Source organism: Dendrobates tinctorius, unplaced genomic scaffold (assembly GCF_039654945.1).
Source record: "Dendrobates tinctorius isolate UK_male_01 unplaced genomic scaffold, ASM3965494v1 ptg000070l, whole genome shotgun sequence".
NCBI lineage: Eukaryota > Metazoa > Chordata > Amphibia > Anura > Dendrobatidae > Dendrobates > Dendrobates tinctorius.
The window spans coordinates 1,289,684-1,578,041 of NW_027361738.1; positions in this window are offsets into that span (position 1 = coordinate 1,289,684).

The window sequence follows — 288,358 nt, forward strand, 5'->3', positions numbered from 1 at the left end:
TTTGGCCTAGGTGCCTCCTTCTTGGTATCCGAGTTCCAGCAACGTCTGCTGGTCCTTGGTAGTGCTTTGGAGCACAGGTACCTCCTGCTTAGTAACCGTGTTCCAGCACCGTCAGCTGGTCCACGGTTGTGCCATTGGCTGTTGTTCCTTCTGCTACCCCTCCGGGTTCCAGCACCGTCAGCTGGTTCTCGGTAGTTCCATTGACTCTTGTAGCTAATGCTACCCATCCGGGTTCCAGCACCGTCAGCTGGTTCTCGGCAGTGCCTTTGGCCTAGGTGCCTCCTTCTTGGTATCCGAGTTCCAGCAACGTCTGCTGGTCCTTGGTAATGCTTTGTAGCACAGGTACCTCCTGCTTAGTAACCGTGTTCCAGCAACGTCAGCTGGTCCACGGTTGTGCCATTGGCTCTTGTTCATTCTGCTGCCCTCCGGGTTCCAGTACCATCAGCTGGTTCTCGGCAGTTCCTCAGCCTTCTTGTACCTTCTGCTACTTTTCCAAGTTCAAGCTTGTGGAAATGGTTTTTAGTTCTCACTCTGGATCTCCCTGACAATGACCCTGAAGACGACGACCCTGAAGACCACACAGAAGAATACTTAAAAGATGACCCTGAAGAAGATGACCAAGAGGACAAAGAACAGGAAGACAACCAGCAAGATGCAGAACAACAAGAGACAGAAGACCAAGAAGCATAAAAACCAAAAGCAGAAGAACATGAAGCATAAGACTAACAATCAGAGCAAATGATATTATTTAATTTATAAGCAGAAGAAGACTAAGTGTATGGGGGTGAGTCCGTTCCTCCTCGTGGTGCCCCTGGAAAAGGCCTGCTGCTGCAGGCCAAACTGAACGCGGACAAATCCTGTTGTAAATCTTTTGTGACAGGCTGAACGGAAGGTGTAATCTTCAAACTTTTAACAACTAACAACTTTTTAACAACTACAGGAATGCCTGACACAAATAAGAATATGATGAAGAAGAATAGGAAGAAGATGAAGAAGTAGAATATGAAGAAGAATAAAAGAAGAAGAATAAAAGAAGAATAAAAGAAGAAGATACTGCTGCTGCTGAAGATGATGAAGGAGAAAGTGTGGGAGAAGTAAAAAAGAAGGTGAAAGAGCATGGAAGTAGTGAAACATACATATCTGACAAAAAAATTAAAGACTTTAACATAGTCAATATCTTTGTAACTACGAACGTCTTTAAAAAAAAAAAAAATACTGCGATTCCATTTGATTGGGCTAAAGCTCTATGGCTTTAATGTCTCCTACACCTCCCACAATACATTCTACATTATTATTAGTTGTTTTTCTCCATGTAGAATTAACCAACAGGGAAAGAAAGGTTTTTTTTAATTCCGATATTTCTGTTCCATTGACTTGACTGGGACTTCCGGGATCGGAATCGGCGATACCCGATACTTTTTTTAGATCGGCCGATCCATTCCGATACGATATTTTTCAGTATCGGGTGGTATCGCTCAACACTAATCACCACACATAAAGGGAAACGGGAAAAACCAGCAGCAGCAATCACACGGTGATATATGCAGACCCAGTGGTATCTACAGCTGATAACCCCACAGACTATATAATTTTAATTGTTAGGACAGTCAAATCACTGAACACAGCACAACACACAAGAACACACTGACCATAAGTCCTGAATGTAAAAATATATATACTTTATTATTTTATAAATAAAGGTACTTGAGGCATTTTAAAAGTAGCAAAGCATCAGTGTTTTATAATATAAAAATATACATAAGAGGGCAGTACTATCCATTTCATAAGGGCATATTATTGCAGTAAATGGTGCTAACAAATATATATATCTCAACAGTGGAAAAAAAAATTTTTTTAAACCAAAATGATAATATATATTCATAAGTAAGGTGCATACAAATTAGTAAACATTTTATATCAATTCCTTATAGGTTTACATCATAGTTATACAAATAAGAAAACGTATATAAAGTGCAAAAAATATATAGGTATTAAAGTGCAATATTAGTGCAAAAATAGTGAACACCATATGTGTCACTGCATAGATATACCACATGAATAATGGGAATAATACCCAATAGGACCAGCAGGTATCAGTATATGCATAGTTTATGTCATGGACCAGAAAAATTTCTGAAAACAGCATTAGACATCAAAGAGTATGGTAAGTATAAGGTATGACTTACAAGCTACACTGCACCTGGTCTCGACAGCCGCCCTCCCCAACACGTGTTTCGGCCCTTATCCTTTGTCAGGGGGTGGCGCCTATAGGAGACAGGTAAGTATATATACCCAAACTCAACCAATCGTACATCGGATATGGCAAAACTGGCCAATCAAAGTGGAAGGGTGTGTTTAACAATCACCATGATGAACTTCCCATCCTATTCTACCTCATACATCATTTAACCCCTTACCTACAATGGACGAAATATTCTGTCCATGTGACCCTGGACCTAATTTCCATGGACGGAATATTATGTCATAGCGATCAGCGGCGCCCACGTGGTGAGCGCCGCTGATCGCGGCCGGGTGTCAGCTGACTATCACAGCTGACACCCAGCACAATGTGTCAGGGGCGGTCACGGACCATCCCTGACACATTAACCCCTTGCACACCGCGATCAAACACGATCGCGGTGTACCGGGGCTAAAGGGAAGCGTCGGCAGGGAGGGGGCTCCCTCCGTGCTTCCCTGAGCCCCCCACAGCAGCGTAATGTGCAGTGCTGCTGTGGGGGGCTCTTTCCCTGCAGGCCCCCGAATCCAAGATGGCGACGGGGATCTTCGGGGGCCTGCAGGGAGCTGGCTTCCTCATTGCCTGCAAAGCGCAGGCATGAGGAAAGCCTGTGCAGTGCCTGTGACAGATCGCTGATCTGTCACAGTGATCTGTGATGTGACAGATCAGCGATCTGTCACAGGACAGTGATGTCCCACCTGGGACAATGTAATAAAGTTAAAAAAAAAGTGTAAAAATAATTTTTAAAAAATCGCTAAATAAATAATTAAAAAAAAATATTCCTAAATAAATACATTTTTTGGAAATAAAAAAAAAACAATAAAAGTGCACATATTTGGTATCGCCGCGTCCATAACGACCCGCCCTATAAAACTGTCCCATTACTTAACCCCTTTAGCGAACACCTTAAAAAATAATAAAAAACGAAGCAAAAAATAATGATTTATTATCATACTGCCGAACAAAAAGTGCAATAACGCGCGATCAAAAAGACGCATATAAATATCCATGGTACCGATGAAAACGTCATCTTGTCCCGCAAAAAACGAGCCACATACAGCATCATCAGCAAAAAAATAAAAAAGTTATAGCTCGCAGAATAAAGCGATGCAAAAATAATTATGTTTTATGTAAAATTGTTTTCATTGCATAAAACCGACAAAGCATAAAAAACGACCTAAATGAGGTATCGCTGTAACCGTACTGACCCGAAGAATAAAACCACCTTATCAATTTTACCGCAGGCGGAACGGTGTAAACGCACCCCCCCAAAAGAAATTCATGAAATGCTGATTTTTGTTCAATCTGTGTCCCAAAAATCGGAATAAAAAGCGATCAAAAGATGTCATGTGCCCGAAAATGGTACCAATAAAAACGTCAACTCGTCCCGCAAAAAATAAGACCTAACATGACTCGGTGGGTCAAAATATACAAAAATTATAGCTCTCAATATGTTGTGATGCAAAAACTATTTTTACAATAAAAAGCGTCTTTTAGTGTGCGAAAGCTGCCAAACATAAAAACCGCCATAAATAGTAAATGAACCCCCCGTTATCACCCCCTTAGTTAGGGAAAAATAATAAAATTAAAAGAAAATGTATTTATTTCCATTTTCCCATTAGGGTTAGGGTTAGGGCTAGTGTTAGGGCTAGGGTTAGGGCTAGGGCTAGAGTTAGGGCTGAGATTACGGTTAGAGGTGTGTTGGGGTTAGGGTTGGAGTTATAATTGGGTGGTTTCCACTGTTTGGGCACATCAGGTGCTCTCCAAATGCAGCATGGCGTCTGATCTCAATTCCAGCCAATTCTGCGTTGAAAAAGTCAAATGGTGCTCCTTCCGTTCCAAGCTCTGCCATGTGCCCAGTGTTTTACCCCCACATATGGGGTATCAGCCTACTCAGGACAAATTGCAAAACAACTTTTGGGGTCCAATTTCTCCTGTTACCCTTAGGAAAATAAAAAATTGGGGGCAAAAATATAATTTTTGTGGAAAAAAATGATTTTTTTATTTTCACGCCCGGGCGTTATAAACTTCTGTGAAGCACTTGGGGGTTCAAAGTGCTCACCACACATCTAGATAAGTCATCTAGATAAGTTCTCTGGGGGGTCTAGTTTCCAAAATGGGGTCACTTGTGGGGAGTTTCAATAGTTTAAGTACATCAGGGGTTCTCCAAATGCACATGACACCCGCAGACCATTCCATCAAAGTCTGCATTCCAAAACGTCACTACTTCCCTCCTGAGCCCCGACGTGTGCCCATATAGTCGTTTTCTCCCACATATGAGGTATCAGCGTACTCAGGACAACTTGGATAACAACTTTTGGCGTCCAATTTCTCCTGTTACCCTTGGGAAAATGAAAAAATTGGGGACTAAATGATCTTGTTTGTTGAAAAAATACGATTTTTTTATTTTCACACCCAGTCGTTATAAACTTCTGTGAAGCCCTTGGGGGTTCAAAGTGCCCACCAGACATCTAGATAAGTTCCTTAGGGGGTCTAGTTTCCAAAATGGGGTCACTTGTGGGGGGTTTCCACTGTTTAGGTACATCAGGGGTTTTCCAAATGCGACATGGTGTCCAATCTCAATTCCAGCCAAAAACGTCAAATGGCGCTGCTTCCCTTCCGAGCTCTGCCATGCGCCCAAATAGTGGTTTACCCCCACATGTGGGGTATCAGCGTACTCAGGACAAATTGCACAATAACTTTTAGGGTCCTGTTACCCTTGGAGAAATAAGAATTGAGGGTGAAAAGATCATTTTTGTGGAAAAAATATGATTTTTTAATTGTACGGCTGTACGTTATAAACTTCTGTGAAGCCCTTGGGGGTTCAAAGTTCCCACCACACATCTAGATAAGTTCCTTGGGGGGTCTAGATTCCAAAATGGTGTCATTTGTGGGGGGTTTCACTGTTTTGGTACATCAGGGGTTTTCCAATCGCGACATGGTGTCCCATCTCAATTCCAGCCAAAAAAGTCAAATGGCGCTGCTTCCCTTCTGAGCTCTGCCATGCGCCCAAATAGCCATTTACACCCACATACGGGGTATCAGCGTACTCAGGACAAATTGTAGAATAACTTTTAGGGTCCTGTTACCCTTGGGAAAATAAAAATTGGGGGTGAAAAGATCATTTTTGTGGAAAAATATGATTTTTTAATTGTACCGCTGTACGTTATAAACTTCTGTGAAGCCCTTGTGGGTTCAAAGTTCTCACCACACATCTAGATAAGTTCCTTGGGGGGTCTAGTTTCCAAAATGGGGTCACTTGTTGGGGGTTTCCACTGTTTAGGTACATAAGGGGCTCTCCAAACGTGACATGGCGTCCGATCTGAATTCCAGCCAAATTTGCATTGGAAAAGTCAAACGGCGCTCCTTCCCTTCTGAGCTTTGCCATGCGCCGAAAAAGTGGTTCCCCCCACATATCAGGTATCAGCGTACTCAGGACAAACTGCAGAATAACTTTTGCAGTCCAATTTCTCCTGTTACCCTTTGTAAAATAAAAAAAATTGAACCTGAAGTATTTTTTTTGTGAAAAAAAGTTAAATGTTCATTTTTTTTTTTAAATATTCAAAAAAATTCCTGTGACGCACCTGAAGGGTTAATAAACTTCTTGAATGTGGTTTTGAGCACCTTAAGGGGTGAAGTATTTAGAATGGTGTCACTTTTGGGTATTTTCTATCATATAGATCCCTCAAAGTGGCTTCAAATGTGATGTGGTCTGTAAAAATAAAATGGTGTTGTAAAAATGAGAAATCGCTGGTCAACTTTTAACCCTTATAACTTCCTAACAAAAATAAAATTTTGGTTCCAAAATTGTGCTGATGTAAAGTAAACATGTGGGAAATGTTATTTATTAAGTTTTTTGTGTGCCGTATCTCTGTGATTTAAGGGCATAAAAATTCAAAGGTGGAAAATTGCAAAATTTTAAACATTTTCGCCAAATTTCCATTTTTTTCACAAATAAACGCAAGTTATTTGAATGAAATTTTACCACTAACATGAAGTACAATATGTCACGAGAAGACAATGACAGAATCACCGGGATCCGTGGAAGCGTTTCAGAGTTATTACCTCATAAAGGGACAGTGGTCAGAATTGTAAAAATTGGCCCGGTCATGAACGTGCAAACCACCCTTGGGGGTGAAGGGGTTAATCAAAACCATATCATTATAAGCTGTGAATCGCTGCAATATGTGTGAAAACAGGAGACCAGGCCCTAATAGCGCGTGACAATCAAGAAGTAATCGTCACCGCTCATAAATACAAAGCGTCCCTGGTAACATAATGACACGCATACTGCGCATGACAGTTAAAACATGGCCGCCGCTACTCGTAGATATACAGCGCCCATAGTAACATAGCGAATCACACTGCGCATGACCGGAAGAAAATGGCCACCGCTACTCATATATACACAGCGTTCCTAGTAACAACATGTCGTACTGCGCATGACAGGAAAAAGATGGCAGCCGCTACTCATGATTACAAAGCGTCCATGGTAACTTAGATACTTAAATTGCGCATGACAGGAAAAAATGACCGCCGCTAGTCCTAATTGCATAGCGTACGTTATTACTTGTAGATGATACAAAAGCGTCCATGTTGATATCAATATTCATACTGCCCCTAAGCAGGGGAAAAAAAAATGACCGCCGCTGTAAATTTATAGCATCCATTAGAAATCACTCTGCGCATAACATAAAAATGGTAACCATTATTCTTAAATATCTAGCTCAGTAATATATGAAACAAACCACTGTGCATAGGCAGAAAAAGAACAAGAACATGGACGCCAACATCTAAGGAGAAACAATATCCATAATGACCAAATGTCACATAGAATTAAGAGCCATCCTTGTATAATACCGGACGATCATGACAACCAAAATTAAGGCGCAAAAAGGATGGTACATGATAACATTAGGCATATATAACATAATAGGTGCATAATAGATGGGACATGATATCATTAGGCATATGTTAATATCAATAATAGCTATGGTAAGATGAAATAACATTGGCATAGACAAGAACACCACTCCTTACACTTTTAGGAGGAGAAAGGCGTACTACTGCAAGATACACTAGATCTAAAAGGATTACAGATAACCATTTAATATCTCACCACACATGTCAGACGGAATATCTTGTGTATCTTGTACTAGTACACCTTCCTCCTCGTAAAAGTGTAAGGAGTGGTGTTCTTGTCTATGCCAATGTTATTTCATCTTACCTTAGCTATTATTGATATTAACATATGCCTAATGATATCATGTCCCATCTATTATGCGCCTATTATGTTATATATGCCTAATGATATCATGTACCATCCTTTAGGCGCCTTAATTTTGGTTGTCATGATCATCCGGTATTATAAAAGGATGGCTCTTAATTATATGTGACATTTGGTCATTATGGATATTGTTACTCCTTGGATATTGGCGTCCATGTTCTTGTTCTTTTTCTGCCTATGCACTGTGGTTTGTTTCATATATTACTGTGCTAGATATTTAAGAATAATGGTTACCAATTTTATATTATGCGCAGTGATTTCTAATGGATGCTATATATTTACAGCGGCCGTCATTTTTTTTTTCTCTGCTTAGGGGCAGTATGAATATTGATATCAACATGGACACTTTTGTATCATCTACAAGTAATAACGTACGCTATGCAATTAGGACTAGCGGCGGTCATTTTTTCCTGTCATGCGCAATTTAAGTATCTAAGTTACCATGGACGCTTTGTAATCATGAGTAGCGGCGGCCATCTTTTTCCTGTCATGCGCAGTACGACTTGTTGTTACTAGGAACACTGTGTATCTATGAATAGCGGCGGCCATTTTCTTCCGGTCATGTGCAGTGTGATTCGTTATGTACTATTAGTGTTGAGCATTCCGATACTGCAAATATTGGGTATCGGCCGATATTCGCTGTATCGGAATTCCGATACCGAGTACCGATATTTTTTCAATATCGGATACCGGAATCGGAAGTCCCCATAATGTAATAAGCCACTGTTGTGGCTGTGATTGGCTGCTGAAATGATGTCATCATGATGTGCGGTCTGTGCCGACTGCGGGGGGTCTGTGCCGACTGTCGGGGGTCTGTGTCGGCTGCCGGTGGTCTGTACGGGCCTCTCGGGGGTCTGTACAGGCCTGTCAGGGGCCTGTGCCGGTGGTCTGTATGGGCCTCTTGGGGGCCTGCGCTGGCTGTCGGTGGTCTGTACGGGCCTCTCGGGGGCCTGTGCCAGCTGCCGGTGGTCTGTACGGGCTTCTCGGGGGTCTGTACAGGCCTGTCGGGGGCCAGTGCCGGCTGCCGGTGGTCTGTACGGGCCTCTCGGGGGCCTGTGCCGGCTGTCGGTGGTCTGTGCCGGCTGCCGGAGGCCTGTGCCAGCTGCCGGTGGTCTGTACGGGCCTCTCAGGGGCCTGTGCCGGCTGTCGGTGGTCTGTGCTGGCTGCCGGTGGTTTGTGCGGGCCTGCCGGGGGTCTTGTATGTGTGCAGGCATCGTCCGATGGGACTACAAGTCCCATCGGGCGATGCCTGCTACAATGACAGTGATTGACACATTAGCCAATGATGGGACAGTAGTAGTCCCATCATCCGGCTAATGTGTTGAATGTAAAAAAAAAAACAACATACTACATACATACTACATATATACTACATTCATACAACATACATACATACTACATACATACTTCATATATACTACATTCATACAACATACATATATACTACATACTACATACATGCTACATATATACTACATTCATACAACATACATACATACTACATACATGCTACATATATACTACATTCATACAACATACATACATACTACATACATGCTACATATATACTACATTCATACAATACATACATATAGACATACAGTACATATAACATAGAGTACATACTCACCACCACTTGTCACTTTGATCCCCGAAGCCAGTGTCATCTATGAAAAAATATGAAAATAACAAACAAGCCATATACTCCCTGATCCGCAGAAATCCACGAGGGTCACACGCAGATCTCCCGTGGAGAACAGCAGCATCAGCTGATGCGACCACTCTCTAGGGGCTTCAATAATCCAATGACGGGTGGTAGGTATCCTTCCACACTGTATTCCTCCGCCACCGTAAAAAAATAGTCCCTAGTCTCACTTTTGGCATTGCTGTGTGAGAAAGTTCCCATGCACCTTTTGCCATAAAGTGAGACCAGGGACTATTTTTTTACAGTGGCGGAGGAATACAGTGCGGAAGGATACCTACCTCCCATCACTGGATTCCTGGAGCCCCGTAGAGAGCAGTCGCATCAGCTGATGCTGCTGTTCTCCACGGGAGATCGGCGTGGGACACGCGGGATTTCTGCGGATCAGGGAGTATATTGTTTGTTTGTTATTTTCAAATTTTCCACAGATGACACTGGCTTCGGGGATCAAAGTGACAAGTGATGGTGAGTATGTACTCTATGTTATATGTACTGTATGTCTATATGTATGTATTGTATGAATGTATTGCATGCAGTATGTATGTAATATGTATGCTGCATGTAGTATGTATATATGTAGTATGTATGTACTATGTATGTATGTTGTATGAATGTAGTATATATGAAGCATATATGTAGTATGTATGTATGTTGTATGAATGTAGTATATATGTAGCATGTATGTAGTATGTATGTATGTATGTTGCATGAATGTAGTATACATGTAGAATGTATGTAGTATGTATGTATGTTGTATGAATGTAGTATATATGTAGCATGTTTGTAGTATGTAGTATGTATGCTGTATGAATGTAGTATATATGTAGCATGTATGTAGTATGTATGTATGTTGTATGAATGTAGTATATATGTAGCATGTATGTAGTATGTATGTATGTTGTATGAATGTAGTATATATGTAGCATGTATGTAGTATGTATGCTGTATGAATGTAGTATGTATGTAGTATGTATGTATGCTGTATGAATGTAGTATATATGTAGCATGTATGTAGTATGTATGTATGTTGTATGAATGTAGTATATATGTAGCATGTATGTAGTATGTATGTATGTTGTATGAATGTAGTATATATGTAGCATGTATGTAGTATGTATGCTGTATGAATGTAGTATATACAGTGGGGAAAAAAAGTATTTAGTCAGTCAGCAATAGTGCAAGTTCCACCACTTAAAAAGATGAGAGGCGTCTGTAATTTACATCATAGGTAGACCTCAACTATGGGAGACAAACTGAGAAAAAAAAATCCAGAAAATCACATTGTCTGTTTTTTTTTCATTTTATTTGCATATTATGGTGGTTCACAGCTTATAATGATATGGCTTTGATTAAATGACGTATGAGGTAGAATAGGATGGGAGGTTCATCATGGTGATTGTTAAACACACCCTGCCGCTTTGATTGGCCAGTTTTGCTATATCCGATGTGCGATTGGTTGAGTTTGGGTATATACTTACCTGTCTCCTATAGGCGCCACCCCCTGAAGAAGGCTAAGGGTTGAAAAACGTGTTGGGGAGGACGGCTGTCCAGATCAGGTGCAGTGCAGCTTGTAAGTTATACCTTATACTTACCATACTCTTTGATGTCTCACGCTGTTTTCAGAAATTTTCCTGGTCCATGACATAAACTATGCATATACTGACACCTATTGGTGCTATTGGGTATTATTCCCATTATTCACATGGTATATCTATGCAGTGACACATATGGTGTTCACTATTTTTGCACTAATATTGCATTTTAATACCTATCTATTTTTTGCACTTTATATACGTTTTCTTATTTGTATAATTATGATGTACACCTATAGGGAATTGATATAAAATTTTTAACAATATGTTTGCACCTTACTTATGAATATATATTATCATTTTGGTTTTTAAAAAATGTTTTTTCACTGTTGAGATATACAGTATATATATATATATTTGTTAGCACCATTTACTGCAATAATATGTCCTTATGAAATGGATAGTACTGCCCTCTTATGTATATTTTTATATTATAAAACACTGATGCTTTGCTACTTTTAAAATACCTCAAGTACCTTTATTTATAAAATAATAAAGTATGTATATATTTACATTCAGGACTTATGGTCAGTGTGTTCTTGTGTGTTGTGCTGGCTCAAACCTTGAACCTGGTGGTGCAGTGCTTCCTAAACAATTATCCAGAGTTAATCCCTGCTCCATAAGATGCGAAGACTGTGCTCGCATATCCGTCGCTCGCCCGTAGACTCCAGTCGTATGCAGAGGCTGCAGCGATCGCTCCACCTCCCCAAGCACCGCCTAATCAGATGTTGCAACAAGGTGGAACTCCACCATGCACATGGTTGAGAGGCTGTGCGAACAGAGGCAGGCTGTAATGCATTTGTGGGAGGATACATGGGCAGGCAGTTTGAGGGCAGACATGGAGTTGTCGGGTTTGCAGTGGTCCAAGCTGAAAGACCTCTGTAAAGTCCTTCAGTGTTTTGTGGAATGCACACGGCTGGTAAGCGCAGACGACGCCATCATAAGCATGAGCATACCACTTATGCATCTGCTCATGCAAACTTTGACTCACATTAAGGATCAGGCGTCTGCAGAGGAGGAGGAACAGGAGGAGGAGGAGGAGGGAAGCCTTGATGACAGATAGCCATTGTCTGCTCAGGGAACTGTCCTGGATGAGGTGGAGGAAGAAGAGGAAGAGGAGGAGGATGAGGGGCATGATTATTTTGGGGAGGAGGATGCTTCTCGGTGGGCAAGAGAAAATGTTGGCTTGCCCAGGTCATGTACAGGGATTGTGCGTGACTGGAGGGATGTGGATTTGGCAGAAAGTGCTTCTCCACCCACCACTGACACCTGGAACATTGGCCCACATGTGTGATTATCTCTTGCGGATCCTAAAAAGGGACCCCCGCATTGTCAAAATTATGAAGGATGACGACAATTGGTTGGCCAGCATCCTCAATCCATGCTATAAAGGCAAATTACAGAACATCATGCCACAGGAGAACCTAGAGCTAATATTGGCGAACAAACAAGCAACTCTGGTAAACCATTTGTAAGAGGCATTCCCAGCACACAGCAGCGGTGCAGGTTCTACCACGAGCCGTACTGGGCCAAATGGAAGAGGTATTCGTGGTGCACACAGCCGAACTGGTGTTGGAGACAGGTGTTTCATGACCATGTTGTGGACTGATTTCTCGAGGACCGCTCACATGACTGTTAATACTGAATCGATTGCAACAGACAGGAGACAGCAGTTGTCAACTATGGTTCAAAATTACCTCTCCTCCCCTATCGATGTTCTCCCTCACAGTTCATTCCCCTTTGACTACTGGCCCTCTAAACTGGACACCTGGCCTGAATTGGCACAATATGCCTTACAGGAGCTCGCTTGCCCTGCTGGTAGTGTGCTATCAGAAAGAGTCTTCAGTGCTGCTGGATCAATCCTGACAGAAAGAAGGACCCGGCTGTTGACCCAAAATGTTGGTGATCTCACCTTCATTAAAACGAACCATGCCTGGGTTTCAAAGCATTTTGTACCACCTTCCCCTGATGACACATAGGTTGCCAGCAAAATGGCTCACTTCGTACTCCTCTTCCTTCGACTTATGCAATTCCTCCATTTGCAGCTGCTGAACGTCCAGCCTACACCTCAACATATGCCAGTTTTTCCACCTCCCTAACTGGCCTGTACCCCCCCAGGGCCGACATCAGTACCTGGCGCACCCGGGCAAGTGCCGGGGCCCTGAGCAGGTGGGGTGGGCCCACTTGTGGGCGACGGCACTGGCTTAGGGCCCCTCACAGTACGCAAAAGTCTTTGAGGGTGGGGGCTCACTCGCCGTCACAGACACCGTCGTACTATGAGGGGCCCTGTGCCACTGCCGTTGCCCACGAGTGGGCCCCCCTGCTTGCTCAGGGCACCAGCACTTGCAATACTTACCTCTCCCTGCTCCACCGCTGTGACCTCTTCCGCGTTTCCTGACAGTGACATTCAGATCAGAGAGCGCGATGACTTCACGTCTGTACGCCCTCTGCCTGAACAGTCCAAGTGCAGAGAGCTGGAAGATAGTGATGCTGAGGAGTCTAGAGTAGAGCAGTGCCCAGCGATGAGAGGTATTTCATTTTTTTAATGTTTGGAGCAATATATGGGGAGAGCATTATACACTGGAGAATTATATATGGGGCCCATCATACACTTGAGCATCATATATATGGCCCATTATACACTGGAGCATCATATGGGGCCCATTATATATGGAGCATTATATGGGCCCATCATACACTGGAGCATTATAAATGGGGCCCATCATACACTTGAGCATCATAGATAGGGTCCATTATACACTGGAGCATCATATGGGCCCATCATACACTGGAGCATTATAAATGGGGCCCATCATACACTGGAGCATCATCCATGGGGCCCATCATACACCTGCGCATTATAAATGGGGCCCATTATATATGGAGCATTATACACTGTTTGCATAATTATTTTTTTATATCAGGTAATTTTTTATTAAACATTTTCAAAAATTGAAAAAAAACAGGTAGTCATATACAGGATATTTCCCAAATAGTGTATTACATAAACACAATAGAACTTCACAAAAATCCCTCCCAACTCACCCCCCACCCTCACCCGAAAAAACACCTCTCGTCTCTCCCGATGCATTTGATCTCTCACAGCTACAATTTTTGGGTTATATTCTCCTCAACGCTCTCATCCATGTTAATCTAGGAGGTGCCACCCCGGGTGTGTCCAACCAAGGTGCCCACATATCTTCCCATTTCTTAGTTGTTCTTCTCTTTTGATACACATATTTTTCCATATCTATATTATTATTAACTGCATCAGTAACTTCCATGATTGTGGGTACGGAAGATCTCTTCCAGTGAGCCACCACCCTTTTACGAGCTTGATATAATATTCGTGAGACTGCCTGCTGGTGCTCCTCCGAAAGCGGCAAAGTCTCCACCTGCCCCAGAAGAGCCATTTTGGGGTCTAGTACCATTTGACATTGATAGACAGTAATAAGTAATAGACACCTCCCCAAAACCTACGTAACCGAGGCCAGTTCCAGGTCATGTGTATCAGATCCGCATTGGGTGTTCCACATTTCCAACAATCTGCCTCTCTAGCATAGCCCATTTTCAACAGCCATACAGGGGTTCGATAAACTCGATGAAACAAATAAAGATGCGACACTCTGCGCCTCGGTAACCGAGACTTTCGTGACTTCTTGCAATGCATTCTCCCATTCATCATCTGTTAAATCACCTACATCAACTTGCCACTTATTCTTCAGTGTCTCCAAACTTGCCACTCTCTTTTCCAACATGGTTGCATATATCATGGATATAATACCTCTTGATCCTCCTCCCATCACTACTCTATCCAACAGCGGAGTTTTAACTAGATTACCTAGTGGAGCGAGTCACTGTTGTGCTTCACAAGCATGTCTCAGCTGGAGATATTGAAAAAATCTTTTATTAGGGATGGAAAATGTCTGTTTGAGATCCTCAAAAGAGCCAAACTCCCCTTCCAAATAAAGCTGTGATACTAGTTTAAGCCATCTCCTCTCCCATAGCTCAAACCCTCTAATTTATTTAGCTCTGTACATGTCAAGTTTCTCCAGATGAGGGAATGCGCCGTGACTCCCTGTATACCTAATATTTCTTTGGCCATGTTCCATACCTTATCCATGCACTTCATTATCGGAGTATTGATAGCTTGAACCTGACGGAACTGCACTGAGTCTAGTGCCTGCACCAGTAAGTCCCTTCCCACTACGCATGTAAGCATACATCACGAGGAACTTCACATGAAGGAATTTTCCTCCCCCCATCCTCTGAAATGTTGCAACTGCGCTGCAAGATAATGCAGAAACGGGTCAGGAACCGCTAACCCCCCCAGTTCTTTAGATGTACGCAAAACCTCCAACCGAATTCTAGGAACTCTCCTCTTCCAGATAAGCTCTCTAAATATTCTGTTTATCTGATAAAAGATTCGACCAGGAATCCAAATGGGCGCATTGTGGAGGGCATACAAAGCTTGTGGCATGAGAACCATTTTTACCAGGTTTGCCCTTCCCACCATACTCAGCGTTAACTTGCACCAGTCATTTATTTTTTTTTTAAATTTAGCAAGTAGCGGGGTAATATTTAAATGCTCAAAATCTTGTATATTATATCCAATATGAATATTGGAGAATTGGGCTGAAAAATGGCAAATGAGGTTTAACACGGATAAGTGTAAGGTTATGCACATGAGAAGGAGAAACAGATGCTACAATTACTTACTAAATGGGAAACTGCTTGGGAAATCAGACATGGAAAAAGACTTAGGCATCTTAGTCATTAAGAAGCTAAATTGGAGTGCCCAGTAGAGTTGAGTGAAACGGGTCGAAAAATTTCAAAAGTTGCCGACTTTTGGCAAAGTCGGGTTTCATGAAACGAAACCCGACCCTAGGATGAGGTCGGCCACGAGGTCGGCGACTTAAGCGCCAAAGTCACGTTTCAAAAGTTTGTTTTGCACTCTTTTTCAGCCAATCAGGATCCACGGACACTGTGGGCAATGTGATGACATAGCCAGGGGTCACCACCATCTTTCAGAAGGGCATGCAAGTGATTGGCTTGCTTTGGTGGGCGTCACAGGGGGTATAAAAGGGCGTGCACACCGACCGCCATGTTACTCATTCTGATCTCAGAATAGGGAGAGCTGCTGCTGCTGATGATTTTGTAGGGAGAGTGTTAGGCAGGGAAGAAACCAAAAACTGCTTCTGCTGCTAGCGATTTTGCCTGTACAACACACCAGTCACTGTGTGTGCAGTGCAAGTGGAGGCTATATTTTGCTGGATCAGCGGTGTTGGTTGTTAGGCTGCCTTCTAAGGCTTCCTGACGGCTGCATTGCTGTTTACCCACTGCTCTGCAAACTGCTTTTTTAAAAGCCATCCCAATTTTTTTGTCCTGGTGAGGTACTGAGCGTGCATTTTTTCACACCATACAGCGGTGCACACTCCTCACACAGTACCGTGTAACGGCTGTTATCACAGCCACAGTGAAGCTATCTGTGTGTCACTCTGTAAGGATAAGTCGAGGACATGTTCCGTTCTTACAGACCTGCACCTTCTAGTTTTGTCTAGCTTTCAAACAGTTAAATATATTTGCTGTTTGATCACATTCAAAACTATAGAGAGACAGCATGTGTCAGTCCGTATACTTAAAAAAACACGGAGCTTGACAATTTTACGTACACCGGACAGCCGTGTACGTGCACGCTCCTCTCTCAGTACAGTGTAACGGCTGTTATCACGGCCACAGTGAAGCTATCTGTGTGTCGCTCAGTAAGGATAAGTCGAGGACTTGTTCCGTTCTTACAGACCTACACTCTAGGGAGATTCCTATTCTGCCCAATTCTATATACACCTTGTAGTTTGTCATACACTAGCCAATTTCTGCCTGTGACATAGCGCTGTGATATTCAGTGGGCCTCACACAATCCAAAAGTGTCCAGTGTCCACAAGTGTGTGCTGAAATTCAAAATCTCTGTTATCTTCTAGTGACATTTTTCACACCTGTGACATCAAGCCTGTGACATAGCACTGTGATATTCAGTGGGCCTCACACAATCCAAAAGTGTCCATTGTCCACAAGTGTGTGCAGAAATTCAAAATCTCCGTTATCCTCTAGTGACATTTTTCACACCTGCGACATCGAGCCTGTTACATAGCGCTGTGATATTCAGTGGGCCTCATACAATCCAAAAGTGTCCAGTGTCCACAAGTGTGTGCAGAAATTCAAAATCTCCGTTATCCTCTAGTGACATTTTTCACACCTGCGACATCGAGCCTGTGACATAGCGCTGTGATATTCAGTGGGCCTCACACAATCCAAAAGTGTCCAGTGTCCACAAGTGTGTGCAGAAATTCAAAATCTCCGTTATCCTCTAGTGACATTTTTCACACCTGCGACATCGAGCCTGTGACATAGCGCTGTGATATTCAGTGGGCCTCACACAATCCAAAAGCGTCCAGTGTCCACAAGTGTGTGCAGAAATTCAAAATCTCCCCTGTCCTATAGACACCTTGTACCTTGGTTTACATTACTATATAGTTTGTTGGATTTTTCTACATTTCTACCAAAAATGAGGAAGGCTGGTGGAAGAGGCCGTGGAATTGGACGGGGGTTGGCAGCTGGTAATGATGGTGTTGGTGGTGGATCTGATGGTAGTGGCAAAAAAGCAAAATAGGACAGAATGCAGGAAGTGTTGAGCCTGCGTCATCGTCTGGCTCCACAAGGCCTCGAAGGCTTAGTTTTCTAGGAGTTGGCAAACCGCTTTTAAAGCCAGAGCTTCAGGAAAAAGTTTTGTCTTACATTGCTGACTCAGCCTCCAGCTCTATCGCCTCCTCTTCTGAAGTTGTAAAAAATAAAAGCACTGAGTCGTCATTGGAGGCTCATGTTCATGAACCACACCTTTCCTTGTGTCCTTCACCCCAACCAAGATTGAAGGATGACGCAGGCCATACTACTGATTACTCCATGGAGCTGTTTTCACATACCATGCCTGGATTATCAAGTGAAATGGTGAATTACCCAGGCCAAGATGAATCTGACATGGAGTGCACTGATGCACAGCCACTGATAAATGATTCTGCTGGTACATTCAGTCAGAGCACTACATTGTCCTCGCAGTGTACAGAGCCAGATTCTGACCCTGATGAGACTCAGGTGCCCCTTCCCGCACACTATACCACCATACACGGTGACACAGAGGAAGGTGCACATGACATTGAAGAGGAGGTGATGGATGACCCAGTTGTTGACCCAGATTGGCATCCATTGGGGGAAGAGGGTGCTGCTTCCAATAGCTCAGATGAGGAGGAGCATCCACAGCAGACATCGACATTGCAACAGCTGTTATCTGGCAGACCCGGAGCACTCCAAAGACAGGTTCCAAAAATCAAAAGAGTTGCTGGACAGCTTGTCCAGAGGGTCAAAATATCACAGTGTGCTAGGCCGCAAAATGTCTGCCAAAGTAGGAAGAGTGCAGTGTGGCACTTTTTTGAACAAAATCCTCATGATCAGGCCAAGGTTATCTGTAAGAAGTGCGCAAAGACCTTTAGCCGAGGGAAAAATCTGAAAAATGTGAATACCAGTTGCATGCTTAGACATTTAACCAGCATGCACTTGCAAGCGTGGACACAACACCAAACCTCAAGTACCACATGTGCAACTGATCACAAAGAAGGTAGTCAGCAGCGCTACATTGTTTCCCCCACTGTAAGCCCACCAGTTAGCACAGCAGCAAATGTTGAGGTGTCGTTGCAAGGCCACAGCAGTCAGGGAATCCCACTGTTATATCAACGAAAGACTGAATCTAGGCCATCAGAAAGAACACCAACTCCATCACCATCATCAACCCTCTCTCAGTCCACCCTGTCCACCGCTACTTCCACCATATGCAGCTCTCAAGTCCAGCTCATCCTCCCAGACCCTATGAGTAGGTCAAGAAAGTACTCAGTCTCTCATCCGCATACACTGGGTTTGAACGCCCACATTGCCAAACTAATCTCGTTAGAGATGATGCCATATCGGTTGGTGGAAAGCGCAGCTTTCCGCGAACTCATGGCCTATGCAGTACCACGCTATGACCTACCTAGTCGCCACTTCTTCTCTCGCAAAGCCATCCCATCCCTCCACCATCATGTGAAAGACCGCATTGTCCATGCACTCAAGCAGTCAGTGAGTGGAAAGGTGCACCTCACAACTGATGCATGGTCCAGTCGGCATGGCCAGGGCCGTTACGTGTCCATCACTGCGCACTGGGTTAATGTGGTGGATGCAGGGTCCACAGGGGACAGCGGTGGTGGGACAGTGCTGCCTAGCCCACGGTATAGGAAACAGTTGGCTGTAGGTGTTCGACCCTCCTCCAGAAGCGAAAGCTCGTCCACAGAGCGCAGTCGTACGAGCACTCCATCGGCAGCTGCCACTGTTGCACACGAGGTGTCCCCCTATCGAGCAGCTAGTGGAAAGCGTCAGCAGGCTGTGTTGCAGATGATGTGTTTGGGCGACAGACACACTGCCGAGGTGCTGGCCGAGTACTTTCAGCGACAAACTGAGTCATGGCTGGGCAGTGTACATCTTGAGGCAGGCAAGGTAGATAGTGATAACGGCCGTAATTTTGTGGCAGCCATAGCCCTTTCAAAACTCAGCCACATACCTTGCTTGGCTCACACCTTGAACCTGGTGGTGCAGTGCTTCCTCAATAATTATCCGGAGCTAACAGCCCTGCTCCAGAAGGTGCGAAGACTGTGCGCGCACATCCGCCGGTTGCCTGTACACTCCATTCGTATGCAGAAGCTGCAGCGATTACTCCACCTTCCCAACCACTGCCTCATTATCATGGCAACAAGGTGGAACACCCTGCACATGGTTGAGCGGCTGTGCGAGCAGAGGCAGGCCATAATGCATTTGTGGGAGGATACACGGCCAGGCACTTTGAGAGCAGACATGGAGTTGACAGGTGTGCAGTGGTCGAAGCTGAAAGACCTCTGTAAAGTCCTTCAGTGTTTTGAGGAATGCACACGGCTGGTAAGCGCAGACGACGCCATCCTAAGCATGAGCATCCCACTTATGCATCTGCTCATGCAAACTTTGACGCACCTTAAGGAGCAGGCGTCTGCAGCCAATGTTGACGAGGAGGAAGAGGTGGAGGGAATCCTTGATGACATTCAGCCATTGTCTGCTCAGGGACCTCTCCTGGACGAGGTGGAGGAAGAAGCGGAGGAGGAGGATGATGATGGGGATGATTACTTAGGGGAGGAGGATGCATCTCGTGGGGCAAGTGAAAATGTTGGCTTGGCGTGGCAAGGTCTGTTACAGGGTTTGTGCGTGACTGGAGGGATGTGGATTTTCCAGAAAGTGCTCCTCCACCCAGCACTCGCAGTGCATCATTGACACCGGGAACATTGGCCCACATGTCAGATTATGCCTTGCAGATCCTAAAAAGGGGCCCACGCATTGCCAAAATGATGAACGATGACGACTACTGGTTGGCCAGCATCCTGGATCCACGCTATAAAGGCAAATTACAAAACATCATGCCACAGGAGAACCTTGACCTAATATTGGCTACTAAACAAGCAACTCTGGTTAACCGGTTGGTTGAGGCATTCCCAGCACACAGCAGCGGTGATGGTTCTCACACGAGCCGTACGGGCTGGGGGCAGCTTGGCAGAAGTGTTCGTGGTGCACACAGCAGAAGTGGCGTTGGAGACAGGGGTTTCATGACAATGTTGTGGACTGATTTTTCACGGACCGCTCACACAACTGGTAATACTGCATCGATGGAAAGTGACAGGAGACAGCAGTTGTCAACTATGGTTAACAACTACTTTTCCTCCCATATCGATGTTCTCCCGCACAGGTCATTCCCCTTTGACTATTGGGCCGCTAAACTGGACACCTGGCCTGAATTGGCACAATATGCCTTACAGGAGCTCGCTTGCCCAGATGCAAGTGTGCTATCGGAAAGAGTCTTCAGTGCAGCTGGATCAATCCTGACAGAAAAAAGGACCCGTCTGTCAACCCAAAATGTGGATGATCTAACCTTCATTGAAATGAACCATGCATGGGTTTCCAAGGATTTTGTCCCACCTTCCCTTGATGACACATAGGTTGCCAGAAAAATGGCTTGCTTTGATCCTCCTCCTATTCCGCGAACTTGACCTATTTCGCCTTTTGCAGCAGCGGAATGACCCACATCTACATATGCCACTTTGTAAACCTCCCTAAGTGGGCGCCCCCCGCCATGGCCGGGGTCACCACCTAGAGCACAAAACTGTGCGAGTGCCGTTGCCCTGGACAGGTGGGTAGGCCGACTCTTGGGCGCAGGCACTGGCATAGGGTCCCTCATAGTGCAATCAAGTGTCTCTGACAGTGGTGGTGCACACCCGCCGTCAGACACACTGCCGTACTATAAGGGGCCCAGTGCCAGTACCGACGCCCACGAGGGTGCCCCCCTTGCTTGGGCAGGGCCCCAGCATTTGCAATGTTTACCTCTCCCTGCTCCTCCGCTGTGTAGTCTGGGCTGTCAAATCCTTCACTGGGACTGCCACTACAAATTTATTGAACTAAAAGATGATGGTTAAGATGTAGCTATGCCCTGTCCTGCTGGCCGGGCTCTAGCTCCAGATGATCAGCGGCTTCCATTTCTTATGGACGTCGACTCACAATTACATGCAGTGGTGATTTATCATCAGCTTTCACAGTTTTCCTACTCACAAACGTGTGACATTCCGGCGCACATTTCAAAATGTGCCCTCTCATGCCAATCAAATAGAATCGCCTACGACCTGTGGCTTCTGTCTTTTGCACTCCAAAGTTACGTGACAGATCATGATAGCCAGTGAGCACCATGTTTACATCGCTTCCTGTGATAAAAATTGGATTGAGATGAGTAACAGTGATGGAATCAACGGAAGTGCGATACAGCAAGACTTTATTCACAAAAAAATGTTTTCACTGTCTCAACACACAAATTAATTGAGGGTCAGCATCGCCTATGAGAATTGTGATGGAAGTTTTTCCCGTGAATAATAATTCCTAGATTTCTGCAATCAATAGCCCTTATGTCACTAATTGTATGCATCTCATTTCCTATTGCGGAGAGGCTGGACTGTATTATTGAGACAGAAATATATATGAAGATTTAAAAATAACACCAAAAGTATATAGTTGTGTACGCCTCAAATGCATTTCCTTTTTTCCACTTTTTAGATTGCTGTGTAATCCATACTGAGAACACTGAGATTTTACATGTTTAAACTATGCTATATATACCTGCTATCCAGTGATAAAGTACCCTTTCTCAACTTTGTACAAACTGGTCAAATCCATACTGGGCCTGAGAACATCTGAGTCTGCCTCCTGATCTATAGACATTTTTTTTTAATGTGTAAACTAGGCTACATATATACGTGTTATTCGGTGAAACTGTACCCTTTATCAACTTTCTACAATGTTGTTGAATCCATACTGGGCCTGAGAATGGCTGCCGAGCTGTTAAGCAAGCTACAGCACCTGTGGTTTGGACACGTAATTTTTTCAGGAATGACGGTTAGACCTAACACCGGAATTGCGGTTGACCTGAACTTACTGGGAAATCATCGTTCGCGGGGAATAATCTGAATCCCAGATCCCCATCACTAACAGAGTTCAGCAGGTTATCTGCACCTGTAAGCTACAAAAGCTGGTCCTTTCAGTGTAGCATGCATGCAGCCCCGGACATGTACTGGAATGCTAGACCTGTTATTGCTCGATCTCACGTGCCACAGCCTCGCGTATCCCTCTAGTAAGCTTGACGTGTACCGCGGGGCCATGCCGGAGTCTCGGTCGTTAACGGAATAAAGCTGAGAAATCGCTAGCACAACTACAAACTGACATACCACACCACACACAGAATCGACAAAGCTTGCAATCTGTCCATCTTTTCTGTAGCTTGTATGGTAGTGGTTTCCCGGGTGCAGTCCAATTAAGCCACAGGCTCCACTCCTGGTGGTGCTCTTTTGGACATTCCATTAAGGTTCAGCTTTGCAATCATACTGCCCCCGGAAACCAAAAACTTTGCCTTCAGGGACGCTGTTTGGAGGTTCGTGGGAATAACGCCGCCCGATCAGCAGTCGGCATATGGGTCGCCCTCCCAGGGCTGTGGGGTACTCGGTACCGGGCCGGTGTCAGTGGGATGTGTCACAGCAGCGGTGGCCCTGGGCACCCATGTAAATGGCGTGGTATAATGGTAAAGAGTTTATATAGATAGTTTGACGCCACCTGTGGTGTTCGGCAACATAGATGTTAGGCCGACGCTGCATGCAGATCCTCTGGGACTGATGGTGTTGTGCAGCAAAGATGGTGAAGCTCCCCACAGGTGGATCTGGAGTCCCAGGGAAGTGTAGATGTAGTGATGGGGGAAAGGCACAGGCGGTGTAGGTGCTGGTACCCAGATGTAGCGGTGCTGGAATAACTGTAGGACACCAGAGCGTGCAGTTCCAAAGCTTTACTCACAGTCTGCAGTTTACACAGATGCCTGCCTCCATGCTGTGTCCTCCGGGTCAGGACCTCTGCCAACCTCCGGGACCAGAATGGAAAGCTCCCTTCCAACACTCCGCCAACATGTACCTTCCTGAACGTCTCCTTTCTAGCGCTTGTGGGGGAAGCACTCACAGGACCGTGGTTCACTGAAACGCCTCCTGTCTAACAGATGTTCCTCAGACTTTACTTGTTTGGCAGACAGCTGTAGCCTTTTCCTTCTTCCTCGCACACGTCGATGCTGGGGCCTCCGAGCCTTAGTTGGGTACAGAGCATTTATAGCTGCTACTTCCCCCGGTTTCTGCTGCAGGAACGTCAGTGTCCCTACAAACTCGGAGACCGGAATCGGGACCATGCGCTCCAGCTAGGAGTGAGCCTTAACTCTGCTCATCCTCCAGCTCCCCTTCTCATGTCCACACACTTCCCTGCACAGAGTGCCCTAACTTACCTCCTCCCGACCACAGAGAGCAGCTCCTCAGCAGTCAGGTTCAGAGGTCTCCCTGCTGGCCTGGAGTGGGAAATGTGTTGTGTGTTGGTTTCACTGCTAGAGAGATCCTTCGTTGCTCCCAAGCTTGACAACACACTCCCTAGGAGGAAGGCAATGCCACAGTGGCGACCGTACTCTTGGGGACGCCACAAGAGCACTGAGGCCCAGCCACTGCTGGATGATGCTGCTGGTACATTGACCCAGACCAATACATTCCCCTCACACTCTACACAGCCAGAATCTGACCCAGAGGAAACTCAGGTTCCCCTTCCTGCATACTATACCACCTTACACGGTGACAAAGAGGAAGGTGCAGATGAAAGTGCAGGTTCCTTGAGCAGGTGGGGGGGCATACTCATGGGCGATGGCACTGGCACAGGGCACCGCATAGTACGCAAAAGTGTCTCTGCCGGTGGGAGGGCCTAAACAGCCAAGTGCAGTGAGATGGAAGATGGGGACGACAAGGAGTTCAGAGTAGTGCAGGGATTCCCTAGCAAGGAGACTTATGTCATTGTTTTCTATGTTGGGACAGCAATTTTTGGAGAGCACTATACTCTGGTGAATGATATATGGGGCCCACCATACACTGGAGCATTCCAAAGGTGGACATCAGACACTGGAGCAGCATTTACAGGGCCCATTATACACTAGAGCAATAGAAATGAGGCCCATTATATATGGAGCATTATTTGGGCCCATAAGACAGTGGAGCTTCATCCATTGGGACCAACATATACTATAGCATTATGTGGAGCTCATCATATACGGTTTGAAACATTATATGGGAATAATGATTCCGTATGGAGAAAAATATGGGCCTCATTACTCTGTATAGCGCACTAAGCGCTGGCCATAATACTGTATGGAGTTATATACTGTCCGTTTTTGGAGGTATTGGAGAATTTAAAATGGATATCAGTCATGAGATGTAAGAAGTGAAGTATTTTTCATTGTACTATACTGCTATTTCTCTGCCGTATCGGAGCATCATGAGTTGTGGTATGTGTTAAAGGGGCGCTCTTTGGCCCTGGGCCCACGAAAACCTGGAGCCAGCCCTCCCCCCCCCACAACTGTAGCCAAATAACCCCCATTTTTCAGTGCATAACTAGTATTATGAAGTTAATTAAGGTTGACAAGCTTCAGTAACAAGAATTTATGCTTTTGGCATTCAAATGGGCACTGTTGGTGTGTTTCCTGTCCTCCTCTCACTGTCGACTTTAATTCTCCATTGACTTACATTGGGTTTCGTGTTTCGGGATGACCCCGACTTTTCCCTAAAGTCGGCCGATTTTGCTCGACCCGACTTTTGGAAAAGTTGGGTTTCATGAAACGAAACTCGACCCTAAAAAACCAAAAGTCACTCAACACTAGTGCCCAGTGTCAGGCAGCTGCCACCAAAGCAAATAGGGTCATGGGATGCATTAGAAGAGGTCTGGGGACACGAGATAAAAACATAATTCTCCCTCTGTACAAATCACTCGTCAGACCACCCTTGGAGTATTGTGTGTAATTTTGGACGCCGGTGCTCAAGAAAGACATTACTGAACTTGAAAGGGTTCAAAGGCGGGCTACTAAATTGATAAATGGAGTTGGTTCACTACAAAACCGAGAAAGGTTATCAAAATTAGGCCTATTTACTCTAGAAAAGAGAAGACTTACTGGAGACCTAATATATATGTGCAAGTATATCAGAGGGCAATACAGAGATCTCTCCAATGAACTGTTTGTACCAAGGACTGTGACAAGAACAAGGGGGCATTCTCTTCGTTTGGAGGAAAGACAATTTCTACACCAGCATAGAAGAGCGTTCTTCACGGTAAGAGCAGTGAGGCTCTGGAATTCTCTTCCTGAGGAAGTGGTGATGGCCAACTCACTGAATGAATTTAAGAAAGGAATGGATGTTTTTCTTGTGATTAACAGTATAGAAGGTTACGAATAACATAATATTATAGGTAGATGGTTGACCCAACTTAGGGGAAGGAATTTTTTTCCCTATGGAGAAAATTTGCTTCTACTCTGTGGGTTTTTTGCCTTCCCCTGGATCAACAATGCAGAACAGCTGCACTAAAAATAGGCTTAACTAGATGGACATAAGGTCTTCCTTCAGCCTTCAAAACTATGTTACTATGTTACTATGAATTCCCAATTATTTAAACTCTTTGACTACATTTAATCGTCCGGCCAATTCCAAGGAGTTCTCGGGAGCATCTCCCACCGGCATAATTGAAGATTTCTCCCAGTTAATACATAAACCAGAGATCACTGCGAAGGATCCAAAGACTTACATTGCCACCCTCAGAGAAGATGGCCACTCTCCCAAAAACAAGAGCATGTCATCAGCATACAACACTATTTTTTCTTGCAAAGACTCGTACCCAAACCCCTTAATTTCAGGTGTCGCCCGAATTACTACTGCCAAGGGCTCAATGCCAGATCAAACAGTAGGGGAGACAGGGGGCACCCCTGTCTGGTCCCTATGTATAAGTTAATTGTATTTGAGATCTCCCCATTAATTCTAATTTTGGCCTCTGGACTCGAATTCAGCAGCTGTATCCAGGCAATAAAATTTTTACAGAAACCCATCTTGGCTAATATAGCCCAGAGATATGGGTATTCGACGCAGTCAAATGGTTTAGCAGCATCCAAAAATGCAACAGCCCTAGGTTCCTATCCCTTAGATGGGATCTGTAAATTTAGATACAACCCCCTGATATTAATCGCAGTTGATTTCTCTGGCATAAAACCAGTTTGATCTGGATGAATAATACTAGATATTACTCCAGACAGCCGCATCGCCAGAATCTTTGCAAAAATCTTGACATCAATGTTTAAAAGGGAGATAGGCCTGTATGACTCTGGAAGACAAGGATCCTTATCAGCCTTGGGGATCACCACTATGATTGCTTCATTCAAGGACCGGGGCAAGTGCCCATCTTCCCTAGCTGCCTCAAACACCTTCAACAGCTGTGGAAGCATTATATTTGAGTACTGCTTATATACCTCCACAGGCAGCCCATCAGACCCCGGTGTCTTATTCCCTGCTATAGAATCTAGAGCAGTGATGGTGAACCTTGGCACTCCAGCTGTTGGAGAACTACAACTCCCAGCATGCCTCAACTGCTGCAGGTTGCAAGGGCATGCTGGGAGTTGTAGTTTTACAACAGCTGGAGTGCCAAGGTTAGCCATCACTGATCTAGAGCCTCCTCTAATTCCTCCAGACTAATTGGTGCCTCCAGCCCAACAGCTTCCGATTCTGACAGAGTAGGCAGACCAGCAGTCCCCAAAAAGCTACTGAGCAACTCGTCAGAGAACCCGCCCTGCGAATTATATAATGTCTCAAAAACTCGCTAAAAGTTGCTAGAATTGCCCCAGAAGATCTTTCTAGTTCCCCATTTTTGTTTTTTTTATCTCCGCTACCATTGCAGGGCCAGATTGAGTCTCGATCAGGGTAGCTAGTAGATGTCCAGTTCCCTCCCCCTCCCCGAAATAGACCTGCCGCCGGAAGTATCGTTTATCTGCAGCTTTTGAAAGCTTATGTTGGGTTGATTGTTTTTCCCCATCTTTTAATGCGTTAAAATGTACACTCACTGGCCACTTTATTAGGTACACCATGCTAGTAACGGGTTGGACCCCCTTTTGCCTTCAGAACTGCCTCAATTCTTCGTGGCAGAGATTCAACAAGGTGCTGGAAGCATTCCTCAGAGATTTTGGACCATATTGACATGATGGCATCACACAGTTGGCGCAGATTTGTCGGCTGCACATCCCTGATGCGAATCTCCCGTTCCACCACATCCCAAAGATGCTCTATTGGATTGAGATCTGGTGACTGAGGAGGCCATTTGAGCACAGTGAACTCATTGTCATGTTCAAGAAACCAATCTGAGATGATTCGAGCTTTATGACATGGCGCATTATCCTGCTGAAAGTAGCCATCAGATGTTGGGTACATTGTGGTCATAAAGGGATGGACATGGTCAGCAACAATACTCAGGTAGGCTGTGGCGTTGCAACGATGCTCAATTGGTACCAAGGGGCCCAAAGAGTGCCAAGAAAAAATTCCCCACACCATGACACCACCACCACCAGCCTGAACCGTTGATACAAGGCAGGATGGATCCATGCTTTCATGTTGTTTACGCCAAATTCTGACCCTACCATCCGAATGTCGCAGCAGAAATCGAGACTCATCAGACCAGGCAACGTTTTTCCAATCTTCTACTGTCCAATTTCGATGAGCTTGTGCAAATTGTAGCCTCAGTTTCCTGTTCTTAGCTGAGAGGAGTGGTACCCAGTGTGGTCTTCTGCTGCTGTAGCCCATCTGCCTCAAAGTTCGACGCACTGTGCGTTCAGAGATGCTCTTCTGCCTACCTTGGTTGTAACGGGTGGCAATTTGAGTCACTGTTGCCTTTCTATCAGCTCGAACCAGTCTGCCCATTCTCCTCTGACCTCTGGCATCAACAAGGCATTTCCGGCCACAGAACTGCCGCTCACTGGATTTTTTTTCTTTTTCGGACCATTCTCTGTAAACCCTAGAGATGGTTGTGCGTGAAAATCCCAGTAGATCAGCAGTTTCTGAAATACTCAGACCAGCCCTTCTGGCACCAACAATCATGCCACGTTCAAAGGCACTCAAATCACCTTTCTTCCCCATACTGATGCTCGGTTTGAACTGCAGGAGATTGTCTTGACCATGTCTACATGCCTAAATGCACTGAGTTGCCGCCATGTGATTGGCTGATTAGAAATTAAGTCTTAACACACAGTTGGACAGGTGTACCTAATAAAGTGGCCAGTGAGTGTATATCCGATGGAGTTTTCAAATATTGCAATTCTGCAGAGATAGCTTCCTTCTGTAAAAGTTCCTCATATTCTCTAGACTTAGTTCTAACTCTATTCACTTCCGAGATCGACAGTCCTCTCAGATAAGCTTTAGACGCATCCCATATTATTTCCCTGGGGGCTGTACCCTCATTAATAGCAAAAAATTATTTTAGCAATCAGGGATCCTAGCATCTGCTTGAATAATAGGTAACCAGAATGCGTTAAACGACCATGGTGCCCGTTCCCCTCTCCCACCATTTTCCCAATTAAATGTCGCCATAACAGGGGAGTGATCTGACAAGGCCCTAGGTTGATATTTGTTTGCAAAATTATTACTGGGCAAGTTGTATTTGAGAGGATTCTTTTTATTATTGAACAACAACTATGTTCTCAATCAACCGAAAAGACTCATAAATATCAAAGCTTAATATTTTTGGAAGTTGGAGTGGGTTTTTTTTAGATTTGGCTATCTTAGGAGGATATCTGTTTGTGCAGGTAACTATTACTGTGCAGTATATACCCATCTCACTTGTTTATTTTCACCAGGTAAACCAATATAACAACACAAAATGTAGAAATAAACATTTCTGACATTCAAAACAAAAAAAAAGGGACCAAAATAGCCACCTTTCTTTACGATGACACTCAAAAGCCTTCCATCCATACATTCTGTCAGTTGCTTGATCTGTTTACGATCAACATTGCGTGCAGCAGCCACCACAGCCTCCCTGACACTGTTCCCAGAGGTGTAATGTTTTGACTCCCTGTAGATCTCACATTTTATGAGGGACCACAGGTTCTCTATGGGGTTCAGATTAGGTGAACAAGGGGGCCATGTCATTATTTTTTCTTCTTTTAGACCTTTACTGGGCAGCCACGCTGTGGAGTATTTGGATGCATGTGATGGAGCATTGGCCTGCATGAAAATCATGATTTTCTTGAACAATACTGACTTCTTCCTGTACCACTGGTTGAAGAAGGTGTCTTCCAGAAACTAGCAGTAGGTCTGGGAGTTGAGCTTCACTCCATCCTCAACCCGAATAGGTCCCACAAGTTTATCTTTGATGATACCAGCCCATACCAGTACCCCACCTCCACCTTGCTGGCGTCTGAGTCAGAGTGGAGCTCTACAGCATTTACTGATCCAGCCTCGGGCCCATCCATCTGGCCCATCAAGAGTCACTCTCATTTCATCAGTCCATAAAACCTTACAAAAAACTGTCTTAACATATGTCTTGGCCCAGTCTTCACATTTCATCTTATGTTTCTTGTTCAAAGGTGGTCGTTTTCCTGCCTTCCTTACCTTGGTCATGTCCCAGAGTATGGCACACCTTGTGCTTTTTGATACTCCAGTAACGTTGCAGTTCTGAAATATGGCAAAACTGGTGGCAAATGGCATCTTGGCAGCTTCACGCTTGATTTTCCTCAATTCATGGACAGTTATTTTGAGCCTTTTTTTATCAACACGCTTCTTGTGACCCTGTTGGCTATTTGCCATGAAATGCCTGATTGTTCAGTGATCACGCTTCAAAAGTTTGGCAATTTCAAGACTACTGCATCCCTCTGCAAGACATCTCACAATTTTTGACTTTTCAGAGTCCGTCAAATCTCTCTTCTGACCCATTTTGCCAAAGGAAAGGAAGTTACCTAATAATTAAGCACACCTTATATAGGGTGTTTATGTCATTAGACTACACCCCTCCTCATTACAGAGATGCAAATCACCTGATTTACATAATTGACAGTTGGCTTTCAAGCCTATATAGCTTGGAGTAGGACAATATGTATGAAAAGGATGATGTGATCAAAATACTCATTTGCCTTATAATTCTGCACACAGTATATAGGCCCATCATACACTGGAGCATCATCCATGGGGCCCTTCATACACTGGAGCATCATATGGGGCCCATCATATGCTAGAGCATCATATGGGGCCCATTATATATGGAGCATAATATAGGCCCATCATACAATGGAGCATCATCCATGGGGCCCATCATATACTGGAGCATCATATGGGGCCCATTATATATGGAGCATAATATAGGCCCATCATGCAATGGGGGATCATCCATGGGGCCCATCATATACTAGAGCATCATATGGGGCCCATTATATATGGAGCAATATATAGGCCCATCATACAATGGAGAATCATCCATGGTGCCCATCATATACTGGAGCATCATATGGGGTTCATTATTTATGGGGCTGGAGCCCATTCTGTATGGAGCAATATATGGGGCCCATCATATACTGTATGGAGCTTTATATGCGACTCATTATACTGTATGGAGCAATATGTGGGGCGCATTCTATTCTATGGGGACCGTCCTATACTGTATGGCACATTATATGGGGACCATCATAAACTGTAGCATTATGTGGAGCTCATCATATACTGTATGGTACATTATATGGGACTAATTATTCTGTATGGAGCATTATATGGGGCTCATTATTCTGTATGGTGCACTATGTGGTGGACATAATACTGTATGGAGGAATATACTTTTTGCGCTATTGTAGAATTTAAAATAGATATCAGTCATGTAATGTAAGAAGTGAAGTATTTCTCATTGCACTATACCAATATTTCTCTGCTGTATCGGAGCATCATGAATTGTGGTATGTGTCAAAGGGGCCCACTGACACTCTTTCACCCGGGGCACACGAAAACCTGGCGCCAGCCCTACCCCCCCACAACTTTAGCCAAATAACCCCCAGTTTTCAATGCGTAACTATTATTATAAAGTAAATTAAGCTTGACAAGCTTAAGTAATAAGAATTGATGTCGTTGGCATTGAAATGGGCACTGTAGGTGTGTTTACTGTCCTCCTCTCCCTGACGTCTTTGCTTCCCCATTGACTTGCATTGGGTTTCGTGTTTCAGTCAGACCTCCGACTTTTCCGGATAGTCGGCCCATTTCGTTCGACTCGACTTTTGAGAAAGTCGGGCTTCATGAAACCCGACTTGACCCTAAACAAGGCAAAGTCACTCATCTCTACTCAAAAATATTTCTCGGATCCGTACATTCCTCAACCAAGAATCTGCAAAAACCCTAATCCATGCCCTCTTCATCTCCCACCTTGACTACTGCAACCTCCTGCTCTATGGCCTCCCCGCTAACACTCTCGCACCCCTCCAATCTATTCTAAACTCCGCTGCCTGACTAATCCACCTGTCTCCCTGCTATTCTCCAGCCTCCCTCCTCTGTCAATCCCTGCACTGGCTCCGTATTACCCAAAGGCTCCAGCTCAAAACACTAACCATGATATACAAAGCCATCCACAACCTGTGCCCTCCATACATCTGTGACCTCGTCTCCCGGTACTTACTTGCACGCAACATCCGATCCTCACAAGATCTTCTCGACTCCCCTCTTATCTCCTCTTCCCACAAACGCATACAAGATTTCTCCGGTGGATCCGCCCTACTCTGGAACTCTATCACAACATATCAGACTCTCACCTACCGTGGAAACCTTCAAAAGGAACCTGAAGACCTACCTCTTCCAACACGCCTACAACCTGCAGTAACCACCGATCCACCAAACCACTGCATGACCAGCTCGGCCCTCACCTATTGTATCCTCACCCAGCCCTTGTAGATTGTGAGCCCTCATGGGCAGGGTCCTCTCTCCTCCTGTACCAGTTGTGACCTGTGTTGTTTAAGATTACTGTACTGCTACATCGAATAACTTAATCAGTCCTCACCTCTCCAAAAACGCAGGGGGGTATTACCTTTCCAGACGTCTGGAGATATAACTTGGCCGTGCACCTTAGAAGGATACCAGCTTGGGCCTCCTTGCGGGCTTATAGCAAATGGGTAGAAATCGATAAACTTTGGATGGCTCCAGCGCATCCCAATTCATTGTTATGGAGAGATGGGAGTACATGCCCCTCAGTTCCTCTGCTGGGCTCTATGGCATTTACAATGAAAATTTGGAGGATAAGCAACAGGGCCTTTCCATTGATCTCCCCCAGGTCCCCATATTATCTCCTTCTTTTTTACACTCTCCATACTTTATAGTATTCCTGCAGCTATGACAGAACCATGGCTTCAAGCACAATTATTTTATTACGCAGATATTTTAGACCCCTTTAACATAAATATTCTTCCTTTCCAGACTCTTAGAGAGCGGTTTAATCTCCCACTTAGGACCTACTTCTCATACTTACAAATTCGCCACCTGGCCTTATCTTTATATAAAAACACAATGTTCTCTACCCCCACTCGCTTTGAACGACTCTGTAAAGGGAACCCCTCTACAAAGGGTTTGATCACAGACTTTTATAATATACTGCTCACTCTGCCATTAGACCCCCTCCTAAACATACTTACATGATTAAGTGGGAGAGATACCTGGGGAGGGAACTTCTGCTTCCTATATGGCAGGTCATATGGTCAAAGGCAGCTAAATCATCACCATGCACAATACAGAAGGAAAATCAGTACAAGATACTGATGTATTGATATCATACGCAGGAGGTTTTACATAATATTTACCCTGCCATGTCAGATAGATGCTGGAGATGCCTGGGGGCAGAGGGCTCATTGCCACATATATTCTGGGATTGCCAGACTATACCCCCCTTCTGGAAGAGAGTACAGGGGTTGATTTCTTAGGTGTTGGCTGTAGAGATACCTCTGGATCCTGTGGCTTATTTACTTAATGATCCACCCGTATCTATGAGCAAGGGTCCAGCCAGGCTGCTCCTCCATATCCTAACATCGTCAAAGTGTCTAATAGCCTCATACTGGAAGAAAAGATCAGCTCCTTCCATGAAAAAACTCAGCTTGAAGATTAAAGAAATGAAGACATATGGAGATTCTTACGGCCTGCATTAATAATGAACTTGATTTGTTCAACCCCTTCATGACCCAGTCTATTTTGACCTTAATGACCAGGCCATTTTTTGCAATTCTGACCAGTGTCCCTTTATGAGGTAATAACTCAGGAACGCTTCAACGGATCCTTGCGATTCTGAGATTGTATTTTGTGACATATTGGGCTTCATGATAGTGGTAAATTTAGGTTGATAATTTTTGCGTTTATTTGTGAAAAAACGGAAATTTGGTGAAAATTTTGAAAATTTCGCAGTTTTCATATTTTGAATTTTTATTCTGTTAAACCAGAGAGTTATGTGACACGAAATAGTTAATAAATAACATTTCCCACATGTTTACTTTACATCAGCACAATTTTTTTGGAAACAAAATTTTGTTTTGTTAGGAAGTTATAAGGGTTAAAAGTTGACCAGCGATTTCTCATTTTTACAACAAAATATACAAAACCATTTTTTTAGGGGCCACCTCACATTTGAAGTCACTTTGAGGGGTCTATATGGCAGAAAATACCCAAAAGTGACATAATTCTAAAAACTGCACCCCTCAAGCTACTCAAAACTACATTCAAGAAGATTATTAACACTTCAGGTGCCTCACAGGAACTAAAGCAATATGGAAGGAAAAAATGGACATTTTAATTTTTCTGACAAAAAATTTATTTTAGCATCAATTTTTTCATTTTCACATGGGTAACAGGATAAATTGGATCCTAAATTTGTTAGGCAATTTCTCCTGAGTACAACGATACCTCATGTGTGGTCATAAACCACTGTTTGAGTGCACGGCAGGGCTCAGAAGGGAAGGAGTGCCATTTGACTTTTTGAATGGAAAATATGCTAGAATATTTAGCGGTTGCCATGTCGCATATGGAGAGTCTCTCTGTGCCTAAACATTGGAGCTCCCCCACAAGTGACCCCATTTTGGAAACTAGACCACCCAAGGAACTTATCTAGATGCATAGTGAGCACTTTGAACCCCCAGGTGCTTCACAAATTGATCTGTAAAAAAAAGAAAGTACATTTTTTCACAAAAATTATCTTCTAGCCTCAGTTTTTTATTTTCACATGGACAACAGGATAAAGTGGATCCTAAAATTTGCTGTTCACTTTCTCCTGAGTACATCGATACCTCAAATGTGGTTATAAACCACTGTTTGGGCGCACGGCAGGGCCCAGAAGGAAAGGAGTGCCATTTGACTTTTCAAATACAAAAATTAGCTTCAATCGTTAGCGGACACCATGATGCACTTGGAGAGCCCCTGTGTGCCTAAACAGTGTAAAAAACCACAAGTGACACCATTTTGAAAAGTAGACCCTTTAAGGAACTTATCTAGATGTGATGTGAGCACTCTGAACCCCCCAAGTGCTTCACAGAAGTTTATAACGCAGAGCGGTGAAAATAAAAAATCTTTTTTTTTCCTCAAAAATGATATTTTAGCCCACAATTTTTTATTTTGACAAGGGTAACAGGAGAAATTGGACCACAAAAGTTGTTGTGCAATTTGTCTTGAGTATGCTGGTATCCCATATATGGGGGGGAACCACTGTTTGGGCACACGTCGGGGCTCGGAAGGGAAATAGTGAAGTTTTGAAATGCCAACTTGATGGAATGGTCTGCGGGCGTCATGTTAGGTTTGCAGAGCCCATGATGTGCCTAAACAGTAGGAACCCCCCACAAGTGACCCTATTTTGGAAACTAGATCCCCCAAGGAACTCATCTAGATGTGTGGTGAGCACTTTGAATCCCCAAGTTCTTCACAGAAGTTTATAACGCAGAGAATAAAATAATAATTTTTTTAGTACCCAATTTTTTATTTTCCCAAGGGTAACAGGAGAAATTAGACCCCCAAAGATGTTGTGCAATTTTTCCTGAGTACGCTGAAACCCCATATGTTGGGTAAACCACTGTTTGGGCACACGTCGGGGCTCAGAATGGAGGGAGCACTGTTTGACTTTTTGAACGCAAAATTGGCTGGAATCAATGGTGGCACCATGCCGCGTTTGGAGACCCCCTGATGTGCCTAAATAGTGGAAACCCCCATTCTAACTCCAACCCAAACCCCAACACACTCCTATCCCTAATCCCAACCCTATCCATAACCACAACCTTAACCTCAACACACCCCTAACCCTAATCCCAACTCTAACCCTAAACACAAGCCTAACCCTAATCTTAACCCTAATTCCAACCGTAGCCCTAATCCCAACCCTAATTCCAACCCTAACCCTAATTCCAACCCTAACCGTAATTCTAACCCTGACCCTAATTCCAACCCTAACCCTAATTCCAACCCTAAACCTAATTCCATCCCTAACCCTAATTTCAACCCTAACCCTAATTCCAACCCTAACCCTAATTCTAACCCTAATGGAAAAATAAAAAATATTTTCTTTATTTTATTATTTGCCCCTACCTATGGGGGTGATAAAAGGGGGGGGTTTATTTACTTTTTTTATTTTGATCACTGTGAGAGTTGGGACTAGGGTTAAGAATTAGGGCTAGGGGTGTGTTGATGTTAGGTTTGTGGTTAGGGTTGTGGTTAGGGTTAGGGTTGTGTTGGGGTTAGGGTTATGGTTAGGGTTGGGATTAGAGTTAGGGGTGTGTTGGGGTTAGGGTTGTTGTTAGAATTGAGGGGTTTCCACTACGTAGGCACATCACAGGGTCTCCAAACGCGACATGGTGCCACCATTGATTCCAACCAATTTTGAGTTGAAAAAGTCAAATGATGCTCCCTCCCTTCCAAGCCCCGACGTGTGCCCAAACAGTGGTTTACCCCAACATATGGGGAATCAGCGTACTCAAGACAAATTGCACAACAACTTTGGGGATCTAATTTCTACAGTTACCCTTGGGAAAATTGAAAAATTGGTGGCTAAAAAATCATTTTTGTGGAAAAAAAATGATTTTTTATTTTCACGACTCTGCGTTATAAACTTTTGTGAAGCACTTAGGGGTTCAAAGTGCTCACCACACACCTAGATAAACTCCTTGGGGGGTCTAGTTTCCAAAATGGTGTCACTTGTAGGGGGTTTCTACTGTTTAGGCACATCAAAGGGTCTCCAAACGCGACATGGCATTTGACCTCAATTCCAGCCAATTCTGCATTGAAAAAGTCAAATGACGTTCCTTCACTTCTGAGCTCTGCCGTGCCCCCTAACAGTCGTTTACCACCATATAAGGGGTATCGGCGCACTCAGGACAAATTGCACAACTTTGGGGGTCTAATTTCTCCTGTTACCCTTGTGAAAATAAAAATTCGGGGACAAAAAGATAATTTTCGTGAAAAAAATATGATTTTTTATTTTCACGGCTCTGCGTTATAAACTTCTGTGAAGCACTTGAAGGTTCAAAGTGCTCACCACACATCTAGTTAAGTTCCTTAATTGGTCTAGTTTCCAAAATGGTGTCAATTGTTGGGGGTTTCCACTGTTTAGGCACATCAGGGACTCTATAAACGCGGCATGGCATCCGATTTCAATTCCAGCCAATTCTGCATTGAAAAAGTCAAACGGCGCTCCTTCCATTCCAAGCCCTGCCGTGCGCCCAAACAGTGGTTTACCCCCACATATGGGGTATCACCGTATTCAGGAAAAATTGCACAACAAATTTTGTGTTTTATTTTCTCTTTTTACGCTTGTGAAAATAAAAAAATTGGTTCTGAAATAAAATGTTTGTAAAAAAAAAGTTAAATGTTAAATTTTTTTCTTCCACATTGTTCAGTTCCTGTGAAGCACGTAAAGGGTTAATAAACTTCTTGAATGGTTTTGAGCACCTTGAGGGGTGCAGTTGTTAGAATGGTGTCACTTTTGTGTATTTTCTGTCATATTGACCTCTCAAAGTGACTTCAAATGTGAGGTGGTCATTAAAAAAAATGGTTTTGCAAATTTGTTGTAAAAATGTGAAATCGCTGGTCAACTTTTAACCCTTATAACTTCCTAACAAAAAAAATGATGCTACTGTAAAGCAGGCATGTGGGAAATGTTATTTATTAAGTATTTTGTGTAACATACAGTGGGTAAAAAAAGTATTTAGTCAGTCAGCAATAGTGCAAGTTCCACCACTTAAAAAGATGAGAGGCGTCTGTAATTTACATCATAGGTAGACCTCAACTATGGGAGACAAACTGAGAAAAAAAAATCCAGAAAATCACATTGTCTGTTTTTTTTCATTTTATTTGCATATTATGGTGGAAAATAAGTATTTGGTCAGAAACAAAATTTCATCTCAATACTTTGTGATATATCCTTTGTTGGCAATGACAGAGGTCAAACGTTTTCTGTAAGTCTTCACAAGGTTGCCACACACTGTTGTTGGTATGTTGGCCCATTCCTCCATGCATATCTCCTCTAGAGCAGTGATGTTTTTGGCTTTTCGCTTGGCAACACGGACTTTCAACTCCCTCCAAAGGTTTTCTATAGGGTTGAGATCTGGAGACTGGCTAGGCCACTCCAGGACCTTGAAATGCTTCTTACGAAGCCACTCCTTCGTTGCCCTGGCGGTGTGCTTTGGATCATTGTCATGTTGAAAGACCCAGCCACGTTTCATCTTCAATGCCCTTGCTGATGGAAGGAGGTTTGCACTCAAAATCTCACGATACATGGCCCCATTCATTCTTTCATGTACCCGGATCAGTCGTCCTGGCCCCTTTGCAGAGAAACAGCCCCAAAGCATGATGTTTCCACCACCATGCTTTACAGTAGGTATGGTGTTTGATGGATGCAACTCAGTATTCTTTTTCCTCCAAACACGACAAGTTGTGTTTCTACCAAACAGTTCCAGTTTGGTTTCATCAGACCATAGGACATTCTCCCAAAACTCCTCTGGATCATCCAAATGCTCTCTAGCAAACTTCAGACGGGCCCGGACATGTACAGGCTTAAGCAGTGGGACACGTCTGGCACTGCAGGATCTGGGTCCATGGTGGCGTAGTGTGTTACTTATGGTAGGCCTTGTTACATTGGTCCCAGCTCTCTGCAGTTCATTCACTAGGTCCCCCCGCGTGGTTCTGGGATTTTTGCTCACCGTTCTTGTGATCATTCTGACCCCACGGGGTGGGATTTTGCATGGAGCACCAGATCGAGGGAGATTATCAGTGGTCTTGTATGTCTTCCATTTTCTAATTATTGCTCCCACAGTTGATTTCTTCACTCCAAGCTGGTTGGCTATTGCAGGTTCAGTCTTCCCAGCCTGGTGCAGGGCTACAATTTTGTTTCTGGTGTCCTTTGACAGCTCTTTGGTCTTCACCATAGTGGAGTTTGGAGTCAGACTGTTTGAGGGTGTGCACAGGTGTCTTTTTATACTGATAACAAGTTTAAACAGGTGCCATTACTACAGGTAATGAGTGGAGGAAAGAGGAGACTCTTAAAGAAGAAGTTACAGGTCTGTGAGAGCCAGAAATCTTGATTGCTTGTTTCTGACCAAATACTTATTTTCCACCATAATATGCAAATAAAATGAAAAAATAACAGACAATGTGATTTTCTGGATTTTTTTTTCTCAGTTTGTCTCCCATAGTTGAGGTCTACCTATGATGTAAATTACAGACGCCTCTCATCTTTTTAAGTGGTGGAACTTGCACTATTGCTGACTGACTAAATAGTTTTTTTTCCCCACTGTATCTCTCTGATTTAAGGGCAGAATCGTCGGGATCTTTTAAAGTGTTCCAAAGTTATAACCTCAAAGTGACAGTCGTCAGAATTGTAAAAATTGGCCTGGTCAGTAAGCTGCAAATTGGCTCAGTCACTAAGGAGTTAAAAAAAGATTACTGCACTTGTCTTTTATTATGTACACCCCTCCTCACATGTAAAGCGCCATGGATTAAATGTCGCTATAATAATAATAATAATAATAATAATAAATAATAATAAGACTTTTGGTTTGGCGTTCCAGTGATTTCTACGTATGCTCCTGCTCAGGGGCATTACTATCAGGAGGCAGACTGCAAAATCAGTATCATTACAGGGAGAGAACAGGAGACATATTATTATAAGCAATCACGTGGGTAAGAAGGTACGGGGTCAATATCATTACTATAAAGGGTGAAGGAGAATTATTATAAGGAGGCATGGGGGCATTATTTCTATATGCTGCTGTACTTAGATATAAGGAAATATATGAAAGACATTAGAATGTCTGGGGTAACAATGGACCAAAAGGAATATATGAATGGATAATATCCAAATGTATATATTATATATAAATCTCACAAAATCATATAAATATGACTGGCCATAGATCCCCAAACAATGCATAGGACTGGTAAGAACAGATTGCCAATAATCATACAAAGGAGGGAAGGAAACCAACAAAAGTTGCAATCACAAGAGTCCATGTAATGCAAAAAATATATAATTTTTATTAGTCAAGATGAGCAGACAAAGATAGAAGGAGTTAAAAACATCAGTGGATATAACACCCTGCACTGCAGCCCTGATTCATATTGCACAGTGCCCAGCTATATCAGCCATAGAGATAAAGCAGTCACTGTATACATGTATACCCATCACTCTCACTTCTATACACAGAAGTATATGGGCTCAAACATCAGAATGTATACATGAACAAATGTCCAACATACTGTATGTATAATAAAGTGCATAAAGTCTTACAATAATTACCTGTTGGTGATAAGTGGTGATGGATGGCAGCAGCGTCTACAACAGGCCAGCCCGCCCTCCCCTACGCACGTTTCGGATTACTCCTTTATCAGGGGGCGTGGTAAATGTTGACCTAAGTGATGTTATAAAGGGAGGAGGCCGGAAATAATGTAATACCTAATAAGGGAAGAGGTGGTGCATCGCCATGGTGTCCAAGATGCCAGCATCCGACACAGGAACTCCCAGCGCCGGAAACACATTATCATGTGACCAGACGCCGGAGGCACCACGTGCCGGGGACCGACGCGATGAACCAAGAAGGCGTTGCATGTGCAGAGGAGGGGGAGCGGGAACAAGTGACGCGCTACCAGGGAGGTGAAATAGTGTATATGTACAAGGCATGGCAGCCCGCACCCAATCCACGGTGTCCCTGAGGTCTGGCGTGGGATGCATCGCCGACACAAGATATGCAGAAGGGCAACATAATACAATAGAAAGCAGAGTAATATAGAATAGTACAAATACATAAGAAGCAGTACCACCGCACATGCAGCAGTGCCAACAATCAAAAAACACCCTATATGTATCCCACAAGTTTTTATAATAGAAATAGAAACATACCCTTCACTGCATAATATTTAAAGGGGAATGCCATATATATTTTTTGATAGATAATATAAAAATAGATAAGAATTCATATTATATTCACAATTTTCAAGCAATATCAAAATTGATATACAATCATATCACAAAGAAAGATATAATAATATTATATTTAATTATTGCCCACAAAATATATAGAACAGCATTACCAAGATATGATTATATAAGAGAGACATTATCATACAGTCCTAATTATATATCATTGAAAAAAATAGAAAAATAAATAAAATAAACAAAATAAAGATATTCACAAAACATCCCCCCGACTCATCTTCAACCTCGTCAAAGGATCAAAGGATCTTTTTCAAACATAGGTATAGGATGGACATAGAAAACAGTAGAAATTAGTCCATCTGTACAAGGGACCGCCACTATCCTGGACTCCGTCCAATGATCTTCATAGATCCACAAAATATCATAAAAATACCTAATACATGAAAAACACAATTAAAAATATAATAAAAACAATAAAAAATAGCAAGGATTAGATCCACCCAATGTCCACCTGGAACAGTAAGGTGGTCACAGGAACGGATCGAAACTCAAATTCTCGTTTAGTCCTTGTGGATATACCGTATTAAGCGTCCAGATCCAGCGAGTCTCAAGTTTACCCAATCTTTGAAACAGATTGCCACCACGAATCCCAATATTTAAGGCATCGATACCCCTCACCTGTAGCACCGTACTGTCACAGTCATGAAAGTTTTTAAAGTGTCGGGGTAACGTTTTAAGAGTGAATGCATCCATGTGGCCAGCCGCCGCCTGAATATCCAACACATACTCGCGCACGCGAACCTTGAATTGTCTAGTTGTTATACCGACATAAATTAATCCACATGGACAGGTGGTGTAATAAATAACATATCTCGTAGCACAAGTAATGTATTTATTGATCTTAAAATTTTTAACGCCACCTGAATCGGAAAACGAATCACACTTTTCAATGTTGGGACAGGCAACTCAATGTCCACACGGAACACACCCACTCCTATGTGTGAAATTATCCAAAAATGTACCCTTTCTCTCACTTGTATAATGACTATGTGTGAGGTGATTGCGCAGATTCTTAGGACGCCAAAATGTAATGACTGGTATGTCCAGAATAAATTTGCCAATTATTGGGTCAATTTTCAATATAGGACATGCTTTAGACAAAGCCTGCCTGACCTGCCTAGAATGGGAATGATAATTTGCAATGAAGCGTAACTTCCAGGTCCCTCCATCTTCCTAGCTGATTCCCTATTGTACAGTAGGCCATTTTGGGAAGAATAATTAGCCCTGTTATAGGCTCTTTTGAGTAGACGCCGACTATAGCCACGTTCCAAGAATCTCATTTTTAGCTCCTCTGCTCTTCTCTCAAAATCCTCATTAATAGAGCAAATCTGACAAAGTTGGAGGAACTGACCAATGGGAACAGACCTTACCATGTGATCAGGATGACATAGCGAAGCGTGTAACAACAGATTAGTAGAAGTCATCTTCCTAAAAATATCTGTCTGCCACAGACCATCAGTATCCTGTTAAACAATGACATAGAGGAACTCAATCTTATCAGCATCGCATGTGAATGTTTAACGTATATTTTGGTCGTTGCTATTCAGGCGACCAATAAACTCCTGTAGTTCCAGAGTAATACAGCGTAGTACCCTACCAGACCAAAAATATAGGGCAAAATGGAGGAAATATACACTCCCTGATCGCCTACCTCCACACGACCAGGGGGATGCGGCTTCTTAGATGGTACAGAAGATTTGGCGCGCGCTGGGCAGACCCTGAAAACATGACCAGTCTGCCCATAGCTAAAACATGCCCCCACACCACGACGAACTGGAGGAAACACCGCTGGAGAACCACCTCTTCCCACCTGCCTGGGCTCGTCTTCCTGCACCAGTGTGTCCTCCTCCCTAGCAAGGACTACATTGGGCATATTCGCCAAAGCCACAAAAAACTCGTCTACCGACCGTAGAGATGGTGAATCGGCCGGCAAGGAGAAGGCCCAGGATTGGGGATCACCCTCAAGGAGGGCTATAGTGAATCCCACCTGCTGTTCCTCACTCCCTCATGAGCGATTGTGGAGCCTGAAGTGTAGCTTGTAGGCCTCCTTAAAAAACAAAAAATTCTCTCTCCCTCCAGAAAACCTGTCTGGGAGAGGTAACTTGGGCTGTGGTTGAGCCTGCATCTGAGCTGAAGCCCCGTACCCCACCAACTGCTGTAGCTGCTGCTCCACCACACCACGCAGCACCCCACGCTCCTCAGTGAGGGTCTGCAGCAATTGGAAACAGGTCTGCATTAGGGCCATGGCTCACCAGAAAAAATGGGACTGTTGGTAATAATGTCACAGGACAGTAGGGAAAAGGCAGGAGACATGGAACCTGGGCCCCTGAACTGTCCCTCAGGCTTAGGGGGTGCCCTGACTTTCCTTAACTTGGGGGTACACTTAATGGTAGTGAGGCCCAATTCTCTGACCTGTCCCTATCCCCTGTTTAGTCATGAGCTCAACCCCAACCCCCTCCCCAGGAGGTGAGACAGGGAATAAAGTAAATTGCACCAAATAACACAAGGGAAAATAAAACAGACACCACGGGGTTAAAGCAACTATAAACCCAAACTTAGCTTTATCTGCTGCCAATGCTCCAAGCAGCAGAGAAAGGCACCCGATCAGCATCTAGCAGCAACTCCACTGCTCCAGATAAGCTGAACCCCTTCTCCATCAGGTAGATCCAGACTTCACCAAGGTTTGTTAGAAAATGACCAGTATTACCAACAGGGAGCTGCAGCAGCTGATGATCTTTTATAGGAAGGAGGGGGAGGTCACCACCTGCTGGCTAATTGAACATGTAGTAACACCAGCGGCCACCGGGAGAAAACCAGCAGCAGAGCAACTACAGTTGTAGTAACACCAGCAGCCACCGGGGAAAAAACCCATATAATCCCCAGGGCCTGAAAGGAAAAAGGTTTATATAAGAGAGTCCAGACTCTGACACAGATCCTAAAATGGATTGTGACAAGTAAGCTCGGTTCTGCTCCCATACCGCTGTAGTAAGCTCGGTTCTGCTCCCATATCTCTGGAGTAAGCTCTTTTCTGAGCCAATATCTCTGTAGTAAGCTCCATTCTGCTCCCATATCTCTGGAGTATTCTCCGTTCTGATCCATATCCATATCTGTGTAGTAAGCTCAGTTCTTCTCCCATATGTCTGTAGTAAGCTCAGTTCTGCTCCCATATCTCTGGAGTATGCTCAGTTCTGCTCCCATATCTCTGTAGTAAGCTTGATTCTGCTCCCATATATCTGGAGTAAGCGCTGCTCTGCTTCCATATTTCTGTAGTAAGCTCTGTTCTGCTCCCATATCTCTGGAGTAAGCTCTGTTCTGCTCCCATATCTCTGGAGTAAGCTCTGTTCTGCTCCCATATCTCTGGAGTATGCTCAGTTCTGCTCCCATATCTCTGTAGTAAGCTTGATTCTGCTCCCATATATCTGGAGTAAGCTCAGTTCTGCTCCCATATCTCTGTAGTAGGTTGATTCTGCTCCCATATATCTGGAGTAAGCGCTGCTCTGCTTCCATATTTCTGTAGTAAGCTCTGTTCTGCTCTAGGGATGGGCGAATCTACTCCTTAGGACTCGTTACTCTGCGAGTAGTAGGGGACTCGCAGGAGTCGGTACTCTGCAAGTTTCCAAGAGATTACTCGCACAGTAACGAGTCCAATGCAAATCAATGGCAATCCTAGTTTTTACAGAGTTTAATACAAGCAATCCTAGTTTCTTAGCGATTTTGTGTCCCGCTGTCAGCAGCGAGTCTTAGCGAGTCTAGGACTCCTATATACTGTATTCGGGACTCGCAGAATACAGAATATGTTAATTTTCAGAGACAGCCTAGTTTTTTAGGTGAGAAAACTGTGAAGAGCACTACTATGATTGGCTGCTGTCCATCGTGATGCCTATGTCATGTATCACAGGCAAGGCTGTATATAAACCCTGCCCCCGCCATTTTGGGCACATTCCTGTGACGATCTGAGCTAGTGCAGGGCGAGTTGGAGACATAGAGCAGATCTAGGGACTGTTAGTCAGTGTAGGACCTCAAGATTCCTCACATATAACACAAAAGTTATTTTCAGAACTACCAGGACGGAGGAGTTCTGTAGAGGACTGTAGGCAGGGAGAAAGGCAGGAGCAGCCTTACAGTGCATACAGCACCATCCTCAGAGCTTAGCTTACTCACTCAGCTTCCATCAGAGCTGAAATCAGAAGCATAGCTGAGCAAATTTTCTTTTTTTTTCCACCAGATATTATTGGGGTCATATTTACCCCTGCAGCGTTATTGTTTCTGTGGCAGACCAGTGCGTTGCTGCTATCTATCCCACTAGCTAATAGCACGCACGCTGCCTGCTTGTGTGCACTAAACAATTTTTTCAGAAAGAGTGCGTTGCTTCTCTGCTAAGTTACAGCACGCACTTCACCCCAGAGCGGTGACGCAGACAGCACCACAGTCCACCTAGGTGACTGCCTTTGCGCACTAAACAATTTTTTCAGGGAGAGTGCAGGGCTTCTCTGCTACCAGCTAATAGCACGCACGTTACCTTCCTGCTGTGCCAATACGCATCACTAGCCTTGATTGTCCTCCTATTACAGTCCCCTGTAGTTATCCCCTTTGCACTGTGCATCCCCTGAGACTACAGCACGGGTCACATCACAGCCCCCAGTGAAGCAGACCCCGGCCCGGTGCTGGGTACCACGGTTTCAGTGCGTCACAGACGCCAATGGTGACACAAGAAATCTCACTCTCTCCTAATCCAAAAAAGGGTACAGTAAAAGAAAATAGAAGAAATGACATCACATAACTCTTACCCATGTTTGCCTGCCCATCTTCTCCAGCGTGATCAAATGACGGGAACATACTTCTGGCGATGGCCCTCCAAGCCATATTTCGCTGTCTTTCATCACCATAGCCAGGGTGGGTTGGCTGCCACAGCTGGGGCCACTCTTCAACCAGGCCGATCAGCCTCTCTGTATCACGTCTGCTACACATCTTTGGTGGGCCTGTGTGTGCAGATCTGATCGCCCTGTGTGTGCAGAACAGATCGCCCTGTGTGTGCAGAATATCAGATCAGCCTGTGCAGTAAATCGGTTAGCACAGGCGACTTCCTGTTTAGCTTCTAGTGTGATGTAGAAACGATTTTCTGTGCTTTAGGGATGAATTCTAAATCGCTAAGCTAGGGGCCACTTGCGAGAGTAAAGAGTAAAAAAAATGGCAGCAGAGGAATCGCTGCAATACTCGCATCCCCATTCATTAACATTGGACTCGCTAGACTTGCAACGAATAGCGAGTTTCCGAGTCAGACTCGTTAGAGTCTAGTGATTCCGAGTATTTCAGGATTCGCCCATCCCTATTCTGCTCCCATATCTCTGGAGTAAGCTCCATTCTGCTCCCATATCTCTGGAGTAAGCTTGGTTCTGCTTCCATATCTCTGGAGTACTCTTGGTTCTGCTACCATATCTATGCAGCAAGCTACTTACTGTTCCCATATCTACATACCAGCCTATTTTTAAAGCCTGTTATCTCTGCTGCTTTAATACAATGGCCAGAGATAGGGAGGGAAAAGGAGGGCCACTGCAACTCGAGGGCCACTGCCTTGTGATTGCTCCCCAGGCTGAAAAGTGCCATCCAGCCCCTGTCTGTGTTAGAGTAGTTGGTGAGTTCTTGATGTCGCAGATTTTCTGCTGCATTTTTCCACCTATTTTTGTATCTTTTTAACTGCGTTTTTTTGTTTCTTTGCTATGTTATGTGTTGAATAAATTTGTTTTAATTTTGATACTTCCTGGTACTCGGCTTTAACAAAGCTTTATTGATAGAGTCATGTGTGGATTTTATGCATTTTGTGTTTTTTACCTGCGTATTTTCCTCATCTAATGCAATTCTATGGATAAAATCTGCATATAAATCTCAGCGTAAAAATCATAGTGGGCATGAGATTTCTATAAATCCCATCCACTTTGTGGGGACTGTAAGAAAATGCGTTTTCTATGCAGTGAAAATATTCAATGTGAGAACTTAGCTATATATTGCAATATTATTATTATGAAATCTGGTTCTTCCCTCCATGCCTGAGTTTGAAACTGATGCTAAGCCTATGGTGTTGCCACAATAATTATTGCTAGGCAACTTTCTTTTATGGTGAGATGTCTCTTTAAGATTCCATCACCAGATTCCATTATGACATCACTGATGTCAAGTTAACATTCCACCCCAAGATTCCATTATGACATCATAATGCACCGCCACTACTTAACCAAGTGCTTACTGCCCAGGTGTCATTATTGTCAGTGATTGGCTGCAAGGCTGGTGATATACTGACTGCGCTTGGATTTGCTTGAAATGTCTGACATTTCTTCAGATAAACTTGAGGAGTTGGCACTACTCCAGGGGATTCTTACCATCTATGCCCCTGACAATGTGCTACCAATACCCGATGGCGTCCTCAGCTTCACTTACCGGCTGGTTATGAAGCTAGTGAGAGACTGCCTGACCAAACACCAACAAGGTCGTATAAGCTCAGAATATCTTGAGCATTTACAGATGAACATCAGGACATCAGTACAACAGGTAACAGACAATCTGGGCAAAGCATATAAAACAACAATGGATAATATTCATAAAATACAAGCTGGGGAGGGGGGCGGTGATAGCGTGAGCCTGCGTGCTCTACAATGCCAGGGCTGAATTTTACTCCCAGTCCACCCTGGTCACAATATGAAGAAAAAGTAAATGTTTACACATGTAAAGAATATTTAGCATCCAAAACCTGGTTAAAATAATATTTTTGGGGAAAGACGGATATAAAAGCCTGATCAGAAGAGCAATGCCATGGTTTTCCCTCTTTCCCTGATTCTGGTTCTGATGCCCAACCCATAATCTTGCCACGTTAATTGTTACTAGAATGTTGCTAGGCAACTTCCATTTATGGTGAGATGCCCCTTTAACCCCTTCACCACCTTACGATTTTCCATTTTATGTGCTTTCATTTTTTTGCTCCCCTTCTTCTCAGAGTCAGAACATTTTTTTTACCATCAATATAGCCTATGAGGGCTTGTTTATTGCAGGCTGAGTTGCAGTTTTAAATGACACCATAGATTACATATATTGTACTTGAAAACGGGGAAAAAATTTCTAGTGCTGTGAAATTGCAATTCCACAAATTTTTTTAATTTAAAATGTTTACTAAATGCTAAAACTGACCTGGTAATATGATTCTACAGGACAGTACGAGAATGCAGATACCAAACATGTATAGGTTCTTTTTTTAATTAAGTGGTAGGAAAAACATCTGAACGCCGGCCATGAGTCGGTGTTCATAAAAGAAGATCAATGGACAGGCACACTGGTCTTCTGCAGACCCCCGGCTTTTATGATAACCCATCGCAACCCCAGAATCATGTGACAAGGGCGCTGATGAGCGAGACTTGTGACACGGTTTCGGTCAGCATGTCTGATATGCAGTTGTCAGTGATTGACAGTAGCATTTAAGTGGTTGACAGCCAAAATCCATCTGCATCTATTTGCAGGACATGACAGCTGATCACACCATCAACTGTCATGTGCGGGTAGAGATGCGGGCTCTGGTGCTGCCTAAAAAGACAGGGACACAACCTTGGATGTAACTATACTTTCAAAGTTGTAACTGGGTTAAGATTCCATCCCCGATTCCATGATGACATCACTGATGGCATGTTAACATTCCACCACAAGACTCCATTATGACATCATAATGCACCACCACTACCTACCCAATTGCTTAATGCCCAGGTGTCATTGTTGTCAGTGATTGGCTATGAAGCTGGTGATATACTGACTGCACTTGGATTTTTTTGAAATGTCTGGAATTTCTTCAGATAAACTTGAGGTGTTGGCACACTCCAGGGGATTCTTGCCATCTATGCCCCTGCCCATGTGCTACCACTACCCGATGGCGTCCTCAGCTTCACTTACCGGCTGGTTGTGAAGCTAGTGAGAGACTGCCTGACCAAACACCAACAAGGTCGTATTAGCTCAGAATATCTTGAGCATTTACAGATGAACCTCAGGACATTAGTACAACAGGTAACAGACAATCTGGGCAAAGCATATAACAATAATAATGAATAATATTCACAGCACATGAAACAATAATGAATAATATTTATAAAATACAAGTTTCTTTACATGAAATATATAGTTTGGCCAAGAGCAATATAATTTATAGCTTATAAGAAATATCCATATATGTATTAATTGTAGCTGTAGATTGCAGGAGTAAAATGGTGACATAAATAGCGTCCTATATTCTCTACTTTCTCTCATGATTTTCCTTTTTTGTTTATTTCCATTTTTATAGGCTGAAGAAAGATCCCAATGTGGAGATCTGGCCTTTTTTAAACAATTGGCCCAACATTTCCTGTATGTACTAGAGTTTATTGCCCGCCCACTGAAGCATTTGGTAAGAATCCGTCATCTTCTATATCTCATGTCTTTCTTGTCTGATCTTCTCCAGATTACTAGTCATATAGCAGATTGTCATATTTCTCATCATAGAAGCCCCCTGTCCGCTCCAGGCAGATACAGGATCTTTTATGGCAGCCTGTCTCTGCTCCATCCTCTGTGGTGACAGTCTGTACTGTGCTCAGTGGTGCGGACCTTTCATATCACATCGGTCTCGCTTTATCTTCACAATCTTCCTTCTTGTAAATGCTGCAGTTCTGGTAATAGATGTTATTGGAGAACTGTTGTATATACAAGTTCCTTATATATTAATGTGGATTTACTGGGCAGAGCGGCCGTGTATATTCCCCGCAATTATGTAAATCCAGGTTTAGTCCATTCTGTCTTTTGTGTACTGTAATTTAGTATTTGTGAGTTGTTATATTAATTGCACATATTATATCCATCAGGAAACACCGGCCGGTGACTCCAAAGAGGGGCAACACCGAAATATCGCTGACCCCAATACCAGTGAGCCAGGGCTAAAAAGTGATCTGATTGAAGGTAAGCTGATCATCTCGCATTCCTACAAACATTAATATTATGGAGACACCAGAGAATATATAAATTTACTCTTCATCCTCTGTATGAGGCCGGTGACGGCTCCTGAACCTCCTGTAGACTGTAATGGAGAGGGCTCATGCAATTCTGAAAACCCCTCCGGTTCTCTCTTCTGGGATCTTCTCAGCCCCAAAATGCACAGAGGACCTCACAAGGTCCCCATCCAAGTCACTGTCAGATCACGAACAATCACACATTTATGGCAGAGTATATCTATCTATGGATGTGCCATAAGTATATACAGTATGTGCAGAATATCCATATAACTAGTATTATACCATTTACTTGTCTTTCCTTCCTTATATCGATGTGTTATATATTAAGTTCTGATATCGTCTAATACATGATGTCTCATTATTTTATCATTATATTAGAGACAACTGAGCCGGCAACTGCTGACGGTGGAATATCTGAGACACCAGAGATCCCCGAATCTGCCAGTGTAAGTATCAGAGAAAACATCTGTATATCATCAGATAACGGGGTATGAATTACACATCACATGTTACACCCCAGAGTACAGTGGGTTAACTCTATTCTTAATGTAGATTGGACCTATTATTATTATTCCTGTCTCCTCTGTGTGATGTCCCTTACCATCCCCTCCAGTACAATGATACATGTGTATGGAGGATATCCCTATAATATAATAGTGTCTGGGGAGCGTCCTGCTGGTATCATGTCCTCTACATCTGCTGCAGTGTAATCAGCGGGGACATAATGTAGAGAAGTTCCTGCATCTGCAGCTTTTATCTTCCTGCAACTTATATGTCTTATTGTCATTTCTTATTCTTCTAGGCCGTGATCAGATCATTGACCCCTATGAGAAAACCAAGTATGAGCGACTATACCCAGATCAAAGAGATTGGCAGAGGATCTTTAGGGTGAGCATTATGTATAATCTTCATTTTTCCAAAACTCCTTATGATGGTGCCTCAGTCTATATGTCCTGCCTTTTGGAAATTCCTGTATATGAGTCCACATCTAAATTTTACTGTATTCCAAGATGTGTAACATTTTTATTTTTTCATCCCATAGAGCTTTGTAAGGACTTGTTTTTGGTGTGTTGAGCTGTTGTTATCGGTACCACTTTGCACTAGATCTAATCTACATCTAGTCATCTACTCCACATCTATTTGTCATGATTCAGCTCAGTTATGATGTGATATGTATGAAAACCTCCCATAAGGGCTCATACTCACTTGCGAGAGACTCACACGATTCTCGATACTCGCACTGGGACCGGAGCGTGCGGCTACATGTATCTCTATGCAGCCGCACGCTCCAGTCCCAGTGCCGGCGGCAGTGCCGAGTTTTCATGTGAGAGACTAACACGAGAATCGTGCGAGTCTCTCGTAAGTGAGTATGAGCCCTAAGTGATCATTTATGCTGAGTAATTTTGTGTATTTCCAGACATTGGTTTCTAGTGACGGCCATACATCTAGTATTAACTATTAGTGATGAGTGAGTGTACTTGTTACTCGTGATTTCCGAGCATGCTCGGGTGTTCTCTGAGTATTTTGGCATGCTCGGAGATTTAGTTTGTGTCGCCGTAGCTACATGATTTGCGGCTCCTAGACAGCCTGAATACATGTGGGGATTTCCTAACAAACAGGCATTCCTCCTCACGAGTATTCAGACTGTCTAGCAGTCGCAAATCATGCAGCTGCGGTGACACAAACTAAATCTCCGAGCACGCCAAAATACTCAGAGAACACCCGAGCATGCTCGGAAAACTCGAATAACGAGCATACTCGCTCATCACTATTAATCACTATTAACTATTAGGACAGAAGATCATTTGACATATAGACAGACTGTTAGTAAGAATTCTGTATAAATTATGGATTTTTCTCCTCTACAGGGCCGTCCACTTAGTGCGTCATAAAGACACAAACAAGGTATTCGCCATGAAGAAACAAGCAAGGGGTATCCTGGAGGATCCAGAGTATCTTGAAATGGCCTATCTGGAAAGGGACATCGCAATATTCGCTGATTGCCCCTTTGTTGTCTCCACGCTTTGTTCCTTCCCAGGTAAACAACATCTGTGTATGGTCATGGACTTTGAAGCAGGTAAGACATATCCATTGTATCTATAATCAGCCCATTTCTGCTTAAACATATAAAGCTACCAATGTATTTATATTTCATTATTCTACATGCTCATAAGAACAGATTAGGAGGGTTACATCTTTCTGACAGATAATAATTTTCATTGCTTCTTATTGCATTTTTTTCTGATGTTGGGGCAACAAAAACACTGCAATTCCATCTGAGTTTATTTTTTTTTTATTATTTATTTTGAATGGAGAAAAAGTGATTTTTATATTAAATTTTCTTTCCCCAAATATTTTGGTATTTTATTTTTTAGTCTCCATAAGGGACCTGAACTTGTGATTATATAATCGTAATTACTATGTACTGCAGTATGGGCATTGCAGAATATGGTGAAAATCTTGGTCCACTATGAAGCCAAGCTACACACTGACCTTCACAGAAGTACCATAGTGGCAAGGATAGTAGTCTTCCGCAGACACTCAGCAGCCATAGCAAACCACTGACATGGAATGGGAGCAATGAGTGCTTAGAGCAGCTCGCCTCCAGGTCACCTGCTGTAAATGCCGCTGTCAGAGATTGACAGTGCAATGTAAGAGTTTACCAGCAGGGGGCAGATCTCAGCTCTCTTTTTGTATAGGATTACTCTGCAGTATACAGTATACGCTCTACATCACACAGTGTATCTCTATGATTGACTCCCTGCCCCAATGTCTCAGCTTATTTCTCATTCACACTCATCATGTGTAATTTACATTGTAACAAACCCTCACCTGTCATATTTGCTTTCTGCTCTAGGAGGAGACTGTGGCAGTCTCTTAGAGTTATATGGTCGTTTACCCCTCACCTTGGCCCGCAGGTACCTTGCAGAAACGGTTGTTGCTGTGGAATATCTGCACAGCTATGGTGTGGTTCATCGAGACCTGAAGCCTGAAAAGTAAGTGAGCGCTGCAGGATAATAAAGGGACACAGTTATAGTTATAGTCTATGGGTTATAACTTAGGGCTGACAATATCTTTTCTTTTACAGCCTCATGATATCATCAACTGGACATATCAAAGTCACCGATTTTGGGATTTCAAAACTCGGACTCATGAGACCAACATCAGACATTTACAAGGCTCAAACTATCGACATCACCAGAGAGTTTCCTGCTGATGGGGTTAGCTATACATAAAAAACTTATTCTTTACAGATCTGATCTATTACTGCTTCTCGGATATTTTCTCACATAGAAAACTTTTCCACTGATATTATTTGTCACAGTTATTTTCATTGATCATCTTCTCATTGTTCTGTTGGTTTTCAGATGACTGGCACCTTGCATTATATAGCCCCAGAAGTCATCTTAGGGGAGGGCTACGGAAGGCCTATTGACTGGTGGTCAATAGGGATCATCATGTATGAATTTCTTACCGGCGATGTGCCATTTAAAGGAAGATACAAAAGTGATATTTTCAACAGTATCACCACGGGTAAGTAAAATATTCTGAATGCTGTGTGATGCCACAGTAATTTGGTTCAGTTGTTATGTTCATTCTTTGATTTAGTTACTTGTTGCTTTTGATGAGTTTTTTAAATGATAGTAAATGTAGAGACCTTCTTTTCTGTAATATTTACTTTTTATATAACAGATGACATCACTTTGAAATTTCAAGAGTGTGCTCTTCATCCCAAAGCTCAAAGCATCATTACTCAGCTACTCATAAAAGATCCAACACATAGACTCGGGACAGGTAATATATATAGTAGTATTAATAATGACTTATAGCTCCTCTGTGACCTGACAAATAGATCATTTCCATGAGGATAAACACTGAGGTCTCTGCATTATCTTCTTGTCCATTCCCCATTCTTCATTCCATGACTTACAGTATATTTTGGATCTGCTATATCTTCAGTTTAGATTAACTTAAAATGTACAGTCTTCCTAACATTGTCTGGATCACTTTTTTCTTGTCTTCCATTTCCAGGAGGAGCAAATGAAATCAAGAGTCATCCATTCCTGAGTGAGTTAGACTTTGAGAACCTTCAAAATATGCCAACGTTAAGGCCAGATATTACGTCAGAGGAGGACACCCGCTACTTTCCCAGTAAGTAGAATGAGACGTCATCTGGTTAAAGTTGCAGTTTGTCTTGTCTTTCATTTTATGTGACAATATGTTCCCATCATTATTAGTAATAACATGGTGACTGTCTGTGATTATATTAATAATCTCTGATAATACTTGTACTTTGTAGCTGGCATTGAGAGACCCAAATATATGGATTCAGATGAGGAGGTCAGTGATTGGCCAGAAAGTCTAAACTATGTATCATCTTCTCAAAGACTTTCTAAGGTAAGTATATGATCAGTAAATCCACAAAACTATAACTAAAATAGTATTATAATACTATATATACTGTATATATATATATATATATATATATTTAATTTTACTCTGTGTATTTTAGCTATATGACCCCAATACCAGGATGATGAGAGATGAAGATCATGAGCCATCTCCAGATTGCTCTCTAGAGACCAGCACAAAACACTCAGATATGTGAGTAAATTATTATAGGGTATAGTACTGACATATCTTCAGAATACCAAATACAATACGCATATGACACAATACTAAATACAGAATCCACCATCCCATGATTGATCATCACTGTTGGGTCTGGCTTGTGATAACGCTGGTGATAACAGTTGATCATTATGACCAGCCTTTCATTTCCATTTCATTAAAGCCCTTTATTACTAGTTATTATTCATTCATGCTGACAGAAGGCAGTCCTGTGCAAGGTATACCCTTCATTTTGGCCAAGTGTCCTAATTGCCCATAAAAACTGAGTCTTTTTAATTTTCATTGCTTTCACTTGTAATTTATTTATTTTTCTTCTACTAAACAGGCAGAAAGAATCTTCTCCAACTGGAAATGATGGTGATAATCAGTGCTTCACTACTGAAAACAACAAGTCACCCTCTCCCATATTGCCAGGTATGTGCAGGTCTATAGGACATCTTGTTGTCGCCACTGATCATAAGGTGTAATGTAAATGTCACATGAGGACTCAGAAAATCACTGCTTTTTTGTGCCTTTAAAATAAACAACAATCCAACACGTTAATGTATAAAATTCTCACTCTTATGTGCTGCGCATTAAAAGGTATAAGGGGCCATACAGTCTGGTGCCTGATACTGATCACGAATACTCTGCCCATGGCTCAATCAGGCCCCAAACTAACCTTATATATACCCTTAATGTGCCACAGATGTTTAAACCCCTTAACCCCCGAACCTTTGTTTAGATTTTGCGTTTTGGCGCTTTTGTTTTTCTTTCCACTTCTTTCCAGAGCCATAAGTTTTTTATTTTTAGGTCAATATGGCCATGTGAGGGCTTATTTTTTGTGGAACGAGTTGTACTTTTGAACAATACCTTTGTTTTTACCATGTCGTGTAACAGAAAACAGGAAAAAAATTCCAAGTACAGTAAAATTGCAAAATAAATGCAATCACATACTTAATTTTTGATTGACTTTTTTGCTAGGTTCACTAAATGCTAAAACTGACCTGTGACTTGGATTCTACAAGTCATTACGAGTTCATAGACACCAAACAGGTTCTTTTTATCTAAGTGGTGAAAAAATATTCCAAACTTTGCAAATAAAAAAATAAATTGCGCCCTTTTCTGAGACCCGTAGCGTCTCCACTTTTTGGGATCTCTGGTTGGGCGAGAATTTAGTTTTTGCACGCTGAGCTGACGTTTTTAATGATAACACTTTTAGGCAGATACGTTCTTTTGATCGCCTGTTATTTCATGTTAATGCAATATCGCGGCGACCAAAAAAACTTAATTATGGCGTTTCGATTTGTTTTCTCGCTCAGCCGTTTAGCGATAGGGTTAATCTTTTTGTTTATTGATAGATTGGGCGATTCTGAACACAGCAATACCAAATATGTGTAGGTTTGAATTTTTTTATTGTTTAATTTTGAATGGGGCGAAAGAGGGGTGATTTAAACTTTTGTTTTTTTACATTTTTTAATATTTTTAAAAACATTTTTTTTATTTTTGCATTGCTCCATAGGAGGCTAGAAACTGCCATAAATCGATCGCCTCTGCTACATAGAGGAGATGAATAGATCCCCTCTATGTAGCAGAATTATAGGTGTGCTATGAACCCGACCACAGGGTTGTGCTGATAGCAATCCGGCATCAGCAATCATAAAGATATGACTCTAATCTTATAGGAGGTTATCATTGACTTGTTTTTCTTAATATTTTGTATGATTTTCCAGTTGATACGAAAAATACATCTGCACTAAAACTGGAAGAGCAAAGACCAGAAATAGTAGTAAAGACAGAACCTAGCAGAGGTAAGTGTGACAATAAGGTCTATGTGGTCTGATGTCAGCGACTGAGAATAATTCACAAGGAGGATATATTATATGTTACTTTTTTACATGAATTTCCAGTTGAGACAATAAATACATCTGCATTAAAACTGGGAGAAGATCAAGACCCAAAAATAGTCCCAGAGACAGAACCGAGCAGAGGTAAGTGTGACAATAAGGTCTTTGTTGTCTGATGTCGGCGACAGAATAATTCACGAGCAGGATATATTATATGTCAATGGTGAGATTTTCACATCTATGACTGACAATGATCACTGACTTGTTTTTCTTACTTTTTTTGTATGAATTTCAAGATGAGACAAAAAATACCTCTGCATTAAAACTGGGAGAAGATCAAGACCCAGAAATAGTCGCAGAGACAGAGCCTAGCAGAGGTAAGTGTGACAATAAGGTCTATGTTGTCTAATGTCGGAGACTGAGAATAATTGAGGAGGAGGATATATTATATGTCAATGTGGGATTTTCACATCTATGACTGACAATGATCATTGACTTGTTTTTCTTACTTTTTTGTATAATTTTCCAGTTGAGGCAAAAAATACATCTGCATTAAAACTGGGAGAACAAGACCCAGAAATAGTTGCAGAGACAGAGCCTAGCAGAGGTAAGTGTGACAATAAGGTCTATGTGGTCTGATGTCGGCGATTGAGAATAATTCACAAGGAGGATATATTATATGTAGTGATAAGCGAATGTGCTCTTTACTCGAGTTTTCTGAACATGCTTGGGTGTTCTCTGAGTAGTTTCGGCGTGCTCGGAAATCAAGCTTTAGTCCCCACAGCTGCATGATTTGAGACTGCTAGACAGCCTGAATTCATGTGAGGATTTCCGAAATAACGGGCAATCCCCACATGTATTCAGGCTGTCTAAAAGCTGCAAATCATGCAGCTGCGGGGACTAAAACTTAATTCATGAGCACCCTCAAAATGCTCGGAAAACTCGAGTAATGAACACACTCGCTCATCACTATATGTCAATGGTGGGATTTTCACATCTATGACTGACAATAATCATTGACTTGTTTTTCTTACTTTTTTATATGAATTCCCAGTTGAGGCCAAAAATACATCTGCATTAAAACTGGGAGAAGAACAAGACCCAGAAATAGTTGCAGAGACAGAGCCTAGCAGAGGTAAGTGTGACTATAAGGTCTATGTTGTCTGATGTCGGCAACTGAGAATAATTCATGAGGAGGAGATATTATATGTAGTGATAAGTGAGTGTGCTCTTTACTCGAGTTTTCCGAACATGCTCGGGTGTTCTCTGAGTAGTTTGGGTGTGCTCGGAAATCAAGTTTTAGTCCTCGCAGCTGCATGATTTGAGACTGCTAGAGAACCTGAATACATGTGGAGAACACCCAAGCATGCTCGGAAAACTCCAGTAACGAGCACACTCGCTCATCGCTATATGTCAATGGTGGGATTTTCACATTTATGACTAACAATGATCATTGACTTTTTTTTCTTACTTTTTTAGATGAATTTCCAGTTGAGACAATAAATACATCTGCACTAAGACTGGGAGAAGAGCAAGACCCAGAAATAGTCCCAGAGACAGAACCTAGCAGAGGTAAGTGTGACAATAAGGTCTGATGTCGGCGATTGAGAATTAGTCACGAGGAGGAGATGTTAACTCCCAGTGGGTACGATTGTCACATGTATGATGACTGACAATGATCATTGACTTGTTTTTTCACTTTTTATATGAATTTCTAGTTGAGAAGAAAAATAACTCTGCAATAAAACTGGTAGAAGAGCAAAATGCCAAAATAGTAGAAGAGCGAGAACCTAGAAGACGTAAGTGTGATAATAAGGCCTATGTTGTTTGATGTTGGCCAGTGAGAATATTTCATGTGGAGAAGATGTTATCTGTCAGTGGTGGGATTGTCACATGTATGATGAGTGACAATGATCCTGTTCCTCTGCACGGATAAGATTTCTCTACTGTCCTGCCACAATGACACCAAAGCAGTATCCTCTAATATGGAGTACCATTACTTACATTAGTTTTATATCTCTTCTCCTAGGGTCCATCTTCCGCCGGATTATATCATCCTGTCGGCGTGGATTATCCAGGGCCGCTCGCAGCATCAGTAGATGCATTTGCCCAATCTATGATTAGGGCACCATATACATCTAGTACAGCAAGTCCATCATCAAAGCTGTACTTGGGCAGCACGGTGGCTCAGTGGTTATCACTGTTGCTTTGCAACACTGGGATCCTGGATTTAAATGTCACTAAGGAAAACATCTGCAAGGAGTTTGTATGTTCTCCCCGTGTTTGCGTGGGTTTCCTCCGGGTACTCCGGTTTCCTCCCACACTCCAAAGACATACTGATAGGGAATTCCTAATTTAAAAAAATTAAATAAAAATTCTGAATTAATTAATATTCCTTTGTAATAGAATATTTCTGAAATATATGGCATACCAATACTGTACATCGTACATATTTGAAGAATCCTCATGAAGTTTTGCTTTTTTCACTAAACGTGTATGTACTGTAGTGTGGTGGGGTAATATACTTCCCAACTGCCATCTTCTCTGAGATCAAGCTCTGTCCGGCTCCACTTTTATGTGATGTCATAGATACATAGCTACATACATAGGTTGAAAAAAGACTTGGGTCCATCAAGTTTAACCTTTCTCCACCAATTGTCCATTTTGTCACTAAATTAAATATAACCCACAATGTTATGTGTATTGAGGAAATCATCCAGCCCTTTTTAAAAGCTGTTGTAGTGTCTGCTATTACTATTTCTTGTGGTCGGCATTCCACAGTGTGACTGCTCTAACTGTAAATAACCCTTTCCTATTTAGCTGTCGGAATCGCCTTTCATTGCTCTCCAGACTCTTCGGCTCACTCTATGCTCTCGGTGAGAGCGAGAAGTCTCTTCTATAATGCTAGCCTATGGGGCCTTGTTCTGACGCTCCATAGGCTTACATTGATAAAGGCAACCTGTCACCTCGCTTTTCAGCTATAAGCTGCGGCCACTGCCTTTCAGGGCTTATCGACAGCATTCTAGAATGCTGTAGAAAGGCAGTGGCCGCAGCTTATAGCTGAAAAACGAGGTGACAGGTTTCCCTTTACTAGTCGACTACATACTTGCCGATGTGGGAGATGTTGTGACCTGGTCATCATCTAGCCGTGACAATTATTCCCTTATAAAAGGTTCTAGAGACATTCATTAACTAGTAGGACTTGGGCATCCTAAGACAGTCCTGCTTAGACTGCAGAGACCCGTATGACGTAAACGGTGCCTCCCCGCCTCCCACCAATCCCATAATAACGAAACAACAAAAAGGCCTGGATGGGTTGAACAGGTCGGTCACAGTTTACTGAATTCTAAACCGAGAGAGGCAAATACAAATTCTCAACGGACTCAGAGCCGAAAGCCCCCCGTAACTGACGGTGGGCAAGGAAGCTGATGAGAGGTTACGAACCTTTGCCCCCCATACTACCGCTGTGACATTGAATACAACAAAATCATGCAAGTAATGAAAACATTGTCCAAAATTTTTATTTTTTTTTTAAATAAACATTATATACAATAGCCGCACAGCACAATTGCGAATTTATAAGGGAGGGAGGGTGGTGACAAAACTTTGACTGGTCAGCCAGGGGAGGAAGAGGAATTCTCCGGCCCAGCACAAGACTTTAACCCCTGAGGGTGTGGCCGGACGCCCCTTCCCCTTTTTCCCATTGGTCAGTGGGTGTCCTAATATATGGCATCACCTGAGAAGTAGTGGGAGGGGGGAAGCACTGCCCAAAGTTCCTTTATAGCTTAACCTATCTATGGGGACTCTGCAGTCAGACACACATTCCCTATACGGTGCCGTGCCTCTCAGACTGTTCACATTGGACTATGATCAGTGGCCCTGTCGGTATTTGTGTCTGAAGCCCCATAGAATGGGATTCAGATGTTCGCACCAACAGGAACATTGAATATAATGATGCAGGCAGAGTCAGTGTTCTATATTAGCATTATTATATGCCTATTTGAGGCAGGCACCAAGACGCCATCTTGGTGTCTGCCTCAAAAAGGCATACGAGGACAAAAATTATGACCTATAGAGCACACAATGACTCCATCTACTTCATTATAATCAACAAGATGGTGGCCCGATTCTAACACATCTGGTATTCTAGAATATGCATGTAGTTTATTTAAAGGGAATAAGTCACCCCATTTTTGCCCCATAAGCAGGGGCCACCGCAATCAGGGGCTTATCTACAGCATTCTGTAATGCTGTAGATAAGCCCCCGATGAAACCTGAAAAATAAGAAAAACAAGTTAGATTATACTCACCGGAGGCGGGGGCGGTGGTTCGTCGCTGTCCGGCGCCTCCCATCTTCATACAATTATGTCCTCCTCCTTGCTTCCCCTTGGCTCCTGTGCACATGTACTTTATCTGCTCTGTTGAGGGCAGAGTAAAGTACTGCAGTGCGCAGGCGCCGGGAAAGATCAGAGAGGTCAGGCGCCTGCGCACTGCAGTACTCTGCTCTGCCCTCAACAGGGCCAATAAAGTACGCGTGCGCAGGAACTGAGGGAGAAGCAAGGAGGAGGGCGTCATCATATGAAGATGGGAGGTGTCGGATGGGACAGCAACACCCATCAGACCGGACCGAACGCCGGGGTGAGTATAAGCTAACTCTTTTTTCTTATCTTTCAGGTTTCATCGGGGGCTTATCCACAGCATTACAGAATGCTGTAAATAAGCCCCTGATGGCAGTGGCTGCAGCTGATAGGCCAAAAATGGGGTGACAGATCCCCTTTAAATTCCACGCCAATATCGCTGATTGTGGCAAATCCGTGTGGCAGGAGATGACCCGAGGCAACCGTCGCGAGATAAGAGGCTAACGCCGCAGATCTCCCGATGGTAGCAGTGGCGTGCGCCGTTCGAACTCCGCACCAATTTGCGGCCGGACTCTGCCTGTCGCTGATTGGTCGCGGCCGGCCGGGCGCGACCAATCAGCGATGCGGGATTTCCATTGCAAACAGACAGACAGATAGAATTATTATATAGTAGATGGCTCCATTAACACAAACATCGGAAAACGTTTTTCTAGGGCTTCAGCTGCAAGCCCCCAATCGTAGACAATGACACAATGTGAACTTTGATTAAGTAATTAAGTTATAGCCATCAAAAAGAAAGAAAAAAAATGGATTCAGCTCACTGCTTGTATTCCAAATGGAGATGCTAAAAAATAACTTTTAAATAGTCTGTGGTCTGGCGCATGGGTCGAGATACATACCAGGCTGGCTCCATAGTCAAATAGCTTCAAAAAGTAGTAGTAGTAGTATATGTAATTACTGCTATCTCCTGCCAAATTCCTTAGTGAGGAGTGCCGAACATTTATTCAGGTTATTTGTCAACCCAGAACGCTTAAGACAATGCATAGGTTAAAAAAACACACTATGCCTATAATAGTTATGACATGTTCTTGTATGGACCTTGAGAATATATCCATGTCAGAAGGAGCAGACATCAGAAGGAAGGGTCGGAGGTTGAACATAGAACTTTGCTTTACCTTATTCACTTAACGGAGTACAAAACATGAACCGATTGGCTTTATTAAAAAAATAAAGTTTTTTCCTGATCCCGAGGGACAATCAGAGTGGACCTACAGGCATTTAGGCTTCACGGCGGTCAGAGCCAGAACAAAAAACAATTAGTTCCAGTCAGAGCATAACAGTTCATTTTAATGGCTACATTTAATCAGCAACATTCCCTTTATAATCTACAGTAGATGATAAATGGATCTGGCAGATTTAAAGGGAACTAGCTGAAGAGCCCGGCACTGCCCGGGCATAGTAACTAACTGTGGTTAGTTATAACAAATAATTATCCTCCATCCCATAGGCCCGTGCCCATATACCCATCATACATATCCTCCATCCCATAGTCGAGTGCCCATATACCCATCACACATCCTCCATCCCATAGTCCCATGCCCATATACCCATCATACATATTCTCCATCCCATAGTCCCATGCCCATATACCCATCATACATATTCGCCATCCCATAGTCGAGTGCCCATATACCCATCACACTTCCTTCATCTCATAGTCCAATGCCCATATACCCATCATACATATCCTCCATCCCATAGTCCTGTGCCCATATACCCATCATACATATCCTCCATCCCATAGGCCCGTGCCCATATACCCATCACACATCCTCCATGCCATAGGCCCGTGCCCATATACCCACCATACATATCCTCCATCCTATAGTCCCATGCCCATATACCCATCACACATCCTTCATCTCATAGTCCAGTGCCCATATACCCATCACACATCCTCCATCCCATAGTCCCATGCCCATACACCCATCACACATCCTCCATCCCATAGTCCCATGCCCATATACCCATCATACATATTCGCCATCCCATAGTCGAGTGCCCATATACCCATCACACATCCTTCATCTCATAGTCCCATGCCCATATACCCATCATACACATCGTCCATCCCATAGTCCCATGCCCATATACCCATCATACATATTCGCCATCCCATAGTCGAGTGCCCATATACCCATCATACATATTCGCCATCCCATAGTCTTGTGCCCCTATACCCGTCGTACATATCCTCCATCCCATAGTCTAGTGCCCATATACCCATCACACATCCTCCATCCCATAGTCCCGTGCCCATATACCCGTCATACATATCGTCCATCCCATAGTCCCGTGCCCATATACCCGTCACACATCCTCCATCCCATAGTCCCGTGCCCATATACCCATCATACATATCCTCAATCCCATAGTCCCGTGCCCATATACCTATCATACATATCCTCCATTCCATAGGCCCATGCCCATATACCCGTCATACATATCGTCCATCCCATAGTCCCGTGCCCATATACCCGTCACACATCCTCCATCCCATAGTCCCGTGCCCATATACCCATCACACATCCTCAATCTCATAGTCCCGTGCCCATATACCCGTCATACATATCCTCCATCCCATAGTCCCGTGCCCATATACCCGTCATACATATCCACCATCCCATAGGCCCGTGCCCATATACCCGTCATACATATCCTCCATCCTATAGTCCAGTGCCCATATACCCATCACACATCCTCCATCCCATAGTCAACCATTATGACATCATAATGAGCAGCGGCAGGGTTTGCAACCTATGATGACATCAGCGTCACCATGGCAACTATTGTGACATCATAATGAGGGGCAGGGCTTGATACGCACACACTGTTTCCCCAGTATGCAAATAGGGGCATTATGACATCATAATGAGGGGCGGGGCTTGACGCACACACACTTTTTCCCTCAGTATGTAGATAGGGGCAAAATTGTTTGGTGAATTGAAATGCACGGGGTTAAAATTTCACCTCACAACATAGCTTAGGACGCTCTCGGGGTCCAGATGTGTGACTGTGCCAAATTTTGTGGCTGTAGCTGCGACGGTGCGGATGCCTATCCCGGACATACACACATACATACACACATACATACATACATACATACATACATACTTTGAGCTTTATATATTAGATGTGCCCATTTTTTCTCAACAATTGGAAAAAAAAATGCAAAAACGTATATTTTTTAATGGTATAAAATAGCAATTTTTGTTCATATTTTCAACTTGAAAAACTGGAGGGAGTGGGGGGCAACTGCTGATATTTGCCATAAAAATTTAATGTAATGTGAGATAGTGCAACTGCAGTACACATTGGTGGGATCTGCTCCATGTGTGAGACGTCACTCCTCGCCTTCTAGAAGTTTGCCAAAGGATAAGGCAGGATGAAGCATAGGAGCCATTTTGTTAGTGGCGGCAAAGTGATATTGACAAGTGGACAGTGACACAGAGGTCGGTCGTTAGCACCGATTCTGTTAGTTGAAGCTGCGCTGCTCACCGTTTCAGTGACCGCATGAGATACATGGCTCAGCAGACCGTCACACATGATGGGACTAGATACATGGCTGTGCTCAGTGTAAAGCCTCACTCAGATGTATAATGTAGGGACAACTGAATGAGACTTTACACTGACTGAGCAGAGATGAGTCAGTGTTCAGAGCACAGCAACGTGATGATGAGCTCTGAATACTGAAGTGAATATAGGTCGGCAGCCTGACATTGTACGACTAATCCCAGGCTACCGAGCTGCTCAATAGCCTGATATTAGTACAGCGTCAGGCTCCTGATCTGTGCTCACCACATCTCACAACCACTGCGCAGACCTCCTGTCACCGACAGCTACGTGAGCTGTTGATATGGGGGTGTAAATTGTAGCCAAGAGCACAGTTCTGGACTACAATAAAATGGCACCTGACTCCCCCGCAGTGTTGAACTGGACACCCCATGGGGAATACACAGTCCACAGCTGAGGCAGACACAATATAGGAGATTGTGGTCTGTGCGTCTCTAGTCTCCTATGGCTGCAGTATTTGCGGTGTGCAAGTGTCATACCCAAACAGTTTTGTTGCTACATTGCTACAAACAAAAGAGAAGATTCAAATGATCCACAACTTTAATAAAAAAAATTGATACACATATAAAGCATTCACGGAAAGCCTACAAGTGAAGATCATTAACTGGAAAAATACAGTGTTTGTGTATCCAAAGTCCAGCATAGTGCAATTATTCGCATGTACTTTTATATCTTGGCCAATTTTGGTTTCAAAGACCTGCTGCAAGTATTGGCAACTGAAATAATAGTGGTTAGATTTGGCTTGGTGAAAAAAAAAAATTATATACAATTTTTTTTTTTTAATAATGAAATAGAAGGCACGAGTCATTAAGACTGTGCTGTGCAGGCCAGTTTAAGAAGAGGATTGCTGGAGTACAATGCACCCAATTCAGGTGCCGTCAATGTACCCCAGTCAGACTCTTTATGCAGGTGGGTGCAGCCATGCCCTGTCCATATTGGCATAGCTGGCTTGTAAAGTAAACTCCAAATGTTGCAATATTTTTGCGCAACTTCACCAGAATTCTGCTGAAATCAGTTTAATAAATCAGGACCCAAAAGACTTCAAAATAGTGAATAATGAAGTTATTAAAATCTAATAAAGGCTCACTTTAATAGCTTACACATGTAGCAGAATATGAGCACTGAACTGTTACTTTCCAATTACAGGTGGGCTACATAGAGGTAAAGGGACCCCATCCCATTAGAAGGGAGGTACAGTTTACCATTACCTTTTTTGAGACAGTAATAATAACAGCCCCAATACACGTTAGTTGAAAGCCGGTCAAAGCCACAGATTTTGGGAGGATCGCTCGGCCATCTGCTGTGTAGGGGCACCTCCCGCCTCTTCCCCGATAGGAGAGAGAAGGACCGGGCAGGTGGAGTGGCAATGCCTGATACTTTTGTTCTCAGGGGAGATTTTTGTGAGTTCATTCTCTCCTTCACCTTTGATGTCTGATGAACTCCCTCTGCTGGTGAAGAGAGGTAGTGAAATTGATTGGGATGGGAAGAACCTGTCATCTGAACAGGCGGAGTGTGATTGGACATCTGGAATTTCTGAGTGGATATAAGGCAGCCGACGCCCTGCAGGGCTGCTGTTGATCCTTTCTGCTCTGAGCTCTTGCATCCAGTTTTGTTCTTGTCTACTAAAAGCTAAGTTTTTGCCCTGCTAATATTCCATGAGATTTTGTCTGGTTTCCTTAGTGTTTGTATTCAGCCAGTCCTGGTTGGGACTGGCTGAATTCCATTTTTGTCTCTGATCAGTTGATCTCTTTGCTCTGTTTTCAGAATATACCTGAGTGCTGATATAGTGATTTTTGTCTAGTGACTTCAGGGCCTTTTTCCCTATCAGATGGTTGGGACATTTTTGGAAGGGTTTTTTGCGGATTGCAGCCAGCATCTTTTCTGTCCTGTCCTATCTAATTAGTTGGGCCCCATCGTTTGCTCAGTCTGCATTTCTGTCTGTGTTTGTGTTTTCATCTGTTTTTCACCGACAATACATGTTGGGGGCTGTCTATTGCTTTGGGGTCTGCTCTGGGGCAGTTTAGATTTCCCCTTTCCTACTTTAGGCTTATGTAGTTCTCCGGCTGTGACGAGGGGTCTAGGGCACCATAGGAACCCCCCACGGCTACTGTTAGTTGTGGTGTATAGGATCAGGGGTCTGCAATCCGATAGCTACCAACCTCTCCGGTTTTCTGGACTTAGCTTGTATTTTTGTTTTCTCCTCCTCCGGTGACTCATTCATAACAGGAGATAATCTCAAAATACCCAGCACTCACAAGTATGTGGAGTCGGGAGTGATAGCCTTTGGCCGAACATTCAGCACACGGCTACCCAATGTGTATAGTCAGCTTTTTCCATCTCGTGTAGCATTACAACTGGAGAATATGAAACCATCCTCAAATCCGAATTTGCCATATTCATGGCTTTTTTGTACTCTATTCGTGCAGAATTTATGTTTGACGATCAGTCCCGAACATATTCGCTCAACTCTAAACCCACTGACGTTTGGTGAATACTGCAAATACAATATTCGCCGGCGATCGTAATCCGAACCAAATTTTGCAAAATTGGCTCAACTCTTGTCACAACCCCTATCTCCTGTGGCATTGCTTACTCCCAACACTACATTGATAGCTATACGATAGGGATTCATTTTTATAATAGACATTACCAGAATTTTAATGCCAGGTAACACAAGAATACAAACCATCTTGCAGCAAGAATTCAAACCAAAATTTATTTGCATAAAGTAAAATATGAAAAAGGCAACTTCACAAAAAAACAAAAAAAAAAAAACAAAGAAACCTTCACAATGTTGATAATAAATGGAGTATTCAGAAATACAAAAAATAAATGCATACCTATTTTTCCCATTAAAGAAATTATTTCTGATTTGAATCCCCAGAAACCCTCTTGGCAGTGAACCTGTCAGACACCTGATGTGGGAGTTTTCAAATTAGGCCAGGATCACAAATTGCTATGCAGCCGCACGCTCCGCTCCCAAGTGCAGGCGGCAATGCCTGGTATTAACATGCGAGATTCGTCCGAGTTTCTCGCATGTGTGATCCCGGACTTAAACCAATTGTCAGTGGTAAGAACATTTTATTTGCTGCCGATGTGCAAAACAGCAATTGGTGTGAAGAAACCGAGACACTGTTCATAGGACGGCACTTTTTATTGCAGCTTATCCCATTTTACATCAATGAAGTTACAATACTGAGCTAATCCCATGGACACGAGTATCTAATTATCCATTTATTAGATTTGCTGGCGTTTATATTATACTAGCTGAAGAGCCCGGTGTTGCCTGGGCATAGTAACCAACTGTGGTTAGTTATAACAAATTATAATGATTATATTGCACATAAAAACCGTGCATCTAATCCTATCCTGTGTGATACTGACTGCTGAGCCGTGTATCTGGGTCACCCTCCCAGGGCTGTGGGGTAATCGGTACCGGGCCGGTCACTCAAGGGGAAAGGTGTCACAGCAGCGGTGACCCGGTCCGTGGCCCTGGGCACCCAAGTAAAAGGGAGATTGAATGGTGGATTGTAGTTGATTAAATGAATAGTTCGTGACGCCACCTGTGGTGTTTGGCAAGGAGGTGTTAAGCCGACGCTGCATGCAGATCCTCTGGGACTGATGGTATGATGCAGCAAAGATGTAAAAGCTCCCCACAGGTGAAGCTGTAGTCCCAGGGCAGTGTAGATGTGGAGGCCAAGGGGAGATGTAGGTCAGGCGGTGTTGGGCACCAAGATGTAGCAGTGCCGGGTGTGTTGGCGCAGGAATAAGTGGAGGACACCAGGGCATGTAGTTCCAAAGCTTTACTCACAGTCTGTTGTGCAAACAGGTGCCTGCCTCTGTGCTGTGTCCTCCAGGTCAGGGACTCAGTCAACCTCCAGGCCAGGTGGAATACTCCTTTCCAACACTCCGCCAACATGTGCCTTTCTGAACGTCTCCTCTTATAGCGCCTATAAATGAAGTACTCCCAGTACTGAGTTACACTGGAGTTTCTCCTGTCCGATGTTCTTATGAACTTTCCTTGTACGGCAGACAGCTGTAGCCTGCTTCGGGGACTTCTTGCTTCCTAGTCCCAGCTCACTATCAATGTTGCTGTTGTGCCACCAAGTCTGATGTGGGAATAAAGTATTGCTAACTTCTTTTCCTCCGGTGTCTGCTGCAGGATCATTAGTATCCATACAACCTCGGGGACCGGGCCCCGGCCTTGCACTTAGAACTCCTAGGCAGGGTTCTTCTCTAACCCACGTCCTCTGTTCTGTCTTTTACTCCTCACATTCTGTACTAATCCTTTCTTTCTATGGAACAATCAGGTTTTCGTTCTATGTCTATTTCTTGTGCCAGCAGACCCAGGTCACTGTGGCCTGCTGCAGCACTTCCTTCATCCATCCATCTCCCGGGGATCTTCTCTGTCTCACTCTCTGTCCTTCTGCATCCTCACTCACTCTCAGTGACTGGCTGAATGACTGAATGCCTATGACTGAATGACTGACTACTAACTAACTGCTGAATCCTAAACTCTTCTCGCTCTTTTAATGTAAACTCAACTCCACCCACCTCCCAGCACGTTTCGTGTTCCAAGCAGGGAGCCACCAATGGGTGCTTTGCTATACTCCAAGCAGGGAGCCGCTGAAGGTGCTTTGCTACACTACTTTGTGGTGTGGGGTGCAGGTGTTGGAGTGTGGTTAGGAGCTTCCCACCTTACCTGGATGGTGGGGCACCACACCTCAGGAGGAGGTGCAGTACCTCTGTGGCAACCGAGCCTCAGGGGCGCCACATATCTAATCCTATTCTGTGTGATACTGTCTGCTGAGCCGTGTATCTAATACTATTCTGTGTGATACTGTGTGCTGAGCTGCGTATCTAATCATATCCTGTGTGATTCTGTCTGCTGAGCCATGTATCTATTCCTATCCTGTGTGATACTGACTGCTGAGCTGTGTATCTAATCCTATCCTGTGTGATACTGACTGCTGAGCTGTGTATCTAATCCTATCCTGTGTGATACTGCCTGTTGAGCCATGTGTCTAATCCTCTCCTGTGTGATACTGACTGCTGAGCTGTGTATCTAATCCTATCCTGTGTGATACTGACTGCTGAGTCGTGTATCTAATCCTATTCTGTGTGATACTGTCTACTGAGCTGTGTATCTAATACTATTCTGTGTGATACTGTGTGCTGAGCTGCGTATCTAATCCTATCCTGTGTGATACTGCCTGCTGAGCCATGTATCTATTCCTAGCCTGTGTGATACTGACTGCTGAGCTGTGTATCTAATCCTATCCTGTGTGATACTGACTGCTGAGCTGTGTATCTAATCCTATCCTGTGTAATACTGCTTGCTGAGCCGTGTATCTAATCCTATACTGTGTGATACTAATTGCTGAGCTGTGTATCTAATCCTATCCTGTGTGATAGTGACTGTGGAGCCGTGTGTCTAATTCTCTGCTGTGTGATACTGACTGCTGAGCCGTGTATCTAATCCTATGCTGTGTGATACTGACTGCTGAGCCATGTGTCCAATCCTCTCCTGTGTGATACTGACTGCTGAGCTGTGTATCTAATCCTATCCTGTGTGATACTGACTGCTGAGCTGTGTATCTAATCCTATCCTGTGTGATACTGGGCTCCCCCTGCAGTCTGTGTCAGAGGGTGGTCTGTATTGGCACGGTAATAAATTGTGTTATTTCCAGCTTTACAGACGGACGATAACACCATAGAAATGATAAGAATAATAGGCCTCAGTTACCACAACTGCCTACAAAGAAAACTGTTGCTGATAGCAACCAATCACAGCTCATTTTTCATCTTTTAAACAGCTTTGGGACAGCGTGGCGAGTTTTGAGTGGCCACTTTTGTGTTTGGACTTTTATGTGGCGAGGTTGGTGTATGTGTGGTGAAATGTGTGCTGAGGGTGGTATATGTGTTGAAGCACGTGGTAGTGTGTGGTGCATTTTGTGTGTGTGTTCATATCCCCGTGTGTAGTGAGTATCCCATGTCAGGGCCCCACCTTAGCAACTGTACGGTATATACTGTTTGGCGCCATCGCTCTCATTCTTTAAGTCCCCCTTGTTCACATCTGGCAGCTCTCAATTTGCCTCCAACACTTTTCCTTTCACTATTTCCCCATTATGTAGATAGGGGCAAAATTGTTTGGTGAATTGGAACGCGCGGAGTTAAAATTTCGCCTCACAACATAGCCTATGACGCTCTCTGTGCCCAGGTGTGTGACTGTGCTAAATTTTATGGCTGTAGCTACGATGGTGCAGATGCCAATACATACATACACTTTTTCCCCATTTTGTAGATAGGGGTAAAATTGTTTGGTGAATTGGAACGCGCGGGGTTAAAATTGAGAAAGTTTAGCGCATAAACTTGGCCATTTTATGCACTAAACTTTCTCAATTTTTCATATTTCTAATGCAGTAATGCAATTCATTATTCATTTTTCATGTTTGCATGGTTTGGCGCTACAGTGTGCTTCCTTTTTTGCTTGAATGTGCCAAATTTTATGGCTGTAGCTGCGACGGTGCGGATGCCAATCCCGGACATACACACATACAGTACATACACTCCCACATTGAGCTTCATATATTATATAGTACGGTGTTGTGTACACAACTGTATTATGGCTCCATACAAGCAAAGCGTTGTATAATCATAGCCAAACTAGAGAGCCAGTTCTGCACCTCTAGGTCTCATATGGAGGATTTTTTCATGGCATCCATATTTTTTTTTTGGATACCATTTATAGAGCACCATATGGCGGCACAATGGCTAAGTAGGACGTTCCAACAGGGACTACTGTCTATGTCTTGAGGCTTTACTCTCACACTTGACAATATGGATCAGGCATGTGTTGTCGAATGCAGTATTTTTTCCCCCACATTTCTCTCCATATTGTAACCCTTTTGCTCAGCGTTGACCATTTTTCATGTAGTAGATTCGTTTTTGGTTAAAGCATTAACCAATTTTGCAGAAAAGCAAATGAAAAAAAACCAAAAAAAAATGCATGCTTAAACTAATTAAAAATCTTTTTTTTGTTTTTTTCTTAAATAAACGTCTATGTGGTAAAAATGGTACCAATACCGAGCTGTTGCCACATGCTGGGCCTTTTAGAAAAAAAAAAAAAGAAAAAGTAAAATATATATTTACAGGTCACTTTTTCTTCTCTTTTTGCAAGTGACATGTAAATTAAATCATGAACATCTACTGCCAAATTTAAAAAAAAGAAAACGAATCTAAAATAAGCAAATGTGAATGAGCCCTTGGCATAAAAGACTGCGGACTACTAGCCAAAAAATCGGGCCAGATTCAGCTTTTTAGTGCAACTATATTGTATGCGACAGGCATTTATTTAGGGGGATGGGGGCACGTGAGGAAAGCCTTAAAAAAAAGGGTATTCCCATCGCCAAGATCCTACCCCAATATGTAGTAGGTTTAATAATAATAATATCAAATACCTCCAATTAGAAAGGTAGTATAGTTCTCCTGAGATGCTATGTCCCTTTCCTTAGGCATCCATGGTTACGGCCACTCATATAGTGGCACTTATCTAGTTGCTAGTGGTCGTAACCATGGAAACCTAGGCTACAGCAATGCCCTGCACATGAGGAAAGAGACATGGCAAATAAGAACTATGCTACATTTCTAATAGGGGCATTTGATAATACAGGGTGGGCCATTTATATGGATAAACATGGGTGGGCCATTTATATGGATACACCATTGTTTTTCCTGTGAAATTCTCAATAAGTTTGTCACATGACCCTCTTCCCATTTAATTTAGGTGTATCCATATAAATGGCCCACCCTGTTTATTGGGATAGAATCTTGGAAATGGGAATACCCCTTTAAGGCCTAAATACGCAATTGATTACTTTTGTTTGATCCTGACGAAATGTGATGTCAGGGAAGAGAAAAAGGCTTGAAATTTAAAGGACCCGACTTGTATCAGAGGAGTGTGTAGGTGGTAAAGGGAGAGATCACTGACGGCAGAATGAGCAGTGGTCCATTTGCCATCATAAGTTTATGGCCAGCTTTAGGTCTACAGCTCCCACATGAGTGACAGGTTCACGTAGTTACACGTCTACAACAGTTTAGTAGGTTGCAGTAATGCTGCAGTTACACGGCCCCAGAGGGCCACCAGTATACAATTCCTAATTACATTTATACATTTTGTATAATTTAAAGGGAATCTATCATGTTAAAAAAGGCAAACCTATACCTACAAGGCGGATACCCTGGTACATATGTGGTGCCCCTGAGGGTTCAGTCGCCACAGAGGTACTGCACCTCCTTCTGAGGTGTGGTACCCCACTATCCAGGTAAGGTGGAGACACCTGACCACACTCCAACACCTGCACCCAGCACAGACACTTTAGAATAGCAGAGCACCCTGTAAGCCAGCTGCTTTGGTTCATGAAGGGTGCTGGAGAAGTGGGTGGAGCTTAGACTGCACAAGAGAGCGGGAGAATGTTAGGAAAGGGTCAGTGAGAGAGAGAAGATCCCGAGAGAGGGATGGAGTGGAAGCAAGTGCTGCAGCAAACTGTTGTGAGTCGGAGCTGTTGGCACGTGGATCGCCCGCCAGGGCAGTGTGGTACTGGGCCGGTATCTCAGAGGGAAGTGTCACAGTAGCGGTGACCCGGTCCGTGGCCCTGGGCGTCCATGTAAAAGGGGTTAAGCGTGGCTGGTTAAAGTCTATAAGTGGATGATACGCGATGCCACCTGTGGTGCTCGGCAATGAAGGGGTTAATCCGACGCTGCAGGCAGATTCTCTGGGACAGATGGTATAAGGCAGCAAGATGTAATAGCTCCCCACAGGTAGAGCTGTAGTCCCAGGGCAGTGAGAATAGGTGTTGAGGAAGAGGGTGCAGTGTTAGGCACAGAGATGTAGCAGAACTGAGGGGGTTGCAGGAAGAAGGCAATGACACAACAGGGTGCAGTTTCCTTTACCTTTACTTTGCTTTGCAAAGTCCAGGATCCAGATTGCAGATGGAACAGGAGTTGGCTAGCCTGGAAGCAACTCAGGAATCTCTCTATGCAGATGAGTTGTGTAGTCTCTTTTCTAGCGCTTATCTGAGGTACATGCAGTACTGAGTTACACTGAAGATCCTCTTGCTTGCTCTCTTTTAGAACCCCCTCGTATGGCAGACAGCTGTATCCTCCTTCTTCTGGCTCACACGTTGCTGTTGTGCCTCCTAGTCTTATGTGTGAACAGAGCATTTACAGCTTCCTATTCCTCCGGTTTCTGCTGCAGGAACATCAGTTTCTCAAACTTCTCGGGACCGGACCCCGGAACCATGCGCCACGCTAGAAGTGAGCCTGAACTCTGCTCAATCCTCCAGCTCTTCTCCTCTCATCCACACACTACGCCCTCCTCACACGAACTAACTAAACTTCCCCTTCCTGGCCTCCAGAGAGCAGCTCTTTCCCCAGTTTTGGTTCAGAGCTCCCTCTGCTGGCCTGGAGTGGGAACTGTGCTGTGTGTTGTATTTACCTGACAGAGAGACCCTTTATTGCTTCCAAAAGCATGACATCACACTCCCTAGGAGGAAGGTAATGCCACTGTGGCGCCCATACTCCTGGGGGCGCCACAGCACGGGAAAGAGCAAGAGAAAGCCTGATTCTCCAGAAGGAAGATAGATTAGTATGGAACGTGGGGAGAAGAGAACTGAGGATAAGGGTGAGAGCAGAGCCCTTCCTTAAGTTAAAGCGCATGGTCCGGAGTCCGGTCTCCGAGGTTGTATGGATACTGATGTTCTTGCAGCAGAACCTGGAGGAAAAGAAGCTGTCACCACTTTATTCCCACCTAAGACTTGGGGGCCTTCTGTCTCCCTGTCTCCCTCTTCTGGTGTGATGTCACTTCCTTCTTCTTCTCCCTGTGTCTCATTCTCCATCTTGGCTTCATTAGAAGCACATGTGTTTTCAGCCTGCCTGAAGAAAGTCTTTTTTACCTGCTGCTGTTTGTATGCATTCATCAAGAATTCTTAAAGAAATCAAAGTCTCTTCTGGATTCTTCATAAGGCCGGGGTCACACTAACCGACGCAAAATACGGTCAGTAGTTTACATGCATAATACGGATGAATGACCCCTAAATAGTGCTCGGTATGTCATCCGTAAGGCTAGTTTCACACTTGCTTTTTTTTGCTGCGCGTTTTTCCCGCAAAAAAACGCATAAAAAAAACGCATACAAATGCATACAAACGCTGCGTTTTTTTCAAGCATTTTTATGCGCATGCAGGAAAAAAATGCAGCGTTTTTGTGCGTTTGTATGCGTTTTTTGTGCATTTGCGTTTTTTTACAGACTTTGGAAAAACCCCAAAAAAAAGAAAAAACAACCATTCAACAACACACAAGACCAATGGGACTTCATTGTGGGTGTGGTATGTTAATATATAGACCCTGTCTACAGTATTCTTCACATTTGCTTGATTCTTCTCGTGACCATGGATCTGCGCTGGAAGAGTTTTCACTTCAACTTGGATTTGGACATCGCGATGGCTCAGGCGTATGCAGTTGCTTGCCATGAACAAAGGAAGAGAGAGAGGCAGCGAAGACGGTGGCGTATGTGGATACATCCGATTGTTGAACTCCGGGAGAGCCGTGGGGCATACCACACCCTCTACAGCGAGCTCCAGTCAAACCCGGAGAAATTTACAGATTATATCCGGATGTCCCACGAAAGTTTCATGGATTTGCTTGCTCGTGTCCAACAATCCATCCGGAGACAGGACACACAGCTCCGTCGTGCGATTCCTCCTGAGGAACGGCTACTGGTGACATTACGGTATGTTTTAAAAACCAAGGGGTGCGGTCTGATGTTTTTTTTTAAAATTTAGTATTCAAAACCTTGGGTAATTAGTTTTCGTGAATGTACTAATATTTTATTTTATAGTTTTTTAAAATAATATACATAAATATTAATTTTACTTCTTTGTCTGCTCACAGATTCCTGGCGACTGGAGAAACCCTATCTTCACTACACTTCCAGTACCGTATTGGAATCTCTACCTTGTCTGGAATTGTTGCTGACACCTGCCGGGCTCTCTGGAATGTTCTTTGTCCAGAATTTATGCCCCTGCCCACCGCTGAAAAGTGGATGGAAATTGCTGACAAATTCTGGACAGTATGCAATTTTCCCAACTGTTTGGGAGCTGTTGATGGTAAACACATACGGATCATCAAACCCCAAAGAACGGGATCTGAGTACTATAATTACAAAAAGTACTTTTCAATAGTACTCATGGCGATTGCGGATGCCGGATGTATGTTTGTAGCAGTGGACATTGGAGCATTTGGCCGTGGTAATGACTCACAGGCTTTTAAAAACTCAGACATGGGCCGGAGGTTGTATGGCAACCAATTTAATTTCCCTATGCCACGGCCTCTTCCTCACACCGAAGCTCCGCCACTGCCCTTTGTAATGGTTGGCGATGAGGCTTTTCAAATGTGCGGAAACTTACTGAAACCCTACTCCAGCCGGGACTTGGACCACACCAAAAAAATATTTAATTACAGGCTGACCAGGGCCAGAAGAACTGTCGAGTGTGCTTTTGGGATTCTTGTCTCCATATGGCGAATTCTGGGCACGGCCATTAATCTTAAACTTGAAACAGTCGATGAGGTGGTGAAGGCCTGTGTGGTTCTACATAACTTTGTGATGGCTAAAGAGCACCCGACCTTTGAACTGGACGATGATGCTCCTAACCCATTGCCTGAATTCACTCAGCACACTCTCAGGTCATCCGTTGAAGTTGGCCAAATGAGGGACCAATTTGCGGCCTACTTTATTTCTGATGTAGGACGGGTGCACTGGCAAGATGAAATGGTGTAATGTTTTTGTTTGTTTATGGTAATAAAAAACCTTATTTGATACCATTACTGAGTGCACTATATTTTTTAAACTCCAATTAAATAAAAATATATTGGAACGAGCAAAGCTGCAGGCCATGAATCGGGAAACCAATTTTTTTCAAGAGAAAATTGTGCAACTAGTTGAAAAAAAAGTATGTGATTTTCTCAAAACACAACCCTCAAAACCCAACCCCAATGAAAGTCCATGGGGAATACAAGTCAGCATTGAGTGGATGAATGTAATCTGCTCCATTCCAACTTACAAGTTATTACACTAGGCCTTGGAATGACTATACTAGGCCGTGGTATTTCAAATATGAGTATAGTAGGCCTTGGGCCTACTAGTATAGTCATATGTGAAATACCACGGCCTAGTATAGTCATACCAAGGCCTACTCGATTTTTGCCAACTAGGATCTTGTTTCACGAAAAACAAACTGGTGAAACTTGACAAGTTTCAACAGTTTGTTTTTCATGAAACCAGATTCTAGTTGGTAAAACTCGAGTATTACACTAGGCCTTGTAATGACTACACTAGGCCGTGGTATTTCAAATATGAGTATAGTAGGCCTTGGGGCTAGTAGTATAGTAATATGTGAAATACCACGGCCTAGTATAGTCATACCAAGGCCTACTGTAATAACTCGATTTTTAACAACTAGCATCTTGTTTCACAAAAAACAAACTGGTGAAACTAGAAAGAAACTTATTTTTTAGACAAGTTTCAACAGTTTGTTTTTCATGAAACCAGATTCTAGTTGGTAAAACTAGAGTTATTACACTAGGCCTTGGAATGACTACACTAGGCCGTGGTATTTCAAATATGAGTATAGTAGGCCTTGGGGCTAGTAGTATAGTAATATGTGAAATACCACGGCCTAGTATAGTAATACCAAGGCCTACTTGATTTTTACCAACTAGGATCTTGTTTCACGAAAAACAAACTGGTGAAACTTGACAAGTTTCAACAGTTTGTTTTTCATGAAACCAGATTCTAGTTGGTAAAACTAGAGTTATTACACTAGGCCTTGTAATGACTACACTAGGCCGTGGTATTTCAAATATGAGTATAGTAGGCCTTGGGGCTAGTAGTATAGTAATATGTGAAATACCACGGCCTAGTATAGTCATACCAAGGCCTACTGTAATAACTCGATTTTTAACAACTAGCATCTTGTTTCACAAAAAACAAACTGGTGAAACTAGAAAGAAACTTATTTTTAAGACAAGTTTCAACAGTTTGTTTTTCATGAAACCAGATCCAAGTTGGTAAAACTCGAGTTATTACACTAGGCCTTGGTATTACTATACTAGTCCGTGTTATTTCACATATGACTATACTAGGCCTTGGGTTGGTTTTTAACATGTATTTACCCATCAGTGTGTGTGAGCGGCGCAAACAACATTAATGAAACTTTGTAATGGTGAACCACAAATGTAAATTTATTTTTAATCACAAAAATAAACCAAAAAATTATTTTTTCCGGCGTTTGGGGGCAGATGGTTTCAATTTGGGGGTGTGCAGGGAATATGCAACACTTGCAGTTGAAGACGGTGTTTGAGGGGAAGGGGCAACAAAACTTGTGGGGGAAGGTAGTCCAGTTAAGGGAATTAAACTAGGAACACTTGGAGGAGAGGAAATCTGTTCAGGTACATTAGTTGTAATGGCATGTCGCCGTAGGCTTGTGTGCCTGGACCGACTTTGGCCCAATGCCCGCCTTGATAGATTTCGCCTTGAACTAGGGGCAAATATTGAATGTAGGTCCCCCGTCTGCTGGTGTGGCTGCTGCTGCTGCTGAGGTGGCTGCTGCTGCTGCTGAGGTGGCGGCTGCTGCTGAGGTGGCTGCTGCTGCTGAGGTGGCTGCTGCTGCTGCTGAGGTGGTTGCTGCTGCTGCTGAGGTGGCTGCTGCTGCTGCTGAGGTGGCTGCTGCTGCTGCTGAGGTGGCTGCTGCTGAGGTGGCTGCTGCTGCTGAGGTGGCTGCTGCTGCTGTTCTTCGTTGGCAGTGCTCGTCCTTGCAGGAGGACTGGTGGCGGCAGTGATGGTCCAGGTTTGCAGAGTGGTGGTGGCAGGGCTACTACATGTTGTTGTAGCGGCAGGGCTGTTCCATGTTTGCCTAGTGGTGGCTGAGCTCCACGCATGCATGGGAGTGGCGGTGGTGCTCCAGACAGGAGCAGCGCTTGCCATGGTGGTGTCGGTGAAGTGACCAGCTGCACTCAGACTTGTGGTGGTGTAACGGTGGGTGTCCTGGCTTTGAATAGAGGTGTCCGTGCAGTGGTATGCAGCACAAGTCGGTAGTGAGGTGAAGCGAGTCAATGGTGGCACAGGTGGAAATGACACCACTGACTGCTGACCGTACCGATTATGCTGCATAGCCTGCAAGAAAGCATTGTTGCAGGCCTGCAGCACATTCAGCTGTTGCTCAGGACTAAGGTGTTCCGCCATGCCCTTTTCAATCTTACTAAAAAAATGGTGTGCTGGTCTGTTGAGGTCGGCCTCCAGACAGTCAAGGCGCTGTTCTACAGAATTGAAGCGGTGTTCAAAGTGGTTAAAACCACGTTCCATGAGTGCAAAACCGCTTTCAACTCTGTCGGACAGTGACTTGAGGCTGGAATTAAAGGCCTCGCTCAAATGCATAAACTCGGGCAAGACATTCCGGTCCAAGGCCCTCTGCCGCTGGCGGGTAGTGCCCGCATAACCAGTGGCAGAGACCTGGGACAGGGGAACACCTGATGGCCCAGCTTCCTGGTCACCAGCTGTGTGTGTGGTTGACCTGCAAGGTGCTTCCTGGCTGTCGGATGGCTGGGACGGGTCAGAGGACGTCCGAGGAAGGACCGCTCCAGGGCCAGGTTGCAGGGTGCTGCTCCAGGTGCTGTGGAAGAAAGGAAAATCATTACTACCATGCCTTTACAAGAAGCATCAGCTGTGGATTAGAAAAACACAGATTAATAAAAATAAAAACCCAAAATTTATAATACTTACGATCTCGTGGCAAGGACCGGTCTTAGGAACTGCAACGCGTGATAGTGACGGTATCTAGTTCTGGTCCTTGACGCAGATCCACTGCGAACCTGGCCCTCAGCACGAACATCACTGTTGAAGCGGTCCTTGATCGAACGCCAACGTGTTCGGACTTTGTCCACTGTTGTTAAAAAAAAAACAGTGCCGTCAAGGACAACAGTCAATGCGGCACAATATAGCAATACAATACTCAAAGCAGTCACTGTAGACCCCGATGACACTGTTGGGTTTCATGCTAGAATACACCTAGCACGAAACCCAACAGTGCCGTCAAGGACAACAGTCACTGCGGCACAATGTAGCAATACAATACTCAAAGCAGTCACTGTAGACCCCGATGACACTGTTGGGTTTCCTGCTAGAATACACCTAGCACGAAACCCAACAGTGCCGTCAAGGACAACAGTCACTGCGGCACAATGTAGCAATACAATACTCAAAGCAGTCACTGTAGACCCCGATGACACTGTTGGGTTTCCTGCTAGAATACACCTAGCACGAAACCCAACAGTGCCGTCAAGGACAACAGTCACTGCGGCACAATGTAGCAATACAATACTCAAAGCAGTCACTGTAGACCCCGATGACACTGTTGGGTTTCCTGCTAGAATACACCTAACACGAAACCCAACAGTGCCATCAAGGACAACAGTCACTGCGGCACAATGTAGCAATACAATACTCAAAGCAGTCACTGTAGACCCCGATGACACTGTTGGGTTTCCTGCTAGAATATGCCTAGCACGAAACCCAACAGTGCCGTCAAGGACAACAGTCACTGCGGCACAATACAGAGCAGGGAAATACTCACTAAACGCCTTTTTGGAGGATGCTGTGGCGCTGTCCCAGCCATCCATCAACGCTGCGGCCACCTCATTCCATAGCCGCCGGGTCACCACAATGTCCTTGTGCAGCCGGTCACGGCTGTCCCACAACGGCGAACGCTCCTGGACCAGGCTGATGAGCTGCTCATTATCCAGGTAGACGTCTTCATCCCGTTGTGGAACCTAGACAAAACACATTCATTAGAATAATCAAATTTAAATTGAATAAAAAGTTACAAAAAAAGAAACATAAAAAAGAGTAAAAATAGAAGATAAAAAATAAAGAACATTACAAATCATTTGATACATACATTCCGTATCACCACCGGGACTTGGCTTCACTGCTCCTGCTCTTCGCCCTCACTAGTCCCGTCCGCAGAAGATGATGATGACGATGTTTTAAAAAAGTTGAAAAAAACGTAAGAGATTTGGAGAAGCTGCAGATATACTTACCAGATGCACGAAAATAATCACCTCACGGTCTGCTTGCGCCAATTCCTGCCGCGATGGGGAATACTCGGATTCTGAAGACATACTGCATGTAAAAATAATAAAAATCATTAGTACATACATAATTTAAAAGGACAGGCATATAATGTAATATACTCACATTCTTCGCTGATAGAAGATGGGTTCCTTGTTGACTGTCTGCTCTCCAATCTGTCAGTGTAGTAGTGGCAGAGTTTTGGCAGGCACCTCCTTTATATAGACTTTTTTTTTTTGACTTTAGAAGATTATAACTAGTACAACAAGTGGACACCACCAAAAAAACGCAGCGCTAAAAAAACGCTTACATGCGCATGCCAGTGCGCACGTATGCGCATCCATAGGCTATAATGGCCATTTTTAGCGCAAAACGTGCGCATACGTGCACATGCGCTTTTTTGCAGGGCCAAAAAATGCAACATGCTGCGTCTGGAAAATACAAACGCACACCCCAAAAAAACGCAGCGCATGAAAATCGCATACGTGCGCATGCCAGCGCGCAGGTATGCGCACCCATGTTAAATATAGGGGAAAAAACGCATGCGCACGTAAGCGTTTTTTTCCAGCGCAAAAAAACGCAAATGTGAAACCAGCCTAAGCAAGGTGTGGTTGCGTATTTTGCGCATGTCTGCATCCGTATGTAATCCGTATGACATTCGTATGGCGAGATTTTCTTGCCGCCTTGCAAAATGGACATATAATGGAGCCCTATGACAGGGTTTATAACAGATATGAAATAGATATAGACACATAGAATGCATGTAAGTCAATGGGGAAGAAAAGTCGGGAGTGAGAGGAGGACAGGAAACACACCAACAGTGTCCATTTGAATGCCAAAAGCATACATTCTTATTACTGAAGCTTGTCACCCTTTATTTACTTCATAATACTAGTTACGCAATGAAAAATGGGGGTTATTTGGCTAAAGTTGTGGGGGGGTAGGGCTGGCTCCAGGTTTTCATGTGCCCTGGGCTTAAGAGCGCCCCTTTAACACATACCACAACTCATGCTGCTCCGATACGGCAGAGAAATAGTGGTATACTACAAAGGAAAATACTTCACTTTTTACATCTCATGACGAGGCCCATCTATTTCTCCATACAGAATCATTGGTCCCATATAATGTTTGAAACAGTATATGACGAGCTCCAAATAATGCTACAGTATATGTTGGTCCCATTGGATGAAGCTCCACTGTCTTATGGGCCCAAATAATGCTCCATACATAATGGGCCCCATTTCTAATGCTCTAGTGTATAATGGGCCCTGTAAATCCAGTGTCTGATGTCCACCTTTGGAATGTTCCAGTGTATGGTGGGCCCCATCTATCATTCTCCAGAGTATAGTGCTCCCCAAAACTTGCTGTCCCAACATTGAAAACAATGAAATAAGTCTCCTCGCTAGGGAATCCCTGTACTAGTCTGGACTTCTCGTCGTCCCCATCTTCCATCTCACTGCACAGTATTTCAACCTTGCAAGTGCTGTGATCCTGAGCAAGCAGGGGGGCCCCACTCGTTGGCGACAGCACTGGCACAGGGCCCCTGATAGTACGGTGGTGTGTCTGACGGCGGGTGGGCCGAACCTGCACTTTCATCTGCAGCTTCCTCTTTGTCACCGTGTAAGATGGAACAGTATATGGGAAGGGTAACCTGAGTTTCATCAGGGTCAGATTCAGGCTGTGTAGAGTGCGAGGGGAATGTAGTGGTCTGGGTCAATGTACCAGCAGATTCATCGAGCAGTGGCTGGGCATCAGGGCACTTGTGTCGCCCCATGGAGTACGGTCGCCACAGTGGCATTACCGTCCTCCTAGGGAGTGTGATGTCATGCTTGGGAGCAACGAAGGATCTCTCTAGCAGGTTAACTGATTGGACGGCGTTATTCCCATGAGTCACGACCCTCCAAACAGCGTTCATGAAGGCAAAGTGTTTGATTTACGTGGGCAGTATGGTTGCAAAGCTGAACCTTAAAGGAATGTCCAGAAGGGCACCACCAGGAGTGGAGCCTGCGGCGTAATTTGACTCAACACGGGCAACCTCAACCATCCAGCAACAAAAAAGATGCACACATTGCAAGCTTAATTCCGTTAACGAAGGAGACTCCGTCATGTCCCACGGTCTGAGTCCGGCTTACTAGAGGGACACGCGAGGCTCTGGCACGTGAGATTGGCCAATAACTGGTGTGTCATGCCCTTACATGTCCGTGGCTGCATGTGCGCTACACTGAAAGGGCCAGCATTTGTCGCTTACAGGTGCAGATAACCCGCTGAACACCGTTAGTGATGGGGATCTGGGATTACAATTATTACCAGCGAACGATGATTTCCCAATAACCGCAGTTCCGGAATTAGGCCTAACCATCATTCCTGAGAAAATGAAAAACTTACGTGTCCAAACCACAGGTGCTGTAGCTTGCTTAACAGCTCGCCAGCCGCTCTCAGGCCCTGTATGGATTACACGTGATTGCACAAAGGTGAGAAAGGGTACCGTATCACCGGATAACATGTATGGATAGCATAGTGTACACATTCAAAATATATGTCTATAGATCAGGAGGCAGGCTCAGACAGTGTCAGGCCCAGTATAGATTACACGTGATTGCACAAAGGTGAGAAAGGGTACCGTATCACCGGATAACATGTATGGATAGCATAGTGTACACATTCAAAATATATGTCTATAGATCAGGAGGCAGGCTCAGACGGTGTCAGGCCCAGTATGGATTACACGTGATTGCACAAAGGTGAGAAAGGGTACCGTATCACCGGATAACATGTATGGATAGCATAGTGTACACATTCAAAATATATGTCTATAGATCAGGAGGCAGGCTCAGACGGTGTCAGGCCCAGTATGGATTTGACGGCCCAGACTACACAGCGGAGGAGCAGGGAGAGGTAAAGATTGCAAATGCTGGGGCCCTGCCCAAGCAAGGGGGGCCCACTCGTGGGCGTCGGTACTGGCACTTGGCCCCTCATAGTACGGCGGTGTGTCTGACGGCGGGTGTGCACCACCACCGTCAGAGACACTTGATTGCACTATGAGGGACCCTGTGCCAGTGCCCGCGCCCAAGAGTCGGCCTACCCACCTGTCCAGGGCAACGGCACTCGCACGGTCTCATGCGCTAGGTGGTGACCCCGGCCATGGGGGGGAGGCAGCACAGTTAGGGAGTTTTAGAAAGTGGCATATGTTGATGTTGGACATTGAGCTGATGCAAAAGGAGAAATTGTTCAAGTCCCAGGAAGAGGAGCACCAAAGCAAGCCATTTTTCTGTCAACCTATGTGTCATCAGGGGAAGGTGGGACAAAATCCTTGGAAGCCCATGCATGGTTCATTTTAATGAAGGTTAGATCATCCACATTTTGGGTCGACAGATGGGTCCTTTTTTCTGTCAGGATTGATCCAGCAGCACTGAAGACTCTTTCCGATAGCACACTTGCAGCTTGTCAAGCGAGCTCCTGTAGCGCTTTTTGTGCCAATTCAGGCCAGGTGTCCAGTTTAGCGGCCCAATAGTCAAAGGGGAATGACCTGTGAGGGAGAACATCGACATGGGAGGAAAAGTAGTTTGTAACCATAGTTGACAAGTGCTGTCTTTTGTCACTTTCCATCGATGCAGTATTACCAGTCGTGTGAGCGGGACTTGAAGAATCAGTCCACAACATGGTCATGAAACCCCTGTCTCCAACGCCACTTCTGATGTGTGCACCACGAACACCTCTTCCAAGCTGCCCCTGGCCCCTACGGCTCGTGTGAGAACCATCTCCGCTGCTGTGTGCTGGGAATGCCTCAACCAACCGGTTTACCAGAGTAGCTTGTTTGTTAGCCAATATTAGGTCAAGGTTCTCCTGTGGCAAGATATTTTGGAATTTGCCTTTATAGCGTGGATCCAGGATGCTGGCCAACCAGTAGTCGTCATCGTTCATCATTTTGGCAATGCGGGGGTCCCTTTTTAGGATCTGCAAGGCATAATCTGACATGTGGGCCAATGTTCCCGGTGTCAATGATGCAGTGCGACTGCTTGGTGGAGGAGCACTTTCTGGCAAATCCACATCCCTCCAGTCACGCACAAACCCTGTACCAGACCTTGCCACGCCAACATTTTCTCTGGACACACGAGAAGCATCCTCCTCCCCTAAATAATCATCCCCATCATCACCCTCCTCCTCCTCTTCCTCTTCTTCCTCCACCTCGTCCAGGAGAGGTCCCGGAGCAGACAATGGCTGACTGTCATCAAGGATTTCCTCCTCCTCAACCTCGGCTGCAGACGCCTGCTCCTTAATGTGCGTCAAAGTTTGCAAGAGCAGACGCATAAGTGGGATGCTCATGCTTATGATGGCGTCGTCTGCGCTTACCAGCCGTGTGCATTCCTCAAAACACTGAAGGACTTTACAGAGGTCTTTCAGCTTTGACCACTGCACACCTGTCAACTCCATGTCTGCCCTCAAAGTGCCTGTCCGGGTATCCTCCCACAAATGCATTACAGCCTGCCTCTGTTCGCACAGCCGCTCAACCATGTGCAGGGTGGAGTTCCACCTTGTTGCAACGTCGATAATTAGCCGGTGCTTGGGAAAGTGTAGCAATCACTGCAGCTTCTGCATACGACTGGAGTGTACGGGCGACCGGCGGATGTGCGAGCACAGTTTTCGAACCTTCTGGAGCAGGCCTGTTAACTCTGGATAATTATTGAGGGAGCACTGCACCACCAGGTTCAAGGTGTGAGCCAAGCAAGGTATGTGTCTGAGTTTTGAAAGGGCTATGGCAGCCACAAAATTACGGCCGTTATCGCTGACTACCTTGCCTGCCTCAAGATGTAGACTGCCCAGCCATGACTCAGTTTGTTGCTGAAAGTAGTCGGCCAGTACCTCCGCGGTGTGTCTGTCGCCCAAACACATCATCTTCAACACAGCCTGCTGATGCTTTCCACTAGCTGATCGATAGGGGGACACCTCGTGTGCAACACTGGCAGCTGCGGATGGAGTGCTGCTGCGACTGCACTCTGGGGACGAGCTTTCGCTTCTAGAGGAGTAGGAGGAGGAGGGTCGAACGCCTACAGCCAACTGTTTCCTATACCGTGGGCTAGGCAGCACAGTCCCACCACCGCTGTCCTCTGTGGACCCTGAATCCACCACATTAACCCAGTGCGCAGTGATGGACACGTAACGGCTCTGGCCATGCCTACTGGACCATGCATCAGTTGTGAGATGCACCTTTCCACTCACTGATTGCTTGAGTGCATGGACAATGCGGTCCTTCACATGAAGGTGGAGGGCTGGGATGGCTTTGCGAGAAAAGAAGTGGCGACTGGGTAGTTCATAGCGTGGTACTGCGTAGGCCATGAGTTCGAGGAAAGCTGCGCTTTCCACCAACCGATAGGGCATCATCTCGAGAGATTAGTTTGACAATGTGGGCGTTGAAACCCAGTGTACGCGGATGAGAGCATGAGTACTTTCTTGTCCTACTCATAGTCTCTGGCAGGGTGAGCTGGACTTGAGAGATGCCTATGGTGGAACTAGCGGTGGACAGGGCGGACTGTGAGAGGGTTGATGATGGTGATGGAGTTGGTGTTCTTTCTGATGGCCTAGATTCAGTCTTTCGTTGATATAACATTGTGATTCCCTGACAGCTTTGGCCTTGCAACGACACCTCAACATTTGCTGCTGTGCTAACCGGTGGGCTTACAGTGGGGGAAACAATGTAGCGTTGCTGACTACCTTCTTTGGGAGCATTTGCACATGTGGTACTTGAGGTTTGGTGTTCCGTCCACGCTTGCAAGTGCATGGTGGTTAAATGTCTAAGCATGCAACTAGTATTTAAATTTTTCAGATTTTTCCCTCGGCTAAAGGTCTTTGCGCACTTCTTACAGATAACCTTGGCCTGATCATTAGGATTTTGTTCAAAAAAATGCCACACTGCACTCTTCCTACTATGGAAGACATTTTGCGTCCTTGCACGCTGTGCTATTTTGACCGTCTGGACAAGCAGTCCAGCAACTTTTTGGCTTTTTGTAACCCGTTTTTGGACTGCTCCGTGCCTGCCAGATAACAGCTGTTGCGATGTTGATGCCTGCTGCGGATGCTCCTCCTCCTCTTCGGAGCTATTGGCAGCGGCACCCTCTTCCCCCAATGGATGCCAATCTGGGTCAACAACTGGGTCATCCATCACCTCCTCTTCAATGTCGTGTGCACCTTCCTCTGTGTCACCGTGTATGGTGGTATAGTATGCGGGAAGGGGCACCTGAGCTTCATCAGGGTCAGAATCTGGTTCAGTACACTGCGAGGAACATGTGGTGCTCTGAGTGAATGTACCAGCAGAATCATCTATCAGTGGCTGTGCATCAGTGCACTCCATGTCAGATTCATCTTGGCCTGGGTAATTCACCATTTCACTTGATAACCCAGGCATGGTATGTGAAAACAGCTCCATGGAGTAATCTGTTGTGTGGCCTGCCGCATCCTTCAAATTTGTTTGGGGTGAAGGACACAAAGAAAGGTGTGGATCATGACCATGAGCCTCCAAAGACGACTCAGTGCTTTTATTTTTTACAAGTTCAGAAGAGGAGGCGATAGAGCTGGAGGCCGAGTCAGCAATGTAGGCCAAAACTTGTTCCTGAAGCTCCGGCTTTAAAAGCGGTTTACCTACTCCCAGAAAAGGGAGCCTTCGAGGCCTTGTGGAGCCAGACGATGACGCAGGCTTAACACCTCCTGCATTAGGTGTTATTTTGCTTTTGCCACTACCAGCAGATCCAACACCAACACCATCATTAACAGCTGGCAACCCCCACCCACTAACACGGCCTCTTACACCACACTTCCTCATTTTTTTGAAAAATGTACCCACAATTCCACCAACGATATGGAACTGTAAAACAAGGTACAAGGTGTATATAGGACAGGGGAGAATTTAATTCTCCTACCACTTTTGGACACTGATGTATTGTGTCAGGCCAGTGTATATCACACCGCTGTATGACAGGCTGAATTTGGCTGGTGTGTAAAATGTGATATATGACGGGAGAAATGGAATGTCCTTACACACTTCTGGACACTGATGTATTGTGTCAGGCCAGTATATATCACACCGCTGTATGACACGCTGAATTTGGCTGGTGTGTAAAATGTGATATATGACGGGAGAAATGGAATGTCCTTACACACTTCTGGACACTGATGTATTGTGTGAGGCCCAATGTATATCACACCTCTGTATGACAGACTGAATTAGGCTGGTGTGAAAAATGTGACATAGGACGGCAGAAATGGATTGTCCTTACACTCTTCTGGACACTGATGTATTGTGTGAGGCACAATGTATATCACACCGCTGTATGACAGGCTGAATTTGGCTGTTGTGTAAAATGTGATATGTGACGGGAGAAATGAAATGTCCTTACACATTTCTGGACACTGATATATTGTGTCAGGCCAGTGTATATCACACCGCTGTATGACAGGCTGAATTTGGCTGGTGTGTAAAATGTGATATATGACGGGAGAAATGGAATGTCATTACACACTTCTGGACACTGATGTATTGTGTCAGGCCAGTGTACATCACACCGCTGTATGACAGGCTGAATTTGGCTGGTGTGTAAAATGTGACATATGACGGGAGAAATGGAATGTCCTTACACACTTCTGGACACTGATGTATTGTGTCAGGCCAGTGTATATCAGACCGCTGTATGACAGACTGAATTAGGCTGGTGTGAAAAATGTGACATAGGACGGCAGAAATGGATTGTCCTTACACACTTCTGGACACTGATGTATTGTGTGAGGCCCAATGTATATCACACCGCTGTATGACAGGATGAATTTGGCAGGTGTGAAAAATGTTATATAGGATGGGAGAAATGGAATGTCCTTACACACTTCTGGACACTGATGTATTGTGTCAGGCCCAGTGTATATCACACCACTGTATGACAGGATGAATTTGACAGGTGTGAAAAATGTTATATAGGACAGGGCAGGATTGGAATCTCCCTAGAGTGTAGGTCTGTAAGAACGGAACAACTCCTTGACTTATCCTTACAGAGTCACACCCTTAGCTTCACTGTGGCCGTGATAACAGCCGTTACACGGTACTGAGAGAGCAGCGTACACCGCTGTACGGTGTGAAAAAATGCACGCTCAGTATCTCACCAGGACAAAAAAAAAAGGATTGCTTTTAAAAAAGCAGTTTGCAAAGCAGTGTGAAACCAGCAATGCAGCTGATCCACCAAAATATAGCCTCCCCTTGCACTGCACTGGTGTGTTGTGCAGTCAAAATCGCTAGCAGCAGCAGCTGATTTTTTTTCTTCTTCCCTGCCTAACGCTCTCCCTACAGAATCTGCAGCAGCAGCATCTCTCCCTATACTGAGATCAGCAGAAGTAAGATGGCGGTCGGCGTGCACGCCCTTTTATACCCCCTGTGACACCCCCCAAAGCAAGCCAATCACTTGCATGCCCTTCTCAAAGATGGTGGGGACCGCTGCCTATGTCATCACGTTGCCCACAGTGTCCGTTCTTCCTCATTGGCTGAAAAAGGGCGCTGAAGCATGTTTTGAAATGCGACTTTGGCGCTAAAGTCGCCGACCTCGTGGCCGACCTCATGCTGAGGTCGGGTTTCATTTCATGAAACCCTACTTTGGCGAAAGTCGTCGACTTTTGAATTTTTTCGACCCGTTTCGCTCAACTCTACCCGGTGGCTTTTCGGTTGCGTCTCCCACCATATCTGCGGATCCCAAATGTTTTTCATAAGGCCCTTTTGAAACCTGTGAGGTCCGCTGGGGAGGGATCATCAGCTTCCCCAACACCGGTTTTGGTAGCCGGGCAGTCGGAGTACGAGGTGGAACGAATTGTCGACTCAAGGTTGGTCCATCGTCCCCTTCAATATCTAGTACATTGGAAAGGCTACGGTTCTGAAGAACGCTTGTGGGTTCCTGCTCGATCGGTTCATGCGGATCGGTTGGTCCGGGCCTTTCACGCCAAGTACCCTGAGAGACCTGAGGGTCCAGTGGCCCCCCATTGAGAGGAGGGTACTGTCATGATGATCCAGTACTGGGTTTAGCTTTGGCCCGTCCTGGTCTGACTGGGGGTTAATTGTTCCGCCTCTCCCTGGCAGAGGGCGGCTATTTAATGCTCACTGGACCTAGGTCCGGTGTCAGTTATACTCCTGCCCTCGGCTGAGTTAGTTGACCTTGTGCGTACGTGTGCCTTGTGCCTGATATCTTGCTTGCTTGTTTGGTTTTGATCCGGTTCTGTCCCTGTTACGAGTTCTGCCTGTCCTTCTTGTACTGCGCTACCTCTCGTGTATGACTTTCTGCTTGTGACCCGACTTCTCTCTGCTCGTCCCCTTGGTACCGCGTCACCCTCTTGTGTATGACCTTTGGCTTTGTCTGACCTCCCGTCTGTTTACCCTCCTGTACCTCGCTGTCCGTACTGTGAATGACCTCCATTTTGCCCGACTCTGAGTTTTCTGTCTTCTCTGAAAGCAGGACGCTAAGCCCCTCCCCCTTGCAGTCACATGACCGTAGGTCCCGTGCCGGCTTGCTAAACTTCATCACTCAGGTCCTGTACACCTATACTTTCTGGCTATCCTGGTCCCCAGGGGTCCCTACAGTGCGGGTGAGTCCCTGCTCAGCGGAGGCTGTACGCCGGCACTGTCAGGATCCTGATAGATAGACAGTATTAAGTAAATCATTCACACCTCCCCAAAACCTACGTAACCGAGGACAGTTCCAGGTCATGTGTATCAGATCCGCATTGGGCGTTCCACATTTCCAACAATCTGCCTCCCTAGCATAGCCGATTTTCAACAGCCATACAGGGGTTCGATAAACTCGATGAAGCAAATAAAGATGCAACACTCTCTGTGCCTCGCTAACTGAGACTTTCGTGACTTCTTGCAATGCATCCTCCCATTCATCATCTGTTAAATCACCTACATCAACTTGCCACTTATTCTTCAGCATCTCCAAACTTGCCACTCTCTTTTCCAACATGGTTGCATATATCATGGATATAATACCTCTTGATCCTCCTCCCATCACTACTCTATCCAACAGCGGAGTTTTAGCTGGATTACCTAGTGGAGCGAGTCGCTGTTGTGCTTCACAAGCATGTCTCAGCTGGAGACATTGAAAAAATCTTTTATTAAGGATGGAAAATGTCTGTTTGAGATCCTCAAAAGATCGAAACTCCCCTTCCGAATAAAGCTGTGATACTAGTTTAAGCCCTCTCCTCTCCCATAGCTCAAACCCTCTAATTTCTTTAGCTCTGTACATGTCAAGTTTCTCCAGATCAGGGAATGCGCTGTGACTCCCTGTATACCCAATATTTCTTTGGCCGTGTTCCATACCTTATCCATGCACTTCATTATCGGACTATTGATAGCTTGACCCTGACGGAACCGCATTGAGTCTAGCGCCTGCACCAGTAAGTCCCTTCCCAATACGCATGTAAGCATACATCCCGAGGAACTTCACATGAAGGAATCCTCCTCCTCCATCCTCTGAAATGCTGCAACTGCGCTGCAAGATAATACAGAAACGGGTAAGGAATCGCTAATCCCCCCAGTTCTTTAGATGTATGCAAAACCTCCAACCGAATTCTAGGAACACTCCTCTTCCAGATAAGCTCTTTAAATATTCTGTTTACCTGATAAAAGATTTGACGAGGAATCCAAATGGGCGCATTGTGGAGGGCATACAAAGCTTGTGGCATGAGAACCATTTTTACCAGGTTTGCCCTTCCCACCATACTCAGTGGTAACTTGCACCAGTCCTTTATTTTTTGATGAAATTTAGCAAGTAGCGGGGTAATATTTAAACGCTCAAAATTTTGTATATTATATCCAATATGAATTCCCAATTATTTAAACTCTTTGATTACATTTAATTGTCCTGCCAATTCCAAGGAGTTCTCGGGAGCATCTCTCACCGGCATAATTGAAGATTTCTCCCAGTTAATACATAAACCAGAGATCACTGCGAAGGATCCAAAGACTTCCATTGCCACCCTCAGAGAAGATAGCCACTCTCCCAAAAACAAGAGCATGTCATCAGCATACAAAGCTATTTTTTCTTGCAAAGACTCATACCCAAACCCCTTAATTTCAGGTGTCGCCCGAATTACTACTGCCAAGGGCTCAATGCCAGAGCAAACAGTAGGGGAGATAGAGGGCACCCCTGTCTGGTCCCTCTGTATAAGTTAATTGTATTTGAGATCTCCCCATTAATTCTAATTTTGGCCTCTGGACACGAATACAGCAACTGTATCCAGGCAATAAAATTTTTATAGAAACCCATCTTGGCTAATATAGCCCACAGATGTGGCCATTCGATGCTGTCAAATGCTTTAGCAGCATCCAAAGATGCAACAGCCCTGGGTTCCTTTCCCTTAGATGGGATCTGTAAAGTTAGATACAACCGCCGGATATTAATTGCAGTTGATTTCTCTGGCATAAAACCAGTTTGATCTGGATGAATAATACTAGATATTACTCTAGACAGCCGCATCGCCAGAATCTTTGCAAAAATCTTGACATCAACGTTTAAAAGGGGGATAGGCCTGTATGACTCTGGAAGACATGGATCCTTATCAGCCTTGGGGATCACCACTATGATTGCTTCATTCAAGGACCAGGGCAAGTGCCCATCTTCCCTAGCCGCCTCAAACACCTTCAACAGCTGTTGAAGCATTATATTTGAGTACTTTTTATATACCTCCACAGGCAGCCCATCAGACCCCGGTGTCTTATTCCCTGCCATAGAATCTAGAGCCTCCTCTAATTCATCCAGACTAATTGGTGCTTCCAAGCCAACAATCAGTGAGAATCACTCACTATATACACAGATAGCATATATGAATATTCATAAAAGACAATAGAAACCTTCTCAATTAGATATGAATAAACCAAAATAAAGTCCAAATTGATAAAGACTTAAAAAGTTTTTATTTAATTACGGAATAAAAGGAAAACCAAACAAGTTGGACATAATAAAATACCATAAAATGTCATAGTATAAGGGGATAGTTACATAGTAAACACATGGGCCATGAATAGTGTTGAGCATTCCGATACCGCAAGTATCGGGTATTGGCCGATATTCGCTGTATCGGAATTCCGATATTTAGTTCCGATACTTTTTTCATATCGAATACCGGAATCGGAAGTTCCCATAATGCTATGAGCCCGCTCCATTTGATTTAGCCAATGGGAATCCTCAGAAGTGTGGGCACATCCTGTTAGGCATGTAGGCATGTTAACTATTGGCATGGCTGTGATTGGCTGCTGAAATGATGTCTTGATGCACTATAAAAGCCGCAGCCGCCATGTCTGTTCACTCTGCTGTGAATTCAGTTAGGGACAGGCTGCTGTTGAAGACTGTGAGGGACAGTTAGAAATAGCGATTCTCAAAAAAATATTGTGCTTTACCCAGGCTACATAAACCACCACTGTAGCTTTCTTTTGCCTAGCAGCAGTGTTCACACCTCAGTACGCATCAGATGATGATGAGACTCAGTTACCACTTTCTGGTGCGTACGGTGCTGGCGAGACAACCCAGGAGAAGTAGGTGTTTGAAGAGGGGAGTGTAGATGATGAGGTCCTTGACCCATCATGGCGTGAGGAACAGGAAGGTGGTGGGAGCAGCTCTGAGGAAGAGATTCCCCGAATGGCCAAAACAGGAGGGAGAGGGAGAGAGCAGACTTGGTTGCCTGTAGCCTCCACTTCGGCACCCAGTAGGAGCATTCCTCTTTCAAAAGGCAAAACGAGCGCTCCAAAGACTTGCAGTGCATGGTCCTTGTTTGACACAGTTGCAGATGACATTTGCTTTGTCAAATGCAAGCTGTGTCATCAGAAAGTCAAAAGAGGGAAATATGTCAGCAACCTCAATACCACAAATATGTGGAAACATGTGCGGACCAAGCACGAGGTGGAGTTACACAGACACACTGAAGACGTAGGCCAACGTACAGCACCACCTACCACCTCTTCAGCTCATGTTGGGGCCTCTTCCTCCAGCTCACACACAGCTGGTTCGGCTTCCTCACAGGATCGCCAAGGAAGAACCTCTGGCAATGTTGTCCGGAGATCCAGTGAACTTCCACCCACAGCACCACGTTCCCAGTCCTCCTCACACTCCCAGGCCACTCTACAGCCATCGGTAGCACAGGCATGGGATAAAAGGCGGCCATACTCGGCAAACCATCCTCGAGCACAGGCTCTGAATGCTGGCATTGCCAAACTACTGGCACTTGAAATGCTCTCATTCAGGCTGGTGGAGACTGACACCTTCCGGGACGTGATGGCATTGGCAGTCCCTCAATACACTGTACCGAGCCGCTTTTATTTCAGCAGGCGAGCCGTCCCTGCCCTGCAAAAACATGTGGAGGGAAAAATACAACATGCGCTACTAAATGCCGTCAGTAGCAAGGTCCACCTGACCACCGATGCGTGGACCAGTAACCATGGACAGGGACGATACCTTTCCCTCACTGCCCATTGGGTCAATGTTGTGGAACCGGGTACAGATATGGAGAGTGGCGCTGTACGTGTTCTGCCAATTCCACGGATTGCAGGAATCCAGTCTGTACACATTGACTCCTCCTCCTACTCAAGTTCCTCAGAAACAGCGCAGCAGGAGCCTGTTACAACCGATATGAGCACAGCTATGGCCAAACATCAACAGGCCATACTCAAATTAATTTCATTGGGGAATCGAAGCCACACAGCGCAGGAGCTCTGGAATGCCATCAAGCAGGAGAGCGATGTGTGGTTTCTGCCAGCGAATCTCCAGCCAGGCTTGGTAGTGTGTGACAATGGCCGAAATCTGGTGGCAGCTCTTGGCCTAGGCAACCTCACTTTCATCCCATGTCTGGCACATGTGCTGAACTTGGTCGTGCAGAGCTTTCTGAGGGACTATCCGGATCTTGATGCACTGCTGCACAAAGTCCACATAGAGTGCGCTCACTTGCGTTGTTCCAGCACGGCAAGATCGCGCCTTGCTGCTCTGCAGCGCCGATTACGCCTTCCGGAACATCGCATCATATGTGACCTACCCACAAGGTGGAATTCAACGTTACATATGTTGGAGCGGTTGTGTGAGCAGCAGGCAGCAGTCATGGAGTACCAGCTGCATTAGGCGCAAACAAGTCGCACTGTGCGCCGGTCACACTTCAGCACCACTGAGTGGGCCTCTATGAAGGACATCTGCCTCGTTTTGCGTGCCTTCGATGATTCCACGCGGATAGCGAGTGCAGATGATGCACTAGTCAGAATGACTGTCCCCCTTATCTGCCTGCTACAAAAAACACTGCAAGCACTAAGGGAGGAGGTTTTGGAAGAGGTGAAGGATGAGGAGTCCCAAATGCCATCTGCTTCTGGACAGTCTGCGCTACGTGGTTCCTCACAAAGGCCTAGGCAGGGGACACTTTGTGAGGAGGATGAGGAGGAGTCGATGGAGGAGGAAGACATCTCTCCAGAGGAGGGAGGTACACAATCCTCTAGTCAGTATGTACAGCGAGGGTGGGGTGATGCAGAGCAGGCAAAGATGACACATCAAGCAGGGGACAGCGTTTCTTTGGCAGTTGGGAGTCTGCAGCACATGGTTAATTTCATGCTGCAGTGCCTGAGAAACGACCACCGCATCGACCACATTCTCAACACGACTGATTATTGGGTGTACACCCTCCTAGATCCTCGCTACCGGGACAACTCACAAAGCCTCATACCACCGTTGACCCGGGAGCGTAAACTGCGGGAGTACCAAGACACACTGGTGCAGTCATCATGTTTTCCATTCCACCCGACAGCAGTGGTTCTAGTGCTTTACAAAGCAGCCCTGTGCGTCGAGGCAGTGGAGGAAACTCTGCACAAAGAGGGAGCAGAGGCAGCGCCTCAGCACAAGGCAAGACCACTATGGCCCAAATGTGGCAAAGTTTTGTTGTGTCCGCCACAGTTGTCTACACCATCACAGACGGCTCCAGTCAGCAGGAGGCAACGTTTCCGTCAGATGTTGACAGACTACATGTCTTGCCCTGTCAGTGTACTCCCAGATGGCTCTTTGTTGTGAGTTCATTTTTCCCTTCACCATTGAGGTCTGATGAACTCCCTCCTCTAGTGAAGGAAGGTAGTGAGGCTGATTACCAAACACCTGGGCAGCTAGATGATGACTGGGTGGCTGGAATTGAGGACTGGATATAAGGCAGCCGACGCCCTTCTGCCTTGCTGGTGATCCTGCTGGATTCTTGGAGACCAGTCTGATTCCTGCGTCTCAAAACTAAGTTTTTCTGCTCTGCTTTGTACTCTTCAATTTTGTTTTTGTTTTGCCTTGTTCTTTGGGAGTTCTGCCATCCCTGGCTGGGGGTGAGCTGAATTCCATTTTTGTCTCTGATCTGTTGATCTTTTGCTCTGTCTTCAGAATATACCTGAGTGCTGATATAGTCTTTTGAAGCCTAGCGACTTCAGGGCCTGTTTTTCCTATCAGTCGGTTGGCTCATTTTGGATAGGGTTTTTGCGGATGGCAGACAGCAGCTTTCCTATCCTGTCCTATTTAGTTAGCTTGGGCCCCATCATTTGCTCAACCTATCTTTCTATCTGTGTTAGTGTTTTCATCTTGCTTCACCGTCATTATATGTTGGGGGCTGCCTATTGCTTTGGGGTCTGCTCTGGGGCAGTTTAGTTTTTCCCCTTTCTGTCTTTAGGCTATGTAGTTCTCCGGCTGTGATCGAGGGGTCTAGGGCATCGTAGGAACCCCCCATGGCTACTGCTAGTTGTTGTGGATAGGTTCAGGGGTCTGCAATCCGATAGCTGCCAACCTCTCTGGTTTTTCTGGACTCAGCTAGTATTTTGTTTTTTCCTCCTTCGGTGACTCATCATAACAGAATCACCAGCCATACCGCAGATCCTAGGGTACTCAATAGCAGGAGAGAATTGTAAAAAAAAAAAAAAAAAAAAAGTGTGTCAGAATTTTTTTTTTTTTGTGCATATTTTTTCCTCTATATCTCTGAGGCCGTAGGGGGAATTTTTCTCTCAATGGAGATGAAGCAATTGTCTGATCGTGTGGAGCAGCTCGCTGCTGAAGTGCGGGGAGTTTCCGCCTATCTTGCTCATTCACATGCTGCTGAACCAAAGATTCTCCTGATGTGTTTTTTGGGGATAGGTCTAAATTCTTGAATTTCAAGAATAATTGTAAATTATTTTTTGCCTTGAAGCCTAACTCGTCGGGGAACTCCGCGCAGCAGGTTAAGATTGTCATCTCTTTGCTGCACGGCGATCCCCAGGATTGGGCATTTTCTTTGAAACCTGATTATCCTATTCTGAATAATGTGAACGCATTTTTTCAAGCCTTGGGGTTGTTGTATGATGAACCTAATGCTACTGATCAGGCTGAAAAGACCCTGTTGGCATTAAGCCAGGGTCGGGATTCGGCAGAGTTGTACTGTGAAAAATTCCGAAAGTGGGCGGTCCTTACTACCTGAAATGATGGTGCCTTGGCAGCCCTCTTTCGGAAGGGTTTGTCAGAAACTGTAAAAGATACTATGGTGGGATTTCCTGTTTCCTCTGGTCTTGACGATTCTATGTCATTAGCCATTCAGGTTGATCGGCGTTTACGTGAACACAAAACTACACGAAAGATGTTGCCACCTGTTGAATCATAGAATCATAGAATCATAGAATCGTAGAGTTGGAAGGGACCTCCTGGGCCATCTGGTCCAACCCCCTGCTCAAAGCAGGATTCGCTAAATCATCCCAGTCAGATGTCTGTCCAGCCTCTGTTTGAAGACTTCCATTGAAGGAGAACTCACCACTTCTCGTGGCAGCCTGTTCCACTCATTGATCACTCTAACTGTCAAAAAGTTTTTTCTAATATCTAATCTGTGTCTCCTCCCATTCAGTTTCATCACATTGCTTCTAGTCTTTCCTTGTGCAAATGAGAATAAAGTTGATCCTTCTACAATGTGACAGCCCTTTAGATATTTGTAGACAGCTATTAAGTCTCCTCTCAGTCTTCTCTTTTGCAAACTAAACATTCCCAAATCCTGCAACCTTTCCTCATAAGACAGGGTTTGCAGACCGGTCACCATTCTGGTCGCTCTTTTCTGAACTTGCTCCAGTTTGTTGATGTCTTTTTTAAAATGTGGTGCCCAAAACTGGACACAATATTCCAGATGAGGTCTGACCAAAGAGGAGTAGAGGGAAATAATGACTTCACGTGATCTAGACTGTATGCTTCTGTTAATACATCCTAGAATTGCATTTGCCTTTTTTGCTGCTGCATCACACTGTTGACTCATATTCAGTCTGTGATCTATTAGTATACCCAAGTCTTTTTCACATGTGCTGTCACTTAGCCCTATTCCTCCCATTCTATATATGCTTTTTCCATTTTTATTGCCCAGATGTAGTACTTTGCATTTCTCCCTGTTAAAAACCATTCTGTTTGTTGCTGCCCACTTCTCCAGTTTATTTAAATCTTTTTGAATCCTCTCTCTCTCTTCTCTAGTATTAGCTATCCCTCCTAGCTTTGTGTCATCAGCAAATTTAATCAGTTTACCCTCAATGCCTTCATCTAAATCATTGATAAAGATGTTGAACAATAGAGGGCCCAGGACAGAGCCCTGTGGTACCCCACTTGAGACATTCTTCCAACTGGATGTGCAGCCATTTACGACCACTCTTTGGGTCCGATCACTAAGCCAGTTATGAATCCACCTAACAGTTGCCTTGTCCATTCCATACTTAATCATTTTTTCAATAAGGATTGTATGAGAGACTTTGTCAAATGCTTTGCTGAAGTCAAGATATACTATATCTACAGCATTTCCTTGATCCACCCAATCAGTGATACCGTCATAGAAGGAAATTAAGTTAGTCTGACATGACTTATTAGTTACAAACCCATGCTGACTCTGTTTAATAACTTAATTCTTATCCAGGTATTGACATACATGTTGTTTAATAATTTGTTCAAAGATCTTTCCTGGTATAGAAGTCAGACTCACCGGCCTATAGTTACCTGGGTCCACATTCTTCCCCTTTTTGAAGATAGGAACAACATTTGCTCTTCTCCAGTCTTCTGGCACTTCTCCTGTTCTCCAAGAATTTTCAAGGATTATAGAGAGGGGTTCAAAAATTTCTTCTGCTATCTCCTTCAGTACTCTGGGGTGTAATTCATCTGGACCTGGAGACTTGAATTCATTTAGGCTAGCTAAGTGTTTCCTCACTATCTTTCTGTTTATAGATATCCTGGATTCTTCTATTCCCTTAATAGGACAGTGAATAACAGTTGATGTTACATTTCCTTTCTGAGAGAAAACAGATGCAAAATAGGAATTTAAAAGTTCAGCCTTCTCAACATCCTGTCTTACCATTGCATCATTTTCATCCTGTAAAAATCCTATAGCATCTTTGACTTTTCTTTTACTTTTGACATATCCCCAAAATCCTTTATTATTGCTTTTGACATCTCTTGCAAGCCTCAATTCATTTTCAGCTTTAGCTAATCTGATTTGTGCCCTGCAGGTTCTGCAGACAGCATTATATTCTTCTTTAGATATGCCTCCCTCTTTCCATTTTATAAACATTTTTTTCTTCCTTTTTAGCATGTGCTTAAGTTCTGTGTTCATCCATCCTGGTTTCCTTAACTGCTTCCTATTCTTCCCTCTTTTCGGAATTGTTAACAACTGTGCTTTGAGAATTTCATTTTTCAAGATTTCCCATCCTTCCTGGACATTTTTGTCTTTAAGGATATCCAGCCATTGGATCCCTCCAATTCTCTTTCTGAATCCCTTAAAATCTGCCTTTCTGAAATCTAACCTTGACGTCTGAGTCTTCACAGGTCTTCCGCCTCTAGTTATCCAAAATTCTAAAATAGCATGGTCGCTACCTCCTAGGGTCCCAGCCACTTTTACCTCCTCAACCATTTCCTCCCTGTTTATAAGGATTAGATCCAAGGTAGCAAACAAATGTCTGAACCTATGCAATGTGATCGAGTTTTGTCTAGGGCACAACGTCAGGAGTTCAGAAGGCGTAATAAGGTGTGTTTTTTTTGGAGATGCCTCACATATTATTTCTGTCTGCCCTAAACGAGAGAAACCTTGTGCACACACGTTTTCTGTGGGTGGTGTTCAACCTAAGTTTCTTCTGGCAATTACTCTGATCTGCTCCCTGTCCACATTTTCCGCCATGGCTTTTGTGGATTCGGGAGCAGCTCTGAACCTGATGGACTTGGATTTTGCTAAACGTTGTGGATTTCCTATGACACCTCTGCGGACGCCTATCCCTTTGAGGGGTCTTGATGCTACTCCTTTGGCGAAGAATAAACCTCAGTTTTGGACCCAGGTGGTAATGCGGGTCGCCCCAGACCATCAAGAAAATTGCAGATTTTTGGTGTTGCATAATTTGCATGATACCATTGTTCTGGGGTTTCCCTGGTTGCAAATCCATAATCCAGTTCTGGATTGGAAATCTTTGTCTGTGGTGAGTTGGGGTTGTCGGTGTGCCCTTAGTGATGCTCCTGTTTTCTCCACCTCTCCCCAGTGGCATGATGTTCCTGACTATTTGGCTGACTTTTATGATGTATTTAGTGAGAATGAGTCTGCGTCTTTGCCTCCTCATAGGAGTTATGTGCAATTGAGCTGAACCCGGGGTGTAAATTCCCCAAGGGTCGGTTTTTCAATTTATCTGTACCCGAGCACGAGGCTATGCGATCGTATATTAAGGAGTCATTGGAGAAGGGTCATATTAGACCATCCTCTTCACCCTTAGGTGCTGGGTTTTTTTTCGTGGCTAAAAAGGATGGTTCATTAAGGCCTTGTATTGACTATCGTGCCCTCAACAAAATTACTGTTAAATATCAGTATCCGTTACCCCTGATTTCTGATCTATTCTCCAGAGTTAAAGGTGCTTGCTGGTTTGCAAAGCTTGACCTCAGGGGGGCGTATAATCTTATTCGCATTAAGCGTGGGGATAAATGGAAGACGGCGTTTAATACTCCGGAGGGACATTTTGAGTACTTGGTGATGCCTTTTGGGCTCACTAATGCCCCTTCTGTCTTCCAGTGCTTCATGAACGATATATTCCGAGACTTTGTGGATAAATTTTTGATTATCTATCTCGATGATATTTTGATCTTCTCCAAGAATTGGGACTCTCATGTGGAACATGTTCGGACTGTGTTCCGGATTTTGAGGGAGAATTCCCTGTATGTCAAGGGATCGAAATGCCTTTTTGGGGTGCAGAGGATTTCATTTTTGGAATTTATTTTGTCTCCGTCAACTATTGAAATGGACACGGCCAAGGTACAGGCCATTTATGATTGGGTTCAACCCACTTCTTTGAAGGCTCTCCAGAAGTTTTTGGGTTTTGCTAATTTTTATCGGAAATTTATAGCTAATTTTTCTGGTATTGCCAAGCCATTGACGGATTTGACTAGGAAGGGTGCTGATGTGCTGAATTGGTCTCCGGAGGCTGTTTCTTCCTTTCAGGAGCTGAAGCGAAGATTCACTTCTGCTCCGGTTTTGCGGCAACCTGATGTCTCACTCCCGTTTAAGGTGAAGGTGGACGCTTTTGAGATTGGTGCAGGAGCGGTGTTGTCCCAAAAAGATCCTGTGATATCTAAAATGAATGCTTGCGCTTTCTTTTCCCGAAAGTTCTCCTCATCCGAACGTAACTATGATGTGGGGAATCGGGAACTGTTGGCCATGAAATGGGCATTTGAGGAGTGGAGACATTGGTTGGAGGGAGCCAAACACCAAGTCGTGGTCCTTACTGACCACAAGAATTTGATTTACCTGGAGTCGGCCAAGCGCTTGAATCCTAGACAGGCTAGGTGGGCCTTGTTTTTCACACGTTTTGATTTTGTGGTCTCTTTTCTTCCGGGCACTAAGAATGTCAAGGCAGACGCCCTCTCTAGGAGTTTCTTTGCTGATTCTCCTGTTGTGACTAAGCCTGCTACCATCTTAGGCGAGGGGGTAGTTATTTCTGCCATCTCGCCCGATTTGAGACGTGCTCTGGAAGAGTTTCAGGAGGACAAACCTGTGCGTTGTCCCAGTGGAAAGTTGTATGTTCATGACCAGTGGAGGAAGAGAGTGATGTCTGAGGTTCATTGCTCTGCATTGGCTGGTCATCCAGGTATTTTTGGTACTAGAGATCTGGTGAGTCGGTCTTTTTGGTGGCCCGCCTTGTCTCATGATGTCAGGAATTTTGTGCAGTCCTGTGGGACTTGCTCCCGGTCTAAACCTTGTTCTCGCTCTAGTGGCTTGTTGATGCCTTTGCCGGTGCCCAGGAGGCCATGGACCCATATTTCAATGGATTTTATCTCTGATATGCCTGTCTCTCAGAGAATGACTGTTATTTGGGTGATTTGTGATAGATTCTCTAAGATGGTCCATCTTGTACCACTCCCTAAGTTGCCATCTTCCTCTGAGTTGGTGTCCTTGTTTTTGCAACAGGTGGTTCGCTTGCACGGGATTCCTGAGAACATTGTATCTGACAGAGGAGTTCAGTTTGTGTCTAGATTTTGGAGGACTTTCTGTTCCAAGCTGGGAATTCAGTTGTCCTTCTCCTCTGCGTTTCACCCTCAGACCAATGGGCAGACGGAGAGAACAAACCAGACTTTGGAGTCGTATTTGAGATATTTTATTTCTGCCGATCAGGATGATTGGGTTTCATTTTTGCCCTTGGCCGAATTTGCTTTAAATAATAGAGCTAGTTCTGCCACTTTGATGTCACCTTTTTTATGTAACTTTGGGTTTCACCCTCGATTTTCTTCAGGGCAGGTGGAGCCTTCTGCCTGCCCAGGTGTTGACACTGTGGTGGAGAGAATGCACCAGATCTGGGACCAAGTAGTGGATAAGTTGTCTCTCTCCCAGGAAAAGGCCCAGCGGTTTTCCAACCGGCGTAGGACCGTTGGTCCCCAGTTTAAGGTGGGTGATATGGTTTGGTTGTCATCAAAAAATATCGCTATGAAGGTGGCTTCTCCTAAGTTTAAGCCTAGATTTATTGGACCTTACAAGATTTTGGAGATTATTAATCCGGTCTCTTTTCGGTTGGCTCTTCCTGTCACATTTAAAATTCATAATGTGTTTCATAAGTCCTTGTTGAAGAGGTTTGTTGAACCAGTAGTTCCTGTGGTGGCACCTCCTGACCCTATATTGGTTGAAGGTAACATGGAATATGAGGTAGAGAAGATACTGGATTCCCGTCTGGCTAGACGGAGACTCCAGTATTTGGTTAAGTGGAAGGGTTATGGTCAGGAGGATAATTCCTGGGTCTCTGCCTCTGATATTCATGCCGAAAGATTGGTGCGTGCCTTTCATCAGGCTCACCCGGATCGCCCTGGTGGCATGGATGAGGGTTCGGTGACCCCTCCTCAAGGGGGAGGTACTGTTGTGAGTTCATTTTCCCCTTCGTCACTGAGGTCTGATGAACTCCCTCCTCTGGTGAAGGAAGGTAGTGAGGCTGATTACCAAACACCTGGGCAGCTAGATGATGACTGGGTGGCTGGAATTGAGGACTGGATATAAGGCAGCCGACGCCCTTCTGCCTTGCTGGTGATCCTGCTGGATTCTTGGAGACCAGTTTGATTCCTGCGTCTCAAAGCTAAGTTTTTCTTCTCTGCTTTGTACTCTTCAGTTTTGTTTTTGTTTTGCCTTGTTCTTTGGGAGTTCTGCCATCCCTGGCTGGGGGTGAGCTGAATTCCATTTTTGTCTCTGATCTGTTGATCTTTTGCTCTGCCTTCAGAATATACCTGAGTGCTGATATAGTCTTTTGAAGCCTAGCGACTTCAGGGCCTGTTTTTCCTATCAGTCGGTTGGCTCATTTTGGATAGGGTTTTTGCGGATGGCAGACAGCAGTTTTCCTATCCTGTCCTACTTAGTTAGCTTGGGCCCCATCATTTGCTCAACCTATCTTTCTATCTGTGTTAGTGTTTTCATCTTGCTTCACCGTCATTATATGTTGGGGGCTGCCTATTGCTTTGGGGTCTGCTCTGGGGCAGTTTAGTTTTTCCCCTTTCTGTCTTTAGGCTATGTAGTTCTCCGGCTGTGATCGAGGGGTCTAGGGCACCGTAGGTACCCCCCATGGCTACTGCTAGTTGTTGTGGATAGGTTCAGGGGTCTGCAATCCGATAGCTGCCAACCTCTCTGGTTTTTCTGGACTTAGCTAGTATTTTGTTTTTTCCTCCTTCGGTGACTCATCATAACAGCTCTTCCCACTTCTAGTTTTGGGTCTCTAAGCTGGATACATGGCCAGAGCTTAGCCAGTATGCATTGGAGGTGCTGGCTTGCCCTGCTGCCAGTGCATTATCGGAACGCGTCTTTAGTGCCACAGGTGGTGTACTAACAGACCGTCGCACGCGACTATCTTCCGATAACGTTGACCGGCTTACTTTTCTGAAAATGAACAAGGCCTGGATCTCGCCAGAATTTGCCAGTCCTCTTCCTGAATAAATAATTGGTTGGCAACAGTATCCAGGTCTCCTGTTGTGTTCATGTTTCTACCACCTGAACTATAATCCCTGGGCTTCAACACAGCCAGTTGTCCCTCAGAAGTGTCTTCTGCACAGAAAAAAACACTAGCTCCTGTGTTAGTGGGGTTCATTAATGCCAGCTGCTTCCCTGCTGTGCGGACGGCAAAGTCTCCTGCTCCATCCACATTCAAACTACTACTGATTTTTAACCGTGCTCCACTTAGGCCTGTGGCTCCACTGTCTCTAGTTTTTCCCCTGCCCTCCAACCCCGCCAGTTGCTGCTCTGAAGTGGCATCTGCACAATCCACACTTGTTCCTGTGTTACTGGGGCTCAGTCATGTCAGTTGATCCCCTGATATGTGTCCGGCAATGTCTCCTGCTCTGTCCACATTCCCATTACTAGTAGTGTGAATGAGGACAGAGCAGGAGACCTTGCCGGACACACATCAGGGGATCAACTGACGTGACTGAGCCCCAGTTACACAGGAACAAGTGTGGATTGTGCAGACGCCACTTCAGAGCTGTAACTGGTGGGATTGGAGGCCAGGAGAAATACTAGAGACAGTGGAGCCAGAGGCCATAGTGGAGCACGGTTACAATCAGTAGTAGTCTACAACCTATATAAAACCTGCTGCAAGTTCGCCTCCGCCTGCTGCATGATTGATCCTGTGCTCCAACAACGCCAGTTGGTGTTCAGAAGTGCCATCTTCACAGAGAAAAACACACAAGCTCCTATGTTAGTGGGGTTCAGTAATGTCTGCTGTTCCCCTGCTGTGTAGACGGCAATGTCTCCTGCTGCCTCCACATGCCAAAAACATCAGGCCTCAGCCTGCTCCATGCTTTATCCTGGGCTCCAACAATGCCAGTTGGTGTTCAGAAGTGCCGTCTTCACAGAGAAAAACACACTAGCTCCTGTGTTAGTGGAGTTCAGTAATGTCTGCTGTTCCCCTGCTGTGTAGACGGCAATGTCTCCTGTTGCCTCCACATGCCAAAAACATCAGGCCTCAGCCTGCTCCATGCTTTATCCTGGGCTCCAACAACGCCAGTTGGTGTTCAGAAGTGCCGTCTTCACAGAGAAAAGTACACAAGCTCCTGTGTTAGTGGGGTTCAGTAATGTCTGCTGTTCCCCTGCTGTGTAGACGTCAATGTCTCCTGCTGCCTCCACATGCCAAAAACATCAGGCCTCAGCCTGCTCCATGCTTCATCCTGGGCTCCAACAACGCCAGTTGGTGTTCAGAAGTGCCGTCTTCACAGAGAAAAACACACTAGCTCCTGTGTTAGTGGGGTTCAGTAATGTCTGCTATTCCCCTGCTGTGTAGACGGAAATGTCTCCTGCTGCCTCCACATGCCAAAAACATCAGGCCTCAGCCTGCTCCATGCTTCATCCAGGGCTCCAACAACGCCAGTTGGTGTTCAGAAGTGCCGTCTTCACAGAGAAAAACACACTAGCTCCTGTGTTAGTGGGGTTCAGTAATGTCTGCTGTTCCCCTGCTGTGTAGACGTCAATGTCTCCTGCTGCCTCCACATGCCTAAAATATCAGGCCTCAGCCTGCTCCAAGCTTCATCCTGGGCTCCAACAACGCCAGTTGGTGTTCAGAAGTGCCGTCTTCACTGAGAAAAACACACAAGCTCCTGTGTTAGTGGGGTTCAGTAATGTCTGCTGTTCCCCTGCTGTGTAGACGGCAATGTCTCCTGCTGCCTCCCAAATCACACGACATCTTATTTTCTACTTGCTCCCAGTTGGCCTCAGCCAGCTCCATGATTTATCCTGGGCTTCAACACAGCCAGTTGTTGCTTGGAAGTGCCATCCGCAAAGATAGAAACACTCGCTCCGGTGTCAGTGGGGTTCAGTAACGCCATCTGCTCCTCTGCTGTTTGGATGACAAAGTCTCCTGCTGCCTACACAGTCACACTACTACTGATTTTTAACCATGCTCCACTTAGGCCTCTGGCTCCACTGTCTCTAGTATTTCCCCTAGCCTCCATCCCCGCCAGCTGCTGCTCTGAAGTGGCGTCTGCACAATCCACACTTGTTCCTGGGTTACAGGGGCTCTGTCACGTCAGTGGATCCCCTGATGTGTGTCCGGCAATGTCTCCTGCTCTGTCTACATTCCCATTACTAGTAGTGGGAATGTGGACAGAGCAGGAGACCTTGCCGGACACACATCAAGGGATCCACTGACGTGACAGAGCCCCTGTAACCCAGGAACAAGTACCCCCTCCTGCCCTGCCTGGTTCTAGCACGCCTGCTGTTTTCGGGTAGTGTCAACGTCACTTTGCCACCAATACATTGTCGTGTCGTGTTGCGGTCGGGTTAGCCGAGTCTATGGTGCCTGTATTTTCGGTGCTTCCTATGTGGGCTGCGGGTTCTGGTAATAAAGGCTGGTTCCGTAGTGCCAATAGGACAAGCACCCCCTGTTGGACTGTGGGTTTCGGTAACTGCGTCCTGCTCGTGGCCTTGCAACTTTGTTGATTATGGGTACCTTGTGCTACCCATCCGGGTTCCAGCACCGTCAGCTGGTTCTCGGCAGAGCCTTTGGCCTAGGTGCCTCCTTCTCGGTATCCGAGTTCCTGCAACGTCAGCTTGTCCTTGGTAATGCTTTGTAGCACAGGTACCTCCTGCTTAGTAACCATGTTCCAGCACCGTCAGCTGGTCCACGGTTGTGGCATTGGCTCTTGTTCCTTCTGCTGCCCCTCCGGGTTCCAGCACCATCAGCTGGTCCTCGCTAGTTTCATTTGCTCTTGCAGCTTCTGCTACCCATCCGGGTTCCAGCACCGTCAGCTTGTTCTCGGCAGAGCCTTTGGCCTAGGTGCCTCCTTCTTGGTATCCGAGTTCCAGCAACATCTGCTGGTCCTTGGTAGTGCTTTCTAGCACAGGTACCTCCTGCTTGGTAACCGTGTTCCAGCACTGTCAGCTGGTCCACGGTTGTGCCATTGGCTGTTGTTCCTTCTGCTGCCATGCTGGGTTCCAGCACCGTCAGCTGGTTCTTGGAAGTCTCTTTGGCACAGGCACTCCCTCCTGCCCAGCCTGGTTCCAGCACGCCTGCTATTTCTGGGTAGTGTCAACGTCACTTTGCCACCAATAAGTTGTCCTGTCGTGTTGCGGTCGGGTTAGCCGAGTCTATGGTGCCTGCATTTTCGGTGCTTCCTATGTGGGCTGCGGGTTCTGGTAATAAAGGCTGGTTCCGTAGTGCCAATAGGACAAGCACCCCCTGTTTGACTGTGGGTTTTGGTAACTGCGTCCTGCTCGCGGCCTTGCAACTTTGTTGATTATGGGTACCTTGTGCTACCCATCCGGGTTCCAGCACCATCAGCTGGTTCTCGGCAGAGCCCTTGGCCTAGGTGCCTCCTTCTCGGTATCCGAGTTCCAGCAACGTCTGCTTGTCCTTGGTAGTTCTTTGAAGCACAGGTACCTCCTGCTTAGTAACCATGTTCCAGCACCGTCAGCTGGTCCACGGTTGTGCCATTGGCTCTTGTTCCTTCTGCTGCCCCTCCGGGTTCCAGCACCATCAGCTGGTTGTGACGACTCCTGGAGTGGACCCTCTGGGTCGTGGCACCAACCCTCCCAGGGCGAGCTGACCTAGTGAAGACCACTCCCTATACAGGGAGTGTCAGGTGCAAGCCCCAGGGGGTGAGGTACCACGACTGCTGGCACCAGGCGGCCGGCTCACAGGAGACACGAGTGGGTGAGTGTGTCTGCAGGAACGTGTAAAGCGTGGACACGGGAACACGTGGTATACAGAGACTTCGTACGCCCGGGTGTGAGTGAAGCAGGATGCGTGCAAGGAGCACATCAGAGCACTGAGTCAGGCAGCAGGTGTGCCAGGAGGTGTAACAGAGTACAGGAGCAGGGTGTGTGCCAGAGGGCACAACTGAGCATAAGACAGAGTGCAGGATTGGAACGTGTGCTAGGAGGCACAACTGAGTAAGAGACAGAGTACAGGATCAGAGCATGTGCCAGGAGGCACAACTGAGTATGAGAAAAGGCACAGGTTCCGAGTGTGTGCCAGTAGGCACAACTGAGTATAAGACAGAGCACAGGATCAGAGTGTGTGCCAGGAGGCACAACTAAGTACAAGACAGAGCACAGGGTCAGAGCGTGTGCCAGGAGGAACAACCGAGTACAAGGCAGAGTGCAGGTTCAGAGCATGTGCCAAGAGTCACAACAGAGTGCAAGGCAGGGGACCCAAATACAGTGCACAGCCAGGCAGGGACACGGCAGACCAAGCCAGGAAGCAAAACAATAATCAGGCACCTCCCCTAGGAAGAGGTAGCCTGATATAGCACATGATCATGAGAGCTTCCGGGTCAAGTCCTCCAGTACCATAGAGAGGACTGACCTGGAGCCCGAACTGAGAAAAGCGAGCAAGCGCAGACATAACATGAAGGAGACAGGGACCTAGGTACGATAGGTGCGCGTGCACACCCAGCGGGACCCCCGGAGTGACCGCGGGTCCAGAAGAGATGACGTCGGGGCCGAGGTCCCGCCCCCAGGTGAGCGCGGCGTGACAGTACCCCCCCTTTACGCCCCCTCTTTCTAAAACTGGAGAGGAACTTAGACAAAATCTGGGGTGCGTGGATATTCTCCCTGGGCTCCCATGACTTCTCCTCGGGGCCAAAACCCTTCCAATCGATCAAGAACATGGTTCTCCCTCTTACCTTCTTCATGGCCAAAATGTCATTCACCTCAAACTCATCCCCCAAGCCAACAGGCTGGGGTGTGTGGCCTGGAGAAGGATGAAACCGGTTAAGAACCACAGGTTTATGGAGAGACACGTGGAAGGAAGGAATTGGGAATACGGAGTGAAGGAGGCAGCTTCAATTTGTAAGCAATATCATTAATCCGCCTGAGGACCTCAAAAGGACCAATGTAATGGGGACCCAGTTTGTAAGATGGTACCTTAAGGCGGACGTATTTGGTGGAGAGCCACACCTTGTCACCAGGGAGAAATGGAGGAACGTCCAGGCGCCTCTTGTCAGCGTGTAATTTCATTCTGTCCCGTGCTTTCTCGAGAGCGGTTTTGGTCTCCTGCCATACCCTGGAGAACTCCACAGACAGAGAATCGGCAGCAGGTACCCCCGAGACAGGAAGTACCGGTAGAGGCACATTGGGATGCTGTCCAAAGACGATGAAGAAAGGAGACTTGGTGGACGATTCACTGGAGTGATTATTGTAGGCGAACTCAGCCCAAGGAAGTATACTGACCCAGTCATTCTGATGAGCATTAGAAAAATGCCGGAGGTAGGATGTAAGGATCTGGTTGGTACGTTCCACCTGCCCATTGGTTTGGGGGTGATAGGCGGAAGAGAAATCCAATGACACTTTCATGAGTCCGCATAGAGCTCTCCAGAACCGAGAGGTGAATTGGACCCCTCTGTCTGACACGATGCGCTGGGGGAAGCCGTGAATCCTGAAGATATGGGAAATGAAGATCTTCGCCAAGTCAGGAGCAGAGGGTAGTCCGGGAAGAGGAATGAAGTAGGCCATCTTTGAAAATTGGTCTACAACCACCAAGACCACAGTACAACCGGAAGAGCAAGGCAGATCAGTAATGAAATCCATCGCTATGTGCTGCCATGGAGCCGACGGAACGTGAAGCGGGAGCAGAAGACCAGAGGGTGGTTGTCTGGGTATCTTGTTCTGGGCACAGGACAGGCAAGATGCCACAAAGTCTTTAACATCCTGGGAGAGTGAAGGCCACCAATAATAGCGAGAGATTAAGTCCAAAGTCTTTTGGACACCAACGTGGCCGGAAATCTTGGATGAATGTCCCCAATTTAACACTCTTTTTCGGTTATTCTCAGCCACAAAGGTTCTTCCCGGAGGTAACGTGATTAACTTGACAGGAGCCACGGTAATTACTTTTGATGGATCAATGATATGAGAGGGTTCTTCCTCTGCATCAGATGACAGGAATGATCTTGACAACGCATCCGCTCTAACGTTTTTATCGCCGGGCCGAAAATGTAGTTCAAAGTCAAAGCGCGCGAAGAATAGGGACCACCTGGCTTGCCGAGGATTGAGCCTCTGTGCGCCAGGTTCTTATGGTCCATGAAGATCTTGAATGGATGTATGACGCCTTCCAGTAAGTACATCCACTCCTCCAAGGCCAATTTAATGGCCAATAGCTCTTTGTCGCCAATGGAGTAGTTCTGTTCAGTGGAGGAAAATACTTTAGAAAAGAAGCCACAGGTGACAAAACGTCCAGAAGAGGATTTCTGCAGAAGGACTGCACCAGCCCCGGTAGAGGATGCGTCCACCTCGAGAGTGAAAGGTCTACTAACCTCAGGTCAGTGAAGCGCCATAGCAGCGGCGAAGGCTTGTTTCAACGACTGGAAGGCCTCTTCAGCCTCAGAGGGCCAAGCCTTTGGGTTAGCTCCCTTGCAGATAAGGGACGAGATGGGGCGAACCAACGAGGAGAAATGAGGAATGAACTGTCGGTAGTAGTTCGCAAAACCAAGGAAGCGTTGGATTGCCTTCACCCCATGGGACTGTGGCCAATCGAGGACAGCAGACACCTTTGCCGGATCCATGCGTAGACCTGATTCTGAGATAATGTACACCAAGAATGGCAGGGACATTTGCTCGAAGGCACATTTGTCGAGCTTGGCATAAAGGCGGTTCTCCCTCAGGCACTGGAGCCAGCCAGGCAGGGACACGGCAGACCAAGCCAGGAAGCACAACAATAATCAGGCACCTCCCCTAGGAAGAGGTAGCCTGATATAGCACATGATCATGAGAGCTTCCGGGTCATGTCCTCCAGTACCATAGAGAGGACTGACCTGGAGACCGGACTGAGAAAAGCGCGCAAGCGCAGACATAACATGAAGGAGAGAAGGACCTAGGTACGAGAGGTGCGCGTGCGCACCCGGCGGGACCCCCGGAGTGACCGCGGGTCCGGAAGAGATGACGTCGGGCCCGAGGTCCCGCCCCAGGTGAGCGCGGCGTCACAGTGGTCCTCGCTAGTTTCATTTGCTCTTGCAGCTTCTGCTACCCATCCGGGTTCCAGCACTGTCAGCTGGTTCTCGGCAGTGCCTTTGGCCTAGGTGCCTCCTTCTTGGTATCCGAGTTCCAGCAACGTCTGCTGGTCCTTGGTAGTGCTTTGTAGCACAGCTAGTCCACGGTTGTGCCATTGGCTCTTCTTCCTTCTGCTGCCCCTCCGGGTTCCAGCACCGTCAGCTGGTTCTCGGCAGTTCCTCTGCCTTCTTGTACCTTCTGCTACTTTTCCAAGTTCAAGCTTGTGGAATTGTATTTTGATTCTCACTCTGGATATCCCTGACGATGACCCTGAAGACGACGACCCTGAAGACCACATCGAAGAAGACCAAATAGATGACCCTTTAGAATACCAAGAGGACAAAGAACATGAAGACAACCACCAAGATGCAGAACAACAAGAGACAGAAGACCAAGAAGCAGAAAAACCAAAAGCAGAAGAACATTAAGCATAAGACTAAAAATAAGAGCAAATGATATTATCTAAATTATAAGCAGAAGAAGACTAAGCAGTGTATGGGGGTGAGTCCGTTCCTCCTCAGGCCAAACTGAACGCGGACAAATCCTGTTGTAAATCTTTTGTGACAGGCAGAACGGAAGGTGTAATCTTCAAACTTTTATAGATAACAACTACAGGAATGCCTGTCACAAATAAGAATATGATGAAGAAGAATAGGAAGAAGATGAAGTAGAATATGAAGAAGAATAATAGTTGAATAAGAAGAATATGAAGAATGTAAAAAAAAGAATAATAGGAAGAAGGTGAAGAAGAAGAAGAAGAAGAAGAAGATGAATAAGGTGAAGAAGAAGTTTATGAAATAGATGCTGCTGCTGAGGATGATGAAGGAGAAAGTGTGGGAGAAGTAAAAAAGGTGAAGAGCATGGAAGTAGTGAAACATACATATCTGACAAAATATAAAAGAGGTTAACATAGTCAATATCTTTGTAACTCCAATCGTCTTTAAAATAAAAAAAATTATTACTGCTATTCCATTTGATTGGGCTAAAGCTCTATGGCTTTAATGTCTCATACACCTCCCACAATACATTCTACATTATTCTTAGTTGTTTTTCTTCATGTAGAATTAACCTACAAGGAAAGAAAGGGTTTTTTCAATTCCGATATTTCTGTTCCATTGACTTGAATGGGACTTCCGGGATCGGAATCGGCAATACCCGATATTTTTTTTAGATCGGCCGATCCAATCCGATCCGATAAATATAGTGATCATAAAAAATCCATCAGCAATCTAAAGTGCATATAGTAAGCAGACACAGGGTCTGAAAGCTCAAATAAAGTGCATAGGAAATGTAATAAGATCATAGATACCCGTGATCAGTGGCTCAATGTATCTCCAGCTCCCTCCAACGTACGTTTAGCCTACCGTGGCTTTCTCAAGGAGTGACTTTATTTTGGTTTATTCATATCTAATTGAGAAGGTTTCTAATTGGTGCTTCCAGCCCAACAGCTTCCGATTCCGACAGAGTAGGCAGACCAGCAGTCCCCAAAAAGCTACTGAGCAACTCGTCAGAGAACCCGCCCTGCGAATTATATAATGTCTCAAAAAACTCGGTAAAAGTTGCTAGAATTGCCCCAGAAGATCTTTATAGTTCACGATTTTTGGTTTTTTATCTCCGCTACCATTGCAGGGCCAGATTGAGTCTTGATCAGGGTAGCTAGTAGATGTCCAGTTCCCTCCCCCTCCCCAAAATAGACCTGCCGCCGGAAGTATCGTTCAGCTGCAGCTTTTGAAAGCTTATGTTGGGTTGATCATTTTTCCGCATCTTTTAATGCGTTAAAATGTATATCCGACGGAGTTTTCAAATTTTGCAATTCTGCAAAGATAGCTTCCTTCTGTAAAAGTTCCTCATATTCTCTAGACTTAGTTCTAACTCTATTCACTTCCGAGATGGGCAGTCCTCTCAGATAAGCTTTAGACGCATCCCATATTATTTCCCTGGGGGGCTGTACCCTCATTAATAGCAAGCATTTGCTTGACTAATAGGTAACCAGAATGCGTTAAACGACCATGGTGCCCATTCCCCTCTCCCGCCATTTTCCCAATTAAATGTCGACATAACAGGGGAGTGATCTGACAAGGCCCTAGGTTGATACTTGATTGCATAATTATTACTAGGCAAGTTGTATTTCAGAGGATTCTTTTTATTATTGTCACGTGAACCCGTCCTGTGTGGGCCCTGCAATAGGGAATGGGGACGTGGAGACCTGCTGCACTCCCCTGAGTCAATGTCCCTCACACTTCTAACGTTCCCTATACAGGCTCCTCACCTGTCGCCGAGCCGGATACCTGTCACCATAGCACACCCTACACCTATCCCTTGCTAGGGAGCTGGGTGGTGCAGGCACTGGCCCCACCAGGGAAAAATACAAACAGGGGAAACACCAAAAACACTTATCTTGCTCTGGTGCAGCACCAGGCAGCAGAGTGCATCACCGGATTAACTTTTTGCAGTGGCTTGACACCTCAGAGCCAGCTGCCACCTTAACCATCTCACTCTGCTGCGGACACCGGGCAGACAGAGTTCCACACCAGTTTCAGCAGTGGCTCCAACCTTCAAGCCAGCTGCTAACTTCACCAGGTTTCTGCAGTGGCTTCACACCTCAGCCAGCTTCTCCCTTCACCGTGGTTGGAATCCCAAAAAGACGCTATCACCCACACCTGCTCATAGACCATGTGACCCTGTATAGGAAAAGGGAATGGTCAAATGATCAGGGGCCAAAAGCTGCTATAACCCCAGTGACCACTGGGGGCAAAAGGCAAAGCAAAGAAAACATTAAGTGCAATGAGACACTTGTGGCCACCAGGGGCAAAAAGTAACCAAAGCAACTATTAGGATGCAATGACACCCATTGCCACCGGGGGCAAAACTAACCTTAAGCCAAAGACTTGAAGGAAAAAAAAAGGTTTACATGCATTAATCCAGAAGCTGACACGGCTCCAAGAATTGGATCGTGACAGTACCCCTCCTTCAATGAGGGGCCTCTGGACCCTTAACACCGTATTACACTGTATACCACCTACAGTGAGGACGCCTTGTTCCATGAGAGTTCACTTCAACCATCATCTGACACTCCCGGTCATGGCAAGAGAGGGTAGATGGAGGTGAAGATGTATACTCTGGAGGCACCACAAATCTCCAGAGCGCCGACCTGGGGAACGAGCTAGGCCTGGGTATAACAAAGGATAACTCAGACACCCAAACACGTACGCACCCAGGTCCGGACCTGAACGTTTATTGCCATTCACTCTCTTACCAATAGATGGCGAACTCCTCACAGCACCGACAACAGAGGCATCCCCCCATGTCCTAACACTCACACCCCCACAAGGCTCAGAGGCAATCTCTCCTCTCTGACCCCCCTCCTAAGAGGACTCCGACTCAGAGGGGCAGCTTGTAGTGAAGTTTGCGACTTACCCCTACTCCCTGGTAGCACCCCTGCTGCCACTACTGGAGGAGAAGGGGACGGGGATATGGAGGAAATATACACTCCTTGGTCATCTTCCTCCACACGACCAGGAGGGGGAGGCTTCTTAGATGGTAAAGAATTTTCGACGTGAGCCCCGCGGACCATATCACCAGTGTGCTCACTACAGGAATGTACCCCTTCACCTCGGTGAACCCCAGACAGCACCATGGGGACACCAACTCCTCCCACCTGCCTGGGTGTGTCCGCCTGTATGAGCAAGTCCCGCTCCTCAGCAGGGACTCCAGGGGGCATATCTGCCAGAGCCACAATTGGGAAGGGAAGGAAGAGGGAAATATACTCTTCCTGGCCGTCTTCCTCCACACGACCAGGAGGGGGCGGTTTCTTCGATGTTAGAGAATTTTCGGCATGAGCCCCGCGGACTAAATCACCAGTCTGCTCACTACAGGGATGTACCCCTTCACCTCGGGGAACCCCAGACAGCACCATGGCATGGGGACACCAACTCCTCCCACCTGTCTGGGTGCGTCCGCGTGTATGAGCAAGTCCTGCTCCCCAGCAGGGACACTACGGGGCATATTTGCCAAAGCCGCACATTGTGGTTCTGGTTGAGCCAGAGGGGAGGCCCCAGACCCTGATAAGTGCTGCTGCTGCTCCAACACACCATGCAGCTCCTCACTCTCCTCAGTGAGAACCAGCAGCAATTGCTCACCGGACTGTACTAGGCCCATGGCTCACCAGAGAAAATGTAAGGTTGGTGATAATGTCACGTGAACCCGTCCTGTGTGACACGACCCGCAGGTCGGTAACTAAAACAACAAAACTGGCACGTGTAACTGTCCTGTGTGACACGACCCGCAGGCCGGTAACTGAAACAACAAGACACGAGGGAAGGGGAAACAGTTACAATGGTGGGCCCTGCGATAGGGAATGGGGTCGTGGAGACCTCCTGCACTCCCCTGAGCCAGTTTCCCTCACACTTCTAACGTTCCCTATACAGGCTCCTCACCTGTCACTGAGCCGGATACCTGTCACCCTAGCACACCCTACACCTATCCCTTGCTAGGGAGCTGGGTGGTGCAGGCACTGGCCCCACCGCTGTACTAATACACACCAGGGAAAAATACAAACAGGGGAAACACCAAAAACACTTATCTTGCTCTGCTGCAGCACCAGGCAGCAGAGTGCATCACCGGATTAACTTTTCGCAGTGGCTCGACACCTCAGAGCCAGCTGCCACCTTCACCATCTCACTCTGCTGCGGACACCGGGCAGACAGAGTTCCACACCAGTTTCAGCAGTGGCTCCAACCTTCAAGCCAGCTGCTAACTTCACCAGGTTTCTGCAGTGGCTTCACACCGCAGCCTGCTGCTCCCTTCACCGTGGTTGGAATCCCAAAAAGACGCTATCACCCACACCTGCTCATAGACCATGTGACCCTATATAGGAAAAGGGAATGGTCAAATGATCAGGGGCCAAAAGCTGCTATAACCCCAGTGACCACCGGGGGAAAAACGCAAAGCAAAGAAAACATCAAGTGCAATGACACTTGTGGCCACCGGGGGCAAAAGGTAACCAAAGCAACTATTAGGATGCAATGACACCCATTTGCCACCGGGGGGCAAAACTAACATTAAGCCAAAGGCTTGAAGGAAAAAAAAGGTTTACATGCGTTAATCAGAAGCTGACACGGCTCCAAGAATTGGATTGTGACAATTATTGAGCAACAACTATGTTCTGAATCAACCGAAAAGACTCATAAATATCAAAGCTTAATATTTTTGGAAGTTGGAGTGGGTTTTTTTTATATTTGGCTACCTTAGGAGGATATCTGTTTGTGCAGGTAACTATTACTGTGCAGAATTATTAGGCAACTCAATAAAAAACAAATATATACCCATCTCACTTGTTTATTTTCACCAGGTAAACCAATATAACAACACAATATGTAGAAATAAACATTTCTGACATTCAAAACAAAAAAAAGGGAACCAACATAGCCACCTTTCTTTACGATGACACTCAAAAACCCTCCATCCATACATTCTGTCAGTTGCTTGATCTGTTTACGATCAACATTGAGTGCAGCAGCCACCACGGCCTCCCTGACACTGTTCCCAGAGGTGTAATGTTTTGACTACCTGTAGATCTCACATTTTATGAGGGACCACAAGTTCTCTATGGGGTTCAGATCATGTGAACAAGGGGGCCATGTCATTATTTTTTCTTCTTTTAGATCTTTACTGGGCAGCCACGCTGTGGAGTATTTGGATGCATGTGATGGAGCATTGGCCTGCATGAAAATCATGATTTTCTTGAATACCGACTTCTTCCTGTACCACTAGTTGAAGAAGGTGTCTTCCAGAAACTGGCAATAGGTCTGGGAGTTGAGCTTCACTCCATCCTCAACCTGAATAGGTCCCACAAGTTCATCTTTGATGATACCAGCCCCTACCAGTACCCCACCTCCACCTTGCTGGCATCTGAGTCAGAGTGAAGCTCTATCGCCTTTACTGATCCAGCCTCGGGCCCATCCATCTAGCCCATCAAGAGTCACTCTCATTTCATCAGTCCATAAAACCTTACAAAAAACTGTCTTAACATATTTCTTGGCCCAGTCTTGAAATTTTATCTTATGTTTCTTGTTCAAAGGTGGTCGTTTTCCAGCCTTCCTTACCTTGGCAATGTCCCTGAGTATGGCACACCTTGTGCTTTTTGATACTCCAGTAACATTGCAGTTCTGAAATATGGCAAAACTGGTGGCAAATGGCATCTTGGCAGCTTCACGCTTGATTTTCCTCAAATCATGGACAGTTATTTTGAGCCTTTTTTTATCAACACGCTTCTTGTGACCCTGTTGGCTATTTGCCATGAAACGCTTGATTGTTCAGTGATCCCACTTCAAAAGTTTGGCAATTTCAAGACTGCTGCATCCCCCTGCAAGACATCTCACAATTTTTGACTTTTCAGAGTCCGTCAAATCTCTCTTCTGACCCATTTTGCCAAAGGAAATGAAGTTACCTGATAATTACGCACACCTTAAATAGGGTGTTGATGTCATTAGACCACACCCCTCCTCATTACAGAGATGCAAATCACCTGGTTTACATAATTGGCAGTTGGCTTTCAAGCCTATACAGCTTGGAGTAGGACAACATGTATGAAAAGGATGAGGTGATCAAAATACTCATTTGCCTTATAATTCTGCACAGTGTATAGGCCCATCATACACTGGAGCATCATCCATGGGGCCCCATCATATACTGGAGCATCATATGGGGCCCATCATATGCTAGAGCATCATATGGGGCCCATTATATATGGAGCATAATATAGGCCCATTATACAATGGAGCAGTATCCATGGGGCCCATCATATACTGCAGCATCATATGGGGTTCATTATTTATGGGACTGGAGCCCATTCTGTATGGAGCAATATATGGGGCCCATCATATACTGTATGGAGCTTTATATGCGACTCATTATACTGTAAGGAGCAATATGTGGGGCTCATTCTACTCTATAGGGACCGTCCTATACTGTATGGCACATTATATGGGGACCATCATATACTGTAGCATTATGTGGAGCTCATCATATACTGTATGGAACATTATATGGGACCAATTATTCCGTATGGAGCAATATATGGGGCTCATTATTCTGTATGGCGCACTATGTGGTGGACATAATACTGTATGGAGGAATATACTGTCTGGTTTTTGAGCTATTGTAGAATATAAAATAGATATCAGTCATGTAATGTAAGAAGTGAAGTATTTCTCATTGCACTATACCGATATTTCTCTGCTGTATCGGAGCATCATGAATTGTGGTATGTGTTAAAGGGGCCCACTGGCACTCTTTCGCCCAGGGCACACGAAAACCTGGAGCCAGCCCTACCCCCCCACACCTTTAGCCAAATAACCCCCAGTTTTCAATGTGTAACTATTATTATAAAGTAAATTAAGCTTGACAAGCTTAAGTAATAAGAATTGATGTCATTGGCATTGAAATGGGCACTGTAGGTGTGTTTACTGTCCTCCACTCCCTGACGACTTTGCTTTCCCATTGACTTGCATTGGGTTTCGTGTTTCAGTCGGACCTCCGACTTTTCCCGATAGTCGGCCGATTTTGTTCGACTCGAGTTTTGAGAAAGTCGGGTTTCATGAAACCTGACTCGACCCTAAACAAGGCAAAGTAGCTCATCTCTACTCAAAAATATTTCTCGGATCCGTACATTCTTCAACCAAGAATCTGCAAAAACCCTTATCCATGCCCTCTTCATCTCCCGCCTTAACTACAGCAACCTCCTGCTCTATGGCCTACCTGCTAACACTCTCGCACCCCTCCAATCTATTCTAAACTCCGCTGCCTGACTAATCCACCTGTCTCCCCGCTATTCCCCAGCCTCCCTCCTCTGTCAATCCCTGCACTGGCTCCCCATTACCCAAAGACTCCAGCTCAAAACCCTAACCATGATATACAAAGCCATCCACAACCTGTGCCCCCCATACATCTGTGACCTCGTCTCCCGGTACTTACTTGCACGCAACATCCGATCCTCACAAGATCTTCTTCTCGACTCCCCACTTATCTCCTCTTCCCACAAACGCATACAAGATTTCTCTGGTGCATCCGCCCTACTCTGGAACTCTATCACAACATATCAGACTCTCACCTACCGTAGAAACCTTCAAAAGGAACCTGAAGACCTACGTCTTCCTACAAGCCTACAACCTGCAGTAACCACCGATCCACCAAACCACTGCATGACCAGCTCGGTCCTCACCTATTGTATCCTCTCCCAGCCCTTGTAGATTGTGAGCCCTCGTGGGCAGGCTCCAGCGCATCCCAATTCATTGTTATGGAGAGATGGGAGTACATGCCCCTCAGTTCCTCTGCTGGGCTCTATGGCATTTACAATGAAAATTTGGAGGATAAGCAACAAGGCCTTTCCATTGATCTCCCCCAGGTCCCCATATGATCTCCTTCTTTTTTACACTCTCCATACTTTATAGTATTCCTGCAGCTATGACAGAACCATGGCTTCAAGCACAATTATTTTATTACGCAGATATTGTAGACCCCTTTAACATAAATATTCTTCCTTTCCAGACTCTTAGAAAGTGGTTTAATCTCCCACTTAGGACCTACTTCTCATACTTACAAATTCGCCACCTGGCCTTATCTTTATCTAAAAACACAACGTTCTCTACCCCCACTCCCTTTGAACGACTCTGTAAAGGGAACCCCTCTACAAAGGGTTTGATCACAGATTTTTATAATATACTGTTCACTCTGCCATTAGACCCCCTCCTAAACATACTTACATGATTAAGTGGGAGAGATCCCTTGGGAGGGAACTTCCGCTTCCTATCTGGCAGGTCATATGGTCTAAGGCAGCTAAATCATCACCATGCACAAAACAGAAGGAAAATCAGTACAAGATGCTGAGGTATTGGTATCATACGCAGGATGTTTTACATAATATTTACCCTGCCACGTCGGATACATGCTGGAGATGCCTTGGGGCTGTGGTCTCATTGCCATATATATTCTGGGATTGCCAGACTATATCCCCTGTCTGGAAGAGAGTACAGGGGTTGATTTCTTAGGTGTTGGATGTAGAGATACCTCAGGATCCTGTGGCTTATTTACTTAATGTTCCACCCGTATCTATGAGCAAGGGTCCAGCCAGGCTGCTCCTCCATATCCTAACATCGTCAAAGTGTCTAATAGCCTCATACTGGAAGAAAAGATCAGCTCCTTCCATGAAAAAACTCAGCTTGAAGATTAAAGAAATGAAGACGTATGGAGATTCTTACGGCCTGTATTAATAATGAACTTGATTTTTTTAACCCCTTCATGACCCAGCCTATTTTGACCTTAATGACCAGGCCATTTTTTGCAATTTTGACCAGTGTCCCTTTATGAGGAACGCTTCAACGCATCCTTGCTATTCTGAGATTGTATTTTGAGACATATTGGGCTTCATGATAGTGGTAAATTTAGATTGATAATTTTTGCATTTATTTGTGCAAAAAACGGAAATTTGGCGAAAATTTTGAAAATTTCGCAATTTTCGTATTTTGAATTTTTATTTTGTTAAACCAGAGAGTTATATGACACAAAATAGATAATAAATAACATTTCCCACATGTCTATTTTACATCAGCACAATTTTTTTGGAAACAAAATTTTGTTTTGTTAGGAAGTTATAAGGGTTAACAGTTGACCTGCGATTTCTCATTTTTACAACAAAATATACAAAACCATTTTTTTTAGGGACCACCTCACATTTGAAGTCACTTTGAGGGGTCTATATGGCAGAAAATACCCAAAAGTGACATAATTCTAAAAACTGCACCCCTCAAGCTACTCAAAACTACATTCAAGAAGATTATTAACACTTCAGGTGCCTCACGGGAACTAAAGCAATATGGAAGGAAAAAATGGACATTTTAATTTTTCTGACAAAAAATTTCTTTTAGCATCAATTTTTTCATTTTCACATGGGTATCAGGATAAATTGGATCCTAAAATTTGTTGGGCAATTTCTCCTGAGTGCACCGATACCTCAAGTGTGGTCATAAACCACTGTTTGAGCGCATGGCAGGGCTCAGAAGGTAAGGAGCGCCATTTGACTTTTTGAATGGAAAATATCCTGAAATATTTAGCGGTTACCATGTCGCATTTGAAGAGTCTCTGTGTGCCTAAACATTGGAGCTCCCCCACAAGTGACCCCATTTTGGAAACTAGACCATCCAAGGAAATTATCTAGATGCATAGTGATCATTTTGAACCCCCAGGTGCTTCCCAAATTGATCCATAAAAAAAGAAAGTACTTTTTTTCACAAAAATGTTCTTTTAGGCTGTGTGCCCACGATGTGATTTTTAAGCGTTTTTGCCGCTATTTTTGGCGCAAAAACGTTTAAAAATTGTGTACAGAACTTACCCCATGCATTTCTATGGCATTCCGCACATGCTGTGCTAATGCTGCGCTTTTTTCCGCAGCGGAATCGCATCGCGGAAAAAATCGCAGCATGCTCATTCTTTTGTGTGGAATCGCAAAGAATTGCCGCGATTCCGCACCCATAGGAATGCATGAGAATCGCTTACTTCCCGCATGTGGCTATGCCCACCATGCGCAAAGTTAAGCGTCTCATGTGCGGTGGGTACCCACGGTGTGGAGGAGAGGAGACTGTCCTCCAGGCCCTGGGTACCATACCCCTGTAAAAAAAGAATAAAAAATAAAAAAATCGGGGTATATTTACCTTCCGACGTCCCGCGCTGCATTCCCAGCCTCAGCGTAAGGCGGCCTCAATAGTAAAAAGCTGCTCACACTTGTCAAACACTATGTTTGACGAGTGTGACCAACCTGGCAATCACTTTCCACGCGATGCTTCAAATCGCTTGGAAAGTGCTTGAATATTGCACGTGAAATTCGCGAACATAATCGCGGTGAAATCGCGTGGAAAAAAACACGCGATTTCTGGGAAGGAGTCCGGTTTTAGTGTCAGGAATAAAACGCTACGTGGTCACATAGCCTTAGCCTGTTTTTTATTTTCACATGGACAACAGGATAAAGTGGATCCTAAAATTTGTTGGTCAATTTCTCCTGAGTACACCGATACCTCATATGTGGTTATAAACCACTGTTTGGGCGCACGGTGCCATTTGACTTTTCAAATACAAAAATTAGCTCCAATCGTTAGCGGACACCATGACGCATTTGGAGAGCCCCTGTGTGCCTAAACAGTGAAAAAAACCACAAGTTTTTGCGTTCAAAAAGTCAAACAGTGCTCCCTCCATTCCGAGCCCCGACATGTGCCCAAACAGTGGTTTACCCCAACATATGGGCTATCAGCATACTCAGGAAAAATTGCACAACATCTATGGGGATCGAATTTCTCCTGTTACCCTTAGGGAAATAACAAATTGGGTACTAAAAAAATATTTTTGTGGAAAAAGATTTTTTATTTTCAAGGCTCTGCGTTATAAACTTCTGTGAAGAATTTGGGAATTCAAAGTGCTCACCACACATCTAGATGAGTTCCTTGGGGGATCTAGTTTCCAAAATGGGGTCACTTGTGGGGGGTTTCTACTATTTAGGCACATCATGGGCTCTGCAAACGTAACATGACGCCCACAGACCATTCCATCAAGTCGGCATTTCAAAACGTCACTACTTCCCTTCCGATCCCCGACGTGTGCCCAAGCAGTGGTTCCCCCCCTATATGGGATACCAGCGTACTCAGGACAAATTGCACAACAACTTTTGTGGTCCAATTTCTCCTGTTACCCTTGTGAAAATAAAAATTTGGGGACAAAAAGATAATTTTCGTGAAGAAAATATGATTTTTTATTTTCACGCATCTGTGTTATAAATTTCTGTGAAGCACTTGGAGGTTCAAAGTGCTCACCACACATCTAGTTAAGTTCCGTAAGGGGTCTAGTTTCCAAAATGGTGTCAATTGTTGAGGGTTTCCACTGTTTAGGCACATCAGGGGCTCTACAAACGCGACATGGCGTCCGATTTCAATTCCAGCCAATTCTGCATTGAAAAAGTCAAACGGCGCTCCTTCCATTCCAAGCCCTGCCGTGCGCCCAAAGAGTGGTTTACCCCCATATATGGGGTATCAGCATATTCAGGAAAAATTGCACAACAAATTTTGTGTTTTATTTTCTCTTTTTACACTTGTGAAAATAAAAAAATCGGTTCTGAAATAAAATGTTTGTTAAAAAAAAAGTTAAATGTTAAATGTTTTCTTCCACATTGTTCAGTTCCTGTGAAGCACGTAAAGAGTTAATAAACTTCTTGAATGTGGTTTTGAGCACCTTGAGGGGTGCAGTTGTTAGAATTGTGTCACTTTTGTGTATTTTCTGTCATATTGACCTCTCAAAGTGACTTCAAATGTGAGGTGGTCCCTAAAAAATGGTTTTGCAAATTTTATTGTAAAACTGTGAAATCGCTGGTCAACTTTTAACCCTTATAACTTCCTAACAAAAAAAAAATTGGGTTCCAAAATTATGCTACTGTAAAGCAGGCATGTGGGAAATGTTACTTATTAAGTATTTTGTGTAACATCTCTCTTATTTAAGGGCACAAAACTTGAAAATTGCAAAATTTTAAATTTTTTTGCCATATTTCCCTTTTTTCATAAATAAATGCAAGTCATTTAGAAGAAAGTTTACCACTAACATGAAGTAAAACATGTCACGAAAAAACTGTCTCAGAATCAGCGGGTTCTGTCACTAAGGGGTTAAAAAAGATTACGGTACTTGTCTTTATTTTTTTTATTATGTACACCCCTCCTCACATGTAAAGCGCCATGGAATAAAAGTCGCTATAATAATAATAAATAATAATAATAATAAGACTTTTGGTTTGGCGTTCCAGTGATTTCTACGTATGCTTCTGGTCAGGGGCATTACTATCAGGAGACAGACTGCAAAATCAGTATCATTACAGGGAAAGAACAAGAGACTAAGGAGGCATGGGGGCATTATTTCTATATGCTGCTGTACTTAGATATAAGGAAATATATGAAAGACATTAGAATGTCTGGGGTACCAATGGCCCAAAAGAATATATGAATGGATAATATCCAAATGTATATATTATATATAAATCTCACAAAATCATATAAATATGACTGGCCATAGATCCCCAAACAATGTATAGGACTGGTAAGGACACATTGCCAATAATCATACAAAGGAGGGAAGGAAACCAACAAAAATTGCAATCACAAGAGTCCTTGTAATGCACAAAATATAGAATTTTTATTAGTCAAGATGAGCAGACAAGGATAAAACATCAGTTAAAAACATCAGTGGATATAACACCCTGCACTGCAGCCCTGATTCATATTGCACAGTGCCCAGCTATATCAGCCAAAGAGATAAAGCAGTCACTGCATACATGTATACCCATCACTCTCACTTCTATACACAGAAGTATATGGGCTCAAACATCAGAATGTATACATGAACAAATGTCCAACATACTGTATGTATAATAAAGTGCATAAAGTCTTACAATAATTACCCGTTGGTGATAAGTGGTGATGGATGGCAGCAGCGTCTACAAGAGGCCAGCCCGCCCTACCCTATGCACGTTTCGGATTACTCCTTCATCAGGGGGCGTGGTAAAGGTTGACCTAAGTGATGTTATAAAGGGAGGAGGCCGGAAATAATGTAATACCTAATAAGGGAAGAGGCGGTGCATCGCCATGGTGTCCAAGATGCCGGCATCCGACATAGGAACCCCCACCGCCGTAAACACATTATCATGTGACTAGACGCCGGAGACACCATGTGCCGGGGACCGACGCGATGAACCAAGAAGGCGTCGCATGCGCAGAGGAGGGGGAGCGGGAACAAGTGACGCGCTACCAGGGAGGTGAAATACTGTATATGTACAATGCATGGCAGCCCGCACCCGAACCACGGGGTCCCTGAGGTCTGGCGTGGGATGCACCGCCGACACAAAAGACGCAGAAGGGCAACATAATACAATAGAACACAGAGTAATACAGAATAGTACAAATACATAAGAAGCAGCACCACCGCACATGCAGCAGCGCCAACAATCAAAAAACACCCTCTATGTATCCCACAAGTTTTTATAATAGAAATAGACACATACCCTTCACTGCATAATATTTAAAGGGGAATGCCATATATATTTTTTGATAGATAATATAAAAATAGATAAGAATTCATATTAAATTCACAATTTTCAAGCAATATCAAAATTGATATACAATCATATCACAAAGAAAGATATAATAATATTATATTTAATTATTGCCCACAAAATATATAGAACAGCATTACCAAAATATAGTCATATAAGAGACATTATCATACAGTCCTAATTATATATCATTGAAAAAATAGAAAACTAAATAAAATAAACAAAATAAAGATATCCACAAGACATCCCCCGCCTCATCTTCAACCTCGTCAAAGGATCTTCTTCAAACCTACTGTAGGTATAGGATGGACATAGAAAACAGTAGAAATTAGTCCATCTGTACAAGGTACCGCCACCATCCTGGACTCCGTCCAAAGAACTTCATAGATCCACAAAATATCATAAAAATACCTAATACATGAAAAACATACAATTAAAAATATAATAAAAACAATAAAAAATAGCAAGGATTAGATCCACCCAATGGACACCTGGAACAGTAAGGTGGTCACAGGAACGGAACGAAACTCAAATTCTCGTTTAGTCCATGTGGATATACCGTATTAAGCGTCCAGATCCAGCGAGTCTCAAGTTTACCCAATCTTTGAAACAGATTGCCACCACGGATACCAATATTTAAGGCGTCGATACCCCTCACCTGTAGCACCGTACTGTCACAGTCATGAAAGTTTTTAAAGTGACAGGGTAATGTTTTAAGAGTGGATGCATCCGTGTGGCCAGCCGCCGCCTGAATATCCAACACATACTCGCACACGCGAACCTTGAATTGTCTAGTTGTTAAACCGACATAAATTAATCCACATGGACAGGTGGTGTAATAAATAGCATATCTCGTAGCACAAGTAATGTATTTATTGATCTTAAAATTTTTAACGCCACCTGAATCGGAAAAAGAATCACACTTTTCAATGCTGGGACAGGAAATGCAATGTCCACACGGAACACGCCCACTCCTATGTGTGATATTATCCAAAAATGTATCCATTCTCTCACTTGTATAGTGAGTACAGGTGAGGTGATCGCGCAGACTCTTAGCACGCCTAAATGTAATGGCTGTTATACCCAGAATAAATTTGCCAATTATTGGGTCAATTTTCAATATAGGACATGCTTTAGACAAAGGCTGCCTGACCTGCCTAGAATGGGAATGATAATTTGCAATGAAGCATAACTTCCAGGTCCCTCAATCTTCCTAGCTGATTCCCTATTGTACAGCAGGCCATTTTGGGAAGACTATTTAGCCCTGTTATAGGCTCTCTTGAGTAGATGCCGACTATAGCCACGTTCCAAGAATCTCATTTTTAGCTCCTCTGCTCTTCTCTCAAAATCCTCATTAATAGAGCAAATCCGACAAAGTTGGAGGAACTGACCAATGGGAACAGACCTGACCATGTGATCAGGATGACATAGCGAAGCGTGTAACAACAGATTAGTAGAAGTCATCTTCCTAAAAATATCGGTCTGCCCCAGACCATCAGTATCCTTTTAAACAATGATATAGAGGAGCTTAATCAGCATCGCATGTGAATGTTTAACGTACATTTTGGTCGTTGCTATTCAGGCAACCAATAAACTCCTGTAGTTCCAGAGTAGTACAGAGTAGTACCATGCCAGACCAAAAATATATCATGGATGTAGACAGAGAGGGCAAAATGGAGGAAATATACACTCCCTGATTGCCTCCCTCCACACGACCAGGGGGACGCGGCTTCTTAGATGGTACAGAAGATTTGGCGCGTGCTGGGCAGACCCTGAAAACATGACCAGTCTGCCCACAGCTAAAACATGCCCCCACACCACGATGAACTGCAGGCAACACCACTGGGGAACCATCTCCTCCCACCTGCCTGGGCTCGTCTCCCTGCACCAGTGTGTCCTCCTCCCTAGCAAGGACTACATGGGGCATATTCGCCAAAGCCGCAAAAAACTCGTCCACCGACCATAGAGATGGTGAATCGGCAAGCAGGGAGAAGGCCCAGGATTGGGGATCACCCTCAAGGAGGGCTATAATGAATCCCACCCGCTGTTCCTCACTCCCTAATGAACGAGGGTGGAGCCTGAAGTGTAGCTTGAAGGCCTCCTTAAAAAACAAAAAATTCTCTCTCCCTCCAGAAAACCTGTCTGGGAGAGATAACTTGGGCTCTGGTTGAGCCTGCATCTGAGCTGAAGCCCCGTACCCCAACAACTGCTGTAGCTGCTGCTCCACCACACCACGCAGCACCCCACGCTCCTCAGTGAGGGTCTGCAGCAATTGGAGACAGGTCTGCATTAGGGCCATGGCTCACCAGAAAAAATGGGACGGTTGGTAATAATGTCACAGGACAGTAGGGAAAAGGCAGGAGACGTGGAACCTGGGCCCCTGAACTGCCCCTCAGGCTAAGGGGTGCCCTGACTTTCCTTAACTTGGGGGTACACTTAATGGTAGTGAGGCCCAATTCTCCGACCTGTCCCTATCTCCTGTTTAGCCCTGAGCTAAACCCCAACCCCCTCCCCAGGAGGTGAGACAGGGAATAAAGTAAATTGCACCAAATAACACACAAGGGAAAATAAAACAGACACCACAGGGTTAAAACAACTAAAATTCCAAACTTAGCTTTATCTGCTGCCAATGCTCCAAGCAGCAGAGAAAGGCACCCGATCAGCATCCAGAAGCAACTCCACTGCTCCAGATAAGCTGAACCCCTTCTCCACCAGGTAGGTCCAGACTTCACCAAGGTTCGTTAGCAAATGACCAGTATTACCAACAGGGAGCTGTAGCAGCTGATGACCTTTTATGGGAAAGAGGGGGAGGTCACCACCTGCTGGCTATTTGAACATGTAGTAACACCAGCGGCCACCGGGAGAAAACCAACAGCAGAGCAACTACAGTTGTAGTAACACCAGCAGTTACCGGGGGCAAAAACCCATATTAACCCCCAGGGCCTGAAAGGAAAAAGGTTTATAAAAGAGAGTCCAGACTCTGACACAGATCCAAAAATGGATTGTGACAAGTAAGCTCGGTTCTGCTCCCGTACCGCTACAGTAAGCTCGGTTCTGCTCCCATATATCTGGAGTAAGCTCTTTTCTGCGCCAATATCTCTGTCGTAAGCTTCATTCTGCTCCCAAATCTCTGGAGTATTCTCCGTTCTGATCCATATCTGTGTAGTAAGCTCAGTTCTCCCATATGTCTGTAGTAAGCTCGGTTCTGCTCCCATATCTCTGGAGTATGCTCAGCTCTGCTCCCATATCTCTGTAGTATGCTCTGTTCTGCTCCCTATCTCTGGAGTAAGCTCCATTCTGCTCACATATCTATGCAGCAAGCTCCTTACTGTTCTCATATCTACGTACCAGCCTATTTTTAAAGCCTGTTATCTCTGCTGCTTTAATGCAATGGTTAGAGATAAGGAGGGAAAAGGAGGGCCACTGCAACTCGAGGGCCACTGCCTTGTGATTGCTCCCCAGGCTGAAAAGTGCCAGCCAGCCCCTGTCTGTGTTACATTTGTGGTGCCCCTGAGGGCTCAGTTGCCACAGAGGGTTAATTTTGCTATCAGACGTGTTGGACATTATTTTTGTAGGGTTTTTGGCAGATTGCAGACAGTGTCTTTCCTTTCCAATCCTTTCTAGTTAGTTTGGGCCCCATCATTTGCTCAGCCTATTTTCCTGCCTGTGTTTGTGCTTTCATCTTGTTTCACCGTCAATACATGTGAGGGGGCTGTCTTTCCTTTGGGGTCTGCTCTGGGGCAGTTAGTTTATCCCTTTTCTTGCTTTAGGCTTATTTAGTCCTCCGGCTGTGACGAAGCATCTAGGACCATCGCAGGTACGCTCCACGGCTGCTGCTAGTTGTGTGGTTAGGATCAGGGATCTGCAATCTGCATAGTTACCAACCTCTCTGGTTTTCTGTGACTTAGCTTGTTTAGTCTTTTTCTCCTCGGTGACCCATTCATAACAGAGTCACCAGAAATACCGCAGATTCTAGGGTACTCAAAAGCAGGAAAAAGTTGTTGAAAAGAAAAAAAGTGTCAGAATTTTTTTTTTCCTAATGGAGATTAAGCAATTGTCTGATCGTGTGGAGCAACTTGCTGCTGAAGTACAGGGAATTTCCTCCTACCTCACTCAGTCACATGCTGCTGAACCTAAGATCTCTACTCCAGATGTGTTTTCTGGGGATCGGTCTAAATTTCTCAATTTTAAGAATAATTGTAAATTATTTCTTGCCTTGAAGCCTAGCTCATCGGGGAGCTCTGTGCAGCAGGTTAAAATTGTCATCTCCTTGTTGCACGGTGATCCCCAGGATTGGGCTTTTTCTCGGACACCTGAAAATCCTGTTTTGACTAATGTGGATGCATTTTTTCAGGCCTTGGTATTGTTGTATTATGAACCTAATGCTGTTGATCTAGCTGAGAGAACCCTGTTGGCATTAAACCAGGGTCAGAATTCTGCAGAGTTATACTGTCAACAATTCCGAAAATGGGAGGTCCTTACTACATGGAATGATAGTGCATTGGCAGCTCTTTTTTGGAAGGGTTTATCAGAGACCGTAAAAGATGTTATGGTGGGATTTCTTGTTCCCTCTGGTCTGGATGATTCTATGTCATTAGCCATTCAAGTTGATCGGCGTTTACATGAACGTAAGACTACGCGGGAGGCGATGCCACCTTTTGAACAAACGTCTGAACCTATGCATTGTGATGGGGTTTTGTCTAGGGCGCAATGTCAGGAGTTTAGAAGGCGTAATAAGCTGTGTTATTTCTGTGGAGACGCCTCTCATACTATTTCTGTCTGCCCTAAACGAGAGAAATGTTTTGCACACACATTTGCTGTGGGCAGTGTACAACCTAAGTTCCATTTGGCAATTACTTTGATCTGCTCCTTATCCACGTTTTCTACTAAGGCTTTCGTGGATTCAAGAGCAGCGTTGAATCTGATGGATTTGGACTTTGCTAAACATTGTGGTTTTTCCATGACGCCTCTGCAGATGCCTATTCTTTTGAGGGGTATTGATGCTACTCCTTTGGCGGAGAATAAACCTCAGTGTTGGACCCAGGTGATAATGCGAGTTGCCCCAGACCACCAAGAAAATTGTAAATTTTTGGTGCTGCATAATTTGCATGATACTATTGTTCTGGGTTTTCTCTGGTTGCAAACTCATAATCCAGTTTTGGATTGGAAGTCTGGGTCTGTGGTGAGTTGGGGTTGTCAGTGTGTTCTTAGGGATGCTCCTGTTTTCTCCACCTCTCCTCAGTCTCAAGATATTCCTGATTATCTAGCCGATTTTTCTGATGTATTTAGTGAGAGTAAGTCTGCATCTTTGCCTCCTCATAGGAGTTATGACTGTGCAATTGAGTTGATGCTTGGGTGTAAATTTCCCAAGGGTCGGCTATTCAACTTATCAGTACCCGAGCATGATGCTATGCCGTCCTATATTAAGGAGTCGTTGGAGAAGGGTCATATTAGACCATCCTCGTCACCTTTAGGTGCTGTTTTTTTTGTGGCAAAGAAAGATGGTTCATTAAGACCGTGTATTGATTATCGTTCCCTTAACAAGATGACGGTTAAATATCAGTACCTGTTACCTCTGATGTCTGATTTATTCTCCAGAGTTAAGAGTGCCTGCTGGTTTACTAAGCTTGACCTCATTCGCATCAAGCACGGGGATGAATGGAACGGCGTTTAATACTCCGGAGGGACATTTTGAGTACCTGGTGATGCCTTTTGGGCTCACTAATGCCCCTTCTGTCTTCCAGTCCTTTATGAATGATATTTTCCATGACTTTGTGGATAAGTTTTTGATCATCTATCTGGATGATATTGTGATCATTTCTAGTGATTGGGATTCTCATGTGGAACACGGACTGTGTTCCGGATTTTGAGGGAGAATTCCCTGTTTGTTAAGGGATCGAAATGCCTCTTTGGTGTACAGAGGATTTCATTTTTGGGATTTATTTTGTCTCCATCGACTATTGAAATGGACCCGGCCAAGGTACAGGCCATTTATGATTGGGTTCAGCCTACTTCTTTGAAGGCCCTCCAGAAGTTTTTGGGTTTTGCCAATTTCTATCGTAAATTTATTGGTAATTTTTCTGGTATTGTTAAACCACTGACTGATCTGACCAAGAAGGGTGCTGATGTGCTGAATTGGTCTCCTGAGGCTGTCTCAGCATTTCAGGAGCTTAAGCGGAGATTTACTTCAACTCCAGTTTTACGGCAACCTGATGTCTCACTTCCATTTCAGGTGGAGGTAGATGCTTCTGAGATTGGTGCAGGAGCTGTTTTGTCCCAAAAAGACCATGTGACTTCTAAGATGAATCCCTGTGCCTTCTTTTCTCGAAAGTTCTCCCCATCTGAACGCAACTATGATGTGGGGAATCGGGAATTGTTGGCCATGAAATGGGCATTTGAGGAGTGGAGACATTGATTGGAGTGAGCTAAACATCAAGTTGTGGTCCTCACCGAACACAAAAATTTGATTTATCTAGAGTCGGCCAAATGCTTGAATCCTAGACAGGCTAGATGGGCCTTGTTTTTCACGCGTTTTAATTTTCTGGTCTCTTTTCTTCCGGGCACTAAGAATGTTAAGGCAGACGCCCTTTCTAGGAGTTTCTTTGCCGATTTTCTTAATGTGACCGAGCCAACACACTCTGTACCGCTACATCTGGGTACCCGCTTCTACACTGCCTGCGCCTCTCCTCTACCCGTACATCCACACTGCCCTGGGACTACAGCTCCACCTGTGGGGAGCTTCACCATTTTGGATGCAACACACCACCAGCCCCAGAGGATCTGCATGTAGCGTCGGCTTAACATCTCACTTGTCGAACACCACAGGTGGCGTCACGAACTATTCATTCAATCAATTACATTTCACGATTTCAATTCCCCCATTACTTGGGCGCCCAGGGCCACGGACCGGGTCACCGCCGCTGTGACACATCCCACTGACACCGACCCGGTACCAAGTACCCCACAGCCCTGGGAGGGCGACCCACATTGTGCAGGGATGAGTTATGGATTGAAAAAGTGATCATGCTGTTTTGGGCCAAATGGAAAATGAAAGGAAAAATGAATGACTGAGATTATTGAGAACGTCTTTGGTGAGAATCTGCACAGTACACACATATATGGTCTGCAGTGCACTTGTGTAAAACTGATAGTACCATTTTATGGACACTGTATGGTGGTGATATCAGTAATAGTACATTGGTTTTAGCTAATGATCCGTATGGCGGTATTATCACTACTGTATATGCTGGTAATATTTTGATCTGCTCTGGTGCTATTTGTTTGGTAGGCTAAGTTCCCGTGAAGTGTAGTTGGTGAGTTTTTGATGTCGCAGATTTTCTGCTGCATTTTCCACCTATTTTTGTATCTTTTTGACTGTGATTTTTGGTTAATTTAGTATGTTATGTGTTGAATAAATCTGCTTTAATTTTGATACTTCCTGGTACTCGGCTTTAACAAAGGTTTACTGAAAGATTCATGTGTGGATTTTATGCATTTTGCGTTTTTTACCTATGTATTTTCCTCATCTAATGCAATTCTATAGATAAAATCTGCATATAAATCTCAGCGTAATCACAAGAAAAATGTATCCTGTATTATTATTATGAAATCTGGTTCTTCGCTCCATGCCTGAGTTTGAAACTGATGCTCAGCCTATGGTATTGCCACAATAATTATTGCTAGGCAACTTCCTTTTATAGTGAGATGTCCCTTTAAGATTCCATCACCAGATTCCATTATGACATCACTGATGACAAGTTAACATTCCACCCCAAGATTCCATTATGACATCATAATGCTCCGCCACTACTTAACCAAGTGCTTACTGCCCAGGGGTCATTATTGTCAGTGATTGGCTGCAAAGCTGGTGATATACTGACTGCGCTTGGATTTGTTTGAAATGTCTGACATTTCTTCAGATAAAATTAAGGAGTTGGCACTACTCCAGGGGATTCTTACCACCTATGCCCCTGACAATGTGCTACCAATACCCGATGGCGTCCTCAGCTTCACTTACCGGCTGGTTATGAAGCTAGTGAGAGACTGCCTGACCAAACACCAACAAGGTCGTATAAGCTCAGAATATCTTGAGCATTTACAGATGAACATCAGGACATCAGTACAACAGGTAACAGACAATCTGGGCAAAGCATATAAAACAACAATGGATAATATTCATAAAATACAAGCTGGGGAGGGGGGCGGTGATAGCGTGAGCCTGCGTGCTCTACAATGCCAGGGCTGAATTTTACTCCCAGTCCACCCTGGTCACAATATGAAGAAAAAGTAAATGTTTACACATGTAAAGAATATTTAGCATCCAAAACCTGGTTAAAATAATTTTTTTGGGGAAAGACGGATATAAAAGCCTCATAAGAAGAGCAAAGCCATGGTTTTCCCTCTTTCCTTGATTCTGGTTCTGATGCTCAACCCATAATGTTGCCACTTTAATTGTTACTAGAATGTTGCTAGGCAACTTCCCTTTATGGTGAGATGCCCCTTTAACCCCTTCACCACCTTATGATTTTCCATTTTATGTGCTTTCGTTTTTTTGCTCCTCTTCTTCTCAGAGCCAGAACATTTTTTACCATCAATATAGCTTATGAGGTCTTGTTTATTGCAGGCCGAGTTGTTGTTTTAAATGACACCATAGATTACATATATTGTACTTGAAAACGGGGAAAAAATTTCAAGTGCTGTGAAATTGCAAAACAGTGCAATTCCACAAATTTTTTTAATTTAAAATGTTTACTAAATGCTAAAACTGACCTGGTAATATGATTCTACAGACAGTACGCGAATGCAGATACCAAACATGTATAGGTTCTTTTTTTAATTAAGTGGTGGGAAAAACATCTGAACGCCGGCCATGAGTCGGTGTTCCTAAAAGAAGATCAATGGACAGGCACACTGGTCTTCTGCAGACCCCTGGCTTTTATGATAACCCATCGCAACCCCAGAATCATGTGACAAGGGCGCTGATGAGCGAGACTTGTGACATGGTTTCGGTCAGCACCACTGATATGCAGTTGTCAGTGATTGACAGCAGCATATAAGTGGTTGACAGCCAAAATCCATCTGCATCTATTTGCAGGACATGACAGCTGATCACATCAGCTGTCATGTACGGGTAGAGATGCGGGCTCTGGTGCTGCCTAAAAAAAACAGGGACACAACCATGGATGTAACTATACTTTCAAAGTTGTAACTGGGTAAGATTCCATCCTGGGATTCCATGATGACATCACTGATGACATGTTAACATTCCACCACAAGATTCCATTATGACATCATAATGCACCACCACTACCTATCCAAGTGCTTACTGCCCAGGTGTCATTGTTGTCAGTGATTGGCTATGAAGCTGGTGATATACTGACTGCACTTGGATTTTTTTTAAATGTCTGGAATTTCTTCAGATAAACTTGAGGAGTTGGAACTACTCCAGGGGATTCTTGCCATCTATGCCCCTGCCCATGTGCTACCACTACCCGATGGCGTCCTCAGCTTCACTTACCGGCTGGTTGTGAAGCTAGTAAGAGACTGCCTGACCAAACACCAACAAGGTCTTATAAGCTCAGAATATCTTGAGCATTTACAGATGAACATCAGGACATTAGTACAACAGGTAACAGACAATCTGGGCAAAGCATGTAACAATAATAATGAATGATATTCACAGCACATGAAACAATAATGAATAATATTTATAAAATACAAGTTTATTTACATGAAATATGTAGTTTGGCCAAGAGCAATATAATTTATAGCTTATAAGAAATATCCATATATGTATTAATTGTAGCTGTAGATTGCACTAGTAAAATGGTGACATAAATAGCGTCCTATATTCTCTACTTTCTCTCATGATTTTCCTTTTTTGTTTGTTTCCATTTTTATAGGCTGAAGAAAGATCCCAATGTGGAGATTTGGCCTTCTTTAAACAATTGGCCCAACATTTCCTGTATGTACTAGAGTTTATTGCCCGCCCACTGAAGCATTTGGTAAGAATCCGTCATCTTCTATATCTCATGTCGTTTTATCTTCACAATCTTCCTTCTTGTAAATGTTGCAGTTCTGGTAATCGATATTATTGGAGAACTGTTGTATATACAAGTCCCTTATATATTAATGTGTATTTTCTGGGCGGAGCGGCCGTGTATATTCCCCGCAATTATGTAAATCCAGGTTTAGTCCATTCTGTCTTTTGTGTACTGTAATTTAGTATTTGTGAGTTGTTATATTAATTGCACATATTATATCCATCAGGAAACACCGGCCGGTGACTCCAAAGAGGGGCAACACCGAAATATCGCTGACCCCAATACCAGTGAGCCAGGGCTAAAAAGTGATCTGATTGAAGGTAAGCTGATCATCTCGCATTCCTACAAACATTAATATTATGGAGACACCAGAGAATATATAAATTTACTCTTCATCCTCTGTATGAGGCCGGTGACGGCTCCTGAACCTCCTATAGACTGTAATAGAGAGGGCTCATGCAATTCTGAAAACCCCTCCGGTTCTCTCTTCTGGGATCTTCTCAGCCCCAAAATGCACAGAGGACCTCACAGGGTCCTCATCCAAGTCACTGTCAGATCCCGAACAATCACACATTTATGGCAGAGTATATCTATCTATGGATGTGCCATAAGTATATACAGTATGTGCAGAATATCCATATAACTAGTATTATACCATTTATTTGTCTTTCCTTCCTTATATCGATGTGTTATATATTAAGTTCTGATATCGTCTAATACATGATGTCTCATTATTTTATCATTATATTAGAGACAACTGAGCCGGCAACTGCTGATGGTGGAATATCTGAGACACCAGAGATCCCCGAATCTGCCAGTGTAAGTATCAGAGAAAACATCTGTATATCATCAGATAACGGGGTATGAATTACACATCACATGTTACACCCCATAGTACAGTGGGTTAACTCTATTCTTAATGTAGATTGGACCTATTATTATTATTCCTGTCTCCTCTGTGTGATGTCCCTTACCATCCCCTCCAGTACAATGATACATGTGTTGGAGGATATCCCTATAATATAATAGTGTCTGGGGAGCGTCCTGCTGGTATCATGTCCTCTACATCTGCTGCAGTGTAATCAGCAGGGACATAATGTAGAGAAGTTCCTGCATCTGCAGCTTTTATCTTCCTGCAACTTTTATGTCTCATTGTCATTTCTTATTCTTCTAGGCCGTGATCAGATCATTGACCCCTATGAGAAAACCAAGTAAGAGCGACTATACCCAGATCAAAGAGATCAGCAGTGGAGGTTTTGGGTGAGCGTTATGTATAATCTACATTTTTCCCAAACTCCTTATGATGGTGCCTCAGTCTATATGTCCTGCCTTAGGGAAATTCCTGTATATGAGTCCACATCTAAATGTTACTGTATTCCAAGATGTGTAACATTTTTATTTTTTCATCCCATAGAGCTTTGTAAGGACTTGTTTTTGGTGTGTCGAGCTGTTGTTATCGGTACCACTTTGCACTAGATCTAATCTACATCTAGTCATCTACTCCACATCTATTTGTCCCGATTCAGCTCAGTTATGATGTGATATGTATGAAAACCTCCCATAAGGACTCATACTCACTTGCGAGAGACTCGCACTATTCTGGTGCCAGTGTCACATGGAAACCTGGCACAGCCGCCGGCACTGGGACTGGAGTGTGCGGCTACATGTATCTCTATGCAGCCGCACGCTCTGTTCCCAGTGCCAGTGGCAGTGCCGGGTTTTCATGTGAGAGACTAGCATGAGAATCATGCGAGTCTCTCGTAAGTGAGTATGAGCCCTAAGTGATCATTTATGCTGAGTAATTTTGTGTATTTCCAGACATTGGTTTCTAGTGACGGCCATACATCTAGTATTAACTATTAGTGATGAGCGAGTATACTTGTTACTCGTGATTTCTGAGCATGCTCGGGTGTTCTCTGAGTATTTTGGCATGCTCAGAGATTTAGTTTGTGTCGCCGTAGCTGCATGATTTGCGGCTCCTAGACAGCCTGAATACATGTGGGGATTTCCTAACAAACAGGCATTCCTCCTCACGCGTATTCAGGCTGTCTAGCAGTCGCAAATCATGCAGCTGCGGTGACACAAACTAAATCTCCGAGCACGCCAAAATACTCAGAGAACACCCGAGCATGCTCGGAAAACTCAAGTAATGAGCATACTCGCTCATCACTATTAATCACTATTAACTATTAGGACAGAAGATCATTTGACATATAGACAGACTGTTAGTAAGAATTCTGTATAAATTATGGATTTTTCTCCTCTACAGGGCCGTCCACTTAGTGCGTCATAAAGACACAAACAAGGTATTCGCCATGAAGAAACAAGCAAGGAGTAACCTGGAGGATCCAGAGAATCTTAAAATGGCCTATCTGGAAAGGGACAGCGCAATATTCGCTGATTGTCCCTTTGTTGTCTCCACATTTTGTTCCTTCCCAACTAAACGACATCTGTGTATGGTCATGGACTTTGAAGCAGGTAAGACATATCCATTGTATCTATAATCAGCCCATTTCTGCTTAAACATATAAAGCTACCAATGTATTTATATTTCATTATTCTACATGCTCATAAGAACAGTTTAGGAGGGTTACATCTTTCTGACAGATAATAATTTTCATTGCTTCTTATTGCATTTTTTTCTGATGTTGGGGCAACAAAAACACTGCAATTCCATCTGAGTTTATTTGTTTTTTTATTATTTATTTTGAATGGAGAAAAAGTGATGTTTATATAAAATTTTCTTTCCCCAAATATTTTTGTTATTTTATTTTTTAGTCTCCATAAGGGACCTGAACTTGCGATTATATAATCGTAATTACTATGTACTGCAATATGGGCATTGCAGAATATGGTGAAAATCTTGGTCCACTATGAAGCCAAGCTATACACTGACCTTCACAGAAGTACCATAGTGGCAAGGATAGTAGTCTTCCGCAGACACTCAGCAGCCATAGCAAACACTGACATGGAATGGGAGCAATGAGTGCTTAGAGCAGCTCGCCTCCAGGTCACCTGCTGTAAATGCCGCTGTCAGAGATTGACAGTGCAATGTAAGAGTTTACCAGCAGGGGGCAGAGCTCAGCTCTCTTTTTGTATAGGATTACTCTGCAGTATACAGTATACGCTCTACATCACACAGTGTATCTCTATGATTGACTCCCTGCCCCAATGTCTCAGCTTATTTCTCATTCACACTCATCATGTGTAATTTACATTATAACAAACCCTCACCTGTCATATTTGCTTTCTGCTCTAGGAGGAGACTGTGGCAGTCTCTTAAAGTTATATGGTCATTTATCCCTCGCCTGGGCCCGCAGGTACCTTGCAGAAACGGTTGTTGCTGTGGAATATCTGCACAGCTATGGTGTGGTTCATCGAGACCTGAAGCCTGGAAAGTAAGTGAGAGCTGCAGTATAATAAAGGGAGAGACAGTTATAGTTTGGTATACAGTCTATGGGTTATTACTTAGGGCTGACAATATCTTTTCTTTTACAGCCTCATGATATCATCAACTGGACATATCAAAGTCACCGATTTTGGTATTTCAAAACTCGGACTCATGAGACCAACATCAGACATTTACAAGGCTCAAACTGAAGACATCACCAGAGAGTTTCCTGATGATGGGGTTAGCTATACATAAAAAACTTATTCTTTACAGATCTGATCTATTTCTGCTTCTCGAATATTTTCTCACATAGAAAACTTTTCCACTGATATTATTTGTCACAGTTATTTTCATTGATCATCTTCTCATTGTTCTGTTGGTTTTCAGATGATTGGTACATTGCATTATATAGCCCCAGAAGTCATCTTAGGGGAGCGCTACGGAAGGCCTATTGACTGGTGGTCACTAGGGATCATCATGTATAAATTTCTTACTGGCGATGTGCCATTTAAAGGAAGATACAAAAGTATTATTTTTAACAGTATCACCACAGGTAAGTAAAATATTCTGAATGCTGTGTGATGCCACAGTAATTTGGTTCAGTTGTTATGTTCATTCTTTGGTTTAGTTACTTGTTGCTTTTGATGAGTTTTTTTAAATGATAGTAAATGTAGAGACTTTCTTTTCTGTAATATTTACTTTTTACATAACAGATAACATCACTTTGAAATTTAAAAAGCATGCTCTTCATCCCAAAGCTCAAAGCATCATTACTCAGCTACTCATAAAAGATCCAACACATAGACTCGGGACAGGTAATATATATAGTAGTATTAATAATGACTTATAGCTCCTCTGTGACCTGACAAATAGATCATTTCCATGAGGATCAACACTGAGGTCTCTGCGTTATCTTCTTGTCCATTCCCCATTCTTCATGCCATGACTTACAGTATATTTGGATCTGCTATATCTTCAGTTTAGATTAACTTAAAATGTACAGTCTTCCTAACATTGTCTGGATCACTTTTTTCTTGTCTTCCGTTTCCAGGAGGAGCAAATGAAATCAAGAGTCATCCATTCCTGAGTGAGTTAGACTTTGAGAACCTTCAAAATATGCCAACGTTAAGGCCAGATATTACGTCAGAGGAGGACACCCGCTACTTTCCCAGTAAGTAGAATGAGACGTCATCTGGTTAAAGTTGCCATTTGTCTAGTCTTTTATTTTATGTGACAATATGTTCGCATCATTATTAGTAATAACATGGTGACTGTCTGTGATTATATTAATAATCTTTGATAATACTTGTACTTTGTAGCTGGCATTAAGAGACCCAAACATATGGATTCAGATGAGGATGACACAAGTGAGGAGGTCAGTGATTGGCCAGAAAGTCTAAACTATGTATCATCTTCTCAAAGGCTTTCTAAGGTAAGTATATGATCAGTAAATCCACAACACTATAACTAAAATAGTATGAAAATACTATATATATATATAATTAATTTTACTCTGTGTATTTTAGCTATATGACCCCAATACCATGATGATGAGAGATGAAGACCATGAGCCATCTCCAGATTGCTCTCTAGAGACCAGCACAAAACACTCAGACGTGTGAGTAGATTATTACAGGGTATAGTACTGACATATCTTCAGAATACCAAATACAAGACGCATATGACACAATACTAAATCCAGAACTCACCGCCCCCATGATTGATCATCACTGTAATGTCTGGCTTGTGATAACGCTGGTGATAACAGTTGATCATTATGACCAGCCTTTCATTTCAATTTCATTAAAGCCCTTTATTACTAGTTATTCTTCATTCTTGCTGACAGAAGGCAGTCCTGTGCAAGGTATACCCTTCATTTTGGTCAAGTGTCCTAATTGCCCATAAAAAAGGAGTCTTTTTATTTTTCATTGCTTTCACTTGTAATTTATTTATTTTTCTTCTACTAAACAGGCAGAAAGAATCTTCTCCAACTGGAAATGATGGTGACAATCAGTGCTTCACTACTGAAAACAACAAGTCACCCTCTCCCATATTGCCAGGTATGTGCAGGTCTATAGGACATCTTGTTGTCGTCACTGATCATAAGGTGTAATGTAAATGTTACATGAGGGCTCAGAAAATCACTGCTTTTTTGTGCCTTTAAAATAATCAACAATCCAACACTTTACTGTATAAAATTCTCACTCTTATGTGCTGCGCATAAAAGGTATAAGGGGCCATACAGTCTGGTGCCTGATACTGATCACGAATGCTCTGCCCATGGTTCAATCAGGCCCCAAACTAACCCTATATATACCCTTAATGTCCCACAGATGTTTTAACCCCTTAACTCCCGAAGCTTTTTTCCGATTTTGCATTTTCGTTTTTCTTTCCCCTTCTTTCCAGAGCCACAAGTTTTTTTATTTTTAGGTCAGTATTGCCGTGTGAGGGCTTATTTTTTGTGGGACAAGTTGTACTCTTGAACAATACCTTTGGTTTTACCATGTCGTGTAACAGAAAACAGGAAAAAAAATTCAAAGTGCAGTAAAATTGCAAAATAAATGCAATCCCACACTTAATTTTTGATTGGATTTTTTGCTAGGTTCACTAAATGCTAAAACTGACCTGTGATTTTGATTCTCCAGGTCATTACGAGTTCATAGACACCAAACATGTCTAGGTTCTTTTTTATCTAAGTGGTGAAGAAAAATTCCAAACTTTGCAAAAAAAAAAATTGCGCCCTTTTCTGAGACCCGTAGCGTCTCCACTTTTTGGGATCTCTGGTTGGGCGAGGATTTATTTTTTGCACGCCGAGCTGACGTTTTTAATGATAACACTTTTATGCAGATACGTTCTTTTGATCGCCTGTTATTTCATGTTAATGCAATATCGCGGCGACCAAAAAAACTTAATTATGGCGTTTCGATTTGTTTTCTCGCTCAGCCGTTTGGCGATAGGGTTAATCCTTTTTTTTATTGATAGATCGGGTGATTCTGTACACAGCAATACCAAATATGTGTAGGTTTGATTTTTTTTATTGTTTAATTTTGAATGAGGCGAAAGAGGGGGGATTTAAACTTTTGTTTTTTTATATTTTTTAAAAACATTTTTTTATTTTTGCATTACTCCATGGGAGGCTAGAAACTGCCATAAATCAATCGCCTCTGCTACATAGAGGAGATGCATAGATCCCCTCTATGTAGCAGAATTATAGGTGTGCTATGAACGCCGACCACAGGGTTGAGCTCATAGCAATCCGGCATCAGCAACCATAAAGATATGACTCTAATCTTATAGGAGTTTTTCATTGACTTGTTTTTCTTAATTTTTTGTATGATTTTCCAGTTGATACGAAAAATACATCTGCACTAAAACTGGAAGAGCAAAAACCAGAAATAGTAGTAAAGACAGAACCTAGCAGAGGTAAGTGTGACAATAAGGTCTATGTGGTCTGATGTCAGCGACTGAGAATAATTCACAAGGAGGATATATTATATGTTACTTTTTTACATGAATTTCCAGTTGAGACAATAAATACATCTACATTAAACCTGGGAGAAGATCAAGACCCAAAAATAGTCCCAGAGACAGAACCGAGCAGAGGTAAGTGTGACAATAAGGTCTTTGTTGTCTGATGTCGGCGACAGAATAATTCACGAGCAGGGTATATTATGTGTCAATGGAGGGATTTTCACATCTACGACTGACAATGATCATTGACTTGTTTTTCTTACTTTTTTATATGAATTTCAAGATGAGACAAAAAATACCTCTGCATTAAACCTGGGAGAAGATCAAGACCCAGAAATAGTCCCAGAGACAGAACCTAGCAGAGGTAAGTGTGACAATTAGGTCTATGTGGTCTGATGTCGGAGACTGAGAATAATTGAGGAGGAGGATATATTATATGTCAATGTGGGATTTTCACATCAAGGACTGACAATGATTATTGACTTGTTTTTCTTACTTTTTTATATAATTTTCCAGTTGAGGCAAAAAATACATCTGCTTTAAAACTGGGAGAAGAGCAAGACCCAGAAATACTTGCAGAGACAGAGCCTAGCAGAGGTAAGTGTGACAATAAGGTCTATGTGGTCTGATGTCGGCGACTGAGAATAATTCACGAGGAGGATATATTATATGTAAAACGAAAAAAGTGGTTTGGTACCGTGTTAGCCAGTAGAAAAAAATATATAAAGTGCTCTCAGTGAGAGAAACAAAATAGGAATCTTGTGGGATGATACCTTTTAATGGCTAAGGCCTCTTTCACACATCCGGTTTTCAGCATCAGGCGCGATGCGGCGAAAAGTGTAAAAACCGGATCCGGCGCCGGTTGCCACCGGATCCATTTTTTCCCCCATTCAGTTTCATTATTGCCGCATCGCGCCGGATACCTATGCGGCGTATCCGGTTTTTGCCTGATCCGGCAAAAACAGCCTGTCCGGCGTCTGGAAAAAACGTTCCATGTAACGTTTTTTTGCAGCGCCGGACCGGCTTTTTCCACAGCGCATGCCCGGACTCTGTGAATGTTAACCCCACAAGTGCCCGGCGAGAGAGAGAGAGATCTCTCTCTGTCACCCGGACACTTGTGAGAGATCTCTCTCGCCGGGCACTTGTGGGGTTAACACTCACAGTGTCTGGGTGAGAGAGAGAGATCTCTCTGTGGGGTTAACCCCACAAGTGCCCAGCAAGAGAGAGAGATTCTCTTGCCTGGACACTAATGTTAACCCCCCATGTCTCTCTCTCTCCACCCCCTCCCCTCTCCTCCCCTCCCCTCTCCTATCCTCTCCTCCCCTCACCTCCCTTTCAGCAGCTGTCTCATTGGCTGCCTCTGTCCTGCGGCTCCTTTAATAATGTCCGAGCCGTATCATCTCGCCGCACACACATCCGGTGTCACGGCTGCAGGCCGGATCCGGCGGCCCGGCTTTTCGCCGCACGCCGCCGGACCCCACACACCGGATGTGTGAAAGTAGCCTTACAAATAATAGTGAATGTTGTTACAAAGCAAGCTTTCGGGACTGCTTACGTCCCTTCATCAAGCTGATAAGCTGCTGATATGCATATCAGCCTGATGAAGGGACGTAAGCAGTCCCGAAAGCTTGCTTTGTAACAACATTCACTATTATTTGTTAGCCATTAAAAGGTATCATACCCACAAGATTCCTATTTTGTTTCTCTCACTGAGAGCACTTTATATATATTATATGTAGTGATGAGCGAATGTGCTCTTTACTCGAGTTTTCTGAACATGTTCGAGTGTTCCCTGAGTAGTTTCGGCGTGCTCGGAAATCAAGTTTTAGTCCCCGCAGCTGCATGATTTGAGACTGCTAGAGAGCCTGAATTCATGTGAGGATTTCCGAAAAAACTGGCAATCCCCACATGTATTCAGGCTGTCTAGAAGCTGCAAATCATGCAGCTGCGGGGACTAAAACTTAATTCATGAGCACGATCAAAATGCTCGGAAAACTCGAGTAACGAACACACTCGCTCATCACTATATGTCAATGGTGGGATTTTCACATCTATGACTGACAATAATCATTGACTTGTTTTTCTTACTTTTTTATATGAATTTCCAGTTGAGGCGAAAAATACCTCTGCATTAAAACTGGGAGAAGATCAAGACCCAGAAATAGTAGCAGAGACAGAACCTAGTAGAGGTAAGTGTGACAATAAGGTCTATGTTGTCTGATGTCGGCAACTGAGAATAATTCATGAGGAGGATATATTATATGTAGTGATAAGCGAGTGTGCTCTTTACTCGAGTTTTCCGAACATGCTCGGGTGTTCTCTGAGTAGTTTGGGCGTGCTCGGAAATCCAGTTTTAGTCCCCGCAGCTGCATGATTTGAGACTGCTAGAGAGCCTGAATACATGTGGGGATTTCCAAAAAAACATGCAATCATCCCCGCATGTATTCAGGCTGTCTAGCAGCTGCAAACCATGCAGCTGCAGGGACTAAAATTTAATTTCCGAGCACGCCCAAAATACTCGGAGAGCACCCGGAGAACACCTGAGAATGCTTGGAAAACTCAAGTAACGAGCACAATCGCTCATCACTACATATAATATATCCTTCTCGGGAATTATTCTCAGTCACCGACATCAGACAGTCAGTCCCCGCAGCTGCATGATTTGCGGCTGACAGCCTGAATACATGTGGCGATTGCTTGTTCTTTAGCAAAAATCCCCACATGTATTCAGGCGTTCCAGCAGCCGCAAATCATGCAGCTGCGAGGACTAAAACTTAGTTCACGAGTATGCTCAAAATACTTGGAGAACACCTGAGCATGCTCGGAAAGCTCCAGTAACAAGCACACTCACCCATCACTATATGTCAATGGTGGGATTTTCACATTGATGACTGACAATGATCAATGACTTGTTTTTCTTACTTTTTTACCTGAATTTCCAGTTGATATGAAAAATACATCTGCACTAAAACTGGAAGAGCAAAAACCAGAAATAGTAGTAAAGACAGAACCTAGCAGAGGTAAGTGTGACAATAAGGTCTATGTTGTCTGATGTTGGCGACTGAGAATAATTCCCGAGGAGGATATATTATATATCAATGGTGGGATTTTCACATCTATGACTGACAATGATCATTGACTTGTTTTTCTTACTTTTTTACATGAATTTCAAGATGAGACAAAAAATACCTCTGCATTAAAACTGGAAGAAGATCAAGACCCAGAAATAGTCCCAGAGACAGAACCTAGCAGAGGTAAGTGTGACAATAAGGTCAATGTTGTCTGATGTCGGCGATTGAGAATTAGTCACGAGGAGGAGATGTTAACTCCCAATTATACGATTGCCACATGTATGATGACTGACAATGATCATTGACTTGTTTTTCTTTATTTTTTACATGAATTTCAAGATGAGACAAAAAATACCTCTGCATTAAAACTGGAAGAAGATCAAGACCCAGAAATAGTCCCAGAGACAGAACCTAGCAGAGGTAAGTGTGACAATAAGGTCAATGTTGTCTGATGTCGGCGATTGAGAAATAGTCACGAGGAGGAGATGTTAACTCCCAATTATACGATTGCCACATGTATGATGACTGACAATGATCATTGACTTGATTTTTTACTTTTTATATAAATTTCTAGTTGAGAAGAAAAATAACTCTGCAATAAAACTGGTAGAAGATCAAAATGCCAAAATAGTAGAAGAGCGAGAACCTAGAAGACGTAAGTGTGATAATAAGGCCTATGTTGATTGATGTTGGCCAGTGAGAATAATTCATGTGGAGAAGATGTTTTCTGTCAGTGGTGGGATTGTCACATGTATGATGAGTGACAATGATCCTGTTCCTCTGCACGGATAAGATTTCTCTACCGTCCTGCCACAATGACACCAAAGCAGTATCCTCTAATATGGAGTCCCATTACTTACATTAGTTTTATATCTCTTCTCAAAGGTTCCATCTTCCGCCGGATTATATCATCCTGCCGGCGTGGAATATCCAGGGCCGCTCGCAGCATCAGAAGATGCATTTGTCCAATCTGTCCTTAGGGCACCATATACATCTAGTACAGCAAGTCCATCATCAAAGCTGTACTTGGGCAGCACGGTGGCTCAGTGGTTATCACTGTTGCTCTGCAGCACTGGGATCCTGGGTTTAAATGTCACTAAGGAAAACATCTGCAAGGAGTTTGTATGTTCTCCCCGTGTTTGCGTGGGTTTCCTCCGGGTACTCCGGTTTCCTCCCACACTCCAAAGACATACTGATAGGGAATTCCCAATTTAAAAAAATTAAATAAAAATTCTGAATTAATTAATATTCCTTTGTAATAGAATATTTCTGAAATATATGGCATACCAATACTGTACGTCATACATGTTTGAAGAATCCTCATGAATTTTTGATTTTTTCACTAAACGTGTATGTACTGTAGTGTGGTGGGGTAATATACTTCCCAACTGCCGTCTTCTCTGAGATCAAGCTCTGTCCGGCTCCTGTTTTGTGTGATGTCATAGATACATAGCTACATACATAGGTTGAAAAAAGACCTAGGTCCATCAAGTTTAACCTTTCTCCACCAATTGTCCATTTTGTCACTAAATTAAATATAGCCCACAATGTTATGTGTATTGAGGAAATCATCCAGCTCTGGTTAAAAGCTGTTGTAGTGTCTGCTATTAGTAGTTCTTGTAGTTGGGCATTCCATAGTGTGACTGCTCTAACTGTAAATAACCCTTTCCTATTTAGCTGTCAGAATCGCCTGTCATCGCTCTTCAGACTCTTCGGCTCACTCTATGCTCTCGGTGTGAGCAAGAAGTCTCTTCTATAATGCAAGTCTATGGGGCCTTGTTCGGACGCTCCATAGGCTTGCATTGTTAAGGGGAACCTGTCACCTCGTTTTTCAGCTATAAGCTGCGGCCACTGCCTTTCGGGGCTTATCAACAGCATTCTAGAATGCTGTAGAAAGGCAGTGGCCGCAGCTTATAGCTGAAATAATAATAATATAATAATAAATTTTTAGATAGAGAAAGGCACCGCGCTCACAGGACGATTCAAAGATGATAACGTAATGCTGTAATGCTGTAGATAAGCCCCTGATGAAACCTGAAAAATAAGAAAAACATGTTAGATTATACTCACCGGGGGGGGGGGGTGTCGTGGTCCGGTGCCTCCCATCTTCATACGATGATGTCCTCCTCCTTGCTTCTGTTGAGGGTATTGTAAAGTACTGCAGTGCGCAGGCACCAGGAAAGGTCAGAGAGGTTCGGCGCCTGTGCACTGCAGTACTCTGCTCTGCCCTCAACAGGGCCGATAAAGTATGCATGCGTCATCATATGAAGATGGGAGGTGCCGGATGTTACGGCGACACCCATTGGACCAGACACCAGGGTGAGTATAATCTAACTCTTTTTTCTTATCTTTCAGGTTTCACCGGGGGCTTATCTACAGCATTACAAAATGCTGTAGATGAGCCCCTGATGGTGGTGGCTGCAGCTGATAGGCCAAAAATGGGGTGACAGATCCCATTTAAATTCCGCGCCAATATCGCTGATTGCGGCAAATCCGTGCGTGCAGGAGATGACCCGAGGCAACCGTTGGGAGATCAGCGGCTAACGCAGCATATCGCCTGGCGGTGGCGTGCGTCGTTCGAAATCCGTGCCAATTCGCGGCCGGACTGCGCCTGTAGCAGATCGGTCGCATCCGGCCGGCCGCGACCAATCAGCAACGCGGGATTTCCATTGCAAACAGACAGACAAAATTAGACGATTATATAGTAGATGGCTCCATTAACACAAACATCGGAAAACGTTTTTCTAGGGCTTCAGCTGCAAGCCCCCAACCATAGACAAAGACACAATGTGAACTTAGATCAAGTTCAGCAGCGTAGCTAGCAGGGGGGCACAGGGTGCAGTCGCCCCGGGCCCCTTGATCTGAGGGGCCCATCCAGAGCTTCTGCCACTGTTAACCATGTCAGCGTGCGCAGCTCACTGATGTAGCTAAGCTGCACTGTAGTTGCAGGGAGATTATAGCTTTAAGCTTCCTCCAGCGAACTGCAGACATGCCCACACTGCTCCTTGTGTGTCTGCAGGAGAGAGGTCACCACACAGCACCAGCTTCTTCACCTGGACAGGAGCAGGACAAGACGGTGCTGTGAGTAAGAACTCGGGGGCCCTGAGGGGTCTGTGCAGTGAGGAGGGGGGAGGACGCTGCTCACCTCCTGACAAATCCTGGATGGTTTATTTTCTTGTATCTGAGGCACAGTAGATTTATGGCGGCTGCTTGAACTCTTATACAGCTCAGAAGATGTCTCTGTCAGTGCAAATCAGCTGCCATAAATCTCACTGTGCCTCAGAGCCACTGACATGAGTGGTATCATATATATGGTATATATGGTATATAAATGTAAAAATCTAAAGTAGTAAAAACTGAAGGCAGCAGTCTATTGACAAAATTAAGAAATAGTGTTTTAATAGCTCATTGGGGCTCAGCAATGTTTCAGTTTACTGAGAACCTTTTTCCAGGAGAATCAAAACTCTGTTTTTTTTCATTTTGTCTAAGCGGTGTGCTACTTTCATTTTTGCTGCTATATTGAAGATCGGTAAATGCCTGGAATGTTTGGCAGCCGTATATTTCATTTATCTCTACATATATGTATATACAGTATACATACACCCCCCCCCGTGACTTGGTCCTGTAGCCGGGGTGAGGGTCCTATCATCTCATATTGTAAATCCAGGGTGGCAAACATGAAAAGCCAATTACGGTATATAACTTTTTACTAAAAAAAATAATCCCCACAAAGTTGAGGATGAATATATATGATAAAGAGCCAAATAGAAGAAAATACTAACAGCCAGCAGGTGCGTATAGCTGATCACATATAGACCCCTGAACATATACTCAGTCTGGACAAGACCCCCCCAAAGGCAGAAAGGGGAATAAAAGAGAAGACGTACCAGGGTGCACTTTTCTTCTTTACATGAGTAATATTTTACCTCCCTCTCTTCTAATTCCCTCTTTCTTTCTCCCTCTTTGGGGTCTTGTTCAGCCAAGAATATTTCTTTTAGGGTCACCTGGGTACATTCAGGGAGCTATACCCATATCCTGGACTCTATACGCACCCACTGGCTGTTTATATTTTCTTCTATTTAGTTCTTTGTCATATACAGTATATCAGGACTGTGCAGGTTGTAGCTCACAGACAGGGACTGACAGAGACCAGAATCAGAGGCATGGGAGCTACAGCGGGGGCCATTATACAGTGTTAGAGCTAATTCGAGGGTCATAATCCAGCGGATGAGCTAATGCGGGAGTCAGTATACAGCATGAGAGCTAATGCAGGGGCCATTATACAGTATGGGAGCTGGTGTGGGGCCAGTATAGAGCGTGAGAGCTAATGTGGGGGCCATTATACAGTACAGTTTAAAGGCTACTGTGGGGGCTGTCATACAGTATGGGGGCCTATATACAGTGTGGGAGCTACTGTGGGGGCCATCATACAGTAGGGGGGTCTATATACAGTGTGGGAGCTACTGTGGGGGCCATCATACAATATGGGGGTCTATATACAGTGTGGGAGCTACTGTGGGGGCCATCATACAGTATGGAGGTCTATATACAGTGTGGGAGCTACTTTGGGGGCCATCATACAGTATGGGGGTCTATATACAGTGTGGGAGTTACTGTGGGGGCCATCATACAGTATGGGGTCTATATACAGCGTGGGAGCTACTGTGGGGGCCATCATACCGTATGGGGGTCTATATACAGTGTGAGAGCTACTGTGAGGGCACAAGAGACATTCTGCAATGTAAAGAGCACAATAGTGGCATTATTATGTGAGGCAGTTAGAGGATTCCTGCGCTTGTACCACACAGCAGGTGCATTAATAGGGACACATACGGCAGCAGCAGCTCAGTATTGGGGTATCAGGTACAATAGTAGGGACACATACGGCAGCAGCGGCTCATTATTGGGGTATCAGGTACAATAGTAGGGACACATACGGCAGCAGCGGTCAGTATTGGGGTATCAGGTGCAGTAATAGGGACACATACGGCAGCAGTGGCTCAGTATTGGGGTATTAGGTACAATAGTAGGGACACATATGGCAGCAGCGGTTCAGTATTGGGGTATCAGGTGCAGTAATAGGGACACATACGGCAGCAGCGGCTCAGTATTGGGGTATCAAGTACAATAGTAGGGACACATACCCCAATGCTGAGCCACTGCTGCTGTATCAGGTACAATAGTAGGGACACATACGGCAGCAACGGCTCAGTATTGGGTGAGTAGTTTGTGCAGGTTGGAGATAGATGGGTACTAAGCTGGAAATGTGAGAAGTCAAATGTGTCTTTGTTGTATTCTCTGCAGATGAGTCCTGGCTGGAGAAGTAGACATGTCGGTCTGAGTAAAGTGTAAAAGTGAACGATTATCAGAAAGAACGGGGCCTGTAAGTTATCATATGTAACTGTATAGTAAACTCTTGTATATGCTGCAGGACTGGTATCTACCACTATGAGATCACCATATGGCGGTAATATCAGTATTGTTTTTTGTATAGAGATTTGTTTCAGTTACAGCGCGGTCATCTGCTGAGGTTCTCCTATACTCACGACTAGAGTGTGCCAACCTGAGCTGTAATCAGGGTTACCGGTTAGGAGCCCACTCAGATTTTTTCGCCCCCACCCTAAGCCGAACCCCTAGCTACGCTTCTGATCAAGTTAATAAGTTATAGCCATCAAGAAGAAAGAAAAAAAATGGATCCAGCTCACTGCTTGTAGTCCAAATGGAGATCCTAAAAAATACCTTTTAAATAGTCTGTGGTCTGGCGCATGGGTCGAGATACATACCAGGCTGGCTCCATAGTCAAGTAGCTTCAAAAAGTAGTAGTATATGTAATTACTGCTATCTCCTGCCAAATTCCTTAGTGAGGAGTGCCGAACCTTTATTCAGGTTATTTTTTAACGCAGAATGCTTAAGACAACGAATAGGTTAAAAAAAACACACTATGCCAATAATAGTTATGACATGTTCTTGTATGGACCTTGAGAATACAGCCATGTCAGAAGGAGCAGACATCAGAAGGAAGGGTCGGAGGTTGATCATAGCACTTTGCTTTACCTTATTGACTTAACGGAGTCCAAAACATGAACCGATTGGCTTTATTGGGGAATGCACAGTTCACAGCTGAGACACACACAATATAGGAGATTGTGATCTGTGCGTTTCTAGTCTCCTATGGCTGCAGTATTTGCGGTGTGCAAGTGTCATACCCAAACAGTTACACAGCAGCAAATACTGTATAAACTGGCAGCAGAAAAAAATAAATAAATGTTGAAATCGTAAGTGTCATTTTAATAATACATGATTATATAAATCAATGCAAAAATAAAAATGGGAACATTCTTCTTAAGAACCCGTGCTCTACAATGGGCTGCAGGGCTTTGCTACATTGCACAAACAAAAGAGAAGATTCAAATTATCCACAACTTTAATAAAAAAAATTGATACACATATAAAGCATTCACGGAAAGCCTACAAGTGAAGATCATTAACTGGAAAAATACAGTGTTTGTGTATCCATAGTCCAGCATAGTGCAATTATTCGCATGTACTTTTATATCTTGGCTGATTTTGGTTTCAGAGACCTGCTGCAAGTATTGGCAACGTGAAATAATAGTGGTTAGATTTGGCTTGGGGGAAAAAAAAATTATATACAATTTTTTTTTTAATAATAAAACAGAAGGGACGATTCATTAAGACTGTGCTGTGCAGGCCAGTTTAAGAAGAGGATTGCTGGAGTACAATCCACCCAATTCTGGTGCCGTCAATATACCCCAGTCAGACTCTTTATGCAGGTGGGTGCAGCCATGCCCTGTCCATATTGGCATAGCTGGCTTGTAAAGTAAACTCCAAATGTTGCAAGATTTTTGTGCAACTTCACCAGAATTATGCTGAAAACAGCTTAATAAATCAGGACCCAAAAGGCTTCAAAATAGTGAATAATGAAGTTATTAAAATCTAATAAAGGCTCATTTTAATAGCTTACACATGTAGCAGAATATGAGCACTGAACTGTTACTTGCCAATTACAGGTGGGCTACATAGAGGTAAAGGGACCCCATCCCATTAGAAGGGAGGTACAGTTTATCATTACCTTTTTTGGGACAGTCACAATAACAGCCCCAATACACGTTAGTTGAAAGCCGGTCGAAGCCACAGATTTTGGGAGGATCGCTTGGCCATCTGATGTGTATGGGCAGCTCCTGGCTCTCCCCCCATAGAAGAGAGAAGGACCGGGCAGGTGGAGTGGCAATGCCTGATACTTTTGTTCTCAAGGGAGATAATCCCAAAATCCCTAGCACTCACAAGTATGTGGAGACGGGAGTGATAGTCTTTGGCCGAACATTCAGCACACGGCTACTCAATGTGTATGGTTAGCTTTTTCCATCTCGTGTAGCTTTACAACTAGAGTTGAGAGAATATGTTCGTAAACCATCACCAAATCCGAGTTTGCCATATTCATGCCTTTTTTTGTACCCTATTCGTGCAGAATTTATGTTTGACGATCAGTCCCGAACATATTCGCTCAACTCTAGACCTATTGACGTTTGGTGAATACTGCAAATACAATATTCGTCGGCGATCGTAATCCGAACCAAATTTTGCAAAATTCTCTCAACTCTTGTCACAACCCCTATCTCCTGTGGCATTGCTTACTCCCAACACTACATTGATAGCTATACGATAGGGATTCATTTTTATAATAGACACTACCTGAATTTTAATGCCAGGTAACAGGAGAATACAAACCATCTTGCAGCAAGAATTCAAACCAAAATTTGTTTGCATAAAGTAAAATATGAAAAAAGCAATTTCACAAAAAAAACAAAACAAAGCAACCTTCATAATGTTGATAATAAATTGGAATATTCAGAAATACAAAAATAAAAATGCATACTAGTTTTTCCAATTAAAGAAATTATTGCTGATTTGTATCCCCAGAAACCCTCTTGGCAGTGAACCTGTCAGACACCTGATGTGGGAGTTTTCAAATTAGGCCAGGATCACACATTGCTATGCAGCCGCACGCTCCGCTCCCGAGTGCAGGCGGCAGTTCCGGGTATTATCATGCGAGACTCGTCCAAGTTTCTCACATGTGTGATCCCGGACTTAAACCAATTGTCGGTGGTAAGAACATTTTATTTGCTGCCGATGTGCACAAACAGCAATTGGTGTGAAGAAACCGAGACATTGTTCATAGGACGGCACTTTTTATTGCAGCTTATCCCATTTTACATCAATGAAGCTACAATACTGAGCTAATCCCATGGACACAAGTATCTAATTATCCATTTATTAGATTTGGTGGCGTTTATATTATACTAGCTGAAGAGCCCGGCGTTGCCTGGGCATAGTAACCAACTGTAGTTAGTTATAACAAATTATAATGATTATATTGCACATAAAACCGTGCATCTAATCCTATCCTGTGTGATACTGACTGCTGAGCCGTGTATCTAATCCTATTCTGTGTGATACTGTCTGCTGAGCAGTGTATCTAATACTATTCTGTGTGATACTGTGTGCTGAGCTGCGTATCTAATCCTATCCTGTGTGATACTGTCTGCTGAGCCGTGTATCTATTCCTATCCTGTGTGATACTGACTGCTGAGCTGTGTATCTAATCCTATCCTGTGTGATACTGACTGCTGAGCTGTGTATGTAATCCTATCCTGTGTGATACTGACTGCTGAGCTGTGTATCTAATCCTCTCCTGTGTGATACTGACTGCTGAGCTGTGTATCTAATCCTATCCTGTGTGATACTGACGGCTGAGCTGTGTATTTAATCCTATCCTGTGTGATACTGTCTGCTGAGCCGTGTGTCTAATTCTGTCCTGTGTGATACTGGGCTCCCCCTGCAGTCTGTGTCAGAGGGTGGTCTGTGTTGGCACGGTAATAAATTGTGTTATTTCCAGCTTTACAGAAGGATGATAACACCATAGAAATGATAAGAATAATAGGCCTCAGTTACCACAACTGTTTACAAAGAAAACTGTTGCTGATAGCAACCAATCACAGCTCATTTTTCATCTTTTAAACAGCTCTGGGACAGCGTGGCGAGTTTTGAGTGGCGACTTTTGTGTTTGGACTTTTAGGTGGCGAGGTTAGTGTATGTGTGCTGAAATGTGTGCTGATGGTGGTATATGTGTTGAAGCACGTGGTAGTGTGTGGCGCATTTTGTGTGTGTGTGTTCATATCCCCGTGTGGAGGAACACACACGGACCCGTTCCTCCCACGTCACCACCGTGACGTAACTACACAGGCACAGCTCTCCGGCGACCCCTTTGGGGGTGATAAACGGGGGGTTTATTTACTTTTTTTATTTTGATCACTGTGAGAGTTTATCACAGTGATCAAAATAAATGAACGGAATCTGCCAGCCGGCGGGCGCACTGCGCATGTGCCCGCCATTTTGCAGGATGGCAGCGCCCATGAAGGATCTGGGAGGGACACCGGGACGGACACAGGGACATCGGAGATACTAGGACAGGTGAGGGGGGATCAGAAGGCGGGGGAAGTGGAGGGAAGGGGGAGGGGAGCAGATGGTTACGGCGGCGGCAGATTGACGCCGTTAGTCAGTGGTGGGGGCTGATCGCCCCCATCATTTGGTGTGGGGGGTCGGATCTCGGTTTCCAGCCATGACAGATGCTATTGCAGCATCAGCCATGGCTGGATTGTAATATTTCACCAAATTTCATTGATGAAATATTACAAATCGCTCTGATTGGCTGTTTCACTTTTAACAGCCAATCAGAGCGATCATAGCCACGGGGGGGCTAACGCACCCCCCGAGGTGAAGTACAAAGGGTCTTGTGCCTTCGGGTGAGGTGACCTTTCAGTGACCCCAGTCACCCGACCCGCAGGAACGCGATCCTTCCATGACACAGCATATGCGTCACAGGTCAGATTGGCACTGACTTTCAGGATGCATACGCTGTGTCAAAGGTCAGGAAGGGGTTAATCGCATATGGAATCCATGGGATGACTATGTAACTAAGCTAACCAATTGATGTTACGTGCTTCTTTTCTTTCTTTTTTTTCCCCCCTCCCTGACTTTTTCCCTATGTCTTCCCTGTACCACACCTACTCTTAGATGATGTATTAGATGTTTGACCTAATGTTAGTAGGAGCAGAAGTTCTGAGTACTGTACCACTGGATGAAACTTCTAAAATGTTTTGCATTGTTTTGCATAATATTGCTACAAGTCTACTTGTGTTTATGATGTTATTTGTACAAGAAAATAGAAAATATTTAAAAAATAAACAGTTTAACCCCTTAACGACCACCAATACGCCTTTTAATTGCGGTAGTTAAGGGTACCTAAACCACATCGCCGTTAATTAACAGCGCTGTGGAGAAAGTGTATAGCAACCCCCAGAGTTGGATTTTCTCCGGGGTCTCAGCTGCCAGAGGTAGCCGAGACTCCAAAGAACATGATTTGGGTTGATTTTTACTGACCCCGCTTTTGCCATCGCCGTTATTAACCGTATAACGGCGACCGAAAAAAAAGTCCAATGTGCCATTCAATTTCTCTCTCCTATGATGTGATCGCACATGAGAGGAGAGAGAAATAGGATCCCCAACCCCCCCCGGTACCTCCCGGTGGTCCTCGGCCCTCGTGCTTACCCTCCATGGGTGCCGCCATCTTCTTCTGGGAAGAAAATGGTGGGCGCATGCGCAGTGCGCCCGCCGAGATCTGCCGGCCGGTACCCGGCAACAATAGGAAGATTTTTCCTATTGGTTCATTTTGGTCACTGTGATAGACCCTATCACAGTGATCAAAATAAAAAAATAGCAAATAAACCCCCACTTTATCACCCCATAGGTGGGGAAAAATAATGAAATAAAGAAAATATTTTTATTTTCATTTTTCCATTAGGGTTAGTGTTAGCATTAGGGTGGGAATTAGGGTTAGGGTTGGGATTGGCGTTAGGATTAGGGTTAGGTTTGGCATTAGGGTTAGGGTTGGGACTAGGGTTAAGAATTAGGGCTAGGGGTGTGTTGGTGTTAGGTTTGTGGTTAGGGTTGTGGTTAGGGTTAGGGTTGTGTTGGGGTTAGGGTTATGGTTAGGGTTGGGATTAGAGTTAGGGGTGTGTTGGGGTTAGGTTTGTGGTTAGAGTTATGATTAGGGTTGGGATTAAGGTTACGGGTGTGTTGGGGTTAGGGTTGTTGTTAGAATTGAGGGGTTTCCACTACTTAGGCACATCACAGGGTCTCTAAACGCGACATGGTGCCACCATTGATTCCAACCAATTTTGCGTTGAAAAAGTCAAATGATGCTCCCTCCCTTCCAAGCCCCGACGTGTGCCCAAACAGTGGTTTACCCCAACATATGGGGAATCAGCGTACTCAAGACAAATTGCACAATAACTTTGGGGGTCTAATTTCTACAGTTACCCTTGGGAAAATTAAAAAATTGGAGGCTAAAAAATCATTTTTTTGGAAAAAAAATGATTTTTTATTTTCACGGCTGCGTTATAAACTTCTGTGAAGCACTAGGGGGTTCAAAGTGCTCACCACACACCTAGATAAACTCATTGGGGGGTCTAGTTTCCAAAATGGTGTCACTTGTAGGGGGTTTCCACTGTTTAGGCACATCAAGGGGTCTCCAAACGTGACATGGCGTTTGACCTCAATTCCAGCCAATTCTGCATTGAAAAAGTCAAATGACGTTCCTTCACTTCTGAGCTCTACCGTGCCCCCTAACAGTCATTTACCCCCACATAAGGGGTATCGGCGCACTCAGGACAAATTGCACAACTTTGGGGGTCTAATTTCTCCTGTTACCCTTGTGAAAATAAAAATTCAGGGACAAAAAGATAATTTTTGTAAAAAAAATATGATTTTTTATTTTCACGGCTCTGCGTTATAAACTTCTGTGAAGCACTTGGAGGTTCAAAGTGCTCACCACACATCTAGTTAAGTTCCTTAAGGGGTCTAGTTTCCAAAATGGTGTCAATTGTTGGGGGTTTCCACTGTTTAGGCACATCAGGGACTCTACAAACGCGGCATGGCATCCGATTTCAATTCCAGCCAATTCTGCATTGAAAAAGTCAAACGGCGCTCCTTCCATTCCAAGCCCTGCCGTGCGCCCAAACAGTGGTTTACCCCCACATATGGGGTATCACCGTATTCAGGAAAAATTGCACAGCAAATTTTGTGTTTTATTTTCTCTTTTTACGCTTGTGAAAATAAAAAAATTGGTTCTGAAATAAAATGTTTGTAAAAAAAAGTTAAATGTTAAATTTTTTCTTCCACGTTGTTCAGTTCCTGTGAAGCACGTAAAGGGTTAATAATCTTCTTGAATGTGGTTTTGAGCACCTTGAGGGGTGCAGTTGTTAGAATGGTGTCACTTTTGTGTATTTTCTGTCATATTGACCTCTCAAAGTGACTTCAAATGTGAGGTGGTCCCTAAAAAAATGGTTTTGCAAATTTTGTTGTAAAAATGTGAAATCGTTGGTCAACTTTTAACCCTTATAACTTCCTAACAACAAAAATTATGCTACTGTAAAGCAGGCATGTGGGAAATGTTATTTATTAAGTATTTTGTGTAACATATCTCTCTGATTTAAGGGCATAAAAATTCAAAATTTGAAAATTGCAAAATTTGAAAATTTTTTGCCATATTTCCGTTTTTTTCATAAATAAACACAAGTCATTTCGAAGAACATTTACCACTAACATGAAGTAAAATATGTCATGAAAAACAGTCTCAGAATCGGCGGGATCTGTTAAAGTGTTCCAAAGTTATAACCTCAAAGTGACAGTCGTCAGAATTGTAAAAATTGGCCTGGTCAGTAAGCTGCAAATTGGCTCAGTCACTAAGGAGTTAAAAAAAGATTACTGTACTTGTCTTTTATTATGTACACCCCTCCTCACATGTAAAGCGCCATGGATTAAATGTCGCTATAATAATAATAATAATACATAATAATAAGACTTTTGGTTTGGCGTTCCAGTGATTTCTACTTATGCTCCTGCTCAGGGGCATTACTATCAGGAGGCAGACTGCAAAATCAGTATCATTACAGGGAGAGAACAGGAGACATATTATTATAAGCAATCACGGGGATAAGAAGGTACGGGGTCAAGTAGTCCTAATTATATATCATTGAAAAAAATAGAAAAATAAATAAAATAAAATAAACAAAATAAAGATATCCAAAAGACATCCCCCCGACTCATCTTCAACCTTGTCAAAGGATCTTCTTCAAACATAGGTATAGGATGGACATAGAAAACAGTAGAAATTAGTCCATCTGTACAAGGTACCGCCACTGTCCTGGACTCCATCCAATAATCTTCATAGATCCACAAAATATCATAAAAATACCTAATACATGAAAAATACACAATTAAAAATATAATAAAAACAATAAAAAATAGCAAGGATTAGATCCACCCAATGCCCACCTGGAACAGTAAGGTGGTCACAGGAACGGATCGAAACTCAAATTCTCGTTTAGTCCTTGTGGATATACCGTATTAAGCGTCCAGATCCAGCGAGTCTCAAGTTTACCCAATCTTTGAAACAGATTGCCACCACGAATCCCAATATTTAAGGCATCGATACCCCTCACCTGTAGCACCGTACTGTCACAGTCATGAAAGTTTTTAAAGTGACGGGGTAACGTTTTAAGAGTGGATGAATCCATGTGGCCAGCCGCCGCCTGAATATCCAACACATACTTGTACACGCGAACCTTGAATTGTCTAGTTGTTAAACCGACATAAATTAATCCACATGGACAGGTGACATAATAAATAACATATCTCGTAGCACAAGTAATGTATTTATTGATCTTAAAATTTTTAACGCCACCTGAATCGGAAAAAGAATCACACTTTTCAATGTTGGGACAGGCAACTCAATGTCCACACGGAACACACCCACTCCTATGTGTGAAATTATCCAAAAATGTATACATTCTCTCACTTGTATAATGACTACGGGTGAGGTGATTGCACAGATTCTTAGCACGCCTAAATGTAATGACTGGTATATCCAGAATAAATTTGCCAATTATTGGGTCAATTTTCAATATAGGACATGCTTTAGACAAAGCCTGCCGGACCTGCCTAGAATGGGAATGATAATTTGCAATGAAGCATAGCTTCCAGGTCCCTCCATCTTCCTAGCTGATTCCCTATTGTACAGTAGGCCATTTTGGGAAGAATAAATAGCCCTGTTATAGGCTCTTTTGAGTAGATGCCGACTATAGCCACGTTCCAAGAATCTCATTTTTAGCTCCTCTGCTCTTCTCTCAAAATCCTCATTAATAGAGCAAATCCGACAAAGTTGGAGGAACTGACCAATGGGAACAGACCTGACCATGTGATCAGGATGACATAGCGAAGCGTGTAACAACATATTAGTAGAAGTCATCTTCCTAAAAATATCGGTCTGCCCCAGACCATCAGTATCCTGTTAAACAATGACAGAGAGGAACTCAATCTTATCAGCATCTCATGTGAATGTTTAACGTATATTTTGGTTGTTGCTATTCAGGCGACCAATAAACTCCTGTAGTTCCAGAGTAGTACAGAGTAGTACCCTACCAGACCAAAAATATAGGGCAAAATGGAGGAAATATACACTCCCTGATCGCCTCCCTCCACATGACCAGGGGGACGCGGCTTCTTAGATGGTACAGAACATTTGGCGTTCGCTGGGCAGACCCTGAAAACATGACCAGTCTGCCCATAGCTAAAACATGCCCCCACACCACGACGAACTGGAGGAAACACCGCTGGAGAACCACCTCTTCCCACCTGCCTGGGCTCGTCTTCCTGCACCAGTGTGTCCTCCTCCCTAGCAAGGACTACATTGGGCATATTCGCCAAAGCCACAAAAAACTCGTCTACCGACCGTAGAGATGGTGAATCGGCCGGCAAGGAGAAGGCCCAGGATTGGGGATCACCCTCAAGGAGGGCTATAGTGAATCCCACCTGCTGTTCCTCACTCCTTAATGAGCGATTGTGGAGCCTGAAGTGTAGCTTGTAGGCCTCTTTAAAAACAAAAAATTCTCTCCCTCCAGAAAATCTGTCTGGGAGAGATAATTTGGGCTCTGGTTGAGCCTGCATCTGAGCTGAAGCCCCGTACCCCACCAACTGCTGTAGCTGCTGCTCCACCACACCACGCAGCACCCCACGCTCCTCAGTGAGGGTCTGCAGCAATTGGAGACAGGTATGCATTATGGCCATGGCTCACCAGAAAAAATGGGATTGTTGGTAATAATGTCACAGGACAGTAGGGAAAAGGCAGGAGACATGGAACCTGGGCCCCTGAACTGTCCCTCAGGTTTAGGGGGTGCCCTGACTTTCCTTAACTTGGGGGTACACTTAATGGTAGTGAGGCCCAATTCTCTGACCTGTCCCTATCCCCTGTTTAGCCATGAGCTCAACCCCAACCCCCTCCCCAAGAGGTGAGACAGGGAATAAAGTAAACTGCACCAAATAACACAAGGGAAAGTAAAACAGACACCACGGGGTTAAAGCAACTATAAACGCAAACTTAGCTTTATCTGCTGCCAATGCTCCAAGCAGCAGAGAAAGGCACCCAATCAGCATCCAGCAGCAACTCCACTGCTCCAGATAAGCTGAACCCCTTCTCCACCAGGTAGGTCCAGACTTCACCTAGGTTCGTTAGCAAATGACCAGTATTACCAACAGGGAGCTGCAGCAGCTGATGATCTTTTATAGGATGGAGGGGGGAAAACACCACCTGCTGGCTAATTGAACATGTAGTAACACCAGCGGCCACCGGGAGAAAACCAGCAGCAGAGCAACTACAGTTGTAGTAACACCAGCAGCCACCGGTGAAAAAACCCATATTAACCCCCAGGGCCTGAAAGGAAAAAGGTTTATATAAGAGAGTCCAGACTCTGACACAGATCCAAAAATGGATTGTGACAAGTAAGCTCGGTTCTGCTCCCATACCGCTGTAGTAAGCTCGGTTCTGCTCCCATATCTCTGGAGTAAGCTCTTTTCTGAGCCAATATCTCTGTAGTAAGCTCCATTCTGCTCCCATATCTCTGGAGTATTCTCCGTTCTGATCCATATCCATATCTGTGTAGTAAGCTCAGTTCTTCTTCCATATGTCTGTAGTAAGCTTCTCCCTCCTGCCCAGCCTGGTTCCAGCACGCCTGCTGTTTCCGGGTAGTGTCAACGTCACTTTGCCACCGATACGTTGTCCTGTCGTGTTGCGGTCGGGTTAGCCGAGTCTATGGTGCCTGCAGTTTCGGTGCTTCCTATGTGGGCTGCGGGTTCTGGCAATAAAGGCTGGTTCCGTAGTGCCAATAGGACAAGCACCCCCTGTAGAACTGTCGGTTTCGGTATCTGCGGCCGGCTCACTGCCTTGCAGCTTTGTTTTTTTCCTGGGTACCTTCTGCTACCCATCCGGGTTCCAGCACCGTCAGCTGGTTCTCGGCAGAGCCTTTGGCCTAGGTGCCTCCTTCTTGGTATCCGAGTTCCAGCAAGGTCTGCTGGTCCTTGGTAGTGCTTTGGAGCACAGGTACCTCCTGCTTAGTAACCGTGTTCCAGCACCGTCAGCTGGTCCACGGTTGTGCCATTGGCTGTTGTTCCTTCTGCTACCCCTCCAGGTTCCAGCACTGTCGGCTGGTTCTCGGTAGTTCCATTGACTCTTGTAGCTAATGCTACCCATCCGGGTTCCAGCACCGTCAGCTGGTTCTCGGCAGTGCCTTTGGCCTAGGTGCCTCCTTCTTGGTATCCGAGTTCCAGCAACGTCTGCTGGTCCTTGGTAATGCTTTGTAGCACAGGTACCTCCTGCTTAGTAACCGTGTTCCAGCAACGTCAGCTGGTCCACGGTTGTGCCATTGGCTCTTGTTCATTCTGCTGCCCTCCGGGTTCCAGTACCGTCAGCTGGTTCTCGGCAGTTCCTCAGCCTTCTTGTACCTTCTGCTACTTTCCCAAGTTCAAGCTTGTGGAAATGGTTTTTAGTTCTCACTCTGGATCTCCCTGACAATGACCCTGAAGACGACAACCCTGAAGACCACACAGAAGAATACTTAAAAGATGACCCTGAAGAAGATGACCAAGAGGACAAAGAACAGGAAGACAACCAGCAAGATGCAGAACAACAAGAGACAGAAGACCAAGAAGCATAAAAACCAAAAGCAGAAGAACATGAAGCATAAGACTAACAATCAGAGCAAATGATATTATTTAATTTATAAGCAGAAGAAGACTAAGTGTATGGGGGTGAGTCCGTTCCTCCTCGTGATGCCCCTGGAAAAGGCCTGCTGCTGCAGGCCAAACTGAACGCGGACAAATCCTGTTGTAAATCTTTTGTGACAGGCTGAACGGAAGGTGTAATCTTCAAACTTTTATAGATAACAACTACTGGAATGCCTGACACAAATAAGAATATGATGAAGAAGAATAGGAAGAAGATGAAGAAGTAGAATATGAAGAAGAATAAAAGAAGAATAAAAGAAGAAGATACTGCTGCTGCTGAAGATGATGAAGGAGAAAGTGTGGGAGAAGTAAAAAAGAAGGTGAAAGCATGGAAGTAGTGAAACATACATATCTGACAAAAAAATTAAAGACTTTAACATAGTCAATATCTTTGTAACTACGAACGTCTTTAAAAAAAAAAAAAAATACTGCGATTCCATTTGATTGGGCTAAAGCTCTTTGGCTTTAATGTCTCCTACACCTCCCACAATACATTCTACATTATTATTAGTTGTTTTTCTCCATGTAGAATTAACCAACAGGGAAAGAAAGGTTTTTTTAATTCCGATATTTCTGTTCCATTGACTTGAATGGGACTTCCGGGATCGGAATCGGCGATACCCGATACTTTTTTTAGATCGGCCGATCCATTCCGATACGATATTTTTCAGTATCGGGTGGTATCGCTCAACACTAATCACCACACATAAAGGGAAACGGGAAAAACCAGCAGCAGCAATCACACGGTGATATATGCAGACCCAGTGGTATCTACAGCTGATAACCCCACAGACTATATAATTATAATTGTTAGGACAGTCGAATCACTGAACACAGCACAACACACAAGAACACACTGACCATAAGTCCTGATTGTAAAAATATATATACTTTATTATTTTATAAATAAAGGTACTTGAGGCATTTTAAAAGTAGCAAAGCATCAGTGTTTTATAATATAAAAATATACATAAGAGGGCAGTACTATCCATTTCATAAGGGCATATTATTGCAGTAAATGATGCTAACAAATATATATATCTCAACAGTGGAAAAAAAATTTTTTTTAAACCAAAATGATAATATATATTCATAAGTAAGGTGCATACAAATTAGTAAACATTTTATATCAATTCCTTATAGGTTTACATCATAATTATACAAATAAGAAAACGTATATAAAGTGCAAAAAATATATAGGTATTAAAGTGCAATATTAGTGCAAAAATAGTGAACACCATATGTGTCACTGCATAGATATACCACATGAATAATGGGAATAATACCCAATAGCACCAGCAGGTATCAGTATATGCATAGTTTATGTCATGGACCAGAAAAATTTCTGAAAACAGCATTAGACATCAAAGAGTATGGTAAGTATAAGGTATGACTTACAAGCTACACTGCACCTGGTCTCGACAGCCGCCCTCCCCAACACGTGTTTCGGCCCTTATCCTTTGTCAGGGGGTGGCGCCTATAGGAGACAGGTAAGTATATATACCCAAACTCAACCAATCGTACATCGGCCAATCAAAGTGGAAGGGTGTGTTTAACAATCACCATGATGAACTTCCCATCCTATTCTACCTCATACATCATTTAACCCCTTACCTACAATGGACGAAATATTCTGTCCATGTGACCCTGGACCTAATTTCCATGGACGGAATATTACGTCATAGCGATCAGCGGCGCCCACGTGGTGAGCGCCGCTGATCGCGGCCGGGTGTCAGCTGGCTATCACAGCTGACACCCAGCACAAAGTGTCAGGGGCAGTCACGGACCGTCCCTGACACGTTAACCCCTTGCACACCGCGATCAAACACGATCGCGGTGTACCGGGGTTAAAGGGAAGCGTCGGCAGGGAGGGGGCTCCCTCCGTGCTTCCCTGAGCCCCCCACAGCAGCGTAATGTGCAGCGCTGCTGTGGGGGGCTCTTTCCCTGCAGGCCCCCGAATCCAAGATGGTGACGGGGATCTTCGGGGGCCTGCAGGGAGCTGGCTTCCTCAGTGCCTGCAAAGCGCAGGCATGAGGAAAGCCTGTGCAGTGCCTGTGACAGATCGCTGATCTGTCACAGTGATCTGTGATGTGACAGATCAGCGATCTGTCACAGGACAGTGATGTCCCACCTGGGACAATGTAATAAAGTTAAAAAAAAAAGTGTAAAAATAATTTTAAAAAAATCGCTAAATAAATAATTAAAAAAAAATATTCCTAAATAAATACATTTTTTGGAAATAAAAAAAAAACAATAAAAGTGCACATATTTGGTATCGCCACGTCCATAACGACCCGCCCTATAAAACTGTCCCATTACTTAACCCCTTTAGCGAACACCTTAAAAAATAAAAATAAAAAACGAAGCAAAAAATAATGATTTATTATCATACTGCCGAACAAAAAGTGCAATAATGCGCGATCAAAAAGACGCATATAAATATCCATGGTACCGATGAAAACGTCATCTTGTCCCGCAAAAAACGAGCCACATACAGCATCATCAGCAAAAAAATAAAAAAGTTATAGCTCGCAGAATAAAGCGATGCAAAAATAATTATGTTTTATGTAAAATTGTTTTCATTGCATAAAACCGACAAAGCATAAAAAAAGACCTAAATGAGGTATCGCTGTAACCGTACTGACCCGAAGAATAAAACCACCTTATCAATTTTACCGCAGGCGGAACGGTGTAAACGCACCCCCCCAAAAGAAATTCATGAAATGCTGATTTTTGTTCAATCTGTGTCCCAAAAATCGGAATAAAAAGCGATGAAAAGATGTCATGTGCCCGAAAATGGTACCAATAAAAACGTCAACTCGTCCCGCAAAAAATAAGACCTAACATGACTCGGTGGGTCAAAATATACAAAAATTATAGCTCTCAATATGTTGTGATGCAAAAACTATTTTTACAATAAAAAGCGTCTTTTAGTGTGCGACACCTGCCAAACATAAAAACCGCCATAAATAGTAAATGAACCCCCCGTTATCACCCCCTTAGTTAGGGAAAAATAATAAAATTAAAAGAAAATGTATTTATTTCCATTTTCCCATTAGGGTTAGGGCTAGTGTTAGGGCTAGGGTTAGGGCTAGGGCTAGAGTTAGGGCTGAGATTACGGTTAGAGGTGTGTTGGGGTTAGGGTTGGAGTTTTAATTGGGTGGTTTCCACTGTTTGGGCACATCAGGTGCTCTCCAAATGCAGCATGGCGTCTGATCTCAATTCCAGCCAATTCTGCGTTGAAAAAGTCAAATGGTGCTCCTTCCGTTCCAAGCTCTGCCATGTGCCCAGTGTTTTACCCCCACATATGGGGTATCAGCCAACTCAGGACAAATTGCAAAACAACTTTTGGGGTCCAATTTCTCCTGTTACCCTTAGGAAAATAAAAAATTGGGGGCAAACATATAATTTTTGTGGAAAAAAATGATTTTTTTATTTTCACGCCCGGGCGTTATAAACTTCTGTGAAGCACTTGGGGGTTCAAAGTGCTCACCACACATCTAGATAAGTCATCTAGATAAGTTCTCTGGGGGGTCTAGTTTCCAAAATGGGGTCACTTGTGGGGAGTTTCAATAGTTTAAGTACATCAGGGGTTCTCCAAATGCACATGACACCCGCAGACCATTCCATCAAAGTCTGCATTCCAAAACGTCACTACTTCCCTCCTGAGCCCCGACGTGTGCCCATATAGTCGTTTTCTCCCACATATGAGGTATCAGCGTACTCAGGACAACTTGGATAACAACTTTTGGCGTCCAATTTCTCCTGTTACCCTTGGGAAAATGAAAAAATTGGGGACTAAATGATCTTGTTTGTTGAAAAAATACGATTTTTTTATTTTCACACCCAGTCGTTATAAACTTCTGTGAAGCCCTTGGGGGTTCAAAGTGCCCACCAGACATCTAGATAAGTTCCTTAGGGGGTCTAGTTTCCAAAATGGGGTCACTTGTGGGGGGTTTCAACTGTTTAGGTACATCAGGGGTTTTCCAAATGCGACATGGTGTCCAATCTCAATTCCAGCCAAAAACGTCAAATGGCGCTGCTTCCCTTCCGAGCTCTGCCATGCGCCCAAATAGTGGTTTACCCCCACATGTGGGGTATCAGCGTACTCAGGACAAATTGCACAATAACTTTTAGGGTCCTGTTATCCTTGGAAAAATAAGAATTGAGGGTGAAAAGATCATTTTTGTGGAAAAAATATGATTTTTTAATTGTACGGCTGTACATTATAAACTTCTGTGAAGCCCTTGGGGGTTCAAAGTTCCCACCACACATCTAGATAAGTTCCTTGGGGGGTCTAGTTTCCAAAATGGTGTCATTTGTGGGGGGTTTCACTGTTTTGGTACATCAGGGGTTTTCCAATCGCGACATGGTGTCCCATCTCAATTCCAGCCAAAAAAGTCAAATGGCGCTGCTTCCCTTCTGAGCTCTGCCATGCGCCCAAATAGTCATTTACACCCACATACGGGGTATCAGCGTACTCAGGACAAATTGTAGAATAACTTTTAGGGTCCTGTTACCCTTGGGAAAATAAAAATTGGGGGTGAAAAGATCATTTTTGTGGAAAAATATGATTTTTTAATTGTACCGCTGTACGTTATAAACTTCTGTGAAGCCCTTGTGGGTTCAAAGTTCTCACCACACATCTAGATAAGTTCCTTGGGGGGTCTAGTTTCCAAAATGGGGTCACTTGTTGGGGGTTTCCACTGTTTAGGTACATAAGGGGCTCTCCAAACGTGACATGGCGTCCGATCTGAATTCCAGCCAAATTTGCATTGGAAAAGTCAAACGGCGCTCCTTCCCTTCTGAGCTTTGCCATGCGCCGAAAAAGTGGTTCCCCCCCACATATCAGGTATCAGCATACTCAGGACAAACTGCAGAATAACTTTTGCAGTCCAATTTCTCCTGTTACCCTTTGTAAAATAAAAAAAATTGAACCTGAAGTATTTTTTTTGTGAAAAAAAGTTAAATGTTCATTTTTTTTTTAAATATTCAAAAAAATTCCTGTGACGCACCTGAAGGGTTAATAAACTTCTTGAATGTGGTTTTGAGCACCTTAAGGGGTGAAGTATTTAGAATGGTGTCACTTTTTGGTATTTTCTATCATATAGATCCCTCAAAGTGGCTTCAAATGTGATGTGGTCTGTAAAAATAAAATGGTGTTGTAAAAATGAGAAATCGCTGGTCAACTTTTAACCCTTATAACTTCCTAACAAAAAAAAATTTTGGTTCCAAAATTGTGCTGATGTAAAGTAAACATGTGGGAAATGTTATTTATTAAGTTTTTTGTGTGCCGTATCTCTGTGATTTAAGGGCATAAAAATTCAAAGGTGGAAAATTGCAAAATTTTAAAAATTTTCGCCAAATTTCCATTTTTTTCACAAATAAACGCAAGTTATTTGAATGAAATTTTACAACTAACATGAAGTACAATATGTCACGAGAAGACAATGACAGAATCACCAGGATCCGTGGAAGCGTTTCAGAGTTATTACCTCATAAAGGGACAGTGGTCAGAATTGTAAAAATTGGCCCGGTCATGAACGTGCAAACCACCCTTGGGGGTGAAGGGGTTAATCAAAACCATATCATTATAAGCTGTGAATCGCTGCAATATGTGTGAAAACAGGAGACCAGGCCCTAATAGCGCGTGACAATCAAGAAGTAATCGTCACCGCTCATAAATACAAAGCATCCCTGGTAACATAATGACACGCATACTGCGCATGACAGTTAAAACATGGCCGCCGCTACTCGTAGATATACAGCGCCCATAGTAACATAACGAATCACACTGCGCATGACCGGAAGAAAATGGCCACCGCTACTCATATATACACAGCGTTCCTAGTAACAACAAGTCGTACTGCGCATGACAGGAAAAAGATGGCCGCCGCTACTCATGATTACAAAGCGTCCATGGTAACTTAGATACTTAAATTGCGCATGACAGGAAAAAATGACCGCCGCTAGTCCTAATTGCATAGCGTACGTTATTACTTGTAGATGATACAAAAGCGTCCATGTTGATATCAATATTCATACTGCCCCTAAGCAGGGAAAAAAAAATGACCGCCGCTGTAAATTTATAGCATCCATTAGAAATCACTCTGCGCATAATATAAAATTGGTAACCATTATTCTTAAATATCTAGCACAGTAATATATGAAACAAACCACTGTACATAGGCAGAAAAAGAACAAGAACATGGACGCCAACATCTAAGGAGAAACAATATCCATAATGACCAAATGTCACATATAATTAAGAGCCATCCTTGTATAATACCAGACGATCATGACAACCAAAATTAAGGCGCAAAAAGGATGGTACATGATAACATTAGGCATATATAACATAATAGGTGCATAATAGATGGGACATGATATCATTAGGCATATGTTAATATCAATAATAGCTAAGGTAAGATGAAATAACATTGGCATAGACAAGAACACCACTCCTTACACTTTTAGGAGGAGAAAGGCGTACTACTGCAAGATACACTAGATCTAAAAGGATTACAGATAACCATTTAATATCTCACCACACATGTCAGACGGAATATCTTGTGTATCTTGTACTAGTACACCTTCCTCCTCGTAAAAGTGTAAGGAGTGGTGTTCTTGTCTATGCCAATGTTATTTCATCTTACCTTAGCTATTATTGATATTAACATATGCCTAATGATATCATGTCCCATCTATTATGCGCCTATTATGTTATATATGCCTAATGATATCATGTACCATCCTTTAGGCGCCTTAATTTTGGTTGTCATGATCATCCGGTATTATAAAAGGATGGCTCTTAATTATATGTGACATTTGGTCATTATGGATATTGTTACTCCTTGGATATTGGCGTCCATGTTCTTCTTTTTCTGCCTATGCACAGTGGTTTGTTTCATATATTACTGAGCTAGATATTTAAGAATAATGGTTACCAATTTTATATTATGCGCAGTGATTTCTAATGGATGCTATATATTTACAGCGGCCGTCATTTTTTTTTTCTCTGCTTAGGGGCAGTATGAATATTGATATCAACATGGACACTTTTGTATCATCTACAAGTAATAACGTACGCTATGCAATTAGGACTAGCGGCGGTCATTTTTTCCTGTCATGCGCAATTTAAGTATCTAAATTACCATGGACGCTTTGTAATCATGAGTAGCGGCGGCCATCTTTTTCCTGTCATGCGCAGTACGACTTGTTGTTACTAGGAACACTGTGTATCTATGAATAGCGGCGGCCATTTTCTTCCGGTCATGTGCAGTGTGATTCGTTATGTACTATTAGTGTTGAGCATTCCGATACTGCAAATATTGGGTATCGGCCGATATTCGCTGTATCGGAATTCCGATACCGAGTACCGATATTTTTTCAATATCGGATACCGGAATCGGAAGTCCCCATAATGTAATAAGCCACTGTTGTGGCTGTGATTAGCTGCTGAAATGATGTCATCATGATGCGCGGTCTGTGCCGACTGCGGGGGGTCTGTGCCGACTGTCGGGGGTCTGTGTCGGCTGCCGGTGGTCTGTACGGGCCTCTCGGGGGTCTGTACAGGCCTGTCGGGGGCCTGTGCCGGTGGTCTGTATGGGCCTCTTGGGGGCCTGCGCTGGCTGTCGGTGGTCTGTACGGGCCTCTCGGGGGCCTGTGCCGGCTGCCGGTGGTCTGTAAGGGCTTCTCGGGGGTCTGTACAGGCCTGTCGGGGGCCAGTGCCGGCTGCCGGTGGTCTGTACGGGCCTCTCGGGGGCCTGTGCCGGCTGTCGGTGGTCTGTGCCGGCTGCCGGGGGCCTGTGCCGGCTGCCGGTGGTCTGTACGGGCCTCTCAGGGGCCTGTGCCGGCTGTCGGTGGTCTGTGCTGGCTGCCGGTGGTCTGTGCGGGCCTGCCGGGGGTCTTGTATGGGTGCAGGCATCGTCCGATGGGACTACAAGTCCCATCGGGCGATGCCTGCTACAATGACAGTGATTGACACATTAGCCAATGATGGGACAGTAGTAGTCCCATCATCCGGCTAATGTGTTGAATGTAAAAAAAAAAAAAACAACATACCACCGACAGCTGGCGCAGGCCCCCAACAGGCCCGTACAGACCACCGGCAGCCGGCACAGGCCCCCATCAGGCCTGTACAGACCCCCGAGAGGCCCGTACAGACCACCGGCAGCTGGCACAGGCCCCCGACAGTCAGCACAGACCCCAGAGAGGCCCGCACAGGCCCCGCCCGCACACACAGACATGCACAGTGTCCGCCCACGCACTGCCCACACTTTTCCCCCTCCCAAATAGGATGTACAAGGCAAGAAAGGGTTTTTTTTAATTCCGATATTTCTGTCCCATTGACTTGAATGGGACTTCCGGTATCGGAATCGGCGATACCCGATACTTTTTGTGTATCGGGCCGATCCAATCCGATCTGATATTTCTGAATATCGGATGGTTTCGCTCAACACTAGTTACTATGGGCGCTGTATACCTACGAGTAGCAGTGGCCATGTTTTAACTGTCATGCGCAGTATGCCTGTCATTATGTTACCAGGGACGCTTTGTATTTATGAGCGGTGATGATTACTTCTTGTTAGTCACGCGCTATTAGGGCCTGGTCTCCTGTTTTCACACATATTGCAGTGATTCACAGCTTATAATGATATGGCTTTGATTAAATGACGTATGAGGTAGAATAGGATGGGAGGTTCATCATGGTGATTGTTAAACACACCCTGCCGCTTTGATTGGCCAGTTTTGCTATATCCGATATGCGATTGGTTGAGTTTGGGTATATATACTTACCTGTCTCCTATAGGCGCCACCCCCTGAAGAAGGCTAAGGGTTGAAACACGTGTTGGGGAGGGCGGCTGTCCAGATCAGGTGCAGTGTAGCTTGTAAGTTATACCTTATACTTACCATACTCTTTGATGTCTAACGCTGTTTTCAGAAATTTTCCTGGTCCATGACATAAACTATGCATATACTGACACCTATTGGTGCTATTGGGTATTATTCCCATTATTCACATGGTATATCTATGCAGTGACACATATGGTGTTCACTATTTTTGCACTAATATTGCATTTTAATACCTATCTATTTTTTGCACTTTATATACGTTTTCTTATTTGTATAATTATGATGTACACCTATAGGGAATTGATATAAAATTTTTAACAATATGTTTGCACCTTACTTATGAATATATATTATCATTTTGGTTTTTAAAAAATGTTTTTTCACCGTTGAGATATATATATATATATATATATTTGTTAGCACCATTTACTGCAATAATATGTCCTTAAAAAAAATTATGAAGGATGACGACTATTGGTTGGCCAGCATCCTCGATCCATGCTATAAAGGCAAATTACAGAACATCATGCCACAGGAGAACCTAGAGCTAATATTGGCGAACAAACAAGCAACTCTGGTAAACCATTTGTAAGAGGCATTCCCAGCACACAGCAGCGGTGCAGGTTCTACCACGAGCCGTACTGGGCCAAATGGAAGAGGTATTCGTGGTGCACACAGCCGAACTGGTGTTGGAGACAGGTGTTTCATGACCATGTTGTGGACTGATTTCTCGAGGACCGCTCACATGACTGTTAATACTGAATCGATTGCAACAGACAGGAGACAGCAGTTGTCAACTATGGTTCAAAATTACCTCTCCTCCCCTATCGATGTTCTCCCTCACAGTTCATTCCCCTTTGACTACTGGCCCTCTAAACTGGACACCTGGCCTGAATTGGCACAATATGCCTTACAGGAGCTCGCTTGCCCTGCTGGTAGTGTGCTATCAGAAAGAGTCTTCAGTGCTGCTGGATCAATCCTGACAGAAAGAAGGACCCGGCTGTTGACCCAAAATGTTGGTGATCTCACCTTCATTAAAATGAACCATGCCTGGGTTTCAAAGCATTTTGTACCACCTTCCCCTGATGACACATAGGTTGCCAGCAAAATGGCTCACTTTGTACTCCTCTTCCTTCGACTTCTGCAATTCCTCCATTTGCAGCTGCTGAACGTCCAGCCTACACCTCAACATATGCCAGTTTTTCCACCTCCCTAACTGGCCTGTACCCCCCCAGGGCCGACATCAGTACCTGGCGCACCCGGGCAAGTGCCGGGGCCCTGAGCAGGTGGGGGGGCCCACTCGTGGGCGATGGCACTGGCTTAGGGCCCCTCACAGTACGCAAAAGTCTTTGAGGGTGGGGGCTCCCTCGCCGTCACAGACACCGTCGTACTATGAGGGGCCCTGTGCCACTGCCGTTGCCCACGAGTGGGCCCCCCTGCCTGCTCAGGGCACCAGCACTTGAAATACTTACCTCTCCCTGCTCCACCGCTGTGACCTCTTCCGCGTTTCCTGACAGTGACATTCAGATCAGAGAGCGCGATGACTTCACGTCTGTACCCCCTCTGCCTGAACAGTCCAAGTGCAGAGAGCTGGAAGATAGTGATGCTGAGGAGTCTAGAGTAGAGCAGTGCCCAGCGATGAGAGGTATTTCATTTTTTTAATGTTTGGAGCAATATATGGGGAGAGCATTATACACTGGAGAATTATATATGGGGCCCATCATACACTTGAGCATCATATATATGGCCCATTATACACTGGAGCATCATATGGGGCCCATTATATATGGAGCATTATAAATGGGGCCCATCATACACTGGAGCATCATCCATGGGGCCCATCATACACCTGCGCATTATAAATGGGGCCCATTATATATGGAGCATTATACACTGTTTGCATAATTATTTTTTTATATCAGGTAATTTTTTATTAAACATTTTCAAAAATTGAAAAAACATGTAGTCATATACAGGATATTTCCCAAATAGTGTATTACATAAACACAATAGAACCTCACAAAAATCCCTCCCAACTCACCCCCCACCCTCACCCGAAAAAACACCTCTCGTCTCTCCCGATGCATTTGATCTCTCACAGCTACAATTTTTGGGTTATATTCTCCTCAACGCTCTCATCCATGTTAATCTAGGAGGTGCCACCCCGGGTGTGTCCAACCAAGGAGCCCACATATCTTCCCATTTCTTAGTTGTTCTTCTCTTTTGATACACATATTTTTCCATATCTATATTATTATTAACTGCATCAGTAACTTCCATGATTGTGGGTACGGAAGATCTCTTCCAGTGAGCCACCACCCTTTTACGAGCTTGATATAATATTCGTGAGACTGCCTGCTGGTGCTCCTCCGAAAGCGGCAAAGTCTCCACCTGCCCCAGAAGAGCCATTTTGGGGTCTAGTACCATTTGACATTGATAGACAGTAATAAGTAATAGACACCTCCCCAAAACCTACGTAACCGAGGCCAGTTCCAGGTCATGTGTATCAGATCCGCATTGGGCGTTCCACATTTCCAACAATCTGCCTCTCTAGCATAGCCCATTTTCAACAGCCATACAGGGGTTCGATAAACTCGATGAAACAAATAAAGATGCGACACTCTGCGCCTCAGTAACCGAGACTTTCGTGACTTCTTGCAATGCATTCTCCCATTCATCATCTGTTAAATCACCTACATCAACTTGACACTTATTCTTCAGTGTCTCCAAACTTGCCACTCTCTTTTCCAACATGGTTGCATATATCATGGATATAATACCTCTTGATCCTCCTCCCATCACTACTCTATCCAACAGCGGAGTTTTAGCTAGATTACCTAGTGGAGCGAGTCACTGTTGTGCTTCACAAGCATGTCTCAGCTGGAGATATTGAAAAAATCTTTTATTAGGGATGGAAAATGTCTGTTTGAGATCCTCAAAAGAGCCAAACTCCCCTTCCAAATAAAGCTGTGATACTAGTTTAAGCCCTCTCCTCTCCCATAGCTCAAACCCTCTAATTTATTTAGCTCTGTACATGTCAAGTTTCTCCAGATCAGGGAATGCGCCGTGACTCCCTGTATACCTAATATTTCTTTGGCCATGTTCCATACCTTATCCATGCACTTCATTATCGGAGTATTGATAGCTTGAACCTGACGGAACTGCACTGAGTCTAGCGCCTGCACCAGTAAGTCCCTTCCCACTACGCATGTAAGCATACATCACGAGGAACTTCACATGAAGGAATTTTCCTCCCCCCATCCTCTGAAATGTTGCAACTGAGCTGCAAGATAATGCAGAAACGGGTCAGGAACCGCTAACCCCCCCAGTTCTTTAGATGTACGCAAAACCTCCAACCGAATTCTAGGAACTCTCCTCTTCCAGATAAGCTCTCTAAATATTCTGTTTATCTGATAAAAGATTCGACCAGGAATCCAAATGGGCGCATTGTGGAGGGCATACAAAGCTTGTGGCATGAGAACCATTTTTACCAGGTTTGCCCTTTCCACCATACTCAGTGGTAACTTGCACCAGTCATTTATTTTTTTTTTAAATTTAGCAAGTAGCGGGGTAATATTTAAATGCTCAAAATCTTGTATATTATATCCAATATGAATATTGGAGAATTGGGCTGAAAAATGGCAAATGAGGTTTAACACGGATAAGTGTAAGGTTATGCACATGAGAAGGAGAAACAGATGCTACAATTACTTACTAAATGGGAAACTGCTTGGGAAATCAGACATGGAAAAAGACTTAGGCATCTTAGTCAATAAGAAGCTAAATTGGAGTGCCCAGTAGAGTTGAGTGAAACGGGTTGAAAAATTTCAAAAGTCGCCGACTTTTGGCAAAGTCGGGTTTCATGAAACGAAACCCGACCCTAGGATGAGGTCGGCCACAAGGTCGGCGACTTAAGCGCCAAAGTCGCGTTTCAAAAGTTTGTTTTGCGCTCTTTTTCAGCCAATCAGGATCCACAGACACTGTGGGCAACGTGATGACATAGCCAGGGGTCACCACCATCTTTCAGAAGGGCATGCAAGTGATTGGCTTGCTTTGGTGGGCGTCACAGGGGGATAAAAGGGCGTGCACACCGACCGCCATGTTACTCATTCTGATCTCAGAATAGGGAGAGCTGCTGCTGCTGATGATTTTGTAGAGAGAGTGTTAGGCAGGGAAGAAGACACCAAAAACTGCTTCTGCTGCTAGCGATTTTGCCTGTACAACACACCAGTCACTGTGTGTGCAGTGCAAGTGGAGGCTATATTTTGCTGGATCAGCGGTGTTGGTTGTTAGGCTGCCTTGTAAGGCTTCCTGACGGCTGCATTGCTGTTTACCCACTGCTCTGCAAACTGCTTTTTTAAAAGCCATCCCAATTTTTTTTTTTGTCCTGGTGAGGTACTGAGCGTGCATTTTTTCACACCATACAGCGGTGCACACTCCTCACACAGTACCGTGTAACGGCTGTTATCACAGCCACAGTGAAGCTATCTGTGTGTCACTCTGTAAGGATAAGTCGAGGACATGTTCCGTTCTTACAGACCTGCACCTTCTAGTTTTGTCTAGCTTTCAAACAGTTAAATATATTTGCTGTTTGATCACATTCAAAACTATAGAGAGACAGCATGTGTCAGTCCGTATACTTAAAAAACACGGAGCTTGACAATTTTACGTACACCGGACAGCCATGTACGTGCACGCTCCTCTCTCAGTACCATGTAACGGCTGTTATCACGGCCACAGTGAAGCTATCTGTGTGTCGCTCTGTAAGGATAAGTCGAGAACATGTTCCGTTCTTACAGACCTGCACCTTCTAGTTTTGTCTAGCTTTCAAACAGTTAAATATATTTGCTGTTTGATCACATTCAAAACTATAGAGAGACAGCATGTGTCAGTCCGTATACTTAAAAAACATGGAGCTTGACAATTTTACGTACACCGGACAGCCGTGTACGTGCACGCTCCTCTCGCAGTACCGTGTAACGGCTGTTATCACAGCCACAGTGAAGCTGTGTGTCGCTCTGTATGGATAAGTCGAGGACATGTTCCGTTCATACAGACCTGCACCTTCTAGTTTTGTCTAGTTTTCAAACAGTTAAATATATTTGGTGTTTGATCACATTCAAAACTATAGAGAGACAGCGTGTGTCAGTCCGTATACTTAAAAAACATGGAGCTTGACAATTTTATGTACACCGGACAGCCGTCTACGTGCACGCTCCTCTCTCAGTACAGTGTAACGGCTGTTATCACGGCCACAGTGAAGCTATCTGTGTGTCGCTCTGTAAGGATAAGTCGAGGACATGTTCCGTTCTTACAGACCTGCACCTTCTAGTTTTGTCTAGTTTTCAAACAGTTAAATATATTTGCTGTTTGATCACATTCAAAACTATAGAGAGACAGCGTGTGTCAGTCCGTATACTTAAAAAACATGGAGCTTGACAATTTTACGTACACCGGACAGCCGTGTACATGCACGCTCCTCTCTCAGTACAGTGTAACGGCTGTTATCACGGCCACAGTGAAGCTATCTGTGTGTCGCTCAGTAAGGATAAGTCGAGGACTTGTTCCGTTCTTACAGACCTACACTCTAGGGAGATTCCTATTCTGCCTAATTCTATATACACCTTGTAGTTTGTCATACACTAGCCAATTTCTGCCTGTGACATAGCGCTGTGATAATCAGTGGGCCTCACACAATCCAAAAGTGTCCAGTGTCCACAAGTGTGTGCTGAAATTCAAAATCTCCGTTATCTTCTAGTGACATTTTTCACACCTGTGACATCAAGCCTGTGACATAGCGCTGTGATATTCAGTGGGCCTCACACAATCCAAAAGTGTCCATTGTCCACAAGTGTGTGCAGAAATTCAAAATCTCCGTTATCCTCTAGTGACATTTTTCACACCTGCGACATCGAGCCTGTGACATAGCGCTGTGATATTCAGTGGGCCTCACACAATCCAAAAGTGTCCAGTGTCCACAAGTGTGTGCAGAAATTCAAAATCTCCCCTGTCCTATAGACACCTTGTACCTTGGTTTACATTACTATGTAGTTTGTTGGATTTTTTCTACATTTCTACCAAAAATGAGGAAGGCTGGTGGAAGAGGCCGTGGAATTGGACGGGGGTTGGCAGCTGGTAATGATGGTGTTGGTGGTGGATCTGATGGTAGTGGCAAAAAAGCAAAATAGGACCGAATGCAGGAAGTGTTGAGCCTGCGTCATCGTCTGGCTCCACAAGGCCTCGAAGGCTTAGTTTTCTAGGAGTTGGCAAACCGCTTTTAAAGCCAGAGCTTCAGGAAAAAGTTTTGTCTTACATTGCTGACTCAGCCTCCAGCTCTATCGCCTCCTCTTCTGAAGTTTTAAAAAATAAAAGCACTGAGTCGTCATTGGAGGCTCATGTTCATGAACCACACCTTTCCTTGTGTCCTTCACCCCAACCAAGATTGAAGGATGACGCAGGCCATACTACTGATTACTCCATGGAGCTGTTTTCACATACCATGCCTGGATTATCAAGTGAAATGGTGAATTACCCAGGCCAAGATGAATCTGACATGGAGTGCACTGATGCACAGCCACTGATAAATGATTCTGCTGGTACATTCAGTCAGAGCACTACATTGTCCTCGCAGTGTACAGAGCCAGATTCTGACTCTGATGAGACTCAGGTGCCTCTTCCCGCACACTATACCACCATACACGGTGACACAGAGGAAGGTGCACATGACATTGAAGAGGAGGTGATGGATGACCCAGTTGTTGACCCAGATTGGCATCCATTGGGGGAAGAGGGTGCTGCTTCCAATAGCTCAGATGAGGAGGAGCATCCACAGCAGACATCGACATTGCAACAGCTGTTATCTGGCAGGCCCGGAGCACTCCAAAGACAGGTTCCAAAAATCAAAAGAGTTGCTGGACAGCTTGTCCAGAGGGTCAAAATATCACAGCGTGCTAGGCCGCAAAATGTCTGCCAAAGTAGGAAGAGTGCAGTGTGGCACTTTTTTGAACAAAATCCTCATGATCAGGCCAAGGTTATCTGTAAGAAGTGCGCAAAGACCTTTAGCCGAGGGAAAAATCTGAAAAATTTGAATACCAGTTGCATGCTTAGACATTTAACCAGCATGCACTTGCAAGCGTGGACACAACACCAAACCTCAAGTACCACATGTGCAACTGATCACAAAGAAGGTAGTCAGCAGCGCTACATTGTTTCCCCCACTGTAAGCCCACCAGTTAGCACAGCAGCAAATGTTGAGGTGTCGTTGCAAGGCCACAGCAGTCAGGGAATCCCACTGTTATATCAACGAAAGACTGAATCTAGGCCATCAGAAAGAACACCAACTCCATCACCATCATCAACCCTCTCTCAGTCCACCCTGTCCACCGCTACTTCCACCATATGCAGCTCTCAAGTCCAGCTCATCCTCCCAGACCCTATGAGTAGGTCAAGAAAGTACTCAGTCTCATATCCGCGTACACTGGGTTTGAACGCCCACATTGCCAAACTAATCTCGTTAGAGATGATGCCCTATCGGTTGGTGGAAAGCGCAGCTTTCCGCGAACTCATGGCCTATGCAGTACCATGCTATGACCTACCTAGTCGCCACATCTTCTCTCGCAAAGCCATCCCAGCCCTCCACCATCATGTGAAAGACCGCATTGTCCATGCACTCAAGCAGTCAGTGAGTGGAAAGGTGCACCTCACAACTGATGCATGGTCTAGTCGGCATGGCCAGGGCCGTTACGTGTCCATCACTGTGCACTGGGTTAATGTGGTGGATGCAGGGTCCACAGGGGACAGCGGTGGTGGGACAGTGCTGCCTAGCCCACGGTATAGGAAACAGTTGGCTGTAGGTGTTCGACCCTCCTCCAGAAGCGAAAGCTCGTCCACAGAGCGCAGTCGTACGAGCACTCCATCTGCAGCTGCCACTGTTGCACACGAGGCGTCCCCCTATCGAGCAGCTAGTGGAAAGCGTCAGCAGGCTGTGTTGCAGATTATGTGTTTGGGCGACAGACACACTGCCGAGGTGCTGGCCGAGTACTTTCAGCGACAAACTGAGTCATGGCTGGGCAGTGTACATCTTGAGGCAGGCAAGGTAGATAGTGATAACGGCCGTAATTTTGTGGCAGCCATAGCCCTTTCAAAACTCAGCCACATACCTTGCCTGGCTCACACCTTGAACCTGGTGGTGCAGTGCTTCCTCAATAATTATCCGGAGCTAACAGCCCTGCTCCAGAAGGTGCGAAGACTGTGCGCGCACATCCGCCGGTTGCCTGTACACTCCATTCGTATGCAGAAGCTGCAGCGATTACTCCACCTTCCCAACCACCGCCTCATTATCATTGCAACAAGGTGGAACTCCACCCTGCACATGGTTGAGCAGCTGTGCGAGCAGAGGCAGGCCATAATGCATTTGTGGGAGGATACACGGCCAGGCACTTTGAGAGCAGACATGGAGTTGACAGGTGTGCAGTGGTCGAAGCTGAAAGACCTCTGTAAAGTCCTTCAGTGTTTTGAGGAATGCACACGGCTGGTAAGCGCAGACGACGCCATCCTAAGCATGAGCATCCCACTTATGCATCTGCTCATGCAAACTTTGACGCACCTTAAGGAGCAGGCGTCTGCAGCCAATGTTGACGAGGAGGAAGAGGTGGAGGGAATCCTTGATGACATTCAGCCATTGTCTGCTCAGGGACCTCTCCTGGACGAGGTGGAGGAAGAAGCGGAGGAGGAGGATGATGATGGGGATGATTACTTAGGGGAGGAGGATGCATCTCGTGGGGCAAGTGAAAATGTTGGCTTGGCGTGGCAAGGTCTGTTACAGGGTTTGTGCGTGACTGGAGGGATGTGGATTTGCCAGAAAGTGCTCCTCCACCCAGCACTCGCAGTGCATCATTGACACCGGGAACATTGGCCCACATGTCAGATTATGCCTTGCAGATCCTAAAAAGGGACCCACGCATTGCCAAAATGATGAACGATGACGACTACTGGTTGGCCAGCATCCTGGATCCACGCTATAAAGGCAAATTACAAAACATCATGCCACAGGAGAACCTTGACCTAATATTGGCTACTAAACAAGCAACTCTGGTTAACCGGTTGGTTGAGGCATTCCCAGCACACAGCAGCGGTGATGGTTCTCACACGAGCCGTACGGGCCGGGGGCAGCTTGGCAGAAGTGTTCGTGGTGCACACAGCAGAAGTGGCGATGGAGACAGGGGTTTCATGACAATGTTGTGGACTGATTTTTCACGGACAGCTCACACAACTGGTAATACTGCATCGATGGAAAGTGACAGGAGACAGCAGTTGTCAACTATGGTTAACAACTACTTTTCCTCCCATATCGATGTTCTCCCGCACAGGTCATTCCCCTTTGACTATTGGGCCGCTAAACTGGACACCTGGCCTGAATTGGCACAATATGCCTTACAGGAGCTCGCTTGCCCAGATGCAAGTGTGCTATCGGAAAGAGTCTTCAGTGCAGCTGGATCAATCCTGACAGAAAAAAGGACCCGTCTGTCAACCCAAAATGTGGATGATCTAACCTTCATTAAAATGAACCATGCATGGGTTTCCAAGGATTTTGTCCCACCTTCCCTTGATGACACATAGGTTGCCAGAAAAATGGCTTGCTTTGGTCCTCCTCCTATTCCGCGAACTTGACCTATTTCGCCTTTTGCAGCAGCGGAATGACCCACATCTACATATGCCACTTTGTAAACCTCCCTAAGTGGGCGCCCCCCGCCATGGCCGGGGTCACCACCTAGAGCACAAAACTGTGCGAGTGCCGTTGCCCTGGACAGGTGGGTAGGCCGACTCTTTGGCGCAGGCACTGGCATAGGGTCCCTCATAGTGCAATCAAGTGTCTCTGACAGTGGTGGTGCACACCCGCCGTCAGACACACCGCCGTACTATGAGGGGCCCAGTGCCAGTACCGACGCCCACGAGGGTGCCCCCCTTGCATGGGCAGGGCCCCAGCATTTGCAATGTTTACCTCTCCCTGCTCCTCCGCTGTGTAGTCTGGGCTGTCAAATCCTTCACTGGGACTGCCACTACAAATTGATTGAACTAAAAGATGATGGTTAAGATGTAGCTATGCCCTGTCCTGCTGGCCGGGCTCTAGCTCCAGATGATCAGTGGCTTCCATTTCTTATGGACGTCGACTCACAATTACATGCAGTGGTGATTTATCATCAGCTTTCACAGTTTTCCTACTCACAAACGTGTGACATTCCGGTGCACATTTCAAAATGTGCCCTCTCATGCCAATCAAATAGAATCGCCTACGACCTGTGGCTTCTGTCTTTTGCACTCCAAAGTTACGTGACAGATCATGATAGCCAGTGAGCACCATGTTTACATCGCTCCCTGTGATAAAAATTGGATTGAGATGAGTAACAGTGATGGAATCAACGGAAGTGCGATACAGGAAGACTTTATTCACAAAAAAATGTTTTCACTGTCTCAACACACAAATTAATTGAGGGTCAGCATCGCCTATGAGAATTGTGATGGAAGTTTTTCCCGTGAATAATAATTCCTAGATTTCTGCAATCAATAGCCTTTATGTCACTAATTGTATGCATCTCATTTCCTATTGCGGAGAGGCTGGACTGTATTACTGAGACAGAAATATATATGAAGATTTAAAAATAACACCAAAAGTATATAGTTGTGTACGCCTCAAATGCATTTCCTTTTTTCCACTTTTTAGATTGCTGTGTAATCCATACTGAGAACACGGAGATTTTACATGTTTAAACTATGCTATATATACCTGCTATCCAGTGATAAAGTACCCTTTCTCAACTTTGTACAATCTGGTCAAATCCATACTGGGCCTGAGAACATCTGAGTCTGTCTCCTGATCTATAGACATTTTTTTTTAATGTGTAAACTAGGCTACATATATACGTGTTATTCGGTGAAACTGTACCCTTTATCAACTTTCTACAATGTTGTTGAATCCATTCTGGGCCTGAGAACGGCTGCCGAGCTGTTAAGCAAGCTACAGCACCTGTGGTTTGGACACGTAATTTTTTCAGCAATGACGGTTAGGCCTAACACTGGAATTGCGGTTGACCTGAACTTAATGGGAAATCATCGTTCGCGGGGAATAATCTGAATCCCAGATCCCCATCACTAACGGAGTTCAGTAGGTTATCTGCACCTGTAAGTGACAAAAGCTGGTCCTTTCAGTGTAGCGTGCATGCAGCCCCAGATATGTACTGGAATGCTAGACCTGTTATTGCTCGATCTCACCTGCCACAGCCTCGCGTATCCCTCTAGTAAGCTTGACGTGTACCGCGGGGCCATGCCGGAGTCTCGGTCGTTAACGGAATAAAGCTGAGAAATCGCTAGCACAACTACAAACTGACATACCACACCACACACAGAATCGACAAAGCTTGCAATCTGTCCATATTTTCTGTAGCTTGTATGGTAGTGGTTTCCCGGGTGCAGTCCAATTAAGCCACAGGCTCCACTCCTGGTGGTGCTCTTTTGGACATTCCATTAAGGTTCAGCTTTGCAATCATACTGCCCCCGGAAACCAAAAACTTTGCCTTCAGGGACGCTGTTTGGAGGTTCGTGGGAATAACGCCGCCCGATCAGCAGTCGGCATATGGGTCGCCCTCCCAGGGCTGTGGGGTACTCGGTACCGGGCCGGTGTCAGTGGGATGTGTCACAGCAGCGGTGACCCGGACGGTGGCCCTGGGCACCCATGTAAATGGCGTGGTATAATGGTAAAGAGTTTATATAGATAGTTTGACGCCACCTGTGGTGTTCGGCAACATAGATGTTAGGCCGACGCTGCATGCAGATCCTCTGGGACTGATGGTGTTGTGCAGCAAAGATGGTGAAGCTCCCCACAGGTGGAGCTGGAGTCCCAGTGAAGTGTAGATGTAGTGATGGGGGAAAGGCACAGGCGGTGTAGGTGCTGGTACCCAGATGTAGCGGTGCTGGAATAACTGTAGGACACCAGAGCGTGCAGTTCCAAAGCTTTACTCACAGTCTGCAGTTTACACAGATGCCTGCCTCCGTGCTGTGTCCTCCGGGTCAGGACCTCTGCCAACCTCCGGGACCAGAATGGAAAGCTCCCTTCCAACACTCCGCCAACATGTACCTTCCTGAACGTCTCCTTTCTAGCGCTTGTGGGGGAAGCACTCACAGGACCGTGGTTCACTGAAACGCCTCCTGTCTAACAGATGTTCCTCAGACTTTACTTGTATGGCAGACAGCTGTAGCCTTTTCCTTCTTCCTCGCACACGTCGATGCTGGGGCCTCCGAGCCTTAGTTGGGTACAGAGCATTTATAGCTGCTACTTCCCCCGGTTTCTGCTGCAGGAACGTCAGTGTCCCTACAAACTCGGAGACCGGAATCGGGACTATGCGCTCCAGCTAGGATTGAGCCTTAACTCTGCTCATCCTCCAGCTCCCCTTCTCACGTCCACACACTTCCCTGCACAGAGTGCCCTAACTTACCTCCTCCCGACCACAGAGAGCAGCTCCTCAGCAGTCAGGTTCAGAGGTCTCCCTGCTGGCCTGGAGTGGGAAATGTGTTGTGTGTTGGTTTCACTGCTAGAGAGATCCTTCGTTGCTCCCAAGCTTGACAACACACTCCCTAGGAGGAAGGCAATGCCACAGTGGCGACCGTACTCTTGGGGACGCCACAAGAGCACTGAGGCCCAGCCACTGCTGGATGATGCTGCTGGTACATTGACCCAGACCACTACATTCCCCTCGCACTCTACACAGCCAGAATCTGACCCAGAGGAAACTCAGGTTCCCCTTCCTGCATACTATACCACCTTACACGGTGACAAAGAGGAAGGTGCAGATGAAAGTGCAGGTTCCTTGAGCAGGTGGGGGGGCATACTCATGGGCGATGGCACTGGCACAGGGCACCGCATAGTACGCAAAAGTGTCTCTGTCGGTGGGAGGGCCTAAACAGCCAAGTGCAGTGAGATGGAAGATGGGGACGACAAGGAGTTCAGAGTAGTGCAGGGATTCCCTAGCAAGGAGACTTATGTCATTGTTTTCAATGTTGGGACAGCAATTTTTGGAGAGCACTATACTCTGGTGAATGATATATGGGGCCCACCATACACTGGAGCATTCCAAAGGTGGACATCAGACACTGGAGCAGCATTTACAGGGCCCATTATACACTAGAGCAATAGAAATGGGGCCCATTATATATGGAGCATTATTTGGGCCCATAAGACAGTGGAGCTTCATCCATTGGGACCAACATATACTATAGCATTATGTGGAGCTCATCATATATGGTTTGAAACATTATATGGGAATAATGATTCCGTATGGAGAAATATTTGGGCCTCATTACTCTGTATAGCGCACTAAGCGCTGGCCATAATACTGTATGGAGTTATATACTGTCCGTTTTTGGAGGTATTGGAGAATTTTTCATTGTACTATACTGCTTTTTCTCTGCCGTATCGGAGCATCATGAGTTGTGGTATGTGTTAAAGGGGCGCTCTTTGGCCCTGGGCCCACGAAAACCTGGAGCCAGCCCTCCCCCCCCACAACTGTAGCCAAATAACCCCCATTTTTCAGAGCATAACTAGTATTATGAAGTTAATTAAGGTTGACAAGCTTCAGTAACAAGAATTTATGCTTTTGGCATTCAAATGGGCACTGTTGGTGTGTTTCCTGTCGTCCTCTCACTGTCGACTTTAATTCTCCATTGACTTACATTGGGTTTCATGTTTCGGGACGACCCCGACTTTTCCCTAAAGTCGGCCGATTTTGCTCGACCCGACTTTTGGAAAAGTTGGGTTTCATGAAACGAAACTCGACCCTAAAAAAACAAAAGTCGCTCAACACTAGTGCCCAGTGTCAGGCAGCTGCCACCAAAGCAAATAGGGTCATGGGATGCATTAGAAGAGGTCTGGGGACACGAGATGAAAACATAATTCTCCCTCTGTACAAATCACTCGTCAGACCACCCTTGGAGTATTGTGTGTAATTTTGGACGCCGGTGCTCAAGAAAGACATTACTGAACTTGAAAGGGTTCAAAAGCGGGCTACTAAAATGATAAATGGAGTTGGTTCACTACAAAACCGAGAAAGGTTATCAAAATTAGGCCTATTTACTCTAGAAAAGAGAAGACTTACTGGAGACCTAATATATATGTGCAAGTATATCAGAGGGCAATACAGAGATCTCTCCAATGAACTGTTTGTACCAAGGACTGTGACAAGAACAAGGGGGCATTCTCTTCGTTTGGAGGAAAGACAATTTCTACACCAGCATAGAAGAGCGTTCTTCACGGTAAGAGCAGTGAGGCTCTGGAATTCTCTTCCTGAGGAAGTGGTGATGGCCAACTCACTGAATGAATTTAAGAAAGGAATGGATGTTTTTCTTGTGATTAACAGTATAGAAGATTACGAATAACATAATATTATAGGTAGATGGTTGACCCAACTTAGGGGAAGGAATTTTTTTCCCTATGGAGAAAATTTGCTTCTACTCTGTGGGTTTTTTGCCTTCCCCTGGATCAACAATGCAGAACAGCTGCACTAAAAATAGGCTTAACTAGATGGACATAAGGTCTTCCTTCAGCCTTCAAAACTATGTTACTATGTTACTATGAATTCCCAATTATTTAAACTCTTTGACTACATTTAATCGTCCAGCCAATTCCAAGGAGTTCTCGGGAGCATCTCCCACCGGCATAATTGAAGATTTCTCCCAGTTAATACATAAACCAGAGATCACTGCGAAGGATCCAAAGACTTACATTGCCACCCTCAGAGAAGATGGCCACTCTCCCAAAAACAAGAGCATGTCATCAGCATACAACACTATTTTTTCTTGCAAAGACTCATACCCAAACCCCTTAATTTCAGGTGTCGCCCAAATTACTACTGCCAAGGGCTCAATGCCAGATCAAACAGTAGGGGAGACAGGGGGCACCCCTGTCTGGTCCCTATGTATAAGTTAATTGTATTTGAGATCTCCCCATTAATTCTAATTTTGGCCTCTGGACTCGAATTCAGCAGCTGTATCCAGGCAATAAAATTTTTACAGAAACCCATCTTGGCTAATATAGCCCAGAGATATGGGTATTTGACGCAGTCAAATGCTTTAGCAGCATCCAAAAATGCAACAGCCCTAGGTTCCTATCCCTTAGATGGGATCTGTAAATTTAGATACAACCGCCTGATATTAATCGCAGTTGATTTCTGTAGCATAAAACCAGTTTGATCTGGATGAATAATACTAGATATTACTCCAGACAGCCGCATCGCCAGAATCTTTGCAAAAATCTTGACATCAATGTTTAAAAGGGAGATAGGCCTGTATGACTCTGGAAGACAAGGATCCTTATCAGCCTTGGGGATCACCACTATGATTGCTTCATTCAAGGACCGGGGCAAGTGCCCATCTTCCCTAGCTGCCTCAAACACCTTCAACAGCTGTGGAAGCATTATATTTGAGTACTGCTTATATATCTCCACAGGCAGCCCATCAGACCCCGGTGTCTTATTCCCTGCCATAGAATCTAGAGCAGTGATGGTGAACCTTGGCACTCCAGCTGTTGGAGAACTACAACTCCCAGCATGCCTCAACTGCTGCCTCAACTGCTGCAGGTTGCAAGGGCATGCTGGGAGTTGTAGTTTTACAACAGCTGGAGTGCCAAGGTTAGCCATCACTGATCTAGAGCCTCCTCTAATTCCTCCAGATAATTGGTGCCTCCAGCCCAACAGCTTCCGATTCTGACAGAGTAGGCAGACCAGCAGTCCCCAAAAAGCTACTGAGCAACTCGTCAGAGAACCCGCCCTGCGAATTATATAATGTCTCAAAAACTCGCTAAAAGTTGCTAGAATTGCCCCAGAAGATCTTTCTAGTTCCCCATTTTTGTTTTTTTATCTCCGCTACCATTGCAGGGCCAGATTGAGTCTTGATCAGGGTAGCTAGTAGATGTCCAGTTCTCTCCCCCTCCCCGAAATAGACCTGCCGCCGGAAGTATCGTTTATCTGCAGCTTTTGAAAGCTTATGTTGGGTTGATTGTTTTTTCCCCATCTTTTAATGCGTTAAAATGTATATCCGATGGAGTTTTCAAATATTGCAATTCTGCAGAGATAGCTTCCTTCTGTAAAAGTTCCTCATATTCTCTAGACTTAGTTCTAACTCTATTCACTTCCGAGATCAACAGTGCTCTCAGATGAGCTTTAGACGCATCCCATATTATTTCCCTGGGGGCTGTACCCTCATTAATAGCAAAAAATTATTTTAGCAATCAGGGATCCTAGCATCTGCTTGAATAATAGGTAACCAGAATGCGTTAAACGACCATGGTGCCCGTTCCCCTCTCCCACCATTTTCCCAATTAAATGTCGCCATAACAGGGGAGTGATCTGACAAGGCCCTAGGTTGATATTTGTTTGCATAATTATTACTGGGCAAGTTGTATTTGAGAGGATTCTTTTTATTATTGAACAACAACTATGTTCTCAATCAACCGAAAAGACTCATAAATATCAAAGCTTAATATTTTTGGAAGTTGGAATGGGTTTTTTTTAGATTTGGCTATCTCAGGAGGATATCTGTTTGTGCAGGTAACTATTACTGTGCAGTATATACCCATCTCACTTGTTTATTTTCACCAGGTAAACCAATATAACAACACAAAATGTAGAAATAAACATTTCTGACATTCAAAACAAAAAAAAGGGACCAACATAGCCACCTTTCTTTACAATGACACTCAAAAGCCTTCCATCCATACATTCTGTCAGTTGCTTGATCTGTTTACGATCAACATTGCGTGCAGCAGCCACCACAGCCTCCCTGACACTGTTCCCAGAGGTGTAATGTTTTGACTCCCTGTAGATCTCACATTTTATGAGGGACCACAGGTTCTCTATGGGGTTCTGATTAGGTGAACAAGGGGGCCATGTCATTATTTTTTCTTCTTTTAGACCTTTACTGGGCAGCCACGCTGTGGAGTATTTGGATGCATGTGATGGAGCATTGGCCTGCATGAAAATCATGATTTTCTTGAACAATACTGACTTCTTCCTGTACCACTGGTTGAAGAAGGTGTCTTCCAGAAACTAGCAGTAGGTCTGGGAGTTGAGCTTCACTCCATCCTCAACCCGAATAGGTCCCACAAGTTTATCTTTGATGATACCAGCCCATACCAGTACCCCACCTCCACCTTGCTGGCGTCTGAGTCAGAGTGGAGCTCTACAGCATTTACTGATCCAGCCTCGGGCCCATCCATCTGGCCCATCAAGAGTCACTCTCATTTCATCAGTCCATAAAACCTTACAAAAAACTGTCTTAACATATTTCTTGGCCCAGTCTTCACATTTCATCTTATGTTTCTTGTTCAAAGGTGGTCGTTTTCCTGCCTTCCTTACCTTGGTCATGTCCCAGAGTATGGCACACCTTGTGCTTTTTGATACTCCAGTAACGTTGCAGTTCTGAAATATGGCAAAACTGGTGGCAAATGGCATCTTGGCAGCTTCACGCTTGATTTTCCTCAATTCATGGACAGTTATTTTGAGCCTTTTTTTATCAACACGCTTCTTGTGACCCTGTTGGCTATTTGCCATGAAATGCCTGATTGTTCAGTGATCACACTTCAAAAGTTTGGCAATTTCAAGACTGCTGCATCCCTCTGCAAGACATCTCACAATTTTTGACTTTTCAGAGTCCGTCAAATCTCTCTTCTGACCCATTTTGCCAAAGGAAAGGAAGTTACCTAATAATTAAGCACACCTTATATAGGGTGTTTATGTCATTAGACTACACCCCTCCTCATTACAGAGATGCAAATCACCTGATTTACATAATTGACAATTGGCTTTCAAGCCTATATAGCTTGGAGTAGGACAATATGTATGAAAAGGATGATGTGATCAAAATACTCATTTGCCTTAAAATTCTGCACACAGTATATAGGCCCATCATACACTGGAGCATCATCCATGGGGCCCTTCATATACTGGAGCATCATATGGGGCCCATCATATGCTAGAGCATCATATGGGGCCCATTATATATGGAGCATAATATAGGCCCATCATGCAATGGGGGATCATCCATGGGGCCCATCATATACTAGAGCATTATATGGGGCCCATTATATATGGAGCAATATATAGGCCCATCATACAATGGAGAATCATCCATGGTGCCCATCATATACTGGAGCATCATATGGGGTTCATTATTTATGGGGCTGGAGCCCATTCTGTATGGAGCAATATATGGGGCCCATCATATACTGTATGGAGCTTTATATGCGACTCATTGTACTGTATGGAGCAATATGTGGGGCGCATTCTATTCTATGGGGACCGTCCTATACTGTATGGCACATTATATGGGGACCATCATAAACTGTAGCATTATGTGGAGCTCATCATATACTGTATGGAACATTATATGGGACCAATTATTCTGTATGGAGCAATATATGGGGCTCATTATTCTGTATGGTGCACTATGTGGTGGACATAATACTGTATGGAGGAATATACTTTTTGCACTATTGTAGAATTTAAAATAGATATCAGTCATGTAATGTAAGAAGTGAAGTATTTCTCATTGCACTATACCAATATTTCTCTGCTGTATCCGAGCATCATGAATTGTGGTATGTGTCAAAGGGGCCCACTGACACTCTTTCACCCGGGGCACACGAAAACCTGGCGCCAGCCCTACCCCCCCACAACTTTAGCCAAATAACCCCCAGTTTTCAATGCGTAACTATTATTATAAAGTAAATTAAGCTTGACAAGCTTAAGTAATAAGAATTTATGTCGTTGGCATTGAAATGGGCACTGTAGGTGTGTTTACTGTCCTCCTCTCCCTGACGACTTTGCTTCCCCATTGACTTGCATTGGGTTTCGTGTTTCAGTCGGACCTCCAACTTTTCCGGATAGTCGGCCCATTTCGTTCGACTCGACTTTTGAGAAAGTCGGGTTTCATGAAACCCAACTTGACCCTAAACAAGGCAAAGTCGCTCATCTCTACTCAAAAATATTTCTCGGATCCGTACATTCCTCAACCAAGAATCTGCAAAAACCCTAATCCATGCCCTCTTCATCTCCCACCTTGACTACTGCAACCTCCTGCTCTATGGCCTCCCCGCTAACACTCTCGCACCCCTCCAATCTATTCTAAACTCCGCTGCCTGACTAATTCACCTGTCTCCCTGCTATTCCCCAGCCTCCCTCCTCTGTCAATCCCTGCACTGGCTCCGTATTACCCAAAGGCTCCAGCTCAAAACACTAACCATGATATACAAAGCCATCCACAACCTGTGCCCTCCATACATCTGTGACCTCGTCTCCCGGTACTTACTTGCACGCAACATCCGATCCTCACAAGATCTTCTCGACTCCCCTCTTATCTCCTCTTCCCACAAACGCATACAAGATTTCTCCGGTGGATCCGCCCTACTCTGGAACTCTATCACGACATATCAGACTCTCACCTACCGTGGAAACCTTCAAAAGGAACCTGAAGACCTACCTCTTCCAACACGCCTACAACCTGCAGTAACCACTGATCCACCAAACCACTGCATGACCAGCTCGGCCCTCACCTATTGTATCCTCACCCAGCCCTTGTAGATTGTGAGCCCTCATGGGCAGGGTCCTCTCTCCTCCTGTACCAGTTGTGACCTGTGTTGTTTAAGATTACTGTACTGCTACATCGAATAGCTTAATCAGTCCTCACCTCTCCAAAAACGCAGTGGGGTATTACCTTTCCAGACGTCTGGAGATATAACTTGGCCGTGCACCTTAGAAGGTTACCAGCTTGGGCCTCCTTGCGGGCTTATAGCAAATGGGTAGAAATCGATAAACTTTGGATGGCTCCAGCGCATCCCAATTCATTGTTATGGAGAGATGGGAGTACATGCCCCTCAGTTCCTCTGCTGGGCTCTATGGCATTTACAATGAAAATTTGGAGGATAAGCAACAGGGCCTTTCCATTGATCTCCCCCAGGTCCCCATATTATCTCCTTCTTTTTTACACTCTCCATACTTTATAGTATTCCTGCAGCTATGACAGAACCATGGCTTCAAGCACAATTATTTTATTACGCAGATATTTTAGACCCCTTTAACATAAATATTCTTCCTTTCCAGACTCTTAGAGAACGGTTTAATCTCCCACTTAGGACCTACTTCTCATACTTACAAATTCGCCACATGGCCTTATCTTTATATAAAAACACAATGTTCTCTACCCCCACTCCCTTGGAACGACTCTGTAAAGGGAACCCCTCTACAAAGGGTTTGATCACAGACTTTTATAATATACTGCTCACTCTGCCATTAGACCCCCTCCTAAACATACTTACATGATTAAGTGGGAGAGATACCTGGGGAGGGAACTTCTGCTTCCTATATGGCAGGTCATATGGTCAAAGGCAGCTAAATCATCACCATGCACAATACAGAAGGAAAATCAGTACAAGATACTGATGTATTGATATCATACGCAGGAGGTTTTACATAATATTTACCCTGCCATGTCAGATAGATGCTGGAGATGCCTGGGGGCAGAGGGCTCATTGCCACATATATTCTGGGATTGCCAGACTATACCCCCCTTCTGGAAGAGAGTACAGGGGTTGATTTCTTAGGTGTTGGATGTAGAGATACCTCTGGATCCTGTGGCTTATTTACTTAATGATCCACCCGTATCTATGAGCAAGGGTCCAGCCAGGCTGCTCCTCCATATCCTAACATCGTCAAAGTGTCTAATAGCCTCATACTGGAAGAAAAGATCAGCTCCTTCCATGAAAAAACTCAGCTTGAAGATTAAAGAAATGAAGACATATGGAGATTCTTACGGCCTGCATTAATAATGAACTTGATTTGTTCAACCCCTTCATGACCCAGTCTATTTTGACCTTAATGACCAGGCCATTTTTTGCAATTCTGACCAGTGTCCCTTTATGAGGTAATAACTCAGGAACGCTTCAACGGATCCTTGCGATTCTGAGATTGTATTTTGTGACATATTGGGCTTCATGATAGTGGTAAATTTAGGTTGATAATTTTTGCGTTTATTTGTGAAAAAACGGAAATTTGGTGAAAATTTTGAAAATTTCGCAGTTTTCATATTTTGAATTTTTATTCTGTTAAACCAGAGAGTTATGTGACACGAAATAGTTAATAAATAACATTTTCCACATGTTTACTTTACATCAGCACAATTTTTTTGGAAACAAAATTTTGTTTTGTTAGGAAGTTATAAGGGTTAAAAGTTGACCAGCGATTTCTCATTTTTACAACAAAATATACAAAACCATTTTTTTAGGGGCCACCTCACATTTGAAGTCACTTTGAGGGGTCTATATGGCAGAAAATACCCAAAAGTGACATAATTCTAAAAACTGCACCCCTCAAGCTACTCAAAACTACTTTCAAGAAGATTATTAACACTTCAGGTGCCTCACAGGAACTAAAGCAATATGGAAGGAAAAAATGGACATTTTAATTTTTCTGACAAAAAATTTATTTTAGCATCAATTTTTTCATTTTCACATGGGTAACAGGATAAATTCGATCCTAAATTTGTTGGGCAATTTCTCCTGAGTACAACGATACCTCATGTGTGGTCATAAACCACTGTTTGAGTGCACGGCAGGGCTCAGAAGGGAAGGAGTGCCATTTGACTTTTTGAATGGAAAATATGCTAGAATATTTAGCGGTTGCCATGTCGCATTTGGAGAGTCTCTCTGTGCCTAAACATTGGAGCTCCCCCACAAGTGACCCCATTTTGGAAACTAGACCACCCAAGGAACTTATCTAGATGCATAGTGAGCACTTTGAACCCCCAGGTGCTTCACAAATTGATCTGTAAAAAAAAGAAAGTACATTTTTTCACAAAAATTATCTTCTAGCCTCAGTTTTTTATTTTCACATGGACAACAGGATAAAGTGGATCCTAAAATTTGCTGTTCACTTTCTCCTGAGTACATCGATACCTCAAATGTGGTTATAAACCACTGTTTGGGCGCACGGCAGGGCCCAGAAGGAAAGGAGTGCCATTTGACTTTTCAAATACAAAAATTAGCTTCAATCGTTAGCGGACACCATGACGCACTTGGAGAGCCCCTGTGTGCCTAAACAGTGTAAAAAACCACAAGTGACACCATTTTGAAAAGTAGACCCTTTAAGGAACTTATCTAGATGTGATGTGAGCACTATGAACCCCCCAAGTGCTTCACAGAAGTTTATAACGCAGAGCGGTGAAAATAAAAAATCTTTTTTTTCCTCAAAAATGATATTTTAGCCCACAATTTTTTATTTTGACAAGGGTAACAGGAGAAATTGGACCACAAAAGTTGTTGTGCAATTTGTCTTGAGTATGCTGGTATCCCATATATGGGGGGAACCACTGTTTGGGCACACGTCGGGGCTCGGAAGGGAAGTAGTGAAGTTTTGAAATGCCAACTTGATGGAATGGTCTGCGGGTGTCATGTTAGGTTTGCAGAGCCCATGATGTGCCTAAACAGTAGGAACCCCCCACAAGTGACCCTATTTTGGAAACTAGATCCCCCAAGGAACTCATCTAGATGTGTGGTGAGCACTTTGAATCCCCAAGTTCTTCACAGAAGTTTATAACGCAGAGAATAAAATAATAATTTTTTTAGTACCCAATTTTTTATTTTCCCAAGGGTAACAGGAGAAATTAGACCCCCAAAGATGTTGTGCAATTTTTCCTGAGTACGCTGAAACCCCATATGTTGGGTAAACCACTGTTTGGGCACACGTCGGGGCTCAGAATGGAGGGAGCACTGTTTGACTTTTTGAACGCAAAATTGGCTGGAATCAATGGTGGCACCATGCCGCGTTTGGAGACCCCCTGATGTGCCTAAATAGTGGAAACCCCCATTCTAACTCCAACCCAAACCCCAACACACTCCTAACCCTAATCCCAACCCTATCCATAACCACAACCTTAACCTCAACACACCCCTAACCCTAATCCCAACTCTAACCCTAAACACAAGCCTAACCCTAATCTTAACCCTAATTCCAACCGTAGCCCTAATCCCAACCCTAATTCCAACCCTAACCCTAATTCCAACCCTAACTGTAATTCTAACCCTGACCCTAATTCCAACCCTAACCCTAATTCCAACCCTAAACCTAATTCCATCCCTAACCCTAATTTCAACCCTAACCCTAATTCCAACCCTAACCCTAATTCTAACCCTAATGGAAAAATAAAAAATATTTTCTTTATTTTATTATTTGCCCCTACCTATGGGGGTGATAAAAGGGGGGGTTTATTTACTTTTTTTATTTTGATCACTGTGAGAGTTTATCACAGTGATCAAAATAAATGAATGGAATCTGCCGGCCGGCGGGTGCACTGCGCATGCGCCCGCCATTTTGCAGGATGGCAGCGCCCATGAAGGATCCGGGAGGGACACCGGGACGGACACAGGGACATCGGAGGTACTGGGACAGGTGAGGGGGGATCAGAAGGCAGGGGAAGTGGAGGGAAGGGGAGCAGATGGTTACGGCAGCGGCAGATCGACGCCGTTAGTCAGTGGCGGGGGGTGATCGCCCCCCTCATTTGGTGTGGGGGGGTCGGATCTCGGTCTCCAGCCATGACAGATGCTATTGCAGCATCAGCCATGGCTGGATTGTAATATTTCACCAAATTTCATTGATGAAATATTACAAATCGCTCTGATTGTCTGTTTCACTTTTAACAGCCAATCAGAGCGATCGTAGCCACGGGGGGGCTAACGCACCCCCCGAGGTGAAGTACAAAGGGTCTTGTGCCTTCGGGTCAGGTGACCTTTCAATGACCCCAGTCACCCGACCCGCAGGAACGCAATCCTTCCATGACACAGCATATGCGTCACAGGTCGGATTGGCACCTACTTTCATGATGCATATGCTGTGTCAAAGGTCGGGAAGGGGTTAATCGCATATGGAATCCATGGGATGACTATGTAACTAAGCTAACCAATTGATGTTACGTGCTTCTTTTCTTTCTTTCCCTCCTCCCTGACTTTTTCCCTATGTCTTCCCTGTACCATACCTACTCTTAGATGATGTATTAGATGTTTGACCTAATGTTAGTAGGAGCAGAAGTGCTGAGTACTGTACCACTGGAAGAAACTTCTAAAATGTTTTGCATTGTTTTGCATAATTTTGCTACAAGTATATTTGTGTTTATGATGTTATCTGTACAAGAAAATAGAAAATATTTAAAAAATAAATAGATTAACCCCATAACGACCACCAATACGCCTTTTAATTGCGGTACTTAAGTGTACTTAAACCACATCGCCTTTAATTAACAGCGCTGTGGAGAAAGTGTATAGCAACCCCCAGAGTCAGATTTTCTCTGGGGTCTCAGCTGCCGGAGGTAGCCAAGACTCCAAAGAACATGATTCAGGTTGATTTTTACTGACCCCGCTTTTGCCATCGCCGTTATTAACCGTATAATGGCGACCGGAAAAAAAAAGTCCAATGTGCCATTCAATTTCTCTCTCCTATGATGTGATCGCGCATCAGAGGAGAGAGAAATAGGATCCCCAACCCCCCCGGTACCTCCCGGTGGTCCTCGGCCCTCATGCTTACCCTCCATGGGCGCCGCCATCTTCTTCTGGGAAGAAAATGGTGGGCGCATGTGCAGTGTGCCCGCCGAGATCTGCCGGCCGGTACCCGGCAACAATAGGAAGATTTTTCCTATTGGTTCATTTTGTCACTGTGATAGACCCTATCACAGTGATCAAAATAAAAAAATAGTAAATAAACCCCCACTTTATCACCCCATAGGTGGGGAAAAATAATGAAATAAAGAAAATATTTTTATTTTCATTTTTCCATTAGGGTTAGGGTTAGTATTAGGGTGGGAATTAGGGTTAGGGTTGGGATTGGCGTTAGGATTAGGGTTAGCTTTGGCATTAGGGTTAGGGTTGGGACTAGGGTTAAGAATTAGGGCTAGGGGTGTGTTGATGTTAGGTTTGTGGTTAGGGTTGTGGTTAGGGTTAGGGTTGTGTTGGGGTTAGGGTTATGGTTAGGGTTGGGATTAGAGTTAGGGGTGTGTTGGGGTTAGGTTTGTGGTTAGAGTTATGATTAGGGTTGGGATTAAGGTTACGGGTGTGTTGGGGTTAGGGTTGTTGTTAAAATTGAGGGGTTTCCACTACTTAGGCACATCACAGGGTCTCCAAACGCGACATGGTGCCACCATTGATTCCAACCAATTTTGAGTTGAAAAAGTCAAATGATGCTCCCTCCCTTCCAAGCCCCGACGTGTGCCCAAACAGTGGTTTACCCCAACATATGGGGAATCAGCGTACTCAAGACAAATTGCACAACAACTTTGGGGATCTAATTTCTACAGTTACCCTTGGGAAAATTAAAAAATTGGTGGCTAAAAAATCATTTTTGTGGAAAAAAAATGATTTTTTATTTTCACGACTCTGCGTTATAAACTTTTGTGAAGCACTTAGGGGTTCAAAGTGCTCACCACACACCTAGATAAACTCCTTGGGGGGTCTAGTTTCCAAAATGGTGTCACTTGTAGGGGGTTTCTACTGTTTAGGCACATCAAGGGGTCTCCAAACGCGACATGGCATTTGACCTCAATTCCAGCCAATTCTGCATTGAAAAAGTCAAATGACGTTCCTTCACTTCTGAGCTCTGCCGTGCCCCCTAACAGTTGTTTACCACCATATAAGGGGTATCGGCGCACTCAGGACAAATTGCACAACTTTGGGGGTCTAATTTCTCCTGTTACCCTTGTGAAAATAAAAATTCGGGGACAAAAAGATAATTTTCGTGAAAAAAATATGATTTTTTATTTTCACGGCTCTGCGTTATAAACTTCTGTGAAGCACTTGGAGGTTCAAAGTGCTCACCACACATCTAGTTAAGTTCCTTAATTGGTCTAGTTTCCAAAATGGTGTCAATTGTTGGGGGTTTCCACTGTTTAGGCACATCAGGGACTCTACAAACGCGACATGGCATTCGATTTCAATTCCAGCCAAGTCTGCATTGAAAAAGTCAAACGGCGCTCCTTCCATTCCAAGCCCTGCCGTGCGCCCAAACAGTGGTTTACCCCCACATATGGGGTATCACCGTATTCAGAAAAAATTGCACAACAAATTTTGTGTTTTATTTTCTCTTTTTACGCTTGTGAAAATAAAAAAAATTGGTTCTGAAATAAAATGTTTGTAAAAAAAAAGTTAAATGTTAAATTTTTTCTTCCACGTTGTTCAGTTCCTGTGAAGCACGTAAAGGGTTAATAAACTTCTTGAATGGTTTTGAGCACCTTGAGGGGTTCAGTTGTTAGAATGGTGTCACTTTTGTGTATTTTCTGTCATATTGACCTCTCAAAGTGACTTCAAATGTGAGGTGGTCATTAAAAAAAATGGTTTTGCAAATTTGTTGTAAAAATGTGAAATCGCTGGTCAACTTTTAAGCCTTATAACTTCCTAACAAAAAAAATTATGCTACTGTAAAGCAGGCATGTGGGAAATGTTATTTATTAAGTATTTTGTGTAACATATCTCTCTGATTTAAGGGCAGAATCGTCGGGATCTGTTAAAGTGTTCCAAAGTTATAACCTCAAAGTGACAGTCAGAATTGTAAAAATTGGCCTGGTCAGTAAGCTGCAAATTGGCTCAGTCACTAAGGAGTTAAAAAAAGATTACTGCACTTGTCTTTTATTATGCACACCCCTCCTCACATGTAAAGCGCCATGGATTAAATGTCGCTATAATAATAATAATAATAATAATAATAATAATAATAATAAATAATAATAAGACTTTTGGTTTGGCGTTCCAGTGATTTCTACGTATGCTCCTGCTCAGGGGCATTACTATCAGGAGGCAGACTGCAAAATCAGTATCATTACAGGGAGAGAACAGGAGACATATTATTATAAGCAATCACGTGGGTAAGAAGGTACAGGGTCAATATCATTACTATAAAGGGTTAAGGAGAATTATTATAAGGAGGCATGGGGGCATTATTTCTATATGCTGCTGTACTTAGATATAAGGAAATATATGAAAGACATTAGAATGTCTGGGGTAACAATGGACCAAAAGGAATATATGAATGGATAATATCCAAATGTATATATTATATATAAATCTCACAAAATCATATAAATATGACTGGCCATAGATCCCCAAACAATGCATAGGACTGGTAAGAACAGATTGCCAATAATCATACAAAGGAGGGAAGGAAACCAACAAAAGTTGCAATCACAAGAGTCCATGTAATGCAAAAAATATATAATTTTTATTAGTCAAGATGAGCAGACAAAGATAGAAGGAGTTAAAAACATCAGTGGATATAACACCCTGCACTGCAGCCCTGATTCATATTGCACAGTGCCCAGCTATATCAGCCATAGAGATAAAGCAGTCACTGTATACATGTATACCCATCACTCTCACTTCTATACACAGAAGTATATGGGCTCAAACATCAGAATGTATACATGAACAAATGTCCAACATACTGTATGTATAATAAAGTGCATAAAGTCTTACAATAATTACCTGTTGGTGATAAGTGGTGATGGATGGCAGCAGCGTCTACAACAGGCCAGCCCGCCCTCCCCTACGCACGTTTCGGATTACTCCTTTATCAGGGGGCGTGGTAAATGTTGACCTAAGTGATGTTATAAAGGGAGGAGGCCGGAAATAATGTAATACCTAATAAGGGAAGAGGTGGTGCATCGCCATGGTGTCCAAGATGCCAGCATCCGACACAGGAACCCCCAGCGCCGGAAACACATTATCATGTGACCAGACGCCGGAGGCACCACGTGCCGGGGACCGACGCGATGAACCAAGAAGGCGTTGCATGTGCAGAGGAGGGGGAGCGGGAACAAGTGACACGCTACCAGGGAGGTGAAATAGTGTATATGTACAAGGCATGGCAGCCCGCACCCAAACCACGGTGTCCCTGAGGTCTGGCGTGGGATGCATCGCCGACACAAGATATGCAGTAGGGCAACATAATACAATAGAAAGCAGAGTAATACAGAATAGTACAAATACATAATAAGCAGTACCACCGCACATGCAGCAGTGCCAACAATCAAAAAACACCCTATATGTATCCCACAAGTTTTTATAATAGAAATAGAAACATACCCTTCACTGCATAATATTTAAAGGGGAATGCCATATATATTTTTTGATAGATAATATAAAAATAGATAAGAATTCATATTATATTCACAATTTTCAAGCAATATCAAAATTGATATACAATCATATCACAAAGAAAGATATAATAATATTATATTTAATTATTGCCCACAAAATATATAGAACAGCATTACCAAGATATGATTATATAAGAGACATTATTATACAGTCCTAATTCTATATCATTGAAAAAAATAGAAAAATAAATAAAATAAACAAAATAAAGATATTCACAAAACATCCCCCCGACTCATCTTCAACCTCGTCAAAGGATCAAAGGATCTTTTTCAAACATAGGTATAGGATGGACATAGAAAACAGTAGAAATTAGTCCATCTGTACAAGGTACCGCCACTATCCTGGACTCCGTCCAATGATCTTCATAGATCCACAAAATATCATAAAAATACCTAATACATGAAAAACACAATTAAAAATATAATAAAATCAATAAAAAATAGCAAGGATTAGATCCACCCAATGTCCACCTGGAACAGTAAGGTGGTCACAGGAACGGATCGAAACTCAAATTCTCGTTTAGTCCTTGTGGATATACCGTATTAAGCGTCCAGATCCAGCGAGTCTGAAGTTTACCCAATCTTTGAAACAGATTGCCACCACGAATCCCAATATTTAAGGCATCGATACCCCTCACCTGTAGCACCGTACTGTCACAGTCTTGAAAGTTTTTAAAGTGTCGGGGTAACGTTTTAAGAGTGAATGCATCCATGTGGCCAGCCGCCGCCTGAATATCCAACACATACTCGCGCACGCGAACCTTGAATTGTCTAGTTGTTAAACCGACATAAATTAATCCACATGGACAGGTGGCGTAATAAATAACATATCTCGTAGCACAAGTAATGTATTTATTGATCTTAAAATTTTTAACGCCACCTGAATCGGAAAAAGAATCACACTTTTCAATGTTGGGACAGGCAACTCAATGTCCACACGGAACACACCCACTCCTATGTGTGAAATTATCCAAAAATGTACCCTTTCTCTCACTTGTATAATGACTATGGGTGAGGTGATTGCGCAGATTCTTAGGACGCCAAAATGTAATGACTGGTGTGTCCAGAATAAATTTGCCAATTATTGGGTCAATTTTCAATATAGGACATGCTTTAGACAAAGCCTGCCTGACCTGCCAAGAATGGGAATGATAATTTGCAATGAAGCGTAACTTCCAGGTCCCTCCATCTTCCTAGCTGATTCCCTATTGCCATTTTGGGAAGAATAATTAGCCCTGTTATAGGCTCTTTTGAGTAGATGCCGACTATAGCCACGTTCCAAGAATCTCATTTTTAGCTCCTCTGCTCTTCTCTCAAAATCCTCATTAATAGAGCAAATCTGACAAAGTTGGAGGAACTGACCAATGGGAACAGACCTTACCATGTGATCAGGATGACATAGCGAAGCGTGTAACAACAGATTAGTAGAAGTCATCTTCCTAAAAATATCTGTCTGCCACAGACCATCAGTATCCTGTTAAACAATGACATAGAGGAACTCAATCTTATCAGCATCGCATGTGAATGTTTAACGTATATTTTGGTCGTTGCTATTCAGGCGACCAATAAACTCCTGTAGTTCCAGAGTAATACAGCGTAGTACCCTACCAGACCAAAAATATAGGGCAAAATGGAGGAAATATACACTCCCTGATCGCCTCCCTCCACACGACCAGGGAGACGCTGCTTCTTAGATGGTACAGAAGATTTGGCGTGCGCTGGGCAGACCCTGAAAACATGACCAGTCTGCCCATAGCTAAAACATGCCCCCACACCACGACAAACTGGAGGAAACACCGCTGGAGAACCACCTCTTCCCACCTGCCTGGGCTCGTCTTCCTGCACCAGTGTGTCCTCCTCCCTAGCAAGGACTACATTGGGCATATTCGCCAAAGCCACAAAAAACTCGTCTACCGACCGTAGAGATGGTGAATCGGCCGGCAAGGAGAAGGCCCAGGATTGGGGATCACCCTCAAGGAGGGCTATAGTGAATCCCACCTGCTGTTCCTCACTCCCTCATGAGCGATTGTGGAGCCTGAAGTGTAGCTTGTAGGCCTCCTTAAAAAACAAAAAATTCTCTCTCCCTCCAGAAAACCTGTCTGGGAGAGGTAACTTGGGCTGTGGTTGAGCCTGCATCTGAGCTGAAGCCCCGTACCCCACCAACTGCTGTAGCTGCTGCTCCACCACACCACGCAGCACCCCACGCTCCTCAGTGAGGGTCTGTAGCAATTGGAAACAGGTCTGCATTAGGGCCATGGCTCACCAGAAAAAATGGGACTGTTGGTAATAATGTCACAGGACAGTAGGGAAAAGGCAGGAGACATGGAACCTGGGCCCCTGAACTGTCCCTCAGGCTTAGGGGGTGCCCTGACTTTCCTTAACTTGGGGGTACACTTAATGGTAGTGAGGCCCAATTCTCTGACCTGTCCCTATCCCCTGTTTAGTCATGAGCTCAACCACAACCCCCTCCCCAGGAGGTGAGACAGGGAATAAAGTAAATTGTACCAAATAACACAAGGGAAAATAAAACAGACACCACGGGGTTAAAGCAACTATAAACCCAAACTTAGCTTTATCTGCTGCCAATGCTCCAAGCAGCAGAGAAAGGCACCCGATCAGCATCTAGCAGCAACTCCACTGCTCCAGATAAGCTGAACCCCTTCTCCACCAGGTAGATCCAGACTTCACCAAGGTTCGTTAGCAAATGACCAGTATTACCAACAGGGAGCTGCAGGAGCTGATGATCTTTTATAGGAAGGAGGGGGGAGGTCACCACCTGCTGGCTAATTGAACATGTAGTAACACCAGCGGCCACCGGGAGAAAACCAGCAGCAGAGCAACTACAGTTGTAGTAACACCAGCAGCCACCGGGGAAAAAACCCATATAACCCCCAGGGCCTGAAAGGAAAAAGGTTTATATAAGAGAGTCCAGACTCTGACACAGATCCAAAAATGGATTGTGACAAGTAAGCTCGGTTCTGCTCCCATACCGCTGTAGTAAGCTCGGTTCTGCTCCCATATCTCTGGAGTAAGCTCTTTTCTGAGCCAATATCTCTGTAGTAAGCTCCATTCTGCTCCCATATCTCTGGAGTATTCTCCGTTCTGATCCATATCCATATCTGTGTAGTAAGCTCAGTTCTTCTCCCATATGTCTGTAGTAAGCTCGGTTCTGCTCCCATATCTCTGGAGTATGCTCAGTTCTGCTCCCATATCTCTGTAGTAAGCTTGATTCTGTACCCATATATCTGGAGTAAGCGCTGCTCTGCTTCCATATTTCTGTAGTAAGCTCTGTTCTGCTCCCATATGTCTGTAGTAAGCTCGGTTCTGCTCCCATATCTCTGGAGTATGCTCAGTTCTGCTCCCATATCTCTGTAGTAAGCTTGATTCTGCTCCCATATATCTGGAGTAAGCGCTGCTCTGCTTCCATATTTCTGTAGTAAGCTCTGTTCTGCTCCCATATCTCTGGAGTATGCTCAGTTCTGCTCCCATATCTCTGTAGTAAGCTTGATTCTGCTCCCATATATCTGGAGTAAGCGCTGCTCTGCTTCCATATTTCTGTAGTAAGCTCTGTTCTGCTCTAGGGATGGGCGAATCTACTCGTTAGGACTCGTTACTCTGCGAGTAGTAGGGGACTCGCAGGAGTCGGTACTCTGCGAGTTTCCAAGAGATTACTCGCACAGTAACGAGTCCAATGCAAATCAATGGCAATCCTAGTTTTTTCAGAGTTTAATACAAGCAATCCAAGTTTCTTAGCGATTTTGTGTCCCGCTGTCAGCAGCGAGTCTTAGCGAGTCTAGGACTCCTATATACTGTATTCGGGACTCGCAGAATACAGAATATGTTAATTTTCAGAGACAATGGGGAATAAAAGTCGGCAGTGAGAGGAGGACAGGAAACACACCAACAGTGCCCATTTGAATGCCAAAAGCATCAATTCTTCTTACTTAAGCTTGTCAACCTTAATTAACTTCATAATACAAGTTACGCACTGAAAAATGGGGGTTATTTGGCTACAGATTGTGGGGGGGAGGGCTGGCTCCAGGTTTTCATGTGCCCTGGGCGAAAGAGCGCCCCTTTAACACATACCACAACTCATCATGCTCCGATACGGCAGAGAAATAGAGGTATAGTACAATGAAAAATACCTCACTTTTTACATCTCATGACGAGGCCCATCTATTTCTCCATACAGAATCATTGGTCCCATATAATGTTTGAAACAGTATATGATGAGCTCCACATAATGCTACAGTATATGTTGGTCCCCATGGATGAAGCTCCACTGTCTTATGGGCCCAAATAATGCTCCAAACATAATGGGCCCCATTTCTAATGCTCTAGTGTATAATGGGCCCTGTAAATGCTGCTCCAGTGTCTGATGTCCACCTTTGGAATGTTCCAGTGTATGGTGGGCCCCATCTATCATTCTCCAGAGTATAGTGCTCCCCAAAAATTGCTGTCCCAACATTGAAAACAATCAAATAAGTCTCCTCGCTAGGGAATCCCTGTACTTGTCTGGACTCCTCGTCGTCCCCATCTTCCATCTCACTGCACAGTATTTCAACTTTGGAAGTGCTGTGATCCTGGGCAAGCAGGGGGGGCCCACTCGTTGGCGACGGCACTGGCACAGGGCCCCTGATAGTACGGTGGTGTGTCTGATGGCGGGTGGGCCGAACCTGCACTTTCATCTGCAGCTTCCTCTTTGTCACCGTGTAAGATGGAACTGTATATGGGAAGGGTAACCTGAGTTTCATCAGGGTCAGATTCAGGTCGTGTAGCGTGCGAGGGGAATGTAGTGGTCTGGGTCAATGTACCAGCAAATTCATCGAGCAGTGGCTGGGCATCAGTGCACTTGTGTCGCCCCCAGGAGTACGGTCGCCACAGTGGCATTACCTTCTTCCTAGGGAGTGTGATGTCATGCTTGGGAGCAACGAAGGATCTCTCTAGCAGGTTAACTGATTGGGCGGCGTTATTCCCACGAGTCATGACCCTCCAAACAGCGTTCATGAAGGCAAAGTGTTTGTTTTACGTGGGCAGTATGGTTGCAAAGCTGAACCTTAAAGGAATGTCCAGAAGGGCACCACCAGGAGTGGAGCCTATGGTTAAATTCGACTCCACCTGGGAAACCTCAACCATGCCAGCTACAGAACAGATGCACACATTGCAAGCTTAATTCCGTTAACGAACGAGACTCCGTCATGCCCCGCGGTCCGAGTCCGGCTTACTAGAGGGACACGTGAGGCTCTGGCACATGAGATTGGCCAATAACTGGTGTGTCATGCCCTTACATGTCCGTGGCTGCATGTGCGCTACACTGAAAAGGCCAGCGTTTGTCGCTTACAGGTGCAGATAACCCGCTGAACAACGTTAGTGATGGGGATCACTGATTACAATTATTACCCGCGAACAATGATTTCCCAGTAAGTGCAGGTCAACCGCAGTTCCGGAATTAGCCCTAACCGTCATTCCTGAAAAAATGAAAAACTTACGTGTGCAAACCACAGGTGCTGTAGCTTGCTTAACAGCTCGCCAGCCGTTCTCACGCCCAGTATGGATTACACGTGATTGCACAAAGGTTAGAAAGGGTACCGTATCCCCGGATAACATGTATGGATAGCGTACACATTCAAAATATATGTCTCAGGAGGCAGGCTCAGACGGTGTCAGGCCCAGTATGGATTGCACGTGATTGCACAAAGGTTAGAAAGGGTACCGTATCCCCGGATAACATGTATGGATAGCGTACACATTCAAAATATATGTCTCAGGAGGCAGGCTCAGACGGTGTTAGGCCCAGTATGGATTGCACGTGATTGCACAAATGTTAGAAAGGGTACCGTATCCCCAGATAACATGTATGGATAGCGTACACATTCAAAATATATGTCTCAGGAGGCAGGCTCAGACGGTGTTAGGCCCAGTATGGATTGCACGTGATTGCACAAAGGTTAGAAAGGGTACCGTATCCCCGGATAACATGTATGGATAGCGTACACATTCAAAATATATGTCTCAGGAGGCAGGCTCAGACGGTGTCAGGCACAGTATGGATTTGACGGCCCAGATTACACAGCGGAGGAGCAGGGAGAGGTAAAGATTGCAAATGCTGGGGCCCTGGCCAAGCAAGGGGGGCCCACTCGTGGGCGTCGGTACTGGCACTGGGCCCCTCATAGTACGGCGGTGTGTCTGACGGCGGGTGTGCACCACCACCGTCAGAGACACTTGATTGCACTATGAGGGACCCTGTGCCAGTGCCCGCGCCCAAGAGTCGGCCTACCCACCTGTCCAGGGCAACGGCACTCGCACGGTGTCGTGCGGTAGGTGGTGACCCCGGCCATGGGGGGGGGGCAGCACAGTTAGGGAGTTTTAGAAAGTGGCATATGTTGATGTTGGACATTCAGCTGATGCAAAAGGCGAAATAGGTGAAGTACCAGGAAGAGGTGGACCAAAGCAAGCCATTTTTCTGTCACCCTATGTGTCATCAGGGGAAGGTGGGACAAAATCCTTGAAAACCAATGCGTGGTTCATTTTAATGAAGGTTAGATCATCCACATTTTGGGTTGACAGACGGGTCCTTTTTTCTGTCAGGATTGATCCAGCTGCACTGAAGACTCTTTCCGATAGCACACTTGCAGCTGGGCAAGCGAGCTCCTGTAAGGCATATTGGGCCAATTCAGGCCAGGTGTCCAGTTTAGCGGCCCAATAGTCAAAGGGGAATGACCTGTTTTGGAGAACATCGATATGGGAGGAAAAGTAGTTTGTAACCATAGTTGACAACTGCTGTCTCCTGTCACTTTCCATCGATGCAGTATTACCAGTTGTGTGAGCGGTATTTGAAAAATCAGTCCACAACATTGTCATGAAACCCGTGTCTCCAACGCCACTTCTGCTGTGTGCACCACGAACACCTCTGCCAAGCTGCCCCCGGCCCGTACGGCTCGTGTGAGAACCATCACCGCTGCTGTGTGCTGGGAATGCCTCAACCAACCGATTTACCAGAGTTGCTTGTTTATTAGCCAATATTAGGTCAAGGTTCTCCTGTGGCATGATGTTTTGTAATTTGCCTTTATAGCGTGGATCCAGGATGCTGGCCAACCAGTAGTCGTCATCGTTCATCATTTTGGCAATGCGGGGGTCCCTTTTTAGGATCCGCAAGGCATAATCTGACATGTGGGCCAATGTTCCCGGTGTGAATGATGCACTGCGAGTGCTGGGTGGAGGAGCACTTTCTGGCAAATCCACATCCCTCCAGTCACGCACAAACCCTGTACCAGACCTTGGCACGCCAACATTTTCACTTGCCCCACGAGATGCATCCTCCTCCCCTAAGTAATCATCCCCATCATCCTCCTCCTCCTCCTCCTCTTCTTCCTCCACCTCGTCCAGGAGAGGTCCCTGAGCAGACAATGGCTGAATGTCATCAAGGATTCCCTCCTCCTCTTCCTCCTCATCAACATTGGCTGCAGACGCCTGCTCCTTAAGGTGCGTCAAAGTTTGCATGAGCAGACGCATAAGTGGGATGCTCATGCTTAGGATGGCGTCGTCTGCGCTTACCAGCCGTGTGCATTCCTCAAAACACTGAAGGACTTTACAAAGGTCTTTCAGCTTCGACCACTGCACGCCTGTCAACTCCATGTCTGCTCTCAAAGTGCCTGGCCGTGTATCCTCCCACAAATGCATTATGGCCTGCCTCTGCTCGCACAGCCGCTCCACCATGTGCAGGGTGGAGTTCCACCTTGTTGCAATGTCGATAATGAGGCGGTGGTTGGGAAGGTGGAGCAATCGCTGCAGCTTCTGCATACGAACGGAGTGTACAGGCGACCGGCGGATGTGCGCGCACAGTCTTCGCGCCTTCTGGAGCAGGGCTGTTAACTCCGGATAATTTTTGAGGAAGCACTGCACCACCAGGTTCAAGGTGTGAGCCAAGCAAGGTATGTGGCTGAGTTTTGAAAGGGCTATGGCTGCCACAAAATTACGTCCGTTATCACTAACTACCTTGACTGCCTCAAGATGTACACTGCCCAGCCATGACTCAGTTTGTCGCTTCAAGTACTCGGCCAGCACCTCGGCGGTGTGTCTGTCGCCCAAACACATCATCTGCAACACAGCCTGCTGACACTTTCCACTAGCTGCTCGATAGGGGGACACATCGTGTGCAACAGTGGCAGCTGCAGATGGAGTGCTCGTACGACTGCGCTCTGTGGACGAGCTTTCGCTTCTGGAGGAGGAGGAGGGTCGAACGCCTACAGCCAACTGTTTCCTATACCGTGGGCTAGGCAGCACTGTCCCACCACCGCTGTCCCCTGTGGACCCTGCATCCACCACATTAACCCAGTGCGCAGTGATGGACACGTAATGGCCCTGGCCATGCCGACTGGACCATGCATCAGTTGTGAGGTGCACCTTTCCGCTCACTGACTGCTTGAATGCATGGACAATGCGGTCTTTCACATGATGGTGGAGGGCTGGGATGGCTTTGCGAGAGAAGTGGAGACTGGGTAGGTCATAGCGTGGTACTGCATAGGCCATGAGTTCGCGGAAAGCTGTGCTTTCCACCAACCGAAAGGGCATCATCTCAAACGAGATTAGTTTGGCAATGTGGGCGTTCAAACCCAGTGTACGCGGATGAGAGACTGAGTACTTTCTTGACCTACTCATAGTGTCTGGGAGGGTGAGCTAGACTTGAGAGCTGCATATGGTGGAAGTAGCGGTGGACAGGGCAGACTGAGAGAGGGTTGATGATGGTGATGGAGTTGGTGTTCTTTCTGATGGCCTAGAATCAGTCTTTCGTTGATATAACAGTGGGATTCCCTGACTGCTGTGGTCTTGCAACGACACCTCAACATTTGCTGCTGTGCTAACCGGTGGGCTTACAGTGGGGGAAACAATGTAGCGTTGCTGACTACCTTCATTGTGATCAGTTGCACATGTGGCACTTGAGGTTTGGTGTTGTGTCCACGCTTGCAAGTGCATGCTGGTTAAATGTCTAAGCATGCAACTGGTATTCAAATTTTTCAGATTTTTCCCTCGGCCAAAGGTCTTTGCGCACTTCTTACAGATAACCTTGGCCTGATCATGAGGATTTTGGTCAAAAAAGTGCCACACTGCACTCTTCCTACTTTGGCAGACATTTTGCGGCCTAGCACGCTGTGATCTTTTGACCCTCTGGACAAGCTGTCCAGCAACTCTTTTGATGTTTGGAACCTGTCTTTGGAGTGCTCCGGGCCTGCCAGATAACAGCTGTTGCGATGTCGATGTCTGCTGTGGATGCTCCTCATCTGAGCTATTGGAAGCAGCACCCTCTTCCCCCAATGGATGCCAATCTGGGTCAACAACTGGGTCATCCATCACCTCCTTTTCTATGTCATGTGCACCTTCCTCTGTGTCACCGTGTATGGTGGTATAGTGTGCGGGAAGGGGCACCTGAGTCTCATCAGGGTCAGAATCTGGCTCTGTACACTGCGAGGACAATGTAGTGCTCTGAGTGAATGTACCAGCAGAATCATCCATCAGCGGCTGTGCATCAGTGCACTCCATGTCAGATTCATCTTGGCCTGGGTAATTCACCATTTCACTTGATAATCCAGGCATGGTATGTGAAAACAGCTCCATGGAGTAATCAGTAGTATGGCCTGCGTCATCCTTCAATCTTGGTTGGGGTGAAGGACACAAGGAAAGGTGTGGTTCATGAACATGAGCCTCCAATGACGACTCAGTGCTTTTACTTTTTACAACTGAAGAAGAGGAGGCGATAGAGCTGGAGGCTGAGTCAGCAATGTAAGACAAAACTTTTTCCTGATGCTCTGGCTTTAAAAGCGGTTTGCCAACTCCTAGAAAACTAAGCGTTCGAGGCCTTATGTAGCCAGACGATGACGCAGGGTCAGCACCTCCTGCATTCGGTCCTATTTTGCTCTTGCCACTACCATCAGATCCACCACCAACACCATCATTACCAGCTGCCAACCCCCGCCCAATTCCACGGCCTCTTCCACCAGCCTTCCTCATTTTTGGTAGAAATGTAGACAAAATCCAGCAAACTATATAGTAATGTAAAACAAGGTACAAGGTGTCGATAGGACAGGGGAGATTTTGAATTTCTGCAGACACTTTTGGACACTGGACACTTTTGGATTGTGTGAGGCCCACTGATATCTGAGCGCTATGTGACAGGCTCGATGGCACAGCTGTGACCAAAGTGACTAGAGGATAAGGGAGATTTTGAATCTCTGCACACACTTTTGGACACTGGACACTTTTGGATTGTGTGAGGCCCAATGAATATCTGAGCGCTATGTGACAGGCTCGATGGCACAGCTGTGACCAAAGTGACTAGAGGATAAGGGAGATTTTGAATCTCTGCACACACTTTTGGACACTGGATGGACACTTTTGGATTGTGTGAGGCCCACTGATATCTGAGCGCTATGTGACAGGCTCGATGGCACAGCTGTGACCAAAGTGACTAGAGGATAAGGGAGATTTTGAATCTCTGCACACACTTTTGGACACTGGACACTTTTGGATTGTGTGAGGCCCACTGATATCTGAGCGCTATGTGACAGGCTCGATGGCACAGCTGTGACCAAAGTGACTAGAGGATAAGGAAGATTTTGAATCTCTGCACACACTTTTGGACACTGGACACTTTTGGATTGTGTGAGGCCCAATGAATATCTGAGCGCTATGTGACAGGCTCGATGGCACAGCTGTGACCAAAGTGACTAGAGGATAAGGGAGATTTTGAATCTCTGCACACACTTTTGGACACTGGATGGACACTTTTGGATTGTGTGAGGCCCACTGATATCTGAGCGCTATGTGACAGGCTCGATGGCACAGCTGTAACCAAAGTGACTAGAGGATAAGGGAGATTTTGAATCTCTGCACACACTTTTGGACACTGGACACTTTTGGATTGTGTGAGGCCCAATGAATATCTGAGCGCTATGTGACACGCTCGATGGCACAGCTGTGACCAAAGTGACTAGAGGATAAGGGAGATTTTGAATCTCTGCACACACTTTTGGACACTGGACACTTTTGGATTGTGTGAGGCCCAATGAATATCTAAGCGCTATGTGACAGGCTCGATGGCACAGCTGTGACCAAAGTGACTAGAGGATAAGGGAGATTTTGAATCTCTGCACACACTTTTGGACACTGGATGGACACTTTTGGATTGTGTGAGGCCCACTGATATCTGAGCGCTATGTGACAGGCTCGATGGCACAGCTGTGACCAAAGTGACTAGAGGATAAGGGAGATTTTGAATCTCTGCACACACTTTTGGACACTGGACACTTTTGGATTGTGTGAGGCCCAATGAATATCTGAGCGCTATGTGACAGGCTTGATGGCACAGCTGTGACCAAAGTGACTAGAGGATAAGGGAGATTTTGAATCTCTGCACACACTTTTGGACACTGGATGGACACTTTTGGATTGTGTGAGGCCCACTGATATCTGAGCGCTATGTGACAGGCTCGATGGCACAGCTGTGACCAAAGTGACTAGAGGATAAGGGAGATTTTGAATCTCTGCACAAACTTTTGGACACTGGACACTTTTGGATTGTGTGAGGCCCAATGAATATCTGAGCGCTATGTGACAGGCTCGATGGCACAGCTGTGACCAAAGTGACTAGAGGATAAGGGAGATTTTGAATCTCTGCACACACTTTTGGACACTGGATGGACACTTTTGGATTGTGTGAGGCCCACTGATATCTGAGCGCTATGTGACAGGCTCGATGGCACAGCTGTGACCAAAGTGACTAGAGGATAAGGGAGATTTTGAATCTCTGCACACACTTTTGGACACTGGACACTTTTGGATTGTGTGAGGCCCAATGAATATCTGAGCGCTATGTGACAGGCTCGATGGCACAGCTGTGACCAAAGTGACTAGTGGATAAGGGAGATTTTGAATCTCTGCACACACTTTTGGACACTGGATGGACACTTTTGGATTGTGTGAGGCCCACTGATATCTGAGCGCTATGTGACAGGCTCGATGGCACAGCTGTGACCAAAGTGACTAGAGGATAAGGGAGATTTTGAATCTCTGCACACACTTTTGGACACTGGACACTTTTGGATTGTGTGAGGCCCAATGAATATCTGAGCGCTATGTGACAGGCTTGATGGCACAGCTGTGACCAAAGTGACTAGAGGATAAGGGAGATTTTGAATCTCTGCACACACTTTTGGACACTGGATGGACACTTTTGGATTGTGTGAGGCCCACTGATATCTGAGCGCTATGTGACAGGCTCGATGGCACAGCTGTGACCAAAGTGACTAGAGGATAAGGGAGATTTTGAATCTCTGCACACACTTTTGGACACTGGACACTTTTGGATTGTGTGAGGCCCAATGAATATCTGAGCGCTATGTGACAGGCTCGATGGCACAGCTGTGACAAAAGTGACTAGAGGATAAGGGAGATTGGATTGCTTTTAAAAAAGCAGTTTGCGGAGCAGTGGGTAAACAGCAATGCAGGAATGTCAGGAAGCCTTAGAAGGCAGCCCAACAACCAACACCACTGATACACCACTATATAGCCTCCCCTTGCACTGCACACACAGTGACTGGTATGTTGTGCAGGCCAAATTGCTAGCAGCAGAAGCAGTTTTTTTTTCTTTTCAGCAGGACAAAAAAAAAAAAATTGGGATTGCTTTTAAAAAAGCAGTTTGCGGAGCAGTGGGTAAACAGCAATGCAGGAATGTCAGGAAGCCTTAGAAGGCAGCCCAACAACCAACACCACTGATACACCACTATATAGCCTCCCCTTGCACTGCACACACAGTGACTGGTGTGTTGTGCAGGCCAAATCGCTAGCAGCAGAAGCAGTTTTTTTGTCTTCTTCCCTGCCTAACGCTCTCCCTACAGAATCAGCAGCAACCTCTCCCTATACTAAGATCGGCAGAAGTAAGATGGCGGTCGGCGTGCACGCCCTTTTATATCCCCTGTGACGCCCACCAAAGCAAGCCAATCACTTGCATGCCCTTCTGAAAGATGGTGGTGACCCGTGCCTATGTCATCACGTTGCCCACAGTGTCCGTGGATCCTGATTGGCTGAAAAAGAGCGCAAAACAAACTTTTGAAACGCGACTTTGGCGCGTAAGTCGCCGACCTCGTGGCCGACCTCATCCTAGGGTCGGGTTTCTTTTTATGGCGACTTTTGAATTTTTTCGACCCGTTTCGCTCAACTCTAGTTAGGACTCGTTACTCTGCGAGTAGTAGGGGACTCGCAGGAGTCGGTACTCTGCGAGTTTCCAAGAGATTACTCGCACAGTAACGAGTCCAATGCAAATCAATGGCAATCCTAGTTTTTTCAGAGTTTAATACAAGCAATCCTAGTTTCTTAGCGATTTTGTGTCCCGCTGTCAGCAGCGAGTCTTAGCGAGTCTAGGACTCCTATATACTGTATTCGCGACTCGCAGAATACAGAATATGTTAATTTTCAGAGACAGCCTAGTTTGTTAGGTGAGAAAACTGTGAAGAGCACTACTATGATTGGCTGCTGTCCATCGTGATGCCTATGTCATGTATCACAGGCAAGGCTGTATATAAACCCTGCCCCCGCCATTTTGGGCACATTCCTGTGACGATCTGAGCTAGTGCAGGGCGAGTTGGAGACATAGAGCAGATCTAGGGACTGTTAGTCAGTGTAAGACCTCAAGATTCCACACATATAACACAAAAGTTATTTTCAGAACTACCAGGACGGAGGAGTTCTGTAGAGGACTGTAGGCAGGGAGAAAGGCAGGAGCAGCCTTACAGTGCATACAGCACCATCCTCAGAGCTTAGCTTACTCACTCAGCTTCCATCAGAGCTGAAATCAGAAGCATAGCTGAGCAAATTTTCTTTTTTTTTTCCACCAGATATTATTGGGGTCATATTTACCCCTGCAGCGTTATTGTTTCTGTGGCAGACCAGTGCGTTGCTGCTATCTATCCCACTAGCTAATAGCACGCACGCTGCCTGCTTGTGTGCACTAAACAATTTTTTCAGGGAGAGTGCGTTGCTTCTCTGCTAAGTTACAGCACGCACTTCACCCCAGAGCGGTGACGCAGACAGCACCACAGTCCACCTAGGTGACTGCCTTTGCGCACTAAACAATTTTTTCAGGGAGAGTGCAGGGCTTCTCTGCTACCAGCTAATAGCACGCACGTTACCTTCCTGCTGTGCCAATACGCATCACTAGCCTTGATTGTCCTCCTATTACAGTCCCCTGTAGTTATCCCCTTTGCACTGTGCATCCCCTGAGACTACAGCACGGGTCACATCACATCCCCCAGTGAAGCAGACCCCGGCCCGGTGCTGGGTACCACGGTTTCAGTGCGTCACAGACGCCAATGGTGACACAAGAAATCTCACTCTCTCCTAATCCAAAAAAGGGTACAGTAAAAGAAAATAGAAGAAATGACATCACATAACTCTTACCCATGTTTGCCTGCCCATCTTCTCCAGCGTGATCAAATGACGAGAACATACTTCTGGCGATGGACCTCCAAGCCATATTTCGCTGTCTTTCATCACCATAGCCAGGGTGGGTGGGCTGCCACAGCTGGGGCCACTCTTCAACCAGGCCGATCAGCCTCTCTGTATCACGTCTGCTACACATCTTTGGTGGGCCTTTGTGTGCAGATCTGATCGCCCTGTGTGTGCAGAACAGATCGCCCTGTGTGTGCAGAATATCAGATCAGCCTGTGCAGTAAATTGGTTAGCACAGGCGACTTCCTGTTTAGCTTCTAGTGTGATGTAGAAACGATTTTCTGTGCTTTAGGGATGAATTCTAAATCGCTAAGCTAGGGGCCACTTGCGAGAGTAAAGAGTAAAAAAAATGGCAGCAGAGGAATCGCTGCAATACTCGCATCCCCATTCATTAACATTGGACTCGCTAGACTTGCAACGAATAGCGAGTTTCCGAGTCAGACTCATTAGAGTCTAGCGATTCCGAGTATTTCAGGATTCGCCCATCCCTATTCTGCTCCCATATCTCTGGAGTAAGCTCCATTCTGCTCCCATATCTCTGGAGTAAGCTTGGTTCTGCTTCCATATCTCTGGAGTACGCTTGGTTCTGCTACCATATCTATGCAGCAAGCTACTTACTGTTCCCATATCTACATACCAGCCTATTTTTAAAGCCTGTTATCTCTGCTGCTTTAATACAATGGCCAGAGATAGGGAGGGAAAAGGAGGGCCACTGCAACTCGAGGGCCACTGCCTTGTGATTGCTCCCCAGGCTGAAAAGTGCCATCCAGCCCCTGTCTGTGTTAGAGTAGTTGGTGAGTTCTTGATGTCGCAGATTTTCTGCTGCATTTTTCCACCTATTTTTGTATCTTTTTGACTGCGTTTATTTGTTTCTTTGCTATGTTATGTGTTGAATAAATCTGTTTTAATTTTGATACTTCCTGGTACTCGGCTTTAACAAAGCTTTATTGATAGAGTCATGTGTGGATTTTATGCATTTTGTGTTTTTTACCTGCGTATTTTCCTCATCTAATGCAATTCTATGGATAAAATCTGCATATAAATCTCAGCGTAAAAATCATAGTGGGCATGAGATTTCTATAAATCCCATCCACTTTGTGGGGACTGTAAGAAAATGCGTTTTCTATGCAGTGAAAATATTCAATGTGAGAACTTAGCTATATATTGCAATATTATTATTATGAAATCTGGTTCTTCCCTCCATGCCTGAGTTTGAAACTGATGCTAAGCCTATGGTGTTGCCACAATAATTATTGCTAGGCAACTTCCTTTTATGGTGAGATGTCCCTTTAAGATTCCATCACCAGATTCCATTATGACATCACTGATGTCAAGTTAACATTCCACCCCAAGATTCCATTATGACATCATAATGCACCGCCACTACTTAACCAAGTGCTTACTGCCCAGGTGTCATTATTGTCAGTGATTGGCTGCGAAGCTGGTGATATACTGACTGCGCTTGGATTTGCTTGAAATGTCTGACATTTCTTCAGATAAACTTGAGGAGTTGGCACTACTCCAGGGGATTCTTACCATCTATGCCCCTGACAATGTGCTACCAATACCCGATGGCGTCCTCAGCTTCACTTACCGGCTGGTTATGAAGCTAGTGAGAGACTGCCTGACCAAACACCAACAAGGTCGTATAAGCTCAGAATATCTTGAGCATTTACAGATGAACATCAGGACATCAGTACAACAGGTAACAGACAATCTGGGCAAAGCATATAAAACAACAATGGATAATATTCATAAAATACAAGCTGGGGAGGGGGGCGGTGATAGCGTGGGCCTGCGTGCTCTACAATGCCAGGGCTGAATTTTACTCCCTGTCCACCCTGGTCACAATATGAAGAAAAAGTAAATGTTTACACATGTAAAGAATATTTAGCATCCAAAACCTGGTTAAAATAATATTTTTGGGGAAAGACGGATATAAAAGCCTGATCAGAAGAGCAATGCCATGGTTTTCCCTCTTTCCCTGATTCTGGTTCTGATGCCCAACCCATAATCTTGCCACGTTAATTGTTACTAGAATGTTGCTAGGCAACTTCCATTTATGGTGAGATGCCCCTTTAACCCCTTCACCACCTTACGATTTTCCATTTTATGTGCTTTCATTTTTTTGCTCCCCTTCTTCTCAGAGTCAGAACATTTTTTTTACCATCAATATAGCCTATGAGGGCTTGTTTATTGCAGGCTGAGTTGCAGTTTTAAATGACACCATAGATTACATATATTGTACTTGAAAACGGGGAAAAAATTTCTAGTGCTGTGAAATTGCAAAACAGTGCAATTCCACAAATTTTTTTAATTTAAAATGTTTACTAAATGCTAAAACTGACCTGGTAATATGATTCTACAGGACAGTACGAGAATGCAGATACCAAACATGTATAGGTTCTTTTTTTAATTAAGTGGTAGGAAAAACATCTGAACGCCGGCCATGAGTCGGTGTTCATAAAAGAAGATCAATGGACAGGCACACTGGTCTTCTGCAGACCCCCGGCTTTTATGATAACCCATCGCAACCCCAGAATCATGTGACAAGGGCGCTGATGAGCGAGACTTGTGACACGGTTTCGGTCAGCATGTCTGATATGCAGTTGTCAGTGATTGACAGTAGCATTTAAGTGGTTGACAGCCAAAATCCATCTGCATCTATTTGCAGGACATGACAGCTGATCACACCATCAACTGTCATGTGCGGGTAGAGATGCGGGCTCTGGTGCTGCCTAAAAAAGACAGGGACACAACCTTGGATGTAACTATACTTTCAAAGTTGTAACTGGGTTAAGATTCCATCCCCGATTCCATGATGACATCACTGATGGCATGTTAACATTCCACCACAAGACTCCATTATGACATCATAATGCACCACCACTACCTACCCAATTGCTTACTGCCCAGGTGTCATTGTTGTCAGTGATTGGCTATGAAGCTGGTGATATACTGACTGCACTTGGATTTTTTTGAAATGTCTGGAATTTCTTCAGATAAACTTGAGGTGTTGGCACACTCCAGGGGATTCTTGCCATCTATGCCCCTGCCCATGTGCTACCACTACCCGATGGCGTCCTCAGCTTCACTTACCGGCTGGTTGTGAAGCTAGTGAGAGACTGCCTGACCAAACACCAACAAGGTCGTATTAGCTCAGAATATCTTGAGCATTTACAGATAAACCTCAGGACATTAGTACAACAAGTAACAGACAATCTGGGCAAAGCATATAACAATAATAATGAATAATATTCACAGCACATGAAACAATAATGAATAATATTTATAAAATACAAGTTTCTTTACATGAAATATATAGTTTGGCCAAGAGCAATATAATTTATAGCTTATAAGAAATATCCATATATGTATTAATTGTAGCTGTAGATTGCAGGAGTAAAATGGTGACATAAATAGCGTCCTATATTCTCTACTTTCTCTCATGATTTTCCTTTTTTGTTTATTTCCATTTTTATAGGCTGAAGAAAGATCCCAATGTGGAGATCTGGCCTTTTTTAAACAATTGGCCCAACATTTCCTGTATGTACTAGAGTTTATTGCCCGCCCACTGAAGCATTTGGTAAGAATCCGTCATCTTCTATATCTCATGTCTTTCTTGTCTGATCTTCTCCAGATTACTAGTCATATGGCAGATTGTCATATTTCTCATCATAGAAGCCCCCTGTCCGCTCCAGGCAGATACAGGATCTTTTATGTCAGCCTGTCTCTGCTCCATCCTCTGTGGTGACAGTCTGTACTGTGCTCAGTGGTGCGGACCTTTCATATCACATCGGTCTCGCTTTATCTTCACAATCTTCCTTCTTGTAAATGCTGCAGTTCTGGTAATAGATGTTATTGGAGAACTGTTGTATATACAAGCTCCTTATATATTAATGTGGATTTACTGGGCGGAGCGGCCGTGTATATTCCCCGCAATTATGTAAATCCAGGTTTAGTCCATTCTGTCTTTTGTGTACTGTAATTTAGTATTTGTGAGTTGTTATATTAATTGCACATATTATATCCATCAGGAAACACCGGCCGGTGACTCCAAAGAGGGGCAACACCGAAATATCGCTGACCCCAATACCAGTGAGCCAGGGCTAAAAAGTGATCTGATTGAAGGTAAGCTGATCATCTCGCATTCCTACAAACATTAATATTATGGAGACACCAGAGAATATATAAATTTACTCTTCATCCTCTGTATGAGGCCGGTGACGGCTCCTGAACCTCCTGTAGACTGTAATGGAGAGGGCTCATGCAATTCTGAAAACCCCTCCGGTTCTCTCTTCTGGGATCTTCTCAGCCCCAAAATGCACAGAGGACCTCACAGGGTCCTCATCCAAGTCACTGTCAGATCCCGAACAATCACACATTTATGGCAGAGTATATCTATCTATGGATGTGCCATAAGTATATACAGTATGTGCAGAATATCCATATAACTAGTATTATACCATTTACTTGTCTTTCTTTCCTTATATCGATGTGTTATATATTAAGTTCTGATATCGTCTAATACATGATGTCTCATTATTTTATCATTATATTAGAGACAACTGAGCCGGCAACTGCTGACGGTGGAATATCTGAGACACCAGAGATCCCCGAATCTGCCAGTGTAAGTATCAGAGAAAACATCTGTATATCATCAGATAACGGGGTATGAATTACACATCACATGTTACACCCCAGAGTACAGTGGGTTAACTCTATTCTTAATGTAGATTGGACCTATTATTATTATTCCTGTCTCCTCTGTGTGATGTCCCTTACCATCCCCTCCAGTACAATGATACATGTGTATGGAGGATATCCCTATAATATAATAGTGTCTGGGGAGCGTCCTGCTGGTATCATGTCCTCTACATCTGCTGCAGTGTAATCAGCGGGGACATAATGTAGAGAAGTTCCTGCATCTGCAGCTTTTATCTTCCTGCAACTTATATGTCTTATTGTCATTTCTTATTCTTCTAGGCCGTGATCAGATCATTGACCCCTATGAGAAAACCAAGTATGAGCGACTATACCCAGATCAAAGAGATTGGCAGAGGATCTTTAGGGTGAGCGTTATGTATAATCTTCATTTTTCCCAAACTCCTTATGATGGTGCCTCAGTCTATATGTCCTGCCTTTTGGAAATTCCTGTATATGAGTCCACATCTAAATTTTACTGTATTCCAAGATGTGTAACATTTTTATTTTTTCATCCCATAGAGCTTTGTAAGGACTTGTTTTTGGTGTGTTGAGCTGTTGTTATCGGTACCACTTTGCACTAGATCTAATCTACATCTAGTCATCTACTCCACATCTATTTGTCATGATTCAGCTCAGTTATGATGTGATATGTATGAAAACCTCCCATAAGGGCTCATACTCACTTGCGAGAGACTCACACGATTCTCGATACTCGCACTGGGACCGGAGCGTGCGGCTACATGTATCTCTATGCAGCCGCACGCTCCAGTCCCAGTGCCGGCGGCAGTGCCAAGTTTTCATGCGAGAGACTAACACGAGAATCGTGCGAGTCTCTCGTAAGTGAGTATGAGCCCTAAGTGATCATTTATGCTGAGTAATTTTGTGTATTTCCAGACATTGGTTTCTAGTGACGGCCATACATCTAGTATTAACTATTAGTGATGAGTGAGTGTACTTGTTACTCGTGATTTCCGAGCATGCTCGGGTGTTCTCTGAGTATTTTGGCATGCTCGGAGATTTAGTTTGTGTCGCCGTAGCTGCATGATTTGCGGCTCCTAGACAGCCTGAATACATGTGGGGATTTCCTAACAAACAGGCATTCCTCCTCACGAGTATTCAGACTGTCTAGCAGTCGCAAATCATGCAGCTGCGGTGACACAAACTAAATCTCCGAGCACGCCAAAATACTCAGAGAACACCCGAGCATGCTCGGAAAACTCGAATAACGAGCATACTCGCTCATCACTATTAATCACTATTAACTATTAGGACAGAAGATCATTTGACATACAGTATAGACAGACTGTTAGTAAGAATTCTGTATAAATTATGGATTTTTCTCCTCTACAGGGCCGTCTACTTAGTGCGTCATAAAGACACAAACAAGGTATTCGCCATGAAGAAACAAGCAAGGGGTATCCTGGAGGATCCAGAGTATCTTGAAATGGCCTATCTGGAAAGGGACATCGCAATATTCGCTGATTGCCCCTTTGTTGTCTCCACGCTTTGTTCCTTCCCAGGTAAACGACATCTGTGTATGGTCATGGACTTTGAAGCAGGTAAGACATATCCATTGTATCTATAATCAGCCCATTTCTGCTTAAACATATAAAGCTACCAATGTATTTATATTTCATCATTCTACATGCTCATAAGAACAGATTAGGAAGGTTACATCTTTCTGACAGATAATAATTTTCATTGCTTCTTATTGCATTTTTTTCTGATGTTGGGGCAACAAAAACACTGCAATTCCATCTGAGTTTATTTTTTTATTATTTATTTTGAATGGAGAAAAAGTGATTTTTATATTAAATTTTCTTTCCCCAAATATTTTGGTATTTTATTTTTTAGTCTCCATAAGGGACCTGAACTTGTGATTATATAATCGTAATTACTATGTACTGCAGTATGGGCATTGCAGAATATGGTGAAAATCTTGGTCCACTATGAAGCCAAGCTACACACTGACCTTCACAGAAGTACCATAGTGGCAAGGATAGTAGTCTTCCGCAGACACTCAGCAGCCATAGCAAACCACTGACATGGAATGGGAGCAATGAGTGCTTAGAGCAGCTCGCCTCCAGGTCACCTGCTGTAAATGCCACTGTCAGAGATTGACAGTGCAATGTAAGAGTTTACCAGCAGGGGGCAGATCTCAGCTCTCTTTTTGTATAGGATTACTCTGCAGTATACAGTATACGCTCTACATCACACAGTGTATCTCTATGATTGACTCCCTGCCCCAATGTCTCAGCTTATTTCTCATTCACACTCATCATGTGTAATTTACATTGTAACAAACCCTCACCTGTCATATTTGCTTTCTGCTCTAGGAGGAGACTGTGGCAGTCTCTTAGAGTTATATGGTCGTTTACCCCTCGCCTTGGCCCGCAGGTACCTTGCAGAAACGGTTGTTGCTGTGGAATATCTGCACAGCTATGGTGTGGTTCATCGAGACCTGAAGCCTGAAAAGTAAGTGAGCGCTGCAGTATAATAAAGGGACACAGTTATAGTTATAGTCTATGGGTTATAACTTAGGGCTGACAATATCTTTTCTTTTACAGCCTCATGATATCATCATCTGGACATATCAAAGTCACCGATTTTGGGATTTCAAAACTCGGACTCATGAGACCAACATCAGACATTTACAAGGCTCAAACTATCGACATCACCAGAGAGTTTCCTGCTGATGGGGTTAGCTATACATAAAAAACTTATTCTTTACAGATCTGATCTATTACTGCTTCTCGGATATTTTCTCACATAGAAAACTTTTCCACTGATATTATTTGTCACAGTTATTTTCATTGATCATCTTCTCATTGTTCTGTTGGTTTTCAGATGACTGGCACCTTGCATTATATAGCCCCAGAAGTCATCTTAGGGGAGGGCTACGGAAGGCCTATTGACTGGTGGTCAATAGGGATCATCATGTATGAATTTCTTACCGGCGATGTGCCATTTAAAGGAAGATACAAAAGTGATATTTTCAACAGTATCACCACGGGTAAGTAAAATATTCTGAATGCTGTGTGATGCCACAGTAATTTGGTTCAGTTGTTATGTTCATTCTTTGATTTAGTTACTTGTTGCTTTTGATGAGTTTTTTAAATGATAGTAAATGTAGAGACCTTCTTTTCTGTAATATTTACTTTTTATATAACAGATGACATCACTTTGAAATTTCAAGAGTGTGCTCTTCATCCCAAAGCTCAAAGCATCATTACTCAGCTACTCATAAAAGATCCAACACATAGACTCGGGACAGGTAATATATATAGTAGTATTAATAATGACTTATAGCTCCTCTGTGACCTGACAAATAGATCATTTCCATGAGGATAAACACTGAGGTCTCTGCATTATCTTCTTGTCCATTCCCCATTCTTCATTCCATGACTTACAGTATATTTTGGATCTGCTATATCTTCAGTTTAGATTAACTTAAAATGTACAGTCTTCCTAACATTGTCTGGATCACTTTTTTCTTGTCTTCCATTTCCAGGAGGAGCAAATGAAATCAAGAGTCATCCATTCCTGAGTGAGTTAGACTTTGAGAACCTTCAAAATATGCCAACGTTAAGGCCAGATATTACGTCAGAGGAGGACACCCGCTACTTTCCCAGTAAGTAGAATGAGACATCATCTGGTTAAAGTTGCCGTTTGTCTTGTCTTTCATTTTATGTGACAATATGTTCCCATCATTATTAGTAATAACATGGTGACTGTCTGTGATTATATTAATAATCTCTGATAATACTTGTACTTTGTAGCCGGCATTGAGAGACCCAAATATATGGATTCAGATGAGGAGGTCAGTGATTGGCCAGAAAGTCTAAACTATGTATCATCTTCTCAAAGACTTTCTAAGGTAAGTATATGATCAGTAAATTCACAAAACTATAACTAAAATAGTATTATAATACTATATATACAGTATATATATATATATATATTTAATTTTACTCTGTGTATTTTAGCTATATGACCCCAATACCAGGATGATGAGAGATGAAGATCATGAGCCATCTCCAGATTGCTCTCTAGAGACCAGCACAAAACACTCAGATATGTGAGTAAATTATTATAGGGTATAGTACTGACATATCTTCAGAATACCAAATACAATACGCATATGACACAATGCTAAATACAGAATCCACCATCCCATGATTGATCATCACTGTTGGGTCTGGCTTGTGATAACGCTGGTGATAACAGTTGATCATTATGACCAGCCTTTCATTTCCATTTCATTAAAGCCCTTTATTACTAGTTATTATTCATTCATGCTGACAGAAGGCAGTCCTGTGCAAGGTATACCCTTCATTTTGGCCAAGTGTCCTAATTGCCCATAAAAACGGAGTCTTTTTAATTTTCATTGCTTTCACTTGTAATTTATTTATTTTTCTTCTACTAAACAGGCAGAAAGAATCTTCTCCAACTGGAAATGATGGTGATAATCAGTGCTTCACTACTGAAAACAACAAGTCACCCTCTCCCATATTGCCAGGTATGTGCAGGTCTATAGGACATCTTGTTGTCGCCACTGATCATAAGGTGTAATGTAAATGTCACATGAGGACTCAGAAAATCACTGCTTTTTTGTGCCTTTAAAATAAACAACAATCCAACACGTTAATGTATAAAATTCTCACTCTTATGTGCTGCGCATTAAAAGGTATAAGGGGCCATACAGTCTGGTGCCTGATACTGATCACGAATACTCTGCCCATGGCTCAATCAGGCCCCAAACTAACCTTATATATACCCTTAATGTGCCACAGATGTTTAAACCCCTTAACCCCCGAACCTTTGTTTAGATTTTGCGTTTTGGCGCTTTTGTTTTTCTTTCCACTTCTTTCCAGAGCCATAAGTTTTTTATTTTTAGGTCAATATGGCCATGTGAGGGCTTATTTTTTGTGGAACGAGTTGTACTTTTGAACAATACCTTTGTTTTTACCATGTCGTGTAACAGAAAACAGGAAAAAAATTCCAAGTACAGTAAAATTGCAAAATAAATGCAATCCCATACTTAATTTTTGATTGACTTTTTTGCTAGGTTCACTAAATGCTAAAACTGACCTGTGACTTGGATTCTACAAGTCATTACGAGTTCATAGACACCAAACAGGTTCTTTTTATCTAAGTGGTGAAAAAATATTCCAAACTTTGCAAATAAAAAAATAAATTGCGCCCTTTTCTGAGACCCGTAGCGTCTCCACTTTTTGGGATCTCTGGTTGGGCGAGAATTTAGTTTTTGCACGCTGAGCTGACGTTTTTAATGATAACACTTTTAGGCAGATACGTTCTTTTGATCGCCTGTTATTTCATGTTAATGCAATATCGCGGCGACCAAAAAAACTTAATTATGGCGTTTCGATTTGTTTTCTCGCTCAGCCGTTTAGCGATAGAGTTAATCTTTTTGTTTATTGATAGATTGGGCGATTCTGAACACAGCAATACCAAATATGTGTAGGTTTGAATTTTTTTATTGTTTAATTTTGAATGGGGCGAAAGAGGGGTGATTTAAACTTTTGTTTTTTTACATTTTTTAATATTTTTAAAAACATTTTTTTATTTTTGCATTGCTCCATAGGAGGCTAGAAACTGCCATAAATCGATCGCCTCTGCTACATAGAGGAGATGCATAGATCCCCTCTATGTAGCAGAATTATAGGTGTGCTATGAACCCGACCACAGGGTTGTGCTGATAGCAATCCGGCATCAGCAACCATAAAGATATGACTCTAATCTTATAGGAGGTTATCATTGACTTGTTTTTCTTAATATTTTGTATGATTTTCCAGTTGATACGAAAAATACATCTGCGCTAAAACTGGAAGAGCAAAGACCAGAAATAGTAGTAAAGACAGAACCTAGCAGAGGTAAGTGTGACAATAAGGTCTATGTGGTCTGATGTCAGCGACTGAGAATAATTCACAAGGAGGATATATTATATGTTACTTTTTTACATGAATTTCCAGTTGAGACAATAAATACATCTGCATTAAAACTGGGAGAAGATCAAGACCCAAAAATAGTCCCAGAGACAGAACCGAGCAGAGGTAAGTGTGACAATAAGGTCTTTGTTGTCTGATGTCGGCGACAGAATAATTCACGAGCAGGATATATTATATGTCAATGGTGGGATTTTCACATCTATGACTGACAATGATCACTGACTTGTTTTTCTTACTTTTTTTGTATGAATTTCAAGATGAGACAAAAAATACCTCTGCATTAAAACTGGGAGAAGATCAAGACCCAGAAATAGTCGCAGAGACAGAGCCTAGCAGAGGTAAGTGTGACAATAAGGTCTATGTTGTCTAATGTCGGAGACTGAGAATAATTGAGGAGGAGGATATATTATATGTCAATGTGGGATTTTCACATCTATGACTGACAATGATCATTGACTTGTTTTTCTTACTTTTTTGTATAATTTTCCAGTTGAGGCAAAAAATACATCTGCATTAAAACTGGGAGAACAAGACCCAGAAATAGTTGCAGAGACAGAGCCTAGCAGAGGTAAGTGTGACAATAAGGTCTATGTGGTCTGATGTCGGCGATTGAGAATAATTCACAAGGAGGATATATTATATGTAGTGATAAGCGAATGTGCTCTTTACTCGAGTTTTCTGAACATGCTTGGGTGTTCTCTGAGTAGTTTCGGCGTGCTCGGAAATCAAGCTTTAGTCCCCACAGCTGCATGATTTGAGACTGCTAGACAGCCTGAATTCATGTGAGGATTTCCGAAATAACGGGCAATCCCCACATGTATTCAGGCTGTCTAAAAGCTGCAAATCATGCAGCTGCGGGGACTAAAACTTAATTCATGAGCACCCTCAAAATGCTCGGAAAACTCGAGTAATGAACACACTCGCTCATGACTATATGTCAATGGTGGGATTTTCACATCTATGACTGACAATAATCATTGACTTGTTTTTCTTACTTTTTTATATGAATTTCCAGTTGAGGCCAAAAATACATCTGCATTAAAACTGGGAGAAGAACAAGACCCAGAAATAGTTGCAGAGACAGAGCCTAGCAGAGGTAAGTGTGACTATAAGGTCTATGTTGTCTGATGTCGGCAACTGAGAATAATTCATGAGGAGGATATATTATATGTAGTGATAAGTGAGTGTGCTCTTTACTCGAGTTTTCCGAACATGCTCGGGTGTTCTCTGAGTAGTTTGGGTGTGCTCGGAAATCAAGTTTTAGTCCCCGCAGCTGCATGATTTGAGACTGCTAGAGAACCTGAATACATGTGGAGAACACCCGAGCATGCTCGGAAAACTCCAGTAACGAGCACACTCGCTCATCGCTATATGTCAATGGTGGGATTTTCACATTTATGACTAACAATGATCATTGACTTGTTTTTTCACTTTTTATATGAATTTCTAGTTGAGAAGAAAAATAACTCTGCAATAAAACTGGTAGAAGAGCAAAATGCCAAAATAGTAGAAGAGCGAGAACCTAGAAGACGTAAGTGTGATAATAAGGCCTATGTTGTTTGATGTTGGCCAGTGAGAATATTTCATGTGGAGAAGATGTTATCTGTCAGTGGTGGGATTGTCACATGTATGATGAGTGACAATGATCCTGTTCCTCTGCACGGATAAGATTTCTCTACTGTCCTGCCACAATGACACCAAAGCAGTATCCTCTAATATGGAGTACCATTACTTACATTAGTTTTATATCTCTTCTCCTAGGGTCCATCTTCCGCCGGATTGTATCATCCTGTCGGCGTGGATTATCCAGGGCCGCTCGCAGCATCAGTAGATGCATTTGCCCAATCTATGATTAGGGCACCATATACATCTAGTACAGCAAGTCGATCATCAAAGCTGTACTTGGGCAGCACGGTGGCTCAGTGGTTATCACTGTTGCTTTGCAACACTGGGATCCTGGATTTAAATGTCACTAAGGAAAACATCTGCAAGGAGTTTGTATGTTCTCCCCGTGTTTGCGTGGGTTTCCTCCGGGTACTCCGGTTTCCTCCCACACTCCAAAGACATACTGATAGGGAATTCCTAATTTAAAAAAATTAAATAAAAATTCTGAATTAATTAATATTCCTTTGTAATAGAATATTTCTGAAATATATGGCATACCAATACTGTACATCGTACATATTTGAAGAATCCTCATGAAGTTTTGCTTTTTTCACTAAACGTGTATGTACTGTAGTGTGGTGGGGTAATATACTTCCCAACTGCCATCTTCTCTGAGATCAAGCTCTGTCCGGCTCCACTTTTATGTGATGTCATAGATACATAGTTACATACATAGGTTGAAAAAAGACTTGGGTCCATCAAGTTTAACCTTTCTCCACCAATTGTCCATTTTGTCACTAAATTAAATATAACCCACAATGTTATGTGTATTGAGGAAATCATCCAGCCCTTTTTAAAAGCTGTTGTAGTGTCTGCTATTACTATTTCTTGTGGTCGGCATTCCACAGTGTGACTGCTCTAACTGTAAATAACCCTTTCCTATTTAGCTGTCGGAATCGCCTTTCATTGCTCTCCAGACTCTTCGGCTCACTCTATGCTCTCGGTGAGAGCGAGAAGTCTCTTCTATAATGCTAGCCTATGGGGCCTTGTTCTGACGCTCCATAGGCTTACATTGATAAAGGCAACCTGTCACCTCGCTTTTCAGCTATAAGCTGCGGCCACTGCCTTTCAGGGCTTATCGACAGCATTCTAGAATGCTGTAGAAAGGCAGTGGCCGCAGCTTATAGCTGTAAAACGAGGTGACAGGTTTCCCTTTACTAGTCGACTACATACTTGCCGATGTGGGAGATGTTGTGACCTGGTCATCATCTAGCCGTGACAATTATTCCCTTATAAAAGGTTCTAGAGACATTCATTAACTAGTAGGACTTGGGCATCCTAAGACAGTCCTGCTTAGACTGCAGAGACCCGTATGACGTAAACGGTGCCTCCCCGCCTCCCACCAATCCCATAATAAGGAAACAACAAAAAGGCCTGGATGGGTTGAACAGGTCAGTCACAGTTTACTGAATTCTAAACCGAGAGAGGCAAATACAAATTCTCAACGGACTCAGAGCCGAAAGCCCCCCGTAACTGACGGTGGGCAAGGAAGCTGATGAGAGGTTACGAACCTTTGCCCCCCATACTACCGCTGTGACATTGAATACAACAAAATCATGCAAGTAATGAAAACATTGTCCAAAATTTTTTTTTTTTTTTTTTTTTAAATAAACATTATATACAATAGCCGCACAGCACAATTGCGAATTTATAAGGGAGGGAGGGTGGTGACAAAACTTTGACTGGTCAGCCAGGGGAGGAAGAGGAATTCTCCGGCCCAGCACAAGAATTTAACCCCTGAGGGTGTGGCCGGACGCCCCTTCCCCTTTTTCCCATTGGTCAGTGGGCGTCCTAATATATGGCATCACCTGAGAAGTAGTGGGAGGGGGGAAGCACTGCCCAAAGTTCCTTTATAGCTTAACCTATCTATGGGGACTCTGCAGTCAGACACACATTCCCTATACGGTGCCATGCCTCTCAGACTGTTCACATTGGACTATGATCAGTGGCCCTGTCGGTATTTGTGTCTGAAGCCCCATAGAATGGGATTCAGATGTTCGCACCAACAGGAACATTGAATATAATGATGCAGGCAGAGTCAGTGTTCTATATTAGCATTATTATATGCCTATTTGAGGCAGGCACCAAGACGCCATCTTGGTGTCTGCCTCAAAAAGGCATACGAGGACAAAAATTATGACCTATAGAGCACACAATGACTCCATCTACTTCATTATAATCAACAAGATGGTGGCCCGATTCTAACACATCTGGTATTCTAGAATATGCATGTAGTTTATTTAAAGGGAATAAGTCACCCCATTTTTGCCCCATAAGCAGGGGCCACCGCAATCAGGGGCTTATCTACAGCATTCTGTAATGCTGTAGATAAGCCCCCGATGAAACCTGAAAAATAAGAAAAACACGTTAGATTATACTCACCGGAGGCGGGGGCGGTGGTTCGTCGCTGTCCGGCGCCTCCCATCTTCATACAATTATGTCCTCCTCCTTGCTTCCCCTTGGCTCCTGTGCACATGTACTTTATCTGCTCTGTTGAGGGCAGAGTAAAGTACTGCAGTGCGCAGGCGCCGGGAAAGATCAGAGAGGTCAGGCGCCTGCGCACTGCAGTACTCTGCTCTGCCCTCAACAGGGCCAATAAAGTACGCGTGCGCAGGAACTGAGGGAGAAGCAAGGAGGAGGGCGTCATCATATGAAGATGGGAGGTGTCAGATGGGACAGCAACACCCATCAGACCGGACCGAACGCCGGGGTGAGTATAAGCTAACTCTTTTTTCTTATCTTTCAGGTTTCATCGGGGGCTTATCCACAGCATTACAGAATGCTGTAAATAAGCCCCTGATGGCAGTGGCTGCAGCTGATAGGCCAAAAATGGGGTGACAGATCCCCTTTAAATTCCACGCCAATATCGCTGATTGCGGCAAATCCGTGTGGCAGGAGATGACCCGAGGCAACCGTCGCGAGATAAGAGGCTAACGCCGCAGATCTCCCGATGGTAGCAGTGGCGTGCGCCGTTCGAATTCCGCACCAATTTGCGGCCGGACTCTGCCTGTCGCTGATTGGTCGCGGCCGGCCGGGCGCGACCAATCAGCGATGCGGGATTTCCATTGCAAACAGACAGACAGATAGAATTATTATATAGTAGATGGCTCCATTAACACAAACATCGGAAAACGTTTTTCTAGGGCTTCAGCTGCAAGCCCCCAACCATAGACAATGACACAATGTGAACTTTGATTAAGTAATTAAGTTATAGCCATCAAAAAGAAAGAAAAAAAATGGATTCAGCTCACTGCTTGTATTCCAAATGGAGATGCTAAAAAATAACTTTTAAATAGTCTGTGGTCTGGCGCATGGGTCGAGATACATACTAGGCTGGCTCCATAGTCAAATAGCTTCAAAAAGTAGTAGTAGTAGTATATGTAATTACTGCTATCTCCTGCCAAATTCCTTAGTGAGGAGTGCCGAACATTTATTCAGGTTATTTGTCAACCCAGAACGCTTAAGACAATGCATAGGTTAAAAAAACACACTATGCCTATAATAGTTATGACATGTTCTTGTATGGACCTTGAGAATATATCCATGTCAGAAGGAGCAGACATCAGAAGGAAGGGTCGGAGGTTGAACATAGAACTTTGCTTTACCTTATTCACTTAACGGAGTACAAAACATGAACCGATTGGCTTTATTAAAAAAATAACGTTTTTTCCTGATCCCGAGGGACAATCAGAGTGGACCTACAGGCATTTAGGCTTCACGGCGGTCAGAGCCAGAACAAAAAACAATTAGTTCCAGTCAGAGCATAACAGTTCATTTTAATGGCTACATTTAATCAGCAACATTCCCTTTATAATCTACAGTAGATGATAAATGGATCTGGCAGATTTAAAGGGAACTAGCTGAAGAGCCCGGCACTGCCCGGGCATAGTAACTAACTGTGGTTAGTTATAACAAATAATTATCCTCCATCCCATAGGCCCGTGCCCATATACCCATCATACATATCCTCCATCCCATAGTCGAGTGCCCATATACCCATCACACATCCTCCATCCCATAGTCCCATGCCCATATACCCATCATACATATTCTCCATCCCATAGTCCCATGCCCATATACCCATCATACATATTCGCCATCCCATAGTCGAGTGCCCATATACCCATCACACTTCCTTCATCTCATAGTCCAATGCCCATATACCCATCATACATATCCTCCATCCCATAGTCCTGTGCCCATATACCCATCATACATATCCTCCATCCCATAGGCCCGTGCCCATATACCCATCACACATCCTCCATGCCATAGGCCCGTGCCCATATACCCACCATACATATCCTCCATCCTATAGTCCCATGCCCATATACCCATCACACATCCTTCATCTCATAGTCCAGTGCCCATATACCCATCACACATCCTCCATCCCATAGTCCCATGCCCATACACCCATCACACATTCTCCATCCCATAGTCCCATGCCCATATACCCATCATACATATTCGCCATCCCATAGTCGAGTGCCCATATACCCATCACACATCCTTCATCTCATAGTCCCATGCCCATATACCCATCATACACATCGTCCATCCCATAGTCCCATGCCCATATACCCATCATACATATTCGCCATCCCATAGTCGAGTGCCCATATACCCATCATACATATTCGCCATCCCATAGTCTTGTGCCCCTATACCCGTCGTACATATCCTCCATCCCATAGTCCAGTGCCCATATACCCATCACACATCCTCCATCCCATAGTCCCGTGCCCATATACCCGTCATACATATCGTCCATCCCATAGTCCCGTGCCCATATACCCGTCACACATCCTCCATCCCATAGTCCCGTGCCCATATACCCATCATACATATCCTCAATCCCATAGTCCCGTGCCCATATACCTATCATACATATCCTCCATTCCATAGGCCCATGCCCATATACCCGTCATACATATCGTCCATCCCATAGTCCCGTGCCCATATACCCGTCACACATCCTCCATCCCATAGTCCCGTGCCCATATACCCATCACACATCCTCAATCTCATAGTCCCGTGCCCATATACCCGTCATACATATCCTCCATCCCATAGTCCCGTGCCCATATACCCGTCATACATATCCACCATCCCATAGGCCCGTGCCCATATACCCGTCATACATATCCTCCATCCCATAGTCCAGTGCCCATATACCCATCACACATCCTCCATCCCATAGTCAACCATTATGACATCATAATGAGCAGCGGCAGGGTTTGCAACCTATGATGACATCAGCGTCACCATGGCAACCATTGTGACATCATAATGAGGGGCAGGGCTTGATACGCACACACTGTTTCCCCAGTATGCAAATAGGGGCATTATGACATCATAATGAGGGGCGGGGCTTGACGCGCACACACTTTTTCCCTCAGTATGTAGATAGGGGCAAAATTGTTTGGTGAATTGAAATGCACGGGGTTAAAATTTCACCTCACAACATAGCTTAGGACGCTCTCGGGGTCCAGATGTGTGACTGTGCCAAATTTTGTGGCTGTAGCTGCGACGGTGCGGATGCCTATCCCGGACATACACACATACATACATACATACACACATACATACATACATACACACTTTGAGCTTTATATATTAGATGTGCCCATTTTTTCTCAACAATTGGAAAAAAAAATGCAAAAACGTATATTTTTTTATGGTATAAAATAGCAATTTTTGTTCATATTTTCAACTTGAAAAACTGGAGGGAGTGGGGGGCAACTGCTGATATTTGCCATAAAAATTTAATGTAATGTGAGATAGTGCAACTGCAGTACACATTGGTGGGATCTGCTCCATGTGTGAGACGTCACTCCTCGCCTTCTAGAAGTTTGCCAAAGGATAAGGCAGGATGAAGCATAGGAGCCATTTTGTTAGTGGCGGCAAAGTGATATTGACAAGTGGACAGTGACACAGAGGTCGGTCGTTAGCACCGATTCTGTTAGTTGAAGCTGCGCTGCTCACCGTTTCAGTGACCGCATGAGATACATGGCTCAGCAGACCGTCACACATGATGGGACTAGATACATGGCTGTGCTCAGTGTAAAGCCTCACTCAGATGTATAATGTAGGGACAACTGAATGAGACTTTACACTGACTGAGCAGAGATGAGTCAGTGTTCAGAGCACAGCAACGTGATGATGAGCTCTGAATACTGAAGTGAGTACAGGTCGGCAGCCTGACATTGTACGACTAATCCCAGGCCACCGAGCTGCTCAATAGCCTGATATTAGTACAGCGTCAGGCTCCTGATCTGTGCTCACCACATCTCACAACCACTGCGCAGACCTCCTGTCACCGACAGCTACGTGAGCTGTTGATATGGGGGTGTAAATTGTAGCCAAGAGCACAGTTCTGGACTACAATAAAATGGCACCTGACTCCCCCGCAGTGTTGAACTGGACACCCCATGGGGAATACACAGTCCACAGCTGAGGCAGACACAATATAGGAGATTGTGGTCTGTGCGTCTCTAGTCTCCTATGGCTGCAGTATTTGCGGTGTGCAAGTGTCATACCCAAACAGTTTTGTTGCTACATTGCTACAAACAAAAGAGAAGATTCAAATGATCCACAACTTTAATAAAAAAAATTGATACACATATAAAGCATTCACGGAAAGCCTACAAGTGAAGATCATTAACTGGAAAAATACAGTGTTTGTGTATCCAAAGTCCAGCATAGTGCAATTATTCGCATGTACTTTTATATCTTGGCCAATTTTGGTTTCAAAGACCTGCTGCAAGTATTGGCAACTGAAATAATAGTGGTTAGATTTGGCTTGGTGAAAAAAAAAAATTATATACAATTTTTTTTTTTTAATAATGAAATAGAAGGCACGAGTCATTAAGACTGTGCTGTGCAGGCCAGTTTAAGAAGAGGATTGCTGGAGTACAATGCACCCAATTCAGGTGCCGTCAATGTACCCCAGTCAGACTCTTTATGCAGGTGGGTGCAGCCATGCCCTGTCCATATTGGCATAGCTGGCTTGTAAAGTAAACTCCAAATGTTGCAATAGTTTTGCGCAACTTCACCAGAATTCTGCTGAAATCAGTTTAATAAATCAGGACCCAAAAGACTTCAAAATAGTGAATAATGAAGTTATTAAAATCTAATAAAGGCTCATTTTAATAGCTTACACATGTAGCAGAATATGAGCACTGAACTGTTACTTGCCAATTACAGGTGGGCTACATAGAGGTAAAGGGACCCCATCCCATTAGAAGGGAGGTACAGTTTACCATTACCTTTTTTGAGACAGTAACAATAACAGCCCCAATACACGTTAGTTGAAAGCCGGTCAAAGCCACAGATTTTGGGAGGATCGCTCGGCCATCTGCTGTGTAGGGGCACCTCCCGCCTCTTCCCCGATAGGAGAGAGAAGGACCGGGCAGGTGGAGTGGCAATGCCTGATACTTTTGTTCTCAGGGGAGATTGTTGTGAGTTCATTCTCTCCTTCACCTTTGATGTCTGATGAACTCCCTCTGCTGGTGAAGAGAGGTAGTGAAATTGATTGGGATGGGAAGAACCTGTCATCTGAACAGGCGGAGTGTGATTGGACATCTGGAATTTCTGAGTGGATATAAGGCAGCCGACGCCCTGCAGGGCTGCTGGTGATCCTTTCTGCTCTGAGCTCTTGCATCCAGTTTTGTTCTTGTCTACTAAAAGCTAAGTTTTTGCCCTGCTAATATTCCATGAGATTTTGTCTGGTTTCCTTAGTGTTTGTATTCAGCCAGTCCTGGTTGGGACTGGCTGAATTCCATTTTTGTCTCTGATCAGTTGATCTCTTTGCTCTGTTTTCAGAATATAGTTGAGTGCTGATATAGTGATTTTTGTCTAGTGACTTCAGGGCCTTTTTCCCTATCAGATGGTTGGGACATTTTTGGAAGGGTTTTTTGCGGATTGCAGCCAGCATCTTTTCTGTCCTGTCCTATCTAATTAGTTGGGCCCCATCGTTTGCTCAGTCTGCATTTCTGTCTGTGTTTGTGTTTTCATCTGTTTTTCACCGACAATACATGTTGGGGGCTGTCTATTGCTTTGGGGTCTGCTCTGGGGCAGTTTAGATTTCCCCTTTTCTACTTTAGGCTTATGTAGTTCTCCGGCTGTGACGAGGGGTCTAGGGCACCATAGGAACCCCCCACGGCTACTGTTAGTTGTGGTGTATAGGATCAGGGGTCTGCAATCCGATAGCTACCAACCTCTCCGGTTTTCTGGACTTAGCTTGTATTTTTGTTTTCTCCTCCTCCGGTGACTCATTCATAACAGGAGATAATCTCAAAATCCCCAGCACTCACAAGTATGTGGAGTCGGGAGTGATAGCCTTTGGCCGAACATTCAGCACACGGCTACCCAATGTGTATAGTCAGCTTTTTCCATCTCGTGTAGCATTACAACTGGAGAATATGAAACCATCCTCAAATCCGAATTTGCCATATTCATGGCTTTTTTGTACTCTATTCGTGCAGAATTTATGTTTGACGATCAGTCCCGAACATATTCGCTCAACTCTAAACCCACTGACGTTTGGTGAATACTGCAAATACAATATTCGCCGGCGATCGTAATCCGAACCAAATTTTGCAAAATTGGCTCAACTCTTGTCACAACCCCTATCTCCTGTGGCATTGCTTACTCCCAACACTACATTGATAGCTATACGATAGGGATTCATTTTTATAATAGACATTACCAGAATTTTAATGCCAGGTAACACAAGAATACAAACCATCTTGCAGCAAGAATTCAAACCAAAATTTATTTGCATAAAGTAAAATATGAAAAAGGCAACTTCACAAAAATCCAAAAAAAAAAAAACAAAGAAACCTTCACAATGTTGATAATAAATGGAGTATTCAGAAATACAAAAAATAAATGCATACCTATTTTTCCCATTAAAGAAATTATTTCTGATTTGAATCCCCAGAAACCCTCTTGGCAGTGAACCTGTCAGACACCTGATGTGGGAGTTTTCAAATTAGGCCAGGATCACAAATTGCTATGCAGCCGCACGCTCCGCTCCCAAGTGCAGGCGGCAATGCCTGGTATTAACATGCGAGATTCGTCCGAGTTTCTCGCATGTGTGATCCCGGACTTAAACCAATTGTCAGTGGTAAGAACATTTTATTTGCTGCCGATGTGCAAAACAGCAATTGGTGTGAAGAAACCGAGACACTGTTCATAGGACGGCACTTTTTATTGCAGCTTATCCCATTTTACATCAATGAAGTTACAATACTGAGCTAATCCCATGGACACGAGTATCTAATTATCCATTTATTAGATTTGCTGGCGTTTATATTATACTAGCTGAAGAGCCCGGTGTTGCCTGGGCATAGTAACCAACTGTGGTTAGTTATAACAAATTATAATGATTATATTGCACATAAAAACCGTGCATCTAATCCTATCCTGTGTGATACTGACTGCTGAGCCGTGTATCTGGGTCGCCCTCCCAGGGCTGTGGGGTAATCGGTACCGGGCCGGTCACTCAAGGGGAAAGGTGTCACAGCAGCGGTGACCCGGTCCGTGGCCCTGGGCACCCAAGTAAAAGGGAGATTGAATGGTGGATTGTAGTTGATTAAATGAATAGTTCGTGACGCCACCTGTGGTGTTTGGCAAGGAGGTGTTAAGCCGACGCTGCATGCAGATCCTCTGGGACTGATGGTATGATGCAGCAAAGATGTAAAAGCTCCCCACAGGTGAAGCTGTAGTCCCAGGGCAGTGTAGATGTGGAGGCCAAGGGGAGATGTAGGTCAGGCGGTGTTGGGCACCAAGATGTAGCAGTGCCGGGTGTGTTGGCGCAGGAATAAGTGGAGGACACCAGGGCATGTAGTTCCAAAGCTTTACTCACAGTCTGTTGTGCAAACAGGTGCCTGCCTCTGTGCTGTGTCCTCCAGGTCAGGGACTCAGTCAACCTCCAGGCCAGGTGGAATACTCCTTTCCAACACTCCGCCAACATGTGCCTTTCTGAACGTCTCCTCTTATAGCGCCTATAAATGAAGTACTCCCAGTACTGAGTTACACTGGAGTTTCTCCTGTCCGATGTTCTTATGAACTTTCCTTGTACGGCAGACAGCTGTAGCCTGCTTCGGGGACTTCTTGCTTCCTAGTCCCAGCTCACTATCAATGTTGCTGTTGTGCCACCAAGTCTGATGTGGGAATAAAGTATTGCTAACTTCTTTTCCTCCGGTGTCTGCTGCAGGATCATTAGTATCCATACAACCTCGGGGACCGGGCCCCGGCCTTGCACTTAGAACTCCTAGGCAGGGTTCTTCTCTAACCCACGTCCTCTGTTCTGTCTTTTACTCCTCACATTCTGTACTAATCCTTTCTTTCTATGGAACAATCAGGTTTTCCTTCTATGTCTATTTCTTGTGCCAGCAGACCCAGGTCACTGTGGCCTGCTGCAGCACTTCCTTCATCCATCCATCTCCCGGGGATCTTCTCTGTCTCACTCTCTGTCCTTCTGCATCCTCACTCACTCTCAGTGACTGACTGAATGACTGAATGCCTATGACTGAATGACTGACTACTAACTAACTGCTGAATCCTAAACTCTTCTCGCTCTTTTAATGTAAACTCAACTCCACCCACCTCCCAGCACGTTTCGTGTTCCAAGCAGGGAGCCACCAATGGGTGCTTTGCTATACTCCAAGCAGGGAGCCGCTGAAGGTGCTTTGCTACACTACTTTGTGGTGTGGGGTGCAGGTGTTGGAGTGTGGTTAGGAGCTTCCCACCTTACCTGGATGGTGGGGCACCACACCTCAGGAGGAGGTGCAGTACCTCTGTGGCAACCGAGCCTCAGGGGCGCCACATATCTAATCCTATTCTGTGTGATACTGACTGCTGAGCTGTGTATCTAATCCTATCCTGTGTGATACTGACTGCTGAGCTGTGTATCTAATCCTATCCTGTGTGATACTGCCTGTTGAGCCATGTGTCTAATCCTCTCCTGTGTGATACTGACTGCTGAGCTGTGTATCTAATCCTATCCTGTGTGATACTGACTGCTGAGTCGTGTATCTAATCCTATTCTGTGTGATACTGTCTACTGAGCTGTGTATCTAATACTATTCTGTGTGATACTGTGTGCTGAGCTGCGTATCTAATCCTATCCTGTGTGATACTGCCTGCTGAGATATGTATCTATTCCTAGCCTGTGTGATACTGACTGCTGAGCTGTGTATCTAATCCTATCCTGTGTGATACTGACTGCTGAGCTGTGTATCTAATCCTATCCTGTGTAATACTGCTTGCTGAGCCGTGTATCTAATCCTATACTGTGTGATACTAATTGCTAAGCTGTGTATCTAATCCTATCCTGTGTGATAGTGACTGTGGAGCCGTGTGTCTAATTCTCTCCTGTGTGATACTGACTGCTGAGCCGTGTATCTAATCCTATGCTGTGTGATACTGACTGCTGAGCCATGTGTCCAATCCTCTCCTGTGTGATACTGACTGCTGAGCTGTGTATCTAATCCTATCCTGTGTGATACTGACTGCTGAGCTGTGTATCTAATCCTATCCTGTGTGATACTGGGCTCCCCCTGCAGTCTGTGTCAGAGGGTGGTCTGTGTTGGCACGGTAATAAATTGTGTTATTTCCAGCTTTACAGACGGACGATAACACCATAGAAATGATAAGAATAATAGGCCTCAGTTACCACAACTGCCTACAAAGAAAACTGTTGCTGATAGCAACCAATCACAGCTCATTTTTCATCTTTTAAACAGCTTTGGGACAGCGTGGTGAGTTTTGAGTGGCCACTTTTGTGTTTGGACTTTTATGTGGCGAGGTTGGTGTATGTGTGGTGAAATGTGTGCTGAGGGTGGTATATGTGTTGAAGCACGTGGTAGTGTGTGGTGCATTTTGTGTGTGTGTTCATATCCCCGTGTGTGGTGAGTATCCCATGTCAGGGCCCCACCTTAGCAACTGTACGGTATATACTGTTTGGCGCCATCGCTCTCATTCTTTAAGTCTCCCTTGTTCACATCTGGCAGCTCTCAATTTGCCTCCAACACTTTTCCTTTCACTATTTCCCCATTATGTAGATAGGGGCAAAATTGTTTGGTGAATTGGAACGCGCGGAGTTAAAATTTCGCCTCACAACATAGCCTATGACGCTCTCTGTGCCCAGGTGTGTGACTGTGCTAAATTTTATGGCTGTAGCTACGATGGTGCAGATGCCAATACATACATACACTTTTTCCCCATTTTGTAGATAGGGGTAAAATTGTTTGGTGAATTGGAACGCGCGGGGTTAAAATTGAGAAAGTTTAGCGCATAAACTTGGCCATTTTATGCACTAAACTTTCTCAATTTTTCATATTTCTAATGCAGTAATGCAATTCATTATTCATTTTTCATGTTTGCATGGTTTGGCGCTACAGTGTGCTTCCTTTTTTGCTTGAATGTGCCAAATTTTATGGCTGTAGCTGCGACGTGCGGATGCCAATCCCGGACATACACACATACAGTACATACACTCCCACATTGAGCTTCATATATTATATAGTACGGTGTTGTGTACACAACTGTATTATGGCTCCATACAAGCAAAGCGTTGTATAATCATAGCCAAACTAGAGAGCCAGTTCTGCACCTCTAGGTCTCATATGGAGGATTTTTTCATGGCATCCATATTTTTTTTTTGGATACCATTTATAGAGCACCATATGGCGGCACAATGGCTAAGTAGGACGTTCCAACAGGGACTACTGTCTATGTCTTGAGGCTTTACTCTCACACTTGACAATATGGATCAGGCATGTGTTGTCGAATGCAGTATTTTTTCCCCCACATTTCTCTCCATATTGTAACCCTTTTGCTCAGCGTTGACCATTTTTCATGTAGTAGATTCGTTTTTGGTTAAAGCATTAACCAATTTTGCAGAAAAGCAAATGAAAAAAAAACAAAAAAAAATGCATGCTTAAACTAATTAAAAATCTTTTTTTTGTTTTTTTCTTAAATAAACGTCTATGTGGTAAAAATGGTACCAATACCGAGCTGTTGCCACATGCTGGGCCTTTTAGAAAAAAAAATAAAGAAAAAGTAAAATATATATTTACAGGTCACTTTTTCTTCTCTTTTTGCAAGTGACATGTAAATTAAATCATGAACATCTACTGCCAAATTTAAAAAAAAGAAAACGAATCTAAAATAAGCAAATATGAATGAGCCCTTGGCATAAAAGACTGCGGACTACTAGCCAAAAAATCGGACCAGATTAAGCTTTTTAGTGCAACTATATTGTATGCGACAGGCATTTATTTAGGGGGGGTGCACATGAGGAAAGCCTTAAAAAAAAGGGTATTCCCATCGCCAAGATCCTACCCCAATATGTAGTAGGTTTAATAATAATAATAATATCAAATACCTCCAATTAGAAAGGTAGTATAGTTCTCCTGAGATGCTATGTCCCTTTCCTTAGGCATCCATGGTTACGGCCACTCATATAGTGGCACTTATCTAGTTGCTAGCGGTCGTAACCATGGAAACCTAGGCTACAGCAATGCCCTGCACATGAGGAAAGAGACATGGCAAATAAGAACTATGCTACATTTCTAATAGGGGCATTTGATAATACAGGGTGGGCCATTTATATGGATAAACATGGGTGGGCCATTTATATGGATACACCATTGTTTTTCCTGTGAAATTCTCAAGTTTGTCACATGACCCTCTTCCCATTTAATTTAGGTGTATCCATATAAATGGCCCACCCTGTTTATTGGGATAGAATCTTGGAAATGGGAATACCCCTTTAAGGCCTAAATACGCAATTGATTACTTTTGTTTGATCCTGACGAAATGTGATGTCAGGGAAGAGAAAAAGGCTTGAAATTTAAAGGACCCGACTTGTATCAGAGGAGTGTGTAGGTGGTAAAGGGAGAGATCACTGACGGCAGAATGAGCAGTGGTCCATTTGCCATCATAAGTTTATGGCCAGCTTTAGGTCTACAGCTCCCACATGAGTGACAGGTTCACGTAGTTACACATCTACAACAGTTTAGTAGGTTGCAGTAATGCTGCAGTTACACGGCCCCAGAGGGCCACCAGTATACAATTCCTAATTACATTTATACATTTTGTATAATTTAAAGGGAATCTATCATGTTAAAAAAGGCAAACCTATACCTACAAGGCGGATACCCTGGTACATATGTGGTGCCCCTGAGGGTTCAGTCGCCACAGAGGTACTGCACCTCCTTCTGAGGTGTGGTACCCCACTATCCAGGTAAGGTGGAGACACCTGACCACACTCCAACACCTGCACCCAGCACAGACACTTTAGAATAGCAGAGCACCCTGTAAGCCAGCTGCTTTGGTTCATGAAGGGTGCTGAAGAAGTGGGTGGAGCTTAGACTGCACAAGAGAGCGGGAGAATGTTAGGAAAGGGTCAGTGAGAGAGAGAGAAGATCCTGAGAGAGGGATGGAGTGGAAGCAAGTGCTGCAGCAGACTGTTGTGAGTCGGAGCTGTTGGCACATGGATCGCCCGCCAGGGCAGTGTGGTACTGGGCCGGTATCTCAGAGGGAAGTGTCACAGTAGCGGTGACCCGGTCCGTGGCCCTGGGCGTCCATGTAAAAGGGGTTAAGCGTGGCTGGTTAAAGTCTATAAGTGGATGATACGCCATGCCACCTGTGGTGCTCGGCAATGAAGGGGTTAATCCGACGCTGCAGGCAGATTCTCTGGGACAGATGATATAAGGCAGCAAGATGTAATAGCTCCCCACAGGTAGAGCTATAGTCCCAGGGCAGTGAGAATAGGTGTTGAGGAAGAGGGTGCAGTGTTAGGCACAGAGATGTAGCAGAACTGAGGGGGTTGCAGGAAGAAGGCAATGACACAACAGGGTTAGATTAGATTAGATTAGATAAACTTTATTGATCCCGGAGGAAATTACAGTATTACAGCAGCAGAACAAAGATCAAGAACATTACAAGAACAATACACACTTTACAAAATAAGTCTATATGGACAGCAGATGCGGATAGACTGGTACTTGTAACTCACCAATTCCCCCCCATACACTTTGAACTTCATTTAGTCTTGGGATGCTTTACACTTATACATTTGTTAAACATCCCCACAGCTGTCGGAACAAACGATTTTCTATATCTTTCCTTTTTACACATTAGTTGGAGTAGACGCTTGCTGAATGTGCTCTTTTGCTTCGCAAACAGTTCATAGAGCGGGTGTGTATTGTTGCTCATTATAGCCTTGCATTTCTTAGTAATTCTATCCTCTAATACCTCCTCGAAAGTCCTGAGTTGTAGACCCACCGCCGCACTAGCCTTCTTGATAAGTTTATTCAGCTTATTCGCGTCAGCTGTGCGCACACTACTACCCCAGCATATAATTGCATCAAAGATTGCACTCGCCACAATGGATTGGTAGAACATTTCAAGCATTTTGCTACACACATTAAACGACCTTAACTTCCTTAGGAAGTAAAGTCTACTCATCCCTTTCTTGCAAACCTTCTCCATATGGCACCTCCAATCAAGCTTGCTGTCCAGGTGAACCCCCAAATATTTGAAATTCTCCACCATCTCCACATCCTGACCATCAATAGTGATAGGTAAGCAATCCTTCATGCACCTTCCATAACTCAACACCAGCTCCCTGGTTTTCTTTACGTTGAGTTCTAAATGGTTAGCCTGGCACCAGTCAACAAAGTCCAAAACCACCCTTCTGTATTCCTCCTCCCCCCGGTCTCTCTCAATACCTCCGACTATCACTGAGTCATCAGAGTACTTCTGAAGGTGACAAAGGTCTGATTTATACTGAAAATCAGCTGTGTATAACGTAAAAAGGAATGGCGACAGCACCGTTCCCTGAGGGGCTCCAACACTACTCCGCACACTATCCGATACGGCCGCCCCCAACCTCACAAACTGTGGCCTGTCCGACAGATAATCAATGATCCAATTCACTAGTCCCTCATCAACCGCCATTTCAACCAGCTTTTTACGTAATAATAGTGGCTGTAAGGTGTTGAATGCACTGGAGAAATCGAAGAACATGGCACGCACAGTGGTTCTATCATTGTCCAAAAAGGAATGTACTGTTTGTAGTAGATACGCTACAGCATCGTCCACCCCCAGACTCTGCCGATACGCAAACTGAAGGGGGTCCGTAAAAGCAGACACCCTCGGACACAAGTAGGCAAGTACAATTCTCTCCAAGGACTTCATCACATGCGATGTTAAGGCCACCGGTCTATAGTCATTATGGGAGCTCGGGAAGGTAGTCTTGGGAACCGGCACCAGGCAAGAAGTCTTCCATAGAACTGGTACTCTCTGTGATTGTAAGCTCCAGTTAAACAGGTGCTGGAAGACAGTGCACAACTGATTCGCACACACTCTGAGGACACGTGGACAGATACCATCAGGCCCTGCTGCTTTACCCATGACCAGCTTACTAAACTGTTCCCTCACATCATTTTCGGAGATCAAGAAAGACTCCGACTTCCTCCCCCCAGTTGATATTGCTCGTCTCTCCCCGGCCCTCTCCTCTGTTGACATGGCACATTTATTGTTGAATCTGTTGAAAAAAACATTCATTTCATTAGCCATGATCAGCTCCCCACCCCCCTGATCTGACCTTGCCTTAAACCCAGTCAAAAGCTTCATTCCAGCCCACACTTCTCTGGAGTTGTTATGTGACAATTTATTTTCCAATTTAATTCTGAATGCTTCACGGGCAATCCTAATTTTCCCCTTTAAGTCTCTCTGAACAATTTTCATTTCCTCCTTGTCCTTCCTTTCAAAAGCTTTTTTTTTCCTGTTTAGTAGATGTTTCAATTCTTTTGTAATCCAAGGCTTATTGTTTGCAAAACACCGAACCTCATGAATAGGTACAATATTGTCAGTACAAAAGTTGATGTAATCAGTAACTCTCCTGGTAACCTCATTAACATCATCATTAGGTTCCCTGGCACATAACACCTCCCAGTCTGTGCATTCAAAGCAGTCTTGTAAAGTCTGCTTTGGAACTCCTGTTCCATCTGCAATCTGGATCCTGGACTTTGCAAATCAAAGTAAAGGGTGCAGTTTCCTTTACCTTTACTTTGATTTGCAAAGTCCAGGATCCAGATTGCAGATGGAACAGGAGTTGGCTAGCCTGGAAGCAACTCAGGAATCTCTCTACGCAGATGAGTTGTGTAGTCTCTTTTCTAGCGCTTATCTGAGGTACATGCAGTACTGAGTTACACTGAAGATCCTCTTGCTTGCTCTCTTTTAGAACCCCCTCGTATGGCAGACAGCTGTATCCTCCTTCTTCTGGCTCACACGTTGCTGTTGTGCCTCCTAGTCTTATGTGTGAACAGAGCATTTACAGCTTCCTATTCCTCCGGTTTCTGCTGCAGGAACATCAGTTTCTCAAACTTCTCGGGACCGGACCCCGGAACCATGCGCCACGCTAGAAGTGAGCCTGAACTCTGCTCAATCCTCCAGCTCTTCTCCTCTCATCCACACACTACGCCCTCCTCACACGAACTAACTAAACTTCCCTTTCCTGGCCTCCAGAGAGCAGCTCTTTCCCCAGTTTTGGTTCAGAGCTCCCTCTGCTGGCCTGGAGTGGGAACTGTGCTGTGTGTTGTATTTACCTGACAGAGAGACCCTTTATTGCTTCCAAAAGCATGACATCACACTCCCTAGGAGGAAGGTAATGCCACTGTGGCGCCCATACTCCTGGGGGCACCACAGCACGGGAAAGAGCAAGAGAAAGCCTGATTCTCCAGAAGGAAGATAGATTAGTATGGAACATGGGGAGAAGAGAACTGAGGATAAGGGTGAAAGCAGAGCCCTTCCTTAAGTTAAAGCGCATGGTCCGGAGTCCGGTCTCCGAGGTTGTATGGATACTGATGTTCTTGCAGCAGAACCTGGAGGAAAAGAAGCTGTCACCACTTTATTCCCACCTAAGACTTGGGGGCCTTCTGTCATCCTGTCTCCCTCTTCTGGTGTGATGTCACTTCCTTCTTCTTCTCCCTGTGTCTCATTCTCCATCTTGGCTTCATTAGAAGCACATGTGTTTTCAGCCTGTCTGAAGAAAGTCTTTTTTACCTGCTGCTGTTTGTATGCATTCATCAAGAATTCTTAAAGAAATCAAAGTCTCTTCTGGATTCTTCATAAGGCCGGGGTCACACTAACTGACGCAAAATACGGTCAGTAGTTTACATGCATAATACGGATGAATGACCCCTAAATAGTGCTCGGTATGTCATCCGTAAGCAAGGTGTGGTTGCGTATTTTGCGCATGTCTGCATCCGCATGTAATCCGTATGACATTCGTATGGCGAGATTTTCTTGCCGCCTTGCAAAATGGACATATAATGGAGCCCTATGACAGGGTTTATAACAGATATGAAATAGATATAGACACATAGAATGCATATAAGTCAATGGGGAAGAAAAGTCGGCAGTGAGAGGAGGACAGGAAACACACCAACAGTGCCCATTTGAATGCCAAAAGCATAAATTCTTATTACTGAAGCTTGTCACCCTTTATTTACTTCATAATACTAGTTACGCACTGAAAAATGGGGGTTATTTGGCTAAAGTTGTGGGGGGGTAGGGCTGGCTCCAGGTTTTCATGTGCCCTGGGCTTAAGAGCGCCCCTTTAACACATACCACAACTCATGCTGCTCCGATACGGCAGAGAAATAGTGGTATACTACAAAGGAAAATACTTCACTTTTTACATCTCATGACGAGGCCCATCTATTTCTCCATACAGAATCATTGGTCCCATATAATGTTTGAAACAGTATATGATGAGCTCCAAATAATGCTACAGTATATGTTGGTCCCAATGGATGAAGCTCCACTGTCTTATGGGCCCAAATAATGCTCCATACATAATGGGCCCCATTTCTAATGCTCTAGTGTATAATGGGCCCTGTAAATCCAGTGTCTGATGTCCACCTTTGGAATGTTCCAGTGTATGGTGGGCCCCATCTATCATTCTCCAGAGTATAGTGCTCCCCAAAACTTGCTGTCCCAACATTGAAAACAATGAAATAAGTCTCCTCGCTAGGGAATCCCTGTACTAGTCTGGACTTGTCGTCGTCCCCATCTTCCATCTCACTGCACAGTATTTCAACCTTGCAAGTGCTGTGATCCTGAGCAAGCAGGGGGGCCCCACTCGTTGGCGACAGCACTGGCACAGGGCCCCTGATAGTACGGTGGTGTGTCTGACGGCGGGTGGGCCGAACCTGCACTTTCATCTGCAGCTTCCTCTTTGTCCCATGGAGCCCCATGGAGTACGGTCGCCACAGTGGCATTACCGTCCTCCTAGGGAGTGTGATGTCATGCTTGGGAGCAACGAAGGATCTCTCTAGCAGGTTAACTGATTGGACGGCGTTATTCCCATGAGTCACGACCCTCCAAACAGCGTTCATGAAGGCAAAGTGTTTGATTTACGTGGGCAGTATGGTTGCAAAGCTGAACCTTAAAGGAATGTCCAGAAGGGCACCACCAGGAGTGGAGCCTGCGGCGTAATTTGACTCAACACGGGCAACCTCAACCATCCAGCAACAAAAAAGATGCACACATTGCAAGCTTAATTCCGTTAACGAAGGAGACTCCGTCATGTCCCACGGTCTGAGTCCGGCTTACTAGATGAACATGCGAGGCTCTGGCACGTGAGATTGGCCAATAACTGGTGTGTCATGCCCTTACATGTCCGTGGCTGCATGTGCGCTACACTGAAAGGGCCAGCGTTTGTCGCTTACAGGTGCAGATAACCCGCTGAACACCGTTAGTGATGGGGATCTGGGATTACAATTATTACCAGCGAACGATGATTTCCCAATAAGTGCAGGTCAACCGCAGTTCCGGAATTAGGCCTAACCATCATTCCTGAGAAAATGAAAAACTTACGTGTCCAAACCACAGGTGCTGTAGCTTGCTTAACAGCTCGCCAGCCGCTCTCAGGCCCTGTATGGATTACATGTGATTGCACAAAGGTGAGAAAGGGTACTGTATCACCGGATAACATGTATGGATAGCATAGTGTACACATTCAAAATATATGTCTATAGATCAGGAGGCAGGCTCAGACAGTGTCAGGCCCAGTATAGATTACACGTGATTGCACAAAGGTGAGAAAGGGTACCGTATCACCGGATAACATGTATGGATAGCATAGTGTACACATTCAAAATATATGTCTATAGATCAGGAGGCAGGCTCAGACGGTGTCAGGCCCAGTATGGATTACACGTGATTGCACAAAGGTGAGAAAGGGTACCGTATCACCGGATAACATGTATGGATAGCATAGTGTACACATTCAAAATATATGTCTATAGATCAGGAGGCAGGCTCAGACGGTGTCAGGCCCAGTATGAATTTGACGGCCCAGACTACACAGCGGAGGAGCAGGGAGAGGTAAAGATTGCAAATGCTGGGGCCCTGCCCAAGCAAGGGGGGCCCACTCGTGGGCGTCGGTACTGGCACTTGGCCCCTCATAGTACGGCGGTGTGTCTGACGGCGGGTGTGCACCACCACCGTCAGAGACACTTGATTGCACTATGAGGGACCCTGTGCCAGTGCCCGCGCCCAAGAGTCGGCCTACCCACCTGTCCAGGGCAACGGCACTCGCACGGTCTCATGCGCTAGGTGGTGACCCCGGCCATGGGGGGGAGGCAGCACAGTTAGGGAGTTTTAGAAAGTGGCATATGTTGATGTTGGACATTGAGCTGATGCAAAAGGAGAAATTGTTCAAGTCCCAGGAAGAGGAGCACCAAAGCAAGCCATTTTTCTGTCAACCTATGTGTCATCAGGGGAAGGTGGGACAAAATCCTTGGAAGCCCATGCATGGTTCATTTTAATGAAGGTTAGATCATCCACATTTTGGGTCGACGGGTCCTTTTTTCTGTCAGGATTGATCCAGCAGCACTGAAGACTCTTTCCGATAGCACACTTGCAGCTTGTCAAGCGAGCTCCTGTAGCGCTTTTTGTGCCAATTCAGGCCAGGTGTCCAGTTTAGCGGCCCAATAGTCAAAGGGGAATGACCTGTGAGGGAGAACATCGACATGGGAGGAAAAGTAGTTTGTAACCATAGTTGACAAGTGCTGTCTTTTGTCACTTTCCATCGATGCAGTATTACCAGTCGTGTGAGCGGGGCTTGAAGAATCAGTCCACAACATGGTCATGAAACCCCTGTCTCCAACGCCACTTCTGATGTGTGAACCACGAACACCTCTTCCAAGCTGCCCCTGGCCCCTACGGCTCGTGTGAGAACCATCTCCGCTGCTGTGTGCTGGGAATGCCTCAACCAACCGGTTTACCAGAGTAGCTTGTTTGTTAGCCAATATTAGGTCAAGGTTCTCCTGTGGCAAGATATTTTGGAATTTGCCTTTATAGCGTGGATCCAGGATGCTGGCCAACCAGTAGTCATCATCGTTCATCATTTTGGCAATGCGGGGGTCCCTTTTTAGGATCTGCAAGGCATAATCTGACATGTGGGCCAATGTTCCCGGTGTCAATGATGCAGTGCGACTGCTTGGTGGAGGAGCACTTTCTGGCAAATCCACATCCCTCCAGTCACGCACAAACCCTGTACCAGACCTTGCCACGCCAACATTTTCTCTGGACACACGAGAAGCATCCTCCTCCCCTAAATAATCATCCCCATCATCACCCTCCTCCTCCTCTTCCTCTTCTTCCTCCACCTCGTCCAGGAGAGGTCCCGGAGCAGACAATGGCTGACTGTCATCAAGGATTTCCTCCTCCTCAACCTCGGCTGCAGACGCCTGCTCCTTAATGTGCGTCAAAGTTTGCAAGAGCAGACGCATAAGTGGGATGCTCATGCTTATGATGGCGTCGTCTGCGCTTACCAGCCGTGTGCATTCCTCAAAACACTGAAGGACTTTACAGAGGTCTTTCAGCTTTGACCACTGCACACCTGTCAACTCCATGTCTGCCCTCAAAGTGCCTGTCCGGGTATCCTCCCACAAACGCATTACAGCCTGCCTCTGTTCGCACAGCCGCTCAACCATGTGCAGGGTGGAGTTCCACCTTGTTGCAACGTCGATAATTAGCCGGTGCTTGGGAAGGTGTAGCAATCACTGCAGCTTCTGCATACGACTGGAGTGTACGGGCGACCGGCGGATGTGTGAGCACAGTTTTCGAACCTTCTGGAGCAGGCCTGTTAACTCTGGATAATTATTGAGGGAGCACTGCACCACCAGGTTCAAGGTGTGAGCCAAGCAAGGTATGTGTCTGAGTTTTGAAAGGGCTATGGCAGCCACAAAATTACGGCCGTTATCGCTGACTACCTTGCCTGCCTCAAGATGTAGACTGCCCAGCCATGACTCAGTTTGTTGCTGAAAGTAGTCGGCCAGTACCTCCGCGGTGTGTCTGTCGCCCAAACACATCATCTTCAACACAGCCTGCCGATGCTTTCCACTAGCTGATCGATAGGGGGACACCTCGTGTGCAACACTGGCAGCTGCGGATGGAGTGCTGCTGCAACTGCACTCTGGGGACGAGCTTTCGCTTCTAGAGGAGTAGGAGGAGGAGGGTCGAACGCCTACAGCCAACTGTTTCCTATACCGTGGGCTAGGCAGCACAGTCCCACCACCGCTGTCCTCTGTGGACCCTGAATCCACCACATTAACCCAGTGCGCAGTGATGGACACGTAACGGCTCTGGGCATGCCTACTGGACCATGCATCAGTTGTGAGATGCACCTTTCCACTCACTGATTGCTTGAGTGCATGGACAATGCGGTCCTTCACATGAAGGTGGAGGGCTGGGATGGCTTTGCAAGAAAAGAAGTGGCGACTGGGTAGTTCATAGCGTGGTACTGCGTAGGCCATGAGTTCGAGGAAAGCTGCGCTTTCCACCAACCGATAGGGCATCATCTCGAGAGATTAGTTTGACAATGTGGGCGTTGAAACCCAGTGTACGCGGATGAGAGCATGAGTACTTTCTTGTCCTACTCATAGTCTCTGGCAGGGTGAGCTGGACTTGAGAGATGCCTATGGTGGAACTAGCGGTGGACAGGGCGGACTGTGAGAGGGTTGATGATGGTGATGGAGTTGGTGTTCTTTCTGATGGCCTAGATTCAGTCTTTCGTTGATATAACATTGTGATTCCCTGACAGCTTTGGCCTTGCAACGACACCTCAACATTTGCTGCTGTGCTAACCGGTGGGCTTACAGTGGGGGAAACAATGTAGCGTTGCTGACTACCTTCTTTGGGAGCATTTGCACATGTGGTACTTGAGGTTTGGTGTTCCGTCCACGCTTGCAAGTGCATGGTGGTTAAATGTCTAAGCATGCAACTGGTATTTAAATTTTTCAGATTTTTCCCTCGGCTAAAGGTCTTTGCGCACTTCTTACAGATAACCTTGGCCTGATCATTAGGATTTTGTTAAAAAAAATGCCACACTGCACTCTTCCTACTATGGAAGACATTTTGCGTCCTTGCACGCTGTGCTATTTTGACCGTCTGGACAAGCAGTCCAGCAACTTTTTGGCTTTTTGTAACCCGTTTTTGGACTGCTCCGTGCCTGCCAGATAACAGCTGTTGCGATGTTGATGCCTGCTGCGGATGCTCCTCCTCCTCTTCAGAGCTATTGGCAGCGGCACCCTCTTCCCCCAATGGATGCCAATCTGGGTCAACAACTGGGTCATCCATCACCTCCTCTTCAATGTCGTGTGCACCTTCCTCTGTGTCACCGTGTATGGTGGTATAGTATGCGGGAAGGGGCACCTGAGCTTCATCAGGGTCAGAATCTGGCTCAGTACACTGCGAGGAACATGTGGTGCTCTGAGTGAATGTACCAGCAGAATCATCTATCAGTGGCTGTGCATCAGTGCACTCCATGTCAGATTCATCTTGGCCTGGGTAATTCACCATTTCACTTGATAACCCAGGCATGGTATGTGAAAACAGCTCCATGGAGTAATCTGTTGTGTGGCCTGCCGCATCCTTCAATTTTGGTTGGGGTGAAGGACACAAAGAAAGGTGTGGATCATGACCATGAGCCTCCAAAGACGACTCAGTGCTTTTATTTTTTACAAGTTCAGAAGAGGAGGCGATAGAGCTGGAGGCCGAGTCAGCAATGTAGGCCAAAACTTGTTCCTGAAGCTCCGGCTTTAAAAGCGGTTTACCTACTCCCAGAAAAGGGAGCCTTCGAGGCCTTGTGGAGCCAGACGATGACGCAGGCTTAACACCTCCTGCATTAGGTGTTATTTTGCTTTTGCCACTACCAGCAGATCCAACACCAACACCATCATTAACAGCTGGCAACCCCCGCCCACTAACACGGCCTCTTACACCACACTTCCTCATTTTTTTGAAAAATGTACCCACAATTCCACCAACGATATGGAACTGTAAAACAAGGTACAAGGTGTATATAGGACAGGGGAGAATTTAATTCTCCTACCACTTTTGGACACTGATGTATTGTGTCAGGCCAGTGTATATCACACCGCTGTATGACAGGCCGAATTTGGCTGGTGTGTAAAATGTGATATATGACGGGAGAAATGGAATGTCCTTACACACTTCTGGACACTGATGTATTGTGTCAGGCCAGTATATATCACACCGCTGTATGACAGGCTGAATTTGGCTGGTGTGTAAAATGTGATATATGACGGGAGAAATGGAATGTCCTTACACACTTCTGGACACTGATGTATTGTGTGAGGCCCAATGTATATCACACCTCTGTATGACAGACTGAATTAGGCTGGTGTGAAAAATGTGACATAGGACGGCAGAAATGGATTGTCCTTACACTCTTCTGGACACTGATGTATTGTGTGAGGCACAATGTATATCACACCGCTGTATGACAGGCTGAATTTGGCTGTTGTGTAAAATGTGATATGTGACGGGAGAAATGAAATGTCCTTACACATTTCTGGACACTGATATATTGTGTCAGGCCAGTGTATATCACACCGCTGTATGACAGGCTGAATTTGGCTGGTGTGTAAAATGTGATATATGACGGGAGAAATGGAATGTCATTACACACTTCTGGACACTGATGTATTGTGTCAGGCCAGTGTACATCACACCACTGTATGACAGGCTGAATTTGGCTGGTGTGTAAAATGTGACATATGACGGGAGAAATGGAATGTCCTTACACACTTCTGGACACTGATGTATTGTGTCAGGCCAGTGTATATCACACCGCTGTATGACAGACTGAATTAGGCTGGTGTGAAAAATGTGACATAGGACGGCAGAAATGGATTGTCCTTACACACTTCTGGACACTGATGTATTGTGTGAGGCCCAATGTATATCACACCGCTGTATGACAGGATGAATTTGGCAGGTGTGAAAAATGTTATATAGGATGGGAGAAATGGAATGTCCTTACACACTTCTGGACACTGATGTATTGTGTCAGGCCCAGTGTATATCACACCGCTGTATGACAGAATGAATTTGACAGGTGTGAAAAATGTTATATAGGACAGGGCAGGATTGGAATCTCCCTAGAGTGTAGGTCTGTAAGAACGGAACAACTCCTTGACTTATCCTTACAGAGTCACACCCTTAGCTTCACTGTGGCCGTGATAACAGCCGTTACACGGTACTGAGAGAGCAGCATACACCGCTGTACGGTGTGAAAAAATGCACGCTCAGTATCTCACCAGGACAAAAAAAAAAGGATTGCTTTTAAAAAAGCAGTTTGCAAAGCAGTGTGAAACCAGCAATGCAGCTGATCCACCAAAATATAGCCTCCCCTTGCACTGCACTGGTGTGTTGTGCAGGCAAAATCGCTAGCAGCAGCAGCTGATTTTTTTTCTTCTTCCCTGCCTAACGCTCTCCCTACAGAATCTGCAGCAGCAGCATCTCTCCCTATACTGAGATCAGCAGAAGTAAGATGGCGGTCGGCGTGCACGCCCTTTTATACCCCCTGTGACGCCCCCCAAAGCAAGCCAATCACTTGCATGCCCTTCTCAAAGATGGTGGGGACCGCTGCCTATGTCATCACGTTGCCCACAGTGTCCGTTCTTCCTCATTGGCTGAAAAAGGGCGCTGAAGCATGTTTTGAAATGCGACTTTGGCGCTAAAGTCGCCGACCTCGTGGCCGACCTCATGCTGATGTCGGGTTTCATTTCATGAAACCCTACTTTGGCGAAAGTCGTCGACTTTTGAATTTTTTCGACCCGTTTTGCTCAACTCTACCCGGTGGCTTTTCGGTTGCGTCTCCCACCATATCTGCGGATCCCAAATGTTTTTCATAAGGCCCTTTTGAAACCTGTGAGGTCCGCTGGGGAGGGATCATCAGCTTCCCCAACACCGGTTTTGGTAGCCGGGCAGTCGGAGTACGAGGTGGAACGAATTGTCGACTCAAGGTTGGTCCATCGTCCCCTTCAATATCTGGTACATTAGAAAGGCTACGGTTCTGAAGAACGCTTGTGGGTTCCTGCTCGATCGGTTCATGCGGATCGGTTGGTCCGGGCCTTTCACGCCAAGTACCCTGAGAGACCTGAGGGTCCAGTGGCCCCCCATTGAGAGGAGGGTACTGTCATGATGATCCAGTACTGGGTTTAGCTTTGGCCCATCCTGGTCTGACTGGGGGTTAATTGTTCCGCCTCTCCCTGGCAGAGGGCGGCTATTTAATGCTCACTGGACCTAGGTCCGGTGTCAGTTATACTCCTGCCCTCGGCTGAGTTAGTTGACCTTGTGCGTACGTGTGCCTTGTGCCTGATATCTTGCTTGCTTGTTTGGTTTTGATCCGGTTCTGTCCCTGTTACGAGTTCTGCCTGTCCCTCTTGTACTGCGCTACCTCTCGTGTATGACTTTCTGCTTGTGACCCGACTTCTCTCTGCTCGTCCCCTTGGTACCGCGTCACCATCTTGTGTATGACCTTTGGCTTTGTCTGACCTCCCGTCTGTTTACCCTCCTCTACCTCGCTGTCCGTACTGTGAATGACCTCCATTTTGCCCGACTCTGAGTTTTCTGTCTTCTCTGAAAGCAGGACGCTAAGCCCCTCCCCCTTGCAGTCACATGACCGTAGGTCCCGTGCCGGCTTGCTAAACTTCATCACTCAGGTCCTGTACACCTATACTTTCTGGCTATCCTGGTCCCCAGGGGTCCCTACAGTGCGGGTGAGTCCCTGCTCAGCGGAGGCTGTACGCCGGCACTGTCAGGATCCTGATAGATAGACAGTATTAAGTAAATCATTCACACCTCCCCAAAACCTACGTAACCGAGGACAGTTCCAGGTCATGTGTATCAGATCCGCATTGGGCGTTCCACATTTCCAACAATCTGCCTCCCTAGCATAGCCGATTTTCAACAGCCATACAGGGGTTCGATAAACTCGATGAAGCAAATAAAGATGCAACACTCTCTGTGCCTCGCTAACTGAGACTTTCGTGACTTCTTGCAATGCATCCTCCCATTCATCATCTGTTAAATCACCTACATCAACTTGCCACTTATTCTTCAGCATCTCCAAACTTGCCACTCTCTTTTCCAACATGGTTGCATATATCATGGATATAATACCTCTTGATCCTCCTCCCATCACTACTCTATCCAACAGCGGAGTTTTAGCTGGATTACCTAGTGGAGCGAGTCGCTGTTGTGCTTCACAAGCATGTCTCAGCTGGAGACATTGAAAAAATCTTTTATTAAGGATGGAAAATGTCTGTTTGAGATCCTCAAAAGATCGAAACTCCCCTTCCGAATAAAGCTGTGATACTAGTTTAAGCCCTCTCCTCTCCCATAGCTCAAACCCTCTAATTTCTTTAGCTCTGTACATGTCAAGTTTCTCCAGATCAGGGAATGCGCTGTGACTCCCTGTATACCCAATATTTCTTTGGCCGTGTTCCATACCTTATCCATGCACTTCATTATCGGACTATTGATAGCTTGACCCTGACGGAACCGCATTGAGTCTAGTGCCTGCACCAGTAAGTCCCTTCCCAATACGCATGTAAGCATACATCCCGAGGAACTTCACATGAAGGAATCCTCCTCCTCCATCCTCTGAAATGCTGCAACTGCGCTGCAAGATAATACAGAAACGGGTAAGGAATCGCTAATCCCCCCAGTTCTTTAGATGTATGCAAAACCTCCAACCGAATTCTAGGAACACTCCTCTTCCAGATAAGCTCTTTAAATATTCTGTTTACCTGATAAAAGATTTGATGAGGAATCCAAATGGGCGCATTGTGGAGGGCATACAAAGCTTGTGGCATGAGAACCATTTTTACCAGGTTTGCCCTTCCCACCATACTCAGTGGTAACTTGCACCAGTCCTTTATTTTTTGATGAAATTTAGCAAGTAGCGGGGTAATATTTAAACGCTCAAAATTTTGTATATTATATCCAATATGAATTCCCAATTATTTAAACTCTTTGATTACATTTAATTGTCCTGCCAATTCCAAGGAGTTCTCGGGAGCATCTCTCACCGGCATAATTGAAGATTTCTCCCAGTTAATACATAAACCAGAGATCACTGCGAAGGATCCAAAGACTTCCATTGCCACCCTCAGAGAAGATAGCCACTCTCCCAAAAACAAGAGCATGTCATCAGCATACAAAGCTATTTTTTCTTGCAAAGACTCATACCCAAACCCCTTAATTTCAGGTGTCGCCCGAATTACTACTGCCAAGGGCTCAATGCCAGAGCAAACAGTAGGGGAGATAGAGGGCACCCCTGTCTGGTCCCTCTGTATAAGTTAATTGTATTTGAGATCTCCCCATTAATTCTAATTTTGGCCTCTGGACACGAATACAGCAACTGTATCCAGGCAATAAAATTTTTATAGAAACCCATCTTGGCTAATATAGCCCACAGATGTGGCCATTCGATGCTGTCAAATGCTTTAGCAGCATCCAAAGATGCAACAGCCCTGGGTTCCTTTCCCTTAGATGGGATCTGTAAAGTTAGATACAACCGCCGGATATTAATTGCAGTTGATTTCTCTGGCATAAAACCAGTTTGATCTGGATGAATAATATTAGATATTACTCTAGACAGCCGCATCGCCAGAATCTTTGCAAAAATCTTGACATCAACGTTTAAAAGGGGGATAGGCCTGTATGACTCTGGAAGACATGGATCCTTATCAGCCTTGGGGATCACCAAGTGCCCATCTTCCCTAGCCGCCTCAAACACCTTCAACAGCTGTGGAAGATTAGATTAGATATTAGAAAAAACTTTTTGACAGTTAGAGTGATCAATGAGTGGAACAGGCTGCCACGAGAAGTGGTGAGTTCTCCTTCAATGGAAGTCTTCAAACAGAGGCTGGACAGACATCTGACTGGGATGATTTAGCGAATCCTGCTTTGAGCAGGGGGTTGGACCAGATGGCCCAGGAGGTCCCTTCCAACTCTACGATTCTATGATTCTATGATTCTATGAAGCATTATATTTGAGTACTGTTTATATACCTCCACAGGCAGCCCATCAGACCCCGGTGTCTTATTCCCTGCCATAGAATCTAGAGCCTCCTCTAATTCATCCAGACTAATTGGTGCTTCCAAGCCAACAATCAGTGAGAATCACTCACTATATACACAGATAGCATATATGAATATTCATAAAAGACAATAGAAACCTTCTCAATTAGATATGAATAAACCAAAATAAAGTCCAAATTGATAAAGACTTAAAAAGTTTTTATTTAATTACGGAATAAAAGGAAAACCAAACAAGTTGGACATAATAAAATACCATAAAATGTCATAGTATAAGGGGATAGTTACATAGTAAACACATGGGCCATGAATAGTGTTGAGCATTCCGATACCGCAAGTATCGGGTATTGGCCGATATTCGCTGTATTGGAATTCCGATATTTAGTTCCGATACTTTTTTCATATCGAATACCGGAATCGGAAGTTCCCATAATGCTATGAGCCCGCTCCATTTGATTCAGCCAATGGGAATCCTCAGAAGTGTGGGCACATCCTGTTAGGCATGTAGGCATGTTAACTATTGGCATGGCTGTGATTGGCTGCTGAAATGATGTCATGATGCACTATAAAAGCCGCTGCCGCCATGTCTGTTCACTCTGCTGTGAATTCAGTTAGGGACAGGCTGCTGTTGAAGACTGTGAGGGACAGTTAGAAATAGCGATTCTCAAAAAAATATTGTGCTTTACCCAGGCTACATAAACCACCACTGTAGCTTTCTTTTGCCTAGCAGCAGTGTTCACACCTCAGTACGCATCAGATGATGATGAGACTCAGTTACCACTTTCTGGTGCGTACGGTGCTGGCGAGACAACCCAGGAGAAGTAGGTGTTTGAAGAGGGGAGTGTAGATGATGAGGTCCTTGACCCATCATGGCGTGAGGAACAGGAAGGTGGTGGGAGCAGCTCTGAGGAAGAAATTCCCCGAACGGCCAAAACAGGAGGGAGAGGGAGGGAGCAGACTTGGTTGCCTGTAGCCTCCACTTCGGCACCCAGTAGGAGCATTCCTCTTTCAAAAGGCAAAACGGGCGCTCCAAAGACTTGCAGTGCATGGTCCTTTTTTGACACAGTTGCAGATGATATTTGCTTTGTCAAATGCAAGCTGTGTCACCAGAAAGTCAAAAGAGGGAAATATGTCAGCAACCTCAATACCACAAATATGTGGAAACATGTGCGGACCAAGCACGAGGTGGAGTTACACAGACACACTGAAGACGTAGGCCAACGTACAGCACCACCTACCACCTCTTCAGCTCATGTTGGGGCCTCTTACTCCAGCTCACACACAGCTGGTTCGGCTTCCTCACAGGATCGCCAAGGAAGAACCTCTGGCAATGTTGTCTGGAGATCCAGTGAACTTCCACCCACAGCACCACGTTCCCAGTCCTCCTCTCACTCCCAGGCCACTCTACAGCCATCGGTAGCACAGGCATGGGATAAAAGGCGGCCATACTCGGCAAACCATCCTCGAGCACAGGCTCTGAATGCTGGCATTGCCAAACTACTGGCACTTGAAATGCTCTCATTCAGGCTGGTGGAGACTGACACCTTCCGGGACGTGATGGCATTGGCAGTCCCTCAATACACTGTACCGAGCCGCTTTTATTTCAGCAGGCGAGCCATCCCTGCCCTGCAAAAACATGTGGAGGGAAAAATACAACATGCGCTACTAAATGCCGTCAGTAGCAAGGTCCACCTGACCACCGATGCGTGGACCAGTAACCATGGACAGGGACGATACCTTTCCCTCACTGCCCATTGGGTCAATGTTGTGGAACCGGGTACAGATATGGAGAGTGGCGCTGTACGTGTTCTGCCAATTCCACGGATTGCAGGAATCCAGTCTGTACACATTGACTCCTCCTCCTACTCAAGTTCCTCAGAAACAGCGCAGCAGGAGCCTGTTACGACCGATATGAGCACAGCCATGGCCAAACATCAACAGGCCATACTCAAATTAATTTCATTGGGGAATCGAAGCCACACAGCGCAGGAGCTCTGGAATGCCATCAAGCAGGAGAGCGATGTGTGGTTTCTGCCAGCAAATCTCCAGCCAGGCTTGGTAGTGTGTGACAATGGCCGAAATCTGGTGGCAGCTCTTGGCCTAGGCAACCTCACTTTCATCCCATGTCTGGCACATGTGCTGAACTTGGTCGTGCAGAGCTTTCTGAGGGACTATCCGGATCTTGATGCACTGCTGCACAAAGTCCACATAGAGTGCGCTCACTTGCGTTGTTCCAGCACGGCAAGATCGCGCCTTGCTGCTCTGCAGCGCCGATTACGCCTTCCGGAACATCGCATCATATGTGACCTACCCACCAGGTGGAATTCAACGTTACATATGTTGGAGCGGTTGTGTGAGCAGCAGGCAGCAGTCATGGAGGACCAGCTGCATTAGGCGCAAACAAGTCGCACTGTGCGCCGGTCACACTTCAGCACCACTGAGTGGGCCTCTATGAAGGACATCTGCCTCGTTTTGCGTGCCTTCGATGATTCCACGCGGATAGCGAGTGCAGATGATGCACTAGTCAGAATGACTGTCCCCCTTATCTGCCTGCTACAAAAAACACTGCAAGCACTAAGGGAGGAGGTTTTGGAAGAGGTGAAGGATGAGGAGTCCCAAATGCCATCTGCTTCTGGACAGTCTGCGCTACGTGGTTCCTCACAAAGGCCTAGGCAGGGGACACTTTGTGAGGAGGATGAGGAGGAGTCGATGGAGGAGGAAGACATCTCTCCAGAGGAGGGAGGTACACAATCCTCTAGTCAGTATGTACAGCGAGGGTGGGGTGATGCAGAGCAGGCAAAGATGACACATCAAGCAGGGGACAGCGTTTCTTTGGCAGTTGGGAGTCTGCAGCACATGGTTAATTTCATGCTGCAGTGCCTGAGAAACGACCACCGCATCGACCACATTCTCAACACGACTGATTATTGGGTGTACACCCTCCTAGATCCTCGCTACCGGGACAACTCACAAAGCCTCATACCACCGTTGACCCGGGAGCGTAAACTGCGGGAGTACCAAGACACACTGGTGCAGTCATCATGTTTTCCATTCCACCCGACAGCAGTGGTGCTAGTGCTTTACAAAGCAGCCCTGTGCGTCGAGGCAGTGGAGGAAACTCTGCACAAAGAGGGAGCAGAGGCAGCGCCTCAGCACAAGGCAAGACCACTATGGCCCAAATGTGGCAAAGTTTTGTTGTGTCCGCCACAGTTGTCTACACCATCACAGACGGCTCCAGTCAGCAGGAGGCAACGTTTCCGTCAGATGTTGACAGACTACATGTCTTGCCCTGTCAGTGTACTCCCAGATGGCTCTTTGTTGTGAGTTCATTTTTCCCTTCACCATTGAGGTCTGATGAACTCCCTCCTCTAGTGAAGGAAGGTAGTGAGGCTGATTACCAAACACCTGGGCAGCTAGATGATGACTGGGTGGCTGGAATTGAGGACTGGATATAAGGCAGCCGACGCCCTTCTGCCTTGCTGGTGATCCTGCTGGATTCTTGGAGACCAGTCTGATTCCTGCGTCTCAAAACTAAGTTTTTCTGCTCTGCTTTGTACTCTTCAGTTTTGTTTTTGTTTTGCCTTGTTCTTTGGGAGTTCTGCCATCCCTGGCTGGGGGTGAGCTGAATTCCATTTTTGTCTCTGATCTGTTGATCTTTTGCTCTGTCTTCAGAATATACCTGAGTGCTGATATAGTCTTTTGAAGCCTAGCGACTTCAGGGCCTGTTTTTCCTATCAGTCGGTTGGCTCATTTTGGATAGGGTTTTTGCGGATGGCAGACAGCAGCTTTCCTATACTGTCCTATTTAGTTAGCTTGGGCCCCATCATTTGCTCAACCTATCTTTCTATCTGTGTTAGTGTTTTCATCTGGCTTCACCGTCATTATATGTTGGGGGCTGCCTATTGCTTTGGGGTCTGCTCTGGGGCAGTTTAGTTTTTCCCCTTTCTGTCTTTAGGCTATGTAGTTCTCCGGCTGTGATCGAGGGGTCTAGGGCATCGTAGGAACCCCCCATGGCTACTGCTAGTTGTTGTGGATAGGTTCAGGGGTCTGCAATCCGATAGCTGCCAACCTCTCTGGTTTTTCTGGACTCAGCTAGTATTTTGTTTTTTCCTCCTTCGGTGACTCATCATAACAGAATCACCAGCCATACCGCAGATCCTAGGGTACTCAATAGCAGGAGAGAATTGTAAAAAAAAAAAAAAAAAAAAAGTGTGTCAGAATTTTTTTTTTTTGTGCATATTTTTTCCTCTATATCTCTGAGGCCGTAGGGGGAATTTTTCTCTCAATGGAGATGAAGCAATTGTCTGATCGTGTGGAGCAGCTCGCTGCTGAAGTGCGGGGAATTTCCGCCTATCTTGCTCATTCACATGCTGCTGAACCAAAGATTCTCCTGATGTGTTTTTTGGGGATAGGTCTAAATTCTTGAATTTCAAGAATAATTGTAAATTATTTTTTGCCTTGAAGCCTAACTCGTCGGGGAACTCCGCGCAGCAGGTTAAGATTGTCATCTCTTTGCTGCACGGCGATCCCCAGGATTGGGCATTTTCTTTGAAACCTGATTATCCTATTCTGAATAATGTGAATGCATTTTTTCAAGCCTTGGGGTTGTTGTATGATGAACCTAATGCTACTGATCAGGCTGAAAAGACCCTGTTGGCATTAAGCCAGGGTCGGGATTCGGCAGAGTTGTACTGTCAAAAATTCCGAAAGTGGGCGGTCCTTACTACCTGAAATGATGGTGCCTTGGCAGCCCTCTTTCGGAAGGGTTTGTCAGAAACTGTAAAAGATACTATGGTGGGATTTCCTGTTTCCTCTGGTCTTGACGATTCTATGTCATTAGCCATTCAGGTTGATCGGCGTTTACGTGAACACAAAACTACACGAGAGATGTTGCCACCTGTTGAACAAATGTCTGAACCTATGCAATGTGATAGAGTTTTGTCTAGGGCACAACGTCAGGAGTTCAGAAGGCGTAATAAGGTGTGTTTTTTTTGGAGATGCCTCACATATTATTTCTGTCTGCTCTAAACGAGAGAAACATTGTGCACACACGTTTTCTGTGGGTGGTGTTCAACCTAAGTTTCTTCTGGCAATTACTCTGATCTGCTCCCTGTCCACATTTTCCGCCATGGCTTTTGTGGATTCGGGAGCAGCTCTGAACCTGATGGACTTGGATTTTGCTAAACGTTGTGGATTTCCTATGACACCTCTGCGGACGCCTATCCCTTTGAGGGGTCTTGATGCTACTCCTTTGGCGAAGAATGAACCTCAGTTTTGGACCCAGGTGGTAATGCGGGTCGCCCCAGACCATCAAGAAAATTGCAGATTTTTGGTGTTGCATAATTTGCATGATACCATTGTTCTGGGGTTTCCCTGGTTGCAAATCCATAATCCAGTTCTGGATTGGAAATCTTTGTCTGTGGTGAGTTGGGGTTGTCGGTGTGCCCTTAGTGATGCTCCTGTTTTCTCCACCTCTCCCCAGTGGCATGATGTTCCTGACTATTTGGCTGACTTTTATGATGTATTTAGTGAGAATGAGTCTGCGTCTTTGCCTCCTCATAGGAGTTATGTGCAATTGAGCTGAACCCGGGGTGTAAATTCCCCAAGGGTCGGCTTTTCAATTTATCTGTACCCGAGCACGAGGCTATGCGATCGTATATTAAGGAGTCATTGGAGAAGGGTCATATTAGACCATACTCTTCACCCTTAGGTGCTGGGTTTTTTTTCGTGGCTAAAAAGGATGGTTCATTAAGGCCTTGTATTGACTATCGTGCCCTCAACAAAATTACTGTTAAATATCAGTATCCGTTACCCCTGATTTCTGATCTATTCTCCAGAGTTAAAGGTGCTTGCTGGTTTGCAAAGCTTGACCTCAGGGGGGCGTATAATCTTATTCGCATTAAGCGTGGGGATGAATGGAAGACGGCGTTTAATACTCCGGAGGGACATTTTGAGTACCTGGTGATGCCTTTTGGGCTCACTAATGCCCCTTCTGTCTTCCAGTGCTTCATGAACGATATATTCCGAGACTTTGTGGATAAATTTTTGATTATCTATCTCGATGATATTTTGATCTTCTCCAAGAATTGGGACTCTCATGTGGAACATGTTCGGACTGTGTTCCGGATTTTGAGGGAGAATTCCCTGTATGTCAAGGGATCGAAATGCCTTTTTGGGGTGCAGAGGATTTCATTTTTGGGATTTATTTTGTCTCCGTCAACTATTGAAATGGACCCGGCCAAGGTACAGGCCATTTATGATTGGGTTCAACCCACTTCTTTGAAGGCTCTCCAGAAGTTTTTGGGTTTTGCTAATTTTTATCGGAAATTTATAGCTAATTTTTCTGGTATTGCCAAGCCATTGACGGATTTGACTAGGAAGGGTGCTGATGTGCTGAATTGGTCTCCGGAGGCTGTTTCTTCCTTTCAGGAGCTGAAGCGAAGATTCACTTCTGCTCCGGTTTTGCGGCAACCTGATGTCTCACTCCCGTTTCAGGTGGAGGTGGACGCTTTTGAGATTGGTGCAGGAGCGGAGTTGTCCCAAAAAGATCCTGTGATATCTAAAATGAATCCTTGCGCTTTCTTTTCCCGAAAGTTCTCCCCATCCGAACGTAACTATGATGTGGGGAATCGGGAACTGTTGGCCATGAAATGGGCATTTGAGGAGTGGAGACATTGGTTGGAGGGAGCCAAACACCAAGTCGTGGTCCTTACTGACCACAAGAATTTGATTTACCTGGAGTCGGCCAAGCGCTTGAATCCTAGACAGGCTAGGTGGGCCTTGTTTTTCACACGTTTTGATTTTGTGGTCTCTTTTCTTCCGGGCACTAAGAATGTCAAGGCAGACGCCCTCTCTAGGAGTTTCTTTGCTGATTCTCCTGTTGTGACTAAGCCTGCTACCATCTTAGGCGAGGGGGTAGTTATTTCTGCCATCTCGCCCGATTTGAGACGTGCTCTGGAAGAGTTTCAGGAGGAAACCTGAGGACAACCTGAGCGTTGTCCCAGTGGAAAGTTGTATGTTCATGACCAGTGGAGGAAGAGAGTGATGTCTGAGGTTCATTGCTCTGCATTGGCTGGTCATCCAGGTATTTTTGGTACTAGAGATCTGGTGAGTCGGTCTTTTTGGTGGCCCGCCTTGTCTCATGATGTCAGGAATTTTGTGCAGTCCTGTGGGACTTGCTCCCGGTCTAAACCTTGTTCTCGCTCTAGTGGCTTGTTGATGCCTTTGCCGGTGCCCAGGAGGCCATGGACCCATATTTCAATGGATTTTATCTCTGATATGCCTGTCTCTCAGAGAATGACTGTTATTTGGGTGATTTGTGATAGATTCTCTAAGATGGTCCATCTTGTACCACTCCCTAAGTTGCCATCTTCCTCTGAGTTGGTGTCCTTGTTTTTGCAACAGGTGGTTCGCTTGCACGGGATTCCTGAGAACATTGTATCTGACAGAGGAGTTCAGTTTGTGTCTAGATTTTGGAGGACTTTCTGTTCCAAGCTGGGAATTCAGTTGTCCTTCTCCTCTGCGTTTCACCCTCAGACCAATGGGCAGACGGAGAGAACAAACCAGACTTTGGAGTCGTATTTGAGATATTTTATTTCTGCCGATCAGGATGATTGGGTTTCATTTTTGCCCTTGGCCGAATTTGCTTTAAATAATAGAGCTAGTTCTGCCACTTTGATGTCACCTTTTTTATGTAACTTTGGAATTCACCCTCGATTTTCTTCAGGGCAGGTGGAGCCTTCTGCCTGCCCAGGTGTTGACACTGTGGTGGAGAGAATGCACCAGATCTGGGACCAAGTAGTGGATAAGTTGTCTCTCTCCCAGGAAAAGGTCCAGCGGTTTTCCAACCGGCGTAGGACCGTTGGTCCCCAGTTTAAGGTGGGTGATATGGTTTGGTTGTCATCAAAAAATATCGCTATGAAGGTGGCTTCTCCTAAGTTTAAGCCTAGATTTATTGGACCTTACAAGATTTTGGAGATTATTAATCCGGTCTCTTTTCGGTTGGCTCTTCCTGTCACATTTAAAATTCATAATGTGTTTCATAAGTCCTTGTTGAAGAGGTTTGTTGAACCAGTAGTTCCTGTGGTGGCACCTCCTGACCCTATATTGGTTGAAGGTAACATGGAATATGAGGTAGAGAAGATACTGGATTCCCGTCTGGCTAGACGGAGACTCCAGTATTTGGTTAAGTGGAAGGGTTATGGTCAGGAGGATAATTCCTGGGTCTCTGCCTCTGATATTCATGCCAAAAGATTGGTGCGTGCCTTTCATCGGGCTCACCCGGATCGCCCTGGTGGCATGGATGAGGGTTCGGTGACCCCTCCTCAAGGGGGAGGTACTGTTGTGAGTTCATTTTCCCCTTCGTCACTGAGGTCTGATGAACTCCCTCCTCTGGTGAAGGAAGGTAGTGAGGCTGATTACCAAACACCTGGGCAGCTAGATGATGACTGGGTGGCTGGAATTGAGGACTGGATATAAGGCAGCCGACGCCCTTCTGCCTTGCTGGTGATCCTGCTGGATTCTTGGAGACCAGTTTGATTCCTGCGTCTCAAAGCTAAGTTTTTCTTCTCTGCTTTGTACTCTTCAGTTTTGTTTTTGTTTTGCCTTGTTATTTGGGAGTTCTGCCATCCCTGGCTGGGGGTGAGCTGAATTCCATTTTTGTCTCTGATCTGTTGATCTTTTGCTCTGTCTTCAGAATATACCTGAGTGCTGATATAGTCTTTTGAAGCCTAGCGACTTCATGGCCTGTTTTTCCTATCAGTCGGTTGGCTCATTTTGGATAGGGTTTTTGCGGATGGCAGACAGCAGTTTTCCTATCCTGTCCTATTTAGTTAGCTTGGGCCCCATCATTTGCTCAACCTATCTTTCTATCTGTGTTAGTGTTTTCATCTTGCTTCACCGTCATTATATGTTGGGGGCTGCCTATTGCTTTGGGGTCTGCTCTGGGGCAGTTTAGTTTTTCCCCTTTCTGTCTTTAGGCTATGTAGTTCTCCGGCTGTGATCGAGGGGTCTAGGGCACCGTAGGTACCCGCCATGGCTACTGCTAGTTGTTGTGGATAGGTTCAGGGGTCTGCAATCCGATAGCTGCCAACCTCTCTGGTTTTTCTGGACTTAGTTAGTATTTTGTTTTTTCCTCCTTCGGTGACTCATCATAACAGCTCTTCCCACTTCTAGTTTTGGGTCTCTAAGCTGGATACATGGCCAGAGCTTAGCCAGTATGCATTGGAGGTGCTGGCTTGCCCTGCTGCCAGTGCATTATCGGAACGCGTCTTTAGTGCCACAGGTGGTGTACTAACAGACCGTCGCACGCGACTATCTTCCGATAACGTTGACCGGCTTACTTTTCTGAAAATGAACAAGGCCTGGATCTCGCCAGAATTTGCCAGTCCTCTTCCCGAATAAATAATTGGTTGGCAACAGTATCCAGGTCTCCTGTTGTGTTCATGTTTCTACCACCTGAACTATAATCCCTGGGCTTCAACACAGCCAGTTGTCGCTCAGAAGTGTCTTCTGCACAGAAAAAAACACTAGCTCCTGTGTTAGTGGGGTTCATTAACGCCAGCTGCTTCCCTGCTGTGCGGACGGCAAAGTCTCCTGCTCCATCCACATTCAAACTACTACTGATTTTTAACCGTGCTCCACTTAGGCCTGTGGCTCCACTGTCTCTAGTTTTTCCCCTGCCCTCCAACCCCGCCAGTTGCTGCTCTGAAGTGGCATCTGCACAATCCACACTTTTTCCTGTGTTACTGGGGCTCAGTCATGTCAGTTGATCCCCTGATATGTGTCCGGCAATGTCTCCTGCTCTGTCCACATTCCCATTACTAGTAGTGTGAATGAGGACAGAGCAGGAGACCTTGCCGGACACACATCAGGGGATCAACTGACGTGACTGAGCCCCAGTTACACAGGAACAAGTGTGGATTGTGCAGACGCCACTTCAGAGCTGTAACTGGCGGGATTGGAGGCCAGGAGAAATACTAGAGACAGTGGAGCCAGAGGCCATAGTGGAGCACGGTTACAATCAGTAGTAGTCTACAACCTATATAAAACCTGCTGCAAGTTCGCCTCCGCCTGCTGCATGATTGATCCTGTGCTCCAACAATGCCAGTTGGTGTTCAGAAGTGCCATCTTCACAGAGAAAAACACACAAGCTCCTATGTTAGTGGGGTTCAGTAATGTCTGCTGATCCCCTGCTGTGTAGACGGCAATGTCTCCTGCTGCCTCCACATGCCAAAAACATCAGGCCTCAGCCTGCTCCATGCTTTATCCTGGGCTCCAACAATGCCAGTTGGTGTTCAGAAGTGCCGTCTTCACAGAGAAAAACACACTAGCTCCTGTGTTAGTGGAGTTCAGTAATGTCTGCTGTTCCCCTGCTGTGTAGACGGCAATGTCTCCTGTTGCCTCCACATGCCAAAAACATCAGGCCTCAGCCCTGCTCCATGCTTCATCCTGGGCTCCAACAACGCCAGTTGGTGTTCAGAAGTGCCGTCTTCACAGAGAAAAGTACACAAGCTCCTGTGTTAGTGGGGTTCAGTAATGTCTGCTGTTCCCCTGCTGTGTAGACGTCAATGTCTCCTGCTGCCTCCACATGCCAAAAACATCAGGCCTCAGCCTGCTCCATGCTTCATCCTGGGCTCCAACAATGCCAGTTGGTGTTCAGAAGTGCCGTCTTCACAGAGAAAAACACACTAGCTCCTGTGTTAGTGGGGTTCAGTAATGTCTGCTATTCCCCTGCTGTGTAGACGGAAATGTCTCCTGCTGCCTCCACATGCCAAAAACATCAGGCCTCAGCCTGCTCCATGCTTCATCCAGGGCTCCAACAACGCCAGTTGGTGTTCAGAAGTGTCGTCTTCACAGAGAAAAACACACTAGCTCCTGTGTTAGTGGGGTTCAGTAATGTCTGCTGTTCCCCTGCTGTGTAGACGTCAATGTCTCCTGCTGCCTCCACATGCCTAAAATATCAGGCCTCAGCCTGATCCAAGCTTCATCCTGGGCTCCAACAACGCCAGTTGGTGTTCAGAAGTGCCGTCTTCACTGAGAAAAACACACAAGCTCCTGTGTTAGTGGGGTTCAGTAATGTCTGCTGTTCCCCTGCTGTGTAGACGGCAATGTCTCCTGCTGCCTCCCAAATCACACGACATCTTATTTTCTACTTGCTCCCAGTTGGCCTCAGCCAGCTCCATGATTTATCCTGGGCTTCAACACAGCCAGTTGTTGCTTGGAAGTGCCATCCGCACAGATAGAAACACTCGCTCCGGTGTCAGTGGGGTTCAGTAACGCCATCTGCTCCTCTGCTGTTTGGATGACAAAGTCTCCTGCTGCCTACACAGTCACACTACTACTGATTTTTAACCATGCTCCACTTAGGCCTCTGGCTCCACTGTCTCTAGTATTTCCCCTAGCCTCCATCCCCGCCAGCTGCTGCTCTGAAGTGGCGTCTGCACAATCCACACTTGTTCCTGGGTTACAGGGGCTCTGTCACGTCAGTGGATCCCCTGATGTGTGTCCGGCAATGTCTCCTGCTCTGTCTACATTCCCATTACTAGTAGTGGGAATGTGGACAGAGCAGGAGACCTTGCCGGACACACATCAGGGGATCCACTGACGTGACAGAGCCCCTGTAACCCAGGAACAAGTACCCCTCCTGCCCTGCCTGGTTCTAGCACGCCTGCTGTTTTCGGGTAGTGTCAACGTCACTTTGCCACCAATACATTGTCGTGTCGTGTTGCGGTCGGGTTAGCCGAGTCTATGGTGCCTGCATTTTCGGTGCTTCCTATGTGGGCTGCGGGTTCTGGTAATAAAGGCTGGTTCCGTAGTGCCAATAGGACAAGCACCCCCTGTTGGACTGTGGGCTTCGGTAACTGCGTCCTGCTCGTGGCCTTGCAACTTTGTTGATTATGGGTACCTTGTGCTACCCATCCGGGTTCCAGCACCGTCAGCTGGTTCTCGGCAGAGCCTTTGGCCTAGGTGCCTCCTTCTCGGTATCCGAGTTCCTGCAACGTCAGCTTGTCCTTGGTAATGCTTTGTAGCACAGGTACCTCCTGCTTAGTAACCATGTTCCAGCACCGTCAGCTGGTCCACGGTTGTGGCATTGGCTCTTGTTCCTTCTGCTGCCCCTCCGGGTTCCAGCACCATCAGCTGGTCCTCGCTAGTTTCATTTGCTCTTGCAGCTTCTGCTACCCATCCGGGTTCCAGCACCGTCAGCTTGTTCTCGGCAGAGCCTTTGGCCTAGGTGCCTCCTTCTTGGTATCCGAGTTCCAGCAACATCTGCTGGTCCTTGGTAGTGCTTTCTAGCACAGGTACCTCCTGCTTGGTAACCATGTTCCAGCACCGTCAGCTGGTCCACGGTTGTGCCATTGGCTGTTGTTCCTTCTGCTGCCATGCTGGGTTCCAGCACCGTCAGCTGGTTCTTGGAAGTCTCTTTGGCACAGGCACTCCCTCCTGCCCAGCCTGGTTCCAGCACGCCTGCTATTTCTGGGTAGTGTCAACGTCACTTTGCCACCAATACGTTGTCCTGTCGTGTTGCGGTCGGGTTAGCCGAGTCTATGGTGCCTGCATTTTCGGTGCTTCCTATGTGGGCTGCGGGTTCTGGTAATAAAGGCTGGTTCCGTAGTGCCAATAGGACAAGCACCCCCTGTTTGACTGTGGGTTTCGGTAACTGCGTCCTGCTCGCGGCCTTGCAACTTTGTTGATTATGGGTACCTTGTGCTACCCATCCGGGTTCCAGCACCATCAGCTGGTTCTCGGCAGAGCCCTTGGCCTAGGTGCCTCCTTCTCGGTATCCGAGTTCCAGCAACGTCTGCTTGTCCTTGGTAGTTCTTTGAAGCACAGGTACCTCCTGCTTAGTAACCATGTTACAGCACCGTCAGCTGGTCCACGGTTGTGCCATTGGCTCTTGTTCCTTCTGCTGCCCCTCCGGGTTCCAGCACCATCAGCTGGTTGTGACGACTCCTGGAGTGGACCCTCTGGGTCGTGGCACCAACCCTCCCAGGGCGAGCTGACCTAGTGAAGACCACCCCCTATACAGGGAGTGTCAGGTGCAAGCCCCAGGGGGTGAGGTACCACGACTGCTGGCACCAGGCGGCCGGCTCACAGGAGACACGAGTGGGTGAGTGTGTCTGCAGGAACGTGTAAAGCGTGGACACGGGAACACGTGGTATACAGAGACTTCGTACGTCTGGGTGTGAGTGAAGCAGGATGCGTGCAAGGAGCACGTCAGAGCACTGAGTCAGGCAGCAGGTGTGCCAGGAGGTGTAACAGAGTACAGGAGCAGGGTGTGTGCCAGAGGGCACAACTGAGCATAAGACAGAGTACAGGATTGGAACGTGTGCCAGGAGGCACAACTGAGTAAGAGAGAGAGTACAGGATCAGAGCATGTGCCAGGAGGCACAACTGAGTATGAGAAAAGGCACAGGGTCTGAGTGTGTGCCAGGAGGCACAACTGAGTATAAGACAGAGCACAGGATCAGAGTGTGTGCCAGGAGGCACAACTAAGTACAAGACAGAGCACAGGGTCAGAGCGTGTGCCAGGAGGAACAACCGAGTACAAGGCAGAGTGCAGGTTCAGAGCATGTGCCAAGAGTCACAACAGAGTGCAAGGCAGGGGACCCGAATACAGCGCACAGCCAGGCAGGGACACGGCAGACCAAGCCAGGAAGCACAACAATAATCAGGCACCTCCCCTAGGAAGAGGTAGCCTGATATAGCACATGATCATGAGAGCTTCCGGGTCAAGTCCTCCAGTACCATAGAGAGGACTGACCTGGAGCCCGAACTGAGAAAAGCGAGCAAGCGCAGACATAACATGAAGGAGACAGGGACCTAGGTACGATAGGTGCGCGTGCGCACCCGGCGGGACCCCCGGAGTGACCGCGGGTCCGGAAGAGATGACGTCGGGGCCGAGGTCCCGCCCCCAGGTGAGCGCGGCGTGACAGTACCCCCCCTTTACGCCCCCTCTTTCTAAAACTGGAGAGGAACTTAGACAAAATCTGGGGTGCATGGATATTCTCCCTGGCCTCCCATGACTTCTCCTCGGGGCCAAAACTCTTCCAATCGATCAAGAACATGGTTCTCCCTCTTACCTTCTTCATGGCCAAAATGTCATTCACCTCAAACTCATCCCCCAAGCCAACAGGCTGGGGTGTGTGGCCTGGAGAAGGATGAAACCGGTTAAGAACCACAGGTTTATGGAGAGACACGTGGAAGGAAGGAATTGGGAATACGGAGTGAAGGAGGCAGCTTCAATTTGTAAGCAATATCATTAATCCGCCTGAGGACCTCAAAAGGACCAATTTAACGGGGACCCAGTTTGTAAGATGGTACCTTAAGGCGGACGTATTTGGTGGAGAGCCACACCTTGTCACCAGGGAGAAATGGAGGAACGTCCAGGCGCCTCTTGTCAGCGTGTAATTTCATTCTGTCCCGTGCTTTCTCGAGAGCGGTTTTGGTCTCCTGCCATACCCTGGAGAACTCCACAGACAGAGAATCGGCAGCAGGTACCCCCGAGACAGGAAGTACCGGTAGAGGCACATTGGGATGCTGTCCAAAGACGATGAAGAAAGGAGACTTGGTGGACGATTCACTGGAGTGATTATTGTAGGCGAACTCAGGGCAAGGAAGTATACCGACCCAGTTATTCTGATGAGCATTAGAAAAATGCCGGAGGTAGGATGTAAGGATCTGGTTGGTACGTTCCACCTGCCCATTGGTTTGGGGGTGATAGGCGGAAGAGAAATCCAATGACACTTTCATGAGTCCGCATAGAGCTCTCCAGAACCGAGAGGTGAATTGGACCCCTCTGTCTGACACGATGCGCTGGGGGAAGCCGTGAATCCTGAAGATATGGGAAATGAAGATCTTCGCCAAGTCAGGAGCAGAGGGTAGTCCGGGAAGAGGAATGAAGTAGGCCATCTTTGAAAATCGGTCTACAACCACCAAGACCACAGTACAACGGGAAGAGCAAGGCAGATCAGTAATGAAATCCATGGCTATGTGCTGCCATGGAGCCGACGGAACGGGAAGCGGGAGCAGAAGACCAGAGGGTGGTTGTCTGGGTATCTTGTTCTGGGCACAGGACGGGCAAGATGCCACAAAGTCTTTAACATCCTGGGAGAGTGAAGGCCACCAATAATAGCGAGAGATTAAGTCCAAAGTCTTTTGGACACCAACGTGGCCGGCAATCTTGGATGAATGTCCCCATTTAACACACTTTTTCGGTTATTCTCAGCCACAAAGGTTCTTCCCGGAGGTAACGTGATTAACTTGACAGGAGCCACGGTAATTACTTTTGATGGATCAATGATATGAGAGGGTTCTTCCTCTGCATCAGATGACAGGAATGATCTTGACAACGCATCCGCTCTAACGTTTTTATCGCCGGGCCGAAAATGTAGTTCAAAGTCAAAGCGCGCGAAGAATAGGGACCACCTGGCTTGCCGAGGATTGAGCCTCTGTGCGGACTGGATGTACGCCAGGTTCTTATGGTCCATGAAGATCTTGAATGGATGTATGACGCCTTCCAGTAAGTACCTCCACTCCTCCAAGGCCAATTTAATGGCCAATAGCTCTTTGTCGCCAATGGAGTAGTTCTGTTCAGTGGAGGAAAATACTTTAGAAAAGAAACCACAGGTGACAAAACGTCCAGAAGAGGATTTCTGCAGAAGGACTGCGCCAGCCCCGGTAGAGGATGCGTCCACCTCGAGAGTGAAAGGTCTACTAACCTCAGGTCAGTGAAGCGCCGTAGCAGCGGCGAAGGCTTGTTTCAACGACTGGAAGGCCTCTTCAGCCTCAGAGGGCCAAGCCTTTGGGTTAGCTCCCTTGCAGATAAGGGACGAGATGGGGCGAACCAACGAGGAGAAATGAGGAATGAACTGTCGGTAGTAGTTCGCAAAACCAAGGAAGCGTTGGATTGCCTTCACCCCATGGGGCTGTGGCCAATCGAGGACAGCGGACACCTTTGCCGGATCCATGCGTAGACCTGATTCTGAGATAATGTACCCCAAGAATGGCAGGGACATTTGCTCGAAGGCACATTTGTCGAGCTTGGCATAAAGGCGGTTCTCCCTCAGGCGCTGGAGGACTTGACGCACGTTCTTTCTGTGGGCGGAGAGGTCTGGAGAAAAAACGAGGATGTCATCCAGATAGACTACCACGCAGGAGTACAGCATATCCTGGAAGACGTCATTCACAAACTCCTGGAACACCGCTGGGGCATTGCAGAGGCCGAAGGGCATGACCAAGTACTCGTAGTGACCATCTCTGGTGTTAAAGGCGGTCTTCCACTCATCACCGGAACAAATGCGGATCAAGTTGTCGGCCCCACGAAGATCCAGTTTGGTGAAAATTCGAGCTCTAAGCCGGTCAAAGAGTTCCGGGATCAATGGCAATGGGTACTTGTTCTTGACCGTGATATCGTTCAGGCCTCGGTAGTCTATGCAAGGACGGAGGGAGCCGTCCTTCTTTTTGACAAAGAAAAATCCCGCTCCCGCGGGCGAGGAGGACTTACGGATAAAACCTCTCGCCAGGTTCTCCTGGTTATACTCAGACATAGCTTGGGTTTCAGCATGGGATAGCGGATATATTCTACCCCTGTGTGGCGGTATGAGGTATGAGGAATGAGGTAAATCGGACAGTCATATGGCCGATGGAGGGGCAGAGTCTCGGCCTCCTTCTTGTCGAAGACATCTGCAAAGGACCAGTAAGCCGACGACAGACCTATAGGTGCCGGGGATGGACAGGCAGAGTTCATCGGATGGACGGGCAACAGGCACTTCTCCTGACAGGACGGTCCCCAACGGAGTATCTCGCCCGACCACCAGTCCAGGGTTTGCTCATGAGTCCGTAGCCAAGGGAGACCTAGAAGAAGCGTGTGAGACATGGCAGACAAGACGAGGAAGGAGATCTTCTCCCGATGCAGGGCTCCGATCTGCAGCTCGATGTCTTCGGTGGCCTGGGTAACGGTCTCCTGCACGGACGTACCATTGACCAAAACTATCGACCGAGGAGTCTCCAGGGATCTGACAGGAATCTGGTATTTTTTAACCGCCTCGAGTGTGATAAAACTCCCCTCCGCGCCAGAATCCAGAAAAGCCTCCTCAAAATAACGCTTGGCACCGAGATTCAATAACACGGACACGAGCAGGGGAGGAGAGGGATCACGTACACCTAGGGAGGCACCTCCTACCAACCCTAGGCGGAGAAGTTTCCCGGCTTCTTGGGGCAGGAACGAAGGAGGTGAGAGGAGCTCCTCTCTCTGGCTGATTCACGGGCACGTTCCTGAAACCGCAGGTCAATGCGTGTCGCCAGAGAGATCAGATCCTCTAAAGAGGTGGGAGTATCCCGACCTGCCAGTTCGTCTGTGATCCGACCGGACTGGCCACGCCAAAAGATCCCTACGAGAGCCTCGTTGTTCCAACCGAGTTCGGAGGACAAGGTACGAAAACAGATGGCATACTGTCCCACCGGTAGCGTACCCTGATGGAGGTTAAAGAGAGACTCGGTGGTAGAGGCCAGCCGACCTGGCTCGTCGAACACCTTGCAGAAGGTGTTCAAAAAGGTGGAAAGCTGAGAGACGAGTGGGTCATTGCGCTACCAGAGGGGGTTCACCCATGCTAACACCTCCCCATTTAAGTGTGAAACAATAAAGGCAATTTGGGCGCGCTCAGTGGGATAGTGCTGCGGCAAAAGCTCAAAATGTAACCGGCATTGGTTCAGAAATCCTCAACAAAACTTAGGGTCCCCGCTATATCGGGGTGGCTTGCCGAGGCACGGCAGTGGGTGCGGGGCCGAGGACTGGGCAGAAACGGCTTGTATGGAAAGAAGCCGACTGTCTACCGACGCCATATAGTTGAGGATATGGACCTGGGTGTCGCGTTGCTGTGTGATTTCTTGCTGGAGGCTGGCCAGCTGGGAAGCATTCCCAGGGTCAGATGACTGCATGGCTGACAAACGGGACTCCATGGATTTCAGAGAGGACACGATCCTGGTTTGACTCTCCCGTAGGGACACCAGTTCCTTTTGGACGGAGGCGGTGGTACCAGCGGGGTCCATGGCCTGATTATACTGTGACGACTCCTGGAGTGGACCCTCTTGGTCGTGGCACCAACCCTCCCTGGGCGAGCTGACCTAGTGAAGACCACCCCCTATACAGGGAGTGTCAGGGGCAAGCCCCAGGGGGTGGGGTACCACGACTGCTGGCAACAGGCGGCCGGCTCACAGGAGACATGAGTGGGTGAGTGTGTCTGCAGGAACATGTAAAGCGTGGACACGGGAACACGTGGCATACAGAGACTTCGTACGTCCGGATGTGAGTGAAGCAGGATGCGTGCAAGGAGCACGTCAGAGCACTGAGTCAGGCAGCAGGTGTGCCAGGAGGTGTAACAGAGTACAGGAGCAGGGTGTGTGCCAGAGGGCACAACTGAGCATAAGACAGAGTACAGGATTGGAACGTGTGCCAGGAGGCACAACTGAGTAAGAGAGAGAGTACAGGATCAGAGCATGTGCCAGGAGGCACAACTGAGTATGAGAAAAGGCACAGGGTCCGAGTGTGTGCCAGGAGGCACAACTGAGTATAAGACAGAGCACAGGATCAGAGTGTGTGCCAGGAGGCACAACTAAGTACAAGACAGAGCACAGGGTCAGACCGTGTGCCAGGAGGCACAACCAAGTACAAGGGAGAGTGCAGGTTCAGAGCATGTGCCAAGAGGCACAACAGAGTGCAAGGCAGGGGACCCGAATACAGCGCACAGCCAGGCAGGGACACGGCAGACCAAGCCAGGAAGCACAACAATAATCAGGCACCTCCCCTAGGAAGAGGTAGCCTGATATAGCACATGATCATGAGAGCTTCCGGGTCATGTCCTCCAGTACCATAGAGAGGACTGACCTGGAGACCGAACTGAGAAAAGCGCGCAAGCGCAGACATAACATGAAGGAGACAAGGACCTAGGTACGAGAGGTGCGCGTGCGCACCTGGCAGGACCCCCGGAGTGACCGCGGCTCCGGAAGAGATGACGTCGGGCCCGAGGTCCCGCCCCCAGGTGAGCACGGCGTGACAGTGGTCCTCGCTAGTTATATTTGCTCTTGCAGCTTCTGCTACCCATCCGGGTTCCAGCACTGTCAGCTGGTTCTCGGCAGTGCCTTTGGCCTAGGTGCCTCCTTCTTGGTATCCGTGTTCCAGCAACGTCTGCTGGTCCTTGGTAGTGCTTTGTAGCACAGCTAGTCCACGGTTGTGCCATTGGCTCTTGTTCCTTCTGCTGCCCCTCCGGGTTCCAGCACCGTCAGCTGGTTCTCGGCAGTTCCTCTGCCTTCTTGTACCTTCTGCTACTTTTCCAAGTTCAAGCTTGTGGAATTGTATTTTGATTCTCACTCTGGATATCCCTGACGATGACCCTGAAGACGACGACCCTGAAGACCACATCGAAGAAGACCAAAAAGATGACCCTCAAGAAGACCAAGAGGACAAAGAACATGAAGACAACCACCAAGATGCAGAACAACAAGAGACAGAAGACCAAGAAGCAGAAAAACCAAAAGCAGAAGAACATTAAGCATAAGACTAAAAATAAGAGCAAATGATATTATCTAAATTATAAGCAGAAGAAGAATAAGCAGTGTATGGGGGTGAGTCCGTTCCTCCTCAGGCCAAACTGAACGCGGACAAATCCTGTTGTAAATCTTTTGTGACAGGCAGAACGGAAGGTGTAATCTTCAAACTTTTATAGATAACAACTACAGGAATGCCTGTCACAAATAAGAATATGATGAAGAAGAAGAAGAATAGGAAGAAGATGAAGTAGAATATGAAGAAGAATAATAGTTGAATAAGAAGAATATGAAGAATGTAAAAAAAAGAATAATAGGAAGAAGGTGAAGAAGAAGAAGAAGATGAATAAGGTGAAGAAGAAGTTTATGAAATAGATGCTGCTGCTGAGGATGATGAAGGAGAAAGTGTGGGAGAAGTAAAAAAGGTGAAGAGCATGGAAGTAGTGAAACATACATATCTGACAAAATATAAAAGAGGTTAACATAGTCAATATCTTTATAACTCCAAACGTCTTTAAAATAATAAAAATTATTACTGCTATTCCATTTGATTGGGCTAAAGCTCTATGGCTTTAATGTCTCATACACCTCCCACAATACATTCTACATTATTCTTAGTTGTTTTTCTTCATGTAGAATTAACCTACAAGGAAAGAAAGGATTTTTTTCAATTTCGATATTTCTGTTCCATTGACTTGAATGGGACTTCCGGGATCGGAATCGGCGATACCCGATATTTTTTTTAGATCGGCCGATCCAATCCGATCCGATAAATATAGTGATCATAAAAAATCCATCAGCAATCTAAAGTGCATATAGTAAGCAGACACAGGGTCTGAAAGCTCAAATAAAGTGCATAGGAAATGTAATAAGATCATAGATACCCGTGATCAGTGGCTCAATGTATCTCCAGCTCCCTCCAACGTACGTTTAGCCTACCGTGGCTTTTTCAAGGAGTGACTTTATTTTGGTTTATTCATATCTAATTGAGAAGGTTTCTAATTGGTGCTTCCAGCCCAACAGCTTCCGATTCCGACAGAGTAGGCAGACCAGCAGTCCCCAAAAAGCTACTGAGCAACTCGTGAGAGAACCCGCCCTGCGAATTATATAATGTCTCAAAAAACTCGGTAAAAGTTGCTAGAATTGCCCCAGAAGATCTTTATAGTTCACGATTTTTGTTTTTTTTATCTCCGCTACCATTGCAGGGCCAGATTGAGTCTTGATCAGGGTAGCTAGTAGATGTCCAGTTCTCTCCCCCTCCCCAAAATAGACCTGCCGCCGGAAGTATCGTTCAGCTGCAGCTTTTGAAAGCTTATGTTGGGTTGATCATTTTTCCGCATCTTTTAATGCGTTAAAATGTATATCCGACGGAGTTTTCAAATTTTGCAATTCTGCAAAGATAGCTTCCTTCTGTAAAAGTTCCTCATATTCTCTAGACTTAGTTCTAACTCTATTCACTTCCGAGATGGGCAGTCCTCTCAGATAAGCTTTAGACGCATCCCATATTATTTCCCTGGGGGGCTGTACCCTCATTAATAGCAAGCATTTGCTTGACTAATAGTTAACCAGAATGCGTTAAACGACCATGGTGCCCATTCCCCTCTCCCGCCATTTTCCCAATTAAATGTCGACATAACAGGGGAGTGATCTGACAAGGCCCTAGGTTGATACTTGATTGCATAATTATTACTAGGCAAGTTGTATTTCAGAGGATTCTTTTTATTATTGTCACGTGAACCCGTCCTGTGTGGGCCCTGCAATAGGGAATGGGGACGTGGAGACCTCCTGCACTCCCCTGAGTCAATGTCCCTCACACTTCTAACGTTCCCTATACAGGCTCCTCACCTGTCGCCGAGCCGGATACCTGTCACCATAGCACACCCTACACCTATCCCTTGCTAGGGAGCTGGGTGGTGCAGGCACTGGCCCCACCAGGGAAAAATACAAACAGGGGAAACACCAAAAACACTTATCTTGCTCTGGTGCAGCACCAGGCAGCAGAGTGCATCACCGGATTAACTTTTTGCAGTGGCTTGACACCTCAGAGCCAGCTGCCACCTTAACCATCTCACTCTGCTGCGGACACCGGGCAGACAGAGTTCCACACCAGTTTCAGCAGTGGCTCCAACCTTCAAGCCAGCTGCTAACTTCACCAGGTTTCTGCAGTGGCTTCACACCTCAGCCAGCTGCTCCCTTCACCATGGTTGGAATCCCAAAAAGACGCTATCACCCACACCTGCTCATAGACCATGTGACCCTGTATAGAAAAAGGGAATGGTCAAATGATCAGGGGCCAAAAGCTGCTATAACCCCAGTGACCACTGGGGGCAAAAGGCAAAGCAAAGAAAACATTAAGTGCAATGAGACACTTGTGGCCACCATGGGCAAAAAGTAACCAAAGCAACTATTAGGATGCAATGACACCCATTGCCACCGGGGGCAAAACTAACCTTAAGCCAAAGACTTGAAGGAAAAAAAAAGGTTTACATGCATTAATCCAGAAGCTGACACGGCTCCAAGAATTGGATCGTGACAGTACCCCTCCTTCAATGAGGGGCCTCTGGACCCTTAACACCGTATTACACTGTATACCACCTACAGTGAGGACGCCTTGTTCCATGAGAGTTCACTTCAACCATCATCTGACACTCCCGGTCATGGCAAGAGAGGGTAGATGGAGGTGAAGATGTATACTCTGGAGGCACCACAAATCTCCAGAGCGCCGACCTGGGGAACGAGCTAGGCCTGGGTATAACAAAGGATAACTCAGACACCCAAACACGTACGCACCCAGGTCCGGACCTGAACGTTTATTGCCATTCACTCTCTTACCAATAGATGGCGAACTCCTCACAGCACCGACAACAGAGGCATCCCCCCATGTCCTAACACTCACACCCCCACAAGGCTCAGAGGCAACCTCTCCTCTCTGACCCCCCCTCCTAAGAGGACTCCGACTCAGAGGGACAGCTTGTAGTGAAGTTTGCGACTTACCCCTACTCCCTGGTAGCACTCCTGCTGCCACTACTGGAGGAGAAGGGGACGGGGATATGGAGGAAATATACACTCCTTGGTCATCTTCCTCCACACGACCAGGAGGGGGCGGCTTCTTAGATGGTAAAGATTTTTCGACGTGAGCCCCGCGGACCATATCACCAGTGTGCTCACTACAGGAATGTACCCCTTCACCTCGGTGAACCCCAGACAGCACCATGGGGACACCAACTCCTCCCACCTGCCTGGGTGTGTCCGCCTGTATGAGCAAGTCCCGCTCCTCAGCAGGGACTCCAGGGGGCATATCTGCCAGAGCCACAATTGGGAAGGGAAGGAAGAGGGAAATATACTCTTCCTGGCCGTCTTCCTCCACACAACCAGGAGGGGGCGGTTTCTTCGATGTTAGAGAATTTTCGGCATGAGCCCCGCGGACTAAATCACCAGTCTGCTCACTACAGGGACGTACCCCTTCACCTCGGGGAACCCCAGACAGCACCATGGCATGGGGACACCAACTCCTCCCACCTGTCTGGGTGCGTCCGCGTGTATGAGCAAGTCCCGCTCCCCAGCAGGGACACTAGGGGGCATATTTGCCAAAGCCGCACATTGTGGTTCTGGTTGAGCCAGAGGGGAGGCCCCAGACCCTGATAAGTGCTGCAGCTGCTCCAACACACCATGCAGCTCCTCACTCTCCTCAGTGAGAACCAGCAGCAATTGCTCACCGGACTGTACTAGGCCCATGGCTCACCAGAGAAAATGTAAGGTTGGTGATAATGTCACGTGAACCCGTCCTGTGTGACACGACCCGCAGGTCGGTAACTAAAACAACAAAACTGGCACGTGTAACTGTCCTGTGTGACACGACCCGCAGGCCGATAACTGAAACAACAAGACATGAAGGAAGGGGAAACAGTTACAATGGTGGGCCCTGCGATAGGGAACGGGGTCGTGGAGACCTCCTGCACTCCCCTGAGCCAGTTTCCCTCACACTTCTAACGTTCCCTATACAGGCTCCTCACCTGTCACTGAGCCGGATACCTGTCACCCTAGCACACCCTACACCTATCCCTTGCTAGGGAGCTGGGTGGTGCAGGCACTGGCCCCACCGCTGTACTAATACACACCAGGGAAAAATACAAACAGGGGAAACACCAAAAACACTTATCTTGCTCTGCTGCAGCACCAGGCAGCAGAGTGCATCACCGGATTAACTTTTCGCAGTGGCTCGACACCTCAGAGCCAGCTGCCACCTTCACCATCTCACTCTGCTGCGAACACCGGGCAGACAGAGTTCCACACCAGTTTCAGCAGTGGCTCCAACCTTCAAGCCAGCTGCTAACTTCACCAGGTTTCCGCAGTGGCTTCACACCGCAGCCTGCTGCTCCCTTCACCGTGGTTGGAATCCCAAAAAGACGCTATCACCCACACCTGCTCATAGACCATGTGACTCTATATAGGAAAAGGGAATGGTCAAATGATCAGGGGCCAAAAGCTGCTATAACCCCAGTGACCACCGGGGGAAAAACGCAAAGCAAAGAAAACATCAAGTGCAATGACACTTGTGGCCACCGGGGGCAAAAGGTAACCAAAGCAACTATTAGGATGCAATGACACCCATTTGCCACCGGGGGGGCAAAACTAACATTAAGCCAAAGGCTTGAAGGAAAAAAAAGGTTTACATGCGTTAATCAGAAGCTGACACGGCTCCAAGAATTGGATTGTGACAATTATTGAGCAACAACTATGTTCTCAATCAACCGAAAAGACTCATAAATATCAAAGCTTAATATTTTTGGAAGTTGGAGTGGGTTTTTTTTTATATTTGGCTACCTTAGGAGGATATCTGTTTGTGCAGGTAAATATTACTGTGCAGAATTATTAGGCAACTCAATAAAAAACAAATATATACCCATCTCACTTGTTTATTTTCACCAGGTAAACCAATATAACAACACAATATGTAGAAATAAACATTTCTGACATTCAAAACAAAAAAAAGGGAACCAACATAGCCACCTTTCTTTACGATGAGACTCAAAAACCCTCCATCCATACATTCTGTCAGTTGCTTGATCTGTTTACGATCAACATTGAGTGCAGCAGCCACCACGGCCTCCCTGACACTGTTCCCAGAGGTGTAATGTTTTGACTCCCTGTAGATCTCACATTTTATGAGGGACCACAAGTTCTCTATGGGGTTCAGATCATGTGAACAAGGGGGCCATGTCATTATTTTTTCTTCTTTTAGACCTTTACTGGGCAGCCACGCTGTGGAGTATTTGGATGCATGTGATGGAGCATTGGCCTGCATGAAAATCATGATTTTCTTGAATACCGACTTCTTCCTGTACCACTAGTTGAAGAAGGTGTCTTCCAGAAACTGGCAATAGGTCTGGGAGTTGAGCTTCACTCCATCCTCAACCCGAATAGGTCCCACAAGTTCATCTTTGATGATACCAGCCCATACCAGTACCCCACCTCCACCTTGCTGGCATCTGAGTCAGAGTGGAGCTCTATGGCCTTTACTGATCCAGCCTCGGGCCCATCCATCTAGCCCATCAAGAGTCACTCTCATTTCATCAGTCCATAAAACCTTACAAAAAATTGTCTTAACATATTTCTTGGCCCAGTCTTGAAATTTTATCTTATGTTTCTTGTTCAAAGGTGGTCGTTTTCCAGCCTTCCTTACCTTGGCAATGTCCCTGAGTATGGCACACCTTGTGCTTTTTGATACTCCAGTAACATTGCAGTTCTGAAATATGGCAAAACTGGTGGCAAATGGCATCTTGGCAGCTTCACGCTTGATTTTCCTCAAATCATGGACAGTTATTTTGAGCCTTTTTTTATCAACACGCTTCTTGTGACCCTGTTGGCTATTTGCCATGAAACACTTGATTGTTCAGTGATCCCACTTCAAAAGTTTGGCAATTTCAAGACTGCTGCATCCCCCTGCAAGACATCTCACAATTTTTGACTTTTCAGAGTCCGTCAAATCTCTCTTCTGACCCATTTTGCCAAAGGAAATGAAGTTACCTAATAATTACGCACACCTTAAATAGGGTGTTGATGTCATTAGACCACACCCCTCCTCATTACAGAGATGCAAATCACCTGGTTTACATAATTGGCAGTTGGCTTTCAAGCCTATACAGCTTGGAGTAGGACAACATGTATGAAAAGGATGAGGTGATCAAAATACTCATTTGCCTTATAATTCTGCACAGTGTATAGGCCCATCATACACTGGAGCATCATCCATGGGGCCCCATCATATACTGGAGCATCATATGGGGCCCATCATATGCTAGAGCATCATATGGGGCCCATTATATATGGAGCATAATATAGGCCCATTATACAATGGAGCAGTATCCATGGGGCCCATCATATACTGCAGCATCATATGGGGTTCATTATTTATGGGACTGGAGCCCATTCTGTATGGAGCAATATATGGGGCCCATCATATACTGTATGGAGCTTTATATGCGACTCATTATACTGTAAGGAGCAATATGTGGGGCTCATTCTACTCTATGGGGACCGTCCTATACTGTATGGCACATTATATGGGGACCATCATATACTGTAGCATTATGTGGAGCTCATTATATACTGTATGGAACATTATATGGGACCAATTATTCTGTATGGAGCAATATATGGGGCTCATTATTCTGTATGGCGCACTATGTGGTGGACATAATACTGTATGGAGGAATATACTGTCTGGTTTTTGAGCTATTGTAGAATATAAAATAGATATCAGTCATGTAATGTAATAAGTGAAGTATTTCTCATTGCACTATACCAATATTTCTCTGCTGTATCGGAGCATCATGAATTGTGGTATGTGTTAAAGGGGCCCACTGGCACTCTTTCGCCCAGGGCACACGAAAACCTGGAGCCAGCCCTACCCCCCCACAACTTTAGCCAAATAACCCCCAGTTTTCAATGTGTAACTATTATTATAAAGTAAATTAAGCTTGACAAGCTTAAGTAATAAGAATTGATGTCATTGGCATTGAAATGGGCACTGTAGGTGTGTTTACTGTCCTCCACTCCCTGACGACTTTGCTTCCCCATTGACTTGCATTGGGTTTCGTGTTTCAGTCGGACCTCCGACTTTTCCCGATAGTCGGCCGATTTTGTTCGACTCGACTTTTGAGAAAGTCGGGTTTCATGAAACCTGACTCGACCCTAAACAAGGCAAAGTAGCTCATCTCTACTCAAAAATATTTCTCGGATCCGTACATTCCTCAACCAAGAATCTGCAAAAACCCTTATCCATGCCCTCTTCATCTCCCGCCTTAACTACAGCAACCTCCTGCTCTATGGCCTCCCTGCTAACACTCTCGCACCCCTCCAATCTATTCTAAACTCCGCTGCCTGACTAATCCACCTGTCTCCCCACTATTCCCCAGCCTCCCTCCTCTGTCAATCCCTGCACTGGCTCCCCATTACCCAAAGACTCCAGCTCAAAACCCTAACCATGATATACAAAGCCATCCACAACCTGTGCCCCCCATACATCTGTGACCTCGTCTCCCGGTACTTACTTGCACGCAACATCCGATCCTCACAAGATCTTCTTCTCGACTCCCCTCTTATCTCCTCTTCCCACAAACGCATACAAGATTTCTCTGGTGCATCCGCCCTACTCTGGAACTCTATCACAACATATCAGACTCTCACCTACCGTAGAAACCTTCAAAAGGAACCTGAAGACCTACCTCTTCCGACAAGCCTACAACCTGCAGTAACCACCGATCCACCAAACCACTGCATGACCAGCTCGGTCCTCACCTATTGTATCCTCTCCCAGCCCTTGTAGATTGTGAGCCCTCGTGGGCAGGCTCCAGCGCATCCCAATTCATTGTTATGGAGAGATGGGAGTACATGCCCCTCAGTTCCTCTGCTGGGCTCTATGGCATTTACAATGAAAATTTGGAGGATAAGCAACAGGGCCTTTCCATTGATCTCCCCCAGGTCCCCATATGATCTCCTTCTTTTTTACACTCTCCATACTTTATAGTATTCCTGCAGCTATGACAGAACCATGGCTTCAAGCACAATTATTTTATTACGCAGATATTGTAGACCCCTTTAACATAAATATTCTTCCTTTCCAGACTCTTAGAAAGTGGTTTAATCTCCCACTTAGGACCTACTTCTCATACTTACAAATTCGCCACCTGGCCTTATCTTTATATAAAAACACAACGTTCTCTACCCCCACTCCCTTTGAATGACTCTGTAAAGGGAACCCCTCTACAAAGGGTTTGATCACAGATTTTTATAATATACTGTTCACTCTGCCATTAGACCCCCTCCTAAACATACTTACATGATTAAGTGGGAGAGATCCCTTGGGAGGGAACTTCCGCTTCCTATCTGGCAGGTCATATGGTCTAAGGCAGCTAAATCATCACCATGCACAATACAGAAGGAAAATCAGTACAAGATACTGATGTATTGATATCATACGCAGGAGGTTTTACATAATATTTACCCTGCCATGTCAGATAGATGCTGGAGATGCCTGGGGGCAGAGGGCTCATTGCCACATATATTCTGGGATTGCCAGACTATACCCCCCTTCTGGAAGAGAGTACAGGGGTTGATTTCTTAGGTGTTGGCTGTAGAGATACCTCTGGATCCTGTGGCTTATTTACTTAATGATCCACCCGTATCTATGAGCAAGGGTCCAGCCAGGCTGCTCCTCCATATCCTAACATCGTCAAAGTGTCTAATAGCCTCATACTGGAAGAAAAGATCAGCTCCTTCCATGAAAAAACTCAGCTTGAAGATTAAAGAAATGAAGACGTATGGAGATTCTTACGGCCTGTATTAATAATGAACTTGATTTTTTTAACCCCTTCATGACCCAGCCTATTTTGACCTTAATGACCAGGCCATTTTTTGCAATTTTGACCAGTGTCCCTTTATGAGGAACGCTTCAACGCATCCTTGCTATTCTGAGATTGTATTTTGAGACAAATTGGGCTTCATGATAGTGGTAAATTTAGGTTGATAATTTTTGCATTTATTTGTGCAAAAAACGGAAATTTGGCGAAAATTTTGAAAATTTCGCAATTTTCGTATTTTGAATTTTTATTCTGTTAAACCAGAGAGTTATATGACACAAAATTGATATTAAATAACATTTCCCACATGTCTATTTTACATCAGCACAATTTTTTTGGAAACAAAATTTTGTTTTGTTAGGAAGTTATAAGGGTTAACAGTTGACCTGCGATTTCTCATTTTTACAACAAAATATACAAAACCATTTTTTTTAGGGACCACCTTACATTTGAAGTCACTTTGAGGGGTCTATATTGCAGAAAATACCCAAAAGTGACATAATTCTAAAAACTGCACCCCTCAAGCTACTCATAACTACATTCAAGAAGATTATTAACACTTCAGGTGCCTCACAGGAACTAAAGCAATATGGAAGGAAAAAATGGACATTTTAATTTTTCTGACAAAAAATTTCTTTTAGCATCAATTTTTTCATTTTCACATGGGTAACAGGATAAATTGGATCCTAAAATTTGTTGGGCAATTTCTCCTGAGTGCACCGATACCTCAAGTGTGGTCATAAACCACTGTTTGAGCGCATGGCAGGGCTCAGAAGGTAAGGAGCGCCATTTGACTTTTTGAATGGAAAATATTCTGAAATATTTAGCGGTTACCATGTCGCATTTGAAGAGTCTCTGTGTGCCTAAACATTGGAGCTCCCCCACAAGTGACCCCATTTTGGAAACTAGACCATCCAAGGAAATTATCTAGATGCATAGTGATCATTTTGAACCCCCAGGTGCTTCCCAAATTGATCCATAAAAAAAAGAAAGTACTTTTTTTCACAAAAATGTTCTTTTAGGCTGTGTGCCCACGATGTGATTTTTAAGCGTTTTTGCTGCTATTTTTGGCGCAAAAACGTTTAAAAATTGTGTACAGAACTTACCCCATGCATTTCTATGGCATTCCGCACATGCTGTGCTAATGCTGCGCTTTTTTCCGCAGCGGAATCGCATCGCGGAAAAAATCGCAGCATGCTCATTCTTTTGTGTGGAATCGCAAAGAATTGCCGCGATTCCGCACCCATAGGAATGCATGAGAATCGCTTACTTCCCGCATGTGGCTATGCCCACCATGCGCAAAGTTAAGCGTCTCATGTGCGGTTGGTACCCACGGTGTGGAGGAGAGGAGACTGTCCTCCAGGCCCTGGGTACCATACCCCTGTAAAAAAAGAATAAAAAATAAAAAAAATCGGGGTATATTTACCTTCCGACGTCCCGCGCTGCATTCCCAGCCTCAGCGTAAGGCGGCCTCAATAGTAAAAAGCTGCTCACACTTGTCAAACACTATGTTTGACGAGTGTGACCAACCTGGCAATCACTTTCCACGCGATGCTTCAAATTGCTTGGAAAGTGCTTGAATATTGCACATGAAATTCGTGAACATAATCGCTGTGAAATCGCGTGGAAAAAAACACGCGATTTCTGGGAAGGAGTCCGGTTTTAGTGTCAGGAATAAAACGCTACGTGGTCACATAGCCTTAGCCTGTTTTTTATTTTCACATGGACAACAGGATAAAGTGGATCCTAAAATTTGTTGGTGAATTTCTCCTGAGTACACCGATACCTCATATGTGGTTATAAACCACTGTTTGGGCGCACGGTGCCATTTGACTTTTCAAATACAAAAATTAGCTCCAATCGTTAGCGGACACCATGACGCATTTGGAGAGCCCCTGTGTGCCTAAACAGTGAAAAAAACCACAAGTTTTTGCGTTCAAAAAGTCAAACAGTGCTCCCTCCATTCCGAGCCCCGATATGTGCCCAAACAGTGGTTTACCCCAACATACGGGCTATCGGCGTACTCAGGAAAAATTGCACAACATCTATGGGGATCGAATTTCTCCTGTTACCCTTAGGGAAATAACAAATTGGGTACTAAAAAAATATTTTTGTGGAAAAAGATTTTTTATTTTCAAGGCTCTGCGTTATAAACTTCTGTGAAGAATTTGGGAATTCAAAGTGCTCACCACACATCTAGATGAGTTACTTGGGGGATATAGTTTCCAAAATGGGGTCACTTGTGGGGGGTTTCTACTATTTAGGCACATCATGGGCTCTGCAAACGTAACATGACGCCCACAGACCATTCCATCAAGTCGGCATTTCAAAACGTCACTACTTCCCTTCCGATCCCCGACGTGTGCCCAAGAAGTGGTTCCCCCCCTATATGGGATACCAGCGTACTCAGGACAAATTGCACAACAACTTTTGTGGTCCAATTTCTCCTGTTACCCTTGTGAAAATAAAAATTTGGGGACAAAAAGATAATTTTCGTGAAGAAAATATGATTTTTTATTATCACGCATCTGTGTTATAAATTTCTGTGAAGCACTTGGAGGTTCAAAGTGCTCACCACACATCTAGTTAAGTTCCTTAAGGGGTCTAGTTTCCAAAATGGTGTCAATTGTTGAGGGTTTCCACTGTTTAGGCACATCAGGGGCTCTACAAACGCGACATGGCGTCCGATTTCAATTCCAGCCAATTCTGCATTGAAAAAGTCAAACGGCGCTCCTTCCATTCCAAGCCCTGCCGTGCGTCCAAAGAATGGTTTACCCCCATATATGGGGTATCAGCATATTCAGGAAAAATTGCACAACAAATTTTGTGTTTTATTTTCTCTTTTTACACTTGTGAAAATAAAAAAATTGGTTCTGAAATAAAATGTTTGTTAAAAAAAAAGTTAAATGTTAAATGTTTTCTTCCACATTGTTCAGTTCCTGTGAAGCACGTAAAGAGTTAATAAACTTCTTGAATGTGGTTTTGAGCACCTTGAGGGGTCCAGTTGTTAGAATTGTGTCACTTTTGTGTATTTTCTGTCATATTGACCTCTCAAAGTGACTTCAAATGTGAGGTGGTCCCTAAAAAATGGTTTTGCAAATTTTGTTGTAAAACTGTGAAATCGCTGGTAAACTTTTAACCCTTATAACTTCCTAACAAAAAAAAATTTGGGTTCCAAAATTATGCTACTGTAAAGCAGGCATGTGGGAAATGTTACTTATTAAGTATTTTGTGTAACATCTCTCTGATTTAAGGGCACAAAACTTGAAAATTGCAAAATTTTAAAATTTTTTGCCATATTTCCCTTTTTTCATAAATAAATGCAAGTCATTTAGAAGAAAGTTTACCACTAACATGAAGTAAAACATGTCACGAAAAAACTGTCTCAGAATCAGCGGGTTCTGTCACTAAGGGGTTAAAAAAGATTACGGTACTTGTCTTTATTTTTTTTATTATGTACACCCCTCCTCACATGTAAAGCGCCATGGAATAAAAGTCGCTATAATAATAATAAATAATAATAATAAGACTTTTGGTTTGGCGTTCCAGTGATTTCTACGTATGCTTCTGGTCAGGGGCATTACTATCAGGAGGCAGACTGCAAAATCAGTATCATTACAGGGAAAGAACAAGAGACTAAGGAGGCATGGGGGCATTATTTCTATATGCTGCTGTACTTAGATATAAGGAAATATATGAAAGACATTAGAATGTCTGGGGTACCAATGGCCCAAAAGAATATATGAATGGATAATATCCAAATGTATATATTATATATAAATCTCACAAAATCATATAAATATGACTGGCCATAGATCCCCAAACAATGTATAGGACTGGTAAGGACACATTGCCAATAATCATACAAAGGAGGGAAGGAAACCAACAAAAATTGCAATCACAAGAGTCCTTGTAATGCACAAAATATAGAATTTTTATTAGTCAAGATGAGCAGACAAGGATAGAAGGAGTTAAAAACATCAGTGGATATAACACCCTGCACTGCAGCCCTGATTCATATTGCACAGTGCCCAGCTATATCAGCCATAGAGATAAAGCAGTCACTGCATACATGTATACCCATCACTCTCACTTCTATACACAGAAGTATATGGGCTCAAACATCAGAATGTATACATGAACAAATGTCCAACATACTGTATGTATAATAAAGTGATGGATGGCAGCAGCGTCTACAAGAGGCCAGCCCGCCCTCCCCTATGCACGTTTCGGATTACTCCTTCATCAGGGGGCGTGGTAAAGGTTGACCTAAGTGATGTTATAAAGGGAGGAGGCCGGAAATAATGTAATACCTAATAAGGGAAGAGGCGGTGCATCGCCATGGTGTCCAAGATGCCGGCATC